This window comes from Urocitellus parryii, chromosome 4 (genome assembly GCF_045843805.1).
Source record: "Urocitellus parryii isolate mUroPar1 chromosome 4, mUroPar1.hap1, whole genome shotgun sequence".
Classification (NCBI taxonomy): domain Eukaryota; kingdom Metazoa; phylum Chordata; class Mammalia; order Rodentia; family Sciuridae; genus Urocitellus; species Urocitellus parryii.
This window is the reverse complement of record NC_135534.1, coordinates 64220129-64436575: the sequence shown is the minus strand read 5'-3', so window position 1 is coordinate 64436575 and position 216447 is coordinate 64220129. Positions and strand designations below refer to the sequence as shown.

Below are 216447 nucleotides of genomic sequence, written 5' to 3'. Positions count from 1 at the left end.
CGCCTTAGAGATAAGGGGATCAAGAAGGTGCTACCAAGAGGGGCCTGAAGGGGGAGGAAAGGAGGAAGCAGACAGATTTAGGGAAAGTCGTCTTTCTCTAGTCCTCTCCCCAACCTTCCTGACTGATCTCGGGCTCTGACCCTTAGTGCCTGAACAAGTCATCGGTGATTCGAGATGGTCTCAGCCCTGGGTCGCCAAGGTACGGGGGAAGGAGGATATGGGGGGAAGGGGGAAGGAGAGCGGCTGGGCCAGTCCTCCACCATCAGAGGGGGATGGGACTAAGTCTTCATTCTGCTGCTTGACAGAACCGCGCCCATCACCCAGTCCTGGAAGCTCAGCTTGGCTCCTTAAGCCTCCCTCTTTCCCTCCCGAGTCTCTAATCTTGACCTCGATCCACCCCAGCGCTTCAGCCCTTCGTGCAGTGCGTGCCATGTTGGGAGATTCGCTGTGGTGGATCCTATTAGCCACGGAGCTGATCCCCTCTTAGCAGTCCAGGAACCAGACCTCCCAAACCATGCTGTTTTCCATACCTGTGCCTTTAACTCACTTTCTGATCCTTGGACTGTTCCATCCCAGCCTTTGCCTGGCTAAATTTTCCACTCCCATAGCACAGATGGGAGAAGAAGAAGAGGCTGGAAGAGAGCAAAGGAAAGGAGGGAGGAAAACTGGCCTCAGGAATCTGGACCTGGATCCTATCGGTTCCTTTCCTCTTCCTGCTCCCATCCCAGATGGACAACTGGGCAACTGGGCGTCCTTCATCGAGGGGGTAGGGTGGCGATCCGTGAAAACATCTTCTAGATTGCATTCTCCAGATTTAGCAACCAGATGAAAAGAGAAGATTCTTCAACAGCAGTGAGAAAGACTGAGACCCTCCTAAATGGGAGCCAAGGAAGCTGAGCAGATTAAAACCACAAACTCCTGACATCAATTCCAAATCTAAACACAGCCAGTCCTGGCCACTGTCTCTAAAATGTTGCCAATGTCCTCTGTGAGAAACTAATAAGAAGTGTGGACTCTTCAGAAGGGGGTAACATTTTGCATATAATCCCTGCTACCTGAAGTCATGATTATCACTGTTGGATTGGTTTTTGGTTCTTGGCTTTTTTTTGGGGGGGGGGAGGCTGGGGGGGCAGTGTTACAGGGCTGGGGCCTTCTGGGACACTGAGGCAGTGTGAAGACACCCCCTTCAAACCCCAATTCTTTCTATCAAGTCAGAAAGATTTCAGAGGTGTCCTTCAGATTAACAGGCATGAGTTTATTGAAGGGGAATAAGAAAAAGGAAGGGGGGGCTGGGTTGTGGCTCAGAGGTAGAGCCCTCACCTAGCCTGCATGGGGCACTGGGTTTGATCCTCAGCACCACATAAATGTAAAATAAAGATATTGTGGGGCTGGGGATGTGGCTGAAGCGGTAGCGCTCTCGCCTGGCATGCGTGCGGCCCAGGTTCGATCCTCAGCACCACATACCAACAAAGATGTTATGTCCGCCAAAAACTAAAAAAAATAAATAATAAACATTTTTTTTTAAAAAAGATATTGTGTCCACCTAAAGCTAAAAAATAAATATTAAAAAATAAAATAAAGATATAGTGCCACCTAATACTTAAAAATAAATATTAAAAAAGAAAGAAAAAGGAAAGGGGACACTCCCAAGAAAGAGAGTGGGTCCTGTCAGAGTGGAGGGGGACAGTGTACCTCTCCTGCACTCCAGGCTTATCAGGAATCCCAGAGAAGTTTCCAGAGAGCTCCTGCCCAGGTCCACCTCTTGACTTCTGACTGACATTAGACTTTCAAGTCCCCACTGACATGACAATTCTAGGTCACTTTGGCATATGCTGACCAATTCTAATTGGGTTCTTAACCATAAATTCTTACAGACTTTGTGGTTAAGAGGAATTATCCTTATCTCCCAGAGTGTTTCAGGATTTGGTCTGTGAGAAGCGTTTTTTTGGTGAGTGTGTGTGTGTGTGTGTGTGTGTGTGTGTGTGTGTGTGTGTGTATGTGTGTTTAGTCTGTGAGGTTACCCTTGAGGGTAACTTGGATTCCTCTTATCAGCTTTATTTCTGACCTGTGTTTCTCTTGCAGGTAACAGGTAGCTTGCTGAAGAATGTGACATATCCTGTCTATTTAAGCCAGACAGGGCTACAGGTAAATTGTTTTTTGGAAAAGAAAGCATGTGGGCATGCTGTCCATCTACAACTACAAAGGAAAAATAAAAACAGATTTAAAAAAAAAGAAAAAGAAAGCATGTGGGGATCAATATAGTGGGCCCATTTTATAGAATTAGTCCTTTAACTTTATGTACCCACCATTGTATCTGTCTGTCTCCTATGGGGGAGGGTGTGTTTTTGTACTAGAGATTGAACCTGGGAGTGCTTTATCACTTTTTATATTAATTTTGAGACAGGGTCTCACTAAGTAGCTGAGGGTCTTGCTAAATTGCTGAGGTTGGTCTTGAATTTGTGATACTTTTGCCTCAGCCCCAAATTGCTGAGATTATGGAGTTGCACTACCATGTCAGCTACTGGGCCATTTTTAACCTCACTGTGTAGATAGTGAAAAGGGTGGATGGGCTGGGGATGTGGCTCAAGCGGTAGCGCGCTCGCCTGGCATGCGTGCGGCCCGGGTTCGATCCTCAGCACCACATACCAACAAAGATGTTGTGTCCGCCGAGAACTAAAAAATAAATATTAAAATTCTCTCTCTCTCTCTCTCTCTCTCCTCTCTCTAAAAAAAAAAAAAAATAAATAAATAAAGCAGTTCATAGCTCAGGGGTTTAAAAAAAAAAAAAAAAAAGAAAAGGGTGGATGTACCAATGATGTTATAGGGTGGCTCTGTCACCCACCCTGGGAGGAAATAGGCTGGGTCTACCTCTCTGGAGAGCCCTGACTAATTCAGGAAGAGGAATGAACTCCCCAGTTGAGTCTATTTCAAATGCCAGATTTGGAAATGAAGGAGGAAAGCCTGAGAGCCAAGGAGAGGGTCTGTAGAACCTCCTGTCTCTGGGAAACAGCACTCCACGCCAGGAGACGGGAGGTTGCAAGTTCCTTTTGAAAAAACACACCATCTGGATCATCAGATGTACAGGGAGCCACTTCTAGAAGCTTGAGCAGTGACTAACTGTTCCCCATCATTCTTTGTCTCTGTGATCTGTTAAGATGAAGAGGTTTCTCTCAGCCTCCTGCCCTCCCAACCAATGATCCTGAGCTTTTGGTTCAAGGGCGATAAGTTGGTTTTGAGAACAAATGATTTTTTTCCATCTTTGCTTCAAGGTCCTTGGCTTGCTTTCAGAAGGCCTTCAGCTTTGTGTCATTTTCCTCAAAACTTTCCTCCTCTCACTCCAACTAATAATCTTTCTGGAAAGATCATTCCTCAAGAGAATCCATTTCTTTGTCTTGACAAAGTTCAGTCATTTCATTTCCTCTCTCTCCTGAAAATTTTGATCTTCACTTTCAATGGAGGTTTGCTCAGCCCAAAGACTTTTTAGATGATCTGTCATGTCAGTTTTTCTGTTTTCTTTAGTAATGTCAATGTAGAATTGATTTTTCTCTCCAACTTTGGTGTTTAAGTGCACACTTGTTTTTTCTGCAATCAGTTGCCTCCTGGCTGCTCTCATCTGGTCATAAAAAATTATCTCCATATCCTGATTCCAAGTTACTATCCATATTCTCTTGTCTAAGGGAAATTATCAAGTCTTTCACCATTTTTGTTTCTCTCTCTCTCTCTCTCTCTCTCTCTCTCTCTCTCTCTCTCTCTGTGTGTGTGTGTGTGTGTGTGTGTGTGTGTGTGTGTTTGGTAGTACTTGGGATTGAACACAAGGCTTTGCCCATGCTAAGCAAGAGCTCTGTCATAAGCTACATCTGCAATCTGGGCCTTCCATCAGTAGCCAGCACTCCTGCAGAGATTTGACCTGACTCTTCCCATGTGTCCCAGAGTTCTATAGGAAAGTACTAAGTCTTCTCCTGTTCCCTGTAATGGTTGTTTGATTTTGCTTTCCCCATTTGTTTCATCAGTTTGTTTTCTGGTTCTAGAGACGGGATCTTCTAGCACAAGAGAGAGCAGTTCATCTTGATCTGAATATTTTCCTTTTCCCACTTGGATTGCTCTTAAACATAAGATGCAGCAAACTGGGGAATTAGATATGTCCAGGGCAGGAGGCTTGTCTAGGTTTTTATCTGCTTTTGCAGCAGGGAGAAATTTGATTTTACTAGGACTAGTGCTGAATTAAGAATGGTGTGCTCTTGACTCTCAGTACAGAAAAAAAATATATTTTTTTTTCATTGACTGAAAAATTCTGCCCAAAACCAAGAGCACTATTAACACATATTAACTATTTCTCACGGATGCCCTGGAGAGTGAGACTTTCTCACATTGCCAGTTACTTCTGCGATGAACTCTGAAGTGTCTCCCAAGTCCCTTCACAATACAGATTCCTGGCAGGATGAAGCACCTCCCAGGTACCTAGGCAACACAGAGCAGCCTGCTGTTGCCAAGTCCTGCTGGGCCAAGACACATTGAGGCAGACACCGAGCTAGATTACATCTAGAACCAAATCGATGCCTGGTAACCAAGCTGACCTAAATGGAGAAGAGGGGTAGATGGGGTTGGGGTGGGGGAGGGGAGCAAGGGAGGGGTCAGGTGGGCAAGACTGATCCAACAAAGAATTTACATATGTGCAATTTCTCCATGGCTGTTGCTTTTCTATATTTGAATATCTCCTTCTATGACCTTAGAGGACTCTCTCTAGCGGCCTATACATGGAACAAGGCCCATCCTGTAGTCACTGGACCTCTTTATCCCCATATTGATAGGGCCCAGGGCAAGACCTGGCACAGAGGACGTGCTCAGTGCTCCACAGGTTTGGAGAAAAAAAAATGAATGAGAGAGTGAATGAAGGAGGAACAAAGCCATCACGTGCCATTCGAGTTGATTTACATAAACGGCTCTGCTGGCTTAGCAGATGGCTCCATTAAGAAAGCTTTAAGAAACTCCTTTCAGACCTCAGTGCAGGATTGTGGACAGAAGTGGAAACGGCAGCTGCTCTGGCTTGGGTCCCCACCCTCCCCCACTTCAACTCCTGCCCTGCCAAATCCACTATGAGATTTCAAGCAGGTTGCCTAGTCTCCCTTAGTCTCCCTCCCTCCTGTAGAGGTGGGGAGAGCACCTTCCAGGTCTCACAATTGTTGTGAGGATTAACATGAGGGTGGGCGTAGGCCTGGCAGGTGAGGGGCTGCATACATTTTAGTGAAGTTCTTGATTGAATCATAGAAGGTATTAGCAACTCCTCCTGCTAATCAAGTATTTGGTTATTCCACCCAGGATTAGCAAGAGCATTAAGAGATAAAGTTCTTTTTACTGTTAACTAGTACGTCTAGAAAACAAAATATTCTAACAAAACCCACTAGAATTAATAAGAGAATTGGCAAGATAACTATACATATAAAGGAAATATATAAAGATTTTATTTTATTTTTGGTACTGGGGATTGAACCAAATCCCCAGCCCCTCCCCTTTTAAAGTTCTTTAAAAAAGCAAAACAAAACAAAACTTTATTTTTTTTGTATGGTCCTGAGAAACAAACCCAATGCCTCACACATGGCTCTACCCTTGAGCCACAACTCCAGCCCATCCCCAGACACCCTTTTTTAAAAATTTATTTTTATTAGTTCTAATCGGTTATACATGACAGCAGAAAGCTTTTTGATTCATTGTACACAAATAGAGCATAATTTTTCACTTCTCTGGTTGTACATGAAGTAGAGTCACACCATTCGTGCAATCATGCATGTACCTAGGGTAATGAAGTTGGTCTCATTCCACCATCTTCCTTACCCCCATATTCCCACACCCAGCCCCTTTTTTTTTTTTTTTTTTTTTTTAAAGAGCGAGTGAGAGAGGAGAGAGGGGAGAGAGAGAGAGAGAGAGAGAGAATTTTTAATATTTATTTTATTTAGTTCTCGGCGGACACAACATCTTTGTTTGTATGTGGTGCTGAGGATCGAACCCGGGCCGCATGCATGCCAGGCGAGCGCGCTACCGCCTGAGCCACATCCCCAGCCCCTAAAGTCTTCTTCTTTAAAGTTGTTTTTCTCAGGTATTTTGGTCGCAATGACGAAAAGCTAAGAGTTACCTCTTTTTGTGTGGCAAACCTCCAAACTTAATGCGTTAAAACAGCAAGTATTATATGCCTCTCACCATTCTGCGGGTGGTTCTTCTGGGTCCCACAGGGTCTTTCATGAGGTTGCAGTCATGAGGTGGCTGGAGATGGGATGTCCAGGATGGCTTCATTCACCTGTGTGGGATGATAGAAATGACAGAAGGCTGTAAACTTTCCATGTGGCTTAGCTTGGATTTTTTTTTAGAGAGAGAAAGAGAGAGAGAGAATTTTTTTTTTTTTTAAAGAAAGAGTGAGAGAGAGAGGGAGAGAGAGAGAGAATTTTAATATTTATTTATTTTTTTAGTTTTTGGTGGACACAACATCTTTGTTTGTATGTGGTGCTGAGGATCAACCCAGGCCACACGCATGCCAGGCGAGCGCACTACCACTTGAGCCACATCCCCAGCCCAGAGAGAGAGAATTTTTAAAAATATTTATTTATTTAGTTAGTTCTCAGGAGACACAACATCTTTGTATGTGGTGCTGAGGATAGAACCCGGCAGCACACATACCAGGTGAGCGCACTACCACTTGAGCCACATCCCCAACACTTAGCTTGGACTTCTTTACCTGGTGACTGAATCCCAAGAATTTTCTTGCCATTTCTATACTGTTATATTGCATTGCTTCAAACTGAATCTGCCCATGATCTGCCTTCCAAGATGAGGTAGTTAGTGTGCCAATATTCCCAACCTTGTGTAGTACATCCTATTAAATCTGGGCTAGCCCTGCAACTCTTTTATTCATTCATTCATTCGTTCATTCATTTATTTATTTTTTAAATATATATATATATATATATATATATATATATATATATATATATATAATTAAAGATAGCAGGAAACAGTTTTATTTGGCTGCAGCCAGGTTAAGAGGGTATAGCCTTTGTTGTAATCATTCAATCCCCTGAACCCCGAGTTCAGGGAGTTTCAGAGTTTTATACCTAGCATGTAAGGGGAGGGGCTCAGAAGTTCACAGTCTGCAGAAGTTCACATAAAAGCAGCTTTTTCTTTCACTGTTCTGGGCAAGTTAACTCTTCAAGGACAACATCTTTCCTCCCCCTGCCAGCTGTTACCATGGGCCCATTTGTAACTTATCTTAAAAATGTAGACATCTTTGTGAAACCCAGCTCAAGGCCAGAGGCCTTGTTTGCATATTTCTTCAAAGTACCATACTGGATACGTTTGTGAAAAACTAGTAAGGGGGTGTCCAGCACCTGGAGTGCTGGTATCTTCTCGGCCAGTGGCCAAGTAAACAGGGCGACATGAAAATAGGAAGTTTATCTACAATGGACTCTTTTTCTGACAGTCCTAAAATCAGCCGTGGTGAAGAGGGCTTTTCTGTGGAGAAAGGGGGTGTCACTTCAAAGTCACTGGGATTATAGGCTTATGCTACCTCACCTGACTGACCCTGCAATTCACTTTAATCAACAGAATGTAAAAGAAATGACACTTGCTAGTTCTGGGCCTTAGCCATAGGAAGGTCTGGCAGTTTGTACTTTTGTATTGTTGGGATTCAGTCACCATGTAAAGAAGCTCAAGCCAAGCCACACGGGGAAGAGAGGTTATAGCCGTCTGTCCCTGTTTTCTTCTTTCTAGTTTAGCAAAGTTCTACAAAAGAGAAAGGGAAAAATAGAGAAACATCAAGCTGGAGTTAGCTACTTCATACAACTTTGCTAAGGGATGAATTCTTTGCTAAAATTTACAATCTGGTTTGAGTGAGAATCTTATAATTTTGAGTTTTGCAGAGTTGAAAAAGCCATTGCTTCTACACTGAAGAAGTTATAAGTGGTAATTGCAAAGTGGCAGCCTTAGTAGGATTTTGGACTAGTGCCCACTTCAGAAAAGCTGTGAGCCTATTGGCAAAGAAGGAACTAAGAAGAATGGTGCTTTCCTACTCAAGCCTGTGTTTCAGATGGCCTGAGAAAAGCCACTACTAAATTGGTAAAAAGGCTAGTAAGTAAAAGATCAGAGTCTTCTGGCTTGAACACCATGACTAGATAAGATTTTTGACCTTGGTTACTTACATTGGAACTGACCAAAACCAAGTAAATCAAAGGTCTACTAAATTTTTGAAGGGAATTGTGCTCTTGAATTCGTGCTACCCCAAAACATGGCTGCAAGGGCCTGTGACTACTCAACCTTCAAAACACTCCTTGAGCCCTTCCTTGAACCTGCACCAGCAGGAAGTAGACTTGGATGACTGTGAATTTCCAAAGAAGGGCATGTTCTCTCACATCCTTCATGCATGTGGCCATTCAGCCTTGGGCTTGTGCTCTGCTTCTCAGCCATGTGGCTGACCTAGTAATTAAGTGAGTACTGTTGGCCTATTCATTAGTTTAACCAGATTTTACTGAACACTTTCATATTCCAGGTATAAAGTTAGTGCTGGGGATTCAGTTGTGAAGGGTAGAGAGATTCTAGTCAAGGAGGCTCCCAGAAACCCTGAGGTCATATTTTTATATAGTTCTTGCTTGATTGAGCTGATACTAACTGAGCCTTCAGGAAGACACTAAGATGAGACCTTGTCTCAAAATAAAATTTAAGGGCAGGGGTTGTATCTCAGTGATAAAGCGCTTGCCTTGCACATGTAGGGCCCTGGGTTCAATCCTTAGCACCACATAAAAATAAATAAATACAGGGGCTGGGGTTTTGACTCAATGGTAGAGCACTCACCTGGCATGAGTGAGGCTTTGGGTTCAATCCTCTGCACCACATAAATAAATAAGTAAAGGTATTGTGTGCATCTACAATTAAAATTTTTTTAAAAAAATAAATACAATAAAGTTATTGTGTCCTACTACAACTAAAAATAAAAAAATTTAAAAAAGGTTGTGTTCAACTAAAAAATATATAAAAAAAATAAAATTTAAGGGTTGGAGTTGTGGCTCAGTGGTAGAGTGCTCGTCTCGCATGGGTGAGGCACTGGGTTTGATCCTCAGCATCACATAAAGATAAATAAATAAATAAATAAAGGTAATGTGTCAATCTACAACTAAAAAAAAAATTAAAATTAAAAAAATTTTAAGCACACCTGTAATTCCAGCAACCCAGGAGACTGAGGCAGGAGGATCACAAGTTCCAAGGCCAACTCAGGCAGCTTAGGGTGACTCCTATAATTTTTTGCCTACTCATAATTGAAGGAAATTAGGGTTCATTCATTAAGGATTAGTGAATAAAGATGTAATTTTTTCCCATAAGTTCATAGACCTCATGCACTATAGGGGTTTATGGATCCCAGATTAAAATACCATTTTCTAGATTTGGTGCTCATAAGTACAATGACATATGCTCCATCTATTGCAATGATCCGGGGTTGTCTGCGACCCAGCTGCCTGCCAACCAGTATATTCAGAGGTATCTCTTTGAACACATCATGAGAGTTACCACCCCAGGAGGTTCTTCCTGGATCCTTGGACTGAGCTATAAACCCCCAGAGGTTTCCCATAGTTCAGAACTTCCTTCTATTTTATCACAGAGTAATGTCAGGGTCCATGCTCTTTGATCTTTTTCATTCAGGCCACACATATTCATTGAGCTCCTATTATGGACTAGACATTGTACCACATATAAGGAATCCATCAGTGAAAAGACCAAGTTCTTACATTTTGGAAAGAGGAGAAAGGAAAAGTATAAGAAAACAATTCCCTGAGCAAGATACTATAATAAATGCCCAAAGGAAATAAATAACAGGTTGTGTTTGAAATGATGAAACAGTTGGCAGGGGAATCCTGGTAAGGAAACCTCTTTTTGAAGCTATTCAGACTACAAGAGGAAGAACTGCCCAGTCTGAAGAAACTGTGGAGCAAAGAGCCCAGGGTAGAGAAGATTCTGGTTTATTTGACAGTAAGGCTATGCCTTAGAGAACAGAGGAGAAGACGGTGGTAGATATGAAATTGTTCAGAGAGGAAGACAGGAGCAAACACATAGTGGGTGGAATGCAAATCCTCGGAGAGTTTTCAACAAAGAAATAACATGACGTGATTCCTTTTCCTTTTTTTTTTTAAGTTGTTGATGAACCTTTATTTGATTCATTTATTTATATGTAGAGCTGAGAATTAAACCCACTGCCTCACACACGAGGCAAGTGCTTTACAACTGAGCCACACACAGCCTGCAATTCATTTTTAAAAGCCCACTTTAGGGTTTGGGATGTAGCTCAGGGGAACAATGCTTGCCTTGCATTGAGCAAGGACCTGGGTTCACTCTCTAGCACCACAAAAATAAATAAATAAATACAATTAATAAAATAAGAATAACTCTACCTGCTAGATAGAGAATGGCTTTAAATGAGACAAGAGTGGAAGGAGGGAGACCAGTTAGGAGAGCATGGAAAACCGCAGATGTGATTACTTGGAAGGGGAGGTGGCAACAGAGACGGTGAGAAATGGATGGATTTTGTGTTCATTTCGGAGATCTTACTACCTTGCTGGTGGACTAGGTATAATTCTTGAGGGACAAGAAGATTTTAGGAAAGAAACCCAGGTTTTTGGCTTGAGGTGGAGCCATTTGTATGTGTGTGTATGTTTCAATATATACAAAATATTTCCAGAAGAATATATAAGAAACACCACAAGAAGCATGGTAGATGCAAAAGATGGCCAGAAATTCCTCCCCACCCCTATAGGCAAGGTCTTCTGCAAAGTGACTTTGCCACTCCTCCCTTTAAGAGGTGGAGCCTTTTTCTCCCACCCTCAAGTCTGGCTGGCCAGGTGACTTGCTTTCATCAATCCAAGGTACCTGAAGTGATCAGAGTTCTGGCCTAAGCCTGAAACTTCCACTCATTCCCTCCTTCTGCCACCAGCCCTTACCATTAATTTTTTAAAATATTTTTTTTAGTTGTAGGTGGACACAATATCTTTATGTATTTATTTTTATATGGTGCTGAGGATCGAACCCAGTGCCTCACACATGCGAGGCAAGTGGTCTACCACTGAGCTACAGCCCCAGCCTGTTCTTTATAATGTTTTTTCATAAAGCAGAATGTCCCTACATGGGCTGGGGATATAGCCCAGTGGTGGAACACATGCTTGGCAGCACGAGGCTCTGAATCCATCCCCAGAGGCACAACAACAACAAACCCTACAGAAGAGTACAGAAATCATAACAGGACAACTTGATCCATTTTCACAAAATGAACACACTTTGTGTAAATTGTGTTCAGATCAAGAAACACCACCATCAGCCACCTTCATACCTGTTCTTAGCCACTATCTACAAGGAGTATATATGTGTATGAATTTACATATGTGTATTTGTATTGTTTTTATTTACATATATTGTATTAACAAAGTAGATTCGTTTCATTCCCCACTAAGTACATATGAATATGTATGTTAAGAATGCCATTTTTGAGGTACACCAAGTTATCCTTCACCCACAGATCTCCATCTGGCCCTTCTGCTTTAACAGGATAAAAATACCTTGAGCAGTTCCTGGTTGAAGACAAATTCCTGCCACTGGTGAGAGGCATTACTGCCCTCTCGTGACCAAATTTGGTTGCTACACTCAAGCTAGGTACCCCGCCAGTGAAAAAAGGACTTTCCAAAGCTTTAGCCAAGGTGAGGAACTAGATAAATTGGGCTCCTTACTGGGCTGGCATTTTAGAGTGACTCTTCCAGCTGAGATGACCTGACAGACCCCAGCTTAGGTAGCACCTATCAAGTTACTCCTATGTCAGGTAGATGATTTCCACCATCAGCCTATTCCTCTATGAGAGGAGAAGAGCAGCTGAAGAGTCCTTTAAAGCTATTAGATTCTGACTTCGGCATTCTCAAAACAGGAGGACCCTGGTCATGCTCATAGGGCTGATGCCCTCAAGTCCAGCAGCTTCTCTGGAGCTTCTTTTACTTCTCAATTGGAGGTGTCATATGTGGGAAGTGTCAATAAAAGCTAGGGCAGGGTTGGGGTTGTGGCTCAGTGGTAGAGCACTTGCCTAGCATATGTGAGGCACTGGGTTCAATCCTCAGCACCACATAAAAATAAATAAATAAATAAATAAATAAATAAATAAATAAATAAATAAGATAAAAGCTAGGGCAGATGGCTACAGATATTCTGGATGACTCCAGTGTGAGCAGGCATAGAGAGAGACAGGAGCAGACACATACTGAGTAGAGTGGAAACCCTTGGAAAATTTGATGTGTTGCAATTTATATTTTTTAAAAATTCACTTTTGGGAAGTTGGTAGGACAGGTGATTTCTTGAGATAAAATATGGTGATAAGCTAGGAGCTGTGATGTGTGGGTGGCTGCCCATGAGCTATGTTAAGCATTCTCTCTCAGCCTGGGGCCAAGGGGGTGTTGGTCTGGCATTGCACACTGTAGGCTCCACTTTCCCTCCTCCAAGAAGTTTTGCTTTCTCATGGCTCTGGACCTGGACGTTATCCATTGGGCCTTGACTAGTCTACATCCTGCCCTATTTGATGAAGAACATTCTATCGAAAAGCCTTTGTTAATCTCCCAATAAATAAAGGGATCCTGGGAGCACACGCTCTCTCACCCTCTCACTTTCCAGTATGATAGCAGGACCTTTAAGGTCGAGGAGCTGTCTTACCCAGCTTTGTGAAAAAATTACTTCTGTGTCCGTCGTGTGTGTGTGTGTGTGTGTGTGTGTGTGTGTGTGGTCTTTCCCCTGCCAGCCCACACCATGCAGAGGGATCCCGATAGTTCAGGACTTCCTTCTATTTTATCACAGAGTAATGTCAGGGTCCATGCTCTTTGATCTTTTTCATTCAGCCCACACATATTCATTGAGCCCCTATTATGGACTAGACATTGTACCACATACAAGGAATCCATCAGTGAAAAGACCAAGTTCTTACATTTTGGAAAGAGGAGAAAGGAAAAAGTATAAGAAAACAATTCCCTGAGCAAGATACTATAATAAATGCCCAAAGGAAATAAATAACAGGTTGTGTTTGAAATGATGAAACAGTTGGCAGGGGAATCCTGGTAAGGAAACCTCTTTTTGAAGCTATTCAGACTACAAGAGAAAGAACTGCCCAGTCTGAAGAAACTGTGGAGCAAAGAGCCCGGGGTAGAGAAGATTCTGGTTTATTTGACAGTAAGACTGTGCCTTAGTGAACAGAGGAGAGGACGGTGGTAGATATGAGGGACGTGGGCGGTAGTGGTACACACCTATAATCCCAGCGACTAGGGAGGCTGAGGCAGGAGAATTACAAGATCAAAGCTAGCCTCAGTAATTTAGCAAGGCTCTAAGCAACTTAGTGAGACCCTGTCTCAAAATAAAATATAAAAAGGGTGGGGATGTGGCTCAGTGGTTGAGCATTCCTAGTTTCAATCCCTAGTAGTGGATTAAGCTATGGACCTTGGACACATTGGAGAGGACTTGCAGAAGATAGCACTACTAGGGCTGCAGACTTTATTCCATGACTCTCACACCTGGATGCAGGCCCACATCCTGAGGGCAGCATTTGGTTCAGAGTCCAGAGCCAGGTGCCATCAGCAGATATTGACATTAATCCTTTCTAGTATATGTCTACTCTACTATCTCTGTCTCAAGGTTTTCTTTTTGTATCACATTTTGTCATGCACACCACTAGCCCTGGTTTGGTGTGTAGATGTGAAATGAGGTATAATTAGGAGAAACCTCCAAGCAGAGAAGAAGGCCACAAACAATCCTTGAAAATCTCATTACCCTTCTGTGCTGTGGCCAGAGTCCCAGGAAAAAAGGGCTCTGTTCCAGTCATCTTGAAATGGGGAAGGAACATATTTTGCTGACATGAATGATAGAAAAAGGAACTGTTAAATAGGGTGGTAGAGGGAGGGAAGAGCTTTGTGACAATGCCACCCTAAAAGCTCTGCTATAGAGAAAGTGGCCTTGTAAGAAAGAGGAACCCCTGGGTCCCTGTGATGATAACATGAACCAGATCTTTCACTGGGTTAATTTGGACATGTTGAGCTAGCAGTCTGGGGAGATGAAGTGGACCCTCAAAGCCATCCAGATATGCCTGCCTTTATATATAATATAATATATATATATATAATGTTGATGGACCTTTATTTTATTCATTTATTTTTATGTGGTGCTGAGAATCGAACCCAGTGCCTCACATATGCTAGGCAAGCGCTCAACTGCTGAGCCACAACCCCAGCCTTATGCCTGTCATTTTCATACTGTAAAAAAGGATTTTTGTGTCAGGATATTTTTTATTGTAACTGAGTCTTCTTAAGAAAGGTAACTCAAACCATTAAAGTTTTATACCTCATCTAGCAGAATAGTCTTTGGATTGACTTGGTGGCTCAACCTGTCATCCAGGCCTTGCCATCTTTCTCCTCAGCCATCCTTCTTGGGCAACATCTTTCCTCAAGGTTGCAAGATGGCTGCCACAGATCTAAATATCACACCATCACACAGCATTGTACAAAATCTGGAAGGAAATATCAAGAGAGCTTCCTCTCTTGTCTTTTCTCTTTTTTCCTCTTTTTCTCGGGTAGGGAAATCTTTCTTAAAATCTTGTTCCCCCTTCCCCCAGCACCCTTGCCCTTTCAGCCCCTTAATAGAACTGGGGCACATAGACTCTATTAAATAAACCCCAGGGAAAGGGGCAACTGGCAGGCTGACTTGGACCAATGACTCATGCTGTTGACAATTAAGAAAGAAATGACAAATTGTGTCTGCCATAATGTTTGTTGTTCTTTTCTCTGATTACAAAAGTCATATATGTTCATTATAGAATATTTGGGAAATCCAGAAAAGCATGAAGAGGAAAATAATCTCTTAATATTCCAACATTGAGATTCAAGTATTATCCTTCTTGCATTGGTTTTATTCACATTTGCATTCTATCCTCCCCAGACCCCTGCATCCTTCCTTGTGTACCTGAGACCTTGAAATCTGCCCACCCATTCTGAAACCACTTTCTACTCAGCACATAAAAGTTGGTGGTTGGGCTGAGGTTGTGTCTCAGTGGTTGAGTGCTTGCCTTGCATGTGTGAGGCACTGGGTTCAATCTTCAGCACCACATTAAACAATAAAATAAAATAAAGATATCATGTCCATCTAAAACTAAAAAAATATTTTAAAAAAAGTTGGTTGTTGCCAGGCATGGTGGGCATGCTTAAAATCCCAGTGCTTGGGAGGTTGACAAGAGGATCACAAATAAGTTCAAGGATAGCATGGGCCACTTAGTGAGCTCTGTCTCAAAAAATAATAAAAGAGTTGTGGGGCAGGGAAGGCTGGAATTGTGGCTCACTGGTAGAGCATTTCAACTCTCAGCACCACATATAAATAAACAAATTAAATAAAGGTCCATAGACAAATATATATATATATATATATATATATATATATATATATATATATATATATTCAAAATAATTATGCCAGGTGCAGTGGCACATGTTTGTAATCCCAGTGGCTCAGGAGGCTGAGACAGGAGAATCACGAGTTCAAAGCCTGTCTCAATAAAAGTTAGGTACTAAGCAGCTCAGTGAGACCCTGTCTCCAAATAAAATACAAAATAGGGCTGGGGATGTGGCTCAGTGGTCAAGTGTCCCTGAGTTCAATCCCTGGTACCAAAAAAATAAATAAATAAAAATTATGGATGTATCTCAGTATAGAGTACTTGCTTAGCATATGTGAGGCCCTGGGTTATATCCCAAATACCACCAAAAAAAAAAAAAAAAAGTGGGTTTTAGGTCTTGGTCCCAAATTTCTCCCTTACTTGTTTATTTTAAACTGTGGAAAAAACTAACAAATAACAGAGTTTGTATAATGGAAGTGTTCCATTTAAACAGTAATGCTATAGCTGGAAAAGATAATATATAAATAAATAAATAGAATGTAGATGAGTGCACACATACAATCCCAGCAACTCATGAGGCTGAGGTAGGAGGATCACAAGTTCAAGGCCAACCTCAGCAACTTTAGCAGATCCTAACTCAAAACTTAAAAAAAAAAAAAATTAAAGACTCTGGAGATGCCTACTATGTAGGAAGTCCTGGGTTCAATCCCTGTATGGAGAAAAAAGGAGAAGGAGAAGAATGATGTAATAAACACTCATGGATGTTGTGAACAACCAATTAAAAAAAAAAAACACTCATGGACTGAACACTGGACTTGAAAACAGAGTATTACCAATATTTTTAAATCCTGTGTGCCCTCCCTGATTACGTCTCCTCCTTCCTCATATTTTCTGTTGTTTCTTGTTTTAGTTCCTTGTTGCCCCCCAAATGTCTCACCTCAAAGCTCACAGACCACTTAGCTGCTTTCCTGGTCTGCTGGCGAACTGCTGAGCAGAGTTGACTGGGCAGATTGGATCCAGGTCTATCCCACATATTCTCATCCTACCTGAATCAGAGTTTACTTGGGGTGTATTCTTCTCCTGGCAGCTCACTGAGGTGTGGGAGCCAAATGAAACAGCACAAGCATACTTGAGGCCACTGTTTGTATCATGTCTACAAACATTTCTTGTGCAAAGCAAATCATATTGCCAAGTCCAACATTAATGTGGTGGAGAATTCACAGTGAATGCAAGTATCTGCTAAATTGTAATCTAATCATAATCTAGAATCTTGCAAGCTGCAGGTATTTTTTTTTCCCTAGTACTGGGGATTGAGTCCAGGGGTCCTCTACTACTGAGCTACATCCTCAGCCCTTGCTACTTTTTATTTTGAGACAGGTCCTTGATAAGTTGCACAGGCTGGCCTCGAATTTATTATCCTCCTGCCTTAGCTTCCTGAGTAGCTGGGATAACAGGCAAGTGCCATCTCACTTGGTGAAATTTTGTAAATCTTGACAAAATGTAGATAAGCAAACATTTGGCTGCTGTCTTCATTTCTGTTTTCTCCTAAGCTGCAGCGGAGAGTAAGTACATGTGGTTCACTCTTTTGTCCCCGAGGATGTATTTGTTTGTGTTCACAAACACACTTTTAGTCATCTAAAATTATGTCATATTATTTTTCACTGAGAATATTTATCAGAACAAATACCATTAGGTCAGTTCAATACCTTTATATTTTCTACATAGCCTATTGAGTATATTTTCAACTAATCATTTTTACTTAAATCGAGCTGCAATTAGCTTTATCTGAAAATAATTTTTCATATAAATGTTATAATGATGATTTGAGTCATCAGTCTTAAAAATCCACATCACAATTTAATAATTATAGTTCCATCTTTGTTTTGTTTGGGGTTTTTTTAGTTGTAGTTGGACACAATACCATTTATTTATTTATTTATTTATTTATTTATTTATTTATATGTGGTGTTGAGATTGAACCCAGGGCCTCATATGTCCTAGGCAAACACTCTACCGCTGAGCCACAACCCCAGCCCCTGTAAGTTATTTTTTATGGTCATTTGTATCTTCTATCAATTTCATTTTCCTGGGACACAATTTTCAGATCTACACTTTGCCAATATTTATTTGATTTTTCCATCAATTTGTAGTCAATAACTATTTCACCATGTGCAATTGAGCTGTTGTCAGTTTTATTTTTTCTGTTAATTATGTAGTGAGTATGAATAATATACCACAAACAGGACAGCAAAAAGTGGCATATTACTTTATTCACTTTGTGTGTGTGTGTGTGGTGGGGAGAGATAGTGGAGGTCAGACCCAAGATATTGTACATATTTGGCAAGTGCTTTACCACTGAGCTACATTCCAAGCCCACTCTACTCATTTTAAATCAAGTTAAGTAGAACTCAGCTACACCTAGACTTTATTTGGATTCCTTCCACCTTAGGGTTGTACAAAGGATTTGGGGTCCTAGGTAGAAAAAATATTTGAGGAGTCCCCTCCCATCCTTACTAGATACCAAGGCACTCCTGTTTACCAAATGCTGTCCCTTCTTCATAACCAGATTGCACCACACACATGTCCAAACCCCAGACCTTCCTAGTTCTGTCTTCTCTCTCACCCCCTTGAAGGCATCAACCTCCCCACCCAAGCCCTTACAAATATAATACTTTCCTGTCTTTTCTGAAAAATAGCTTCTAAGGCTATCTTGGATGAGAACCAGACAAATTTCATACCCCCTAATTCATTCAGGTTAGGATGGAAATATTTCAAGAATATTTTGAGTTTAGGAGTGTTATGGTTTGGATAGGAGGTGTCCCTCAAAAGTGCCCATTAATGCAGGAATAATTATAAGTAAAATGATTCAATTACAGAGTCTGTAAGGAGAAAACAAAATGTGTAGATAAAAACATAAGAGCTGGATGGATTTTATTTAGGAACACAGATGCTTTATCCTCTTTGAAATCAGGTTTGACTTTTGACAAAGGGTGACTGTCTACAATACATAAAGACTTTCTAGCGGAGGGGGGGCACAACAATGAGATTTCTCTATTTAGCTATTAGAACAGATACATTTAAGAAAAGTGATAACACCAGATACTGGTGAGAATGTAAAGAAATTGGATTCATCATACTTTGCTGGTGAAAATGTAAAATGATACATTTTGGAAAACAGCTTAAAAGCATTTCTTATAAAACAAAATGTGCATTTATCATATGACCCAGTGTCTTATTCTGCCACATTGGAGAATAATTTTTCAACACATGAATTATGGAGGACATATCAAACCATAGAACCCAGCAATCACATTCTTGGGCATGTATCCCAGAGAAAGAAAAACTTATGTTCTCACAAAAAAACTATACATGAATGTTCCTGCAGCTTTATTTATTCATCATAGCAAAAAAAAAAAAAAAAAAAAAACTGGAAGCAAACCAAATATGCTTCAAGGAGTGAATGATTAAATAGACTTGGGTACATCCATATGATAGAATCCTGTTTGCTATTCAGTATTCAAAGGAATGAACTATTGACACATGTAACAACTTGTATGGATCTCAAGGGCATTATGCTTAGTGGAAAAAGAAAAAAAATGTCAACCTGAAAAGGTTACATTTCTCTAAATGACAAAACTAGAGAGATGAACATATTAGCGGTTGCCATGGTACAAAGAAGGAAAGGTGGTATGAGGGAGTTCTTTTGTAGAGGAGAAACATTGTTGCAATTCTTTTTATTTATTTTTTTCTTCAGTTCTGGGGATTGAATTCAAGGCCTCCAGCATGCTAGGCAAACAGTTCTGAACTACATACACTGAACTACATCCCAGTCTTTTAAAAAAAATTCTTATTTTAAAACAGGATCTCACTAAATGTAGCAGACCGCCCTCAAATTTGCGACCCCCCTGCTTCAGCCTACCGATTAGCTGAGATTAAGGGCGAGTGTGTCACTTTCCCAGCCAGTGTTGCTGCTGCTGCTGCTTCTTCTTCTTCTTCTTCTTCTTTTTTTAACATTTTTCTTAAACTTTTGTTTTATTTATTTATTTATCGTGCTGAGGATCGAACCCAGGGTCTCTCATTGCTAGGTGAGCCCTCTACCACTGAGCCACAACCCCACCCCCCAGTGTTGCTTCTTGATTGTGATGGTGGTACATTTATTAGCTGGAATTTTTCTTCTCATCAATTACCCTGAAATATGTAGTTTGCTTAGAAAAGTTTGCTTAACATAGCTGGGCTCAGTGGTGCATGCCAGCTACCAGGGAGGCTGAGCAGGAGAATCAAAAGTTTGAGGCCAATCTCTATAATTTAATGAGACCCTTGTCTCAAAGTCAAATCAAATCAAATAAAGGGCTGGGGATATAACTTAGTGGTAGAGCTGCTTGCCTAACATGCACAAGGCCCTGGTTTAATCCCCAGTACTGGAAAAACAACCAAATAAAAGATTAGATAAATCTTTGATTCTTTCCTTTATTTACCAATATTCAGAACAATGAGTTGGTTCCTAGCTTTCTCCAAAGGTGATCAATGCGCTTTGTTTTTGTAGAATCATTGTAAATTCATGGATTTAAACATATTTAATATGTTTCCACCTGCAGTTATTATTCTTGGCTCCATCTACTGCCAATAGGAAGTTCTTCAATTAGTATCTGATACAATACCAATGGTCTTTGACAGATTCCTTGACTCCTGGTTAGACAAGCACTTCCAAACTCATCTTTCATTTCTTTCTCTGGATACAGAATTAATCATTTCTCCAAGAAGCTCTAGTTCATTTCAGTGGGGAATGGTATATAGAGAATATAGTCCAAATTTAAGTACTTTATTGCTATTAGTTGGTCATTGTTTCTTTTTCTTTCTTGTGTCCACCTAAAACTTAAAACTGCTGCCTAGGAGCTTCAGTTGCTATTATTGGGTCATTTCAGGTTCATTTGTGATTTACGTTTGCCCTTAACTTCATATATCAAATATTAAAAAAGAAAGAAACAACTTACATAGTAGGTCATGGTATTTGGACAGAGCCTCAGCCTTCTAGGGTGTCCTGGCCTCTCACTTTTCCTTCCTTAGAGTCTTCTGCCTCAGCCCTGCTATCTCTGTATTGGTTAACTAACCTAGAGTATATTCTCTGAGATTTGCAGAGATCGTCATATCCCAAGTCAGTTCACCCTCCTGATCTTGTCCAATCTGCCCCAATGATCTCTGTGATCCCTGAGTGCCTACAGCCAACCTTCCTAGAGTTTACTGCACTTGCAAAAATCCCAAACAAGGCTGGGAGCGGAGGTGAATGCCTGTAATCCCAGTGGTTTGGGAGGCTGAGACAGGAGAACCGATTCAAAGCCAGCTTCAGCAATGGCGAGGCGTTGAGCAACTCAGTGAGACCCTATCTCTAAATAAAATGCAAAATAGGGCTGAGGATGTGGCTCAGTGGTCGAGTGCCCCTGAGTTCAATCTCCTGTCACCAAGACAAAAAACAAAACAATGTAAACAAAACACAAAACCTTTGTCTACAAAATTTTAGTGTTGAAGAGTAATTTACATTGACTCACATGACAACCCTGTGAAGTTATGTGGGAATATCTGCATTTTGTAAAAAGATATAAAAAAAAAACTTGCCCAAGTTCATGAAACTGGGGTTCATGTGAAGAAAGAGTGAGGAAAAGGATTGGAGTTCAATTCTGACCGGACCCTTAATCTCTGCTAACTGTACCCCACTACCTCTTCAATCCCACATATCATTAAAAATTATAGTCACCTGCTGGCCTGGTGGTGCACACCTATAAACCCAAAGACTCAGGAGGCTGAGGCATGAGGATCATAAGTTTGAGGCCAGTCTCAGCAATTTAGTGAGGGCCACAGAAACTTGGTGAGACCCTGTCTCAAAATAAAAAAAATAGAAAGGAACTGGGAATGTAGTTCAGGGGTTAGTGCCCCTAGGTTAAATCTCTAGTAGAGAGAGAGAGAAAAAAAAAAAACCCACAGAATTATAGTTTTATAGTCAGTGGATGTGGTGGTACATGCCCATAATCCCAGCAAGTCAAGAGCTGAAGCAGGAGGATTGCAGGTTTGAGACTAGTCTTTGCAATTTAAAATGATAAAGTGCTAAGTGTAGCTCAATGGTGGAGCACATCCCCACCCTCACCCCTAACTTGAGAGTTCATGAAAAGAACTCAGTGACTCTATGATCTCCAATGGGAAAGTGACACTTCTATGTTCATTCATCTTTACAGATATTTAGTGTTTCCTTCCATGCTATAGATAACAAAGTACACATAGTAGAATTAGTAGCACTATAGTTCCTGTGACTTTGTCACCATAACAGACATTTTCATGTCACATTACAGTTGTTGCAGATATGTCAAAATATGGTTTGTGCTCCTTGCTACTTTAAAATTATGGCAGTTATGGGGCTGGGGATGTGGCTCAAGCAGTAGCGCGCTTGCCTGGCATGCATGCGGCCCGGGTTCGATCCTCAACACCACATACAAAGAAAGATGTTGTGTCCGTCAAAAACTAAAAAATAAATATTAAAAAAATTCTCTCTCTCTCTCTCTCTCTCTTAAAAAAAAATTATGGCAGTTATTAGACAGCCAATGAGGTCTTTGTATGTGTTTGTGTGTGTGTGTGTGTGTGTGTGTGTGTGTTACTGGGAATTGAACCAAGGGATGTTCTACCACTGAGCTACAGCACCAGTGCTTTTAATTTTTTAAAATTTTGAGATTAAAAGTTCAAGCTGGCCTTGAACTTATAATCGTCCTACCTGAGTTGCTGGGATTATAGGTATGTGCCACTGCCTATGGTTTTGGGCATCTTTTGGGAGGACACAATTCAACAGTGCAATTTTTATGTGTATGTGTAACTATATACACATATATTCACGTATACATATTTTTAAATTTATGAACTCAAGCATTTTGTGTGTGTGTGTGTGTGTGTGTGTGTGTGTGTATGTGGTGCTGAGGGATCCAACCCAGGCTTCACACGTGCTAGGCAAGCAGTCTACCTCTGAGCTATAATTTCCCATTCCTTGAGCAGCTTTATGCTGCTAAACTTAAACTCCAACCACTTCCTCCAAATTATTTTCTGGCTTTTTTCAGTAATAATCTTCACTCTATCAGCTCTGCATACCTTGCAAAACATCTGTTACTTTAGTTAACTCTTTCATTTGCAGGAAGTTCTTCAAGGTTTTACAAAAGAGAATACAGATGTAGGTGGGAAAGTGACTTGACAGAGGACACCCAGCTAGGAAATGGCAGGAATTGAACCTAGGACATTAAGGTTTTTTCCTTGTACTGCTGCTGCTGCTGCTGCTGCTGCCGCCTAGGAGCTTCAGTTGCTATTATTGGGTCTTTTCAGGTTCATTTGTGATTTACTTTTGCCCTTAACTTCATTTGATGTGTATTTTCCCTTGCAGTCTAATGGATTCTCTATATTATCTATAGACTTGTCATGCTAATTGATTGATTGATTCATTCATTAATTTAATCACAACTTACTGAACCCTTACTTTTCAAGAAGCCCTGAGCTAAATTGAACTCTGGACTACTGAGAGCAACCAAATCACCTTGGGCCTTGTCCTTGAGGACAGTATGTAAATAGTGAGTACAGGATGTTATCTGGGCAGTGAGAGCCCACAGAAGACTCAACCTAGCCAAGGACAGGAGAAGCTTCCTGATATCTGAATTAGGTCCTAAAGGATAGGTAGAATGCAATTTTATTCCTTTAATATTGGCTAGGATGCACATTTGATAATCATGTATTGAATTAATGGTGTGTTATTAGTTTTCCAGCATTCTGGCAAGCTGGCACAGCAGCTTTATCTAACAGCCTTCAGCACAAATGGTAGTAACTTCCATTTGCCCAGTGTTGAGCCATTTACAAAACATTTTCACACTTCTTGTCTCATTTGCAGTAACAAGAAGCTCAGAGAGTGCTTTGTTTACATTCATGTAATTTCTCATTTTATCTCTTAGCTAAACTCAAAAATTATATTTAATTTTCTAACAAGATAATAACAAACATTTATAAATTAAATGAGATAACCTGCAAATCATAATTCAAATAGCACTGATAATTAAACAAAGACCTGGTTCTAATTCTAACTCAGCCAATCCCTTCCTGTCTCAGTCTCAATTCCTTTCCTATAAAATGGGCAGTAAAGGAAATTTAGGTTGAAAGATTTATTTTATTTTATTTGGTAATAGGGATTGAACCCAGAGGTGATTTACCATTAAGCCACATGCCCAGTCTGTTTTTTATTTTGAGACAGGGTCTTGCTAAATTGATTAGAATCTTGCTAAATTGCTGAGGCTAGTTTTGAACTTGTGATCTTCCTGCCTTATCCTACTGAGCCTCTGGGATTATAGGCGAGAGCTATTGCACAGCTCAAGTTTGAAGGATTTAAATAGATAATAGATCTTAGACATCAACCCAGCACTTGGCTTATTAATAAAAATCAGTCTCCTAACATGATTTAAAAAACAATTTTTTAGTTGTAGATGATTACAATACCTTTATTTTATTTATTTTATTTTTATTCGGTGCTGAGGATTGAACCTAGTGCATCACATGTGCTAGGCAAGTGCTCTACCATTGAGCTACAACCCCAGCCCCCTAACATGATCTCTAATGTCCAATTTCCTGTGATCCCAGAGCAGTTTTTTTTTTTTTAATAGAGAGTGAGAGAGAGAGAATTTTTTTTAATATTTATTTTTTAGTTCTTGGCGGACACAACATCTTTGTTTGTATGTGGTGCTGAGGATTGAACCTGGGGCTGCACACATGCCAGGCGAGCGCGCTACCGCTTGAGCCACATCCCCAGCCCCCCAGAGCAGTTCTTAAAGCATACACATGTGCCAAAGCCCCCAAAGAGATGTTTTGAGAGGCGGTTTGAAAAGAAGCTCATTAACATTGCTGGGACAAAAAAAAAAAAAAAAAAAAAACACCACAAAGCACAAGTTAATCAGATAGTAATAGGCAAAGGACAGTGTTTGGAATCTGTCATTTTGACTCTGAGTTTATTTTGAGGGGATTGCAGAAGAAAATTAGATATGGTAGAAATAATCAACACAAAATAAAACTGACAATGGCTAAAGCTACATGTGGTACAATTTATTATGGATGGAGAAGCAAACTGAATAATCCCATCTTTGTTGGTAACATTGACCACAGCAAATTTGACCCCTGGGAAAATTCCACTTAGTAGGAATAATCGACACAAAATAAAATCAACAATGGCTCCAACTGCTTTGAGGAAAAGGTAGACTTGGTGGAAATAATTATTAACAAGGAAATTTCATAATGGCTGAAGCAATAATAATCAGTAAAAATCAGAAAAAATAAAGGATAATTGATAAATAAAATCTTTATTATAAAATTGATAGAGAAATGAATATATCTTGACACAAATTCAATATAGAAAAAAAATATAGAAAAATCCAAAAATTTTTTTAAACTTAGTACAATTAGAAATATAGAAAATTTTGTCAAAGAATTAAATTGGCTAATAGAGTTAAATCATCAAAATATTCATTAATGTTGATAATGTTGATTTAATTCTCAGACAGGAAGTTTATATGCCACGACTTGGCAGTGATTTGGAAATTTCAAATTATATGAAGGAATTAGACTGTGATGCGCTACACTCTTCAAAACACTTTTATACTCAGAGGTTCTTTTCTTTTCTTTTCTTTTTCTCTGAATAGGGGATTGATTCCAGGGATATTCTACCACTGAGCTACATCCCCAGGCCTTTAATTTAAAGACTATTTCTTTTTCTTTTTTTTAGTTGTAGATGTACACAACACCTTTATTTATTTATTTATTTATTTATTTATTTATTTAATATTTTTAGTTGTAGACGGAAACAACACCTTTATTTACTTAGTTTTTTTTATGTGGTGCTGAGGCTCAAACCCAGTGTCCCATGCATGCGAGACAAGTGCTCTACCACTGAGCCGGAACCCCAGTCCACCAGGCCTTTAATTTAAATTAAATATTTTGAGACAGCATCTTCCTCACTAAGTTGCTGAGCTTGGCCTCAAACTTGCCTCAGCCTCCACAGTAGCTGGGATTACAGGCATATGCCACAGTGCCTGGCATATCCATTTTAAAAATAAATTCTCCTAAAAACCTTATGAAATGGCAGGGTGGGAATAATTTTTTCCATTTTACAGACATAGAAACTGAGGTTCAGAAGTGAAGGGATTGAGGATCCTCATCATGTTCATGGCAAGGTCTAACTTAGAACCTGATTCCCAGATTCCTGGTTCAGGAAGTTTCTTTTTTTTTTTTTTTTTTTAAATATTTATTTATTTTTTAGTTATTGGCGGACACAACATCTTTGTTTGTATGTGGTGCTGGAGGATCGAACCCGGGCTGCACGCATGCCAGGCGAGCGCGCTACCGCTTGAGCCTCATCCCCAGCCCCCAGAAAGTTTCTTTATACTGCTTGACTCCCCTAACTCAGATAATGCTGAACTGACTGGATAGATGAGAGCTCTTCTAATTTTTCCCACCGATCCTCCACTTCTTGTCACTAGAAAAGTGGGGAAGAAGGAGGAAAACAAGTGAAGACAGGGTTTAGAAGAGGCATGGTTAACAAGACAGAGGGAAGGGCTTGTCACATAGACAATATATCATAGGCAACTTTTCCACTGTTGTTAGAAAAGGGAGCAGAGGGCTGAAATTTTTAAAGCTGGGAGATTAGTATGAAAAAGGAGATAGCAGTTGAAAAAGACAGTGCCTGGTATATTTGGGGAACCTGGGTCCTGAGGAAGAGCAGTATAACCAGACTGGGCAGTTGGGGGAGCTAGAGAGAAAAGCTGCAGCAGAAGACTGTAAACTGTTATCCTCTGAGCTAAGCAACCATTGCTTTCTCCCAGCTCTCCTGAGCTTCAGTGGGCTGGGGTGGTGGAGCTCAAATGTCCTACTTTTTTTTTTTTTTTTTTTTTAACAGAACACCAAGGAATAATGACATACAGCTGAAAATACTGTAATTGAATATATTATTTATGTTAAATCAGAGATAACATATGCCATATTTGGTGCTAGGGATTAAACCCAGAGACTTGTGCATACAAGGCAAGCACTCTACCACTTAGTTACATCCCCCCGGCCCCCCTGGCCTCACAGTCTACATTCTGGAAGAGCTAGACACAGGTGTGAGAAGAAAAAAAATTTTTTTGGGCTGGGGATGTGGCTCAATGAATTTATTCATTCTGTAGAAAATGCTTTGTGTAGGTAGAACTTTGTAGACACTCTCTGTTCTTCCATCTTTACTTCCCCCCTCACAATCTCTGGCCCACGGATCAGAAAGCACTACTATAAGAATGAAGATGTAGCCTGGTATGGTGGAGCACACTCGTAATAACAGTGGCTCAGGAGGCTGGGACAGGAGGATCGCAAGTTCAAAGCCAGCCTCAGCAACAGCGAGGCACTAAGCACCCAAGGTCCAGGATTCAATTCCCAGCACTACGAGGGTGAGGGTGGGGGTGGGTGGGGGGACAACAAAATATGGTTGGGGATGTGGCTCAGTGGTTCAGTGCAACTGAATTTGATCCCTGGTACCCCTATCCCCCCACCTCAAATAATCAAGATGTAAGGAAAATAAGTGTCCTTAAAAATATGCTGGAGGGAAGGTAGAATTTTGGCCTGAGTTTGAAGAGTGAGTAAGAGAGAAGGAGGAAAAGGGTGTGGAAGGACCAGAAAAGGCAAACATTTGAGAACACTGACAATTGAGAAAATTCTCTCTGCTAAGTTAATGTTATGAATTGGAAGTGACTACCATTGTTTTAATAGTGGCACTGTTGAGCTCACAGAAAAACCAGACAGTCCTTTAGCACTGCTGAGGCAATGGGGAACCACCGAAATTTTCTAGGCAGGTGAGAAGTTGTTGGATTTGGAAATTTTACTTTTTTTGGAAATAGTCTCAGTTTTTTCTTTTCTTTATTTTGATACCGGGGATTGAACTCTGGGGTGCTTAATCCCTGAGCCACATCCCCAGTCCTTCTTATTTTTTATCTTTTTAAAATATTTTGTTTTAGTTGTAGTTGTACACAATACCTTTATTTTTTATTTTTATGTGGTGCCAAGGATAGAACCCAGCGCCCGGCATGAGCTAGGCAAGCGCTCTACTGCTGAGCCACAAGCTTAGCCTCTTATTTTTTTAAATCTTGAGACAGGGTCTTGCTAAATTGCTGAGGCTGGTTTCGAATTTGTGATCTTCCTGCCTCAGCCTAAGTGGCTGGGATTACAGGTGTAAGCCACTCAGCCCAGCAGTCTCATAACTTTTCATAAATAATATGTGCTGCTGGGTGCGGTGGAGCATGCCTATAATCCCAGCACTGGAGAGGCTCAGGAGGATTGCAAGTTCAAAGCCAGTCTCAGCAACTTAAGAGACCCTGTTTCAAAATAAAAAATAAAAGGGTTGGGCGGTTAAGTGTTCCTAGGTTCAATCCCCAGTACCAAAAAAAAAAAAAAAAAAGAGGGAGAATAGTCTGGGGGTGTAGTTCAGTGGTAAAACACCCCTGGGTTTAATTTCCAGTAAACACTCCCCCCAATAAAAAAAAAGAAAAAAGAAATGTGTTCCTTTTCAACAATTTACCCAACATTAAAATTTAAATAACTTGAAATCTGACACCATTCTCCCCAGATAATTATTTGGGGGGAACCTCTTTCCTGTAATCTCTGTATGCTTATATTGTCTTAAATATCACATAAACCGGACCTGTCTAAACATAGAGTCTTGTAATTATTTTTCCCTTTGAGAATAAGTTGTGAATAGCTTTTCATATTAATAGATCTTCATCATTTTAAATGGCTGCCAAGTAATGCATTGTATGTATACATATATCACCATTTAATGAGCCTATTGACGAATATTTGCGTTTTTCCCCATAATCAACAACCTAATAAAAACTTGTCTTTTCTAAATTATTCCATTATCTTTTTTTTTTTTAAAGAGAGAGTGAGAGAGGGAGAGAGAGAAAGAGAGAGAGAGAATTTTAATATTTATTTTTTAGTTATCGGCGGACACAACATCTTTGTTTGTATGTGGTGCTGAGAATCGAACCCAGGCCGCATGCATGCCAGGCGAGCGCGCTACCGCTTGAGCCACATCCCCAGCCCATATTCCATTATCTTTTCAAGGTAAATTCTTAAAAGTAATGGAGCTGTAAATGTAATTAAATGTCCTTTTACATTTGAATTCAAGTTGTGGAATCGTCCTCGAATTTGCAAATACCAGTGAGGAAGCTAGCTGCCTCTTTAGTTCTGGCGTGAGACAGGGGCAACCGAGAAGGAGAGTACAGAATCACAGGTGATCTAGCCCATCTAGGCCTATGCTCGGTGGGTCAGCATATTCCTTCCCTTTTTTCTCTCTTTCACTTCTTTTTCTTAACATGGAGGAAGAATCGAGAACTGCACCTCCTAGTCTTTGCAGGGACCATACTCCCTGGGAACTGTAGTACCGGGTCTGAGAAAGGTACGGAAAGAGGAGAGTGGGAGGCTGTGTGGCACGCCGGGAGATGTAGTCCAGCGGGAGGCAACCCGTGTCTGTGTAGATTGGAGACTTTGCGAGCTACGCCACCTGGGGATCGGGGTGCAGAACCGCCGACTTTCCCGACATGTGGTCTTCAAGGCTACAAAAGGCGCCAGTGTACAGACAGCTCATTCCATTGTCCGTGGTGGGAGAGGGCACGGAACCCTCAGCGCGGCCGCGCGGCGGGGAAGCAAAGGCCTTGTGCGGGCTGGAACAGGGCATGCCGGGAGTTGTGGTCCCGGCGCACTGAGTCCGTGGGACGTGTCGCGACGCCGCGGCGGCTCCTCCTCCCCCGCCCTTCTCAGCGGTCCCCCGCCCCCTCCCTCCGCCTCCTCCTCTCTCGCCTGCAGCCGATCGTCCCCTCCCCCCACCCGTCGGGCTCCTCCGCGGCTACTGCAGAGGATTCAGAGCCCAGTAGCTGAGGAGGAGGCTCCCGTCCCTGCGCGCCATCCGCCACCTTACTGGACACGGGCGAGGGAGCGAGAGCGTCGCCGCTGTAGCCTCCGGAGAAGACAAGGGCATCGCCTCCTGTCGCCTCCGCAGCCGTTTTCGCCTGCAGAGGCTAGCCGGTGAGGAGACCCCCACCCCCCCGGCCCGCTGGCCCGCTGGTCTGGAGCCTGGGCTGGCGGCGCTGGGGAGAATGAGAGTGGGGGCTGCGGAGCCCCCTCGCGGCTTGGGGGAGGGGGCTGAGGTCGCGATGGAACGGCGGGCAGGCGGGGGAGACTTGTCCGAGCGCGGGCTGGGGGTGGGGTGAGGGTGGGACCCAAGCAGGTTGGAGGGGGGAAGAAGGAGGTGGGCTTTTAATGGGGGAATAGTCGGACCTGGGACAGGAGCCTGTGTGTGTGTGTGTGTGTGTGTGTGTGTGTGTGTGTGTTGGGGGGGGATGGTGTCGGGAAAGATTTGGGATGGTCTTGGGGCGAGATAGGAGACTGAAGTGGGATGGTTTTTATAATGGGGGAGGGGACTGAATGAGGGTGGTGATTTGGGGTTGGCCTGGAGCAGTTGACAGCTTGGGATCTGAGCCCGGGTGGGAGATAGGTGGATGATTTCTATACAGAGTGGGATGTAAACCGTTGAATAGGGCCCTGGGGAGTGTTTTAATTCAGGAAGGTGGAATTTGGGGTGGGACTGGAGTAAGCTTGATGGAGGTGGTAGGGTGGTAGGAGCTGGGGGTGAGGGACTTGGCATGGGTTGAGACCTGAGCTTAAAGTGGGCGTTTGTCACCTGGGGATGGTGGAATTTGCGGAGACTTATGGAATTAGCATGGTTAAGATAGAGCAGAGGGGGTGGAATTTGAGATTTTCCTGGGATGGTTGATGAAGGTTGGAATAGGTGCTGGTAGGGGTGAGACTTTCAATGGGGGATGGAGTGTTATGGTGACCTGGAAGGAGGGGGATAAATTGGAAGTTAGGCCCAAAATGGGAGGACAAGGATTGAAATTGGGGGTGGGGACAGTGGAATAGGATTTAGGGTGATCTTGGACTCACTGGAGGGGGCATGGTGGCTCTCTGTGTAGGGAGAAGGCAGAGGGCACATGCGACTGCTAGACTGGATTCACTGAAAGAATAGTGGCAGGTGGTGAGCAAGGTTGGGGGATGGTATCTTAAAGAAAATGTCCCTTAGCCAAGGTGGCAGAGGGAGTTTTGGAGAAGGAATGTCTGTGATGAGCTGGAGAGGTGTTTGTGGATGGTGAGGTGGTAGAGAGGAAATTTAAGATGTGAGAGACCTGGGGTTGTTGGTATGGATGGGATAGAGAGGATGGAGAGGTGTGCAATACTGGGAAGGAGTGGGTTGGATTTTTCTGGAGAGGAAGGATTGGGATGTCCTCCAAGAGACACCAGAGGTTTAGGGGTTAGAACACTTAAAGGGACAGTTTTGGTTGCTGCGTTTTGAGGGGAGGCAGTAATTGGAAGATTGTTAAAGGGGACTTTGTAGGGAACAGAGAAGGTACATTAAAGACTCTTCTAAAGGACATTTTAAGCTTTAGTTTGATCTTTTTGTTTGTTTTATTTGTATTAGTATCTTTTGGAAGTCAGCCAAAAAGGTAAAGTTAAGGAGGGGAGGATGTCTTTTATTATTCGAGTATCATAAAGAGAAGTTGGGGGGCACTTTGAAACTAAAGGTGGGAGGAGATGTGAGGAGGTTGTGATAGGTATCTTTCTGTATGAGGGCTCTGTCTTCTCCTTTCCCTCCTCCTCCTGGTGCATTAAAACTAGTACTGGAATTTAAATAGATTTGATGAGCTTGAGGTTAAGGGTGCATTCCTTGCTTGAGAACTAATGAATGAGACTAAAAAATATAAAGCTGAATTTATTTTCTAAGCAGTCAACGTGCATGTATGCAGAAAACGCTTTTTTCTTTTTTTTCTTTCCTCTTAAAATTGATTGCTTGAAGACTCCATTTATTGGTGTCCTGGTTTGCAAGGCAATTAGGCCCATCATTGTATTGCAGGCTAATAATCCTGAGATGAGTCTTGGCATCACTGCTTTATGTAAACAGAAGACAGGAAATATGGAAATGTCATAAATATTCATTGGTGAGATAGATGGTTTGGTACTGATGGAGTTTTTCATTTGATTCTCTTTTGACATTGCTTGATAAGACTTAAAATAATTGGACTATTTCTATAGATTGAATTTTCTTCTAAAGGAATTCAGGTGATCAGAATTCTATCAGATGTTGATAAATGAAGTATAGAGAATCATTTTTATTTTTTAGGGGATGATGGTGATGTATGCATTGTATTAACTACAGAAACAACATCTCCATCTATTCATCAGAAATTTGACTTAAAGAGATATGCTTATTCTCATGGCAGAACGCTGACAATGGAAAGTAGAGTGTGAAAGGAGGGAACATCTTTAGGGAAACTGTTTTCTGGACTTAATTGCATTAACTATAATATGTTAAACATGAAGTAGATGTTGATTAGAGCTCAGACTAAGGAAAAATGAATTGTAAAGAGGATAAAATTGGCACCAATGGGATCAAAATAATTCTTTTTATTTTTGTTAAAGCCTCAGAGTTCAGCTTGAAAGCAAACCACTTTTCTTGGCTTTCAGTTGAGCACACAAAAATACCAATTGGAATCTTTTTTTTTTTTTTTTTTTGGTAGTTTTCAAAATGGGCAGAATGATGGAAGGTTGCACTCACCCTTGGAATTGAAAGTGTTTTTTTTTTTTTTTTTATGAGAAAGCTTTCTGTATTACAATAAAAATCAGGTTTGAGCAGTTACCTGTAATACTATGAGAATGTAATCTAACTAATGCAAACATTTCTCCTCATAACTTTACTATGGGGTCCAGACCTTGCTTTTGTGCATCTGCAGGCAATGTCTAGAGGTGGGATGTTTCTCTGAAAGTCCTGGCTTTTGAAAGCTCAAAATGAAAAGTAATCACCTGAGAGAAATGTGTTGGTGGATTTTTCCCCCCTACAGCTACAGTCATCTGTATAGTATTAATGTGAATAAAGTGTTTGAGCATCTTTACTTCATTTGACCCTCCAGACACTCTGGTGAAAAGGGGAGAGCAGGTGAAGGTATTGGTAGAAGCCTTGGTAGAATGAAGAGCTCATGAATTTAGGAGTCAAACTGGCTTCAAATCCACCACTTAAAAGCAGAGACTTCAGTAAAGTCATTAGAAACCTTTCATATTTAGTAGTAATGGTTGCTCAGCATTGTGAATGTACTCAGTGCCCCAAATTATACACTTAAATATGGTAAAACAAAACAAACAAAAAATGCTTTGTATTTCCCAAAGGTATCAAGAGGAATAAATCAGTTCATGTCCTGAAATTATGTCTTGAAAACACTGCACATATATGAAATATCTGTTTACTATTTATTTATTGGATGCCTGCTAAGTTCCAGGGGAAATGAAGATGAACAAAAAGCAGTTGTCAAGGAGCTTTAAGTGTCATGGGAGAGAGAATTTAATGTGAAAAAAAGTGAGGCAAAATGAGTGCAGTGACTGAGTGGGTTCTGAAGTCTGTCCATCACTATTACTGTATGACCTTGGGCACATTGAACTCATCTTTAAAGTGGGCATAATAGAACTAATCTCATAAGGTTGCTTGAGGATTAGAGAAAATAATCCAAGAAAGCATTTAACATAGAGTGTTGCGTAATGTACACTAAAACAGTGTAAATTCCCATTATTAAAAAGCTAGGCAATGGCTAGAATGATGAATTGTGTTCTGTGCCCTACCAATGAGTTCTTAGTATTATGGTATTTTATTATTTATTAAAGAGGCATTATTTTGTATTATTATGATATAACAATTTATCTGCAGTTTGCATGTTTGTGCTACCTATTTGCATATTTGTAGTCTAGGAACTTTATTTTATTTTATTTTTTTTAAGAATGTTTTTTCTCACTCTTCAGCTTTTTTTTTTAAGAGAGAGAGAAAGAGAGAGAATTTTTTAATATTTATTTATTTATTTATTTATTTTAGTTATTGGCGGACACAACATCTTTGTATGTGGTGCTGAGGATCGAACCCGGGCTGCACGCATGCCAGGCGAGTGCGCTACCGCTTGAGCCACATCCCCAGCCCAGTCTAGGAACTTTAAATAGTTCTTTTTTTTTGAAAAAAAAATTTTTAAGTTATAGATAAACATACAATATCTTTACTTATTTTTATGTGGTGCTGAGGATCGAACCCACTGCTTCACACATGTGAGGCCGGCGCTCTACCACTGAGCTACAGTCCTAGCCCCTTTAAATAGTTCTTTAAATGCCAAGGAAAGTACTAAACAGATGTGAGTTGTTGATTTCCTCTTCTATAAAATAAGAAAGACTGTCAGGGATTAAATGATTTGCTTAAAATTATACAGCCAGTAAGAGAAAGAGTTTGGATTACAGTTCATTCTTCTTCACATGTTTCTTTTAGGTGATTTTTTTTTTTCTTGTATGTGGTGCTGGGGATTGAACCTAGGGCTGTGTGCATGCAAGGCAAGCACTCTACCAACTGAGCTATTTCCCCTGCCCACATCTTCCTTTTACATTGTGAAATAATTCATATGTATAAGAGTATATATAATACAAATCCAAAATTTAAACAATAATAACAGTTGAAGATGTGTACTATTACCCAGCCTAACAAAAAAGGAGTTTGTAGTATTTTTAAAGCTTCTTGGGAAGTGCTGCTCAATTGAATCTTCCTCCTTTCCTCTCCCTCAGGGGTAACCACTTTCCTGAATTTGATATGAATCATTCCCTTACTATACCAAATATGTGCATATCTCTAAATATCTAAACAATATATATATTTTTTTCCATATAAAGAAAACTTTTTTTTTTTTTTGTAGATGGATCCAATACCTTTATTTTATTTATTTTCATGTGATGCCGAGGATTTAACCTAGTGCCTCACACCTATAAGGCAAGGGCTCTACTGCTGAACTAAAACACCAGCCCTACACATTTTTTACTGATACATTACAGTTGTACATAGTGATGGGATTTGTTGTTACATATTTGTACATCCATACAATATAACAATAAAATTTGGCCAGTATCACTACCCAGCATTCCCCCCTTCAACCCTTTGTAAACAATATAGTTTTCACTTGCAACTTTTTTTATTTTTTGTGGCAGCTGCAAATAGAACCCAGGGCCTCTCTCATGCTAGGTAAGAGACATTCCTTGCCCTGCGTGTGCAACTGTTTATAAATAGTATCATAGTGTAAGTGTTCTTCTGTGACTTACTTTCTTTTCTTTTTCTTTCTTTCTTTCTTTTCTTTTTTGTTTGGTGGTATTGAGAATTGAATACTCTAGGCAAATGCTCTTCCACTGAGCTACATCCCTGGCACTTTTAAAATTTATTTTGAGCTGAGCACAGTGGCGCATGCCAATTCCAGTGACTGGGCTCTGGTGGATAAGGCAGGAGGATTGCAAGTTCAAGGCCAGCCTCAGCAATTTAGCGAGGCCCTAAGCAACTTGGTGAGAACCTATCTCAAAATAAAAAAAAATAATAAAAGTACTGGGGATGTGGCTCAGTGGCTGAGCACCCCTGGTTTTATTTGGGGTACCACATTTTTTGTTTGTTTGTTTTTGAGACCAGGTGTTGTGCAGGTTGTCCTCAAACTTGTGATCTTTAGCCTCTTGAATAACTGGGATTATAAGTTGTGCCACCACAGCAGACACTTTATTCCTGTATTTTAGCTGTAAAAGAACTTTGTCTTCTACCACTAAAATATATATGATCAAAATTGGAAAGTACAAAAAAATACAAAGAAGCAAAGTTATTGTCTATGGTTCTCCATCCATCCTTCATTCCTTCTTGTGCTGGGGATCAAACCTGGGACCTTGCACATGCTAAGCTCTGGAGGATAAGGCAGATATAATAATATTTTCTATTATCTGTGGATGCATTTGCTGAAGAATATGGGTAGTGTAGCAGATAGCAAGAAGCAACCAATTTGCTTTTATGGATAACCAGATTACTTTGTTATGGATCAGAGTTGGAAATAAGAATAAGGGGTAGTAACAGCCTTGTGAACTCTTATTGTTTTTGATGCTGGGGATTGAATCCATGGTTGCTTAACCACTGAGCCACATTCCCAGCCAGCCTGTCTGTCTGTCTGTCTGTCTGTCTATCTATCTATCTATTTATTTTGAGATAGGGTCTCACTAAGTTGCTCAGGATCTCACTAAGTTGCTGAGACTGGTCTTGAACTTACTGCCAAGTTGCTGGAATTACAGGCATGCACCACCACACTTGGCTTTGTGAGCTCTTAAAGAGCACTATTTAAAGCACTTTTCTCACTAATAGAGAAATTCTGCATATTTTAGATTTTTGTTGTTGTTGTTGTTATACCAGCTTGAAGCTTCATGTCATGTTTTTGCAAGCTACTTGGCTCTTTTGGTCAGGGTTTTTACACCTCTTCTTTTTTGCAGAAAGGCACCCTGGTACATTAGTTCTCACCTGATTGTGTAGGAGAATTTGTCATCTGAAGTACAGAGTACCACCAACAGGAAACCTCTATTATATATATCAGAAGTTTAGCAATCTAAATGCAAAGCATTTTTTGTCCAAGAAATTTGAAATCAAATTCATTAATAATCTGTTGCGTTTTCAGTTTACATACCTAAATTTGAGCTCAAATGAGATAATAAATGTGAAAATGCTTTTTAAACTATAAAAGACTGGCTCAGTGCCTTGCCTTGCATGCTTGAGGCCCTGGGTTCCATCCTCAGCACCACATAACAATAAATAAATAAAAATAAAGTCATTGTGTCCATCTACAACTAAAAAAATATTAAAAAACAAACAAACAAACTATAAAAGACTATATATGGCTGGGGCTATAGCTTAGTGACAGAGCACTTGCCTAGCATACATGAAGCACTGGGTTCATTCCTTAGCACCACATAAAAATAAATAAAATAAAGGCATTCTGTCCATCTACAACTATAAAAAAATAAAAAAAATTAAAGAAAAGAATATATAAATCTTAGTTGCATTTTTTCTCCCTCCTAGTTTACCAGACTGAAATCAGGGCACCCTAAAACATAAATAAACAAACAAATAAACATAAATAAAAAGTTTGTCATACTTGGTTTATTGCCTCTCTGAAAGGTTCTGTTTCCCAATGAAGGTGGGAATCCATGAAGGCCAGTTTATAGTTTCTCTCTTGAAACTTTATGATTGGTGAATATAGTGGAATGGAGAAAATGCTAGTAGACTTTCTCCTAGTGAATTTATGGGACCACATTAACTGTGCTGGCTAGCTAAAAATGAAACAGTTGAGGCTTTATTGAAGTAGAGAATGTGGTATATACTATTTCCTTGCAATTATTTAGACAAACACAGCCATTTCCCTTTTAGTTTTCTACCTGTAACTTATTACAGAAACAAGTGAGAAACATTGTTTAGTACATATATAAGAAGGAAATATACTCCATTGTTGGGTTGATGTATGAATTAAGTGAGGCAAGGAAGTCAAAATACCTGGAATAGTGACTGGCACATATGTAGCTGATGCTCAGAATATTAATGCTTACTGTTATTGATATTTTTATTTTAGTTGTGAATTGTTTAGCGTCAACTTTTCTTCTAGGCTGCTGTTTTGTTATTCATTGTTGTCCTCGGCTACATCTTCCCTCAGTCAATATATATTTGGAATAAATTTACTTTGATACTATCATAAGTAAAACAAAATAAAGAATATAAATCTATAACTGCAACACATTCTAAGGCCAAGGAGCTAGTAGTCTTGTGCGAGACAGGTTTAAAATATCTGTTCAACAAATATCTGTTGAGTGATTATTAGATGGTAAGCAGTAGGGAGTGCTGGCAGTTAAAGATACAAAAATAAAATTCTCTGCTTTTAAGGAGCTTACAGTCTAGTGGGGGTGGGTGGGATATCATCCATAATTGTAGCAAAATAGGATTCCGACTACAGTAGGTGCATGGACAAAGCATCTGCCTGTGGAGCAGGGAGAGGAATTAGTGCTTGAGGTAAGTCCCTGAAGGATATGCAGATATTCTGGGGAATGAGGTTTGGAATGGCTCATTTTATGATCACATAGAGTCTTCTTTAATTGTTCTTTTCTTGTGTGCTGGTAGGCCCTAGTTTGTATCTCTTTAGGGCTTTTTAGGATGTGTTTCTACTATAAAATCAGATAAGCCAGTCCCGAATCAGATTGTACTGTCATACTCCTATGCTTTTTTTTTTTTTTTTGAACATTTTTTTAAAATTTACTTTTTAGTTTTAGGTAGACACCGTATCTTTATTTTATTTTTATGTGGTGCTGAGGATTGAACCTAGTGCCCCATGGGTACTAGGTGAGCACTACCACTGAGCCACAACTCCAGCCCCTGTACTCCTATTCTTAATATTTTTATTTTTTATTTTTATTTTTTTTTGAGAGAGTGAGAGAGGAGAGAGAGAGAGAGAGAATTTTTAATATTTACTTTTTAGTTCTCGGCGGACACAACATCTTTGTTGGTACGTGGTGCTGAGGATCGAACCCGGGTCGCACGCATGCCAGGCGAGCGCGCTACCACTTGAGCCACATCCCCAGCCCCTGTACTCCTATTCTTGACATATGTTGTACCTTCCATCCGGAAAGCTCTGAAAGCCCTCTCCCTACCCAATTTCTTTTCTTTACTTCATCCACCAAATGAGCTAGCTATATTATTGAACACAGTTCATGGTTTTTGCTCTTCCTGTTGGATGTTTAGCAGGAACTGATTTTTGAAGCTGTGATCATAACTGATATTTAAGGAGAGATCTTAACTGTTCTTTCTTCTTGGGGTTGGCTTCCTGGCTCACTGGACTTTTAGATTATTTCTTTGAGTAAGTAGTCTTGCTCATATGCTGATGACTTAAATTTCTTTCTCCAGCTCAGAGGTCTCTCCTAAGCTCCATACTTGCAGGCCTGACTAGCTACAATCTACTACCTGTAATACATCCATTCTGGTGATCTCAAATTCAATGTGTGCAAGATAGAACTCATCCCTGTCTAAGATTTCTTATGACTTGCCCCAATTATATCCTGTATCAGTGCTAACAGAACTTCTGTGGGTGAGCTAAAGTAGGCATGTGTATAGGTGTCTTGGTTCAAATGTAAGATATTTGTAAAAAAAAAAAAAGCCTTAGACTGGGTAGTTTACAAATAATATGAATGTATTTCTCATAGTTCTGTAGGCTAGGAAGTCTAAGATCTAGGTACTGGCAGATTTGGTATCTGGTCAGTGTTCTTTGCATCCAAATGGTGACTTGTTGCTGCACCCTTTGGAGAGGACAAAAGCTGTGTCCTCACATGGTGGAAGGAATGGAAGGGCTGGAAGGGCTAGGCAACACTCTCCAGGAAGCTTCTTTTATAAGGGAATTAATCCTATTCCTCATAATGGAACCCTCATGACATCATCGTATCCCCAAAATCCTTACATCTTAATACCACCACGTTGTGGGATTAAGTATGAACATGAATTTTGAAGGGAAACAACATTCAAACCATAGCAAAGTTATATGTTTACATAGAAAATATAAATTAAAATGAAATTGTATAGAGGTTTACATGATACATGAAAAAAAAAAATACACAAAAAGTATGACCAGCACCCAGATCAAGAAAGGGAACTTTACCCATTCCTCTGAGGTTACCTATCTTTTGATTTTTATCTGCTTATGAACTTTCATAAAGTATGACTTACTTGCTTTTTTTTTTGGTTCCAGGAATTGAATTCAGGGGCACTTAACCACTGAGCCACATTCCTAGCCCCTTTTTGTGTGTGTGTGTGTGTGTGTGTGTGTGTGTGTGTGTGTGTGTATAACATACATTTTTTTAAAGAAATATTTAGTTGAATATGGGTACAATGCCTTTGTTTTACTAATTTATTTTATGTGGTGCTGAGGATCGAACTCAAGTGCTCTAACACTGAGCCACAACCCCAACTCCCCTTTTTGTATTTTATTAGAAACAGGGTCTCACTGAGTTGCTTAGGGCCTCGCTAAATTGCTGAAGCTGGCCTCCCAAGTCACTGGGATTACAGGTGTGCACTACCTTGCCCGGCTCTGACTTGCTTTTTGTTCTGACCATTGTAGGAATAGTTTTTCTTACTTGTTGTATAGCAACAGTTCTTAAATGAGGTGTCCTTACATTTTTACTTACCAAGGACCCCAAATATCTATCAATATTTATTGCATTAGAAATTAACACTGAGAAATGTGTGGAATATTTATTTATATTTTTTAGTTGTATACAGACACAATACCTTTATTTTATTTATTTATTGTTATGTGGTGCTGAGAATTGAACCCAGTGCCTTACACTTGGTAGGCAAGTTCTCTACCACTGAGCTACAATCCCAGCCCAGAATATTTAAATTACTAAAAAATAAAACTATAACTTGTTAACTTTTTTTTTTTTTTTGTACCAGGGGTTGAACTCAGGGGCACTTGACCACTAAGCCACATCCCTAACCCTATTTTTTATTTTATTTAGAGATAGTGTCTCACTGAATTGCTTAGTACCTCACTTTTGCTGAGGCTGACTTTGAACTCACAATTCTCCTGTGTCAGCCTCCCGATCTGCTGGGAGATCTGCTGGGATTACAGGCATGTGCCACCACTCCTGGCTGTTAGCATATATATATTTTTTTATTAAAACAAGTATATTATCCCAAACCAGGGGCTGGAGATGTGGCTCGGCTGTAGCGCGCTCGCCTGGCATGCGTGCGGCCCGGGTTCGATCCTCAGCACCACATACCAACAAAGATGTTGTGTCCGCCGAGAACTAAAAAATAAATATTAAAAATTCTCTCTCTCTCTCTCTCTCTCTCTCTCTCTCTCCTCTCACTCTCTCTTAAAAAAAAAAATATTATCCCAAACCAAAAAAATTAGAATAACATTTTACATTTTTTTTAAATCTCTTTGCTGTCTGGGTTCATAACTGGTTTTGTATTCAATCTGTTGCAGTTTATTATTTTGCTATATAAAAATTTAAAAAGTATATATAAAAAATATATATATATAAAAGTATATAAAAATTCCTGTCCTACGTAAATAGGTGTTTGAGAAAGTAATGTTTAATTTGCATTTTTATATAATTGTGGATCTTCTCCTTTTCCTCTTCCTCCTCTCCTTCTCCTCTTCCTCCTCCTCCTTCTTCCTCATCATCATCATCACAGGGCTTTAACCCAGGAATGCTTAACCACTAAGCCATATTCCTAGCACCCCTTCCTTCTTTCTAATTTTGAAACAGGGTCCCAATAAATTGCTTAAGGCCTTGCTAAATTGCTGAGGCTGGCCTCAAACTTTTGATTCTCCTGCCTCAGCCTCTTGAGTTGCTAGGATTATAGGCATGCACCATCACGCCCAGCTCGATATTCTTCTTTGATACTACACCAGAATTTGAAAACTGCAGTTTCTTAAGGTCTTTTGGAATTTCTTATGGAATCTAAAACTGTATCAATGATCTTTTTCTACTGTTAGTCAACTTTTTGTCATCATGACCAAAATACCTGATTTAAAAAAACAAAAACAAAAATAAAAACAAAAACAAAACAACAACAACAAAAAAAAAAAAACTAGTGAAGGAAAAGTTTATTTTGGCTCATAGTTTTAGAGGTTTAGTCCATGGTCAGCTGAATTCCTTTTTCTGGGTCCAAGATGAGGCAGAACATCATGGTGGAAGGGCCTGGTAAAGGAGTGCTACTCAGCTCAGGGTGACCAGAAAGCAGAGAGAGAAGGGGAGGGAGCTGCAGGGAAGTTGAACCTTCCCAATACTCGCCCTCAGTGACCCACCTCCCTGCCATGCCTCACCTGCCAAACTTACCACCCAATAGTCCATCCAAACTAGGATAAACTGATTAGGTTACAGCTCTCATAATATAACAATCATTTCACCTCTGAACATTCCTGTATTAACACTGGAGCTTTTGGGGGAATCCCTCATATCCCAATCATAACACATGGTTATTTTAAAATTGGTCTGTTTTGAACTTTGAGTAGATCTTTAAACCCATGCATGATTCTGTTAGTAATATACTTAGGTCATTTGGAAAATATTGGTTCACAAGTATCTTAGTTTCCTTGGGCTGCCATAATAAAATATTAATACCAAGTGACTTAAACATTAGATACTTATTTTTTCATAGTTCTGGAGGCTCAATGATCAGGTTGCCAGTATGACTTTTTCTGATGAGGACTCTCTTCCTCCCTTATACACACACACACACACACACACACACACACACACTTTTTTGTTTTATATGGGGGATTGAATACAGGGGTGCTTACCCACTGAGTCATATCCCCAGCCTTTTCATCTTTTATTTTGAAATAGGATCTCATTAAGTAGGACCTTACTAAATTGCTCAGGTTGGCTTTGAATCTGTGATCCTCCTGCCTTAACCTCTGAGTTTTTGAGATTACAGGTGTGAGCCACTGTGCCTAGCCCCCTTTTTTTTGGGCAGGGGTGTATGGGGGTACTGGGGATTGAACTCAGGGGCACTTAACCACTGAGCCATATCCCCAGCCCTATTTTGTATTTTATTTAGAGATGGGGTCTCACTGAGTTGCCTATTAGCACCTTACTTTTTGCTGAGGTTTGCTTTGAACTTGCAATCCTCCTGCCTCAGCCTCCCAAGCTGCTGGGATTACAGTTGTGCACCACTTTGCCTGGCTGTGCCCAGCCTCTTCCTGACTTGTAGATGGCTACCTTCTGGTTTGTCCTCACATGGGGTGGAGTTGGGAGAAAGAAGGGAGAAAGAGAAAAGCTATGATGGAGGTCAGAGATGGAGAAAGGGTAAAGTGAGAGCACACGTGAGCAAACTTAATTACTTGCACAATCATGTTCTCTGGTGTTTCTTAAGAGTGCTAATCTCATCATGGTGCCCCCTCCCCCCATGACCTCATCTAAACCTTATTATAAGTAATCTAAACCTTATTTTTCTCCCAAAGGCCCATATCCAGATACTATCACGTTGGGGGACAGGGCTTCAATATATGAATTTGGAGGAGACACTGTTCGGTCTACGGCACTGAGTTATGCAGATCACCTAAATGTTGATATCCTATTGTGTAATTTTAAAAAGTCACATTCCTTAATATTGCTACCAATCTCTTTAGACAAGTCTTCTAATTTTCACTTGAAAGCTCAAATTTTATCATTGGCAACAAATACTGACAGTTGTTTTCCTTGAAGTGACAGTCTCACATTGTTCATTTTTGAAAAAATGCCTGCCAAACATCTAAATCTGAGCAATTATAGTTTATCTGCCAGTTGTTCTTTCAAGAAAAAATGTTGTTTTATGAAAAAAAATGTAGCTAGTTCAGCTTGCAACTCAATTGCACAAGTACTTTAGTGCTTTCTTTGCCTTGAGATAATCTTGTACTTTTTTTATGATGGCTGAATGCAATTCATGTCATATTACACATACAGAGCACAATTTTTTGTGGCAGGGGTCAGACATACACAAACTATTTTCACACCATTCATATCTTCATACACGCACTTAGGGTAATGATGTCTAACTCATTCCACTGTCTTTCCTACACTCATGCCCCCTCCCTTCCCCTCCCTCCCTTTTGTCTTATCTAAAGTTCTGCCATTCCTCTCACAGTTCCCCCCACCCCACCCCCATTGTCATTATTGGCATTCTCATATCAAAGAAAACATTTGGCCTTTGGTTTTTGGAATTGGCCTACATCACTTAGCATTATAGTCTCTTAACTCCATCTATTTATTTGCAAATGCCATGATTTTATTCTCTTTTAATGGTGAGTAATATTCCATTGTGTATATATACCTAAGTTCCCCTATCCATTCATCTATTGAAGGGCATCTGGGTTGGTTCCACAATTTAGCTACTGTGAATTGTGCTGCTATAAACATTGATGTGACTGTGTCTCTGTAGTATGTTGTTTGTAAGTCCTTTGTGTATAAAACAAAGAGTGGGATAGCTGGGTCAGATGATGATTCCATTCCAAGTTCTCCAAGGATTCTCCGTACTGCATTCCAGATTGGCTGCACCAATTTGCAGTCCCACCAGCAATGTATAAATGTACCTCCCCCCCCCCCACATCCTCTCCAACACTTATTGTTGTTTGTATTCTTAATAGCTGCCATTCTGACTGGAGTGAGATGAAATCTTAGAGTAGCAGTTTTGATTTGTATATCTCTAATTGCTAGAGATGTTGAACATTTTTTCATTTATTTGTTGATTGATTGTTTATTGTCTTCTGAGAAATGTTTGTTCTGTTCCTTGGCCCATTTATTGATTGGGTTATTTGTTTTTTTGGTGTTAAGGTTTTGGAGTGCTTTATGTATCCTAGAGTTTAGCTCTTTATCTGATGTGTGTGTGTGTGTTTTTTTTTTTTTTTTTTTAGAGAGAGAGAGAGAGAGAGAATTTTTTTAATATTTATTTTTTAGTTCTCGGCGGACACAACATCTTTGTTGGTATGTGGTGCTGAGGATCGAACCCGGGCTGCACGCATGCCAGGCGAGCGTGCTACCGCTTGAGCCACATTCCCAGCCCTATCTGATGTGTTTGTGGTAAATATTTGCTCCCATTCTGAAGGCTCTCTTATTAACTTCACTGATTGTTTCTTTTGCCGAGAAGAAGCTTGTTAGTTGGAATCCATCCCATGTATTGATTCTTGGTTTTAATTCTTATGCTATAGGAGTCTTATTAAGGAAGTTGGGGCCTAATCCAACATATTGGAGATTTGGGCCTACTTTTTCTTCTATTAGGCGCAAGATCTCTGGTTTAATTCCTAGGTCCTTGATCTACTTTGAGTTGAGTTTTGTGCATGGTGAGAGATAGAGGTTTAATTTCATTTTGTTAAATGTGGATTCTAGTTTTCCCAGCACATTTGTTGAAGAGGCTATCTTTTCTCCAATATATGTTTTTGGTGCCTTTGTCTAATATGAGATAACTGTAATTATGTGGGTTAGTCTCTGTGTTCTCTATTCTGTACCATTGGTCTAAAAGTCTCTTTTGGTGCCAATACCATGCTGTTTTCTTACTAATGCTCTGTAGTGTAGTTTAAGGTGTGAAATAGTAATGCCGCTAGCTTCACTCTTCTTGCTAAGGATAGCTTTGGCTATTCTGGGTCTCTTATTTTTCCAGATAAATTTCATGATTGCTTTTTCTATTTGTATGAGGAATGGCATTGGGATTTGGATTGGGATTGCATTGAATCTGTATAGTGCTTTTGGTAGTATGGTCATTTTGACAATATTAATTCTGCCTTTCCAAGAACAAGGTAGATCTTTCCATCTTCTAAGGTCCTCTTTAATTTCTTTCTTTTGTGTTCTGTAGTTTTCATTGTAGAGGTCTTTCACCTCTTTTGTTAAGTTGATTCCCAAGTATTTTATTTTTTTTGAGGCTATTGTAAATGTGGTGGTTTTCCTATTTTCTCTTTCTGAGGATTTGTCACTGGTGTACAGAAATGCCTTTGATTTATGGGTGTTGATTTTATATCCTGCTACTTTGCTGAATTCATTTATTAGTTCTAGAATATTTCTGGTGGAATTTTTTTGGGTCTTCTAGGTATAGAATCATATTATCGGCAAATAGTGATAAATTAATTTGAGTTCTTTTTTTTCCCCTACCATATCCCTTTAATTTCTTTTGTCTATCTAATTGCTCTGGCTAGGGTTTCAAGAACTATGTTAAGTAGAAGTGGTGAAAGAGGGCATCCCTGTCTTATTCCATTTATTTATTTATTTTTATTTTTTTGTAGTTGTAGATGGACAGCATGCCTTTATTTTATTTATTTATTTTTATGTGGTGTTGAAGATTGAACCTAGGGCCTCACACATGCTAGGCAAGCACTCTACCGCTGAGCCACAACCCCAGCCCCTTGTTTCAGTTTTTAGAGGGAATGCTTTCAATTTTTCTCTGTTCAGAATGATGTTGGCCTGGGGCTTAGCATAGATAGCTTTTACAATGTTGAGATATGTTCCTGATATCCCTAGTTTTTCTAGTGTTTTGAACATGAAGGGGTGTTGTATTTTGTCAAATGCTTTCTCTATATCTATTGAGGTGATCTTATGATTTTTAACTTTGAGTCTATAGATACGATGAATGATATTTATTGATTTCTGTATCTTGAACCAACCTTGCATCCCTGGGATGAACCCCACTTGATTGTGGTGCACCATCTTTTTGATATGTTTTTGTATTCAATTTGCCAGAATTTTATTGAGAATTTTTACATTTATATTTGTTAGAGATATTGGTCTGAAGTTTTCTTTCTTTGATGTGTCTTTGCCTGGTTTTGAATCAGGGTGATATTGGCCTCATAAAATGAGTTTGGAAGCATTCCCTCTTTTTCTGTTTCATGAAATAGTTTGAGGAGTATTGGTGTTAGTTATTCTTTAAAGATCTTGTAGAACTCAGCTGTGTATCCATCTGGTCCTAGGCTTTTCTTGGTTAGTAGGCTTCTGATGGTGTCTTCTATTTCATTGCTTGAAATTGATCTGTTTAAATTGTATATATCATCCTGATTTAGTTTGGGCACATCATATGCTTCTAGAATTTGTCAATGCCTTTGATATTTTCTATTTTATTGGAGTACAATTTTTCAAAATAATTTCTAATTATTTTCTGTATTTCTGTAGTGTCTATTGTGATATTTCCTTTTTCATCAACAGGGTTAGTAATTCGAGTTTTCTCTCTCCAATTTTATTTATTTTTTCAAAGAACCAACTTTTTGTTTTGTCAATTTTTTAAAAATATTTTTTAGTTATACATGGGCAAATATCTTTATTTTGTTTATTAATTTTTATGTGGTACTGAGGATCGAACCCAGGGTCTCACACGTAAGAGGCGAGTGCTCTACCACTGAGCCACAACCCCAGCCCCTGTTTTGTAATTTTTAAAATTGTTTCTTTTGTTTCAGTTTCATTGATCTCAGCTCTGATTTTAACTATTTTCTGTCTGTCTTCTACTGCTTTTGGGATTGATTTGTTCTTCTTTTTCTAGGGCTTTGAGATGTAATGTTAGGTCATTTATTTGTTGACTTTTTCTTGTTTGAAGAAATGAACTTCATGCAATGAACTTTCCTCTTAGAACTGCCTTTGTAGTGTCCCAGAGATTTCAATATGTTGTATCAGTGTTCTTGTTTGCCTCTGAATTTTTTTAATCTCCTCCTTAATATCTTTTGCAATCAGTTGTTCATATAGTAGCATATTATTTAGTCTCCAGGTGTTGGAGTAGCTTTTATTTTTTATTTTATCATTGATTTCTAATTTCATTCCATTGTGGTCTGATAGAATGCAGGGTAGTATTTTTACTTTTTTGTATCTACTAAGATTTGCTTTGTGGCATAATATATGGTCTATTTTAGAGAAGGGCTTATGTGCTGCTGAGAAGAAAGTGTATTTGCTTCTTGATGGATAATATATTCTATATATGTAAGTTAAGTCTAAGTTATTGATTGTATTATTGAATTCTATAGTTTCTTTATTTAGCTTTTGTTTGGAATATCTATCAAATGGTGAAAGAGATGTGTTGAAGTCACCCAGAATTATTATATTGTGGTCTATTTGACTCTTGAACTTGAGAAGAGTTTGGTTGATGAATGTAGATGCTCATTGTTTGGGGCATATGTATTTATAACTGTTATGTCTTATTGATGTATGGTTCCCCTAAGCAGTAGGAAATGTCCATCTTTATCCCTTTTGATTAACTTTGGCTTAAAGTCTACTTTGTTTGATATGAGGATGGAAACCCCTGCTCATTTACTCAAACCATGTGAATGGGAGATTTTATCTTAACCTTTCACCTTCAGTCTGTGGACATCTTTTCCTATGAGATGAGTCTCTTGAAGGCAGCATATTGCTGAGTCTTTTTTTTTTTAATCCAATCTACCAGTCTATGTCTTTTGATTGGTGAGTTTAGGCCATTAACATTCCGGGTTATTATTGAGATATGATTTGTGTTTCCAGTCATTTTTGTTTATTTTTGGTATTTAACTTGATTTGGTTTCTCCCTTGGTTGGTTTTTCCTTTATCATAGTTCTCCCTTTTGCAGATTTTCATTGTTGTTTTTTATTTCCTCGTCGTGGAATATTTTGCCAAGAATGTTCTGTAGTGCAGGCTTTCTTGTTGTAAATTCTTTTAAGCTTTTGTTTATTATGGAAGGTTTTTATTTCATCAGCAAATCTGAAGCTTAATTTTGCTGGATATAAGATTCTTGGTTGACATCCATTATCTTTCAGAGCTTGGTATATGTTGTTCCAGGATCTCCTGGCTTTGAGGGTCTGGGTTGAAAAATCTGCTGAGATCTGAATTGGTCTTTCCTTATATGTAATCTGATTTTTCTCTCTTGTGGCCTTTAAAATTCTATCCTTATATTATATGCTCTGCATTTTCATTATAATGTGTCTTGATGTAGATTTGTAATTTTGTACATTTGTTGTCGTATAGGCCTCTTGTATTTGATTTTCCAATTCATTCTTCATGCTTGGGAAATTTTTTGATATTATTTTATTGAAGAGATTGTACATTCCTTTGGTTTGAATCTCTGAACCTTCCTCTAACCCAATAAATCTTAAATTTGATCTTTTGATGGTATCCCATAATTCTTGGATATTCTATTCTTGGTTTCTTACCATCTTTACTGTGAGATCAACTTTATTTTCAAGATTATATATATTTTTTGGGGGGCTGGGGATGTGGCTCAAGTGGTAGTGTGCTAGCCTTGCATGTGTGCGGCCCGGGTTTGATCCTCAGCACCACATACAAACAAAGATGTTGTGTCCGCCGAAAACTTAAAAAAAAAAAAAAATTAAAATTCTCTCTCTCTCTCTCTCTCTAAAAAAAAAAAAAAAAAAGATTATGTATTTTGTCTTTAATTGTCTAAGGTCCTGTCTTCCAAGTGATCTAGTCTGTTGGTGATGCTTTCTACTGAGTTTTTTATTTGGCTTATTGTTTCTTTCATTTCAAGGATTTCTTTTCTTTCTTTCTTTCTTTCTTTCTTTCTTTCTTTCTTTTTTTTTTCAGAATCTCTATCTCTTTCTTGAAGTGTAATCTCTTTTTTTTTTTTTTTTTTAAATATTTATTTATTTTTTAGTTCTGGGCGGACACAACATCTCTGTTGGTATGTGGTGCTGAGGATCGAATCCGGGCCGCACGCATGCCAGGCGAGCGCGCTACCGCTTGAGCCACATCCCCAGCCCCTTGAAGTGTAATCTCTTGCTACCTGTTTTTGCTCTCTTATTTCTTTGTTGGTGTGAACGATGGGCGCCTGTATTTGTTCTTTTATCTCTTTGTTGGAGTGATCGATTTTTGCCTGTATCTGCTCACTTAGGTCATTCTTTAACCCCAAATCATTTTAGTTATGTATATTCTGAACTCCTTCTCTGACATTTCATCTACTGTGCTATCTATGGATTCTATTGTTGTAGTATCTTGATTTGTTTGGGGCACTTTCCCCCCTTTTTTTTTTTCCATGATGTCTATGTGTCTTCCCCTCTTGCAGTGTAGGTCTGAGGTATTACAGCTTCTGCCCTTTAAGGGGGAGATCAATATTTACAGCACTCTGTGTATCCAATGTGCAGCCATAGATCTATTTTTACATTTGTAGTTTTGTTGCCATAATCAGAAATAATGAGTTTGGTTATCTTCTACCATATAGTCAATAGCCTTGCAAAATGGTTTACAGTTTCCAATGGTAGAAGGGGGTGCTGGGGGTTGGCTGAGATGTTTATGAGGTGGGAGAAACAATAGAGAGGTTACTCCATGTAAGACTCCCTGTTACCTCAGCAACAGGATAACTGTTACCATTTCTAGTAGAGATACCTCTGGTGCAGCCAGGCCCACAGGGACCTTGGTGATGTCTTACCAGGTCCTTATTGTTGTCCCTTGATAGAAGCAGCGATATCCTTACAGTGTAGTTTTGTGGTGGCAGCAACCTCAAGCCCATATGTACCCTGGTGTAGGGCTATGGAGCCACACTTTGGTGAATAAGGAACCCCAGTGCAGAGTGCCTCTCCACGAGGGCCGTGGGGCTGCAGGGCTGGCCTCTTTCCAGGTCAAAGGGCTACGGGGCAGTACTCTTGTACTTTTATATGTAGCAAAAATGCTTTATGTGTACATGTCATTTCCACCCAGACTAATTAGGCTTCCTTACTTTTAGCCTAGAATATTAACAGTAGAAAAAGAAAAAATGCAGTGTACAACCAGAGATATGAAAAATTGTGCTCTATATGTGTAATATGAATTGTAATGCATTCTGCTATCATACATAACAAATTAGAATAAAAATTGACATATTTTAAAATATTAATCAAATAAAAAAAAGAAAAAATGCAGCTGAAGCCATGGCCAATTAATTAATCTTGTTTGTGTAATGGCTTTGATTTTTGCATTATTTTTTTCCCGTGGTACTGGGACTCAAACCCAGGGCCTTGCTTGTATTAGGCAAGTGCTCTGTAACTGAGCTGTATCTTCAGCTCTTTTTAATGTTTTTCTTTTTCTTTCTTCTTTTTGCAGTACTGGGGATTGAACCCAGAGGCCCTCTACGCCTAAAGCTACATCACTCCCCACTTTTTTTTTTTTTTTTTTTTTTTTAGTTTTGAAACAGGGTTTTGCTAAATTGCTGAGGCTAGCCTTGAATTTGTGATTCTTCTCTCTCAGCTTCCTGAGTCACTGGGATTACTTGTGTGTGCCATTGCAACTGGCCTGCATGACTTTGATTTTTTTCACTGTGAGCAGAGAATGCAGAAAGAAGTAGGCTAGACAAGTCATAGCACTGAACGACATTTTACCTTCTAGTTATCATCCCTATACAGCCTAGAATCTTAGTTCTTGGGGTGGGGAATTAACATTCTTTGCATTAGTCCCTGTATCCTCCTCCTCCTCCTTCCCTACCCCACTTTTTGTGGTACTAGGGATGGAACCAGGAGTGCTCTACTACCGAGCTACATCCCCATCTTCTCACTAATTATTTGTATATCTTTGTTAATTGGAACCCAGCAGGTCCTTAGTATATTTTTGTTGAATAATTGAATCAATGCTAAATGAATGAACCAGAACCAGAAATTACAGAATAGATTGTCACCTAACTACTCTCACTGTATGCTGGTGCTACTAAGTGTACAGTGGTTATGCACACTGGGATCTGGCCACTGTTTGTTGGTATGGGGAAAGATTCTTTTTTTCTATGGTGGTATGGTGGTGGTGCTGGGGATTGAACTTAGCACCAGGTACATGCTAGGCAAGCACTCTACCAACTGAGCTATATCCCCAGGCCCCAAGAGTCAACCTTATTTTTGTCCTGCCAGTACTGAGAATTGAACCCAAGGTGATCTACCACTGAACTACATACATCCCCAGTCTTTTCACTTTTTAAAAAATTTTGGGACAAAGTTCTGCCATGTTGCCCAGGTAGATCTCCTATTTGCTATCCTTCTGCCTTCGCCTCCCAAGTAGTGGACTATAGGTGTGTACTGCTGTTCCTGATTTTCACATCAACTTTTTTTTTTTTTTTTTTTTTTTTAAAGAGAGAGGAGGGAGGGAGGGAGGGAGGGAGGGAGAGAGAGAGAGGGAGAGAATTTTAATATTTATTTTTTAGTTCTCGCTGGACACAACATCTTTGTTTTGCATGTGGTGCTGAGGATTGAACCCGGGCTGCACGCATGCCAGGCAAACGTGCTACTGCTTGAACCACATCCCCAGCCCTTCACATCAACTTTTTAAACCTTGTGGTCTGGTTTCTGATTGAAGTATTGAATTGTTATGGAAAGTTACTAAAGTTGATAGTTCTGATTCAATTAAAGATTTCACTAAATATAAGAAACACCCTTTTATAAACTTTCTGATTACTTTAGTCATTACTGAGGAGATCCAATATTTCTCCAAAATATCTCTGAAGCATTTGGAGTTTTAAAAAAATATTTTTCTGTGTTTATGTTGATGTTAATATTATCCTTATGTTTGTGGTTTTTGGCTCTGACAGTGCTTTTGATCAAGCTATGAAATTATGAAGCGGGAAAAAACCAACTTATTCTCAATGTTGATATCTGAAAGGATATTGGTATCCTTCAATCAAATGTCATTGTACCAACACTGTTTCCTAGATGAGAGTTAGCATGAATTTTTGTTTTGTTTTTAAAAATTTTTTAGTTATAGAGGGACACAATACCTTCATCTTATTTATTTATTTTTATGTATTGCTGGGGATTGAACCCAATGTCTCGAGTGTGCTAGGCTCTACTGTTGAGCCACAACTCCAACCCCAGCATGAATCTTGAATACATAAGATCCTTTTTTTCCCCTGGTGCCAGATTGAACCCAGGGCCTCATGTGCCCAGCAAATGCTCTACTATTGAGCCATGTTCTCCAGCCCCTCAAATACTTAAAAATCTTTGAGTTGAGGTTCAGTTCCTCAGTATAGTATCTAAGTCAGTTCAGGATTCTCATCCTAACTTTCTCTCCAGAGTCATTCATGATTTTTTTCTTTTCCTAGTTTGCACATTTTATTTTCAGTATTGCTGAAATGTGCATTGTATTGTTCTTACAGTTCTTCTTACGTGTCATGCCTTTTGTCTCAGTGTCTTTACACGTGTTATTCTCTTGGCCTAGATGACTCTTTGCTACTCTTTTTGCTTTTTTCCCCTTTTTTGCTGTGATCCTGGAGATTGAACCCAGAGCCTTCTACATGCTAGGCAAGTGCTCTAACCCTGAGCTGCAACTTGTAACCCCTTCTTTTTACTCTTAATTGGTTTACTCTGACTCAGCCTTTAAAGCTCAACCTAAGAGCTAATATTTTCCAAAAAACTTTCCTTGACTTCCTTTGTTGGGATTGGGTGCCCCATTTCTGGGTGTCTCTGGTTATAATTATCCATTTACTAATTTTTTTTTAGGTTTCTCTGATTGAAGTGGGCAGGGAGTATATTTGATCATCTTTTTTTTTTTAAATGTATTTTTTAGTTTTTTTATAGTTGAACACAATACTTGTATTTATTTATTTTTATGTGGTGCTGAGGATTGAACCCAGCACCTCACACGTGCGAGAGCTCTACCACTGAGCCCCAGCCCCAGCCTCTGATCATCTTTGTATTCTCAGAACTCACCTTGGGACTTTGCATAGAATAAGTATCAGTAAGGACTTGTCAAATTAATCCATAGTTTCAGGCTGGCTTGTTAAGCAGGTGTAATTTTCCAACCAGTCAGTTATAAAGTTACAGCAATATTGCTGTAGGCTGAATTTTAGAAGAGTGGCTTTTCTGTCTTGTCCATTGTCCATTGCTCCCTGTGCGTTGTGTTGCCTGTTCTTACTTCAGTTGTCTCTCATGCAGCTTGCCTGTATTCTTTGCCTTTAGTTGGGTCAGTGGAGCTGTGTATATACTAGACATCTAAATATTTAGAAGGAGCTTGATTTGTGACAAATCTTGGAATCTCATTTGGATTACATTGCTAAATGGAGAAGCTGGGACATTATGATTGCTTTTCTGACTCAGTCTATTGTTCTTTTTTCCTGCTTTTGAGTTTCTCTTTGCTAACCTTTGGTCAATTTTAACTTCTGGATACCATAAAATATATGTTGCAGAACCAAATATTATCAGTACTTTGCTTGTGCATTTGATTTTTTAATGTACATATAGGATTTAGTTTATCTGAATGGTGAGATGACTGAGACTCTAAAAAATTAGGGGTTTTAATGATTGTCCAACTAAACCCTCAGTAATTTCTGACAGGTGATTGAAATTATGATTCTTAAAAATATTGCTGATTAGAATCTTAGTAGCAAGCCAAAGTAATCCTTTATGCATGCATTTATTATACATGAGTGTCAAAATGTGTGTTAAGTTGGTTCTGGTTGATACAGATGAGTAAGATATTGTTGCTGTCTGTAAGAAGCTCCCAGGTACATGTGAAAAAAGGTATAAATAAATACATTACTGTCAGTGTGTTGTGGATATTTTAACATGAATAGCAGAACAGAGGGATTAAAACTTTCAGGGAAGAGTTCTTTTGGAGGAGAAGCCTGAACTTATTTCTGATGATTCTGGGCATAGAGTTAGAAGTCCTGGATTTGAATCTTAGTTCAGCTACTTAATAGTTGTCCAACTTGGGTAAATTGTTTGAGCATTCTGAATATCATGTTTTTTTACCCTTAAAGTGAAGATAACTATATCTGTTTCTATCTACCTTGAAAGTTGTGAGAATTTGATACATTAAAAAGAACCTCATAAATATACATACAAATAGTATATTCTGATTTTTTTATTCTTTCTTTCTTTCTTTTTTTAGTCATACATGACAGCAGAATGAATTTTGACATATAATACATACATGGAATGTACATACATCAATCGTATTGTCAATTCTTGTCTGCTGCCCTTCCTATCCTCCTTACTCCTCTCCTCCTCTCCCATCCTTTCTCTCTATCCAATCTAATGTGACACACTTTTTTTTCTTTTTCTCATTACAACATTATATATGTATTCTGTATAATAATGAGGTTCTCCTTCCATCTTCCATGCAGCTCCCCTTCTCCCTCTTTTTCCCTCCCACCTCTCTTCCCTATTTAGTGGTAGTCTTCTTCTCATGCTCTTCTTCCCTATCCCATTTTGAGTCACCCCCCTTATATCAGAGAAGACACTCGGCATTTGTTTTTTAGGGATTGGCTAACTTCACTCAGCATAATCTGCTCCAACGCCATCCATTTGCCTGCAAATGCCATGATCTTGTTATCTTTTAGTGCTGAGTAATATTCCATTGTGTATAAATATCACATTTTTGTATATTCTGATTTAAAAAATAAATTTACTCATTGATAAGTGTTTTGACAGAGGTATCAGGTGTTTTTTTTTTTTTTTTTTGCCCAAACCGGGATAAGCAAGAAAAAGGTTGAGAATATTTGTGTGTAGATATTATTTATGGAGTGCTAACATTGTAAACCCTCATGAATTAGGACAGATTTTTAAGTCCAGAATCCATGAAATTTTGAGTCTTTGCTATTATGGAAGACACTGCTTAAGATGAATGATTTCTTAATTTTTTTTTTTTTTTGTATTAGGGATTGAACCCAGAGGTACTTAACCACTGAGCCACATCCCTAGTCATTTTTTTATTTTTACTTTGAGATTTTATTTTTTATTTTGGAGGCTTCTCCTCTAAAAGAACTCTTCCCTGAAGGTTTTAATCCCTCTGTTCTGCTATTCATGTTAAAGTATCCACAACATGGGCTGGGAATGTGGCTCAAGCAGTAACGCGCTTGCCTGGCATGCATGCATGGGTTGCTGGGTTCAATCCTCAGCACCACATAAAAATAAAATAAAATAAAAATAAAGATGTTGTGTCCACCGAAAACTAAAAAATAAATATTAAAAAAATTCTCTCTCTCTCTTTAAAAAAAAAAAAGTATCCACAACACACTGACAGTAATGTATTTATTTATACCTTTTTCCACATGTACCTGGGAGCTTCTTAAAGAAAACAACCATATCTTACTCATCTGTATCAACCAGAACCAACTTAACACACAGTTTGACACTCATGTATAATAAATGCATGCGTAAAGGATTACTTTGGCTTGCTACTAAGATTCTAACCAGCAAAATATTTTTAAGAATCATAATTTCAATCACCTGTGAGAAATTACTGAGAGCTTAGTTGGACAATAATTAAAACCCCCAATTTTTGCTAAGTTGCTTTAGGGCTTTGCTAAGTTGCTGAGGCTGGTTTTGAACTTTGCAGTCCTTTTGCCTTAGCCTTCTGAGTTACTGGGATTATAGGTGTGCACCACCATGCCTGGCTCTAAAACATTTTTGAGTGTGTTTCTTAGTGGCTTGGAGAGCAAGAATATGAACTAGAAAGAGCTCCATTTCCTGTTTGAAGACTTAACACTTGCATCCAGGTGACAGTTTATGTTTGTACCACTACTAAAGGTTGTTTAACATTTCAGAATTTCATTTTCCCCATCAGTGATTTAATTAAATCAGAAAAAAAACAATAGTTTTGGGAATTAAGAATGAATTAGGTAAAGTACATACTACTAGCCTTAATCAGTTAAAAGTTTACTTATGGAATATTATAATTTTTTTTCTTTTCAAAACACTAAACTTCTTCAGAGAAGCTTGCTCTAAAGAATGGGGATGGGCATTCTATCATTTATGCTGTACTGACACTGATAGCATTTTGTCTCCTTCAAGTTTATTTTTCTGAACAATTTTGCAAGTTAAATTTAAATACTAGCTGTTCTATTTATTTTAACCTTTAAAGTTACTTAATCTTTTTTAGCATATTTTCTCCATCTATAAGATGGGGCTACACTCTTTTTATTACTTATTTTCCTCCATCTGTTGGATGGAAATATAATGGTATTTACATTATATATTTTTTTGTGGGGGGAGGATTAAATGAGATAAAGTGCTTAGTTCAGTTTTTGGCACATGGTATGACTTCTTTTAATGATAATGCTGTGAACTCTGTCCTCTCCAAATTCACATATTGAAACCATAGTGCTCAATGCAGTGGTATCTGGAAGTGGGGTCTTTGGGAAGTAATTAAATCACGAGGGTAGAATACTCACGATGAGATTAGTGCCCTTATAAGAAGAGAAAACAGAGAGCTTGTTCCTCTGTGTTCTCCCCCATGTGAGAATACAATGAAAGTGAAAAAAGGACGATCTGCAAATCAGGAATCAAACCGTCACCAGATACTGTATATCTTGGTACCTTGATCTTGGACTTTCCAAGTGGTATTCTTGCTTTTTTTTTTTTTTTTTGGTGGTATTGAGTTTTGAACCCAGGGTTTCTCAAGATGGCTAGACAAATATGCTCTACCTCTGAAGTACATCCCCAGCCCTTTGTAATTTTATTTTTCATTTTGAAATGGGTCTCTTTAAGGTGCCCAGGCTGGCCTTGAACTTTCAATCATCTTGCTCCAGCCTCCTGAAGCACTGAGAATACAGAGGTGTGCCACAAAGCCTAGTTTTGTGGTATCCTGTTACATAGACAGGGAGTATTGTTGTTATAACTTTGATTTTATAAGTGAAGAACTGGACACCAATTTAGAAACTTGACTAGATTCACTAGTAAGAATCAAGTATAGGAGTCGGTTCAGGTTTATGTGATGCAAAAGCCTTTACTGTTTATCCTTTCTACCAGGCTATATTCTATAGGAAACCTTTCCTTTGTATGAAAATGTAGTCTGATATGAGATGTTTGGAAATAATTTGTTTTTCTTAGAAAATTGAAACTTTCAGTGATGTTTTGATAATAGTTTATATTAAACTTATGAAACTAAATTGGTTAAAGAAAGAACTCTGGCTTGGCATCTGTGTCATCAGGCACAATTTAAGGGTAGATATTTTGGGGTGTTGATCAGTGATTAATAAAAATAATATGTCTGTTTCCTTCTAAACAGCTTTATTGTGGTAAAACTGACATAAAATAAAGGACATAAATTTGATGTATAGTTTTCTAAGTTTTGATACATGTATTTACCCATGAAACCATCACTGCAATTCAGATGGTAAACATTTTTCACTTCCCCAAAGTTTCCTGGTACCTCTTTGAAGTCGTTTCCTGCTGTCTCCTTCATCCCCAATCTAAGTGTACTTTTTAGTATCATAGATTAAGCAGTGGTTTTGAAATCTTAGTCAGGATTCAGTCACTGCATTTCTCAGCCTTAGTTGACTCATCTGTAGAATAGGAGTTCTAACCACCTGCCTAAAGGACCATGAAGAAAATTAGGAATAATGAAAATAAAGAACCTAAAGGGCTGAGGCAGTGGCTCAGTGGCAGAGTGCTTGCCTGGCATGCATGAGGCACTGGGTTTGATCCTCAGCACCACATGAAAATAAAACAAATAAAATAAAGGCATTCTGCCCATCTACAACTATAAAAACAATTAACAAAAATGTTAAAAAAAGAATTCATATATAAAAAAAAAAAAGAGCCTAGAGGGCTGGGCATGTGGCTTAGTGGTACTGTGTTTGCCTGGCCTGCATGGGGGCCTGGTTTTAATCTTCAGCAGTGAAAAACAAAAACAACAACCTAGCATAGTGCCCTCCATAGTGGGCCCTCAAACCCTGGAAGCCAATATTACCAGGCATGTTTTCACTTGGTGGTCCAAAGTACATTTAGGAGTTCAGAATTCCAAAATGATTTTCTGTCACCTAGATCTCATGTTGTCTTTCACTGGGCTTCCAGTATTTTTGAAATAGGAAAGTTTAGATTGAGGCAGTTTGAGCCTCTAAAAGGCTTTCTGGTGCTCCCATCATTCGTAGTGTTCCACATGATATTAATTATGAACAGATGTTCTTCATAAATAAGCAAAGAACTTCAAGCGGATTTTATGTTTTTTAGTTCTTTATGCCTATTTTAAGTCTAGTATTGTAATACAGTTGCATAAGCAATGAGCTTATAGTCAGAGTCCTAGGTTTTAATTTCCATTTTACCTTGAGCAAATCATAAATTCTTTCTGAGCCTCAGCTTTCTCACATGTGAGGCATCATTATCACTCACTTCATAAGTCTTTTGAAAGTTTAAAGAATTTCAAAAGTGAATTTTAGGGCTGGGGCTGTAGCTCAGTGGCAGAGCACTTGCCTCTCATGTGTGAAGCACTGGGTTCGATCCTTAGCACCACATATAAATAAATAAAAATAAAGATTAAAAAAAGTGAATTTTATAATGAGGTCAGAGTCCACCTGCATTTATCTATGTTTCCTTTATAGTGTTAGAGCTTTATAAAAGGTTGAGGTAGAATTTGGTTTGATATCGTTATTTTTTTTTAAAGTATTTTTGTTAGGTTCTACTAATAGCACAAAAAGCAAAAACTAAATGTTAAGAAGATTAGAGTTTAAAGTTAGAGCCTTTAAATAAAATCTTAGTATTTTTTCTCAGTCTGTGATTTTGTGTTGTTGTTTTTGAACTTAGCTTTAAATTCTCACCCTTGATAAGGGATCTCTGTTCTACCTCAGAGAGATGTTGTGAGAATTAAAAATACTGCGTGTACAGTGTTTGGTATAGAACAGATGCCCAGTGAAGGTAGTTTCATTCCTTCTTTTTCCAAATTGGTAGATTTGTGCATTCATTGAGCTGTTACTGAAAGAATTACTTTTGCTTTCCCTTTAACATGATGTAGTTTAGCAAGGATAGCACCTAGGCAGTGTGTCTCAGGTTTCCCATTTTAGTCTGAAAATACAGTGTGAGGTTTATAACGTTAGCAGTTATTTTAAAGGGGCTTTCTCTTTTTTAATAACAGGAGGAGCCTATGCCATGCTTTTTGCACTTTCTCATTAATTCTCATTGCGCTAGCAAGAGGTCTATTGTACTGTTGGGAGCCAAGGAAACCAGGGGCCATTTTCTTGTCTCTTCTGTGTTTATTTGGGTTGGAAGGGTGTCTAAAGGTTTTCTAGTCAATAAAGTGCATTTTCTGAGTTCAGATTCTTCCTCTTGGGTGAGCCCAGGAACAGCCTACTGGGAGAGAAAACAAATAGGAAAAAGCAGGGAAAACTGGTGAGTTCTGCTTGTAAAGTTGTCAGAATCTTTTGAATGTGGGGGCTCGTGGAGAACAGTTGGGTCTCCATTTCTCCTTTCCCCTTTAGAGCACATACACTCCAACACAAAGGGAGTTTTAAGATGGAGGTCTGCATTGTAATTTCCTAGAAATTACTGCTTCTGGTAACTGCTCATTCAGTTTGCACCTCTTTGCTGCAGTAGATGAAACAATGGGGACAATAAAGCCATTTATCTGATGGTTGTAGCCTCAATGGGATGTTTGTTTTAATAATGGTATAATTGGTAGGGCTCATAAATTGTGATTTTATTCTCATGGAAATAACTGCCCAGTGGTATTTGGATTCTCAGGTCTCCTGTTGTGGATAATTTCAATAACATTCTGGCTGACAATTCCTTTTATTCCAGACTTCCTTTTAGATTGTTCAGGCTGGTTGCGTAATTAGCCCAGTGCTGAGCCAATTTTCTTTAGTTTAGGGCTGGCAGGTGGTTACTAGGTAACTAGAGGATCTTCTGAAGGGGTAAGAAATTCTGCTTAGGGCTTCAAGGCAAATACTCAGGTTTATTTTGATATCTGAGATTAAAAAAAAAAATCTATCCAAAGCCAAAATATCTAATGATATTTTAAATGTTAAGTTATTTGAATATTCATTTTCCGTGGTACCACACAGTTCATTATATTTGGAGTTTTATGTTTTTGTGTTTAAAATTTTCATCTACATATTTTGACTGGGAAAATCCATTGGGGGCAAAGGATGATGATAGCTGTCACACTAGATGTTGCCCTGGGTATTTTACATATATTATCTCTAAATCTTAATGAGAACGCTGAGAAGTAGGTATTGTTTCCATGTTACCTATACAAAACTTAAAATTCAAAGAAATAATTAAATTAAGGTGTCCCAGCTAATTAGTGACAGGCCTGCCAGATTCAAAGCTCAAACTAGCTTTTTTTTTTTTTTTAAGAGAGAGAGAGAGAGAGAGAGAGAGAATGAGAGAATATTTTATATATTTATTTTTTAGTTTTCGGTGGACACAACATCTTTGTATGTGGTGCTGAGGATCAAACCCGGGCCGCACACATGCCAGTCGAGGGCGCTACTGCTTGAGCCACATCCCCAGCCCTCAAACTAGCTTTTTAATTATAGCGTTACACATTCTGAAAATACATTCAAATTTCTACTAAACTCTTATTAGATTTTATAGCAGATAGTTCAATAATCTATTATATATGAATTAGTACCCATCATCAGATATATGTATTTGTTTTCTGTCATTTAATCTTGTATTTTAATAGTAAGGTCCATGGAGTATTTTGATTATCTTAATAAAATTAAAAGCTTTTCTTTAAAAAAAAATTTTTTTTGTACTTGTAGATGGACAGCATGCCTTTATTTTGTTTATTTTTATGTGGTGCTAAGGATGAAACCCAGTGCCTCACACGTGCTAGGCAAGCACTCTGCCACTGAGCTATAACCCCAGACCAATTTGGCTTTTCTAAAGAGATGTTGTTTTATGAATTCTTTGAAAGTCTCTAAAACATGACATAGTCACTGGAATTAGCCCAGACCTTGAGTTTGGGGACTAGGTTTCAAAATCTTGGCATTGCTGTTAGGTGATCTTGGATAAGCCTATTTTGCTCATCTGCAAAATAGGGATGTGATTGATACTCACTTTACAGGTATGTTAAGATTGATGTATATAGTAATATTTGCCTATAGCATAGAAGGGGCTCCATAATTTTTTTTCCTTCTTGACTATTCCTAGTGGAGTGTTAAAGGATAATAGAGTGTTTCTTTGATCATTGGCTGAAGAATTTATTTAAAAAGACAACAACTGCTAGTGCCATTTTATTGTATTTTCATGTTGATACTGTTAAACTAACAAGAGTTCACTTTTCTCTAGGAGCTTGTTGCTCCAGGAGGTAATTTGTTTAAGGGACATTTAAACAGCTGGTTTACTGTTTACTTCCTTGGACAAGAGAGTGAGTGCCTATGTGGAAAGGATATGGGTTTGTGATCCTACAAACTTGGTTGTAGTTCCAGCTTTGCTACTTAATAGTTGAGTTTCTTGGGACAACTGACTTTCTCTGATACTTGGGACAGCGATGATAATAAAGGTGACCTTTCCATCTGTTGTGAGGATCAAATGAGATAATAGATGTGAAAATGCCCTTTAAATTGGAAAATGCCCGACAAAGTAGTAATTATTTTGTGACTTTTATCATTAGATTAGGTGGGACTTAGTGAGAATTCACTAGCAAATATTTAAAAGAAAAATGCAAAATTTCACTTAAACTATATAAAGGAGACATTTTGATAAGTTTTATTGTTATTCTTAGGGACTGCTGAAGAGAAGAGGTCAGAATGAGGTCCTGGGTAAAGAAAGTTTTTAGTGGAAATGAGAATAGGGTGGGGGTAGGGATACTATGTGAGGCAGCCCAAGGGGACTTAGGGAGGAGCTTAGAAATCAAGTTTGGATTCTGGTCTAATCCTGATCCATAGAACAGGGAGGAGGGAGGCTCCTTGTTTAGAAAAACGCAGGACACTGGGCAGTGGGTGGAGGATTGGTTGAAGAAATAGGGATGGCTGTTAACATCTGTAGCTTCCTGAACAGGAACACTAAAGTTGAAATTCCAGTTTTAAGTCTTCTAGGAATCTGTAAAGAATTTCATTCCTAACTCTTTACTTTCCAACATATGAATATGCCCATTTTGGGGGAAAGTTGTAAGTGAATCTTGTGTTATTGCACATGAATCCAGAGGTGGCTCTCAGGTGAGCACATTGGCATATCTTCATTTAAAGATGTGCAGGTGGTTGGCAAGTGGGGGATCTGCTTCCACAAACTAGAAAGCTCAATTTTATGCAGTCATATTTAGATTACTTCTCTGAAATTGATTTTGTTTATGATATTTCAGTAATGCAGATGATAGTTGTCCTCAGTGCAACATCAACCCACATTTTCATTGTGTTTAATTATTTAAGTGATGCAGTGTATTGGCTAAGCATTTTTCCATAAGAAGAAAGCCTTCTGGCTCTGGATTTTGGTGCTGCACCAGTTTTATTAATTTTTCTTTCAGGGTGATGTTGTTTTTTCTTGACTATATGTGTCTGTGTTATGTTGTCTGGATCATTGCCTTCTCTGTTGGTCATTAGGGTAGAATAGTTGTTGTTCAGGACAGTTTCAAAGTATGTATTTTTATATGATCATAAGAACACATTTAGGTTTCATCTTCTATGCTCTTTGTCTGCTAGTATGAAGGTGGTATAGTGGTTAAATAAGGAGATGGGTTTCTGTAGGCCCCACTTAGAATCAGTCTTGAGTTACCTTATCATATTAACTTTATATCATAGTGTTGACTGATATTGACATAATTCATTTTTTTAAAAGCATTTTTATGTTATTTAATCTGTTTCTAATCTGTTTCTTGTATTAAACGGGTAGCTCTCAGGGCAGGACCAAATTGTTTTTTCCTCCTGCTCTTTATACTCACTGTATTCAACACAGAGCTAAGATAATGATGATGCTAACTAACTAACGTTGTGCTCTATGCCAGGCATTGTGACAAGTGCAATATTTGTCTTAATTCTCATTGACCCTATTTCTTTTTTTTCTTTATTTGCTCATTTTAGATGTACATGACAGTAGAGTGTATTTTGACATACTGCATTGAGTATAATTTAATCTGATTAGGATCCCATTTTTGTGATTTTACATGATGTGGAGTCTCATTGACCCTATTTCATAGAAGAGAAAACTGAGTCTCAGAGAAAGGAATTTGATTGCTCAGTCTCATAGCTAATGAAGAGATGCAGTTGTGATTAAAACCCAAGTCACTCTGACTTCAGAGCCTATATAATCCCTACAACTGTATTTTCTCAAAAAGTTTCTATGAATATGTAAATATATATGAAATATATTATCTATCTTATTTGAGCCTTAAAACTCTGAAATGGACATTATCCTTTTTGTGTCTGTTCTATAGGTCAGGAAAAGTGAACTGCATTAATTATATAGGCTTATATATTTGCTGAATAGCAGAATCCAAATTCCAGGTCTCCTGACTCCAAATTTCATATTTTCTCCCTCTACCTTACTTTTAGCTGTTAGAGCTTTACATCTGTTTTCTTAGGAATGCACAATGATTTTTTTGATATGTGGAATATAGATTCCTTTATCTGAGCTGTTTGTAGATGGATAGAACAGTTTTTTTTTTTGTGTGTGTGTGTGTGTGTGTTTGTGTGGTGTCTCCTTTTCGAATAGTTGGCATAAAGGTGTATTCCATAAAGGTTGGGAAGGTGTACATATTGAAAATGTTGATGCTGAGTGTAGTATTATTAGAGAGTGATGATCCTAAAATTGCTAGTTTATTTTTATATCCTGTGCTTTCTCCTAAATCTTCATTCTTGGTCACTATTTGATTATATTTGAGAATTAGATTAATTCTAATTTTAGTGGTGTTTAACATAGTTGGGCTAGTATATGATAACTGTCTATAATCCTTCATATGAGAGAAGGGATTATACTTAAGTCTTTGTAGTACTTGAAAAAGGGATTTTTTTTTTTTGATGTCTGGGTGAATTGTCTTAATTGTACTGATAGTTTTTGATTGCCTTGTCAGATTTCTTTTGTATTTTTAAAAGGAAGGAGTAGCAGTAACAAATTATTTTCCAGTATTTTTTTCTTAATAGCATTTTATTTTATTTTATTTTTTTAAAAGAGAGTGAGAGAGAGAGAGAGAGAGAGAGAGAGAGAGAGAGAGAGAGAGAGAGAATTTTTTTTTTAATATTTATTTTTTAGTTCTCGGCGGACACAACATCTTTGTTGGTATGTGGTGCTGAGGATCGAACCTGGGCCGCACGCATGCCAGGCGAGCGCGCTACCGTTTGAGCCACATCCCCAGCCCTCTTAATAGCATTTTAAATAAGAAATTGAAGCTATAGTATATTCTATAAATTTTTAACATTGAAGTATTGGCATTTAAATGACAAAATTATTTTATTTATTTATTTTTTTTAATATTTATTTTTTAGTTTTCGGCAGACACAACATCTTTGTTGGTATGTGGTGCTGAGGATGGAACCCGGGCCGCACGCATGCCAGGCGAGCGCACTACCGCTTGAGCCACATCCCCAGCCCATGACAAAATTATTTTAATACTATTAGAATATTTACAAACTTTGGAATTTCATATAGCTGTAAAAAACTTATTATCTGTTCCACCTCTCATATCAGAAAGATAAGGAACTGGAAACCCAGAGAAGTGAATTGATTTGTTCAAGGTCATACAGTTTGAAAAAGGAAGAACCTGGGGCTAGAATCTATGTTGCCTTGTACTTACCACAGTACATTCTTTTTCTTTTTTTTTTTTTTTTTTTTTTTTTAATTTTCTGGTTCTCGGCGGACACAACATCCTTGTTGGTATGTGGTGCTGGGGATCGAACCCGGGCCGCACGCATGCCAGGCGAGCGCGCTACCACCTGAGCCACATCCCCAGCCCACATTCTTTTTCTTTTTTCATTTTTTTTTTTAGCTTATCACAACACAATTTTATTTATTTATTTTTTAGTTGTAAATGGACAAAATACCTTTATTTTGCTCATTTATTTTTATGTGGTGCTGAGGATCGAACCCAGTGCGAGGCAAACGCTGTACTGCTGAACAAAAACCCCAGTCCCTCAATTTTATTTCTTACAGTTTTGCAAGTTGGGAGGTCCAAGATTGAGGTCCTTGCAGGTTCAGTGTCTGGGGAAGGCCCACTCCTCAGGGTTTTCAAGCTATGTCCTCATATTGCCGAAGGGCAAACAAGCTGTCTTGGGCCTCCTTCACAAGAGTTCAGATCCCACCTCCCAAAGGCTTCACCTCTTCACAGCCTAGTACATTCTTTTTCTTTTGGAAATTATTTGCGTACTTTGGCAATTTCATAGCCAGATAATGCCCTAAAGGTGATTAAAGTCACAGGCCCAAGTGTTTTGACCTTCATCCTCACCATGAGGAGAAGCCTGTTTTGGTTCCGTTTAGTTTCTAGGCAGTCTCAGACCAGAAAGTCGTGTTATAACCTAGCTACTTGGTTTTTCAGGTGTTCTGACCTGCATTATTTTTCTGTTTGATTATAGTTCAGAAATCTGAGAATTCCAAGCTCTTGTTTTAGTCTGATATGATTGTTAAATAAATTAAGAATGTCACAAAATTGATTTCATTGTTCCAGATTGTAGATTTGATTTAGTTAGTAATCTGTATATTATTGGCTTTTTAAAAAAACTAATTGTGGAATTTGTATGAAAAAAAATTAGAACTTTCAATCTTAACTAGATGACTACAGTCCTGGACCGTTTTAGCTCTTCTCATTTGATGTTTATAAGTAAACGTGTGTATGTATGAATATGAATGTTCCTCCCTCCAATCTCAAACATACTATCAACATCTAGCAGATTTTTAGGGTCCTGAAATTTGTCTTGCTTATTTTCCTTGCAGATTTTTAAAGTTTGGTATAGAATTCAGGGTGGCTGTTGAAACAGAAATCCAGACATTCAGTACCTCAAACTAGATAGACATTATCTTTTATTAAACAGTCCAGAGGTAGGTTTGTTATGACTATGGTGGTCAGAGGTCTTGCTCCCTGAAATCATTTTGGAAACCAAAGTTACTTCTATTCCATTGTTGTCCGAGAATGACGCCTTTATCTGCATGCTCAGATAGCTGATTGACACACCTACCTTCTAGTCTGTGAGAAGGGAGAAGGGAGAGTGGATGGCACATAGCTGCCATAAAAACAGGGCTGGTGTATGCTTAGCGTATGTGAGGCCCTGGGTTCAACCTCCTTGTCCATCTAAAAGAGCTGGAAGTTGTATACATTAATTCTTTTGGCATCTCATTCATTATATTTAGAAACATGGCATACCTAATTGTAAATAATCCTGGGGAATGGATGTTTCCAGCATGTTTGCTTGTGCCCAGTTAAATCTTGGCAGGGGATTAGGATAGGGAAGTGTCTGTACTCAGGGAGAGAAAATAGATACTATTAGCAATTTCTTCCTTAGACCAGTGGGTAGAGGGTAATGATTCCCTCTATCCCTCCCCCATCCATTATCCTATTTAATTAACCTTTATTGTAATAATTTTTGTAATAATTAAAATAATAATTTTTCCAACTGAGAAATTGAATTTGACATATTAAGTGACTGGTTTAGTCACAAGACTGGCTTAAAACTAAACTCATTATCTTTTTCCCCAAACCTTCTCTTTTTATTTCTTATCTCAGTGAATGACACCGCCATTTTCTGTCATCAAAGCCAGAAATTTAGGATTTCCTTATCTTTCTGTTTTCTTTCAGTCAGAGCTGTGTAGATATTATCACCTTAACATTTCTCCAATCTGTGGCCTTTCTCTTCGTCCCTAGAGCTGTTGCCTTAGCTCAGACTCTCAGCATGTCTCTTGTCTGGATAGCAGCTTTCCTTCTTCCCTCTGCTGCTACTTCCTCTTTTGAACTCAAGTCTTCCCAACCACTTGCAGTCCCCAGTATTCACCGAGTTATACTGCCAGATCTTAACTTGCCCCCCCACCCCAAATGGTTCTCTTCCCTTTTTAACTTGATAAACATGGCCTTATGTTATTAAAAAAAAAATGTGGTAACAGGATCATGTCCTTTGTAAAGCTGTACTTCTTTTCCAGGTAGAGCTGACTATTTTCTCTTACGCTTCTCTTGTGTTGATGTCTGTCAGAGAATCTGTAACACTAATTTATTACGTGTCCTCCTTTGATCATCAGCATTCAATACTGATAAAGAGCAGCTATTCATTAATTTCTTGGATGAGTTATGTTACGAACTGGTGCTTGAATCCAAATCCCAGGTTTTTCTTATCATAATGGCTCTTCCTGTGTAAATATGTACGTATTTCTCAAGAGTTTCTTCCGAATATGAAAAAACGTTCAATATCTCTGGCAATTAGAGAAATGCAAATAAAAACTACTCTAAGATTTCGTCTCACTCCAATCAGAATGGCAACTATTAAGAATACAAACAACAATAAGTGTTGGCAAGGATGTGGGGGAAGAGGCATACTCATACACTGTTGGTGGGACTGCAAAATGGTGAAGCCGATATGGAAAGCAGTATGGAGATTCCTTGGAAAACTGGGAATGGAACCACCTTTTGACCCAGCTGTCCCACTCCTCAGTCTAAACTCTGAAGACTTAAAAGCGGCATACTATAGGGACACAGCCATATCAATGTTTATAGCAGCACAATTCACAATAGCTAAACTGTGGAACCAACCTAGATGTCCTTCAGGAGATGAGTAGATAAAGAAAATGTGGTATATATGCATAATGGAATATTATTCAGCATTAAAAGAGAATAAAATCATGGCATTTGCAGGTAAATGGATGGAGTTGGAGAATATAATGCTAAGTGAAGTTAGCCAATCCCAAAAAACCAAATGCCGAATGTTTTCTCTGATATAAGGAAGCTGACTCATAGTGGGGTTGCGGTGGGGGGGGCATGGGAGGAATAGAGGAACTCTAGATAGGGCAGAGGGTGGGAGGGGAAGGGAGGGGGCATGGAGTTAGAAATGATGGTGGAATGAGATGGACATCATTATTCAAAGTACATGTATGAAAAAGGCACGAATGGTGTGAATATATGTTGTATACAGCAGAAAGATGAAAAATTGTGCTCTACTCTGTAATATGAATTGTAATGCATTCTGCTGTCATAACAAATTCGAATTTAAAAAAAAAAAAAGTTTCTCTTGATCACCGAATTTGGAGACCTGATTTTCCAGAAGCTTACTTTGGAAGTCAAGAGTAGCCCTGCTTAAAAAGGGATATTTCAACTAATGGGTGATTTTGTGGCATCATCATTGCTCTGTCACATTAGAGTTCACAGGAACAATTTCACTGATATTTGTAAGAGTCTGTCTTCCAAAGGTCAAACTTTGACCCAGGGATAATCAAACTTCTGGGAAAATTATTCTTCCATTTGGATTTTGGGGATGGGCTTTATTTGCCCCCCCCTTTTTTGTCTGGTGCTACAAAAACCATTGTCTGTATTGCAAAACAAAGAAGTATTGGGTGTTTGGCTTTAATTTTTATTGCTTACATCAAGGGACAAAAGAGTAGCTTTTTAGCTTGGTGAGGTGGCTCATTCCTATAATCCCAGCTTCTGGTAGGTTGAGGCAGAAGGATAACAAATCCAAGGCCAACCTGGACAATTTATCAAAACTGTCTTAAAATTTAAAAAAGGAAAAAAAAAAGAAGGAGAAAGAGAGAGCTATTTGCTTTACATTTTGGAGGAAAGATAGGCAAATTAGAAAAAAAATGCATCCCCTTGAAGATGGTTTTATTCTTAAGGTTATTTACATAGAACATGAAAATGAAAAAGGAATAACTTCAGTTTTACGAATAGGTATTATTCAGGGAAACATGGTAACATCTCAGTGATGAGTGTAAATTCAGTCTGGCCATTATCATTTTTGATCACTGAAGCTCACTTATGGGTTTTAAGCCATCTGTTTTGGTGTTAATCCTTTAAAACTCAATTGGTGGATGTTAATGTGATAAAAGGTAATAAAGCTTGAAATATGGCAGTCATTTGGTCTGGTTTACATTTCAACTAATTGCAAGCTAACTTAAGTATCTTTGGGAAAAAGGAAAAGGACGAATTAATGCTGTAGTCAACTATTTTGATCTCAGCTTGAGCCCTGCACACCTGTCACTGGCTTATGGAAGTTTTCCTCCATAATTAAGAGCTTCTCTCTCATGTTATTACTTAATTGGATGCCACAAGAGCCTGGTGAAACAGTGGAATCCTTTTAATTGCATACCAGCTTTTAAAACAAATCACCAATGTTTAATGTGGTATTGTTTTTATAAGCCCTCCCTGGAAACAGTTTTGATCACTTCAAATCCAAAAGAAAATGTAGTCTCTGTGTTGTGGAGCTTTGAGGATAGTGTTCTTTATAAAAGTAGTTCTATTATTTTTTTGAAACATCCCTTCTTAGATAGTAAAGGAACAAAAGAAACATTTGCATAATATTTTACCATTTGACTAAATGTTTCCCTTGTTTTAAATCCTGTAGTAGCTCCAAGAAAGATATTATAATCATGTTTTCCACTTTTTAAAAATGTTTTCTTTAGTTGTAGATGGACAAAATATCTTTATTTAATTTATTTTTATGTGGTATCGGGAATCGAACCCAGTGCCTCACACATGCTAGGCAAACACTCTACCACTGAGCCACAACCTTGGTCATGTTTCCATAGGTCAGAGAGGTGACTTGCCCAAGCTTACACAGTTAATAAGCTCATGGAGACGGATGCAAATTCCAAACCCTACCACCTTTTTGGTACATCATGCTGTCTCAGAGAGCATGAATTGCATGTGTGGAAATGTCAATATATTGGGGTTTGCCTTTGATTTGTTTTGTCATAATGTGGCCTCAACTTAGCAGAGTGAGAGAGAGACTCCATTCACCAGATACAAAGGCACATTCCCAATGACCCATCTCTTCTGTCCACACCCTACCTCCCTTCAGTTACCACTCAGTTAATCCTGATCAGGGAATTAACTCATTGATTCGGTTAAGGCTCTCATAACCCAGTCATTTGACCTCTAAGCCTTCTTGCATTGTCTTACACAATGAATTTTTGGGGCACACATCACATCCAAACCATGACAGATTCAATTAAGTGAAATTCATGTAACATCATTGAAATTAACCATTCTCTTAAGTGAACAACCCACTGGCATTTAGTGCATTCATAGTGTTTTGTAACTATCACCTTTGTGGAGTTCCAAAATATTTCATCACCTCAAAAGGAAAAAATAAACTCTGTATCCATTAAATAGTGGATTTTGCATTCCCATTCTCCCTAGTGCTTAGTGCAACCAATCTTTCTATCTCTATGGATTTACCTGTTTTGGATAATTTATATAAACAAATCATATAATATGTGACTTTTTGTATCTTCTTGCACTCAGAATAGTATTTTTGAGGTTCATTCATGTTGTTGCATATATTAATACTTTATGGCTTCATTCCATTGTATGGATGTACTATATAGTTTATTCATCTATCTTCTGCTAATGGACATTTGGACTGTTTCTACCTTTGACTATCATGAATAGTACTACCATGAATGTGTGGATAGATGTATTTGTTTGAATAACTGTTTTCAGTTCTTTTGGATTATACCTAGGAGTAGAATTTCTGGGTCATATGGTAATTCTATGTTTAACATGTTGAGGAGCTGCCAAACTGTTTTCCATAATGGCTACACCATTTTAACAATCTTACCAGTAATGTATGAGGGTTCAAATTTCACAATTCTTGTTAACACTGTTATTTTCTTTTTTTTTTTAATGGTCATTTTAGTGGATATGAGTGACATTGTATCTCATATGATTTTAATTATTATTTCCCAAATGATTAATGATATTGAGTATCTTTTCATGTATTTGTTGATTATTTGCATAATTTTGGAGAAATATCTATTCAGGTTCTTTGCTTATTTTAAAATTAGATGTTTGCCTTTTTTTTTTTAATTTTAGAGTTCTTTGTGTATTCTCTTTTTTTTTTTTTAAAGAGAGAGTGAGAGAGGAGAGAGAGAGAGAGAGAGAGAGAGAATTTTTTTTAATATTTATTTTTTTTTTAGTTCTCGGCTTACACAACATCTTTGTTGGTATGTGGTGCTGAGGATCGAACCCGGGCCGCACGCATGCTAGACGGGCGCGCTACCGCTTGAGCCACATCCCCAGCCCTCTTTGTGTATTCTCAATACCAGACCTTTACCAAGAGAGTAAAAAAAAAAAAAACAACCTACAGAATGAAAGAAAATATTTGGAATACTGGAAAATATTTTTTTTTTTACTCTCTTGGTAAAGTAGCTGGGATTATAGATATGTGCTGCCATGCTTAGATATAAAAGTTTTAAATTTTGAAGTCCAATTTAATTTGTCTTTTGTTGCTCATGTTTTGGTGTTATATCTAAAAATTAATTTCCAAAACCTAAGTCATGAAGATTTATTCTTGTTTTCTTCTAAGAGTTTTATGGTTTTAGCCTTACATTTAGGTCTTTGATTCATTTTAAGTTGTTTTCTATCTGATATTAAATAGGAATTCAGCTTTATTCTTTTTAAATATTTGTTTTTAGTTGTAGATGGACACAATACCTTTATTTATTTATATATTTTTATGTGGTACTGAGGATTGAACCCAATGCCTCACATGTGCAAGGCAAGTGCTCCTCCATTGAGCTACAACCCCAGCTTTACTCATGTGTAGAGGTTTTTTTTTTCTTCTTTCCATCTTCTTTCACAGTTTTGGAGTTGGAACTTAAGTGCTATCCATTGATGTACATCCCCAGCCTGCAGCTGTATTCTTTTGTATGAAGATTATTCATTCTTTCTTAACAGGGTCTTGACACCTTTGTTGAAAGTTATTTGCTCACAGATGTGTGAATTTATTTCTGGATCCTTTATTCTATTGCTTTATATGTATATCCTGTACCATACTGTCTTGATTACTTTAGTTTTGTAGTGAGTTTTAAATTTGGAAAGTGTGAGTCCTCCAACTTTGTTCATCTTTTTCAAGATTATTTTGGCTATTTGTGGCCCCTTGCAATTTCATATGCGTTTGAGGATTTAGCTCTTATATTTCTACAAAGAAAAGCCATGGATTTTTGCAAGAGATCATATTGAATCTGTAGACTGCTTTGCCTAGTTTTAATATCCCCAAAATATTAAGTCTTTCAATTTCATAATCATGTTATATCTTTTATTAATAACTTAATTTTAAGATTTTCACTTTCCCATCCTCCCCTCTTCCTCATTTCTAGCCTTCCATATTTTGGAAGAATAGTTTAACCACTATAATAATGTAGAAAAATTCACTTTCTGGGATTTTGAAGATTTGCAGACATTCATGAAACATCAAACTCATCTTTTTAGTTTTCAGTTAAAATTGCTTTTTCATAGTCTTAGTGATTTATTGTCTTCAGTGGTACATACTGGAAATTTTGGAAGTGAATAGAGCTGGGCTGTAACCTTGGCTCTTTTGGTTACTGATTATATAACAATTACAGAGGCTATGGTGAACAAAATCAGATATGGTCTCCACATATTTATGGAGCTTACAGTTTAGTAATGATTATTGATATTGATCAATTAATCATATGCATAAACACAATGTAAAAATTATAACTGTGGTTAAGTATTACAAATGAGTTTCATGTTCCTGTCAGCAAATATCTCAGTGGGATCTGACCTAGTCTGGGAGTTCTGTGAAAGCTTCTCTAAAGAAGTGATATTGGATGGGGAGTCTGAAGGACAAGTTAGAGTTTTCTAGACAAAAACTAGGGCAAGAATAGTGAGTAGAATCTTCTATGTAGAGGGAACAACACATAGAAAGTCTCTTGCAGAATAGAGATTGATATATTTGAGAAAATGAAATATGTATACCAGGTTATAGTACATAAAGCTTTAGTACTGAAGGATAGGAATAAGAAACATAAAGGACCAGATATTTTTCTTTACACTAAGAATAATTGGAAGCCATCAAAGTGTTTTATGGGGGTATAACATGATATAAATTTGGAAAATAGCACTTTGCTATCTATTGAAAGGAATAGAGTCCCCTCTTATCTATGGCTTCCTTTTCTATGTTTTCAGTTGCCCACAGTCTAAAAATATTAGGTGGAAATTTCCAGATATAAACAATTCATAAATTTTCAATTGCACATCCATTCTGGGTAGCATAATAAAATCTTGTACCTTTGGTCTCAGTCCAGCTTGGGACATGAATCATCCCTTTGTTCAGCATATCCATGCTGTGTACAAGTTAGTCACTTAGTAGTTATCTCAGTTATCAGATTGACTGTTGGCTACTGCTGTGTGTATTCAGGTAACTTTTATGTAGTAGCCTGATATTTTGTGTCACAATTTCTATGTAATTCACCTCTCTTCATCTTATCATAGGGGCATTGTATCATCTCACATAATCTCAAGAAAAAGGTTGAACGGAGTACAGTGAGATTTTGAGACAGACCCCATTCACATAACATTACTATTATAATTGTCCTATTTTATTATTAGTTATTGTTTTTAACTTCTTACTGTGCCTAATTTATAAACTAAACTTCATTGGAGATATAAATGTATACAGGGAAAAAACAGTATGGATAGGGTTTGGTACTATTTTTTTATTTCAGGCATTCATGGTGGATCTTGGAACATTTCTCCTGCAGATAAAGAGGACTACTGTCTAGAAGGGTAACAGTAGATGCAGGGAGATTTTTTTGTTGTTGTTGTTCACAGATATGGTTCATGTGAGAGATAAGATGGTAGATTGGATGAAGAGAATGATAGGTGGAAATGTTAAAGAGGTATTCAGCAAATTGAATTTATAAGACTGAATGATGGATTAAATGGGGGAGGGGTAAAGGAAAAGGAATGATAACGGATTTTTTTGGCTCAATAAATAGGAGGTGGTTGGTGGAGATGTCTTGCAGTAAAATGGGAATTCTTGAAAAGGATTAGTTTGGGGAGGGAATCTTGTGAGTTCAGTTTTGGGCACATTGAATTTGAAGTGACTTTGAGACATCCAAGTGATGATGTTGAGTAGGCAGTGAGACAAGTTTGTCTTGAAACTTACAGAAAGAAAAGGACTAGAGAAAAATTAGTTATGTATTTGGCATTTAGATGGTTAAATAAATAAAGTCATGGACATGGACATGGATTATAGGAAGAGAGAGAAGAGGGAGAAGAGAACAGGGAATAATACAGTCTTGAGGAATACATTTAGACATTGAGTAAATGAGGCTAAACCTGGAAAGTAGAGAGTGGGCTAAAACACAGAAGTGGGAGGAAAACTAGGAGAATACAGTGAAAGAATAAGGAAGAAATGAATAGTAGAGCCAAACAATGCTGAGAGATCAAATGGGAACACAGACTTAATGTCCATTGAATTTTTTTTCTTCCATTTGATCATTCACACTGCAGTGACATACAGTGAAGTATTTAATAGGGGATTTTGCAGCTGATACCTTCTTCACTGAAAAGTTGAATGCTTTGAAGGAATATTGTTAATTTACTTTGGTCATTTTTCTGTAATTATTTTTCTTTTTTAATTGACAAAATCATATGTATTTATCATGTACAACATGATGTCTGAAATATGTATACATTGTGGAATGGTTGAACTTTGGGGTAAATTAAGACATGCATGGAAGGGATATTAGTTGTCTAGTGGATTTTAAAAAGTTTAACACTACAAACCTTTTCTTCCAAATGTTGCATGAAGGTTAACAACAGATTAAATGGGAACTACTCTGGTTAAGTGGGGCTTGTAACACTGCTCCTTTATATCCCCCTCTACTTCTAGTCTTGGGTACCTTTTCATAACCCCTAGTTCTCTGCAGAACAATTTGGAAAACACTGATTTCTGCAGTTTCTTATTGTTGAAGGGGAAACTGAGGGTGGGAGAGAGGCAGTCCCTTAGCCAAGCCTACCTAGTGGGCTTTAGATTTAGAACTAGTCTTATTATAGTACGAGTATTCAAACTAAGGTCTTTAAATCCCCTTCTTGGGTGCTTTCCATAGACTCTGGACTCTACAGAATGTCTTTTCTACGATGGCAGTTCTTCCTGAGTTTTTAGGGACCATACATCTAGTTTGAAAGCAGTCTGCTTCCCTCATTGTTCCCTGTGTCCTAGAGGGATTGGTTGTGTGTTTGCCAGCTTCCATTCTACTCCAAAAAGTAGTTTAAATCAGTCACTCATGGTAATCCCATGCCCCTTGCCAATGAATGATTTAGGAATGGCTATGTCCCCAAAGTTTGGCTAATTGAGATGTGAGAAGAACACTATCAGAAGCTTCTGAGAAAGATTTTTGGCTTGAGAAAAAGATAAAAGGAAAGGCCTCTTTTTCTGGAAATAATACCCACTATTTATTTATTTACTTACACCAAATTGGGACAGTTTAGTCAATGAAGATATGAATACCTACTTCTCAAATTTGTGAAGAATAAATGATTTAATGTATGTATAAGTGTCTGAGAACTGTAACAGATACTAGTTCATTTGCTAGTAGATGTCTGTCTAGCAGGGTGGTTTAAGGAAAAGTCTACAGAATTGGGATGTTTGGAGAGGTATCTGGAGGAAGAAAAGATTTTGTTTAGAGTAGTTTTTTTTTTTTTCTTTTTCTGGTATTTTATTTAGAGACAGGGTCTCACTGAGTTGCTTAGTGCCTCACTATTGCTGAGGTTGGCCTTGAACTCCTGTCTCAGTTTCCTGAGCCGCTGGGATTACAGGTGTGCGAGTGTGTCTCTGTGCCTGGCCTAGACTAGTTTGGAACTCGGTGGTGGTTAGGATAGTATAGTTGGGAGTGGAAGAGCCTAGGGAAAATGGGCTAGGAGGAGACTGGAGTTGATAATTATTTCTAGGACTGGTCTCTGGGAGGAAAGGGAGTGAGGCTATTAACATTGAAGCATTGTTAAACAGCAATAATATTGTAGGTACTGCCAGAGGAGTGTTTGCCCTCCTGGAGGAAACATTGTTACAAATATCCTAAGTACCTGTGTTCTGGCTTGGTAAATTTGGGATCTGGAAAACCTATTGCAGGCCATCTCTGTTTTCTCCTCAGTGGATAAGAGCATCCTCACCTCTGACCATTGAAGACTGCCTAATAGGGTGTTTGGTGACTTTTAGCAGAACTGGAGAGAAGGACAAGTCAGGGTCCTAGGCCTCACTAGTGGCAGAGAGCTTTACCTGGTTGGGGAGGAAGGTAATCAGCAAGGTTCTTGTGGTCTGGTGCTAGAAATGGCTCCCTCCTTGGAAGAATTGCAGAGACTCATTCCCTGATTTATGGAGTTTGTGATCAGGCCGGGTATCAGTACTGTGTTAGTTACCATCTTGAATGTTAATGCCTTTAGCCTTTTTCCTCTGTGCTTCAATTTTAGCACCTTCTCTCAGAAGCTTTCTCTGAGCCCCCAGAGTGACTTGGGTGTGCTTCCTTGTGCTCTAACCTCCCAACACTCCTCTTTTCCATATTGCTGCCTGGCTGTCTCTTCTGCTGGAGTGATCTTCTTCTGGGCTGATATCCTTGTAGATTTACTCATGTAGCTGCTTGAGTGATAAAGTAGACCAGACATTCAGGTTCTCTGAGACAGAGACTTCTGTCTGACTTCTGATGACTTTCGCAACTACATCTTTCACCCCTGTCAGCCTTGAATTTTGCTCTTTAGCAATGCTGAAACAATATCATTTCCCTAAGGTACATTAAGCTGTTTTTATTTTCTGGGGTGGCCCCTTTTTCCTGGAATGTACTTTTTGCCTTTGTCTAAATTAATGTCTTTCTCTTTTAAATCAACCATCTTCCAAGAACCTTCTTTGATTCCTCTTTCTTGCCACATTCCTGTTGCTGCCTTCCATTATGTCCTTTGATATGATAATTGACAGGTCTGATATTCTCAAGGAATTTACATATTTTAGCACTAGTTCTTAGGTGGATTTCTACCATCTTCTTCACCCAGCAAGCTTCATTCCTCACATCACTCATTGAACTTGGCTTTGCTGATGACAGGCATTCTGAAAAGAAAGTGACCTCTTGGGAATCTGATGGGATTTCCTTTTTATTGCTCTCCCATTGTGTTTCAACCTTGCATTTGTGTCAGTTCTCACTAGGATTAAAATAGTCCTTTTGTACAAAAATAATATGCCTTTTTATCCTTCTAACCTAGCAGAGATTCTAATGATCTCAATCAATCCTGATGGTATTTTATATCTTCATTTTTCTTCCTTACATTTCCTTCCTCCTGTGGATTTTGGAAAAATTCCTATTATGGAAAAAATTGAAAACTTGGCAAATAATATCTCTCTCTGTTCTACTATACAGGGATTAATTTAAAATTTTACAGCATTTGGTGAGGCAGGAGGATCAAAAGTTCAAGGCCAGCCTTGGCAATTTAGTGAGACCCTGGCTTAAAATAAAAATTTAGCCAGGTGTGGTGATGCATACCTATAATACCAGCAAATGGGGAGGCTGGCAGGAAAATTCCAAGTTTGAGGCCAGCCTCAGCAACTTAGTGAGGCCCTAAGAAAATTAGTGAGACCCTGTCTCAAAATAAAAAGAAAACTAAATAAAAAGGGCTGGATATATAACTTGGTGGTAAAGTGCCCCTGCGTTCAATCCCTAGTACCTAAATAGGTAAATAAATGAAAAATAAAAATTAAGAAAAGATCTGGGGATGTGACTCAGTGGTAGAGTGCCCCTGTGTTTAATCCCTAGCACTAAAAACAAAAACAAAATAACTTTCAGCATTTGGGCTTTCAAAATATTTTTTTCTATTTATTTTATATTGTTAAGGTCAGCCTATAGGTAGTTTTATGGAGTATTTTTAAAAAAAATTTTTGGATTAAAAATTTTTTTAAAGAATTTTTAAAAATATGGACACAATATCTTTATTTTTATGTGGTGCTGAGGATTGAACCCAGTGCCTCACATGTGTGAGGCAAGCACTCTGCCACTGAGCTATAACCCTAGCCCCATAGTGTTTTTTGTTCCATTTATTTATATGAAGTGTTGAGAATTGAACCCAGAGCCTCATGCATGCTAGGCAAGTGCTCTGCAACACTGAACCACAACCCCAGCCCATCGAGTGCCTCTTAATTTAGCAATCTATCAGTTTTTATTTATTTATTTTTTGGTTGTAGATGGATACAATACCTTTATTTTATTTATTTTTAATGTGGTGCTGAGGATCCACCCAATGCCTCATATGTGCTAGGCAAGTGCTGTACCACTGAGATAGCTATACCCCTAGCCCTCGATCTGTCAGTTTTAATGGCTGTATGCTATTGCATTGTCTGGCATGATTTAATCATAACTTTATTGTGAGACATTTCCTTTTTTAAAATATTATAAACAGCATTGTGATAAGCATCTTGGGTTGTAATTTTTGGACTGTATTTTTTGATAGCTTTCTTAGAATAACTATTTAGGTAATAAGGGGTAATAGGAGTAAAGGTGTAATTTTTTTAAGGGTCTGGATACATGCTCTTGAATTATTCTGTTCATTGTATGAATTATTTGTTAAATGAAAGAAGGAATACTCCATAGAAGACTACCTACTTATGCTCTCTAGAGAAGGGGATGAGTGCCTGTAACTCCCTACTGCTTTTCATAGTTGATTCTGTCTGTGTTCTGTCCTCATTTGTTCATAGTTAGGATTTTATCCTCTTGTTACTTTTGGATTTAATTGCTTTCTCTAGCTCAGGGCAGATGAAATCAGGTCTTTATTCTTCTTTCCCAGAGGAGAGACACTTGAGATTCATCTCATTTGGTCATGGTCCTTCTACAGCACTTCATTATTCATTGGTGGTATCTTCTGACTCAGAAACCACATAGATTCGGAAAATTTGATCAATCCCATAGGTAACATTTAAAATATTGAGAGAGAGAGAGAGAGAGAGAGAGAGAGAGAGAAATATAGTTACAGGAAAAAAAAAAACCAAACCTATAAATATAGGTTTTGAGAGACCAAAGGGGATTGTAGTTGCTATTCTTAGTGATCTTAACCTTTAATGTCTCTCGGACTCTGTTTATTACCTGAATATAACTTTCTAAGGTCAGAAACTGTGCAGTCAAAAATATGACAGTCCATTGCCTTTTAAGATGGGGTATAGCTAGCTCAGTGGTAGAGCACTTGCCTAGCACATATGAGGCATTGGGTTCGATCCTCAACACCACATAAAATTAAACACCTTAGTTTATTTTATAAGGCTCTTTCATGATTTGGGCTCTGCCTGCCTCATTAGCCTCAAATACTCTTCTTTGTTCCAGTCAAACTGAACTACTTGACACTTACTGTCCAGGTCACATTCTTATACTTCACCTATGCCATTGTGTCTATTTGGACACATTCCCATTATTTCTTCATCTCCAGCCTCTGTAATGGACTATTATATCTCTAATTTGTTCATTCAACCATTATTTATTTAGCTGGCCAACAGATATTTATTGAAGCCTATTTTGTGTAACTAATGAGGAGGAAGACAGCAATGAAAGAAATTGTATTTTAGTCTGAAACATGCTATGATAATAGTAATGAAGCAATTAACACTTAATGATTACCTACTGTGCCAGGCACTGTTGTAAGCCCTTTATCTGAATTAATTCATTTAATCCTTAAAACAAACCTTTAAAATAGATATATAATTACTGTTAAGTACAAATTAGAGTTGGATACAAAGGAAAGTGTTAACATACTTAAATGCCCAAATGTACCAGACATATCTAGATATTTTGTGTACATTTTCTTTCATCCTCACCACAGCTCAGCAAGGTTAAGTATTAGGTATTATAATTTTATACCTGAGGAAATAAAGTTTCAATAAGGTTAGGAAATATGCCCAATTTCACACAATATGTAAGAGGTAGAGTTAGATTTGAACACAGTTTAGTTCAATTCCAAAGTCTTGTATTTTAGTTTTGTTGGTACAAGTGAGAAGGAAAGGTAAAACTCTCTAAGGTCAGGAACTGTGCAGTCAAAAATATGACAGTCCATTGCCTTTTAAGAGAAGAGGAGGTAAAACTGAAAAATAGTACTTTGTTAAAATAATGAGTTGCTGGGGCTGGGGTTGTGGTTCAGTGGTAGAGTGCTTACCTAGCATGCGTGAGGCACTGAGTTCGATCCCGGCAACACAAAATAAAAATAAACAAATAAAATAAAGGTATTGTGTCCATCTACAACTAAAAAATCATTAAAAAATATGAGTTGCTTCTTTTCATTTTCCTACATATACTTTCCTCTGTAGAAGAAGCATGACCAAATGAGATGAATCTCAAGTGTCTCTCCTCTGGGAAAGAAATCCTTTTATTAAAGCAGCATGGATATATAAGAGATTCCTAAGTATTGTCCTTGAGGCTGCTGGTGGTACATGGCAGTTCTGAATGCTTTAGCCATATGCCTAAAAACTGAAAATTCATTCAGAGTAGCCACAACATGCCACCAGATGGGATTTAAAATTGGCATGTTTGTATTTTTTAAAAAGTTAATTTAAAAATGTCAATTTGTAACCTGATGTTGCCATGTTAGAATTTTCCCCAACAAAGAATAGGAAATGTTTCATTAAACTCGTGTTAAGTTGTTTACACTTGTTATACACTGCACAGATGTGCTCATCTGGGTAAAATGTTTTTCTAAAATTGTGTTCAGTGGAAAGGAGAAAAGTGAGCAGTTTTAGTTTGAAGTTTAGAGTGACTATTGAATAAAGGAGTGCTGTGAAATTTTTACAGTGTATGGAATTGACTTTAACAGTTGCTTTTGTAGTTGTGTTATATAATTAAATCATGGTGTTACAGCTTTAAAAGGCATAGACTAATGGAGAACGACCATTTAAAACAGGCTGTGTTTAAAACCATAACTATTTCTATTAGGAACACACTCTCTCTTTCTTTCTCTCTCTCTTTGGTACTGAGATTTGTTAAAGATTTTACTCCTCTTTCCTTCTTTAAAACTATCAGAGATTTCCATAACTTAGAGGATAAAATTTAAGCCTCTTATTTTACTTTGCAAAGGTCTTGATTTGGGCTCTGCCTGCCTCATTACCCAGAAATTCTCTTCTTTCTCATGTGTTGTTCCAGCCAAACTGAACTCTTTATTTATTGTCCAGGTCCCATTCCTATACCTTTATGACATTGTCTCTATTTGGGAAACATACTCACCCCTTTTTCATCGCCCAATTTCTTGATTACCCTTTAAACTTAGTTTGGACTCATCTTAGAGCAGCTTCCCTTGTGGTTCCCCCACCCTGCACCCTGTTTCCCCACTGGGTTTTATTCCTTTCCTTCATTTCTCTTTTTTTGGCACCTCGTTTGTTTTTGTTTTTATTGTTTGTTTTTTGTACTGGGGATTGAACCCAGTGGTATTTTACCACTGAGCTACATATCCCAGTCCTTCCTTCTTTTCTTTCTTCTTCTTCTTCTCTCTCTCTTTTTAAATATCTTTATTTTATTTTTATGTGGTGCTGAGAATCGAACCCAGTGCCTCATGCATGCCGGTGAGTGCGCTACCACTTGAGCCATATCCCTAGCCACCCCCCCTTTTAAAATTTGAATCAGGGTCTCACTAAATTGCTGACAGTTTCAGTAAATTTCTGAGGCTGGCCTCGAATTTGCAATCCTCAAGCCTCAGCCTCTTGAGTTGCTGGGATTTCAGGCATGGACCACCATAATTGGCTGTCTGTAACACCTAGTTCTTAATATTTCTCAGAAAATGCGTGTCAAGTGACTAAGAAAATACTGAGGATATCTCTGTCCATGGAGTCCCAAAAAGTGTAATAAATTTTGACTGGAGTTTTCCTGTTTTTATTTCTGCTAAATTGTGACATTGTTCCAGTATTTGGAAAAAAAATCCTTTCAGAATCACCTGTAGTTTAATTACTTGCCAAACCTGAAATGAGAAATGAGCCTCTTCTTAATTAAATTTTATAATAAGTAGTAAAGCTTTAGGGGAGAGGGACTGAAGAAAAAGACTCTCTGATTTTCCTTACTATTATGGTTTCTTCTTTTTCCCACAAATTGGAAGGATGGTTTATTTTTACACTGATTCTAGCCTGTAAAGGACACTGAATTTATGGAAAAGAGGACCTGAGTGCTATGTGATAATAAGGTAGAACAAGCTGTCTCTTACCCAATGTATTCCTAAGAAACATTTAATGGGGGCTTATCAAGGGCTGATGCTGGGGTACAGAAATGAGTTAGGCATAGCTACTGCCAAACTAACTCCTAGCCTACACGACAGGTAATTGATGGAAATATTCTATATTGTGTTGTCCATTGGGTAGTCACCAGCCACATGTACTCTTGAGTGCTTGAAACATGAATAGTGAGACTGAGGAATTGAAATTTAAATTTTACTTAGTTTCCATTAATTAATTAATTATATATTTTTGTTGTATATGGACACAGAATCTTTATTTTATTTGTTTATTTTTATGGAGTGCTGAGGATTGAACCCAGTGCCTTGCTTATGCTAGGCAAGTATTCTACCACTGAGCTACAGACCCTGCCCAACTTTCAGTTAATTTAAATGTGAATTAAAATAGCTGCAAATGACTAGTGGCTTACATATCAGAAAGTATGGCTCTAGAGGTCAAAACAGTGAGGAAACAGACATGTAGATGAGGAAGTACAGTTCAATATAATAGAGGGGCTGGTGGTGGTACTGTGTTGGACTACTTACCTAGCATTCATGGGGCCTTGAGATTGAGCCCCAGTGCCCCCCCAAAAAGTCAGTAATACTTAATTCAAAGGATTCTTTTTGAGAGTTAAATGAAAAAAACTATAAAAAATCCTATTCAGAAATACAGTAGGTGCTCCATTAAGCTTGGTTGAGTGCAAACCTCTTACAGCTTTGTTTAACTAAAGATTCCTATGAAGGAGTGGATTAACATTCTTGGAAAGATAAGAAATCTTGCAAAGAAATATGGAGAATTAAGAAATGTGGCCTAAAGATAATAAATACAGCTAACAAAATATATTTGTTATATACTGCATCATATTTATTTGATAGAAACTACAGAAGAGAAAATAATTCACACTGAGGAGCCTTCACTAACCTTCCTTGAGTGTTGGGGAATGATTATAATCAGCAGAAAGTTAATTCCTCATTAGGCCCCTATTAATGCTGTTGGTACTTTATTTTGGCATAGTATCTTTTTAAAATTTTTTTAAGCTTTTGCCTTTTACATAAATAATAAACATCATAAACAATGAGATATGGGGAAATAAAGATTTCAAGTAGAAACAAGGGGAATGTATGTAGTGTAGGGCCTGGAGGAAGTTCTAGCATCCATTAATGGGGTGGAGATGCAGAGGGTGGTTTTTGTTTTTACAGAGCCATGGGCCAAAGGAAAGAGTCCTTTGCTCAGAGAAAATATGAAAACTATTCAGAAGTCCAGAGTGCCTGACAGGAGGCTGGTGGCACTGATATCTGATAGCACTGGAGGCAATATTGAAACTGGTATGCCAGGGGCTGAGGCTGTAGCTCCGTGGTAAAGTGCTTGCCTCCTATGTGTGAGGCACTGAGTTCAATCCTCAGCACCATATAAAAATAAATAAAGATACTGCGTGTTCATCTACAACTAAATACATATTTAAAAAAAAAGAAAAGAAACTGGGATGCTGGAGACTAGGTCTTAGAAATAAGTGTGTGTGTGTGTGTGTGTGTGTGTGTGTGTGCTCGAGCGCGCAGGGGCTGTGCCTACTTGAGTGATGATCTAGAACTGTTTAGTTTGCTCTCTCTCTCTCTCTTTTTTTTTTCCCCTGGGCTGACTTGGGGCTGGTTCCAAAGGGAGATACTGTGGGGCCAGTTACATTTTTATATGTATATTTTTCCCCCAAAGAACAGTCTTGATGTTTCCACGACTCTAATCACATACATTGAATGTACAATGTGTCTGCTTCTAATATGGCTGTTTTCAATTGAAAGTTGTCAGGGTTGGATAGTTATCATCAACTTATGTCTATAGTATCTTTTTTAAAAAATATTTTTTACTTCTTGATAGACTTTCATTTGATTTATTTATTTATTGTGCTGAGGATCGAACCCAGTGCCTCACACATGCTAAGCAAGTGCTCTACCACTAAGCTACAACCCCAGCCCTATAGTATCTTTTTTGTTGTTGTTGTTGTTGTTACTAGGGATTAAACCCAGGGACACTTTACTACTAAGCTACATCTTTAGCATCTTCAGTCATTTTTATTTTTTATTTTAACCAGGGTCTTGCTAAGTTGCCCAGGCTAGTCTGGATTTAGATCCTCCTTTCTTAGTCTCTGAGTTGCTGGGATTACAGGTGTGCGCTGCTGTGCTTGACCTATCTATAGTATTTGTTATGGTACTTTGTGGTGTAAGATACCAGTGGTAAAGTGCCTGGGCTTTGGAGTCCAATTGCTTGAGTTTGAATTCAGTTTCAGTTTTGAGCAGTATAATTCTGAGCAAATGACTTGACCTTTCTAGGCTCAGACTTCTCATTTGTGAAAGAGGGATTGGATGAGATTATGGACGCAGATGGGTGAGATAATGTACTTGCTTATAGAAAACACTCAGTAAATGTTAACTGTTATTATCATTTTACCTCCTGTCACATTACTATGTATGTCCATCTTATTTATTTATTCATAAATGGATTGTGATAAAAACATTTCATAAGATTTACCATCTTAACTATTTTAAGTTACAGTTTAATAATGTTAACCATTTTTACATTGTTGTGTAACAGATCTCTTAATTTTTTTTCTTCCTGCAAAACTGAAACTATCTCATTGAACCCACTCTGTTCTTTCCGCTTCTTCCCAGTTTGTATCATCTGTCATCCACAATTTACGTGGAATCATACTGTATTTGTTTTTCCATGGATGGCTTATTTCTTTTAGCATAATGTCTTCAAGGTTGACCCATATTGTAGCAAGTGACAGAATTTAAAAGCCAAATAATATCCCTTGTATGAATATACCATGGTTTCTTTTTTTTGTTAACTCCATGATGGACACTGGTTTGTTTAAACCTCTCGGCTACTATAATAATCCTGTAGTGAACATGGTTGGGTACACAACTATTTCTGTGATTCTGTTTTCAGTTCTCTTGGATTTATACCCAGAAGTAGAATCACTGGATCACATGGTACTCTATTACTAATTTTTAAGGAAACTCCATACTGTTTTTATTAGTAGCTCTATCAGTTTACATTGTTGCCAGTAATGTATAAGAGTTCCATTTTTTTCACATCCTCAACAATATTTATTTTTCATTTTGTTTTCTATAAAAACAAAATGTTGATATTTATTTATATGTGGTGCTGAGGATCAAACCCAGGGCCTCACACATGCCAGGCTAACGTTCTGCCGCTGAGCCACAACCCCAGCCCAGGTCTTCTTTTTTTAAATTTATTTTTTAGTTGTAGTTGGACACAGTATCTTTATTTTATTTATTTATTTTTATTTAAAAAAATATTTATTTATTTTAGTTGTACATAGCACCCTCATTTTATTTATTTATTTATTTTTATGTGGTGCTCAGGATCAAACCCAGGGCCTCACACATGCTAGGCAAATGCTCTACTGCTGAGCCACAATCCCAGCCCCATTATTTATTTATTTTTATATGGTGCTGAGGATCGAACCCAGAGCCTCACATGTTACCACTGAGCCACAACCCCAGCCCTTGTATATCTTCTTTAGAGAAAGGTCTATTTAAGTCCTTTGACAGGTTGCTTTTTTTTTTTTTTTAGTTGTAGATGAACACACTATCTTTATTTTTATTTATTTGTTTTTATATGGTGCTGAGGATTGAACCCAGGGCCTCATGCATGTGAAGCAAGTGCTCTACCACTGAGCTACAACTCCAGATCCCTTTGCCAATTTTTTAATTGTTATTTTGTTGAATTGTAGGTAGCTCATTTTTTTTTTTTTAGTATGAAGTTTTTGTTAAATTTTATTTAAAATTGACTTGTAAAAGATTCTTTGAATTTTAACACATGGGTAGTTTGTGTAACCACCACTACAGTCAAGATACAGGACAGTTTCATCACTCCAAGAAACTTTCTTGTCCCAGCTAGTGTTTTTTTTTTTTTTTTTTTGGTACCTGGAATTGAACCCAGGGGTGCTTACCTACTGAGCCACCCCCCCACCTCACCCCCTGCCTTTTTATATCTTATTTAGAGACTGGGTCTTGCTGAGTTGCTTAGGGCCTTGCTCAGTTGCTGAGACTGGCTTTGAATTCATGATCCTCCTTCCTCAGACTCCTGAGCTACTGTCACAGCTTGCTTTTTTTTTAAAAAAAAATATGTATTTTTCAGGTGTAGGTGGTCACAATACCTTTATTTTATTTTTATGTGATGCTGAGGATTGAACCCAGTGCCTCGTGCATGCCAGGCAAGGGTTCTACCAATGAACCACAGCCAGGGCCCCCACAGCTTGCTTTTTTTTTTTTAATTTTTTTTTTTTTTGTTGTTGTAGATGGACACATACCTTTATTTTATTTGTTTATTTCTATGTGGTGCTGGGGATCGAACCCAGCGCCTAATGAATGCTAGGCAAGCGCTCTACCATTGAGCTACAACCCCGGCCCCCACAGCTTGCTTTTTAAATGGTACTTTTTTGTTGTTTTACTAAGAAGCTGCTTTACTTTAGATTGGTTGAGGTCGGTTGTGAATTGAATGAATCTTATGATATAAGTGATTATGGCTTTTAATTAATTTTCTGGGAAATGCTCTGCACCTTTCTTTTTTCTTTCTTTTTTTAAAGCACCCCCTGCTCCCATATAAATGAACTTAGGAATCAGACCTAGCCTCCTTTTCATGTAGGAGGGCACTGATGAACAAGTGAGATAATTGAGTTTTATAGCGATTTTGGTAATCATTTTTTTAATGTGGTTTTTTTTTTTTTTTTTGGTGGTACGGCGACTAAACATAGGGCCTCACCCTGTGTTACACAAGCATTCCACCACTGAGCTACATTCCTTGCCCTAATCTGTGTTCTTATGATTTTAAGTTCTTGCTTTATTAATTCATAGATGCTTTTATAAATAAGTGCTACATCCAGATCTGAATTATGCTCAGTAATAAGGAGAGAGAGAGAGAGAGAGAGAGAGAGAGAGAGAGAGAGAGCGCGCGCGCGCTGAGAAACAGTTCTAGTTTGAGACAGTGAATGCAGCATCAATCCTGGCTTTGATAACTTCATAAAAATCTAAATCATTTAATTTCCATGAGATGTAGGTATCTTGCTTACAAAAAGGGTGAGTTGATAATTCCTGTCTTGTAGGATTTTTGGTTGTTTTAAGTAAAATAAAGAAGGTGAGAGTTACCTAACATTCAGTAAATGTTAGGTTGAATATGAATGGTAATTTGAGAAAACTTTTTTTTTAAAGTCTCAACTGGAAGTTTTTTTCTTTTCTTTTTTAGTCTTAGTGAATGGAAATATTGATAGACGGGATCCAATGTAAGCTTCAGATCACTTTTTATTTGTTTATTTGTTTGCAGTGATGGGGATCACACCCCTGGCCTTGTGCATGCTAGGCAAGCACTCTACTGAGCTATATCGTGCAGCCCAGATTAAGTTTTTAATGGCTTTTTCAAAAATAAGAATTTTATTGAGATATAATTCATGTACCATCCAGTTCACCCATTTAAAGGGTACAACTTAGTGGTATTTAGTATATTTAAAGAATTGTACAACTACTACCACACTCAATTTTGGAATATTTTCATTACTCCAAAAAATTCATACCCTTTAGTAGCCACTCCCTGTTTCTCCCATGTATGCCAGCTGTGGGCAACCAACTCATCTATTTTCTATAGCTAGATTTGCCTTTTCTGGACATTTCACATAAATGGAATAATAAAACATGGCTTATGATGACTATTTTTTTCCAGTTAGCATAATGTTTTCAAGCTTTATCCATTTTTTAGCTTGGATCATTACTTCCTTTTTATTGCTGAATATTGTTTTATGGATATGCAACTCCCCACCTCCCCAGCCTTCCCCATTTGCTCCATACTGGGGATTGAACCTAGAGTTGCTGTACCACTGAGCTAAATCCCCAGACCTTTTTATATTTTATTTTGAGATGGTCTCACTAAACTGCCAAGGTTGTCCTTGAACTTGTGATTCTCCTGCCTTAACCCCTGGAGTTTCTGAGATTACAGGCACTTGTCACCAGTATATGTGCCATGTTTTATTTATTTATTCATCAGTTGATAATACTTTGGTGGTTTCCACTTTTTAGCTTTCAGTAATGCTGTGAACCCTCACATAAATTTTTATGTGGACAAAGATTTTTATTTATCTTGAGTATACACTTAGGAATGGAATTGCTAGATTATATGGGAATTTTATGTTTAACCTTTTGAGGAACTTCAGAATGTTTTCCACAGTGGCTGCACCATTTTATATTCCCACAAGCAATATAGGGGGGGAGTGTTTCGAATTTCTCCAGGTCCTAACATCTACTTGTTGTTTGTCTTTTTGTTTTTAACCATACTGTTGATATCTTATTGTGATTTGATTTGTGTTTCCCCTGATGGCTAATGATGCTGAGCATCTTTCATGAGCTTATTGCCCATCTTGTTACTTTTATTTTTTTATGTATATCTTAATGCTTTACCGTGTGTAACATCTTTCTAAATTTGGTAGGATGGTACTCTGCATCCATAGGTGCTTGCTGATATTGATTTATTAGCTGATTATAAGAGAATTTCATGGGGAAAAAAATCTGGCTTCATTTTTCATTTTTTCCTTCTTTAGTTACTTCTATCCAGTATGCAGAAAAGGGACATTTTCAAAGAATTTTTCATTCTGTTTAGGGGAAAATGAGATTAAAGACTTAAGATATAATTAAAAAACAATTAATGGCTGAAATATATTACTGGTATTGAGTGTAGAGTACTTAGAGTTTGATCTTGACACTGGGGATACAGCAGTGAATAAAATGAAGTCCCTCCTTCCAATAGAGTTCTAGCAGGTAGAGAGAAAAAAGTCAATCAGTGTAAGGGGAAAAGGAGTGCTTGGAAGGGAGGGAGCTATTTTAGATATAACCAGTTAACCTAGGCCTCTTAATGAGGTGAAATTTGAGTAGAGATCTAAATGAAATAAAGGAGCAAGTCATACATATAATTTGTTTGGTTTATCAAGGAACAAAAAGGGAAAAATGTCCCTGTTGTTCACATTAATGGATCTGAGGATTGCATGTTTTTCTTGATCTTTGCTTTTGGTCATTTCAGAATGGTTTTCAAACACCATAGATGTTGGTGTTAAAATTTTAGTACAGTATGGAGCAAGGAGGAGAGTAGTAACTGTAATGAATAGTGAACAAGAAGGAGTGTTGTAAGGGGTGAGATGAGATAGAGAGGAACTACATTACATGGTGTTTTATAGGTTATGGTAATGATCTTGTATTTTACTCTGAGTGAAAAAAAGTCATTGTAGGGTTTTGAAGAGAGTGGAATGACATGCTCTCATTTGAACTTAAAAGGATCATTTTGGCTACTGGGAGGGAGGAAGATGGGTTAGACATTGTAAGGACCAAAGCAGAGGATTCAGATAACCTGTTTTACAGTTAAACAGCAGTAATGAAAGCTCAAGTCTGTTTTTCTTTTTTTTTTTCAAGTCTGTTAGTGATAAAAGTGCTAAGAAATGGTTAGATTTGGGATGTTAAGAAAGTAGAGCTGACTGACTGAATTTGCTGATAGATTAGATGAGGATTATGACAATAATAAAAACGCAGTCAAAGATGATTCTGACATTTTTGCTTTGTGCAACTATAAAATAGAGTTGCCACTTTTAGAGATGGGAGACTGGGAGAAGCAGGGGTGTGTGTGTGTGCGGGGGGTCAGGCATTTGGTTATAAACATATAGTTTTGCACATATGATATTTTCTTCAGTCATGAATCCCATATATAGTGGTGGTCCTAAAAAATTACGTAGTGTAGCAGTGTTATAACTATCTTAGTTTGTGACAGTACATTGTATAATATTTATGCAGTGATGAAATCACTGAATGATATGTTTCTCAGAATACATCTTTGTTGTTAAGTGACACCTAACTGTATTATACTTTAAGATGGCTGGTAGATAACCAAGAAATATGTCAGGTAAGCAGTTACATTTCTGAAATTCAGGAATGTCCAAGTTGGAAATATAAAATTGAAGTTGTAATAGTTAGCTTCATGTTACTAAATGCAGTACCCAAAGCAATTAACTTAAAAAGAGAAAAAGTTTATTTGGTTTATGGTTCTGGAGTTTCTTGTGCAATATCAGCTGGTCCCATGGCTTTGAGGCTCTAATGAGGTTGGTACATCCTGGCAGGAGCACATGACATAGAGTAAGCCACTTACATCTTGGGCTGAGGAGTAGAGGAAGAGAATGAGACCAGGACTCCACAACCCCCTTTGGAGGCATGCTCCCAGTATCCTAAGGCCCTCTTTCCATTACACCTCATCTCAAAGTATCCATTACCTCCAAGTACTGCCACCTTAGGAACCAAACCCCATGTTAAAACAAGTGGATCTTTGGAGGGCACTTATCCAAATTATAGCTTTAGTCATTAGCATAGGTAAAGCCATGGAATAGGTGTGATCACCTAGGAAATATGTGTAGATAGAACAGAGAAGAGATCTGATTATTGATCCCTGGGCACTCTCACTCTGAAAAGTTAAGAAGATTAAAGGTGCAGCCAGTGAGATAGAAGGACCAAGAGAAAGCAGAGCACGAGAGGCCATGCAGTCTGTGGCGGATAATGCTAGATGTTCTAGTGTGATCATCTGGAGTCCTAGAGTCTAATCATGGTTTGATTCTAAATAACTGGGACATTGAATAATAAACTTCACCTTTTTGGGTCTTGGGTTGATAATCTGAAGTGAAGGTCTTGACTTACCTCTTAAATTTTTTCCCATCATTAAAATAAACCTGTGTCTATATTTTTTTAAATATTTATTTTTTAGTTATAGTTGGACCCAATACCTTTATTTTATTTATTTATTTTTATGTGGTGCTGAGGCTTGAACCCAGTGCCTCACACATGCGAGGCAAGCGCTCTACCGCTGAGCCCCAGCCCCAGCCCCTATATGATCTATATTTTTATATGCATTTTTATAGATAAGATTAAAATTTATAGACTTCCAAAGTCATACCATCATTGTCAGTGAGAGGCTTAATTGCAGGTCTGCCTGATCTCAAAACCTATGCTCTTTCTATCCTGTAACAACTACCTTATTGTATTGATATTCTAGAGCTCTGTGATTCTGAGCATGTAGAATTTGATCATTCATTCAATGAATATTTGATGGGTCTATGTTATACTAGTCACTGGTCTGTGCTGAGGATACAGTTTTGACTAAGACAAACTGCTGGCCTTCATAAGTTTTTCATTCTATTAAAGGAGGCTAACAGTAAACAAGCTAATAAATAATATAATGTTAGTGCCATAATTATAAAAGAAAAAGATAAGGGAACAGTGTATATTGGGAGGATGACCAAAAACAGCTCCTCTGAAGAGATTGCATTTGAACAAAGACCTGAATGATCTGAAGTGGAAAGCCTTGGAGCAATGTGGTAGAAAGAAGTTCAGAGGCAAGAAACAGCAGGTAGAAAGATACAGAGGGTGGAATAAATCAGGTGTATTTGAAGAATGCAAGAAAGACATTGATAGGACAGAAGGTTGACAAACAAAATGCATACAGCGTTGGGGAGTCAGTTATGACTTGTATCAATTAATTTGATATGTGACTCTGGGAGGAGTACCTAACTTTTCTGAGTTTTCTGCAATGACTTATCTAATCCAATAATGGTTTATCCTTATCTATAAAATGAAGATAATAAAATAAAATAAATGAGAGAATGTAGGTAAAACACCTAGAATGGAAGTTGGCAAATTCATTTATTAAGCATATGCACTATTACTTTCAGTAATAGTGAAAGTAATAGTGCATATGTAATAGTGAAAGTAATAGTGCATATTTTTCCTAGGCTGTCCTCAAATAAGTTCAGTTTATTTTTCTCTGTTTTTAAAATTTGTTTTAGTCAGCATATCTTAAAGTCCTAGTTTTGTGCCAAGGCTGTCCTAGGCACTCTCCCTGAGCTCACCTTCGTGTTGTGATCAAGAAAGGAGTGTTGGACTAAAAAGAAAACAATTTAGAAATTGATGAGTAGGTACAAAAGTAAGAGCTTGGAATTCTGGTAATTGCAGCCCTGATACATTAATTTATTATGGAAGAAACTGTGAGTTCATTTTTGTCATCTTTCCTCATCACTGGATACTACCGCTACTCAGGCACTTCTCAGCCAGCCTTCCTGCTGATCCAAACCTGCTTGCCATAGGAAAATGAGATGGGAGCAACGTCTTCTATCCTTATATGACCATCTGTTTTCAGAACCACAGATGCTGCCCTTACAGTTGCAACCCAATGCAACTGGAATGATTTATTCATCTCCAGGTAACATTTTTGCACCAGTCTTTTAGCAAAATACAGTATCAGCTTTACACTTAATGAAGCATCCAGCACAGGTGGTAAGTTGTACTATAAAAAGGATTCTTCTGGTTCGAAATGACTCATGGACAGGTGGAGGTAAGCTGTTAGTCCTTAGAGTGTAATTAGATGAAGCAAGCTAACACTGGCAAGAATGCCTTGTCTAGTGAATAGCATTTGCCATCATTTAGCCCAACTGACTTTTTTTTTTTTTGTACCAGAGGTTAAACCCAGGGGAGCTTTACCACTGATCCACACCCTTTTCATTTGTATTTTGAGACAGGGTTTTGCTAAGTTGCTTAGGCTGGCTTTGAACTTATGATCCTCTGCCTCAGCCTCCTGAGCTACTGGGATTACAGGCTTGCACCACTAAGCCCAGCTCTACTGATTCTTTAAGTGTTGTACCACTATTGCATAGGTGAGGAAATTCAGAGCCAGAGAGGGAAAGGAACCTAGTTTAAATTGCATAACATTTTCAAACACATAGCCAAAACTAGAACTCAGGTGTTCGTATTCTAGCTCATTGTTTACCCCAATCCCATATTTTATTGTGCTTGTGAAAAATTTCAAAGCATTATCCAAATATAAAGTGGCAATATTATTATTTTTTGATACCTTGAACAAATCACTTTTTCCCCTTACCTGAATGACTGAGCAAGTTGGTTAATTTTTTTTAATGCTCTTATCATCTGTAAAATGAGGCCAATTAACACTTGTTATAAATTGTTTTGGGGATTAAATGAGATAAAGTATCTGAAAGTTGCCTAGGTCATTTTTGATAATCAGAGGATAGTAAATGAATACTAATTAGTTTTTTTTTAGTTCAGTTGAACAAACGTCTATCTTGAGCCAGTTCAATTTCACTTAAGTTATTTTATTTAACCTTTACCTTATTTTCTGGCTCTTCTTGCTATATTGATGGTCTAACTGGTATAATAGTATGAATCTTTCATTCTATAGTAAAACCTCCATAATGAAAAATAATTGTTCTGGGCTGGGAATAGAGTGCTGACTTAGCATGTATCAGGCCCTGAGTTTGATCCCTAGCACTGGGGGGTAGGGGGGAGTTGATAGTAACAAGTGATTCTTACTTTCAGAAAAATATAGAATATTAGTATAAATATATACTGACATCTATGGGTAAATGCAGCTGGGGAGATAATCTGGGTCTTGGTCTCTACCCCTCCTACAAGGTGCTTTGGAATCTTCTGTTTAGAAGGTGTCACTATTATGACAGCATTCTTTGTTACCTCAAAGAGTCTTGATTTCCCTTTTGGAATGGTTGGTTTCAGTAAATTGCTTCCTTTTCACCTTAGGTTTTAGGTTCTTTGACAAGCCATCTGCTTTTCAACACCAACTTTCCTTATCCAGCAAGGGCCTGCAGGCAATTCAGATGGAAAACAAAAGATTTTTCCAGTTTCTGGTAGTTTTTGTCAGAGTGGGAAGGCTCTAGGGAAAAATGCATCTGCTTAATGGAGTTTATTTATGATGTGCTCCTTACTAGGCAGTGTTTTTACCAGGTCCTCTACTGAGCTGCCTGAGGAAGAGATAAAATTCTGGAATGGAGGTCTTTCAACATGCAATTTGGCTATTTCACTTCTTAATAACATCTGCTCTGAAGAGCTTATTGGAGTTGATGTTGCTGATTTTCTTTTTTAATTTTTTGGTGGTATCTGCATTTATTGTCTAAGTATTGCATTTGTTCTTTGTTTTTCTGTGTGGTTGCTATTACTGGTTGCTGACCTGTTCAGTTAGAGACTTAGTGTAATGCAATTCAACAGAATGTATTAAGTAGAAATTCAGTAACAAATAAGATATGGGGAAACCCAATACCTGTGAGATTTAGATAAAGTGTTGGTGAACCCACAGACATGTGGATTCAAACCTCATCTTTGCCCTGTACTGGCTCCAAGACCTTGGGTAAGTCTTTCAGTCTCTTTGAGCCATAGTTTCTTCATCTCTGAAAATGAGTATAACAATATCACCCCATCCAAAATTGCAGTAAGGATCCAATGAGAGAATATATAGGAAAAGTTAAGGCATTAAATTGGTGGTAAGTCTTCCTTTTCATCATTTTTTTCCATCTCTTTAAGAAATATACATGAGGAAATCAGATATTTATGTAAGTAACTGTATGTTTGTGTGCATACACACACACACATCACATTTGTTTAATGGAGGTCTAATAAGTGGCTGGAATTGGTCATAGTCATTGGGAATTGGGAGGTGAGGGCTTGGGGCAGATGCATGTTTTTGAAATCAGACTGAGAGAGACACTCTGATAAGGCAGCAAAGCATAATCTTTGTGTCCTTAGAGAAGATATTAGGAATTGGGGGAGGGGGGCTGGGGAAGAACCTGAAAGTAGATGCAGGGTTCCTCAGGGACACCATTAGAGTGTCTCTAGTAGTCTCTTAGAGAGAGAACAGTCTGCTTCATAGTAAGCTGAGAACAGAACATGGGGTTTGTAGGTAGGAGAACTGCTACACAGAAGGTTGTAGCATCATTCTTCCCCTTGACCCTCAAATCTGTCACATTATCATCAGAAAATCTCTTAAGATACAAATATGGTCATCTCAATTTGCTGGTAAAACTTTTTGTTGGCTCCCTGTTGCTTTCAGGTTAGAATCCAGATTCCTTCCATGACATGCAAGGTGTTTCTTGATCTAATCTCTGCCTGCCCTTTTAGCTTCATTTCCTATTGCTCTTGTTTATGCTCCAGTTGCACTGTACTATTTTTGAGCTTCTCAGCCCTTCCATAGTCATTTATGTCTGTCCCTTTCTAGTCTTCTATGCTGTACTTCCTGTTTTGTCTGACAAATTTCTATTCTTTCTTTAAAACTCTTCTCAATCACCATGTTTTCTATGAAGTCCTCATGACCTCTGAAGGTGAGATGCCATGGAATGAGTGACCTGTTTCCTCTAGGTTCATCTAGAATTTGAACTTACAAAAATATATCTACATGTTGTTGCATCACTAATTAATGGGCACAGTGATGCATCCATTGATGCTTTTGTTTATGACCCATTCAGCAGATTTTATTTTATTATGTCTCTTGCCCCCGAGAAAGCAAATAGCCATCAATAAAACCATTATGTTTGAAAAGGGCTTTTTTTTTTTTATCAGATTGTTGGCATAGGTTCATCTGATCTGATTTTAAATCATTGGCCAACTTTGACCAAGATAAACATGATCATTATTCCTTTTCTTTTCCTTTCTTTTTTTTTTTTTAAAGAGAGAGAGGGGGGGGAGGGAGGGAGGAGAGAGAGAAAGAGGAAGAGAGAATTTTTTAATATTTATTTTTCAGTTTTTGGTGGATACAACATCTTTATTTTATGTGGTGCTGAGAATCGAACCCAACGCCCTGCGCATGTCAGGCTAGTGTGCTACCGCTTGAGCCACATCCCCAGCCCTTCTTTTCCTTTCTTTATCCTCTTCACCCTTCCCTTTCTTCTCTCTTTTTTCTTTCTTAATGGGGTCTTACTGTTTTTTAGGTTGGCCTCAAACTTGTGATTCTCCTCTCTCGGCCTCCCAAGCAGCTGGGATGTACTTAAGTTTTCTTTCAAGTAATTTCTCATTTGTATCCCCAAATTTCTTCCCATATAAAGGCATAAATTCTGTCTTTCATGTTCGGGTTTTCTCCAGATATGTGGTGATCCTTGATTGCCTCTTCATATTTAAAAGTAGGATACTAAAAAGATAATTTTTAAGTTTTAAATACATGATTGGGCTTACTGGATGTGAACTTTGCTGTATGATGATCTGCATGGGTTGTATGTAGGGGCAACTATAATGTTAGTATCTTTAGGTCTTTCCACTAGGATTCACCAGATTCTTTGGAAGAATCCCCCAGTCTCTTTCATAGGAGTTATAGGCCTGCTACCAGTGATTGGAAAGCTAAGTGGGAGAGAAAGATTCTCAATGTTTAGTTTACTTATATTATTATTATTATTATTTTTGGTATAGGAATCCTGCTTCCCTCTCTCTCTCAATCTCTCTCCTGATGAGATAAAAAAAAATACTCTTTTGGGCTGGAATAGTGGCTCAGTGGTAGCATGCTTGCCTAGCATATGTGACGTACTGGGTTCAATTCTCAGCACCACATACAAGTAAATAAAATAAAGGTCAATCAACAACAACAAATATTTTTTAGAAAATACTCTTTTATTTAAAAAGACTCTAAAGTGGCATCTAAGAAGAGGACTTTTTTAATTTATCAACTTTGTCCAGAAGTCTTTATCAGAATTCCATTCCCTGTTTGACAGTTGGAGAAATCATGTATTACTATGTTTAAAGGCAGCTGTTTGCTCTGTGGGAATGTGGGCTTTAACATTATTAAGAAACTTGAGTTTTAAATCCATTGCTAAGAAGCTTTGTGACATTAGGACACTTACCAGAATGATATGTCAACAGGCTTTTAGGTGGCATGCAGTGTGCAGTGTCACATAGATCAATTAATTCTATGTAGCTGCATTCAGACTCATCACATCCACAAGAATGTGATTGTCCACTCCCAGCAGTATAACCTAACACAATATGCCCAGCACATAAATGTGATTTTCTTGACTAAATTACATCACTTATTCTCCTGTCCATTAGCAAATAAGTAGAGGCATCTAGTAAATGACCAACTTACCGGGACAGTTGGAATTTTTACGCACAAACACTACCCACCCTCATCACACCATTTAGTGGTATTGGGGATTGAACCAAGGGCTTTGCGTTTGCTAGGCAAGCGTTCTACCACTGAGGTACATCCCCAACCTTTTTGAAATTTTATTTTGAGACAAGGCACCTTGCTAAATTGCCCAGGCTAGCCTTGAGCTTATGATCTTCTTGCTTCCTAAACAACTGGGATTATAGGCATGTATCACCATGCCTGCTAGAGGTTTTGTCCTTTTAAGCACCAAATTAAAAAGTAAGGAAGAAGAGAGGAAGGGAAGACTTTTGAGTAGATTTTCTTCCTAAAATGCTTTATATAATTCCCTTTTCATAGTAGACAGAATATCATTGAATCTTCCTTGAGATTCAAGTTCATTATTTTGAAAATCAGTTATTTTGCCATTTATGTTGTGGTAATTCCCACGGGAGCTGTTGCATTTTGCACTAAAAACCCTTATGCTGTACTTAAGCGTATTGGGTGCCGTGCCTATAATTCCAGCATGCCTATAATTCCAGGCTGAGGCAGGAAGATCACATGCGCAAGGCCAGCCCTAGCAAATTAGTGAGAGACCCCAAATAATTTAGTGAGATCTTGTCTCAAAATAAAAACAGAAAGGACTGGGGATGCAGCTCAGTAGTAAAATGTTTCTGGCCCAGAAGTGCTAAAAGCCACATTCTGGTGTGTGAATACTATGTTTTAGATTTTATCTGTGTGTTTAGATGGTGGTACCTGGTAAGCATGTGCTCCTTCCCAGTGTGTGAGGTATATCCTGTGAGCTATATCCCTAGTGCAATTTTTGCAGTTGTTTTGAATTATTTTTCTGCCTTTTCTCTTTGGTTTTTATAAAACATGATAGAGAATAATGTTCTCCTTTGTTTTTGGCTACTTCTCACTCATTGTATGTGGTACTTTGAAATAACTGAGTTTATTAATGTGTGTGTGTGTGTGTGTGTGTGTGTGTGTGTGTGTGTTTGCTTGCAGTGCTGGAGATCAAATCCAGGTCTCACACATGCTAGATATGCACACTGCCACTGAGCTATACCACCAGCTCTGTTAGATCTGTTTTTAAAGGAAGAGTGAGGCCCTAGAGACTCTCCTAGTAATAGATGTGTTGCATTAAAGACAGTTATATTGGCTTTGGAGAGGACTTTTTTGCTTGCTTCCTAGTTTAGTTCTCTGTGTGTTCCCAAAAGACAAGGTAATTGGGTTGCTGAATTCCACATATGTGAAGTGTTATGATGAAACTTAATGATTTGTCAAGTACATTGCTTTCATCCATGTCTTCTCATTTTTTAAAAAAGCTTCATAGTGATTCTGTACAGTAAATAGGGAAGGTAGGATTATTCCTATTTTATGGATGCAACAATTTGAGGCTCAGAGAGATGAAATACCTTGCTCGTATCACATCATGAATGGTAAAGCTGGGAATAATCTCAGGTTGTCTGACTCAACAGAGAGGGTTTAATTCTTCATTTTTATTTTTTATTTTGGTACCAAGGATTGAACCCAGGGGCATTTTACCATCAAGCTATACCCCTAGCCCTTTTATGTTTTTATTTTGAGACAGTCTCACTAAGTGGCTCAGGGCCTCATTAAGTTGCTGATCCTGGTTTTGAACATACAATTCTCCTGTCTCAGCCTTATGAGTGCAGGGTTCAGTTCTTTGGATGAAAGAACACAGGGTTTTGTTGTTTCCCAGGCTGTTCTTGAACTCCTGGGCTCAAGCAATCCTCCTGCTTCAGCTTCCCAAGTACTTGGAATTATAGGTGTGTACCACTGTGCATGATTGATAGGGTCAGAATCTTTAGGTCATAGTACAGTGTAATGAGGAATAGTTCTCATTTGATCCATATAGTAGTCCAGAGGAGCAGATAGTATTTTTCTTATTCCCTAGCTGAGAAAACTGAACCTCAGAGAAATTAAATTACTTTCCAAGTTCACCTGGAAAAATAAAAGTTGGCAGACTAGGACTCATTCTCTTCTTTTGACTCCAGTTCCTACTTTTTATTACAGTGCATGATTCACCCTCTCTAAATAAAAAATGAGCTTCCAAAAGAAAAAACATGCCAGCAATGTGAATATTAGACAGCAGTAGTTTGAATGTTAGTAAACAAGGTTTATAGTAATTGAAATTCTGCCTAGTTTTCTAATTCAGATAAAGGAGGAAGATAAAAAATTGTTGTTTGGACTTGCAACAAATTAATTTCTTTAGTAGAAGCTCTAAAGATACATAGTTACATTGCCAGTTTGGCACAAGAAATACTTAAATTCTCAAATAGAAGTATTTTCTGAGTTTCTAGTGCAATTTAATATTCCTAGACCCCAGGAGGGATTTTTCATGAATCAGGGTATGTTAGGACTCCATTCATTATTAGGCAAAAAGGCTGAGTCTATCCAATTTAATAGAACAATTATGTATACTGCTGTGTACTGGGAACAGTAATAGGTACCAAGGAACAGCTTGCTTAGGAATCTCATACTGTAGATGGGAAAGACACAAATTGTATTTTTATTGTTATTGAGAGTCAGAAACAGGGACTACTACTACTAGTAGGTTTAGCCTGTGACCATGTGCATGTTCTTTTCAATCTTTGGAACATGAGTTTATCTATAAAACAGGAGGCTGGACTCTATGATCAGTATCATAGCATTTATCCTACTTATATCATTCATGATTCAATTGAGGAGACAAAAGTTCCAACAATGAATTGAACAGGTTAAATTTAATATAAAGAATTGTTAACTAGGTAAAAGGTATTTAATTACCAAAAGAGATAAAAGAAAATCCAATAAATGTAGTAATTGCAGAAAATGACTACCACTGCTAGGGCTGAACAGGGAAGGAGCTTAGAAGAGAGTTTCACAAGGCTCAGATTCAGACCTCTAAGGAGAATACATGGTTTCTGTAGCAATGTTCTGCTTATTGTTGTGGTGAAGAAGAAACTGGCTGATGGGCACTTGCCTCAGTAACTAGAGAGTCATTGCATTGAAATCAGCCAAAGCCCACTACACACTGACCTGCTTGCTGCCTTGTGGAAAACTGAAAATTAGAAAGAATTCCTTCTATCTCCCCAGCCTTGTAGTCTCCTTCCAGCACCCTCTGTTGGGCAGAACCTAATAGGCAGTTGGCTGGGAAAAGAGAAATATAGCCTGCAGAGTCTGGTCTGGTATAACAGCAGGACAATAGAGAATTAGTTTGAAACTGTAAGACAACAAATGAATAAATTCTATATTATAATCATCTGTTTTGATATCTGTCATCTTCATTGGACCATGAGTTTGATAGTGGCTGCAACACTGTCTGATTTGTCTTTGTGTCTGCATTATCCCAGAAGGGTCAAAGAGTTGCTCAACAAGTGTTATTTGAGTAAAGAAATATCACTAAGATAGAGAAAGTTAGATATTTCTCTAGGTTGGCTTAATTCTGATTATTGTTGGAAAGGATCGAACTGGGCTAGGCATCATCTTTAGCAACTGCTTTATTTTGTAAGTTAAAGCCTTATTGAAGGCACAGGCTTTGTGCCTGTCATGTGCATCGATGCTAGAGTGAGCATGGGAGAAAATTCTGCTATTGATGTTCATATGTACTACGAAATAAAACATATCTTCTTTTCTAAAAGGTGATAATCTGAACTCTAGGGTGGATACTTTGTACACATATGTATTTCTCAGAAGGGCAATAATTTATTATGGGTCATGTACAATTAGTTCTTTTATTCCTGTTGTCCCATTGTATTATCCTCATTTTTCAGATAGAGAAACTGAGGGACTTGACTAAAGTTGTACATCTGGTAAATTGGAAGAGACATGACAAGAGCCTGAGTTTGAATGTTTTAAAATTTAAACTGGACAGCACCTTCTCCCTTTCTCCCAGCATTTGAAGGCAAGCCCAGAGCTTATTAGGTGATGACAGTAGAAATCTGTGGAACGGATTTCTCTTTCTGTCCATTAGAGACTGGGCAAGCAATAACAGAACAAAATAGCAGCTCTTGCAAAGCTGTAGTAATAATGTTTGCTAATAGTTGGCCTTTTAAATAAGCCAATTTGAGCTTGAGGTTCCAACACTGATTAATGAGGCTGTTGCTGCCTGGCAGCAGGATCATCTTCTTCATCTTTGTCTTCCTTCTTTTCCTCTTCTTCCTTTCCCTTCTTTAATCCCACACTAGCAGTTTACAAAAGAGTTCTCATACATTCCTTACAACATTAAGCTTCTCTTTGCTTGCTCCTAAAGTTTGCTTTTCTGGGGACTGAGGGTGGACAGACCATTTAATTATCATTAGGAAACAAAATTTATGAGGCTGATGTGTTTGTGGCTTCTGGGTCAGCATACACAAAGCCTTTAAGTAAATTATTTAGGGTTGGGAGTCAGTTACTTCTTTTTTCAAGATATCATCCAAGCAGGCAGAGTTGGAGATCCTAGTCTCATTGCTTATAGGGTTAGAGTATGTTGCTTGTGGCCTGGGAGAGATGCTATTGAGGCAAGCTTTTCATTAAAATCACTGGACAAGACCAGTAATGACAGAATTTGCCAATCAAATTATTCAGCTGCAGGGAAAAAAAGGATCTCATTTAAATAGAAGGGAGACCAGTAAGGTAGAGGAAGGGAGAGGAGGACAAGGGAAGGTTCTGGGGATTAAAATCCATCAAATTATGTTATCTGCATGTACAAATATGCCAAGTGAAACTCATTATTCTGTATAATTATTGTGCACCAGTAAAAACTTATTCACCTAGTTTTGATGATCCATTGGATGGATGGCCAGGAAAATTGGCTCATATGGGATTATGACTTCATCACAAGAGTAAAAAGTCCTTGTATTAATGCCACCTTTCCTTTGTTTCTTTTGGAACTATCATTAGGAAGGAATCTTAAGATAGTCAGTCACCTTCCCCTTTGATTTTCTTTGCTGTAAATGCTGTTCCTTAACTGCTTTTCAGAAGCGATGACATTTATTTATTTATTTATTTATTTTGGAAGGAACTAAAGGAAAGAGTCTGTACATGACATTTATTTGTTTGTTTATTTATTTTTTTTTTACCATGTTGCCCAAGCTGGTCTTAAACTCTTGGACTCTTCTCCCTCCTCAGCCTCCCAAATAACTGGGACAACACTTGTGTATCATCATACCCAGCTGTGACATGTCGTTTATTATTAACTGTGTACTTGTTGGAGTTGAAATTTTAATTTTGTAGTTTTGGCATAGAAGAAAAAAAAAGTGGTGTAGTGTAAGTAGTATGGGCTTTAGAAACAGAACTATGTAGGGCAAACCTGCATTCTGCTACTTAATAACTTAATGATATATCCCTTCTGAGTTTCAGTTTCCTCATCATTAAAATGAGAATGATGTATAATGATGATAGTAATGATCCTTGATTTTGAGTATGTTCATTAATCTCTCTGAACCTCAACTTACCTATAAAATGAAGGCAATAATTCCTTAATGATAGTTTTGGTTTGAGAACAAACCTGGCTAACGGAAACAGAAGTATCTTGTCACACATCTGGTACATAGTATTTGCATATGCTAAGGGCTCAATAAATGGTTATAATCCATCATTTTTAGGGGAATTAAAGGAAGAAAAATCCCTAAGGTGCATATTTCCTGTGGAATGAGTCAGTTAAATACATACTCAAGGATTAATTCTAATGGGGAGCTTTTGCCATTTGCTTTAGGGGCAGTTTTATGTGGTCCTCTGGTATTCATGTACTAAACAGAACGATGGAGTTGTTTCCTCTGTGAATTTCCTTCCCAACTCTGCCAAGTTGCTCCATAATAGATAAAGTGTAGTGCAAAGGCCAAGTGGTGGTTCAGAACCTCTTGTACTCTATATTTCTGGGTCTGGTTTTCTGTATACAAGACTAAGAAGTGTCTGTCACAGGCTTTTAATGAGGTGGGATCATGCTGTTATTTTATTATTTCTTTGGTATAAGCCTTAAAGGAGGGCTGACCAGTAAAAAATATTCATAGATCTGTAACCTGCAAAGCTGGCCTAGGCTCTACCTAGGTTTTTCAAATCAGAGACTCTAGTAAGTTTGAATTCCACTGTTGAAGTTCAAGGGTTTCATTTTTCTTCCCCAGACAGTAATAGAATCCTTAGAGGTCTTTAGAAGCCAAAAAACAGAGAGTAGAGGACTTCCTTAAATTCATCTGGTGAAATCAGAACCTGGATTTTGTCCTTTTAATTCTCTTTATGCAGTTCTTTGGGGGAAATTAGCTATTTAATTCATAGGCTCTTTAGCCAACAATAAACAGTTAAATTTTGAGACCACTTAATTGGTTTGTCTTATCATAGTATTGTTATAGGATTGCATTGAGCTGTAAAATTTACAAAGTTATTTTATGGCCAGTTTTTGTTGCATTTTTTCTTCATAATACTTTGAAGTAAACAAATTATATGCTCAGTGAGTTTTGTTTTTCGTTTAAACACTGAGGAAATGGAGGCTCAGAGAAAGGTGGTGAATCAAAGTCACTGAGTCAAGAACTCAGGAGTTAGAATTGAGAACTCAGGAGCAAGGAGGCCTTTTAGTTTTTAGGTTTCTGATTATCACTGGGAACATCATCATACCTTGCACACCTCATCAACACTAGATATTATCACTGCTTATAATTTTTGCCAATCTGATGTGAGAAAAATATCTCATGGTTTTAATTGTTAAATCCCTAGATTACAAGTAATGTTGTTGTTATTATTTTTGGTGGTGCTGGGTACAAGGCAAGCACTCTACCAACTGAGCTATATATCCCCAGCCCATAATGTTAATTTTTTTAAAAACATTTAAGTTGTAGTTGGACACAATCTCTTTATTTTATTTCTTTATTTTTTTATGTGGTGATGAAGATTGAACCCAGGACCTCGAATGTGCTAGATGAGCGCTCTACCACTGAGCCACAATCCCAGCCCCTACAATGTTAAATTTTTTTTTAAAAGAGAGAGAGAGAGAGAGAGAGAGAGAGAGAGAGAGAGAGAGAGAGAATTTTTTAATATTTATTTTTTAGTTTTCAGCGGACACAACATCTTTTTTTTTATATGGTCCTGAGGATTGAACCCGGGCCGCCTGCATGCCAGATGAGCACGCTACCGCTTGAGCCACATCCCCAGCCCTAATGTTAAATTTTTAAAAAAATATATTTTTTTTAGTTATAGATGTTGTACACAATACCTTTATTTTATTTTTAAAAAATACTCATTTTTTTTTAGTTGTAGTAGATACGATATCTGATTTCATTTTTTATGTGGTGCTGGGGATCAAATCCAGTGCCTCACACATGCTAGGCAAGTACTCTACCATTGAGCCACAACCCTGACCCCAGTAATGTTAAATAAAAATTTTTGTTTGTTTGTTTATTGGCCACTTATATTTATCCTGTGAACTTTGTGTCATGTACTGCACGTTTTATGCTGAGTTGTCTCATATTTTATGCTGAGATTGTTGGTATGTTAAGATATTTATTACTATTTTGATATACATGCTGCAAATATTTTTGTTTTATTTATGAAACTGTTGCTTCCCTAGACACTAAAGAAAAATAGTCTTTTATATTGGGATAACTGTTTAAAAAAAAGTAATTGCTATTATTAGCAATGTTACACTTATTTTCTAAATTTTCCAAGAATTTTCATATTCTTTGTGTTTGTGCTACTTCCAAGAACTTCATGATAGGGGCTATAATTAAGATAAGACAGATTGGGATTGGAGTTGTAGCTCCATGCTTGCCTAGCATGCGTGAGGTACTGGGTTCGATTTTTAGCACCACATATAAATAAATAAAATAAAGGTCCATCAACAACTTAGAATATATATGTATAAATTTTTTTTTAAAAAAGATAAGACAGATTGAATATGTTCATCTTATATTATTTTAAAAATTTCTTAAAATGGAACAAAACTGGTATTAGCTCATAAGGGCTAAGAAAATAGGAGAGGAGACAATAATAAATGAGAGGGGGCAACATTTAGAAGATGAAAAAGAGCACAAACGGTGAATTGTTTAACAGATTACAGAAAGTAGAAAATAAGGCTGCAGAGGGATGTTAGTGAGAACAATGTCATTTTGAGGTAGAAACTCTACAAAACCCTAAGTTATCGGAGATTCTTATCATCTTGAATGTTAAGTAAGAGGTAGAGAAAACAAAGATTAATTTTAGAGATTATATAAGGAATAATTATACTCCTTTGTCCTTTTTCTGTTTCAGCAGAACACTGAGGTTTATTCACTGGAGAAAAAATCAGGATCTACACTTGGGGATATGAAACTTAACTGAGAAAAAACATCATTCAGAGAGGTGGCGTCCTGAAAACAAGAATTAAGTGAAGGCCTCTATCTAGTTCTTAGTTTGTAGACATAGGTAAATCAGGTTTATTCTCCTCAGGTAGGAATTGGAGGATTTCCTCTCTGAGAAACTGACCCATAGCCATTTGAAGGCCTCTCTTCCCCTCCAGAATGAAAAATTTGACATGGCATTTTCTTTTGCTGTACTGACGCCTAGCAGATAAAATGCCCTAGTGCTCATATAGTGTGTCTATATGTGCTTTACTCTTAAATGTGAATGAATGGGCAAAGACAATTACTATTTGAGAAAAATCTCTTAATATGAACAACAAACTAAAACCTACAGATAAAAGGAAACCTCCATCCCTTTCAAAAAGAGAGAAGGGGGCTGGGGCTGTAGCTCAATGGTAGAGTGTCTGCCTCATATGTGTAAGGCACTGGGTTCTATCCTCAGCACCACATAAAAATAAATAAATAAAGATATTGTGTCCATCAACTACTAAAAAAATATGGGGGGTGGGGAGAGGGAGGGGAGGTGGAGTAGGGAGAAGGAGAACATGTGAGCTCAAGAGCTCACATAGGGAGCAAAATAAAATTTGTTAAAAAATGTCAGATCAGAGAAGGATTGCCTCAGTAAAACAAGAATAGGATCTTGTTTAAAAAAAGGCCAGGAAACAAGAAAGAACTTTTGGACATTTAAAAATATATTAGGAATGTATGATGTGTCAAAGTGCATTCTACTGTCATGTGTAACTAATTAGAACAAATTTAAAAAATTAGCAGAAACAAATAGTAGAAAATAAGAAAGAAAAATTAGATGATCAATTTAAGGTGTATTTTAAATTAAAAGTTATTTAAACATAAGATTGATTTAACTACTTCTTGATGATTTCCTTCTATTCAGTTTCTCTAGTTTCTTCCCTTCAGATCTAATATCTAAATTATTAGATATTAGATCATAGAGTGAAGAAAATCATCAAATAAATAACATGATTTCTCAGAACTTAAGTTTAGATAAAAGGCCCCACCAAGGGCCCAGTGTACTGAATGAAAATATATATATATATATATATATATATAGCAGGGAATTTAGTACACTGGATAAAAGCTTCCAAAAAGAATTAAGAGGTCACATACAAAGCATTTGACTTTTCAAAAGCAATGTTGGAAGCTAGAAGAAAGCCAAGGAATTGTTTATGAGAGGAAATAATATTCAGCCTAAAATTCTATACTCGTTTGACAAAATATGAGAGGGGAGGGACATTTTCATGTAGCAGTACCTCAAAAGACTTATCTCCCATATATGTTATCTCATAAAACTGGGTAGTTTGATCCAATAAAATGAGTTAGAAAAGGAAGAGAGAGGCATGGAATCAAGGAAATAGGAGAATGTAACATAGAAAATTGAGGAGAAATTCCCAAATAATGATTAAGGAGTATTCCAGAGCCATGTTCTAAATGTACCCTAATATTAATTTAGCTGAAAGTTATGATCTAACTATGTGGGAGTAAGGGAAGTATGTGGACTTCTGTGTGGATTTGAGTAACATATGATGTTGATATAAAAGAGCAAACTCTAATCTCAGAAAGATAATAAGAAGTGACTAAAATTAAAATGACAATATGCATTTTTTAAAAAATAGACACTAGGAGGTTAAGCTAAAAATTGAAGTGATTGCTTTCTGAAGCAGAACTCAGGGATAAGGTAGAAGTCTCACATTTTGTTATAAGTCTTATGGTATTATTGAATTTGACCTGTGAAATTACCTATAACCTTGATTAAAAATAAAATTAGAGCGCTGGGGAGGTAGCTCAGTGGTAGAATGCTTGCCTAACATGTGCAAGGCCCTGGGTTCAATCCACAGTACCCCCACCAAGAAATAAAATAAAATTACGTTATAAAATAATTGTCATGCCCTGCCTGTCCTCAAAACCATATGAAATTAAGAGTTATGTCATACATAGAAATAAGGCCCAGAGAGTTAGAATGAATAATTAGAGAAACAGACTTCTGTCTGGCCCTTGACTTTCCCCAGTGCCCTTTCTGCTCTACCATGCTTTGGAGCGTTTGCTGGTGATGTTCATATGATTGAAACTTAGCTTCTAGTGGTGTCCTCATAATATTTTTACTACTGGCCCTTATAGCCTCTGCATATAGGACACTGCAGAGTCCCTGACATAGCAAACAGGAGTCCTAACGACCCAGTTTTTGAGTAGCTGATGATGGGGTAAAATTACCATAAAACTACTTTCAGAAATGCCAGATTGGCAGCCATGCCTCCCCCCCCAATGGGCTAGGAATAGCTCTTTTGTGGGACATGGACTTATATTTTTTAATTAAAAATTTGATTGTTAGGAGGCAATCCTGGGTTCAATTCCCAGCAACTCCCACCCCCCACAAAGGCCACTTTGATGTTCTTGAATTCTATCAAGAAGCTGTTTCATTTTGGACAGGGCATCCTTTGGTGACAGGCTTGATCATCCTTTTCATTTAAGGATTATGATTTCAATGAAACATTTTGAGTACTAAAGAAACTAGGTCAAATCAGGTATGATTTATGAAATGTTCCATTAATGAGGCAGCAGGAAAGTCAGTTTTGTCTTTCTATGTCCTGAAATTCTGAAGAGGTTAATTACAGGAAGGCCTTCAAACCATATGTTCCTTTATCTTGGATACAGTCCCATTTTAGCATAATGTGCTTTCTGAGTGACTGCAATTAATTATATAGTATTCGGTACCTGCATTTATTATTTGCTATTTTGTTTTATATCTGAAATTATATATAGCTGGCTTTAAAATAATATTTAAAGGATAACTCTGGGAAGTGAACCTGCTTATAGGCTATGCTTAATGACCTCTGCTTATCCCAGCAATATTGCTTCAGAAATCTATGCTCTTGTCCTTGTGCCACTCTCCCTTTTGTTTACTGGTTCCAGCCACACTCAGCATCTCTCTGTTTCTGAGTGTGTCAAGCTTTTGTGTTTGCTGTTCCTTTTCATAAAATGTTTGCCTGCTCCTTCTTGCAACATGGCTAACTCCTCCTTGGCTGTGACAGCTTTTAAATGTCACTTCCTTGGACTGTCCTTTCTTGACTTGCCATTATTATTATTATTATTATTATTTTGTAGTATTGGGGATTGAACCCAGGGCCTTTGTAGGCAAGCACTCTACTGAGCTATATCCCCAGCCCTTGACTTGCCATTTTTAAGCAAATCTCTCTTTGTTTCTTTGTGAGCATCTCGTAATTACAAGTTGTAATTATGGGATGTATATGTGTGTCCCACCTACTGTGTACCACTTTCTTCATCTAGAGTGTAAAGTCTGTGTGGACAGAAATAGTAACTGGTAGTGCACCACTGCATTCTCAGTGTCTCACATAATGTCTAGAGCTTGACACATAGTAAGAACATGCAAAATTACTCATTGAGTGCTTGAATGAATGAAAAAGAACTTCTTAAAAATTTTTTTCATAGATGTTTCTTAGGGAGTATCCCAAGAGAACCAGTTAAAGCTGTATCCTATAGGTTCTAATTTGGGCTACCATCCCAAATTCAAGAGGAAGAAAATTAGGAGGGGTACTGGGGATTGAACCCAGGGGAGCTTTACCACTGAGCCACATCCTTAGTCCTGTGTATTTTTTAAGTTTTGAGATAGGGTCTCTTTAAGTTGCTTAGAACCTTGCTAAGTTGCTGAAGCTGGCCTCAAACTTGGGATCCTCTTGTCTCAGCTTTCTGAATAATGGGTGTTACACAGGTGTGTGCCACCACATCTAGTTTGGCTCTACTTCTTGATGGGTTTGTGGCAAGATCACATTATGAAAAAAACATATGGAATGGGAGATGTTATTGTGACCATCTTTGGAAATTATAATCTGTTAGAATAAGTTGTTCTTAGTTGGGTACTGAAGAGCTTCCCTGGGAAATGGATGCAGCTCCATTATAGGCCTGTATACTATTCTGTAACATCCCTGGAATAAATAAATCATAGATTCAGATTCTGATTCTGTCACTTACTAATGACAGAAAAAGAAAATTATCCAAAAATCTAAGAGGTTCCTCAATTCATGCTCTTAACAAATATATTTTGAATACTGCTAGCTACCAATTCTTGGAAACTGTGTTAGGCACTGAGGATATTGTAGAGAACCAGTCTTTGCTCCTTTCCCTAAAGCACACAGTCAATAAATGGAGTCACTGGGACACTCTACTCTTTCTCCTAAACCCCCTGTCTTTTTTAGAGACATTTACTATTGAGTTATGACCTAGCTGAAAGGAATGGTTCCAAGTCTTCTACTTCTGTGTTTGACCCTAACAAAATGACATATGCTTTCTATATTATGTGGAAAAGCTATAGCACAATGCTTTCATGTTTAAAAAAAAAAAAAAGCTAGGCAAGGTGGCACATGCCTGTAATTCCAGCAGCTTGGGAGGGTGAGGCAGAAGGATCGCATTTTCAAGGACAGTGTCAGCAACTTAGTGAGACCCTAAGTAAGTTAATGAGACCCCTCTCACATAAAATAAAAAAGGCTGGAGATATGGCTTAGTGGTAAAGAGCCTTTGGGTTCAGTTCCTAGTACCAAAAACCAACCAAACAAAAACCCCCCAAAACTCAGTCATATCAGGTATTTCAATTGGTATCCCTGAGTCACCAATACCAAGGTTATATAGTATAGAAGACTCTTTTGAATTGTTGTTCTCCCTGGTCCTCTTGAGAAGCAGAAATATTTATTTCTGCATGTTAGAAGCATACTTTCAGAGAACTCATGGGCAAGCACAATTCACCACAACGTATACAAGGCTTCCCCTACCCCACCCTGCCCAAATAAACAGTGTCCTTTAACTATTAATATAAGATCTTTTTCTGTTGGATTTAGAAATCTATGAACTGGGATAGAGGCAATAGTAAAGGTAATCTGGGTTCTAGACTAGCTGCATGAGGGAAGGGGTTTGGGGGTGGAGGTATAGAGATCCATAGGGAGAGTTTGTTTATTACTGACTTTTTAGAAAGTATGTAGACCCAGTGGTCTCAAAAGTACCTTACAAGGCAGGGGTTGTGGCTCAGTGGTAGAGCGCTTGCCTAACATGCGTGAGGCATGGGGTTCGATCCTCAGTACCTTATGAAAATAAAAGATATTGTGTCCACCTACAACTAAAAAATAAATGTTAAAAAAAGTTTTTAAAAAAGTATCTTACAGTTGTACCTTTTCTGTAACTACATGCTCTTGCCTACTATAAACCTCCATAACAATTTATATTTTTTAAAATAATAATATATTTATACTTTCTTGTTCCATAGCTGTCTTCCCTACTACCCAGAAACTCCATGAGGTCAGAATCATGTCTATTCTTCTTCTTTTTTTATCCTTCCAGTACCAGGGTTTGAACCCAGGGGCACTTAGCCACTTGTGCCTTTTTAACTTTTTTATTTTGAGACAGGGCCTTGCTGAGTTGTCCAGGCTAGCCTCAAATTTATAATCTTCCTGCCTTAGCCTCCCAAGTTGCTGGGATTATAGGCATGTGCCACTGTGCCCAATGAGATCATATCTATTCTGTTCATTGCTGCTTCTGTAAGATTCAGGGCAGTGCCAGGAACACAGAAGGCACATAATAAATACTTTTGGATAAATGAATGAAGGGTTTTCTACCATCCACTCTTTAAAGTACCAGAGGTCCATTGATTTGTTTGTAGGCTCAGACCTTTCCTGGTAGGCCCTGAATTATGAGAATTGCCCATAATCAATACCCTGGAGGTACATAAGATCTATTAGAAGAGATAGACATGGAAAAATATATATATATATTTGAAGTTTTCATGAAGTTCTGTAGGAGTTGGATAAAGGAGCCTTATGTGTATGTGGTGGATTGTGCTTGCCTCTGAAGTTATAGTCCTACCATGCAGAAAAAAATATTTCTGTTCCTTGAGGATCAGGAAGAACAACTCAGAAGTATCTTCTATATTGTATAACCTTGGGGGTGAAAAGGGGATGAGTAATTACATTTATAAGCAAAACTTAATTTGGCTTAGAGTTTGAGGCTTATTTATTAGAAATGTAACTGTTTAATTTCAACAATAATTTAGAAGTTAAAACTTAAGCTTATTCTATCAATATAGGAGCAGACAGAGGGGTAGTAATCCCAAGGATATTGTTTTGAGATGTGTTACTATGAATCTTAGTTTATCAGATACTTTCTCAATCATTTCTCACTGAATTATTTTGCCTATCTAGTAAGGTAAGCTGTATTATTCCCCATGTTAAAAAGAGACAAGGAAGTTGTGATCAGAGATGTGATCAGAGTGGTTAAATAACTTAACTGAGGTAAGATAGCTGGTAAAAGACAGAGCCAGGACACATATTAGGTTTTTGGACTACAAGTTTTGTATATTGTTCATTTTATAGAGCTCTCAGGTGTTCCCCTCATGGACCAAAATTCTTGATGCTTTTGAGGAATTTCCTAAGATAATTCTCATTCTCCAGACCATTGAATTAATTCTTCTTTGAAAAGGATCCACACCACTGGCTTCTTGTGAAGAATAAATGTAGTAGTAAGATAGGTTATTTTGACCATAAAAAGTGTTACAGACTGGAGGATGAGTTTTCTTTTCCTCCCAAAGCAACAAATAACTGCTTTTTCTAAACTAGTCCAAGCACAATTTGTCTTCCAGACATGTGCCCTTTCTTGGTTTTGACAACACAGACTCCAGTTGGAATTTCTCAGCTGAGCATCAAGTGCAGTCTCATATTTTCCCCCAAAGGCATTTGTATTATTCCTTCTGCTTTCATATATTTTAATTTTCATAACAATTCTGAGAAGATAGTGCCACTACTTCCATTTTAAAAAGTAAATCAAGGGCTAGCAAACTGAAACAACTTGGCCAAAATAGCAAGTGGTAGACTACAGACTTGAATTCACTTATTCTAGGTTTATCTTGTTACAGTTTCATTGGTTAAACTGGGCATGGTGGTGCATGCCTGTAATCCCAATGATTCAGGAGAATGAGGCAGGAGGATCCCAAGTTCAAAGCCAGCCTGGGAAACTTAGCAGAACCCTGTCTTGAAAACAAAAAACAAAAACAAAAAACCCACAGCAACAACGGGGGTGGGGGGTGGGGTGGGCGGACATAAAAAGGGCTGGAGATGTGGCTTCCTTGGGTTGGAGATGTGGCTTCCTTGGGTTTAATCCCTGGTACTGTTATGGTTAAAGCTTCATCCCAGGGTTTCATAAACTGACTTGCAGACCACTCACATATAATCGAATCAAGCCTTTATTGAAGCACACTAGTGGTGACTGACCAGAACATAAAGTTGTTCCCCTGATCAGCCCTGAACAATTGCAAGGACACTCCTTATAAGCCTGAAAACCACAAAAGGGATGTTTAGGGGTCTAGTCAATGCAAGCAAGCCAGGTTACAGAAGTGGGAGAGTGCAGTCACTCTCCTAACCAATCACAGATAGATAGCCCAGTCACCCCAGTTACAGAAACAGAGCCCCATTACCCTAGTTACAGAAACAATGCCCACTTAGGTAGTTAGTGTTCTTAAAGGTTTCTATAGCAAAAGGAAAAGAACATCTTGCCCCAGTCATGACCCTTCTACATGGCATTATTTCCTCTGCTTTCATATATTTTATTTAATTTTCATAACAATTCTGAGAAGATAGTGCCACTACTTCCATTTTAAAAAGTAAATCAAGGGCTAGCAAACTGAAACAACTTGTTGTTTTACAGGATGAAGTCATAAAACAAAATGGAGTCACATTTGCTTCTACAATCACAGTACTCTCCTCCCCCCACAAAAAAATTCCATATTCAGGATAGGCAGAATTACGATGATTATTTAGGCTACTTCAGTCTTCTGATGCCACCATCTCAGCATGAGATTCCAGGCTGCCTTTGGAGGAGAGAGAAAGCTATGGGTCATACATCACCTTTTAATTACTTCTTCATGTATTTGAGACATATCACTTTTGTTCATAGAACATTGGCCCAAACTGATCACATGGAGCTGTCTGTTAAAAGCTGTTAGAACTGTGAGAGAACTCATGGATAGTGAGTGAATATTGAATATTTTTGCCAGACTACTTAGAGATGCTTCCCTAGGGAAATTATTTTCACAAAGTATATGTTTCCTTTTAATTTAATTATAGTTTGTGAACATGTCTGGATGATATTTTATACTGAATGCCTTGAAGTCGGGAATTATATTAATAAATGGCTTATTTTGCAGTTAGTTTGACTAAACATTATTGAACACCTGAAATTCAGGCCTTGTTTTCATTCTAATATCTTCCCTCCCCACCACCTGGGTCTACCTAGGGCCTTACCTATATTAAGCATGAACTCTACTGCTGAGCTATGTCCCAGCCCTCCAGTATTTATTTGTAATAGATAAATAAGATAGATGTTACTATCTTATCTGTCTCAGAGAGAGATAGATGTTTAAAAAAAAAAAAGCAACTTAGGATCATGTGGATGATAAATAGTTGAGCTGGGATTTTGGTCTGATAGCAAAACCCGCTTTTACTATTTCTGATGCTTGCAGAAGGAATATTCTGCTATTTCTCTGATAAATTCTACAAAGCAAAATATATATTTTGTTTAAAATAACTTGGGATTTATTATATATTTTGAAATGTTCAACTCCTGTGGCTGTCTTTATCTTGTGTAGAAAGAAGACTTGAGGACAGAGAAACCCTGAGATGTGGTCTCAGCTTTGGGCAGGAGGGGTTCTGTCCCACTGGCTTTGTCCATTGTCTGCATTGCTGGGCTTCTGGCTGGTACCTCTCCTTTTCTGGGGCATGAGTCTCCTTTGTGTGGAAAGGGACCTTGCGACTTGAATGGAGGGTTTGTGCAAAGCTTCCTGTGAATGAGAAGTGTTCTGTGATTAGCTGTGACCTCCTGGCAGCAGATGCATTCATCATCCAACCTCAATTTTCCCATCCCCCTTTGAGGTTCCACTAGATCTCCTGGTCACAGAGCAGCTTCCATTGAATGCAGAAGCTTGTTTCTGTTTACATTAGGCATTATCTATACCATGTTCTTGGCTTACATCTTGAACAGGTAGTACTGTGGTTATTTTCCACAGAGTGGCAAAACTGAGAGGGAGGACCCTTACAAAGCACTGATTATAATCCCTGTTCATTTTTCAGAGTAAGAAAGCAGATGCCTAGTAAAGGGAAAGTACTTACCCAGATCACAGATTCTGTGGCAGAGGTGAGAACAGGACCCTGGTGCCTTACAAATTAGGGCTTTGTTTTAGAAATTTCATTTTTGAACTTAATATATGCAGCTTAGACTGATCTTGATCTTAGGCTGATCTCAAGCCAGACTCTACCTTCTATTTTCCTACTCACATAAGATCATTAGCTGTTAGAAGGCTGAGGTCATGCCTTATGTACCTTTTTATCCCTTAAAGAGAGCCTAAGTTATGAGGCATGTTTAATAAACTCTTAGGTTTGTTAAATCAGTGGCTATTTGGTTTTGTATATGGAGGATGAGTTGCCTAATTGAAAGAGCTTGGTGGACCTGGATGTGAATATTGGCTCCGAGTTGATAGAGCCATGGTTACAACTCAGATATTCTGAGTTCAAGTTGTCCATATTTTTTTCTAACATACTATAACTTTACTGATATGATTTTGACAGGGGAGACACAGTACTATTAGAGCCAATCTCCAGAGGCAGAGTATTAGCTAATTGTAATTGGAGAAGAAACAACTAAATTGATGTGGTAGCCAGAACACAGGTTGAATTAAGTGAAGGAAGATGAGGAAAGGCAGTGAGAAATGATGGGGGGTGGGGCAAAAAGGATTCAGAACCAGAGAGGACTGATCACTTTAATGTGACCTTTTTAGAGAAAACCCTCTGGAGTTGGGAGCCTTGAGATGGGCCTGAAGGATGGTTACGATTTGAATTCACAGGGATGGCACAAGGTTTGTGGAAGAAGACCAGGGTGATTCATTTTGCCTGGAACATTGTTGAATAGTGGGAAGTTCTGGAGCATGGAGGTTGCAGCTAGGTTTTTAAAAGTGCAGAATCCTAGATTTGGGGGATTTCATTTCCTGTGAATACCACTGCACAAGTACTCCCCAATGTATAGAGGTAAGTTGTGAGAACTCTGGAAACAGCTGGGTAATGAATTCTCTGCCTTTTTGCCCTTTACAAATTAGGGCTTTGTTTTAGAAATTTCACTTTTGAACTTAATATATGCAGCTTAGGCTGATCTTGAACATCTTCAAAGGCCCCTCGAGCTGCCATAATTTCCCATTTTCTCAAGGTGAGCATTTGAAATGCATTTGACAAGGCAGTGGTGGATGAGAGTAATTTACTTAGCTAAAGAGTGCCTCATCCTTAGAGTCAATGGCATTTGTAAATGTGGGGGTTATTAAACCATCCCTGGAGATTTGTTCACAAATGTTAAGGTTTTTCAGATTTCCTTCCTATAAACTTTATATTCAAGTCTACAATCAGCCTGCTCCTGAGTTCTGATCTCAGTTCTGTTCCCATGTGATTGTGAATAAGCTTCTTTTCCTTTCTAGTCCTTTAGTTCCTGTATCCATAATAATAATAATGCTATTTTGGATACTCTCTAAAGGCTCTTCTGCTTCTTACATTTCAGGATTTTAGCATACTGGACACAGATCAGTCTTTTCTAGTATACTCTTCACATATGTGGATTGTAATGCAATAAGACATAATTATCAGTTTATTCAACATAAGCATATGAATAGATCCAATTGTTGATCATATTACACTAGCTTGGGGGTATTTTTCTTCCATTTTGTTGTTCTTATGTCCTGTGCAGCTTTCATGTTCTGGCCGTACCATCTCCTGTTACCCAGATGAGCAGGCCACAGACCCAGAGATACCACTGTGTTCTTGCAGTATCAGAAGGAAAAAAAATTCTAAAACAAAAACACAACTAGCTACTTCAATTTAAACTGACTTTTCTGGTAGATGCAGATGATCAATTACTGTGCAAGCAGCCTACAAAGTTAAAGAAGGAGACATGGCAGTTTTATTTCAATTTAGTAGAAAGACCCCAAGCCTTCCCTTTCCTATTACTTGTAAGTACATTTCCACATGTACTTTATGACAGTATTAAAGATGTTTGGAAGGAAGCTGGAAATGCAAAGTAGAGAAATAAAAGGAACTGTATTTAGAGAAATGTTTAAGATAACTGTCTTTTTTTGCCTGTGTGTGTGGTGTTGGGAATTGAACCCAGGGTCTCATTCATGCTAGGCATAACACTATACATTCCAAGTCCAAGACAACTGTCTTTTTTTCGAGGCAGGGTCCCAATAACCCAAAGACCTCTCACTAGGCCCCACCTTCTAAAGCTCCCCTATAATCTGTTGCCAGACTAGGGATCAACCTTTCAACATATGAACCTTTGGGGGAACAGCCAAACCATATTAGGCATGAAGAAATGAAGTGATATTCAAAGAATACATAGGTGGTTAAAAGCGGAGCCAGAATTTGAACCTCAACCCTCTGGCTCGTTTTGCTCTTAATTGCTGTATCTGCTTCAAGTTTCTGAGGACAGGGATGTTTATTTTGTTCACTGTTGTGTCCCCAGTACTTAGAATTGTACAAACCTGGCACACAATAAGCAATAAATATTTGTTAAATGGTTGAATGCACATCAGTAATATGTGAGAAAAAGGTTACATGGAGGGTTTTGTTTTTGTTTTACCATTTACTTCTCTTTTTCTTCTAGGATCTGTTGTTCCACTCCTATGCTGTTGAGTATGCTATTCAATATGGTAGACAATAGCCATGTTTCAGATGCTCAATAGTCACATGTGGCTAACAGCTTTTGTATTGGATAGTGTTCAGTTGGACAGTGCTTCTCTTCTTCTTCCAGGGCCTAGGTTAGCCAGAGGGCAAATAGAGTGTCACCTGAGGAGTAGCAAGGGTTAAGAATGGAATGCTAGATAGGAATGGAGTCGCAGGGCTTTGGATGCCAAAATAAGTTTGGACTTTATTTTAAAGCCTGTGGTTTTTTGAATTTCAGAAATACCACTACCATAAATACCTCAAGAATTTTTTAAAATTCTAATTCCCAGATGGTCAGATTTAGTAGTTTTGGTGTGGAACCTAAACTGTTTGTGTGTGTGTTTAAAGGACAGATTGACATAAAAGCTACCATCTTAACCATTTACTTGTACAGTACAGTAGTGTTTTTATTAACTTTGTTGTTCAGCAGATCTCTAGAACTTTTTCATCTTAGAAAACAAACTATGTCCATTGGACAGCAGCTCCCATTTTCACTCTCCTCAGCCTAAGCTTAGTAACTACTATTCTGCTTTCTGTTTCTAAGAGTTTGACTATATTAGATGTGTCATGTAAGCAGAATCATGTATCATTTTGGGGACTGGCTTACTTGACTTAGCATGATGTCCTCAGTTAACATATGACAGATTTTTTTAAAAGTCTGAATAATATTTCTGTGTGTGTGTGTGTGTGTGTGTGTACGCGCAATGCATTTCATTATCTATCCATCAGTGGACATTTAGATTGCTCCCACTTTTGGCCACTGTGAATAGTACTGCATTAAACATGGGTGTACATATATCTCCTCAAGATTTTGTTTTCAGTGCTTTTAGAAATATTTCCCAAAGTGGGATTGCCGAATCTTTTTTTTTTTTTTTAAAGAGAGAGTGAGAGAGGAGAGAGAGAGAGAGAGAGAAAGAAGAGAGAATTTTTAATATTTATTTTTTAGTTTTCGGCAGGCACAACATCTTTGTTGGTATGTGGTGCTGAGGATCGAACCCGGGCTGCACGCATGCCAGGCGAGCGCGCTACCGCTTGAGCCACATCCCCAGCCCCTGGATTGCCGAATCTTATAGTAATTATGTTTTTAATTTTTTGAGGAACTTTCATATTGTTTTCCATAGTAAGTGTACCATTTTACATTGCCACCAAAAGTGCATTAAAGTTCTAGTTTCTCCACATCCTCACCAATATTTGTTATTTTCTGATATTTTTGATATTGGCCTAAAGGATGAGAGGGGTAATTGTTAGTGTAGTTTTGTTTTTTTTTCTTTTTTCTTTTTTGGTACCAGGGATCAAACTCAGCGGCCCTTGACCACTGAGCCACATCCCCAGTCCTATTTTGTATTTTATTTAGAGAAAGGGTCTCACTGAGTTGTTTAACATTTTGTTTTTGCTTAGGCTGGCTTTGAACTCGAGATCCTCCTGCCTTAGCCTCCTGAGCTGCTGAAATTAAAGGTGTATGCCACTGCCTGGCTGTTAGTGTAGTTTTGATTTTCATTTCTCTAGTTATCAGTGATATTGAACATCTTTTAATGTGCTCTTCATCATCCATTTATATACCTTCTTTTAAGAAATATCTGTTCAAATCCTTTATTCCTTTTAAAATTGAGGAATTTAAATTTTAAATTTATATGTAAAATTATGTTTTAATGACTGGGGATATGGCTCAATCGGTAGAGTGCTTGCCTCGCATGCACAAGCCCCTGGGTTCAATCCCCAGCACCATTAAAAAAAAGAAAAAAAAATGTTTTAAATGAGTTCTCAGTGGTTCTGATGGAGGGTGGTGGTGATTGGACTGCAGCAGTGATGGAGAATGAGGAGATTTGGATCACTCAAGCTGCATTACTCTGCACTGGGATCTTCTTTGGCATTATACACGCTCCAGTCTGATTTTTGTTTGTTTGTTTTTATTATATATATACCATCAAGTCTCAAATTAGAGAGGTGCTTCCCTGGGAAATCTTCACTGAGTCCTGAAATTACCCTCTCTATCATTTCCTAAGCCCTCAGCTTCTTCTAATAAAGTCTCTTTCTTTTGCACCCAGAGTGCTTTCTCATTGTCCCTATTGCTGAGCAAATGAATCTACCTCTCCATTGCTCCCAAACTCCCATTTCCCCTCAGTTTTTCTTTAGCTTCATCAGAATGAAATCCTTACTGGTCCATTGCCCTAGCCTGCAGTCCATAGTGTTCTGGGGCCTTTGCATCAAATAGAGATTGTTCTGCCAGGTTTTTCTGAGCCCTTCTGTCCTGGGACAAAGGACTTGGCCCTGGTATTCTGCAAGTCAGCTGTTTGGAATGCAACAGTTCCTGATTCAGAGTCTTAGACCTCCCACTTCAAGGGCCCAGTAGTCTTATAACTAGCCAGTAGGCAGTGGAAATCTCTTGTACTTTGGGTAGAAAGAGCAGCTTCATTGCCACTCTTCTGGCTGAGAGTCTGGAGGCCTGAGGCCCATTTCTGGCTCTATCATTGACTTGCTCTATGACTTTGAGAGAGTCACTTGGTCTCTTTTCTCATTGCAAAACAAAAGGCTTGAATTAAATGATCTTTGAGTTTCTATCAAGTTCTAAGTTGATCAAACTGTGTACTTACACTGTGCTTGGCTTTATTAGCCAGTGGAAAACTCCACAGGTTTATAAGATATCCGCTGCTTTCAGAACTCTCTGCGTAGGAGGGAAGCAGTTGCATAAACAAATAAGTTGTCTTTTTGTATGTGTGTGGGGGGGTGATCGGGAATTGAACTTAGGGGTACTCACCTACTGAGCCATATCCCCAGCCCAATTTGGTATCTTATTTAGAGACAGGGTCTCATTGCATTACTTAGCGCCTCACCATTGTTGCTAAGGCTGGCTTGAACTTGAGATCCTCCTGTCTCAGCCTCCTGAGCTGCTGAGATTACAGGCATGCACCACCTCCCCTGGCTAAGTCTTCTAACTTGAAGTGGGTTTAGCATGGAGCTATCACTCAGTGTGTTTGGAATAGAAGACAGGGGTTAGTTCTAGCTGGAAAGCTTCGCAGAGCTTCACGTAGGAAATAGCATGGGAATCTTTGGACCTGTCTTCTCCTCTGTTCTATTGTTTTTCCTCTCCTATTTCATAGGAATCGCAAGCCTAGTTCTGTCTCAAACTCTGCCAGAAACTCTGCCACAGTTTTCATGGTAAATCATGTTCTTCCTTAAAAACAAACAAACAAAAAGGAAAGCAAAGCAACATTATGTAACACACTCTGGGTGCATAGACCCTCTAACTGATAGAATAGGAATTTGAACTCAAGTTCCCCAAAACAGCAGAAACCCTAGAAACCAAAAAAACACTGATGCAGTCTCTCATAGTGATCCTTTTCTCTCCTGTATGAAATCCTGTGATAGCTGTACAGATGCACAGGTTACCTATAAAATTCATTTGGCTCTTATTGTTTTGCCTTTTTAATTTTATTTTAAACTGTGAGTTGAAGGCATGTGTCTGATTTTGTCAGCCATCAGGATTTTAAGCTCTGAGTGTGTAGTTCTCATTTCTGCTACTTAAGCCTCTTCAGTGTATCTTACTCTTCCAAGTGATTTACGAAAGGAATATACAGAGCAGAGTGTCATTAGACACGAGTTGATTTTAAACCAAGTTTGTGGCTCTACTATGAATGCCACATCTGCTTACTTTTTCAGGATGTGCTCTTTATGTTAAGTGAATAATTTATATTGTGTGACAATCTTTTGTCAATCTTGATCCTCTTTCTTGCTTCAGCCATCTTCTTGGCTCCTCAAAATATAGTGAACATTATTACATGTTATAAGGAATGCTGAGCTTGCAGTATGAGGAGTAAAGTCTGGGCAAAGGGCTTCTCTTCTTTTAGGCTTTTTCACTTACAAAGTAGAGGCTGATCCTAGACCTGATTCCCCTTTGAGTTGTTAGACTATGGAAATGCTCTGGAAACTCAAGAAGTTATGTTTATTTGTTTGATTTTTAGTGTTTTCAGTTTAACAGACATTCCCAAAGTACCTGTGGGTATATGCTTAGAGGACTTGAAGGAAGAATCAGACATGGTCTTTGCCTTCAAAGGACTTTACAGGGCTGGGGATGTGGCTCAAGCGGTAATGTGCTCGCCTGGCATGCGTGGGGCGCTGGGTTCGATCCTCAGCACCACATACAAATAGAAAAAGATGTTGTGTCCACTGAAAACTGAAAAATAAATATTAAAAAATTCTCTCTCTAAAAAAAAAAGGACTTTACATACTAAATGGTCTGGCAGGTATGATTACAGACGGACAGATAAGTGAAGAAAGTGGGTGGGTGGGGAAAAGAATTGGGAAAAATATATGAATGTTGAAGTGGTGAACTTATGAAGTTCAGTTCTACACTTCACTTATCAGATGAAGATGGGGAAATGGTAGTGTTCGACTAGTGATTATGACTTTTGTATAATATGTTATATACAACAATAGGGGACAGAACAGGGAACTTGAGTTCAAATTCCTGTTCTAGCAGTTAGAGGGTTTATGTGCCCAGAGTGTGTTACATAATGTTGCTGAAAGCTCGCATTTGTCATGAGTGAAATAGAATAAATACCTCAAATAATTGTTGAGTTCAATTTAATAAAAATTTATGGGAATGTTCTCTGTGATAGCTGGATTTTGAGCTTGCAGAAGTGAAAGGACAGTGTCTCAGGAATTCTCAGACCTGGGGGAAGACAATTTTACCAAGCAAGAATGTAAAATAGAAGCCATGAAAGCACATCCCTTGATTATGAGAACTGTATAAACATGTAGACCAAACATGAAATCTGCTTTCTACTGGAATGGTAACTTTCCATCATATCATCTTTCTGTTTGTGATCCTCACCTCTCCGTGGGCCATTTTCTCATCTTCCATTAGTCCCTAGCCTTCCTTTCTGCTGAAGTGCGCGCACATGTGTGTGCCCGTGTGCACTCATGTGCACATTTTGTCAACAGCTGGTCTCTGAAGGCCCAGGATTATTATGAAGAATAAGTATAATAGTATAAATGAGACCAACCGGGATTAACATCTGACAAATAGTAGGTAGTGACTAATGGAAACTTTCATTGTCCATGATTTGCGTGTCATCTGAACCATAGAATAGAGGGATGTCTCAAATTTTATCTGCCATATTCTGGGTACTGTTCTAACATGAGAGGCAAACAGTGAACAGAGTAGATGGGAAATTCCTATTACAGTGGAACTTATATTTTATTGGGGAAGACACCATTAACAGGGTAAAAAATAAAATATTAAGTTGCCTAGTTAAGTGGGAAAGAATAACTATAAATCAAAGAAGAGAGAAAGGTTGGAAGTGAAAGACTGAATTGTCAAGATAGGGATCCAAAGAAAGCCTTACTGGAAGGTGATTTTTAATTAAGACTGGTGGTAAATGAGAGAGTGAACTGAAAGAAGAATTTTCAAGGCAGAGGGAACAAGTGCCAGAGCCCTGAGGCCAAGCCCGGTATGGTTCAAGAAGGACACATGCAAAAACAGGGAGACTAGCTAGGTATACACATGCCAGTAATCCCAGCAGTTTGGGAGGCAGAGGCAGAAGGATTATAAGATCAAGGCCAGCCTCAGCAATTTAGTGAGACCCTGTGTCAAAATAAAAAGTAGAAAGGGTTGGAGATGTAACGCAGTAGTAAAGTGCCTCTGGGTTCATTCCCGGTACTAAACAAAAAACAGAAACAGACCAATTAGAAGGCAATAGCATTAATCCTGTGCGAATTGATAGTAACTTAGATTAAAATGGTAGAAGTGGAAGTAGTAAAAATTTATTGAAAACTGGATATAATTTAGAGGTAGAAGTAGAATTGAGAAAAATTTGTTGATGGACTGGACATGATGAATGAGAATAAAAGAAGTCACATATAACAGCAGACTTTTGACCAGTGCAGTTGAAATCATGGAGTTGCAATCCATTGAACTGGGGAAGACTTTAGGAGAAACAGATTTCAGAAGTCTGGGAGGTAGTAAATATTAAAATATAGTGGTATTTAGTCATGGAATTAGATGAGGTGACCTTGAAAATGTATGGAGGTAGATAAAAGGCTCAAACTTGAATCTGGATCATGGCAAAATTTAGAAATTGAAAAGTTGCTGTCAGAACCAAAGGGAGAAAAAACAAAACAAACACGCCAAAATCCAGGTGAGTCTGGAAGCCAAGTAAAGAAAGTATTTAAAAGAGCAAGAAAGCTGGGAGTGGTGGCACACATCTGTAATCCCAGTGACTCAGGAGGCTAAGGCAGGAGGATTGCAAGTTTGAGGCCAGCAACAGCAATTTAGCAAGTCTCTAATAAGTAATTTAGTGAGACCCTGTTTCAAAATATAAATAATAAATAAGTAGGACTGGGGATGTGATTCAGTGGTTAAATCCCCAGTACCTAAACACACACACACACACACACACACACACACACACTACAAAGAGTAGGGAAAAACCTTTTTTAAAGGAGTGAGCAGGCTGTAATGTATCTTAGTGGTAAAGAATATGCATGAGGTCCTGGGTTTGTTCCCTAGCACTGGAGAAAAATAAAGAGGAGATAAAAGGATTATGAGGGTCAAGTGCTGCTGATATGTCAAGGAAGATGTGGGCTGAAAATTGATTACAAGTTTTTGCATGGTGGAGGTCACTGATGACTTTGATAAGGACAGTAGTGGTGGGATGGTGAGAATGAAAATCTGGACAGAGTGTGACCAAAAGAATGGGAGGCTGAGACAGGAGGATCACAAGTTCAAAGCCAGCCCTAGCAAAAGTGAGGCACTAAGCAACTCAGTGAGACCCTGTCTCAAAATGTAAAATAGTGCTGGGGATGTGGCTCAGTGGGTGAGTGCCCCTGAGTTTAATCCCCTGTACCTGTCCCCCACCAAATGGGAGAAGAGATGAAAGAAAACAAAACTAGCTCTTTGAAGGAACTTTGCTCTGAAGGGAAAGAAACAAAATTATAGCTGGCATGTTAGATGGAATCAAAAAAGCATTTTTTAGTTTATCTTAGGTATGTAATTTTTTTTTTAACCCCAGGGGTGTTTAACTTCTGAGACATATCCCTGGGCCTTTTTTGTATTTTATTTAGAGACAGGGTCTCACTGAGTTACTTAGTTTCTCACTGTTACTGAGGTTGGCTTTGAACTCACAATCCTCCTGCCTCAGCCTCCTGAGTCGCTGGGATTATAGATGTTTGCCACCCCACCTGTACCCAGCTTACGTATATGCTTTTAGATGAGACAAGTAACATGTTAATATGAATAATCCTGCAAAGAAGAGAATTCCTGATAATGCTTAAGTAATAGGGGAAGTGACTTGAGTAGTATCCTTCAATTGGTGAAGAAATTGAATCTAATATATCACTGGAGGACTGAACATGGATTGTTCATCGGTAGTAATAGGGGAGAGGTTAGAGTTTGTGAATACAAGTGTAGTTTGATAGGTAAATCTGGAGAAGCTTGAGAAAGTTCTCATGAAAAGCAAAAATACTAGTTGAGAAGGAAATTAAGAGCAGACAAAGCATGCAATATTCTAGGAAAAGGAATGGACCAGGAAAATATAGAATGATTGTCAGGTAGCATTTAAAGCCACATGAAAATGATGATCATGAGTTAAAAACTTAACTTTAGTAAGCATAAGTGGTATGTTTTCTTCCTTCCAACATTTGTACCAATGTGAGCAGTGAATAGATGGTGAATTGGATTTAATAAGATTGGATTTCATCAAACTAGTGTTAATACAAGTAGTAAAGGGGCAAAGGAATGTTTATAAAAAATTGACTAAGGAGTTTAAAGTAGTTACAGTTCTGAGGGATATGAGAATCTGAGGAGAATGGTGGGTAATGAAATGCAGGTAGAATTAGTAGAGTTGAACGTCCAGATAGGTTGAAGGATTGTTAGAGTTGAAATGCTATAGTGAGCAAACTAAAGATAGAAGATGGTTACAGAATGAGATATTTGATATTAACATTATAGAAAGTGGGCTGGGAAAGTAGCTCAGTGGTAAAGCGCTTGCCTGGTGTTTTAGTCAGCTTTTTTAGCTGCTGCCACCAAAAGACCTGACAAGAACAGTTTTAGAGGAGGAAAAGTTGACTTGGCACTCACAGTTTCAGAGGTCCCAGTTCATACATGGCTGGCTTCATTGCTGTGGGCCTGAGGTGAGACAGAATACCATAGCAGAATGGTGTGGCAGAGGAAAGCAGCTCATCACAGGATATCAGGAAGCAGAAAGAGAGCCTCCCGCCATATGGACAAAACATATATCCCAAAGGCACATCCCTATTGATACACCTCCTCCAGTCACACCCTTCCTGCCTACAGTTAAAATCCAGTTAATCCTTATTGGGATTAATGCACTGAATAGGTCAAGGCTCTCATAATCCAATCCTTTTACCTCTAAACTTTTTTTTTCATTTTCTCACATATAAGCTTTTGGGGGCCACTCATATCTAAACCATAACATCTGGCATGCATAAGCCCCTGGGTTCAGCCACAGTACTGTCTCCCCCCAAAAGAAAAATACTCTAGAAGGTTACAGTTATTAGTCAAGGACAAGGTCATAACCATGGAAGTGAGAGGCTGAGGTAGGGTAGAAGTCAAGATCAAAGGAAGAGAGCAAGTCAAGCAACTGAGAAGGCAGTTATAAAAGCTTATTCTAAACATTAATCTTATTTATTCAAACCTTGATACCATGTTCTCTTTTTTATTGGATCATTTGACTTTCTAATGAATATAGTTAGAACTTATTTTGAGAGTACTAAGATGCTCCATATAAATTATCTATTTAGAAATACTTGTTCTAGATTAAATATCAGTTTGGAAATCTGAAGGGGTTTTATCTGGCAATGTTTTATAACCATTATTTATGTAGTTATTGACATTATTATGAATTAATGACAAGAATGATTAGAATGACAGTGAACCCGGAGCCACAATCTTTAAGGTATTAGAAGAGAGTAACCGGAGAGTAGTAAAGAGCTAGGCATGTGTGATGGCACGCCTGTAATCCCAGCTACTTGGGAGGTTGAGACGGGAAGATCAAAAGAAAAAGGCATGTAGCTTATTGGTAGAGTGTTTACCAAGCATGAACAAAGCTCTGTGTTTTATTCCTAATTGCAAATAGGGGCAGGAGTAAGAGTAATAAAGGCCTATAAGGAGGAATGATGCTGAATTTAAATTCAAAGCTAGATGTTTGCATGGAGAAGGAAATGGAAGCAACAGTAAGTTTCGAGGTTCAGTGATAGATGCGGAGTAGAGACAAAACCAGCTCCCATTTGAAAGGACTCCAAAGGAAAACATTGTCATGAGAGATAGCCAGATTTCACTTAAGGGCAAGAAGGTGAAGGGGACATTCACAGAAGAGGTTGAAGTTACAGAGGATTTTGCTAATCTTGAATTATAGAGAGTGTGGTGGAAAAGATCAGGAGGAGATGAGAGAGAGAGATGAGGGTCAGAACATGCAGTGTACAGGGACACATGGGATTCAGATTTGGGAGGTGAGGTTTGGGGAGAGGTGGGAAAGCAAACAATAAATGATATCTCTGAGAATGAGGAAGTATTTTCTGATTATAGTAAGATCATTCACACTTTTATTCACATCGGTCTTGCTGGTTAAAGTATAATTCTTGGCCCATCAGTGTGGATAATAAGAATTTGTTAGCAACGTTAAAAAATATACTACTTTGGAATAGGAAATGGTTGTAGATGTAGTATATGTAATAATCAGATGTGTATTTATTCTCCTGCAAGAAAATTTTATTGATATCAAAGCAAATGAATATGGGCTGGGATTGTGGCTCAGTGGTAGAACACTTGCTTAGCATGTGTGAGCCACTGGGTTCAATTCTCAGCACCGCATATAAATAAATGAATAAAATAAAGGTCCATCAACAACTAAAAATATATATGAAAAAATTTTAAAAGAAGCAAATGAATAGCTTATTCTAAACATTACATCTTATTTATCCAAACATTGATAACACATAGTCTTTTTTTATTGAGGGTCATTTTACTTCCTAATGTATATGTTAGAATTTATTTTGAGAGCAGCAAGATGCTCCATCTAAATTATCTATTTAGAAATATTTGTTCCATATTACAAATCAATTTGGAAATCTCAGTGGTATTGGAGGGGGAAAAATCCTACAGTGAGCTTTTGATTGTCTTGAAAAGCTAATAAATGATGGTCTGTCTTACAATTTATGATCATCTTTATCTGAGACGGGAAGTCTGTAGTGTTTTGTAATGAAAAAACCAGTGTTTTTCTGCTATGACATGGATAAACCTTGAAGATATTATGTGAGGTATCATTCACACAAGCAAAAATATTATGTGATTCTTACATGAGATTCCTAGAAACTTATTAAATTCATAGGGACAGAAAGTAGAAGGGTGGTTGTCAGGATCGGGGTGGGGAGGGGCAATGGAGAGTTCTTGTTTAATGGATACGAAGAGTCACCCTGGGAAGATGAGAAGCTGTGGAGATGGATGGCGGTGATGGTTACACAGCAATGTGAATATATTTAATGCACTATATTAACTGTATACTTTAAAATGATTAAAGTAGTAAATTTATGCTTATGTATATTTTACTGCTAAAAAGGCAAGACAAACAAAAAATAATAAATTCCATTGTTTTGAGTATCCAGTGCCTACAAAACTGTCTAAACTTTGGTCAGCTTTACTTGCATTATATCAGAAACTATGAGCCCCTTTCCCTAACACTTGCATTTATGTAATAGATAAGAATAAGCAACTGGCAGGTCAGGGACAGAGATAAGTATATAAACCAACATGGTCTAGTTCCTGAAGTTCCTTGGACATAAATACAGAGGCTGAAAACTTGAAGCAGGTAGGCTTTGAAGAATAGAGCCTTTGATTGTTCTGAAGCAATATAGTTCCTCCAGCAAAGACTCCCTATATTAGAGCCCAGAGGCAGAAGAGTTGAAATCTTCACTGCTAATTTACACATGGGGCTAGCTTGACTCTAAAACTTCAGCAGAACATACAGTCAAAGTAAGGAGCTTCATTACACCATCTTCGGTTTGACTGAGTAAAATCTCTATGCCTCTCATTTTTTCCCAAAGAGAATTAGTTTAAAAATTATGCATAATAAACTGGGCACTGTGGCATATGCCTGTAATCCTGGCTACTTAGGTGGCCAAGGCAGGAGGATTCCAAGTTTGATGCCTGCCTGGGCAATAGAGACCCATTCTTCCCCCCCCCCCACATCTTCATACATGTATTTTGTATGATGAGGGTCTCCTTCCACCCTCCATGCAATTCATCTTCTCCCTCCCTTTCCCTCCCATCCCTCCCTTTCCCTCCCATCCCTCTTCCCTATCTAGAGGTAATCTTCTTCCCATGCTCTTTCTCCCTACCCCATTTTGAGTCACCCCCCTTATATCAGAGAAGACATTCGGCATTTTTTTTGGGGGGGGGGATTGGCTAACTTCACTTAGCATAATCTGCTGTAATGCCATCCATTTCCCTACACATGCCACGATCTTATTATTTTTTAGTGCTGAGTAATATTCCATTGTGTATAAATGCCACATTTTTTTAAAAAGCACTCTACCACTGAATCACAAACCCAGCCCTTTGTTATGTTTTGATTAGCTAAAAAGTTATTTTTTTTTTTTAACATTTATTTTTTAGTTTTCGGCAGACACAACATGTTTGTATGTGGTGCTGAGGATCGAACCCGGGCCGCACACATGCCAGGCCAGCGCGCTACTGCTTGAGCCACATCCCCAGCCCCAAAAGTTATTTTTTTTTAAAGTGATTTTAATGGGTTAAATGCTCTGGTGGTTGAAACCTGACCTTTTGCTAAGCTTTTCAGGCACGCTGAAAAGCTGGTTGTTGGGCTTTTGCATGTGGAAGCCTTTCAGATATTGAGATTCTTAACAGATTCCTTTAAGTCAGATTTCCCATTTCATCTTTAAATTGAAACTTTTTCTGAAATGAAATGTTATGTACAGAATTGTAAAATGCAAAACTCTAATGTGCACTTCTGATTACATTGGGCAGACAGGATGAAGAAACAGATACTATCATAAGAAACTGGGCTCCTGGACTGGGGTTGTGGCTCAGTGGTAGAGTGCTCGCCTAGCACATGTGAGGCACTGGGTTCGATCCTCAGCACCACAATAAATAAATAAATAAATAAAGCAAAGGTATTTTGTCTATCTGCAACTAATAAAAAATATTTAAAAAGAAAAACTGGGCTTCTGTGTGGGATCTGGATTGTCTCCTGGATAGGAAAAGGACATGGGCAGTGAAGCACTGGGCAGGGACAACTGGTGAAATCCAACACAATCCAAAGTTGAATTACTGGTATAAAGCTCATGCTAACTACTACTGCTACTTCTTCTTTTTCTCCTTCTTCTCCTCCTCCTCCTCCTCCTCCTCCTCCTCCTCCTCCTTCTCCTCCTTCTTCTTCTTCTTCTCTAAGAGATTGAACCCAAGGGCGCTTAACCTCTGAACCATATCCTCAGCCCTCTTAAAAATTTTATGTAGAGATAGGATCTCTCAGAGTTCTTAGTTCTGCTTTGAACTGGTAATCCTCCTGCCTCAGCCTCTCAAGCCACTGGGATTACAGGCATATGCCTCTGTGCCTGGCCTGCTTTCTTAAATTCATTTGGAGGAGGATTACGAGTTCTTAATACTGTTAGAAAAAATGTTAATTTCTATAATGAAATTAAGCTCTTGGATTCCAATAAATGCTTTCTCCACTTATTCATCTTTCATTAATTCTTTCATTAATCTAGTTAAAAAGTTTTTATAGAAGTTTTCTACTTTTGTACCAGGCCCTTTCTTTAGTAATTTAGTACTAAATGAAACAGATACAGCCCCTTTACCTCTTTGTGTTTAAAATGAAGCAGGAAAAAAAGAATCAGGCAGACAAATTACAACCTCAATGAGTATTTAAAACAGAAAAGTTTAGAGATCTCTGGGATCATGAAATGACCTGTAGCCATGCTATATCTGGCGTTTTGATGTCCTTTGTAAAACTTGAGTGGACACTATTGAGAAATGGAGATAGGAATGATAATATTCTTTCCCCTTAGGTTCTGTGCTTTAGCTTTCCAGAACTGCTTGATGTTCTCTGAATGTCTCACTCTGTGCTGGTATAATCTCACAAATGGCCTTTCCTTCTTTTCTTTCTGTAGAATTCGTGTCATCCTTCACAACATATCTTTTTTTGAAATCTATAGTTTCTCCCCTATTAAATATGTTTAGGTTTAGCCACATATAACAGAAATCTAAAATAATAATGGATTAAAAGCATAGAGTTTTATTTCTCATGTAAAAAAAAGTAAGAGGTCCGTAGTCCAGAGCTAAAATGGTTGTTCCATGAAGTTATCAAAGCTGCTTCTGCCATTCTGAGTTTAAGGTTTCCATTCTTTAGATTACATGGAAAAGAAGACCACTGAGCTCTAATCATCAGGTTTAATTCTAGATGGTGGGGAATAGTCAAGGGAAATGGAAGGGCAGGGAGGAAGAATATCTTTTCCCAAGCTAGCACAATTCCTTTTATGCAGCCTTCCCAGAAGTTCTGCCTGGAATTTCATTTATGCCTCACAGAACAGAACTTATCAGATAGCCACCCCTAACTAACTTGGAGGCTGGGAAATAGAATCCTTTAACTGAGCATATTGCTGTCAAGTGACAGCACAGCATTTCACTGTCCTTTCATTTTAGTTGTTCTTTCTTTATATTCTAACAGTATAATAACTGTACTAGATTGCCATTAATTGCCAGTTTCCATGGCTATCGGAAATTTCGTCTCATCGACCTCTGAATCTATAACACATTACACAAGGCCCAGCACAAGAACATTAGTTCATGAATATATAAAATGAAAGTGTTGGGGCTGGGGGTGTCACTAAAACTACTTCTTGAATCAATAACTTGTATTTTTATCAGCTTATTGTGGTATAATTTGTAGATGATAAAATCCACCCATTTTGAGTTTATAATGCAATGTTTTTAGCAAATTTAGAGTTGTGCTGTCACCAAAATCTAAGCCATTCTAGGTCCAAAGAAATCTCTTTGATTCTATCTGTTGTCAATCTCCATTTTTAGTTCTAGACAACCAAAAATCTATTGTCTGTCTCTGTAGACTTGCCTTTTCTGAACATTTCATATAAATAGAATGATAAAATACATTTTTTTTTTTGCTTTGGCTCTTTTCCTTTGGCACAATATTTTCAGAGTTAATCCATATTGTGACATGGATTAGTAGTTTATCCCTTTTTATTTGCTGTTATTGTTGATCCTTAAAATTTTTAAGTTTATTCTTCTGGTGGTTACTTTGGGTATTAAAATATGCATCTTAACTTATTACTTATTGTATTATAATATTTCAGATACAGAACTAATGTCAATAAAATATAGAAAATTTGCTCTCATGTAGCTCCATTCCCATGCTCCTTTGCTTTGGACTCTTAAGTTTATATTATATCCTTACATATCCTAAAGCTAACAATACAATTTTATACTTAAACAGTTAAGAAAAAAATACTATTATATATCCTATCTATCTGGTTACCTTTACTGGTGCTCTTTAGTTTTTTGTATGAATTTGAATTACTATTATCACTTCCTTTCAGTGTCAGTATTTCTTTAGTGTTTTTTTTTTCTTTCTTTTTTTTTGAAACACAGGTTGCTAGCAGTAAATTCTCTCAATTGTTACTTGTCTGGAAATGTATTTATGTTGCCTTCAATTTCAAAAGGTAAGTTTAAGATTCTTTGCCAGGTCTTAAGATTCTTGGTTGACAGGGTTTTCTTTCAGCATATTGAATACATCATCCCCATCCCCCCTGCCTTCTGGCCTCCATTATTTCTAATAAGAAGTCATCTGTTAATCTTATTAGTGTTGGGAAGTTGTTTTCTCTTTCCATTTTTGGAGAGTTCCCATTGATTTTCAGTGGTTTAACTGTATATTTTGCCATATATAGGTATGGATCTTTTTGTGTTTATACTGCTTGGAGTTCGTTGTGTTTGATGGATGGGTAGTTGCAGTAGCCTTTTTTTTTTTTTTTAATTTTAGTTATACCTGGATATAATGTCTTCACTTTGTTCATTTTTATGTGGTGCTGAGGATCGAACCCAGTGCTTCACATGTGCAAGGCAAGCACTCCGTCACTGAGCCACGACCCCAGCCCAGCCTTTTAAAAAAAAAAAAACTAGGAGGCAGCCTTCTTATAAGAAAAAAGATAACTCACCATTTTGTTACAAGAACTTGTAACACCCTCCCCCCACCCCCAGTTGCATGACAAATTTCAGTGGTAGTAGCATATGTGAAAGCAGGAGATCACATCATTAGACATGAAGCCAGAAAGGATGGGATCCCATAATCCCTTACAAGGTCAAGTCTCTAGTGGCCTTAGGACTTCCCACTAGGCTCCACTTAAAGGTTCCAGTTCATTTCCTGGTACCACCACCCTGAGTACCAAGTCTCCAAGGCATGAACCTTTTTGTTGTTATTGTTAAGTCAAATTTGGGATGTTTGGGGCCATTATATCTTAAAAGATTTTTTTCTTTCTACTTCTCTCCTTTTGAGACTCTTATTACTTGTATGTTTTTGGTTTTTTTATATCCTGTAGATCTCTGAGACTCTTTTATTTTTCTTCATCTGTTCTTTTGTTTTTCATATTGCATAATCTATATTGCTCTGCCTTCAAGTCTAGTAATTCTGCCAACTCAGATTTGCTGTTGAGCCCCTCTTTAATGTTTCATTTCAAAAAACAATTTCGGTTTGGTTCTTTTTGCTTTTGTAAATTTTGTTTATTGATATTCTGTGTTCGATGAGTCAAATTATATTTTCATTTTAATTATTTAAAGTATGACTTTCTTTAATTCTCTTAACATTTATAAATGCTGCTTTGAAGGTTTTATCTCCTGATATCAATATTTTGATTATATAATATTTGGATCTAATATTGCCTGCCTTTATTTCTTTATTTCCTGCCTTTATTCCAAATAGGCCATGCTTTGCATTTTTCATGATTTTTGTTGTTGAAAGGCATATGTTTAAAACACTATATTGTTGCAACTCTTGATTCAGATCTCTCACCACTGAGGGGGTATTGTTGCTAGGGTTTTTGTTTAGTGACTTTGAGTCTTTTGTAAATCGGTCATTTTTTTCACTGTGTGACTACTGGTGTCTCTGGTCATATTTCTTAAATTTGGGGGGGGGCAGGGGATACCAAGGATTGAACTCAGAGGCATTCAACCACTGAGTTACATCCCCAGCCCTTTTTGTAATTTTATTTAGAGACAGGGTCTCACTGAGTTGCTTAGCACTTTACTGTTGCTGAGGCTTAGCTTTGAACTCACAATCCTCCTGCCTCAACCTCCTGAGCTGCTGGGATTACAGGTGTGCGCCTCTGTATCTGGCATATTTCTTAATATTTTTATTTTAATTTTCAAATTTGACTTTCTAAAGACCACTCCTGGGCATTGATTAGTGGCCAGCCAATCATTGGTCAGGGGTTGTGCTTAAATCCTAGGCTTGGAAGACTTTTATTTTACGCTTTGCTGATGGATCTGTATGTGGTTTGGGGAAATGCATTCAATTTATGACTCTGCTCTGGCTTTTAGTTTTGGCGAGTTCAAGGCCTTTTTATGTTCTCTTAAGGTCAGTAGTTAGGATTCTCTCAAGTGTTTCCTAAATAACTGTTATGCCTTTTGGACCACTAGGGATCCCATGAAAGATTATCAACACTCACTATACTGGTTTTTTTCCCTAGAATCTTTTAAAAATTTTTGGTCTATCTCCGGTTTATGGCTTGTACCAACTAGTATTATGGCCTCAGAGTAGCTAAAGTAGTGGCCTTCCTGGATTATTTACTATTGTTCTCCAGATTGTCTCACTGTTGTATTTGAACAATGACTCTGGGCCTGGCATTTTCCATGCTCAGCTTCAAATTAAATTGTCCTACTCTGGTAGCAGTAGTTCTCTTGACCTAGTCTGTCCCCTCCCCCACCATCCCAGAGAATTAACCCCAGGGAGCTGGGGGCCTTGGAAATAAGGATAGCTCCAGGCTAAAATGTCATACACTTTCACCAGTATTAATTTGGTTCAGTGGTTTTTCTCACTTTAATGTATGCATTTAATTTTCAGAGAACTGCCTGGTATGGTGGTACATGCCTGTAGTCCCAACTACTTTGGAGGCTAAGGTAGGAATATTGCTTGAGCCCAGGAGTTTTGAGGCCAGCCTGGGCAGCATAGTGAGACCCCATCTTTTTTTTTAAGTTGTAGTTGAACACAATATCTTTATTTTATTTATTTATTTTTATGTGGTGGTGCTGAGGACTGAACCCAGAGCCCTGCAAGAGCTAGGCAAGCATTCTACCGCTGAGCCACAACCCCAGCCCCTGAGACCACATCTTAAAAACAAAAACAAAACATTTCAGGGGTTGGGAGAATAGCTTGGTAGTAAGTGTTTGTCTAACATGCTTTATGCCCTGGGTTTAGTTTCCAACACCTCAAAATAAATAAATAAAAGAAGAACTGCCCCCAGCAAAACCCCAGAGGCCTGAAAAGGCTGTAGTATTTTTTTCTCTCCTCTTCTTTTGTGCGATATTGGGAGATCCAACCCATGGCCCACACATGCTAGACAAGTGCTCTACCACTGAACTACATCCTCAGCCCTTTATATTTTATTTTATTTTGAGACAGGACTTCACTAAGTTATTGCCACCTAGACCTTGTGTCTTCTCTCAATCAGCCTCCCAAGTCATTGGTATTACAGATGTGTGCCACTATACCCAGCTTGAAATGATTGTTTTTGATCATTTTGTCCCATTGTAGTTTTGCTTTTTGGGGAGAGAGTTTGCTGAACACTTTGGCTATTTCAGAATTTTCATCCCCTGTAGTATTATTATTATTACTACTACTTTTTAATTTTCTTTTCTTTTTTTTGTTACTGGGAATTGAACTCAGGTTGCTTTACCACAGAACTATAACTTCAGTCTTGTTTATTTTTTATTTTGAGACAGGGTCTTGCTAGGTTGCTTAGGCTGGCCTTGAATTTATCCTCCTGCCTTAGCCTCCCGAGTCTCTGGGATTACAGATGTGTGCCAGTTTGCACAGTTTTGCTGCTGTTTTGAGGGCAGCAGCAAGCCACTTGTAGAAAGAACAGTGGGCAGAAAATCCTAGGGTGCAAACCAGCTTCATCAGCACCTCTATTTTATTTCACATACATCGTATTACTTCTGGGTTCACCTTGACTTGTTCAGCCCAAGATGAATCTCTTTGAGAAGTAGGTCATGGAGAGACCATGGAACAAAGTAGTTGACTAGAGCATGCCAAAAAGTGCCAAGTGCCTTAAAGCTTTTTTAAAGTTGTCTTTGGAGAAGAATGAAAAATGGCTCATTATTCATTAAACTATTATGTACTGGTGATATAAGACAAAAGAAGCAGCACCCTTATTTTCATAGAATTTACTCTAATGAAGGAAAGAATAAGCAAATAAGAAAAATAAAATTAGGTAATAGTTGTTGCTTTGAATGTTTTTCCCCTTCAAAACTCATTGAAATTTAATTGCCAGTGTAACAACATTGGGAAGTGAGGCCTTTAAGAAGTGATTAGGCTGTTGGGTGGGATGGCACATGCCTGTAATCACAGTTGCTGTGGAGACTGAGGCAGGAGGATGACAAGTTCCAGGCCAGTCTCAAGAAATTATCAAAATTCTGTCTCAACATAAAAAGGTTTAGGTGTTACCGCTGTTGCCGGTGACGAGTCCTTGCTTCCCCGGATGTTGAAGAATAACACCAAAGAAGCACGCCGAGGCAAGGTCAGAGTAGAGATTAGAAGTTTATTAAAGGACAGAAGAAAAGACTTCTCCCGGAGGAAGAAGGGGACCCAAGAGGTGGAATCCGTGGAAGTGCAGTTGTCTCCCCTTTTTATAGTTCTTTCAGTGATGGAATGTAGGTTGGAAGGCCTGAGGGGTGGGACACAGGTGGGCCAAAAGGACAGAAAGGACTTTTGGGATGGGCTTATCACTCCTCTAGGATGGGCCATCTCCAAATCTGTTGGGGCTGTTCATTAACACTTCTTTGAGGTGGACTTTGGCATAGGGCCTTTTTGGGACTTCACTGACATTCCATGAATTGTCCTGCGTTTTCCCTGAGTCATTCCCAGCATGGCCTCCATTTTAGATTTCACTCGATATTAGACCCGATTTACCTAACTACACTAACTACCTAACTTTAAATCTGGCTTCATAGGGATATAGATCCATGGTAAAGCACTTCTGGGTTCAATCCCAAGTACTACAAAAAAAATTTAAAAAGTAAATAAATATAAGAAGTGATTAGACCATGAGAGCTCTGCTCTCGTGGGTGGGTTTAATGCCTTTAAAAACGGGCTTTCAGTAGGTTTCAGTAGGTTCTCTTTCTTGTCCTTCTGCCTTCCACCATGGGATGATTTATCATTAAGGCTCTTTCTAGACGCCAGACCCTTGAGCTTGGGTTTCCCAGCTTCTAGAATTGCAAGAAATAAGTTTCTGTTCAATATAAATTACCCAGTCTCAAGTATTTTGTTATAGTAACACAAAATGGGCTAAGACAGGTGTCAATAGGAAAAGTAAAGCAGGATGAGAGGATAGAGAATAACATCATATGGAGGAGCTATTTTACAAAGGTTGGTTAAAGAAGGCATTTCTGATTGCCAAGGTGATGTTTGAACAGAGACCTAAAGGAAATGAGGGAACATTCCATTTGCATATCCAGGAAGAAGGGCATTTAGATGTGGCAAAGAGCAAGTATGAAGATTTTGAAGCATCAATAAGTGTGGTGTGTTCAGAGAAGAGCAAGGAGGTCATTGGCATTGGAATAGTGGAAATAAGGGTATAGTTGTCAAAATTGCAACTAGAGAGGTAGTTGTACAAGGCCAGATCATATAAGGTCTTACAGACTCTTATAAGGACTTTCAATTATTTTTTCTGAATAAAATGAGAAGCTGGCATAAGTAAAGTAGACTTTATGGTGGTTCAACCCTAGGGAATAGGGACAGCTTCATACTTGACTCTGGAAAGAGGTGGGCAGGACTTGCATGGTGGGTACCCCTAAGTTTGTCTTACTGTAAAACTGAAATCAGATCCAATGGGTAGTGTAAGGCAGCTAAGATTCTAGTCAGCTGGCAGGAACAGAGAGAGGCAAGGCTTTATTCTCTTGTAACTGCCCATGTATGCCCAGCAGGGACCCAGCAGGTGGTGGTACTATAATGGATATGAACTGCCTCCATGGTGGGATTTATCAGGGTCCAAACAGAGCACCAGGACCCCTGAGGTGTAGGGGGGTTGAAAACCTGGTATTCCAAAGGAAAATTCAGTGCAAGGCTAGGAGACAGAGGAGCCTGGGAGAGTTACCTAGCCTAGTGGAAGTAGCATAGACATTGTAGTCAGTTTGAAACTGACCTTTTCTTACTTCTTATTTGAGACCTTGGGCAAAGAGACTTCTCACTTCCTATTGGCTTAAGTTTATTTATCTGTCATATAGTAAAAATAAAACCTATTTTGGAAGATCTTTGTGACCTAATAAGACTTATAAGAACTTACTAAGACTCTAGCACAGTACCTGTCACATGATAGACAATAAATGGTAGCTGCTGGTAGTAAAGTAATATTTAAAGTGGTACTAATGATTAATCCTTTCAGAGTGTTGTGTATCAATCATTGTTCTAAGCAGAACTTTTGAGTAACTACAATTTAAGTCCAAATCTAAATTGTTATTCTTCACCCAAACCTGCTCCCCTCATAGTTTTCATCCCAGTTAAATGGGATTTTTATCATTCCAGTTCCTTAAATCACTACTAGTCATCCTTTGTCTTCTTTCCAGACCCTATATTCAATTCATCAGCAATTTCTGTCAGCTTAATCATCAAAATATGACTTTCCACCACCACCATCACTACCACCAATCATTCAACCACTACCATCTTACTTCCTTTCTTTTTTTTTTTAATTTTTAATAGTAGTTGGACAAAATACTTTTATTTTATTTAAAATTTATTTTTATGTGGTGCTGAGGATTGAACCCAGGGCCTAGCACATGTTAGCAAGCACTGTATCACTGAGCCACAACCCCAGCCCCACATCTTTCATCTGTACTATTTCAGTAGCCTCCTAATTTATTACCCTACTTCTCTTGCCTTTTTGCCATCTGATCTTAGCACCACAGAGTAAGTGTCTTAAAATGAAGTCAAATCATGTCATTCTTTTGCTCAAAGCACTGCAGTATCTTCCAATTTGTATTAGTGTTCTTCAGAGAGACAGAACCAATGGGATACCTATTATAGATTCATGAGATGGAATTTATTAGAGGAATTGGCTCACACAACTATGATAGCTAAGGAGTACATGACAGGCAGTCTGCAAACTGAAGACCTTGGGATGCTGGTAGCCGAGCTCAATTCAAGTCTAAAGGCCTCAGAACCCAGAACCGAGAAAGCTAATGGTGTAACTCTCAGTTCAAGGCCAAAAGCCTGTGAACCTGGAGAGCTGATGGTGTAAGTCCTCGAGTCCAAATGCCCATGAGCTGAGAGTTCTGATGTTCAAGGCAGTAAGAAAAGGCCTATCCTCAAGCCCACATAAATACAGTTATCTCACACTAGACAAAGGCATCATAAACATACATTGGAGAAAAGAAATACATACATTAGTGCTGGGAAAACTGCAAATCCATATGTAGCGAAATGAATCAGACCCCTATCTTTCACCAAGCACAAAACCTAACTCCAAGTGGATCAAGGACCTACGCATTATACCAGAGACCCTGCACCTACAAAAAGAAAAAGTAAGCCCAACTCTCCATAATGTCGGCTTAGGAACCGACTTCCTCAAGAAGACTCCTAATGTGCAAGAAGTAAAATCAAGAATCAATAAATGGGAAAAGCTTCTTTACAGGAAAGGAAAGAATCAAGAACATGAAGAGAGTCTACAGAATGGGAGAAAATCTTTGCCACCTCAAATGCAGCATTAATCTTCAGGATATATAAAGAACTCAAAAACTCAACACCAAAAGCCAAATAACCCAATCAATAAATGGGCAAAAGAACTGAACAGGCACTTCACAGAAGAAGAAATACAATAGATCAACAAATATATGAAAAAATGTTCAACATTTTCTAGCAAATAGAGAAATGCAAATCAAAAGTACTCTAAGATTTCATCTCACTCCAGTCAGAATGGCAGTTACTAAGAATACAAGCAACAATAGGGTACACTCATACCCTGTTGCTGGTGGGACTGCAAATTGATACAACACTATGGAAAGCAGTATGGAGATTCCTCAAAAAATTTGGAATGGAACCATTTGACCCAGTTATCCCATTCCTAATGTTATGCTCAAAGGACGTAAAATCAGCATGCTGCAGGGACACAGCCACATCAATGTTTATAGCTGCTCAGTACACAGTAGCTAAGCTATGGTACCAACCTAGGTACTCTTCAACAGATGAATGGATAAAGAAAGTGTGATATGTATACACAGTGGAATATTACTCAACCATAAAGAAGAATGAAATTATGGCATTTGCTGGTAAATGGATGGAACTGGAGACTATCATGCTAAGTGAAATAAGCCAATCCCTCCCAAACCAAAGACTGAATGTTCTGTCTGATATGCAGATGCTAACACATAATGGGAGTGGAGGAAGAATAGAAGTTCATTCAGATAGACAAAGGGGAATGAATGAGAGGAGGGATGGGAATAGGAAAGACAGTAGAATGAATTGGACATAACTTTCCTATGTACATGTATGAATACATGACCAGTGTAACTTCCTATCATGTTCAATTCCAAGAATGGGAAATTATATTCCATGTATGTATAATATGTCAAAATATACTCTATTGTCACGTGTATCTGAAAAGAACAAATAAAAATTTTTAAAAAGGGGAAGGTCTATCCCAGCTCTTGGAGCAGAGACCAATTCACCTTCTGTATTTATTCTGTCCTAGGTGGCCAATGAGAGGGGTGCCTGCCCTCTCTGAGGGCAAATCTTCCCCACCTCATCTGCTAAAACTCAAATGCTAATCTTCTCTGAGAGCAACCTTACAGACAAACCCCAAATAATTCTTTACCAAGTATTTCTTAATTCAGGCATTTAATATGCTAAAATTTACCATTAGGGGGCGGGTTGTAGCTTAGTGGTTGAGCACTTACCGCGCATGCAACAACAACAACAACAACAACGAAAAATCCATTACAACCTAGCCTACAAAGTATTTCTCAAACATATTTTCACTTAAGGGCATTTTTGCCTGGCTCATGCTGGGCAAATGTGCTTTACCACTGAGCTACTCTGCCAGGGAGTTTTTATTTGCTATTTCCTCTGCTTGGACAGTTTCTTGTTAAAGTATAACATGGCTCTTTCGATTTATTCGGGTCTTTGCTCAGATGTTACTCTGACATTTTGACTAATCACCATATTTAAAATAGAAAGTCTTGTCCTAGCATTCCTAGACTCACTCTAAGTTGATTTCTTCATAGCATTTATTGCCATCTAATATACTGGTATTTCAGTTTTTAGAAAATTCTGTCTCCTCTTCCCCAGTTAGAATATAAGTAGAGATTTTTGTTCTTGTTCACTGCTATTTAGTTTCTTTATGTATGGAAATTGCATTTGGGAAAGAGTGCTCCTTAAACTGTTTGGACATCAAAATCTTTTTTGGAACTTAAATACTTACTTAGATTCTATCATAAAATACTGACTTTAATTTGGAAACTGGGAATCCTGTCTGCCCTTAGGCAGCTTCCCAGAAGTGGCTGTCATAAGCTTATTTCAAATTTTTAACCCCTGACAGATCTCTTTTCTGTCAGTCATTACTTGGGATTGGAATTGATGCTGGTATGAAATACTGCCCCAGGCATGGTCTCTTCCTGTGCCAGTTGCCTTCATTTTGAAACAATAGGAGACCAGTTCCTTTGATTATGAAAAACAATTTTGTATTTTCTTCAATCAGCAATACAGAGTGCTTTCTCAATAAGAGGGTGCCCTGATGTTTATAGGCTCAGTTGTGCTGCCCAGCACTTGTCTTAGTCTTTTTGTGCTGCTGTAAAGGCATTCTGTAGCCTGGGTAATTTATAGTAGATTTATTGGGGCAGTTTGGGGAAGCTAGGAAGTTCAGTATCAGTGTTCTGGGATCTGGCAAGTGCCCTCTTACTGTGTCATCATGTGGCAGAAGAGAAGAAGGGTAAAAAGAAGGTAAAAGAGAGCAAGAGGGAGCCAAACTCATTCTTTTTTTTAATATTAATTTTTTAGTTGTAGTTGGACACCATACCTTTATTTATTTATTTTTATGTGGTGCTGAGGATCGAACCCAGGGCCTCACACGTGCTGGGTGAGCATTCTACCACTGAGCCACAATCCCAGCCCCAAAACTCATTCTCTTATAAGGAACTCTCTCCCATGATAACAGCTTTAATTTATTCATTCATGAGAGCAGATCCCTCATGGCCTAATCACCTCTTAAGGGTCCCACGCCTTAATACTGTCACAATGACCAGTAAGTTTCCACAAGCTTTTTGTGGATCCATTCACCATAGCAGCACCTTAATAGTCTCCCTCATGCTGGCTTACTATGCAGAGAACTGGATAAATAGAAGGGAGACACCCAAGACAGGAAAAGTATATAAGCAGTCCTCTGTGTTGTCATCCTCACATTTGCACCATTGTCATACCATCCTTGTTTACTCTGCATGTCACTTTATAGTTTGTGACATAATATCTGTGATCTCTTGTAATTTTAAACTCTGGTTGTGAAATATTTTTTCCTAAGTTGAGCTAAAATATACATATCTTCTTTAACTTTCATCTTCAAGTTGTTGTGGTTTTAGTTTATAGACAGATGGTAGTTTATCTAGGCTGTGACCCTGAGGTGGTTTGCCAAGGCTACATATTGTGTAGGCCTCGGGAAGTTCTGGCCTCTGAAATCGACTGGCAGCATTATGCCTTTTGCCTGTCTGATGGCCCTAACTTCCTCTCCTTGGGAATCTATCCTTTCTCTACCTCTCATTTCAGATTCCTGGACAGATTAATTAGTCTCAGAACAATTGTCATCAGGCCAGCTGTTCACTGCCTGCTTTCAACATTCAACTTATTTCCTATTCTGAGGTGTTAGAAAAGTTAATGACCTAAAAAATTGCCCATCTATCATATGAACTTAGTTAGGAAAGAATATTTTGATTTTTATGAAGTGTAAATAATATATTTAGGGCTAGGGCTATAGCTCAGTTGGTAGAGTGCTTGTCTAGCATGTGTGAGGCACTGGGTTTGATCCTCAGCACCACATAAAAATGAAATAAAGGTATTGTGTTCATCTATAAAAACATTTTTTTAAAATAATATATTTGTAGACACATTTTCAAATATGTGTCAGCCTGTGTGTAAGAAATGGCTACCTAAACAAGGTTGGAACAAATTGGCTGGTTAATAGAACTTAATGACAGATTTTCCATTAATCAGAATAGGAGAATGTACTTCATTAAGATAATTAACAGAACACTTGTGCAAGTGACAGTTCCTGCACACAAATTTCTAAGTTTATTTTTTCTCTTGAATGAATATGTAAAGAAATTCTGGCTGTTTTCTTGTGTACATTAAAATGTTCAATGGGAGGCTGGGGTTGTGGCTCAATGGTAGAGTACTTGCCTCGAATGGGTGAGGCACTTGGTTCTATCCTCAGCACCATATACAAATAAATAAATAAAGATATTGTGTTCATCTATTACTAAAAAATATTTTTTTAAATTGTTCAATGGCAGTGAACCTCTCTTCACCTTTTTTTCTTTAAAGCTGCGTAACTGGTATCTTGTCCTCTGCAGGTACAGGGATAGGTAAGACACTTGCTGCTCTTCTTTCCAGCAGGCTGTTGTGTTCATCATCAGGCACGGAACTCCCTTAGTGAACCACAGAAGTATATAATTTTCCAGCATATAATTTTGAGCTAGTATCATTAGAATAGAAAGCACCTCAGAGATCCTAAACTAATTCATTTTATATCAGGATATTAAAATGTAGAGAGAGAGAGAGTGACCTGGCCAATGCCACACTAATGACTAATGACAGAGCTCTCAGTAGGATAATTAACACTGAACTGAGAACCTGAGTTGACATTAAACAAGTTGTATCACTGCTCTGCTTCTCAATATCTTTATCTGTAAAATGGGAAAAGTATTTTGTATAGTATGTTGTTTAGTTCTTTTTATTACTAAACTATGATTCTTCCCTTGGAGCATAAATTGGAGATTTTAGAAGAAAAACTTATGTTCAAGGAAAATGAGCAATTAATAATTAATTCTGTTTTCTTTGTTTTCTCTGTAGGATCCTCAGTCTTCCACAATGAACCCTGTTTACAGCCCCGTGCAGCCTGGGGCTCCTTATGGCAACCCTAAGAACATGGCCTACACGGGTGAGTGGTGTGAGAAAGGCTCTTGTGAGAAATGGGGGTTGATGTCATTGCAAAATAACTTTCTGAGTGACTTGGTGTGCTGTGCCTTCAAAAGTCACTTGGGAACTTGGAGAAGATATATCTGAGGTCAAGTAATGAAGAAAGTGTGACATTCTTCACTAAGAGTCATTGAATTGTTAACAATGGGCACCTATCATGGGTCTAGCCTATGCTGGGCACTTCCATATACCTTATTTCACTTCATTCTTAAAGCAAATTCTACATAGTAGAGCTTATTATCACCATTTTACAGATGAGAAAAATCAAAGTCATGTAGTCAAAAGTACAAAACAAAATTAGATCTTCAAACTTGGCTCAGATGATTCTGAAGATATTAACTGCAGACCAGCTGTTTTTTACTACTGTACTTTTATTTATGTTGTCTCTTTGTCTTGAATGCTGCTGTTCCCTGACTGCTTTACTTTATTCCTTAAGAAATCAACTCTTATTTTGGACAGTACTTTTCCAGAAAGCATACTTTCCTTTACTCAACTTTAGGCAAGTTTTCCAAACTTCTAGAGCCTCGGTGTTCTCATGTATTAAACAGGGACATTACCCTACTTTATAGGGGTGCTGAAAGAATTACAGGAGCTAGTGTAAAGCACTCAGCACTTACAAAGTAAGTATTTAGTAATGATTATTATTATTTACAAACAAATAAAGTCAGAGAGAACTTATGGCAGTGGAAGTGAATGAGAAGATGTAAGTTGTCTAGCATGGTGATTAGCACATCACAAACCTTCAAAAACATTAATAAATATAAATGAAGGTGGAGGTAACAGTATAAACAATCACATGGAATTGAGGTAGTCTGGTCAGGCCTGGGGCAGCTCAGTGGTAGAATGCATGCTTAGCATGCATAGGGCCCTGGATTTAATTCCCAACACCAAAAACATAACAACAACAACAAAAAAGAATGTGTGATCAATTCTTGACTATACAGGGTACTGTCAATCCTCAAGCTTAGATGGAGTTTATAGATTAGAAAAGAAATGGGAAAGAAGGAAAGATAGATTTAGGTCTTGGTAGCAAGTTTGGAGTTGGGAGCATTGAAGGGTTTTGTCCCAGAATAAAAATAAGTAGAAGTGGTGGCATGTATCGGTTTCTCAAACTCCTTACCTACTTTTTGTGTATTGTGTACAGCCTCCTAAGACTGAGAGTAGAAGGATCTCAGAGAACCCATTGTTTGCTTGTGTCTAAACTTTGTCCTATAAGAACACTATGAGAGTGTTTCGATGTCCTCAAATATTTGATTTTTTAAAAAAGATTAAGAACTATTTTTATAAAGCATGCATACATATTTTATTATCATTGTCTAAGACTGCATGTTAATTTAAAACAAACAAACAAAAAACTGCTACCATTTGCAGCTTCTCATCTTTGTTTTCATTTTACTGTGATGCTTGGGATTAAACCAGGGTCTCAAACATGCTAGGCAAGTGCTCTACTGCTGAGCTATACTCCCAGCCCCAGCTGCTTATGTTATTAAATCAGAATTGTCTCAATACCATGCCACCATACATTTTGAAATATATTGGAAGTTAAGCCAGATACAACTGTAGCTATTATCCCTAACTTTCAATTTCACATGTTTATGTTTTCACAACTGTGTACATTTTCATTATTATTTAACCTTAAAACTAAATATTTTCTATTTGAATGTCTATTGTGTATTTATTCTAATAAAAGTAATTCTAGTAACTAAGACCCATGGGGTAGTACCCCACATCTATCTAGCTGGATGGTTTTCCCCTTCCCAGTTGAGAATATGCTAGCAACCTAAGATCCTTTGCCAGAGGGCAGAGTTATTTAGCAGATAGAGTCCTTGGGAGCTTTGTGGGGCTTTGGTTTCGTAATTGCTGTGATCCTGGCTGTCTTCATTCTTACTGAGTTGCTAAGCTTGAGAAGGAAGGAAATAGTTGCATTTATTTATTGATTTACCCCCCAAAATATTAGGCAGTGTGATATATTGGAAAGGGAATAGACTTTGTCTTCCTGACTCATAACAGAACTTGGTAATGTGTTTCAGTTGAATGAACAACCAAGTCCAAACCTCAGCATGATCAGGTAATAGCTAGGTAATATTGGACAATTTGCTAACCTCCCTAAATTTAATTTCTTTTCCTTTTCTTTTTAAAATATTTTTTGTCAATGAATCGATTGATTGATTATTTATTTATTTATTTGTTTGTTTGTTTATTTATTTATTTATTGTGCTGAGGATCAAACCCGGGGCCTCACACATGCAAGGCAAGCACTACCACTGAGCCACAACCCCAGCCAAAACTTAATTTCCATTATAAATTGGATAATATTTTCTATTAAAAAATATATATATGGTCTATTTTATAGGACAGTTGTGAGAATTAAATAATTTGTACTTCTCTAGAAGGAGGGGTTTTCTTTCTTTCTTTCTTTCTGCTAATCACCAAGGAATATTATCAGGATGGAACTATGTTTAAGGTTCATTTCCCTGATGGAGATTCTAGGACCACACAGGTAGTATAAACTCCACAAAGTTTTATAAATTCAGGCTTCATTCAGGCCAAAGTTTCAAATTCATAGGGAGTTTTTTTTTTTCTTTTTTAACTTGAGTGTCCCTGTTTTATCTCTTCTCTCACTCCCTCCCCTTCCTTTCTTCTCCCTTCCTTCCTTCTGTGGTACTGGCAGTTGAACCCTGTTGGCACTCTACCACTGATCTATATCCCCACAATCCATTTTTTTTTTCTTAATTTCTTAACTTGTCAAGGCTGGCTTTGAATTTCTGATCCTCTTGCTTCAGCCTCCTGAGTTGCTGGGATTACAGGTGTGTGCCATGACTCTGGCTCATGTTGTATCTCTGTACTTTTGGATATAGAGATATTTATTAATTTTTAACTTACAATACAGCTCCTTTAGGGTCCCAGTTTTATACAGGGAAATTTAAGTTCCAGCCCTTGGCCTCTCTAAGATCCATAGCCTTATCTCCTATCCCTGCTGGCTATAGAATGCAAGCCCTTTGGTTGCTAGGACCCAAACCCTAACCAGAGCAGATGGACATCAACTTCCTGATTTTTAGTTTCACCTTCATTTTTTGATCCCTGAATAATTCATTTCTTTTTCTTTCTTAAATCTCAGATTTACCTAAGAATAAGATATTTGTTATACTTCATCCAGATTTTCTAGGTGTCATTCAATAGGCATAATTTTGAGTTATTTTTTCTTTTATATTGCTGGAAATGGAAGATCCAAATGAGATAATTAGAAACAAATGGCAAAACGTAGTACATTACAGTATATACTTATTGTTACTAATAGTAATGGTTATGTTAACAAGTATTAATTGCTATTTGGTGGACACATTCTAGGTTCTATGCATGTATGTTTGTGTGTATTGATTATGATTAATCTTATTAATCATAAACTTCACAGTACTCTTTAACAGATTTTTTTTAAAAACTGTGATAGTTTAAATCAGTTCATTGACTTGGCTAATATATCTAGCATCTAAGGAATGAGGAAAAATTTGAATTTAGGTCTTTATGATTTTAAAGTATATGTGCTCTCTGTTATGGCAAGTTGATCTGTCTTAAAATATTTGCCCCTTTCACTGCTCCATGAATAATCTAAGGGAGAATCCAGGACTAGGGAATCTTCCCTTTGAAATGGTACAAGCCTGCTGCTGACCAGTAGTTTAAGGTAGGTACAGCAGGGCAAAAATTGAGGGAGTCAAGTGCATTGTGGTGTTATCAGCTTCAAAGGCCATGGGGTGATGGCACAGGAATTAAAGGAAAACACTCCCAATTTGAAATTCTCTCTGAAGTATTAGATGGGAAATGAAATACATTTTGTGATACAGTGTATTCCAGTAAATAGCTATCTCCTATCCAATTGACAGTTTTTTTCTTCTCTGTCTCCCTTTCCACTCCTCCCCTCTTTTAAAGCTCCTTTACTGAGTATTTACTGTGCACTCAGAACTGAGCCCAGCATTCTATACACAAATTGTATTTTTACACCTGTAATAATCCTATGGCATTATTATTGCTACCTCCTGAATATCTTGAAAAAGTGAATTTAGAGAATGTAATGTACCATATACTTTAAAATGCTCATAGATTGTGTTATGGACTGAATGTTTGTGTCCCTTTAAAATTCATATGTTGAAGCTCTAACCCCCAATAGGATGTTAATTAAAGATGGGCCTTTATAGGTTTACATGAGATCATAAGGGTGGGGACTTCATTATGGGATTAGTGCTCTTAAAAGAAGAAGAGACATCAGAGCTCTTTCTGCTTTATGAAGACACAAGAAGGTGGCCATCTGCAAGCCAGGAAGACCTGTCACTAGAACCCAACCATGCTGACATCTTGATCTGGACTTCCAGCCTCCAGAACTGTAAGAACTAAATGTCTGTTGTTTAAGCCTCCAGTCTGTGGTATTTTGTTATGGCAGCCCTGGCTGCCTAAGACAATAGTAAGTATAGTGAACGCCTGAATACCTGTTGTTTTGGTTAACCATAACAATGAGCTCTATACAGACTGGGACATTTCTTTTTCTGAAGGCCTCAGATAGATTTCTCTGCTAGAATTCTGGAATGTAGTTAAGACGTAAACATTATTCTGTTTCTTAAAGTGTTCTGATGGTGTCAATATCCAGGCATCACCCAGAGGTCTGATAGGTGGTCTGGGAAGAGGACAGGTTTTGCTAACAAACCTGAAATAAAAATGTAGAGAGATGAAGCTCCATGCAAAGAGTTTATTTGGGAATGTGCAAAAGTGCAACTCAGGATACGCATGCTATAGTGAACCACAGGCACACCCAGGAGGCCTGGAGCAAAAGGGAAACTTTTAAGGAAAAAAAGTTCATGTAACTATTATGAAACAAAGACCTTTGGTTAAAGGGGCTAGTTGCAGGATTTGGCCTGAGGTCATTGTTGCTAGGCAGGGTCTTTGTACAAGTGGCTTATCTGGAATACTGTGGTCTTGAGGAATTTCTTGCAATAAATCCTATAATAGGCACATGTGAAGGAATTTCTTATTATAAGCCCTATTACAGGCATTTGTCTATAAAAGCTCTTCTTCATGACTTCCTGACACCATTTTGTTAGGATTTGACATAAGTGACTATTTTGATATTGATAACTTTGTTATATGTCTTTCAGATCTGGATTGGAATCTAGGCTCTCCCATTATTTAGGTGTGGCACATTAGTTATTTAGGCAATCTAAATTTCAATTTCCTCAACTGTAAAATGGGGTGATGACCTAAACAGATGGTTGGGTTAGTGGGTCCCTAAATTTGTTGATTGAGTCTATAATAACATGTCTGTCTCATAGTTGACACTCAGTTAAGGGTAGTTATAAAGCCCAGCAATGAACATATCCTCTGTAAGGGAAAAGAGTATGGTATTTAGAGATGGTGACTTAGATTACAATTTCATCTGTCACTTAAGTTCTGTGTGATATCAGATAAGTTATTAAGGTTTCCTACTTTCAATATATCATTTGCAAAAAAAAAAAGATAACTTATGAAAAAGAATTAGGAATGCTTTTTTCATAAGACAGCTGAATGTAATAGGACCAGCCATTTACTTGTGATATAGTTCCCAAAACCTAATTAGAAAATAATTTTGAAATGTGAGAACAAATGAAGTGAAACTAATTCATCATTTATAGGTGAAAAGATGGAGAATAAGAAGTATTTTACTGAAAGTGTTGGAGCCGAGTCTGAAACCTAAGGCTCCCCACTCTGGGCCTGTGTAATCATTGTCTCTCTACCACAAAATAATAAGCAAGGTTTCATCTTCCCTACATCCTGTCCTGACCACTTCCCATTAGTCTGCTGGCCCATATCAGTCAAGTGCCCTCCTGACTCCTGTGGTAGGCCCTGAATGAATTTCCTGATTTCATCTTGTATCAAACCCATGTTCAAAAGCTACAAATACATAAATAGAAGATATGACCCCCAAATTTATAAAGCTAAAAAATTGATGTTCAAAGATGTCACCATCTTTCTAACAGTTTTTTCCCTAGACTACTTCTTTTACTTAAAAAAAAAAATAGTCAAAAGCAGATTATATTTGACACAGTGATTTATCATCTAGATGATCTTGAAAATTAATGAAGCTGATGGCCTGCAGATATAATGAATAACCTGATGTATTAGTAAGATTAAAAAAATAAAGTCTTCTACTGTCATGTATAACTAATTAGAACAAATTAAAAATAAAAAATGGTGGTCTCAGCAATGGCCCAAGCCCTACTCAGCTCATTCTCTTTTTGTAAGGATCATATGTAAGATTAACTGACATTGGTGCATTTATTCTTTCAAAGAACTTTTGTGGGAGTTTCCCCTCATATTTGTTTTTTATAACAACTCTGGGGAGATAGCCATTATTTTCCCCATGAAATAATTGGAGATCTGCGTCCGCAAGGTCACACTGTATTGCAGAACCCGTACTACAGATTTTCTGAATTACAGAGTGAGTGCTTTTACTGCTGTGGCACTTGTGGCTGTAGCTGTATGTTGGACACCACCGTGGTTATAGTCTTAGATGAATCTGGAAAATAGATTCTAATTTCTGAAACTGCTCCAGCAAAACTCTCTTTGATGTTCAAACTTATTTCCTCTGCTCAGAAAAGACCTCTCAGGTCACTTTTTCACCTATAGTTGAAGAAGAGCTTCAAGAGACTTCTTAGGAACTATTCTCACTATAGTTACCAATCATCTCCTTCTCGTTAAATACAATGGATCTTTTTCAGCCCTCATTTGACACCCCTGATGCCCCTTCCTTCTTGAAGCAAGCTTTCCTTACTATTAAAAAAAATGTGTATTTTTAAGTTGTAGATGAACACAATATCTTTATTTTTTATTTTTATGTGGTGCTGAGGATCAAACCCAGTGCCTCACACATGTGAGGCGAGTACTCTACCACTGCTATAACTCTAGCCCCAGCTTTCCTTACTTTTATTGATGCCATTGTAATTTTTCTGTGTTTCTCTCTCTCTTTCTCTCTCTCTCTTAAGGAATTTTCCATTGGCTCACCCATTAAAAGTTGGTGTTGTCCAAGGGCCACATCTCTCTTGCTTTGCCTTGGCTACTATCTATAGATTGATGATTCATTTACTGTAGCTTTGTGGCAAATCACTCTTCTGAGCTACAGACTAGTTTATTCCAGCTGTCTTTTGAACATCCCTTCCATGAATGTCTCATACTTTTGCACAGACTTAACATATCTAAAACTGAGCTTGTTCACTTTCTTTCCCCTGTAACCTCTCTTTCCTTTTATCAATTTGTGGTTTGTATTTTATTTAAATGGAACCATACAATCTTTATCCTTTTGTGACTGACTTATTTCACACTGCCTAATGTCATCAGGTTTTTAAGACTGAATAATATTTCATTTTGTATATATATTCAATGTTTTGTTTATTTCTGTCAATTATCACTTGAGTTCCTTCTACCTTTTTTTAAAAAAATATATATATTTTAGTTGTAGTTGGACACAATACCTTCATTTTATTTATTTATTTTTTTTATGTGGTGGTGAGGATTGAACCCAGCACCTTGCACATGCTGGGCTAGTGCTCTACTGCTGAGCCACCACCTCAGCCCTCCTTCTACCTTTTGACTGTTGTGAATAATGCTACTATGAATATGAATATACCGTGTATCTTTCTTTCAGTTCTTTTGGGCATATTTCCAAGGTGGAATTGCTGGATCACATTGCTAGATATTTTTAATTTTTTGATGAGCCGTCATATAATTTTCTTAGCAGTTGCATCATTTTTCATTCTACCAGCAATGTATTAGGGATTCCAGTTTCCACACAGCTTCATTAATGCTTGTTATTCTCTCTCTTTCTGTTAAAAGTAATAACTATTTTAATAGTTATGAAATAACTCTTAAAATTTTTAAGAGTTATCTGTTTATCTTTTATTTTTTCTTTTTTTTAATTTCTAATACATTTATTTAGGTTTCTTTAAACAAGGTTACTCTATCATTTTCTCAGGTCATTTCCCACCTCTGAGTTTCCTGTTAAAAATAGGGATTATAGGGGCTGGGAATGTGGCTCAAGTGGTAACGCGCTTGCCTGGCATGCGTGGTGCGGGGTTTGCTCCTCAGCACCACATAAAAATAAAATAAAGATGTTGTCCACCGAAAACTAAAAAATAAATATTAAAAAATTCTCTCTCTCTCTCTCTCTCAAAAAAAAAAAAAACAGGGATAATATTATCTACCTATTTCAAAAGTGCTTTGAGGATTGACATAATATGTGTAAAGCATCCAATATGTGGTTAAGTCTCTTATTAGGTACTAAAGAATGAGTAGCCATTGTTTTATTCTTAGTCTTCCTTATGTCCGCAGTATCTAGCACAAGGAGTGGTGCAGAGTTGGCTCTCAGTAAATTTTGAAGGAAGAAAGGGAAGGTGGGAAGGAAGAAAGGAAGAAGGGAAGGAGGGTAGGAGATGGAAATCTGAGTGAAGGATCATAGCAGAGAAGTATACATTGGGTTTGAGGAAGAGATGTCTGTGACCTGGTTGTTCTTGCTAGTGAGTAGCCTTCCAATGTGGCAAGGAGAGTTTGGGACCAGTAGCCAATGTGGGAAGGTTTGTTCATGCTTTATAGGTGAATGAAAATTTCACTTGGATGTTATTTAATGATTGATCAATTCCTCTAGATGGAACAGGAAGATTTTTATTACTTCTGAGTCATGTAGTCAAAAGGATCCTTTCCTCTGACCTACTGGATTTGAAAAAAATGTTCTTTTTAGAACAGTAATAATTAACATCCAATGATTCCATTGAGCTACTTAGCAAGAGTTGCTTTCAAGCTTCCTGTATTATCTATTCAGCCCTGGACTGCCTCACTTTGAGGAACAGCTTCTTTGCTAACAAAGACAGAATGGACCTTGACTTTGAAAAACAAAATTTAACTCTCCTATGAAAAATTTTCTCTGAAACATGAGAGAGCAAAGACCCACAAAACCCATATAATAAGAAGTATATTACTATAGAAATTAAAACTACCATTTGTGAAGTCATTTAATTCTTAGAACAATACAATATTTATTCCTATTAATAAATCCTATTCATAAATGAAAAAAGACTCAGAAAGATTAATAAGTCTATACAAGGTAATACAGCTAATAAATAACAAAGCCAAGATTAGCATTTAGGTTTACCAGACTCCAGTCTTTTCCTTCCACTAAGGTGTCAGGCAAGGTCTCTGTGGATTTTTTTTTTTTTTTTTTTTTTTTTTTTTGAGAGAGGAGAGAGAGAGAGAGAGAGAATTTTTTAATATTTATTTTTTAGTTCTCGGCAGACACAACATCTTTGTTGGTATGTGGTGCTGAGGATCGAACCCGGGCCGCACGCATGCCAGGCGAGCGCGCTACCGCTTGAGCCACATCCCCAGCCCATGGATTTTTTTTTAATAACTTTATTTTTTTTTAATTTATTTTTTTATGTGGTGCTAGGAATCGAACCCAGTTCCTTGTACATGCTAGGCCAGCACTACAAACCCGGCCCCCCCTGTGGATTTTGGAATGAATACAAATTGTGAGTGTGTACCTAAAGGTACATGGATTAAATCTCGTCCCACCAAGAGCCATACACATTAAACCACATTTCTATTTTTCTGTGACCAATTTTCTTTCCAGCATCACAAAATAATTTCCCACCTCTGTAGAAAAGAACAGCTTATTCTCCCAAAGAAAGAAGTACTAGTGTTGTTGGATTGTTATTCTAAATCCATGCTTCTAAGTCTTCTTGTCTTCCTTTTCTCAGGAGTTGTGCAGTTATTTGGGTCTTTCTAGACTGTGAGCTCCTTGAGGGAAGGAGTCATGGACTTCCTTTGCCTAGAACAGAGTGTGGGCACTTATTTACTCATTAAATATCATTACCATTATTAGTTTGTATTAATTTTATTATCGTTGCTCTTAATGTTAAAGTAATAGCTACAATAATAACTGTCACTAGGGTGCCAGGCACTTCAAAAACATTGTTTCTAATTCTTGTGATAATCCTTCAAGTGAGAGCTGTTTTAATTTTACATCTGAGGGAATAAGAAGTTTCAGATAAGTTGAATAACTTTCCCAAGGGTATATAGCTTATAAAGTCACCGTAAATGAAACACAAACATGCTTTAAAAGAAAAAAGTTTATCATGGTAAAATGTATATTACATAAAGTTTACCATTTTAGCCATTTTTTAAGTGTAAAAATGGCTAATTTTAAATTCAGTAGCATTAGGTACATTCATAATGATGTGTAACTGTCCTCACTATTTCCAGAACTTTTCAACATCCTAAACACAAATTCTGCACCCATTAAATAATAGCTCCCCTTTATCTTCCCTCCAACCTCTATAACCCCTAATCCACTTTCTGTTACTATGCATTCATCTATATCACTCACTAAGTAGAATCATGCAATATTTGCTTATTCATTCATCTGTCCCTTTACATACCCTGAAATCTTGATTCAGCCAATAGAAGTTGAAACTGGCTGCCAGCTTTTGGGATGGTCTTTCAGTGATCAAAACCTGCAGTCAAACATATAACCCTGATATTTGGAGGACAGAGTCCTTATTGCCATACATATTACAAAATATCATTATGTGTTGAGAGCCACAGCCAAAGGGGCCCCAGCAAACTTCCAGCTGCCAGCAAGCTTCCAGCTGCCGGCTGATGATTGGCTCACAGCGGCCCCAGCAACATCTAGCTGATTGGCTCCTCTGAGGTGATGCTCATTGGGCTGTTTCCCTGCCCTTTCGGACCACGGAGCTGCTCATTGGGGGACTTCTTTGGCTCCGCCCACGCAACCCAGCCAATCGGCCTCAAGAGCAGGAGGATTGTGGGAGGTGGAGAGGCTGGTGTGGGGGTGAGAGGCTTGTGGGAAGCCGGTGGTGGCAGTTGGGCTCTGAGGGTTTTTTCCTGAGGAGCTATTTTGTTTGGCATTTGTAGTTCTAAAAATAAAGTTAGTTTCTTTTGACAAGTGGCTCCTGAATGGTGCCCAGCCAGACTGCGGCATTTGGTGGCTCGCACGGGGAGTGACTGAGGGTAAGTAAACTGCTCGCCCCTGAGGGCAGGGCGAGAAGATGGGTAGCCATTTTAAGATTATTCTTTTGTTTTGCTTCACTTTTGTTTTAAGTTGCCTGTCCCTGGATATGTGTAAGGTGGAAGAAAAACCGCTCACATCTGAGGAACAGTTAGGGAGAAAGGACTGATGGACATTTCAGGAGGCTATTATAATGATTTTGTGTTGTTCCAATTTTGTTTCACTCTGTTTAAGTTTTGTTAGGCGTTATCTTGTTGGGTTGTATTATAGTAGAAATATGGGATCAGAAATTAGTAAAAAACAAACCGAAAGAGTGTTAAGTAAATTGTTAGAGGAAGGAGGCATCTCAGTAAAATCAAGAACAATCAGGGCATACGTTGATACAATACAAAAATGTAGCCCATGGCTTTTTAAGGAGGAGTTGTTAAATATCTCACAATGGAACCATCATGGTGAAGATTTAAAAAGAATAGAAAAGAAAAGCCCAGGGACTCTGCCATTTGGCACATTGCCATTGTGGACGTTCATATCTTGTTTGCTTAGTCCAAAGCCTTCAGTTCAGACAATGGTAGAGGAAGGAGAAGACATATTGATTCAAGTAAAAGAGAAGGTCTCTCGAGCTAGTCAGACAGAGGAAAAGATTCAAGTAAAAGAGAAGGTCTCTCGAACTAGTCAGACAGAGAAAAAGATTCAAGTAAAAGAGAAGGTCTCTCGAACTAGTCAGAGGAAGGGAGTTTAGAGCAGAAAAAGCCATCAGGGGGAAAGTTACAAAAGGAGACTGCTATTAACACCTTTCTATCACTAGAGGGTGTAAGGGTCCAACCAACAGCGCCACCTCTACAGGAGACTGCTACTAACACCTTTCTATCACCAGAGGGCATAAGTGTCCAATCAACAGCACCACCTCCATATGCTAGGAGGCTCCCAACCCCCGCAGTTGATAGTTGGGATCCTGAGACAGGATCTCAAGTATTAACATGCCCTGTATTTGAGGTAAGAGGGCAGCGAATTTACCATGGTTTAAATTTCAAAACAGTGAAGCAGCTAAAAGAGGCTGTAACAACCTATGGTCCTCAAGCACCCTTCACTGTAAGCTTGGTCGAATCCATTACCAACTTAAACATGACGTCAGCAGATTGGGCTAATATGTGTAAAGCTGTGTTAAATGGAGGACAATACCTGTTATGGAAGGTTGCCAATGAGGAATTTTGCAAGGAGACGGCTAGGCGAAATGCAGCAGCTGGTTATCCTCAGAGAAATCTAGATATGTTATTAGGAAAGGGACCTTATGAGGATCAGCAGCAACAAATTGCATATGATACTGGTGTATATTTACAAATTGCTGTAGATGCAGTTAAGGCATGGAAGACTTTACAAGGACATGGAGGTTTACAAGGTCAATTATCTAAGATAATACAAGGAGCTAATGAACCTTATGCTGAATTTGTAGATAGGCTTATTCAAACAGCTACCAGAGTTTTTGGGAATACAGAACAAGCAGTGCCATTAATAAAACAACTGGCTTATGACCAAGCAAATCGTTGGTACAGAGATATCATTAGACCATGGAAACATGAAGATTTAAACACATATATTAAATTATGTAGAGACATTAATGAACAACAGTAAGTTGTGGCAGCTGCAGTAAAACAGGCTTTAGATGCCAGGCCAAGAACATGCTACAATTGTGAACAAACAGGACATTTTAAAAGGAATTGCCCCATAGGAGGAGGGTTTAACAAAACTAGGTATCAAAGGAGTAGAATACCGGGTATTTGCCCACGATGCCGTAGAGGGAGACATTGGGCTAATGAATGCCGTTCTCAAACCACCATAGAGGGTACTCCATTATATTGGACTAATGAATGCTGTTCTCAAACCACCATAGAGGGTACTCCATTATCAAAAAATGAACAAGGACAAGGTGTTTATCCACAATATCGTGGACAAAGGCATCGGGCTCCGTTGCCAAAAAATGGACAGGGGGCCCCAATGCTCCTGGGGCCCCAAACCACAAATATACGGAGCACTGGAGGAACCCAGCAACCCCATCAGGGTAGTGCCCAGGACACATTGTCCATCAGATCCCTCATCAGACAAACCAGAGGGAGCGCAGGGTTGGACATCTGCGCCTCCGCCAGATCAGTACTAACTCCAGAGATGGGAGTTCAGATCATTCCCACAGGGGTAAAAGGACCTCTTCCTAAAGGCTTATTATTGGGACGAAGCTCTTCTACTCTAAAAGGACTTATGATAAGTCCTGGGGTAATTGATCCCGATTATGAAGGTGAAATAAAAATTATAGCCAGTTCTCCAAAGGGTATATCAGTAATTTCACCAGGAGATAGAATAGCACAGTTATTAATAATACCAAGCCTACATGATAAATTTTCCAGTCATGCTGTAGAAAGAGGTTCCAAGGGATTAGGCTCCACAGGTGTAGATTGGGCTATGCTTTCTTTAAATTTAGATTCTCGCCCCATGCTAAAACTAAATATTCAAGGACACGAATTTAATGGGCTACTGGATACAGGTGCAGACCTTAGCATCATCTCTCTTCAAGAATGGCCAAAACATTGGCCATTACAACAAGCCACTCAATCGCTTCGAGGCCTAGGAGTGGCGACTAATCCCCATAGAAGTGCAATGGTATTAGATTGGAAGGATCCTGAAGGATGTGAAGGAACTATACAGCCATATGTATTGGATCGTCTTCCCGTAAATTTATGGGGACGAGATGTCCTAGATCAATTAGGTTTGACATTAACAAATAACATCAATCAAAATGCACCCACTATTATGGCTAGACAAGGTTTTAGGAAAGGAAAAAAATTAGAAAAACAAGAAAAAGGTATAGCAGCACCAATACAAATAGATCAAGGAACAGACAGACATGGGTTGGATTTTCACAAAGGGCCACTGAGACAATAAAAATTACATGGAAATCAGAAAGACCAGTATGGGTTCCTCAGTGGCCCCTGACTAAAGAAAAGATACAAGCAGCCCATGATCTGGTCAAACAACAGTTAGCGGAAGGACATATGCAACCTTCTGTATCTCCCCATAATACTCCCATTTTTGTCATCAAAAAGAAATCTGGCAAATGGAGATTATTGCAAGATTTAAGAGCCATTAATAATGAAATGGTCATTATGGGACCTGCTCAATCGGGGATTCCTCAATTGTCTGCTTTGCCAAAAACTTGGTATGTTTTAGTTATAGATATTAAAGATTGTTTTTTTTTTTTTCAATTCCAATTCATCCTGAGGATAGTCCACGTTTTGCATTTACTATCCCTGCACTGAATCATGAAGGTCCTGATCAGAGATATGAATGGAAAGTACTCCCTCAAGGGATGGCTAACAGCCCAATTATGTGTCAAATTTATGTTAACAAAGCAATACAGCCACTTAGAAATCAAAATCCAGGGGCTGGGGATGTGGCTCAAGTGGTAGCGCGCTCGCCTGCCATGCATGTGGCCCGGGTTCAATCCTCAGCACCACATACCAACAAAGATGTTGTGTCTGCTGAGAACTAAAAAATAAATATTAAAAAAATTAAAAAAAAAAGAAATCAAAATCCTGAACTACAAATATTTCACTATATGGATGATGTATTATTAGCACACAAAGCTAAAAACACATTGTTAGAATATTATGCCACACTTACAAATTTATTAAAAAATTATAATCTAGAGATAGCAATAATTAAAGTACAATTAAATTTTCCAATTAATTATTTAGGAGTTCTATTATCCTCAACCATGGTCATCCACCAAAAATTCAAATACGAGTAGATCAACTCAAATCACTTAACGACTTTCAAAAGTTATTAGGAGACATAAATTGGATAAGGCCTTATCTAGGTATACCAACAGGAGAGTTAGGACCTTTATTTGATATCCTAAAAGGTCCATCAGATCCAAATTCACCCGAATGTTAACGCCTGAAGCAAGAAAGGCATTAAAAATCATTGAAACATATATGGAAAATATGCATTTGGATAGAATTGATATAAGTTTGCCTTTATTATTTATTGTACTACCAACAAAAAATATTCCTACAGGAGTATTTTGGCAAGAAGGTCCATTATTATGGATACATTTATCTTATTCTCCTAACACTATTTTTACTAGGTATCCTGAGGCTGTAGGACAATTAATACTCAAAGGAATAAAAGCAGCAAAGGGAGTGTTTGGAATTTCTCCCAATAAAATTATTACTCCATGTACTATGAATCAAATTGATGAGTTAGCTAATGAGTTAAATACTTGGGCAATAATCATGTGCAAATCTCATGTTTCATTTGATAACCACTTACCATCTAATCCTTTATTGTCTTTTTGGTCATCGCATCCTGTAATTTTTCCAAAAATGACAAGAAAAACACCTATCATGAATGCTCCAAATACATTCACTGATGGGTCAAATAATGGTACAGCAGCAATAGTTACACCTGATCAAACTTTTACATTTTTAGTACCCAAACAATCAGCTCAAAAGGTAGAGCTTAATGCAGTATTACAAGCTTTTGTGATGTTTAAAGATTCTGTATTTAATTTATTTTCCGATAGTCAGTATATAGTTAATGCTATAGTATCCCTTGAAGATGCTGGTAGGATTTCCCTTTCCTCTACTGTTTTCTCTTTGCTTTCCACTATACAAAGTCTAATCTAGGACAGAAAAGATCCATTCTTTATAGAACATATCAGGGCACATACAGGATTGCCTGGAGCCCTTAGTTTGGGCAATGATTTAGCAGATAAAACTACACATGACATACATATTTTCTCTACACTAGAAGAAGCTATAAATTTTCATAAAAGGTTCCATGTCAATGCTAATACTTTACAAAAGCATTTTAAAATAACTAAGGAACAAGCTAGACAAATAATAAAAACAATGTCAAAATTGTGTGACCTTTTTACCACAAGTTAATCTTGGAGTCAATCCTAGAGGATTGATACCTAATATTTGGCAGATGGACGTCACACACTTGCCAGAATTTGGAAAATTAAAATATTTGCATGTTACAGTTGATACTTCTTCTGGATTTTTGATGGGCTCCCTTCATGCCGGAGAAAAAACTAAAGATGTTATAGCTTATTGCTTACAAAATTTTGCCACTATGGGAGTTCCAAAACAGTTAAAAACAGATAATGCCCCTGGTTATACTTCTGCCTCTTTTAAACAATTTTGCTCATCATTTGGCATTACTCATATAACAGGAATCCCATACAATCCACAGGGAGAAGGCATAGTTGAAAGAGCTCATCAAAGGGGCCCCAACAAACTTCCAAATTAAAATATTTGCATGTTACAGTTGATACTTCTTCTGGATTTTTGATGGGCTCCCTTCATGCTGCAGTCTGGCTGGGCACAATTCAGGAGCCACTTGTCAAAAGAAACTAACTTTATCTTTAGAACTACAAACGCCAAACAAAATAGCTCCTCAGGAAAAAACCCTCAGAGCCCAACTGCCACCACCGGCTTCCCACAAGCCTCTCACCCCCACACCAGCCTCTCCACCTCCCACAATCCTCCTGCTCTTGAGGCCGATTGGCTGGGTTGCGTGGGCGGAGCCAAAGAAGTCCCCCAATGAGCAGCTCCGTGGTCTGAAAGGGCAGGGAAACAGCCCAATGAGCATCACTGCAAAGGAGCCAATCAGCTAGATGTTGCTGGGGCCGCTGTGAGCCAATCATCAGCTGGCAGTCTGAAGGGCGGGGAAACAGCCCAATGAACATCACTGCAGAGGAGCCAATCAGCTAGATGTTGCTGGGGCCGCTGTGAGCCAATCATCAGCCGGCAATCATGTCTATCTTTTTTTTTTTTAAGTCCTTATTGCTCACCCTGGCTCTAGCAAAGCACACCAGAAACTAGGGGATGGCAGCTACTGGACAAAATGCTGAGATTTACCAGTGTTTTCATCAAGCTCTCCCCTGGATGCTATAAGTATTCTGATTAGAATCCAGAGTTCCAAAACAGTTACCTCAGATACTTTCTGCAGGTAGTTGTCTGGGTGGAGAAGTAGACTCCTAGAGTTTTCTGTTCTGTCATCTTTCATGACATCACTCCCAATATAGATATTCTTTAAATGCAACAATGAACCTTTGGTGTCATATTTTAAAAAGGTCTGTCACCATTGCATCATAAAAAGTATAAAGTCAGAATTTGCTTTTTTCCCTCCAGATACAGCCTTGCTGTATTACAATATTCTTTGTAAATAAAGAATAGCCATCAGCCTGCAGGATTGATGGGATACATGCTTTCTGTGTACCCATTCACAAGGACAGACAGAGTCTCTCAATTAACTGAAATCCCAGCAGTGTATTCAGTATGTTAGTCAGCTTTTTGTCATTGTTGTCAAAATACTTGAGATAATAAACTTATGAAGAGGAATTGTTTACTTTGACTCAAAGTTTTTGAGTTTTCAGGCCTTGGTTGCTTGTCCCCTTGCTTTGGGGCCTATGGGAAGGGAGAACATCATGGTGGCATGGGAGCACACCATGAAGCAAACTGCTCACCTCATGGCAGCCATGAGGCAAAGAGAAAGAGTGGAAGGGGCTAGGGACTCTGTAAAGTGGTTAACACTGAGCCACATTTCCATCCCTTCTGTTTGTTTTGAGACAGGACCTTGCCAAGTTGCTGAGGCTAGACTGGAACTTGAAATCCACTTGTCTCAAGCCCCCTGAATAGCTGAGGTTACAATTGTGGGCCACTGCACCCAGCTCCTTTTGCCTTGGAATCTGAGATGTAACTGAAGGGCTCAGAAGTAGGTAAGGACAAGTAAGCTCAGTACCCCTACTCAGAACCCATTCTGAGTACGGTGACAACAGCTTCTGTCAGCCCAGGGTTCTTTCCCTACAGCTCTTGATGGATTTGGGCAAGATCAATAGGAAACCATGAAAGCCTTTTTTCACAAGTAGCTTCTTATGGAAGATCACTTAGGTATAGTCATCACGAGTGACTGAGTTCCCTTTTCCTGCTAATTAAGCTTATGCAATTTAATTTTGTTTTCTATTAGTTACTTATGGTTCTTAGTCAATGTTAATATAATTTTTGTGGCTGTGAGTAGAGTGCAGATCAGTGGGATGGATGTTAACAAAGGATTTGAAGAGCTTTGGGCTGTGCTGCATAAATTCTCATTAGAATCACCTCTGTTGCTTAATGTAGACGGCAGAGCCTACACTTAAAGTCAGAAGACCCAGTCTGCTTCAGCTGCTTCTAACCAAAAACTTGAGTAAGTCATTTTATTTCCAAAGGCCTCAGTTTCCTTTTCTACAAAGGTAATAATGATAATAACCTACCCTGTCTATAATTTGTTTCTGATACTTTAAGAAGATAATTCATCTGTCAGAAATTTTAAGATGGCCATGGATGGAGCTGGATTAGACTGACTGTTCTTATCCTGGAGGTTAACTGCTTGCATATGCTAGGCTCCCAAAGTAGGCCAGGAAGTCATTGAGATTAGCAACTTTATCAGCTAAAATGTTTCTTTCCTGTGTTTAGAAGAGAATTTCCTGGCATTTGGAGGCAGAATTGGCCTGCTCTCAGCATGGAATCACTGGGCTTCTGGGCAGGACCTGGAGAGGTCCCAAACTTGGAAAAAAATACCATAGAGGGGGCCTCCCCTTATGTTCCAAGCTATATAGAGTAAATTTGTGTCTCCAGTGGGTGGGCTAATAAGAACAGCTATCTATTACTAACAACAATGGTTTCTATTTGTAGAGCATCCATTATGGACCATACACAATGTTTGGAAACTTACTACAGTGTACCTGACATTTGAGGACAATGAAATTTGTCTTGTCTTCAAAATTTATATGAATTTTGCCTGAAAACACCATTATATAGTCATACTTGTTTCCTATAAAATACTGTATTTAGTATCTGGTAAAATTAATATCCCAGGAAGGTGCACTATATTTATTTATTTATAAATATTTTTATGTACCCTTCAGCATATTGTTGAGTAACCACAGGGGTTACTGAATACAGTTTAAGAACTGTTATTTTACTTAATCTTTATTATACACGTTTTAATATTTATAGACACAAGAAAGATGGAAAAAGACTTGTTTCTATCACAGACCCAAGAAACAATAAAGCCAGATCCAAACACAGATTGGGATGTTCCATGCTTTTAACCACTGAACTACATGAGTCTCCCATGTTATTGTACTGCCGTATTTATATATTTAGTACCTGTTACCCTTGCAGGCAATCTGTGTGTCCTTTATGCTCAACAGGGTGCATAAGACAAAGTAAACTCTCAGCAGGGTGCTGCGTCCTGCACCTGTGATCCAGCAACTTGGCCGGCTGAGACCAGAGGATCAAAATACAAAGAAACAAATAAACAAAAAGTAAACTCACAATGAACACTGATTGGTTGAATGAATAAGCCCCTAAAATGAAGTCATTTCAAGGGTTCACACATTTCTAACAAATTGATCTCAGAGTTTTTTTAAGACCTTTTTTTTGTCCTTAGGGTCTTCTGTAACAATGATTCACATTAAGCTCTAAGCCACTGCTTATGTGCAGAATAATTGATATTTACAGGGAACTCTGGATAAATAGAGAAAGCTGCCCAAGAGCACCTATGTCCACCTCCTTCCCAGACACCATTAGATTATCTTAAAAAATCAGTATCTCAAGTCACAACCCATGAACAACTCCTAAGCTACCATGAAGGAAATCTCAGAATTGTGTGGCTTATGTTTGTCTCCCTATCCTCCTACTGTATACTGTATTCAAACACCCCTTTCTCTTCTCTGTTTTGTACCCATATATTCCTTATTATTATAGTGATGAGCACAGGTGTGTTATATAAAACACTGGATGTTTTCCCCCTAGTAGCAGCTAGTATGGGGTATATATATATATGCATGCTTTGAAAGGTTGGAAAACCTCCTCTAGAGACTTCTCCTTTCGTCCAGAGTGAATCTCTTCTGAATTTAAAATATCTATTTTTCTTTTCTTTCCCTTTCTTCTTTTCTTTTTCTATGCTGAGTTGAACTCAGGGGCCCTGTGTATACTAAGCATGTGCTGTACCACTGAGCTATAGTCTCAGTCTCAAAGCATCTTAAGAGAGCTTTGCCTTAAGAAAACCCATAGGCATTGCACAGTGTTCTGAAATTTTGGAATCCATTTGATCCTTAAAAATCTATGGAAATCTGTTACTGTTGGCTTTCAGATTGGAAGATGTTAACATTTTGGATCTGGAATGTCCCCCAAAGGCTTATGTGTTAAAGATTCGGTCCCCTGTGCAGCAGTGTTCAGATGTGAGGCTTTTGGGAAGTAATTGGGTCATGAGGGCTATAACCTTATTGGTGAATTAATATGTTGATAGATTCATAATTTGATGGCATTATTGGGAGGTAGTGGAAAGTTTAAGAGGTGGACCTTAGAGGAAGTAATTCACTGGGTGTGTATCCTCAAAGGATATATCATGTCCCCTTCCTTGCACCAGTGCCCCCTACCCTTCCTGGCTGCCAATGAGGTGAGTAGCTTTCTACCCTCAACCCCTACCCTTCCACCACGGTGTTTCAGCCTCATCACAGGTCTGAAAGCAATGGAGCCAGCTGGCTCTACACTGACAAATTGACCTCAGAGTTTAAATAGACCTTTTTTTGTCCTGGGGCTCTTCTATAACAATTATTCACATTAAGCTCTCATTCAGTACTAAAATACATCTTTTCTCTTCTAATCTGATTTTTCAGGTATTTCTTCACAGTGATGAAAAGCAGTCTAGCGTGATGTGTGTGTGTGTGTGTGTGTGTTGCTTTGTTTAATAAGTTAAATATTCTGATGTTGAAGAATCTCTTCTTAGGAATGAGGAGACTTTTCCAGCCTCTGGATTTGCCCAATAGTGAGTAAATCCTCCAAAAGGCCAAAAGTCTCTGTGACTAATAAGTGACTTGCACTTTATAGCAGTGATTCTCTAAGTGTAGGTTCTAGGAACTTGTTTAAAATTGCATTCTTGGGCCCCCACCCCAGACTCACTGAATCAGAAACTGGGAGGTGGTTCCCAGCAAATTGTATGTTTTTCATAAACTCTGTAGACATTTTTGATGCACTTGTCTGTCATTTAGTAAATATTCAATAAATAGTCTCCCTCTTCCCTCCCAATTCAGTGATCTTGTCTAGGAATGTTGCCACTGTGAATACCATAATTACTTTGAGTTCACAACAGATTTATAAACAGGTCATGTGTCAACTATGCAGATGGCCTCTTCTGAGACAGATTGAGAAGTCTGTGGTCAGGCAACCCCAAACTCTGGGCACTAGGATGAAAGCTACAGTTTCCAGCCAACAATTTTATCGTTTTCCTTACACTTCTTTGGGAAACTAAATAATTGATCCCCAACATTGGCTTTAAACGGACTCTTGTTGGGTAAGGTCAAAAGTGTGATTACTTGAAAATTGCTCAGCAGGTGGGGAAGGTACTTGATTTTAAGTGTCTAAATCAGGTTTTTGCTATTACTGCTCTCAGCAGGAGAAGAGGCAGAAAAATCAATAGTCTTGTTTAAGCTGTAAAATCACACTTCCTGTTATCTCACAAGGCCTTTATGTGCTAGAGAGAAGCTTTGACCTCTACTGTCACAAAGGCTGTCACAATTTGTAAGTTTATGGTGAGTTCATTGAACTCTGTGTTGTCTGGCATCTGCATGGCATGAGACTTGGAATCTTTTTGATACCTTGAGAATAGTACAGGTGGGCAGAAAACCAAAACCCAACTCCAGACCATCTCTCCCTTTTTCCTCTTGAGAGTGAATCTGAACTGGGAGAATTCAATTGAAAATTAGACAAGAGAGCTGGACATATTGTCTAAGGAGAGGGCGGGCAGGAGAGGGCTGTTCCTGAGCAGCTTTGTTGTAATTAAAGTTGATCTTAAGTTTCCAGAGGAGCATAGAGCTTTAAGGAGGTGGGCTGAATGATTGATATTATCATCACTTTTATTATTTAAATACCCATTCCCTACCAAATTCAGTAAAAGGTGATTCTTATGTAACCCATCAATTAAGATTGCCCAGGTTTGGGCTGGGAATGTAGCTCAGCTTACATCTCAGATAGGTTTGAATCGCAGCTCCATCATTTATATCAGTTATAAACACCAGAAGATGCTTCTGGAAGACTTGACTAGCAGTAGCTCAACTAGGCATATAGGGGGAAAAAAAAATATATATATATATATATATATATTCCCCCACACACATTAAAAGAAGTCTAGGGGCTGGGGTTGTGACTCAGCGGTAGAGTGCTTGCCTAGCACATGCAAGGCCCTGGGTTTTATCCTTAGCACCATATATAAATAAATAAATTAAATAAAGGTATTAAAAACAAGAGTCTGGATGGGCTGGGGCTGTAGCTCAGTGATGGGGCGCTTGCCTGGCATGTGTGAGGCACTGGGTTCGATTCTCAGCACCACATATAAATAAAATAAAGATACATTGACAACTAAAGAATTAGAAAAAAAAAAGTCTGGACGTCAGTGGCAGGTGGCATTGATTTATTAGATAAGTGATTTCAAGATCCCCATGACTCTTGTGGTCTTTGTTGATCTAAGATGGTTGCTATGGCTCTAGGAATCGTGTCTATGATTAAGGTTGGAAAAAAGGGGTATAGGAATCATCAGTAATGTGTATTTTTTATGTTATTTTATTTTTAGATTTTAATTTCATTTATTTATTTATTTATTTATTTATTTATTCATTCGTAGTGCTAAGGATCCAATCCAGAGCTCCACACATGCTAGACAAGCACTTTACCACTGAGCTACAACTGCAGCCCCCAGTAATGTGTATTCTTTTACTAGGAAAGCAAAGACTTTACCAAAGTTCCTTTTGTAGACATTTTTTGTACATATCGTTAGAACTAGACCACATGGTTATTATAAGGTGTAAGCCTGGGAAATGAGTAGTGTCCACCCCTACCAAGGGCAGAGGGGGTTGGGAAGGAGTATTCAGTGAGCCAGCCCATTGTATCTACCACAGTGACCTCTAGGTTTTAATAGTAAAACCTACTATTTATTATTTATTATTCTAAATAGTAGAACCTACCTCATGAAGGTATTGTGATGATTAAATGATATTAACATAAAGGGCTTCCTTAGCATAGATAATATCAGCATTATAATTATCTCAACTCTGCAAAGTAATTATTTTCCCATTTTACATAAGAAGTATGAACTGGGAAGAATATGTGTGGTAGTATGTCACACATATTTTCCACCTGCTTCCTTAGGATGTCAATAGTGAGTTGACAGTCTATAGGAACAATAGTGCTTTAAATTTGTAGGACCCAATGAAAGTTTTTGCTACATTTTTACATACACATAGCATGTGCAAAGCCCTGGGTTCAAAACATATCTGTGCACACGTACACAGTAGCTGAAGCTCAGTGAGTAGAAATAACTTTACTGAATTCATATTTTGAAGTAGCAAAACTAGGGTTACAGCCTATATCTGAATTATAATCCATGCTACTTTTTTCTGCACTAGAAGTTGAATAAGCACAGAAGTAAATTTTCATTAGTTGGTGTGTCTGTCTTTGCCAGACGTAGGGCTTCAGTTAAGCTTTGTTAATTAAGGAACAAGAGAGACCAAAAAAGAATAGGTATGGGTGATGAGAGCCGAAGCAGAAGCCCCCACCTGGAGCATATAAAGGCAATCATAAATTAGGGGGTCATACTTGAACTGACCCTAGATCCACAAAATAGAGGGATGACTATTTGAGAAAAATGGAAATGTGTGTTTATTTATTTATTTTTTTTGAGAGAGAGGGTCTCACTGTGTTGCCCACTCTTGCCTCAAACTCCCAGGTTCTAGTAATCCTTCTACCTTAGCCTCCCAACTAGCTGGGATTCCAGGGAGTGCTACTGCACCTGACTGTAATTTTTTGGGGGGGCAGGGAGTACCAGGGATTGAACTCAGGGGCACTCAACCCCTGGGCCACATCCCAGCCCTATTTTGTATTTTATTTAGAGACAGAGTCTCACTGAGTTGCTTAGCACCTCACTTTTGCTGAGTCTGGCTTTAAACTCTCAATTCTCCTGTCTCAGTCTCCTGAGCTGCTGGGATTACAGGAATGCACCATCACGCCAGGCTCGCTGTAATTTGATAAGCACTATAAGAAAAAACAGTTATGATAGCCTGGAAGAACCTCTGATCTAACCTGGAGGGATGAAGGTCAAGGAAGACTTTTAGGAGAAAAAAAGTGAAGGGCAGAGGAAAGACTATGTATGCATAAGGACAGCCTGAAAAACAACATGGATATAGAACAGGACTGTGAAGTATTGTTAGGAAAGTTCTGTGTTTGATGTTGGTAAAGTGTAAAAAGCCAGGCCAGGTTTGGCAAGGGAAGTAAGCCATTTAGATGGATAGGAGGCAGATGTGGAGGATCCTTATGCTATGCTAAAAAGTTTAGGGCAGTGGGGTGCCATCAGAGTGTTTTAGGTATGAGGTATAGATTGGCATGTTTAAAAATGATCTCTCTAAATGCAGTGAGGTGGATGGATTGGGGGGAGTTGGGGGAGAGAAATGGAGGTCAGAAGACCAGTTAAGTTTTTAAAATGGTTTAGTCAGGAGACCTGAGTTAGAGGTGGTATCTGGGATGAAAAAGAGAATAGATTTGAGTCATTGTTAGAGAGAAAGATATCTGACATACAGTAGACATTCAGCATTTGTGGAATATACATAAGAGCTTGATGTTGGATTTGGGGAGTGAGAAAGGGGAGGAACCTGGACTTATCCCAAGCTCTCTCTGCTATAAGTGACAGATAGCATCCTGTGCCATCACTGAGTTCTCAATAATACTGAGACCAGTGAGTGTTTCAGGGAGCTTTCCTTTTAGATATTTCTCAGATAATTGTCTCATAACTTTTCCCCTAGAACTGGACATTTCTAAACATAACATATCTTGGTAATTATGGGGCAAGATAATGTTATTTCCATTTTACAGATTAGAAACTTACATGCTGAATAGTTAAGTAGTTTGCCTGGTATCACCCAACTACTCAGAGTAAGAAAATGTTCTTCCTCCACAGCATGTTACCTTTGTGCAATACTTGGACTTTCTGTTGTAATTTCAACTGATTATAGGCCATAATAAACCAAGCAATAAAATTCGGAAGATTTTTATCTAATTACTCAGCTGTTAAGATAAGGCCATGAGTTAATCATAATTCAATGCACCTTCTAATTCAATCCAACAGAGTGCACAGTATCATTCGCATTATACGAAGAAAGTTCTGCTGATGCCTCATTAATGTTAAAAGAAAGAAAACCTAAAATAACTCACAGAAATATTCAGACATTCCCCTACCCCCATTTTCTTTTTTCAGATCTGATTTCATTCTTATATGTCATTTAAGTAACCATGAGAAAAGTATGAAATCTCTCAGGGCCACAGTTTTTCACCTGTAAAAAATATTGGATGGGATGGGGATAGAGCTCAGTTGGTAGAGAGCTTGCCCAATCACATGCACAAGTCCCTGGGTTCAATCCCCAGCACCACCCAAAAAAAAAAAAAAAAAAAAAAATATATATATATATATATATATATATATATATATATGAGATGTTCATTTAAGAGTAATTATTGTTATTGTTTTGCAGACAAGACAACAAAGATTTAGAATTCAATAAGGAGCATAAGGATCTTACCTATGTCCATATAGTAATTTAATGATAGCTCTAACACCTGTCCCCTGCCCCCCCACAAAAAAAAGAGTGTTGAAGTGGTGTTTTCTGAGGGTTTTTCACTTAAGACATATTTCATGTTTCATTTTATTTGAAAACCCCATTTTGGTTTGGATGTCACACATATTTTCCACCTGCTTCCTTAGGATATCAACAATGAGTTGAGAGTCTATAGGAACAATAGTGCTTTAAATTTGTAGGACCCAATGAAAGTTTTTGCTACATTTTTACATACACCTGGAAATCTGGGTATTTGGATTATAGTCCTGACTCTTTCTGAAGGATGAGTAGCAGTTATTTGGAACATATGAAAGAAATGTCTAACAATAGGAAATTAATTGAACCTACCTAAGTGTCCAATAACACAGTTATTTTATGGTTTCTCTTGTTGTTTTTCCTCACTTCCAAAACAAGTGTGTTCATATTAGTGTAGGGCTGGGGTTGTGGCTCAGTGGTAGAGTAAGTGCTTGCCTAGCACACGGGAAGCACTGGGTTCAAACCTCAGCACCACATAAAAGTGAAATAAAGATATTGTGTCCACCTACAACTAAGAAATAAATATTAAAAAAAAGAAAAATCAAAGTGTTGACAAATGAGAAGAACATAAGGAACGCCCATAATTCCTCTGATCTGGAAACAATCACTATTAATTCTTTGATGTATCATTTTTCTAGTTCATTTTAAATGAACAGACAGACATTCTTTTTCAAGAAAAATGAGATTATATGTTGTGTACTGTTCTATAATTCACCTTAATTAGTTAATTAATTAATTTTGGTACTGGGAATTGAACTAACTGGTGCTTTACCACTAAGCACCTAGTGCTATATATCCCCAGTTCTGTGCTATTTTCCATTTTGAGACAGGACCTTACTAAGGTCCACCTCAAGCTTGTGATCCTCTTGCCTCAGGCTCCTGAGTGCTGAGTTTACAGGTATGGGCCACCACGTCCAGTGTTACCTTAATTTATTTGAATTCTGAATTGGATCATTTAAATTTATTTCAACTAATGTTCTATTGGTAGATGTTTTGGTTGCTTAAACTCACTATAAACCAAAAAGCACAAAACAGAAATAATAGACCGAGTTGAATTAGAAATAAAAATGCAAAAATGTGGGATGCTTTAATTTACTGGTTATTGTTGTTGTTGTTGTTGTTGTTGTTTTTTTTTAAGGGGAACAAAAATGCTTTAAAATGTCCAGAAAGGATTGGGAGTATAGTTTGGTGATAGATCGACATGAGTCCCTGGATTAAAGCCCCAGCACAATGCCCAAAAGATTATAATCATACAACAATACCCCCCCAACACACACACACACACACACACACACACACACTTATATTCAGTGTTTCTACAAAAAACCAAGCTGACTTGTAGCTTGCTTTTGTCTAGCCATACAGTAAAAGGCCTGACCATCTGAACCATGCGAGGGTAAGGAAAAGGTGGGAGATAAGGCACATGATTGAGGACTTGGAGGGTTTTGATTAAATTGTGTTAAAATCCATGGGCCATTTCCAAAAAGGAGCTTTTAATGAAAAGATTATGGGTGGGGAGACTAACATTTAAGTACCTACCACTCTGTGCCAAGTATTTATGTGAGGTATTTTGTATAAAGTGTTTAGAATTTCAAGTATTCTTTTGATTGTCTTAACTGTAGTATAGGACATCTCTGTGTTCCTGAGGATCAGGCAAAGGGATTTGTCTTAAGATTTCATATCTGAGTGAATGGTACAGCCAGCTGTTGAATCCTTATTTGCCTGCCCTAAGAACCCCTGTTCGTTTCAGTGGACTGATGGCTCCTCTAGGAGGGCCAGAGAAGGAAACTCCTAAATTACAATAGGAATACTTGGATGGATCTTTACAAAGCATGTTCAAGGACTCCCCTGCCCACCTCCCCAGCCAATCCACATGCAGAAGGAAAAAGGATACTGATGCTGACATAGAATTGGTAATAAAAAATAAATGTTACAGATTGCATCTATCTTTTAAAATATGAAAACCTGGTGTTTTAATCAGCTTTTTCATTGCTTGTGACCAAAAGACCTGACAAGAACAACATAGAGGAGGAAAATTTTAATTGGGGCTCATGATTTCAGAGGTCTCAATCCATCAGTGGCCTACTCCATTGCCCTGGGCCCAAGATGAGGCAGAACAACATTATGGCAGAGAAAGCAGTTCAGTACTTGGCAACATGAAAGCAGAGAGAGAACTCATCTCACCAGGAGTTCAAAATATAAGCCCCCAAAGCATGTCCTCAGTGACCTAACTCCTCCAGCAATACCCTCCTTGCCTACAGTTACCACCCACTTAACTCTTATCAGTGGATTGATCCACAGATGAAGTTACAACTCTCTTAATCTAATCATCTCACCTCTGAGTGTCTTGCATTGTTACACATGAGTTTTTTGGGGTCACCACATATCCAAATCATAACATCCAGGCTCTGAAAGTTGAAGTGAGTTGCCCAAAGACACAGAGTTTGTAAATAAGAGAGCTGGGATTTGAACCTAGGTCTGCCTATGAATAAAGTTTTTGCCGTTACATAACACTGTATAGTTTGACTTTGTTTTACTCCTGGACTCAGTGTGCACAACCCTAAGGGAGGGTCCATGGCCTGTCCATAAGTTAACACAGTATTTAAGGTGTTCCTGTCTTTAACTTGTAGTTGCTTCAGCTTCTCCAAAGCCAGAAGTCAGACAGAAATTCTCTTTTTCTTTCCTGTTCTCTCCCACAATACTTTGAATTTCCCTCTGCCACAGCCTTTACCCAAGGTTGGTATTACCCAAGGCTAATACCAGCTTATTTATGTGCTTGCTTGTCTCTCCATTAGATATTCAATTTAGGCACAGCGAGGATTGTATCTTTTCATTTTACATTCACTGCAGTCCCCAACACACTTAAGTGTTTAAGTATTCTTCTAGTTAAATTGACCAAAGTTTTTTGTTTGTTTTTGGAACTTTTTATTTATTTATTTATTTATTTTTGTGTGTGTGGTGCTGAGGACTGAACCCAAGGCCTTGAGCATGCTAGGCAAGTGTTCCACCACTGAGCCACACCTCCAGCCCATGTTTTGTGTACTTGACTCACTGATGAAGGCAATGATGCAGGTGTTAACATTTAACATATACACAATTTTAAAAACATGGATTTTTGGCTTCCAGCCAAGAATTAATTCCCGCACTGGGGTATAGACTTCAGAATACTAAAATGAGTATGAAAATGAGTATTAACAAACATCATCATAAATGAAAGTGTATTTAGATCTACTCCCTAATTTTCTTCATTTTTTAAGGAGAAGAAAAGTCTTGCTTCTATTTAAAAAAAAAAAAAAAGGAATTTCCTTTGGATCCTTCTACCTCCTCAAGCTATCATCACTTCTCCTTTCCTTTATTGTTGGCATCTTTACTCACTCTTCAGCACACCCTATTGTTCCGGTGCCTTCATTCAATCTTCCCTGTGTTGACTCTAAAGGCAAATGTTGTCAGACTGTATTAAAAAATCAAGATCCAGGGGCTGGGACTGTGGCACAGTGGCAGAGCTTCCGCCTTGCACATGTGAGGCATTGGGTTCAATCCTCAGCACCACATAAAAATAAATAAACAAAATAAAGATATTGTGTCCATTTATAACTAAAAAATATTTTTTAAAAAACCAAGATCTATTATGCACAACTACAATGCACCAATTAAAAATTTTTGGAAAAAATAAATAAATAAATAAAATACATGAAAAAAGAAACCAAGATCCATCTCTTTGCTGTCCACCGGAGACAATCTGTCAAAGCTAGAGATTATTTGAAAGTAAAAATATGGGGGAAAAAAATCATGTAAACAGCAATCATTAGAAAGCTAGAGTAGTTATGTCAAACCAAATGGGCTTTAAAACAACAACAAAAATGTTGCTAGAAATAAAGAGGGATACTTTATAATGAGAAAAGAGTCAATTGAAGATACAACAATTACAAACATATGCACCTAACAATAGGGCCCCCAAATACATGAGAAAAAACTGACAGAAATGAAGCATGAAAGAGACAATTCAGTAATGATAATTGGAAACTCCATTACCTTTACTTTCAATAATAGATAGGGTTAGGTAGAAGATCAGAGGAAGGGGCTGGGGATGTGGCTCAAGCCGTAGCTCGCTTGCCTGGCATGCGTGCGCCCTGGGTTCGACCCTCAGCACCACATACAAATAAAGATGTTATGTCTGCCGAAAACTAAAAAATAAATACTAAAAAATTCTCTGTCTCTCTCTCTCTCTTTAAAAAAAAAAATCAGTGAAGAAATAGAAGACTTGAACACTGTACACCTAATAGACATCAGTAAAATACTCTAATAACAGAATATAATTCTTAAGAAAACATGGAATAATCTCCAGGATAGACCATATGCTAGGCTAATAAACAACTCTTGATACATTTAAAGGATTGAACTTAAATAAAATTTGTTCTTTGATGGAGAACAATGGAATGAAATTAGTAGTAACAGAATGAAATTTGATAAATTCGTAATTATGTGAAATTGAAACAAAACATTACAGTGAGTCAAAAAACAAATCACAAAAGAAATTAGGAAATATTTTGAGGTGAATGAAATATAACACCAAAACAAATAGGATGCAGCTAAGCAGTATTTGGGAAAAGGAAATATATAGCTGTAGACTCGTACTTTAAAAAAGAATAACAGGCCAGGTGCCACCTGTAATCCTGTGTCTGAGGAGGCTGAGGCAGGAGGATTGTGAGTTCAAAACCAGCCTCAGCAAAAGTGAGGTGCTAAGCAACTCAGTGAGACCCTGCCTCTAAATAAAATACCAAATAGGGCTGGGGATGTGGCTTAGTAGTTGAGTACTCCTGAGTTCAATCCCCAGTTCCCCCTCCCCCCAAATAAAAAGAAACAAAGAAGAATGGTCTCAGCTTAATAACCTGACATTTCACCTTAATACATTGAAGGAAGAAAAGAACAAAGGAAACTTTAAGCAAATAGAGGAAAGGAAATAAAGATTAGAGCAGAAATCAGTGAAATAGAGAAAACAACAGAGAAAATCAATAAAATAAAAACTGGTTTAATAGTATCAAAATTGAGGTGATCAAGACTGATCAAGAATAAGAGTAAATTCCCATTTGCTAAAATCAAGAATGAAAGCGTACTTATATATACTAGATACTTATCTTTATCAGATATGTGATTTGCAAATATTTTATGTCAGGCCACAGCTTGTCTTTTTATCTTTTTCACATGGAATTTTGAAAAGTAAAAGTTTCTAGGTTTTTTTTTTTTCAGTTAAAAAGAATGATACAGGGGACATTACTGCTGACTTTATGCAAATAAAAAGAAATATAAGGGAATACTATGAACTATTATATGCAACATATTAGAACATATAGGTACACTCATTCTATGAGGACTATATAACCTTGATACCCAAACCAGATACAGATGTCACAGACAAGAAAACTATATGACCAATATGCTATTTGAATATAAATCCAAAACCCCCCAACAGAATACTAGGATTATTTCAGATCCTTCCTTTCCAACACTTAAAATTTTTGCTAGTCTGTTAAGTGTAAAATGATAACACATTCCATGTATTTGCATTTTGTTGATTACTGGTGTAGTTAAACATCTTTTTCTTTTCTCCTCCTCCTACCTAGTCAATTGAATTATTTCATCTGCAGATTGTCTGATTAGAGTCTATTGAATTAATTTCTCATTGACTAATGCAAGTTTTTTATTTTTTATTTTGGACATTAATCCTGTATTGTACATCTTACAAATGTCTTTTCTCTCTGTGTACTTGTCTCTTAACTTTGTTTATGCATCTTTATTATGTAGAGCTTTATGTTTTGATGAGTTAAATTTATCATCCTTCTGTGATTCTTCTTTTAGTCTTATCTAAGAAATACTGTCTAAACTGGGTAAGGAGGCACACACATAGCTGTCGTAAACCCAGTGACTCTGGAGGCTGACAGAAGGATCATAAGTTAGACAGACTAGCCTCGATAACTTAATGAGATGCTGTTTCAAAATAAAAGGGGTTGGGGATGTAGCTCCATGGTAAAGTACACTGGGGTTCAATCCCTGTCCAAAAACAAAGGAAGGAAGAAAGGAGAGAAGAAGGGAAAGAAGGAACAAAGGGAGGGAATGAGGGAGAAAGGAAGGATGGAAGGGTCTGTCTTATCCTAGGGTTTTCTAACCCTAGGGTCATACCAATGTTTTCTTCTTTTTCTTTTAATAGTTACAAAAATTCTATTTTATAGTAAAGTATGATTTTTTCTAGAATTGTAGAAGTGTGAGTGGGAGTCTGATTTTTATTTTTTTTATATGGAAAGCAAGTGTCCCATATGTTTTATCGAATATGAACCAGATTCTCCCCTTTGCTGCATAATGGAATGAAAGAGTGAGTTGATCTGGAAGGGAAAGGGATTCATGGACCAAATCATCAGTTTGCAAAATCTTACTTTGCTTTTTAATCTGTATTTAGAAGATAAATGCACAGAGGCCAGAGACCATTCACTATCAACATAGGAAGTGTTGGGTACTTCCCAAGTGCCTTATAGATACAGTGGGGCAAAAGGAGAAGGAGAAGAGAAGCAGCAGCAGCATTCTTTTGAGTAGGAGATTGAGACAGAATAGGCCATCTGCTTTCTATTAAAAATCTCTTCCATTCCAGCAGATAAGAAGAATCTGGAGAGATACAGTGAGATTTGTTAAAGAATCTTTTCCCCCAGAGGAACAGCACACACACCTGGCCTTATGTACTTAAGAGCAATTATATTAGGAACATCTAAGCAGCCTGTTTTCCTTTTTTGTTGTTGTTGGTATTGTTTCTACACTAATGACATGCAAGTTAAGCCTGCCAAGTTTTTAGCAGCTCTTTCTGCTGGGACTCTCCTAGGTGAATGGCCTAGAGGTGGCTGCCCTTAACCTGGATAGGCTTTCCTTGAAGATGCAACACAGTGCAGATGAGCACCAGGTGTCTCCCTTCTTGTTATCTCAGGGGAGTTACCTTGCCCTGAGAACAGTGCCTCTCTCACAGTTTTAAAAACCTTGGGGCACTCCAGTGCTAGACTTGGTGGGTGGGCCTTAAATCCAATATATAGGCTGCCTCAGAGTCAGGCCTGGTGGGCAGGCCCAAAGGCAGCACTCCACAACTACCTCGTGCTTGGGCTGACCTACATTCTCACTAGTCTAGCACTCTCAGCGGCCAGGCCTCCTAGAGAATAAAAAGAATTCAGATTTAGGCATTTTTCTGATGCTAACAGATTCAAGGAACCGTCTAATTTATTTTCTTCTATTGAAGAAGAGAGAGGCTGGAGTTGTGGTTCAATGGTAGAGCTCTCTTGTAGCACATTCAAGGCCCTGGGTTCCATCCTCAGCACCACACATAAATAAACAATCATACAAATAAATAAATAAGATAAAGGTATTGTGTCCAACTACAACTAAAAAAGAAAGAAGAGGGGAGGAGGAGCCTGTGTACTCTGTGTTAGAATGTTTTCCTTACTTTGTAGCTTCTCAGCCTGTAGCACTAAAAACGGGGTTTTATCTATCAGGATCAAATTTTGTGGGTTCTGTCACCTAAATATCTTTGCAGTTCCTTCCTCTTTATCCCATTGCTATTCTTTTAACTTTTTCTTTGGGCTACTGCAGTAATTTCTTATTAGGTCCCTCTGATCTTGCCCACTCTGAACCTCTTCCTACGCTGCTGCTCTAGTGGTTTTTGCAAAACACAAATCTGAACCACCCCCCCACACACCCCCAGTTAAAAACCCTCCAGTGGCTTCCTTTTATTTACTAGTAAATTCTGTCCTTTAGCCTGGCATTCAGATCCCTTCACAGGTTGCCCCTCAGTCTTCCTTTTTGCCTTCATTTCCTTCTATTTTCCCCTATGTGTAATCATACTAAACTATTCACCATTTTCCTAATAAGGCAAGCATTTTCATACCTTCATGCATAGAATGAATATATATTTCTTTGTTCTCATCCCATACACCTCTGACAAGTTCTTCTCATTCATTGTTCAAAGCCAACTGAAATATTTCTTCCTCTGAGAAGCTATTCCCAACTCTTCCAAATCTGTTTTTCATAATCTCCTTGGCATTCTGATAACACCCCAACATTCTGATTGTATATTTTATGTAATACCTATAGATTAATTTAAATGACCTAAGTTATTTCCCACTGGACTGTAAACTCTTATGTATAGAAGGTACCTAACACCATGTTTGGCACAGAGGAAAGCGTTTGCTATATGCTAACTATTATAATGATGATGAAGAAATCTGGATTAAGTCACTTTAGGCATTCACTGACCACCATCATCAGAGTCTTATTATGTCAGTTCAATTATTACTATTTTTTTAATCAGGGGAAAACCATCAATGGAAGAATGAGCAAAGCAGGAAGAAAATTGAATTGTTTAAAGGAAAGGGGATTTGTATAGTAAAGTCTGATCAGAGGTGAACAATCAGGAGGGGGAAGCTCGAAGGAATTGGATGTATTAGATTTGTACAAGAGAAAATTAAGGAAGAATAACTGATGTCTTCATATCTCTGGAGGGCTGTCCTGAAGCAGAAGAAACTAGCATGTTCTGTGAGGGTAGAACTGGGACCAGTGACTGAGGAAGAAGATGTCAGATACAATTCCTCATGAGGCTGTTTTTTTTTTTTTTTTCCTCTCAAAGAGAAGAATTTCCAACCTCCAGTGCTCTCTAATATGAGCTTTGACTAACCGAAAAGATTCTGAACATACTTCTTTGTCTTACTGAGCCATTAGAAAGGGGTGCAGCAGCAGCTGTTGCCAGGCCTGTGGATCACTGTAAAGGATGGCAAATTAGACTTAGTCACCTCTTAATACTTCTTCCAGTTCTAACACAGTGTCTGTGTGTTACTTTCAATATCATGAGCATGGCCTATATTAAGACACTGAGCAGGAAAAAAAATAGCTTTTTTTTTTTTTCCTTTTAAACAGACCATATTTGTGTGGTTCGGAAGATGAAATAAAAAAATCTTGGCCAAGTTAATGGCAGCCAAATCTGGAGGTTACGTTGAGTAGACTCATATTTTGAGAAGAGGTAAGGAGGTTGGTAGGAATGGACTAATTTGCTCTGGTCAGAATTTTGTCTCCACTTTCTACTTACTTTGCAAGACATGTCTCAATGATCTCATCTCTAAAATGGAAGTCCTAATGTATTTTATAGAGTTAGGGTGAAAATTAAATCAGATTAAAGACTTGCCTACCACAGTGCTCAGAATATAATACAGATTCCAAATTATATTCTTTCTTTTGCCCTCTTTTTAGTTTGAGAGAATAAAGACTTTTGTTTGGGATCACTCTGGCATTTGGAGCAAGGGTGGTTTACTTTTTCATTGTGAGTGTCAGACCTAAAATGTCTTTATTCCTAAGTATCCCCTGCTCACAAAGGAGTAATCTTCTTTGTCTTACTGAGCCAGAGAGGTAGTCTTTCATTAGTTTTTTAATACTCTATTATTTTTAGCACCTAAAAATCAAGTAGTTTCAGAAATAGTTCTCTGATTTCTGCTGAGAGTAATTTCTAATTTCCATATTAATCAAAAAATAACTTTATATTTCTTTAGTTTTAATCCCAGTAAGAACAAGAAAAGAGGATTAAATTGTAGTGACATTTACAAAGAAATTAAAATGTACACATCAAGATCTCAGGAAACCCAATCACTACTATAGCCTTTGGACTGTAAAAGAGAAAATCTCGCTTGTATCCATTTATTTTCTTCCCTCTTGACCTTCAAAAAATATAAATACAGCCAAATACAGTGGTGTGTTTCTTTAATCTCAGTGGTTCAGGAGACCAAGGCAGGAGGAGCACAAGTTTGAGGCCAGCCTCAGCAATTTAACAAGATCCTGTCTCAAAATAAAAGCTAGAAAGGGATTGGGGTATAACTCAGTGGTAAAGCAGCCCTGGGTTAGTCCCTAATACTGCAAAAAAAAAAAAAAAAAAAAAAAGAAAACACAGACAAACCCACAGAAGAGGTACATTTGTTTCCAAGGTCCCAGTTATAGTTATTTGGAAGGTGTGGAAAATGCATTGATTTGGGGGTACCTTTCACAGTTTTACCACTGAAAAACTGGATAATCTTAGTCAAAAAGTTACTTCACCTCTGAGCTTATGTTTGCTTATCTACAAAATGGGAGAAATAATATTAGGGTTAATTTTAAGATCAAATGAAAAACAGGTGTGAAAAAATTTTTTTTTGTATGAGCAATGGGTGAAATATACACATATGTTATTTCAATTCAGTATGCTTTACTACTGATGTACTTCAGCAGATCCAGTCAATCTTGGGGACCTAGGGTCTGTAATGTACTACACTCACAGGGCTGAGACTGAGCCTGTAGGGGGAGAGCCTTTGGAGTGTGGTAAGAGGAGACTTTTAGCAAGGAATCCACAAATTAGCAAGCTTGACTGTTAGCTTACATTGTAGTGGTGGGAGATGGACAGTGATCACATAAACAAGCATATATGATGTCAGGTTTTAGTACTACAAAAAAAAAAAAAGAAAGCAGATCAAAGAGCATAGAAAATGATGGCATGCTGTTTTAGAAAGAATGTAAGGTGACCTTTGAACAAAGTTCTAGGAACAGGGAGCACCAAACTTAAAGGCTCTGAATTGGAAAAGTGCTTGGTGCATTTGAGGAATGTCAAGGAGGCCATTGTGGCCAGAGAAGATTAGCAAGGAGGCAATAGGAGAGGAGGTTACACAGGTAGCAGGGACCCAGGTTGTTGAAAGAGATTTGGGTATCATTGTCATGTGGGCTACTTTGGGACTTAAAGAGAGGAGTTCTGTGATCTGACTTATTTTTTTAAATATATATTTAAGTTGTAGTTGGACACAATATTTTTATTTTATTTTTAAGTGGTGCTGAGGATCAAACCCAGGGCCTCGCACAGCTAGGCGAGCACTCTACCACTGAGCCACAATCCCAGCCCCATGACTTAATGTTTTAATAGGATCACTTTGGCTACTGTATGAAACAGACCATATGGGATCATCCAGGGGACCAGCTATGAAGCTATTACAGTAATCTAGGTGGGTATTAATGATGATTTGAATTAGGATAGAAATTGTGTAGACAGTGAGATATGATCAGATTCTAAATATATTTTGAAAAAAGGAGTTGAAAGGATTTGTTAATGGATTGGATGTAGATGGGAAAGAAAGAATAGTCAAGAATGATTCTAAGACTTGCCTTGAGAGTTGGAAGAATGAATTACCATCTAATGCTATAGAGAAAACCATGGAGAACAAGTTTGGGAAGATAAGATGCAAACATTTATTCTTAGTCTTTTATGTTTGAAATAATAATAGCTAACTTTCCTAAAAGGCTTAACTATGGGGGCTGGGGTTGTGGCTATGTGGTAGAGTGCTTGCCTAGCATGTCTGAGGCACTGGGTTCAATTCTCAGCACCACATATAAATAAATAAAATAAAGGTCCATCAACAACTAATAAAAAAATATTTTTTAAAAAAAGGCTTAACTATGTACTTGGCCCCAGCACTTTGGGTCTTAACTAATTTAATACTTCTAGCAACGTATTGTATTATCTTGGATTTTTTATTTTTGTAGATATTGTGAATGGGATTGCTTTCTTAATTTCATTCTCAGCAAGTTAGCTACTGATATATAAAAGTACTACTTACTTTTGAATGCTGATTTTTGTATCCTGCTACTTTACTGAAATCATTTATCAGTTCTACCAGTCTTTTGGTTTTCTATTTATAGAGTCATGTCACCTGCATAGAGGGATAATTTGACTCCTCCCTTCTTGTTTAGATGCCTTTTATTTCTTTCTCTCCTAATTGCTCGCAACAAAAGTGGACATCCTTGTCTTGTCCCATATCTCAGAGAAACACTCTCAGCTTTTTCCTGTTTAGTATGGTATGGGCTGTGGATTTGTTTTATATGGCCTTTATTAAGAAGAGATGCATTATCTTCTGTAATTTGTTGAGTTTTTATTACAGATGTTTGATTTTATTGAATGCTTTTTATGGATCTATTGATAATCATGATTTTGTCTTTAATTTTGCTAATATGATTGACATGTTTGTTCATTTGCATATGTTGAACTATCTTTGCATCACTTGATCATGGTATAAATCTTTTTTAGTTCCCCCTCTTTCAAGTTTTTGAAGTAGTCTGAAAAAAGAATGCTATTTAGTTCTTTAAAAGTTTGGTATATTTTAGCAGTGAAGCCATCCAGTCTTGAGCTTTTCTTTTTTGGGAGACTTTATTACTGGTTCAGTTTTATTACTTGTTACTGATTTGTTTATGTTTTCTACACCTTCATGGTTCAATTTTGGTAGCTTAGATATGTCCAGAAGATTATCCGTTTCTTCTGGGTTTTCTAATCTGTTGGCATGTATTTGTTCATAACAGACCTTAGTGATTCTTTAACTCCTGAGATATCAGTCTTCTTTTTATCTCTGATTTTATTTAGTTGCCCCCCCCATCTTTAGTCTAGCTAAATGTTCACTGATTTTCAAAAAAAAAAACCAGCTCTTTGTTTTATTGATCTTTTGTAGGGTGAAAGATGAGGGTCTAGTTTAATTCTTCTACATAGGGATTTCAGTTTCCTCAGCACCACTAAAAGGCTGCCCTTTCTCCAATGTATGTTTTTGGTGCTTTTTTAGAAAATCAGTTGGCTATAGATGTATGAATTTATATCTTGAGTTATGTATTCTGTTCCATTGGTCTATGTGTCAGTGTTATTTTTCTTTGGGGGAGGACACTAAGAATTGACCTAGGACCTCATACATGTGCTTTTATCACTGAGCTACACCCCTAGCTACTAGGTGTCTATTTTTATGCCAGTACCATGTTGTTTTGTTACTATAGCCTCGTAGTAGGTCTTAGGAGCCAGTATCATGTTGTTTCCAGCTTTGTTCTTTTTACTCAAGATTGCTTTAGCTGTTTTTGGTCTTTTATGGTTCCATGTGAATTCTAGAATACAGTTTTCCATTTCTTTGAAGAATGACACTCTTCAATGGAGATTGAAGAATGACACTCTTTAATGGAGATTACATTAACTCTGTAAATCACTTTGACATTTTAACAATATTAATCAATTCTGAATATTTTAACAATATTAATTAATTCTTCCGATTCATGAACTTGGGGAGGTCTCTTTATTTTTGCCTTTCTGTTTCTTTCATCACTATTTTGTAACTCTTATTGTAGAGGTCATTTACTGTCTTGGTTAAATTTATTCCTAGGCATTTTAGTTTTTCTGTAGATATTTGATATTATTAGCCTCATTTTACAGATGGGAAAACTAAAGCACAGAGAGGTTAATTAATGTTATTGTTGGAATTCAAACCTAGGCAGTCTGGATCTAGAGCCCACACACAGTTTTTATTTATTCATTCATACATTCATTCATTCATTCATTTTTTGTATGAGGGATTGAGCTCAGAAGTGCTTAACCATTAAGCCACATCCCTAGCCCTTTTGATTTTTTATTTTGAGATTGGGTCTTGCTAAGTTGCTTAGGGCCTTACTAAGCTGCTGAGGCTGGCTTTGACTCTGTGATCCTCCTGCCTCAGCCTCCCAAGCCACTGGGATTATGGGTATGTGCCATTGCACTCAGCTCCACTCACAATTTAAAAAATTTTCTCCCTCCTGCCCTTCTTTTCCCTTTCTTTCTCTGCCCTGCCCTTCCCTTTCCTGGGCTCATTTGTATTAGGCAAGTGCTCAACTACTGACATACACTCCCAGCTATCAGGGGCCACTCTTTTTTTTTGGTACCGGGATTGAACTCAGGGGCTCTCAACACTGAGCCAAATCCCCAGCCATGTTTTGTGTTTTATTTAGAGACAGGGTCTCACTGAGTTGCTTAGTACCTCACCATTGCTGAGGCTGGCTTTGAACTTGCAATCCTGCTATACTGCAAAGCCTTCATATCTAGCAAGCATCCAAGTAGAGATGTCAAGAAGGCAGTTAGATACTATATGAATCAGAAGTTCAGGCAAGAAGTATAGCAATATAAAAAGCCAGGTATAATTAGTGGACAGATGAAGTCAGAAAGGAAGGTTAGGGCAACTACCATAAAAGGAGACATGGTCACAAGAAGGCAAATTTTTAAGTTCAAGCCCTTGAAGACAAGGGGTTTGGTTAAAATATCAGTTCTACCTCTCAGAGCCAAGGAGGGCATAAGTGAAGCCAGTGGTGGATGACCTCAAAAATGCTACTTTCATCTGGAATGCCCCTTTTTCTCTTTTTAATTTACATCCAGGGACACTTTGCCCAGGATAATTCCTAACTGACAATAGATCTAAATAATGATGATTAATGAAAGTCTCTTCTCTGACCAGTCTAACTTTGTCATGGCACATTTCAGACTATATTCTAACTGTCCACTTATCTCTGCCCCCTTCCACAACTTTCTATCCTTTTATCTTTCTCCTTCATCAGTTGGTGACCATCTCAAAGCCAGAGACCCTGTTGAATTTGTTTCATTTGTTTTTAAACCACTCAGGCTAGGGTTAGAGCTCAGAGCTAGAGTGCTTGTCTAGCATGCATAACGCCCTGTGTTCAGTTTCCAGCATCACAAAACAAAAAACAAAAACCTTCACAAAACTCATGGAGAAAAAAGGGCTGGGTATGTAGCTCAGTGATAGAATCCTTGCCTAGTGTGAGAAACATGCTCACCTGCCCAAACCCAAACAAGGGGCTCAGAAACAAGAGGTACAGGGGAAAAAAAAACAAAACTAAAAACAAAACAAAACAACAATAACAACAACAACAACAAAAACAGGCTTTGATGACAGTCTTGCAAAATCAGGTGTCTGGTTGAGCAGGCATACCCAGAATGGTTACGATTAGCATTTTTTCCCCCAGTGTGCAAGGTCCTTTATTGCCATCTATCCTAGCTGGCGATCTAATGCTGGGTTCACAAAATCTGACTATTCCAATAACTTTAAAAAAAAAAAAAAAAGACAAAGAGGGGCTGGGGATGTGGCTCAAGCGGTAGCGAGCTTACCTGGCATGCTCAGGGCACTGGGTTCGATCCTCGGCACCACATAAAAAATAAAAATAAAGATGTTTGTGTCCACCGAAAACTAAGAAATAAATATTAAAAAAATTCTCTCTCTTAAAAAAAAAAAAAGACAAAGAAAGCATGCAAACACAGAGAAGTACCTTTTCAAAATCCATGATGGCTCTCTGACTTTAAGGGTCCGTGGAAAGAGAATGAGCACTGGAATTCTTTTTTCTTATATGGGAGACACACAAGGGGAGGTTCCATGGAACATTCTATCCCCAAAAGGGCAAAGGGGTAGGATTACTAAGGAACAGGTAAGTGTAACTCAGCTCCAGCTGGTGATGCCTACTCCTGGAGCCACACCTTGTTGTCCCAGCTGGGGGTAACACCCAAGTTACTGCTGAAGGCAACAATTGTTCAGTGCCCCTGGGTATCAGGACTTAAAGGCTTGTGCATCCAGGGTAGATTCTGACAGTCCTACCGCCGCCCCCACACACACACCCATTCCTCATTGGCTGAGTATTGTGAGGTACACAGTCTTCTCAAAAGTTGCCTAGGTTTTACTGTCTCCTATTGTGTTATTTAAAGAATAAATTTATACCTTAGCTGTTCCCATCTCCCTTTGTTCTCTTGCGGGGAGAAAGTCTTCTTGGATTGAGTACCTTTTGGCACATATATAAGCTTTTACTTTTTTACCTAAGTTATTATTTCTTTTTATTTTTGGGAGGTGGGTACCAGGATTAAACTCAGGGGTACTCAACCACTGAGTCACATCCCCAGCCTTATTTTATATTTTATTTAGAGATAAGGTCTCTCTGAGTTGCTTAGCACCTCGCTGTTGCTGAGGCGGCTTTGAACCCACAATCCTCGTGTCTCAGACTCCTGAGCTGCTGGGATTTCAGGTGTGCACCACCACACCTGGCCTAAGTTATTATTTCTTAACAGATATCTATCTCTGTGGGTCAGACAGACTCCTTTCCCCACCTCCTATTTTGTCAAAGGGCTGTTTAGGTATATGGATTTCGGATCTGTCACAGTCATTGACTATGGTGCTGTTGTGAGTTAACTGCTTGAAACTTTCCATTCTGGTCTATTTCCCCTCCAGCTGCCTTTCCTTTCTTATGTCCTAATTTTACATTTAAGACTAAATATTGTATTCTGAAAATGGACCACTGGACTTTCTCACACCTACCATGCATGAGGCCCTGAGTTCAATCCCCAACACACACACACACACAGAGCCACTCATCATTGCAGAAAACAACCCCTTGATAATCTCTTCATTGAGTACCTATACCTATTCTTTGCCTTATCTGTGCTTGGCATTAAAGATGCAGATATCATCATCAGTAGAAGCAGCAGGATGAAAAATATCAGTTGAGACAAGGAAATGAAATAAACAAAATGAAAACCAGAAAAGAGTAGGGAAGGAACCCAATTTATCTGTGATTTCCTTTTTGGACAAAGTTGATAGTAGGGAAAGGATATTCCCTGCTGGCCACGCAGGCTGTCAGCCACCCAGCATTTGAGAAGCTCTGAGCTTACTGTCCAGGCTGAGGGGAGTGGTGATTTGGTGAGCTGAGTGGGAAGTGGGAAGGGGGACTGACCAAGAGGTATTGTATACAAGCAAATGAGACATAGCTGTGCCTTCAAGGAGCTTACAGTTTGGGGAGAGGGGTGTAGGATAGGAAATGAAAACAAGGCTTTGAAGTGTACAGTGTAATAATTATAGTGTGAAGTACAATGTGTTAAGGCAACTATGTATCTTCAAATTTTTGTGTTCTAAAAAGTAGAAGCTACAGGTAGTCAGACTTTGGAGCAGTATGAGAAGGCATTTTTGGACAGAGTGGTCTCACAGTGGAGTAGGGGATCTTAGGAAAGGAAAGCCTTTACTGTCAGTAAAGATGTAAGTTTGGGATAAATGATTGTGGTTATTGTAATGGAAGCACTAACTCCTCCTAATACAAGATTGGGCTAAAGGGATTTTAAGGTGCCTTCTAACCTCAGCAATCTATGATCCTAGAAGTCCCTTCCCTTTTCTGGGCCTATGAACGTCACCCATAAAATGAAGAAGAGTCAACAAAATAAAACCCCTATAGTGCTGCCATTCTATGTGAATTAAAAATAATTCTGCTTAGAAACATTTAAGGAAGATCCTATAATTGCCCCTGAAGTAAATAGCATATGAGGTGACAGAACAGTGATTACCCACATGCTGCAGTCTCTCACTTGAAGCTGAGTATATCCATAAGACTGATCACTTAGCTTTCCAGCTTAGACCCTGACTTTCTTTTGCAGAGTGACATACCTCCTGATTGCTAATTAAATGACAAGTTGGTTACCTCAGTTCCAAAATCAGAAATGATCAAAGATGAATTCAGAAGTGCATATTCTTTGGAGTTGGAAAAGATTTAGGGAACAGCATATTAACAAAGATACATTATTAAAGCTCCAATATTTACAAATCCCAAAGAAGCTTTTAGGGATTTAGGGATTTAATCTTTGACTTTTAAAACCAGCTTTTCATTGTCAGTCAAAATACCAAAGAGCATTTAAAAACTGCAGGGAGTAAGTAGTGAGACAGGCACTTTTATACTGCTAGTGTAAGTTCAAATTGATAGTTCAAATTGATAGAAGGCAGTGCAGCAAAGTATTTGAAGACTTAGCCTGTCACTTCTCATCAGCTGCACTACTGCTGTCCTGGTCTGAGCCCCACCATCTAGTGCCAGGAATTTGCAATAGCTCCCTGCTGGTCTCCATGCTTCTCTATCCTTTCCCCCTTGTACTCTCTTTTCAGCAGAACCATCAGAGTGACCCTTTTCACATAAGTCAGATCATGTTATTCTATTCAAAACCCTGTGACAGATTCTCATTTCACTTAGAATAAAAGTTGTAGTCCTCATAGTAGCCTGTAAGGCCATACATGAACTGAATAGCTCTTTATCTTTCTTACTCCCTCTGCTACTACTACTGTATCCCTCATTTGTTCCATTCCAGCCTCTGCTGTTCCTCTGCTGTGTCCCTTATGCTCCCCAACTTCGGCCCTTTGCATTGATTGTTTTCTTTGTCTGAAATGCTTTGGCTTTTTGTTTGATTAACCATATCATTTCCCTCAAATTTGTGGAAATCTTACCTTCTCAGTTTCTTACCCTGATTATCCTATTTAATATTGCAGTGCTCTCAACCTAGACAGTGGCAATTCTGGTGTTTTTCATTCTGCCTTTTTTTTTCTCCCATAGCAATTGCTAATGAAGTGACACATTGATTATCTCAATTCAAAAATCAGAAAATGATTGAAGATGAATTCAGAAATGAATTCTCTCTGGAGTTGGAAAGGGTTTAAGGACCAGCATATTAACAAAGATACATTATTAAAACACCAGTACTTAGAAATCCCCCAAATTTTGTTTATATTTCCTATTTATCCATTGCCTTCTTTCCCCTGCTTAGACTATAAGTTCCACAAGGGCAGAGGTCTTAGTTTTGTTCCCTAAACCAGTGTCTGGTACAGAATTGATAGTCAAATATTTGTTCAATGGATGAATTATAAAAATAGCCTTAGGAATCTCACTTCTAGTACTAATATTTTTCTAAGCTTAAGATTAGCTTTAATTTATTATTATTATTTTAATTGTACAAATTTAGGGATACAATGTGATAATTTAAACACATATCAGTATGCAAAAATCATATCAGATTAGTTAACATTTACATTTCATTAAGCATTTAAAATTCTTTTTTAATTAACACATAATAATTGTACATATTTATGAGGTATATGTGATATTTTAGTACATCTATACAATATGTACTGAACAAATGTGACAACTAATATTTCCATCTTATCATTACTTGGATTTGGAGACTTATGAAGAGATTATTTGTTTTGTGGTATGAGATAGAAGTCAGAGCTTCTCTAATTCTAGGTAAGGGCTCTTAGCACTGAGCCTTACCTATGAAGAGATTTGGGTTTCTTGTGTGGGAGGGTACTAGGGATTTAACCTAAGAGCTGATTTAACCTAACCACTGAGTTGCATCCCCAGCCCTTTTTATTTTTTATTTAGAAAACAGGTTTCACTGAGTTACTTAGGGCCTCACTGAGCTGCTGAGATGGGCTTTGAACTCTCCATCCTCTTGCCTTAGTTCCTGAGCCTCTGGGATTATAGGTGTGCACCACTGTGCCTGGCTTCTATGAAGAGATTTCATAAGATGATTCTTGGAAACTCTCTGTAGTGGCTACAATATTCATTTAATATGTCTGTTGATAGTTAAGGACATTTAATTTGCTTTTAGACCTAATTTTTAAAAAAATAGAGTTGCAGGCAAAGGTTTATTTAGTTTACTTGATGTTGTTAGCTATAATAAAAATGAAAATTTCAAACAACCTAAACATCTAAGAGCAGGGTAATGGTTAAGTGATTTGATATATCTGTGTAATGGAATAGTATAAAGATATTAAAAATAAAATTTTTTAATAATATGTGATTATGTGGGAAAATGTTTATGTTTAAATGAAACAGTAAGTTATAAAAGTATATATACCTCTACCTCATACCATACACAAAAATTAACTCAAAAGCCCCCAAACTATAAAACTCTTAGAAGAAAACCAACATCTTTATGGCCTTGGTTTTAGCAATAGATTCTTGGATATATTACAAAAGCACAAGTAGCAAAAAGAGAAGTAGATAATTGGACTTTAAAAATTGCATTGAAAGGATTATCAAGTGAAAACCCACAGAGTTGGAGAAAATATTTGCAAATTATTTATTTGGTAATGGCTTAATATTCAGAATATATAAAGAACTCCTACATTGTGTGACAGCAAAAAGATGACCCAGTTACAAAATGGGCAAATGATTTGGGTAGACATTTCTCCAGAGAAGATATACAAGCCAGGCCCAGTGGCATACACCTGTAATCCCAGCAGCTCAGGAAGCTGAGGCAAGGAGGATCAGAAGCTCAGTTCAGCCTCAGCAATTTAGTGAGACCCTGTCTCAAAATAAAAAGGGCTGGGAATGTGGCTCAGTGGTTGAGGACCCCTGGATTCAATCCCTGGTTAAAAAAAAGGAAGATGTATACATGGCCAACAAGCACATAAAAAGGTGTTCAACATCATTAATTATTAGGGAAATATAAATCAAAATTATGAGATACCACTTCACACTAACTATAAAAGCTATAATTAAAAAAAAAAAAGCATTGGTGAGGATGGGGAGAAATTGTAGAGATAGGAAGTGAATTAGAGATTACCAGGGTAGGGGTTGTGGGGAGTGGGAAATTATTATTAACAGACACAGAGGTTTTATGTGGGATGATAAAAGGTTATATAAACAGATACTGATGATAGTTGCACAACATTGTGAATGTAATTAATGTCACTGAATTGTATACGTAAATGGTTAAAATTCCAAATTTTATATTTACTTTGCTACAATGGAAGTTAAAAAAAAAAAACAGAACTGTATATGATATGCTATGATGAGCTGGCATTGGTGTACGTGATCTTGAGTGCTGACTGTGAGCATTTCTTCCCAACTACTCATTTAAGTGATATTGGTAGCTTGAAATTGGCCATAGTGAGATTATTTACATCATGGCAATTGGCGTATGCTAGAAAAGCACCCCACTCCCAACCTCTTCAAGCCAATTGTTAAATACTTGCCAGTACACCACTGAATATATGTGTATAAAATCCATAGAAAGCTACCTAGAAAAAAATAGATGCCCAACTGTTAATGTGGTTACCTCTCAGAGCAGTTTTGTGGCAGAATGTGAAAGTAAGCACATATGTTTTATCATAAGCGCTTTTAATTTTTTTCCACGTTTTTTACAGTGAAAATGCAGGCATATTTTATGTATTGCTTTTTAAAAGTGGGCCCAAAAATCTGCATTTATTGGAGTTATGGTATTAATGACTTTTCTCTTGAGAGTCTGAAAGCTCTGTGAAATGGCCTGTGAAGAAAATGAAAGCCAAGCCTGTAACTTGAATTTGTTTCCTTAGAATTCTTCTTTGTTGTTAGTGTTGTTGTTTTCCTTGCCTAAGTAAGACTTTTCTTGTCTTTATGTAGGTTACCCTACAGCCTACCCGGCAGCGGCCCCTGCCTACAATCCCAGCCTGTACCCAACCAATAGCCCAAGTTATGCTCCAGGTAAACAGAGTGGGGGCATCAGTGATGAATGGGGTGGGAGGTGTGGGAAAACAAACCCACTTGCTGGCCTTTCCCTGTCCTTAATTGCTCTGGGCTCAGCCTATCCTGGTTTGAATCTGTGGGAGTCCATACCTTCTGGGAACTGAGGCAGATCAGCCTCAGGGTGGGGGTTGGAAGTAAAATCTTCCTCATTCTCCTTGGGTCTTAAGCTTGGCTTATTTCTCCTATAGTGGAATGTATGAAACATGCATCCTTCTTACAGAACCCTTTCTACTCTCCGAAGCAAGATCCAAATTCATTCTTTGCCCAGTTTCCCCTGAGGCTGCCGCTGGGAAACACATGAACACGTGTACACACACACATACAGCCAAATACCGGGGTATAGATTTGGAAGGGAGTAAGAGACTTGCCATCAGAGGGTAAAGAAGTGGTTTTCGAGCTTAGAAAAGCTACTTGTTTTTCAAAAATAATAAATGTTCAATACTTCTTGGATAGAGGTTGAAGTGGATATGAAAATATTAAAAGGGTTTATTCTAATTTGGGCAGTTGCATTGCAGAGATCTTACACTGATCGTAACCCCTTGCTGAGCCAATACTTAAACACTCAAGAGCAGGAAAATTGGGCATGGTGTCCTAACTACTCAGGCGGCTGAGGTAGGAGGATTGCAAGTTTGAGGCCAGTCTAGACAACTTATCAAGACCCTTTCTCAAAATAAAAAATAAAAGGACTGGGGGTGTGGCTCAGTGGTAGAGCACTTGCCTAGCATGCATGAAGCCCTTTAGATTGCTAGAACTGGGGTAAGAAAAAGAGCAGGAGAATGTTTAGGTTCTGTGGTTAAAAAATCCTGGGTTAAAATCCAGATTACCCAACTGATTCATTAAAGCCTTGGGCAGTTACCTCACCTCTCTGAGATTCAAATGTAACTACTTACCTCAGGGTTTAAGTTGTTTTATGGAAACTCTTCTTCATTTATTCAGCAAGTATTTATTCGTTGACTGTCCTTCATACTGGGATAGAAAAATTTAAACATGATATCTTTCCCTGAAGTAGCTTACAGCCCATTTTGGAGCCTAACATGTAGACAAATTCATTGCAATACAATACAGTAAATATTATAAAAGGAATACATATTAAAAGAGAAGAGGGAACCACAGTCTGCCTGGGGGTAAGAGTATAGAAGAATAGAGACTTGAGGGAGAAATAGAAAGTCTCCCCTACTCCCAATTGCTGGGGATTGGACGCAGAGCCTCATGCATTCTAGGTAAGTACTATACCACTGAGCCACATCCCCAGCCCTAGGAGGAGTTCTTTTAATCACACAAAGGAGGACTGGGCAGTCCAGGCAGAGCAAGCTGGGTAAAGACATGGAAATGTGGGAACATGACACTGTTAGAGACTTAGAAGTGAATAGGAATAGTTGAAGCATGGGCCAGGGTGGGAGGTGGTGATGAATCTTAACTAAAGATGTTAAAAGGTGATTTGGAAAGGCCTTGAATATCCTAACATCCCATTTTCTTGTTTAGTGATTATTATTATGGAATTTAAAAGCTTGAAAAGATTCCAGAGGTTTCTCCAGTTAAGCCTCTTGACTACAGAAACCCAGAAACAGTGTTTAGTTCCACATTATCCAATGAATCAGCAACAACTTATGAACTAGAACCCTTGGCAGATTTCCTGTCTCTCAGTCCCATGCTGTTTTGTACTAAACCAGTATTCTTTCTACTGTCATTCCCCTTTGTGTGTATGTGTATATGGTATTAGAAATCGAACCAGGACCTCACACAAGCTCTGTAGCACTGAGCTGCATCCCCAATCCCCTCATTCCCATTCTTCTGGGATATTTAAAGCAGAAATGAATGTGGGCTATATTTGAAGATCTCTGTTTGAGCCCTGGAATCATACCCTTACCATACCCCCACCCCATCTCTCTCTCTGACACACACACACATCATGAAGTTATCAGATAGGACCCTCTTTTTTTTTTCTGCAAACAAGAGTTATTTTATACATATAACTAATGATAACCCCTAAAGTGCTTACATAAATGTGACATTACACAGATATTCATTTTGGCCCTATTATGCCTAAGACAGTCAGGAAGACACTATAGGTAATTCAAACTTGAAGAAGCTGCTGTCACTGCCTTAAGAGCTTATAAGGGAAGTGGTGATACATGGACCAAAATCTACATCTCAGCATTGATTTTCTGTTTTCTTTTAATCAATAAAATATATTTCCCAAAAAATCTATAATAGGAGGCAGCAACAATAAAAGCTGCAGAAATTCTCTCTGAAAAAAATAATGAAATTTGGTAAGTTTTATCTTTAAAAACTATGGTAGCTTTGGTTATTAAATCTATCACAATAGGTAAGTGATTTAAATCTTCATGAGATCTGTGAGTCGGCTTTGTAAACTAGTCTAAAGCAAAGTGAAACAAGTTGTAGCAGAAGCTGAGGTAGGAATGAGGAATATTGATGGTCTTGATAGTCAGGAGGCCACCAATAACCTCACTGGCAGCAGTCAGGTAGGTGGTGAGACTGGAAACCAATCTATGGTGAACCAGGGAGGAGAGAAGTAGATTTAGCAGGTGGAGGCCATGCTTACGAGAAGCTTGGCTACCAGGGAAAGCCAAATAAAATGGCATTGACTATAAAGGGTGCTTGGGGTTGAGAAAGTTTTGGGGGTATAGGCATGATTAAGCACTGATGGGAGGCGCAAGTGGAGGGGACAAGTCAGATATGCGGGAGAAGCAGTGCCACACAGCTAGGCCTGCACAGAGGCTGCATTGGGGGTGGGAAATCGAGAATTCAGTTCTCTTCCTAGTTTTGGGGAATTGAGTGGCAGGAGGAAGTGGGGTACCTCACACAGGAGGACAGTTCTTCCTCTCAGATCATAGGAAAAGTCACAGGGGATGTGTTTAGAATCAATTGCCCAGTGGAAAGTGGAGAGTTATGATCTAATGGCCTTGATTTGCTGACACAAAGGTGATGAGGGATAGAGGAAAAATAAAAGTCAAAGTGTAAAAGCCTCACATGAAACAGTGGGAATGGAAACTACTAAACGATAGCACAGAGCAGGGTAACACTGGAGGCTGAGTGAGGTGGAGGCCAGGAATTGGTCCAGGCTCTAATTCCCAGCAGTGGGCTCTTTTCAGCACTTCTGGTGAAAGATTATAAGATTGTTTGGCAAGAAAGAGGAAAGACAAGGAATAAATAGCTATTATTTATTGAAGGGTTCCTTTGTGTCAGAGACTATTTTAAGCTCTTTACAGATGTTAACTTGTTTTATAACAAATCAGAACTTTGAGGTGAGTACTATTGTTACTCCCATTTTCTAAATGGAAAAACTAGAACTCAGAGAAGTTGAGTAACTAGCTCAAAGTTCCACAGCCCAGTATCATGTCACATGGCTACGTGAACTCTAAACCACTACTTTATTGTTGAGGCAGTTGGCAGAGAGAAATTGAAGTGTTAAACTGGAATAACCAGGGTAGAGAGGAAAGGTGGTGCAGAAAGGAGGAAATTGAGACTGTCAAAGAAAAAATGAACTAAAACAAAAATGGAGAGATTGGAAAACTGCTGGTAAAAAAAAAAAAAAAAGTAAAATAATAAAAGTTATCACCTAACATGATTTTCCCATTTTATGGCTTTTTGTTTGTTTGGTTTTTGGTACTAGGAATTGAACCCAGGAGTGCTTAACCACTGAACCACATCCCAGCCCCTTTTATATTTTATTTAGAGACAGGGTCTTGCTAAGTTACTGAGGCTGGCTTTGAACTCATGATCCTCCTGTGCACCACCATGCCCAGTCCAATTTTGTGTTTTAAAAGTCAACATATTTTCAGGAGCTAATGGAGGTAACCTAGACCATTTGCTCAGAAACCCACAAAGTACACAAGAAAGGGTAATGCTACTGCATTGTATTAGAAAGCCGCATCCTGAAAGTTGGAAAACCTGGACTGTAGCACTAACTCTTTTCTGATTTTGGTGTGACCTTGGGGAGACACCTTTGCCTTCTGAATTTTACACACACACACACACACACACACACACTCTCACAAACTCACAAACTGGGTCTGCTTCATATTATGGGATGCTGGCCTCTGTATTCATAGGTTTCCTGATTGCAGTGGGGAAGTTCTTGCCAAGGAGGAGCTGATTCAAGGTCAGAGAGGACAGTGTAGGTTACTCTCAGCTTCCTGCCAAAGCCAGCCACTTGTGATGCAGAGAGGTGCCTGCATCACAGGAGCAGATGTCTGCAAAGGAACCAGGCTCTCAGGTTTAAATATCTTTCAGTTGCTTCAAGGAGACCAAGAAGTTACTTTAGACAGATCTATTTTTAGCACCTAAGATATCATCTGTCTAGAATGCAAGGAAGTTCTTTGATTGGTTCTGAAAGCAATGTTGGTGCTTGGAGCTTTTTTCCAAGTTCTTCATGATTTCAAGAATCTTAATTTAAGAACTACTTGGCCCCACAGGAGGCAGAAGCTATCCAAGACTAGGTTTTCAGAATCCCCAGAGCAAAGAGTTTATCATATTAATGGTAATCTGACTTGAAAATGAAAAGGGAGGGTAAACAGGGTAACTAGTATAATAAAAATATAATACCACCTCACAAGAATCTGTATACAAAAGTATTTTTTTTTATCTATTATCTCACCTGGTTTCATAATGCCTATAAAGTACAAATATATTATTCCCATTTTGCATATGACAAGCCTAAAGAATGGTAGGGGGAAGGAATTGTTTCCTGAACACCTGCCTCCTTCCAGGCACTATGCAAGGCATGCTATAAATGTTCCCTTTTATATTAGTCCTGTGTGTTGGAGCTGCTTGCCTCAAATTTTGTTCAAAGGTTAAATAAGTTGTGCAAACTTATACAGTTAAAAAAGCAGCAGAGCTTCAGACTTGTATAGCACCAACTGTCCTGGAGGCTTGGGCCTAGCTCTCTGGGATTTTACAAACAATTCTAAAGAGTCCTATGCTGATGGTATTGTCCCTGAACTTTCACTTCCTCTAATATCTATCACATCTTCACCTTCTCTGGTTCTTGGGAGGATTGAAACATGTTTTTATCATGAATGAACAAAGAGCAAGAGCTTGGTCTTGTTCACATCTAGGCAGCTTCTGGGTCAGCTATATGGAAGATGCCATGGCATCCAGGGAGATTTTTCTCTGCAATGATTGAACTTTCCTGGATGGCAAGTCTGTCACCCTCTCCAGGGTAGAGGTACTTCATACCCCATATAGTCACCATTTTTTGTGCGGCCTGGGGGAAACTGCTATCTTAAGCCAAAGAATGTATATGTAACTGCAATATGTAAAACTTTGCACAAATTCTTAGTGGTAATTTCAACTAACATTTCTATCCAACAGAGTTTCAGTTCCTGCATTCAGCTTATGGTAGGAGAGCTATTTTTCCTCATCTGTATTACGGCCTATGAATGTGTTATCTTGTAACAATGGTAGAACCCCTCTCCTTTCTTCCCTAAATCCCATCCCCTAGGCTTGGGCTCCCCCCAGGTGGCTCAGCAGCAGTTCCTAAAGCATGCAGGAACATGTCTGATGGTGCAAAATCATGGGTTGGAGACACACATGAACCATTTCCCTAGGGCAGCAATGAAGGATCATGGCACTAAAAGGCGTCTCTCATCCTAACCTGGCTGCTGAATTCAAACAAATGAACCAAAATTCCAGGGTCTATATGTGGCTTTTCTGTTGGCTTTGTGGCAGCCTCTTTGAAGGAGTCCCTGGATTATGCTAAAACACCAGTCTGCCCCAGGATCAGATTTCCTATCTCCATCAGCAGTCTGACATGTTTGAAGACTTGGTGACTTTAAATACAATCTGTTCCCTTAGCTCAGATCTTGAGCTCTGGGCTCATTATTGGGGCATTTTCCGGGATGGTGAAAGGTGGGAGCCAAGTGTGCCAATGAGTTGAGGGATCAAAAGCTGAGTTCTGGGGCAGTGTGGACTCCAGGCCCAAGGCACCACGGGAACTTCTGGGCACCTGTGAGGGTCCTAGCAGTGTAACTTGACTAGGTCCTTTTTGTCATAGACAGGAAGGGACCATGGGAAGGACTTGCCACTTTAACCACCCTCACCTGGGCTGCTGAGGACAATGTTTTTGTAAAATCTCTGCACACTTTCTCAACTTTTAAACCTTGATCATCTAGTTGTCAGAAATTAAATTTTTGTATTGCACATCTTTCAGAAGATGAACTGTGAAATTTCTTGCCACTATTGTGGGCTGTGTGATCTTGGGCAACTTGCTAATGTTTCTAGGCTATAGATAAAGTTTTATTCCACATGGATATTTTCATATCTTTAATACTAACATCCCATCCTTTTACAATTTTATTATTTCAATTTTGCAAGCCACAGACCTATTTCTTTCTCTCTCTCTCTCTCTCTTGGTTGCCCCAGAATATATGAACTTGGACAGAGGTTTCCATAAAAAGTTAGAGAAGGTCTCAGACTTCTTCACCCTTCCACTTAAAGCATCTGAAATGAGTAGTATGGATAGAACCCTTAACAAAATATTCTGTGGCAGGCCCTAAGTGGCCCTTTGAAGATACAAAGACCAGTAAGACAAGCTCTCCAATTCTCAAGGAGTGTGCAAATTATTGGGGAGACAGATAAGCCAGCCAAGTACAGGAACTTCTAAGAATCACAGGAATGATGAGGGTGGTCAACTACATGGAGTGCATGCAGAAGCTGTGGTCACTGGGTGGAGAGAAGAAAAGACTTTGTAGTACATGTGCATCTTCAGCTCATGATTGATGAATTAGTCTAAGTTTACCAGGTGGAATGTGAGAAGAGACATGCCAGAAGAGCTAGCAGTATGGACAAAACCACAGATATGTGTAGCTCCTCTGCATATTCTGGGAATGATAATCAGTGGGTGTACTGTAGTATAGACTGGAGACTGAGAGACTAGCGAGATAATCGGAACTAGATCATGGGGCCTTGAATGCAATAAGGACTTCAGACCACCCTATATGCAGTAGAGAACCAGAGAATATTCTTTAGAAAGAGGGTTTTCTGATTGTGTCTTAGATAGGTCACTGTAGCTGTAACTTAATGATTGGAGGGGACAGGTTTAAAAACAAACAGAACAGTGAGGAAGCAGTTGGAGCAATTCAGGTGAGAGATGCTGAGAGCTTGAATTAAAGCCCTTTACCAGTATGGAGATGGAAGAATAGATAGCTACCAGAACTTAAACTGGGTGACACTTTATTTTTTACCCTCATGTCAATACTATGAAGCTATCAGTGAATGGTAGTTATTGCAATTTTGAGATAACCAAAAAATTAAGTGACTTGCCCAAGATCCCATAGCTAATAAGTGGCAGAGCCCAGGATAGAAGAATGCAAATTTCCTGACTCAGTACATTGTTCAGGATGATGGTCCCTTGCTGCCTCTCCTCTTTGTAAGTGTGCTTAACAGATTGTTCAAGTGTCAGAGGGTGTGAAGGTCCCATATCCAGGGAAGTGAACAACCCAGCACCTGGATGTGGGCAGCCTGCTGTGACTGGCTGCTCTTTTGTTCTGTCTTTTTGACTTGAAGGCTGGCACATATAATATAGTACACTGATCTTAAGTATACAGCTTAACAACATTTTTCACATGTAATACACACACTGTAATACACACACACACATATATATATACACACACACACACACACACATATATATATATATACATATAAATATAGCAATCACACAGTTCAAAATATAAAACATTTCTAGGAAGTGGTTTCTTTCTGGCACTCAAGAATATGCCCTCCTATTAGAGCAGCCTCTTCCACCACTATACTTCTAAAAAGCTTTAGTTGGGTTTGTTTTCATTCCACAACTAAGCTCTGATCAGCACCACCAACAGAATGGGTGCCGTTAGAATTGTACTTAGAAGAACAGGATTATCTAACTAATGAGGAGGTCAAGTTGATATTTGGTTTTAAGTTTTCACATTTATTCAATTATTTAGTATTCAAATATATAGAGGAGGCATAGAAATAATGTTTGTTTTCTTTAATGAAACCAGAAGAAAATGCCCCTTTATTCAGGAAAATGTATAGTTTAGCTAAGGTTTCACTTAGGGAAGACAATCAAAGGCATAATCTCATTTGCTTTTTTCCTGATTAATCTGCAACATTGTTTTACTGGGTATCATGCTGTCTTGTTCACTCCCTGGTTGTTGCTATGTTGCATCCCCAGCTAGATTGTAAGTACCTTGTGTGCAGTGACCGTGACCCACGTTGTGTTCCTGTCCACGGTGGCGCTCCCCTCAGTGCTGAGCGCAGTTAGACCTCAGTACTCTTTGGCTAATTTTGATTTACCTTGTCACACAGCCCTTCAGGCTAATGTCAGACTTTTGGCTAATGATGCAAATTATGTTGAAGTATGTGCCACTTGGAGGAAAAAATTGGAATGAATCAGGACCTATAATTTCTCCAAATTTATACAACCAAATTCAATGCTCCTGCTCACTGGTGGAGTCCCATGAGGTTATGGGCTTATTCTTTCTGACTCCTCAGAACTTACATGTTTAACCTTTCAGGTAGTTGTGTTGGGTGGCCTCAGCTTTCCAGCCACATGGAGTGTCAAGTTCTAAATTTGGAGACATCTTCATAAGCTTTTCAACACTAATTGGATTCTTTGTTAATCCCCTTCATACCAGCCCTCTGCCCCCATAAAGAACCCAAGATGATTGCTTTAAATGGACTTCTCTCCTCCTGTAGTATATGCAGAGCCATGTCTGGATATCCAGAAGAGGCCCTGAACTATACTTGGAGTTCCGCTAGGCCTCCATTTCTCTTTGCCAGAATTCTCCTTTTAGTGTCACTTTCCTGCCCATGATTTCCTTCTCATTCTTCAGCATCTGCTGTATATATTGCGGGCCATTAATGCAAGCAGAGTCAGCATATGATAGCTGCACTCCTAGCCTTAGTTTAGTAAGAACAGTAGAGTCCCTGACCTTTTCTAACCTTAGCAGTTCTGTGATTGAAGGAACAGAGACATTTGTTATTATCCAGACAGTCAGAGGAAGATATGAAATCTCTCTGAAGGTAGAATATCCTGGTGAAATTAGAGCATATATAGGCATACTTTTTTCTCAGACTACAGTGACTTACCTTAGCCCCTTGTGAAAATGTTTCAATTATATTTGACTATTGTCAGTACAACCCCATCTCCAGCTAATATACTTTTAAAAATTCCATATCAAGGACTCCCAAGACCTTATTTGAATGAAATAGAAATTTGAGTAAAGGATGTTTCTTCTCTAGTGTTTGAAAGTATAGTAAAAAGTTGGGCATTTCTACCCTTTGGAGCCCTATTTCCTCTCTCCTTCCCCTCTGGGTACCATGAAGGTAAGTTTTTTGAGTCAGTCCCACTTCTAGAACATATAAAGGATCATCTTTCAAGCTTCTCAAGCTGAGCTTTGAGTTAGCCAAGGAAGTCTTTACAGACCTCAAACTGGGCCTCATCTCTATTTTACACCTACCCCAAGTTGGCATTTACTTTTGGGATGGTCTAAAGGATCATTTCTAATTTATGAGCTGTCTCAGGTGGGACACCCAGTAGCACCTCAGCAGGATATAATTCAGGGATATGCAGAGGTTTGTTCATCTGACCTTGGATGGGTGTCCAGGATGAGTTAGCAAGGAGTGCCTCACTAGATAACTAGGAACACACCCACAGGGCCCTGTGCCTTTTAAGCTTGCATGGCTACATCTCAGTCCACTTAGAGGACATGGTATTCCAGCAAGAATAAATTTTTTCCACAACTTATTAAATACACCTCCCAAGGAAATTTCAGACAAAAAGTAGGGGGGCTGAGTTGATATAGCCCAGTACACAAAGGCTCCCAACTTGATCCACATTATAAAGTAGCTGAGGAATATACCAGAGCCTTATGCCAGAAGGTCAGGTAGAAGGAAGCAGTATTCATGGACATGTTCATGGTTTTAGTAGTACCTAGAAAATCCTGATGCTCTTAGCGTAAGTGCAGATTTCCTCAGTTTTCAACCATCTGGAAGCTCACTTCAGCACTGCTCCCACCCCACTAACTCATCTCAGAAAGGCTGAATCATTCTGTGTGTCTGAACAGGCCCTTTGGGTTATATGTTTCTGTCCAGCACAAAATCCTTGCTTTATGTCTGTGATTGGTGGTGCCCACTTCTTATTTCTGCCTAATGCCATTCTTGTGTCTTCCCTTAAGCCACTCTGCTGATGAAACAGGCCTGGCCACAGAACTCGTCTTCCTGTGGCACTGAAGGCACCTTCCACCTCCCAGTGGACACCGGGACCGAGAACCGAACTTACCAAGCATCCTCTGCGGCTTTCAGTAAATACAGCCTGTCTCCTCCTTTCCTTGTTCCCCTTGGTTGGGACTGATTTGTTTCTTAGAAAGAAAGGAAAGGGGATTTTTTAAAAATGATCTTTATTATATAAATACTACTTTAAAAGGTTCTCCTATCCATGCAAAAAGTTGGCCTTCCTCATTCAATAAAGATCTCATTGATCATGCACCCTGCTTTAGGGAGACACACAACAGTGAGGGAGGGAAAAAGAGTACTCTCTTTCTGGCTGAGAAATTGGATTGGGAAAAGACTATTACTGCATTTCAAGGGAAAGAACAGAAGGCACATTTTGAAGACCTGTGTGTGTTTGGACAGAGAGGGATTTCCCCTTAGGCAGGATTTCTTAACTACAGCACTATTGACTTCTGGGCCAGATAATTCTTTGTTGTTGGGGACTGTCCTGAGCATTGCAGGATGTTTAGCAGCATTCCTGGTCTCTACACCTAGATACCAGGAGCAAAGCACTATATGACAACCAAAAATGTCTCCAAACTTAGTAAATGCCACCCCACCCCACCCCCCTTTGAGGAACACTGCCCTTGTGGAAGCTATACTATGGGAATAAAGTACATATATTGACAAAAGCCAGCCACCTTGTCAGATTGATCATGATAATCTAGAGGCTCAGTAGGGTAACTAGTGCTATCATCTTTATATTTCTGATTTTTTAAAATATTTTTTTGTTTTAATTAGACACAGTATCTTTATTTTATTTTTTTTATGTGGTGCTGAGGATCGAACCCAATGCCCTGCACATGGTAGGTGAGCGCTCTACCACTGAGCCACATCCCCAGTCCCTATATTTCTGATTTTTCACACAGTGGTTCCACTGAGGAAATGAGACCCAGTGATTAGAAATTACTGAGTGGCATTTTGATTCCATATAAGGAAGAACTTGGTGCCTCGTGGGAGCTTTTAGATGAATGGCTGACTTTGGATATGGTGAGGACTTAGCCTTGGAGTTGTGCCAGCAGGGGCTATAAGCCTTTAGTGTGATATTACAGTGAATTGCTAGTCTACCAAGTAAGTAGGTTAGAAGAATTCATTGTATTTTTTCTTCTTTAAAATCTCCAGTGTCACTTCTTCTTATCATTTGCCCCTAGATGTCAATATCAGCTTACAGAGTATAGCTTGTCTTTTGGATAATGTGCTTTCATAATCATCCTCTTATTTATTTATTTTTATTTTTTGGCAATACTAGGCATTGAACCCAGGGGTACCTACCACTGAGCTACATCTCTAGCCCTTTTTATTTTTATTTATTTTTTTTAAATAAGACCTCACTGAGTTGCTTAGGGCCTTGCTAAATTGCTGAGGGTGGCCTTAAACTTGCTGTCCTCCTGCATCAACCTTCTGAGTCACTGGGATTACAGGTGGGCCACTTTGCCCAGCACTCTCTCATTTAGTCAACACTATGATCTTAAAAGTCATTTAGGGGGCTGGGGATGTGGCTCAAGCGGTAGCATACTCGCCTGGTATGCACAGGGCGCTGGGTTCAATCCTCAGCACCACATAAAAATAAAATAAAAATGTTGTGTCCACCAATAACTAAAAAATAAATATTAAAAAAATTCTCTCTCTCTAAAAAAAAAAAAAAGAAAGAAAGAAATCATTTAGGTGGATTTTTCATCCTAGTTAGAAAATTGAGGCTCAAAAAGGTAATATGCCCAGTGCTGCCCAACTAATAAGCAGCACATGCTTTGGAGTTTGGTCTTTTAAATGAGGCCCCTGAATTGGTTCATCCTAAACATTCTCAATAAACAGTAGACTCCTGATTCTCTCACATTGCAGCTCTGTATCAATATCTTCCCCACCACAGGGACCTCCTCTCCAGCAGCTCTCACCAGTAGTTGCCATCAAGCCTTTGCTCATATCTTCAGGATCAGCAATCTAGTTTCTTCCAGAGGCAGCCCTTTACACAGTTAGGCAGTCCAAGTATCAGAAGGCCTTGCCTTATACTATCTGAAGGCTTCCTGAAACTCCATTAAAATGTCCAGTAACCACGTCCCCTCTCAGACAGGCTGTCACAGTCCCTGGGAAGGACCGAAATGTATCCCTCTCTTGTAAGTAAGTAATGTTTAAACCTGTGTAACTCTTTAATGAAGTTGGGATTGACTGACCCATTAATTGCCACATTTTGTTGCTTCTAGTGCCATAGAAAATTCAGGGTGCTTTGACAAATTCATTTTGGTTTCACCAGCACTTGCTAAGCCTGTTTGTAAATAGGTCTCCCTCCTACTTATTCAGTGCTCAGTTTAGCTACCAACAAGGAGAGTCAGAGGTCAAGGCAAGACTCAGACATAGAGCTTTGTTTTGTCCAGACGTATAAACTCACTGATCAATAAACCTATTAGTCTAAAAGGCACCTGTGATGTGAGGACCAATACCTTTGAAAGTGCTAGGGCTTCTACCACTGAAAGATTTATAGCAGTGAAGGAGGACTGAAGAGAGGGCTGGAAAAGTTTTACTTGCTAACATACACACTCTCTTTATTATCCTGTTTGATGGAGCCTAAAATTATGGTTAGGAACCTGAGACAAACAATAGATATCATAAAGCTTCTTTTATAAGGCAAAGCTGGGACTTCTAATGATCAAATTCCTCTTATGATTTTGCCCTTAGTGAAATGGGGATACAAAGACCAATATACTAAATGCCCAAAATTGAACTGGAGAAACCCTTAACTCAGAAAGAGCTCTGTCCAAGACAAGAACTCATGCCCTGAACTCTGGACACAGCTTTCATTAATTTGTTATGCAATTTGGGGGAAATTGAAATTGCTGTCCTTTCAGTCTCTAGATTCTTCCTCTGTAAGGGAGAACGTTGATTGCAAGCCTCTAATGTCCTTAAAGCACAGCATATCGAAGTCCTAATATTATGACCTTCAGATTCAGAATTTCTTTCTTTTTTTTTTTTTAAGAGAATGTTTTTGTTTTTAATATTTATTTTTTAGTTTTCGGCGGGCACAACATCTTTGTATGTGGTGCTGAGGATTGAACCCGGGCCGCACGCACGCCAGGCGAGCGCGCTACCGCTTGAGCCACAGCCCCAGCCCAAGATTCAGAATTTCTTTCAGGATTGCCAGGCCATCAGTGAGCCTAAGTTCACTTGGGTAAAAACCATTTTTTTTTTTTTTTTGCAAGAAGCCCAGTAACTTTTTTTTTTTTTTCATGGTACCAAGGATTGAACTCAGAGGCACTGGACCACTGAACCACATCCCCAGCACTATTTTGTGTTTTATTTAGAGACAGCGTTTCACTGAGTTGCTTAGCGCCTCAGCCTCCTGAGCCCCTGGGATTACAGGTGTGTGCCACTGGGCCCAGCCCTTACAACTTCTTTTACTTAGATTCACAAACTAAGAACCCTGACTTTTGTGATACTTAAAGTAACCCAGACTACAACAACAGGAATTTTCATTATTCCCTAAGGACCACCAGTCTATTGTAGAAAGTCCTCTGTAGTAATGTTCTCATAAAAGTCCTACTGAGATACTCAGAAACTCAGAATATCATCATCTTCAGAAAGACCCTCTGAAATTATTCAGTCCAAATGAGTACATTCCCTGAGAGAAGTGAGCAGAACTCTCTGAAGGAGCCTAGGCTGAGGACCCTGGGTAGCTTCTGTAGCCTCATATCTTCCTGACACAAACGGTAACCTTGATTACCACTGTGGTTAGAGAAAGTCTCCCCATGAGCAGTCATTCTCTTTTAGTATCTATTTATTCTCTCACCTGTGAAATGTTTATGTCAGTCTGGGAGATCTCTAAGACCTCTTCTAGCTCTGCGGCTCTGCTTCTCCCATCCCAAGCTGTCTAGACAGACAAGCAGGGCCTTCTAGATCAGCATCTCTTTGGTTGCCAAGGATGTTTTCGTTACTTGTTTGTATTCTGAGTATGTGTCTCATTTCATAACATGAAGAAAGGGAAACATTCTCAGAAAAGGTTGTTCTTAGATGTGGAAAGCAGATTCTACTGCAGTCTCTGAGAGCCTTTTCCTCAGAGGGAGAGTCCCTGCACTTTGTAATATGGTTGTCCTTGTGGTATAGAGGGGTTACAGAACCTTTCCTGGTGAAGATAAAAATTCCAGAGCACATTCTCTAGGAGCATGAAGTAAGGTAACCAGCAGTGTTGTCCTGTTAACTCTATAAAGAATCATAAAATCATAGTATTTCAACCATAAAATTTTCGAATATTAGAGTCCTGGAGTCTTTGCTCCAAGTTGGAACAAACCATACCAGTCATAATTTAACTTCTTATCTTTTGAATTCATTCAGACCAGACTTGGCTTTTATGCCTCCAGAATAGGAAGTTTACTATCTTTATGCAGTGAGAGAGAAAAAAATAATAACAGCTACCCTGTTTGAAATGCTTATAATACGTCCAGCACTGTACTAAGTGCTTTGCACTTATCAATGTATTTATCACAGAAACTTTATGAGGTAGGTGCTGTTACTACCCCCATTTTACAGGTGAGAAGATGATATATTCCACAGCTATTAAATTGCAGGACTGGGGTCTGGCCCCAGACTGTAACCACTGCTCTGTGCTGTAGTACCTTCAGAGACAGCCATCTTCCGATTGAGGATGCCCTCTTCTGCATAGAAATGAGATGTTTATCCTGGCAGGACTCTCCACGAATTGTTTTGTATTGTTTCCTTTTCTTTCTTTCTTTTCTTTTTCTTTTTTCTTTTCTTTTTTTTTTTTTTTTTTTTTTTTTGAACGCAAGTATCAAATTAGGTAGAAAGCCAGGCACCACTTAACCACTGTGTAGCATCCCCGAGCCTTTTTTCATTTTTTGAGACAGGGTTTTGCTAAATTGTTGAAGCTGGCCTTGAACTTGCAATCCTCCTACCCTCAGCCTCCTGAGTTGCTGGGATTACAGGTGTGTGCTACCATGCCTGGCTTGTTTTGTTTTTAAAATAAGCCCTTCCTTTTTTTTCTGTACTGGAAATTGAACCTGGGACCTTGTCCTTGCTGGGCCAGCACTCTCCCCAGGAGCTACATCCCCAGCCTTTGTTTTGTTTTGTTTTGTTGTTGTTTGCAATGCTCTGGGGCCTGAGTCCTGTGACCTCACACATGCTAGGCAAGTGCCTTATCACTGAGCTACATCCCCAGCCCCTCTACATATTGTTTTATTCCTTTTTTTTTTTAACATTTTTTTTAGTTGTAGATTAACACACAGTATTTTTATTTATTTTTATGTGGTGCTGAGGATTGAACTGGGACCTCACACATGCAAGGCAGGTGCTTTACCACTGAGCTACAGCCCCAGCCCTTGTTTAATTCCTTTAAATCAAGGGTCAGGAAACTTTCCTATAAAGGGCCAGACTTTGAGATAGTAGATACTTCAGGCTTTTCAATCCATATGATCTCTGTAACTACCATTGTAACAAGAAAGTAGTCATTGCAGGTATGTAATTAAATTAAAGATTTATTTACCAGGTAAGTTGTAATTACAGAAAACCACAGACTGGAATTATTATTATCAATAAAAGATTTCTGTGGTCCTACTAGGTGTGGTTGCACACATCCTTAATCCCAGCTGCTCAGGAGGCTGAGGCAGAAGGATCACAAATTTGAAGCCAGTCTCAGCAACTTAGCAAGACCCTGTTTGAAATAAAAAATAAAAAGGGCTGGAGATGTAGCTCACTGGCAGAGTGCCTCTGGGATCAATTTCTAATACCACCCAAAAATAATAATAATAATTCTGTGATAATTTTAGGGGAATACGGTCCCTTATATATCCCCCCATCGTCAGAGATTCATAGCTCATTGAATTATTTTAAAGACTTCTCAGGGCCACAAAATTAAAACAACAACAAAAAACACACACACACACACACACACCTATTTATCTCTATATTACATTGCTACTTCACAAATTATGGGACCTCAAAACTCATCCCCTTCTTTTCTCTTCTCCAAATACTACTAAGTTCCCTGGGGGACTGGGGATATAGCTCAGTGGTAGAAAATTTGGCTAGGATGTGCAAGGCACCTGAGTTCAGTCTCTGGTACCATAAAAGAAAAGAAGATCCCCTGGAATCAGCCCATTTTGAGAATCCCCTTTATTTCTTAGAGAAATAAACTGTCTCCAAGGTGAAAAAGTGAAGTACCCATCAGATGGCTCCTTCTAGGTTTCTGCAAACCTAGACTCCGTCTTCTCATGTGGTATCTGCTTTTTTTCCTGAGACCACATCTCAGGTTTAGCTCCATAGTCTAGAAACCTTAGGGAATCTGCTCTATAATTCCCTTCCAGTTAATTTCTACTTCTTATCAATTCTGCCTTTTCTTTGATGTATCTTTTTCACCCCATCTTCTTTGCTACTTATTTCCCAAACAAACTTGAGGACAAAACAATTTTTTCATGGAACAAATTCTGTAGATATGCAGGTGGGAAAATAAATAACAGTTCCAGGGGAGATGACAGGACATCTTTTGTGCCAGCTGAGCAATAGCTCTGATATCCTCTTGAGTCATTAGGGCAGAAAATACCAAGCCAAAGCTGTGGTGTAACTGAGGATTTGTGCCCATGTGGTAGCTTGCTTTTACTTGGAGTTAGGATAGAGGAAACCCATAATCTTAGAGCCATGGAATTTTAGTTTAGAAAGAGATTTTCATTTTTAATCTCCTATTTTACAAAATAAGAAACTAAGGCCCAGAGATTTAGGCAGTTGACATCCAAGTTAGGCAGAAAGCCAGACCAAAGCCTAGATCACTTCTCCTCTAATAAAGTTCCTTGCTACTCTGACCCCTAGTCCCTTCTTTCTTGGGGCTTAAAGGTTCCTTGGTGAATATCTTATAGGCAAAAGAATGAAGCCCAGAGAGGTCCAACAACTTTAGCTAGACCCACCTAGGACAGGACTACAGGGCAGAAGCCACCCTAGCATCTTTCCACAGGGGCTTCAGAGCCAAGGTCCTCTGACACTGACCCTTCAACTCAGAAGGAAAATTTTAGAATCTTAATTTTTGTTTTTTTAAATACTGGAAAATGAACCCAGGGGCATTCTACCACTAAGCTACATTCCCAGCCCTTTTTATTTTGCTAAGTCACCCATGCTGGTCTTGAACCTGAGATCCTCCTGCTGCAGTGTCTTGAGTAGCTGGGATTACAGACCATCATGCTTGGCTAGAGTTTAGAGTCTTTAGGAGAAGTTTCTAAAAAGACTTGTCCTATCTGAGCCTCAGGATCCCCTCATATAACTCAGAGGATTGGGGATCAGTAGATGACTACCTAGTTCAATAGGATGATTCCATTTAGTGATTTTATAAGGACACCTTGTTCCTGAGTGACTTGTATTTGAAGTCCTTCCTATAAACATAAGATCTGACTTTTTTTCTGGAGGTCTCAAAAGAAGCACAGTTTGTTCTCATAGCCAATTGTGAACTTCTTGGGGCCTGAATTCACAACCCCCAGCTGTTGTCTGGCCTGCTGAGGTGCAGACATGGCCCGGGTCTGGGTCCTGACTTCAGGCCCATGGGGCAAAGATGACCTCCCACAAGCCACAGGAGGGGAGGAAAAGCCAGCCCTGCAGAGCAGTGTTTTCAACATCCCAGAAGATGAGCATCTGAGAGATGTTTTATGTGGGTTTTTACCTTCAGACTTGGTAAGGAGGAGGCAGCATGGTTAAGGGAGATACTTATAAGGAGAAAAAGCACTAGCAAAAGATACTCTGAGATGCTGGGATAAGTGAGGAGACAGAAAAGCAAGAAGATGGGAGTGGGGGTGTTAAGGGGCTTCCATCTGTGTGGACCTACTTTTCTCAGATAGTGCAGGAACCCAGGCCTTCATAGCTAAAAGGGTCCTATAAGAGACCATCTGGTTCTGGCCTCTTACTTTTGTAGATGAGAGTCCTTGAAACCTAGAGAAATAAAAATATCTCTAGAAACACACATGTTGCCCTGTGCACCAGGACTGAGGGAGCTGCCTCTAGGGCTAGGGCTCTCTGGGTTGAGCCCTGTTCTCTTGTTTGTTCTCATTTGTGTTTCCAGCCTGGATTCAGCCCATCTTTGTCTGGGGAATTGTGACTGGGACCTGCTGCCTTCTAGCACCACTGTTATGCCAACTAACTGGTAGTCTCTCTTATTGCCTTGGTACAGGATATACTGCAGGGACTCCATACAAGGTCCCACCGACCCAGAGTAATACTGCTCCACCCCCCTACTCCCCATCACCCAACCCCTATCAGACGGCCATGTATCCAATCAGAAGTGCCTACCCCCAGCAGAATCTGTATGCACAGGTAGGTATACATGGAGGTCTGGGCCTATTTCTTCTGCAAGTAGAGGACCCTGCAGACTGAGTATGGTGGGTGGGATAGGGTGAAAAAGAGTGGAGGGTTCATAATTCTGGCCAGCCATGGAAGCAATATCCCTGAAGCCTGCTTTCTCCTTCCCTCTACCTCAGTCCCTAGAGGGGTGAGGCATGAACTCTAATTTAGATGAACAGAACTCAGAATATCCGGGGGGCCCAGGCTGAGGCCTTTAGTGATCATCTAGTTGAACTTCTTTGTTAAACAAGTGGGGAAACAGACCCCGAGAGGGGAGTATCTTGTCCCAGGTCACACAGTGAGCTATTGGTTGAGTCAGAATGATGAGATCCCATGTCTTGGTCTTCCCTAACCCCACATCTACTCTTCCTTGATAAAGTCTGTGAACCAAGTAAGAAGGAGAAAAGTGCCCAGGCTCTGCCACCAGTGCCCTATGACCTTGGGCAGTTATTCTATCTGTGCCTCAGTGTCCTCATTTGGACTCTTTCAGGGGAATAATTGTGTACACTCTGGGAGGATGTGAGTTAAAGACCATATGATTTCTCTGGCGTGCTCATGGCACATTCTTCTGGAGTGATAATTCAACATGAGGTTTAATTGGCAGGGGAAATTTTTTTTTTAATTTAAAAACTAGCTATATTGCCAATTAAAATGCAGAACTTTAAAAAAAAAGAGGCTTGAGATTAATTTTTCTCATTTATGGAAAACTGTATTAGACTATCCTCTCAGACCTTTGAAGCCCTTGTCACTATATAGTGGAAAGATACAAAAATTTTTGGATTAAAATGATCACAGGGGCCTCTCTCTACTCAGCAGGCATATGAGTGGTAGTAGCAGGAAGCTAGTGATCCAGACACTGGGAAGTCACCTCAGATCTCTGTCTCCATCCTTATCTTTTGGTCAAAAGGAGAGAGATAATAAGTAAGAGACATCGTGGAAAACGCTGTTGATCGATGGCACTTTCTCAGTGTGTAAGCTGCAAGCACGCACACCAGTCTGGTAACCTCTCAGCATATGTGCGTAGTGCTCTGGGATTCACCAGCCCCATTCACATGCTTAGAAACTGATTGATTATTGTTCCCACCTTTAAATTATAGGAAGCTTTTGGAGTATAGTTCAATAAAATACAAACATTTTAAAATTGCTAATACTAGGGTTAAAGGAGTAGAGCTCTTACCCCATTAGGGAGCAAGCAGCCCTAGGAGCAAATTAAGATAGGTGTGGGGGTGACCAGTAGCTGAGCCAGCACTGAACAAGCCACAGTCGTGGTAAGACAAAGCAGGGCTCCAGCTGGAGCCTAGGCCTGTGTCGATGGATCAGTGCTTCTCCCCTCCGCATTCCTTTGGGTCTGAGAGGAACAGAGTCCCTACCCCAACCATTTCCCTCCATCTCCTGCCACCTCTCCAAGAGCCCTTGTGACCTCAGCCTCTTTTCCCCAGGGAGCCTACTATACACAGCCGGTGTACGCTGCCCAGCCCCATGTCATCCACCATACCACGGTCGTCCAGCCCAACAGCATTCCCTCTGCCATCTACCCGGCGCCTGTTGCTGCCCCCAGGACCAATGGCGTGGCCATGGGCATGGTGGCCGGCACCACCATGGCAATGTCAGCAGGTGAGAGCAGTATCTGCCTTAGCATCCCTCCTTCTCCTCCGGGAACTCCTGACGGAGCAGAGAACAATCATGGAACTGAGTGCCTCACAGCATAAGAAATCCTATGCGGAGATGTTCCAGGGACATAGAAGAAGGACCTTCTAAATCTGTCGCAGAGATGAGAAAGATTTCACCAAGAAGGGGATATTGAGCAAGGCTTTAAAGGGTGAATAGAGGCCAGGCAGAGAGGTGACAGAGGGAAGAGCAAAACAGGCTGAAAGAATCCAAGGGTGGCAAGTTGATAGAATGGAGGTGGCTGAAGGCGCTTCGGAAGTAGGTGAAAGAGTGGTGGCACGGCAGCCAGGGTGAGACAGGGAAAAGTTTGAGAATCTTAAGGTGAGGGAGCTGGCAAGGGGCTTCAAGTAGAAGGACAGGGTTGGGTTTAGATCTCTCTGGCGACAGGCTGAAGCAGGACCAGAGGATAAGGGTTGGAAGCAGATAGGCCAGTGAGGAGGCTGTCACAGCAGATTAGGGGAAAAATGATGACATGAGGACTCTGGTATCAGTAGGGGGCCCAGAAAAGAGGGCACAGGGCAATGTTATTTTAGCAGACAGGAGTATAAGGACCTGTGGTGAGAGAGGAGGGAAGCAGGAGTCCCCGAAGACCCTTGCAGAGTAGACCAGAGCACTGCCCTTAATGAACCTTGAAGATGGGGATGGGGAGTTCAGCTTTAGGAAGGTCTAGGGTGAGTTGACACTGAGGGAGAAACTGGGCTTTCCCATTAAGGATGAGAGAAGACCAGGGTCTTTGACTAGCTTGTAGAGACCGAGGCTTTAAAGAGCCAGTGAGGTCCCCATCTGAGGAAAGAAGGGCCAGGGGTAGAGTGGACATTTGGATTTTATTCTGTCCTTTACACTAGCAAGCTACTGATACCTCTCAGGGCCCACCCTGTTGTTTAGGTCCTGGGTACCAGGAATCATTAGGTCAAACCAGAGCCCTTCCCGTAAGGAACATGCAGGTTAGTGTGAGAGATATAAACAGACACCGACAATTACCTCTTGGTGTGTGCAACAAGAGAATCCCACAAAGAAAAGCGAAAGGAGGCTTCCAAAGAATAGTGGTTGAATCTCTCCTCCAGCATCCGAAAAGATCCTCCTAAAGAGGTAAAGCTTGACATGGGAGAGAAGGTTCCTTAGGCAGGCAGGGGAGATGGGGGACTCACTCAGGGGGAGCATTAACTTAAAAGGCATGGTTTCCTCCTCTTCACCCCTGATCCTGGTACAGACTTGTCAGGTTTCCTCTTCTCTTTGCATGCTCAGGTACTCTGCTGACTACACCCCAGCACACCGCGATTGGGGCACACCCTGTCTCCATGCCAACATACAGGGCCCAAGGAACCCCTGCATACAGCTACGTGCCCCCGCACTGGTAAAACCTTCAGCCCATCCAAGTGAGTGGGGCCAGGGCGGGAGAGGTGGGAAGGGAATGCATATAGAAACTGCCTCAAAGCCCTGACCTGAGTCTGGAGCCTAGGTGTTGTTTTCCTGTTCCAAGACCTGTAATTTCACTCTTTTTTATGTGTATATGTGGTTCTGACTATTGAACCTATAGGCTCTGGGTTATCTCATAATACTCACAGTAGCTCTGTGAAATAAGAATCATTAGCTCTGTTTTGCAGATAAATATGTAGCTCAACACCATTCAGCCAGTAAAAATTGATCTGAGACTTGAACTCTAGTTCCCCAGTACCAAATTCTGTGTTTTTAACTGTATGGCCTTCAGACTTCCATGAGCCCCATTCTTCAGATGAAATCTTCACCTAAATTGGATGTTAGCTATGGTTTGAGGCAAGTGGAAACTTGGGATTGATCCTGACCACCAGCCCTCTGCTGCCCTACTTCTGAAGCAGTGCCTGTGAACTGTAGGGTTCCAAGGCTCTCACTTGGGAATTTGCCCTATAGCAGCATCTCCCTTGCCCTCCACCTCCTCTGAGGGCAGTTGGTGCTAGATAACAGCTTCCATGGGCAGGGAGAAACAGCTCCACTAGGAGAACACAGAGGGCTCTGGTTAGGGCTCCCAAGTTGAAAGGAGGGGGTTCAGAGGCTTCCTGAAGTGGCCTGTGGAATATCACTGTCACTGATGGTTTTCCTTCCTCCTCCAGATCTGGAGTCACACATTGTATGCAACTACTCAAGTCTTACACCGGTGCTGGAGCAGCTCCCTAGCAGCACCACCTCTATTTTCAAGAAGAGACAACAGAAGTGCAAGGGTCACTTTATGCATCTTTAATGATTTTGGTTTTTATTTTTGGTTTTTGTAAAAGCTGCTTTTTCTAATCTCCTGCCTTTCCCCCTAGCCCCTCTCTTAGCTGCTGCCCTTTCAGCTGTACCCACTTCTACCTGATCAGGCCACATCCCCTCAGCACTACTTTTTTCCCCCAAGCATCTAGTCCCCAGGATCCCAGTCTAGTGGCAAGCAGAGTGGGGTTTATTGCAGTGGTTCAGCTGAAGGCTCAACTTCATTTGAAGAATATAAACAGATGTGGCCCTCAAGTCCTGGGTCAGAACTCAGAGCTGTTGAGCAGGCAACATCTCTGGGTAATTGTTCTTTTTCTTTCTTTCTTTCTTTCTTTCTTTCTTTTTTTTTTTTTAAGCAAAATTAGTTTAGGACATTTCTACACAAATGAAATGTCTTCTAAGAACCATTGCAGCAGACCAAGAACAAAACCACCTGATTATGTAGGAATGTTATTAGCAGCTCCATGAGAACCTGGGGAAACCAGAGTCTTTGGGAGAATTGGGGGAAGGGTGGGGGGAGGGGGCATTGGGGAAGGAGAGGGAAGAAAGGGGAGAGAGGTGCTTGCCTGATGGCTTTGGTTTGAAAGGTCTCTGACCATATGTTCTGGGCCTGGACCTTCTGATTTGCACAGTGATGATAATTGACCTGGCACTTCCTCAAAAGGGGATTTGGACCTCAGATCCGCCAAGCAGCTGCAGGGTGGTGGGATCCCAGCATCCTGAGGACTTGAAAGGCCAGGTTCCCTGCATAATCCAGACCTCGGCCTCCGAGCCCTCATAGACCCACTCTGATGAGGAGCTTCCTCCTGATTAGAGTGGGTACCTGTGGCATTTCTCTCCCTTTCCCTTCTGCCCTTCCCAGTACCAGGGCTCACCTGTCTGTCTATGGGGCTGGCAGACGGGCCAGGCTCCTGGTTACCTTGCGCCATTCATGGCCAAAGTGAAGGAACCACATTCCAGGTGGGTGCTGGTGGCTCTGAAGGTCAGGTTAGTGAAGGAAAAGCAATAGCAATAAACATTTCATAGACTCATGGAACTTAAGGGACCTTAGCAATCATCTCATCCATTTCCCTGTTTGACAGATGAGGAAACTGAGGCCCAGAGAAGAAGAAAGGACTTCCCTAGACCTCGCAGTAAATTAGCATTAAATGCAGCCTTCCTACCTAGTAGTATGTTGCCTACAAAATTTACCTAGGGATGGATTGGCTTGGTTTTGTAAAAATTAAGTCAGCAGCGCTCACACCTGGTGAGCTCCGGAATGCTCTCTGGGCTCTTGTTTCTGCTCCTTACCCTCACGGACTCCAGAGGTGTGGGTTGAAGACTGATCTGAGGCTACATGGGGCAGATGGCAGGAACAGAAATTGCAAATGAAGAAATAGCATTTGGAAATTCTGTGAAGACATCTGGAACTTTCGTCCTGTGCCTGACTCCACCCCTAGGAAAAGGAGCAGGTGGGCTGGCTGAAAAGGAGAGGCCATGCTTTTAGGACAGTAGCCCCTCATCCTGAGAAGAGAGGAAGAGAGTGGGAGCCATCAGGAGAGGAGGACGAGGATAAGGCCCAGCAGATATGGGCTCATCTGGGAGAAGAGGGACCCCTAGGACAAAGAGGCCCCTGCTAGTCTCAGCCAGGAGCCTGGATTGCCCAGCACCATCCTCTTGTACCCAGCACGTAACTGGGCCAGCAGCCCCTCTGGGGTGGGGCAGGAACATTTTACTGTACAAAGTGGGATCATTGACAACATTTGGGATTTTTAAAATAACTTCATTTTAAATTCTTGTAAACTTGGACATACCATTCCCCCTATCTTCCATTTCTCCCCTCAAGGAGGAAAAAAATCAGGAAACCCTTGGGTCGGAAAGACCTCAGAAACCGTCTAGCTGTTCCCAGGAGATCAGAGCCCACAGTGTCCTTGCTCAGTGCCAGGAGTTTGGGGGCCACCTTCCTGACCTTCCAGGGAACTTCAAGACTAGAAAAAGAAAACCCAGCTATTCTGAGAGGTCTGTTCTGGGGTGCTTGATGAGGTTTTATTTTAAAACAACAGAAAGTTTTCCAGTGTTAATCCATTTTTTGCAAATACTTCCTCCCACCCTCTTCGGTTTCATAAAGGTGGGTGAAGGCTGTTCTAGATTATGTCATATGTGTTTGGAAAATGCCAAAATAATAATAATAATAGGAAACATTTGTCAGGTGCTTCATAGATTTCAAAGCACTTCACAGCCTTTAATTTACAGGTCCAGAGAGAGACAGGGTCAGTTATTCCACCCATTTGACAAATGAGAATACAGGTTGTAGAAGAAAGGGAATGGGCCTGAAGTGAGCTGAATGCTGGGGTCCTGACAGGCTTCCATGACCCTGTCGCCTCGTGGGCTGGGTGGAACTACAGAGAGGAGGGGGAAAAGGAATAGGAATGACCTTATAACTTTTGTTCTTTCTACACCCATAAGTAAAAACTAACATCTGTACCTCACATTGCACAGAGCAGTTTAATATATAGCATGTGGTTAACCCTGAGAAATGGTGATTATGCCTCCTATTTGATCCATAAGGAAACCGAGGCTCAGAAACAAGCAGCAGAACCACTTGAATCCCAGGCTGTGTGCTCTTTCTCTTCCAGCCTGACGCCCACAGGCCCATGTACTGAAGTGTCTGTGCTCAGCACCTTATCTTATAACCCTGGTGTACAATTCAGGATGAGAGAGAAGCTCTGAGGTAAAGATAAGGCATTGAAAAGCTACGGTCTGGAGGGCCCGGCCCAGAACCCCTTTGTCAGTATAAGCAGTGGAGCCACAGCTGAGCTGGCCTTGCCCTCTTGTTTTGACAGAAATCCATAAGCCTGGCCAAGCTTAGGGAGTCACTACAAAGGGATCTAGCCCTGGAGAACAGGGCAGTGTCTGCCTCTGATTGGATGAGCCCAGCTCTGGCAAAGGTCACAGGCTTCTGGCAGGAGATACTGTAAATATCAACCAAAGATTCTGGATGGCCCCATGGTCAAACTGGACAGAAGGTCAAAGCCGGAAGGGTCCTCTTGTCACAGGAAGGCGGGCAAACCAGACAACACAAGGGACATGCACATGTGACTTAGCCATGACATGCAAGCCCTCTCAATCCCATGCTACTGCCTCTCCCCAGCTAAGCATTTTGGTGGCCATGGCCAGGGGTGAAATTGGTTCCAATCACTAGACAACACTGTGGCTTCCCCTACTGCCCCCTGACTGGCCTGGGGCCCAGGAAGTTCATCTAGGAGCTGGGTTCCCCAAATGATGAAAGCCTGAAACTTCATTTTTTTGCCATGCTTAAAAAACAAAACAAAAACGTGTTTCTGTGAGATAGACAGTTGCTGTCCCTTCAGGCAATGAACCTAAAGTACATACTCTCTTCCCTGAATATTCAACAGGGATGCACACACCTGTCCAAAGCTTTTTTAGGTTTGTAAAGTACTTTGATGTTGATTGCCAAAACTTCCATTTTATACATGAAAAAACTAATGTTTTTCTAGAGTTAAGAGAGGTTAAGAGACTTGCCAAATGACACACTACACAGGGCTCATAAGCTAAAGAGCCAAGGTTCAAGCTCTCAAATCCTCTGCTCTTTCTGCTGCCACCTACTGGGTCTTTCAGTGATAGGCTAGAAGAAGGGAGGGGCTCCCTGTCTGCCCCAAGCAGAGGAAACTTTATGGAGGCCTGGGAAGCTCACTGCTCTCAGAGGAGCAGATTTTTATGAATTTCTGCTTTGAACCAAAATCTGTGATAGGCCCTGGGAACCCAGAGGTATATCCAGCTGGTAGCACAGAAAGGATGAGAATTTGGATCACAAGGCTAACTTGAAAAAAGCACTTTGCAGTCACAGTGCCCAGGACTGAAGACATGTTCAAGGATAGCTTCAGGCATCTTTTTCTATTGAAAGACCTGTGTCTCTCGGAAACCTGCAGCACCCTGGCTTTGTGACCCCTGAAAGC

The 216447-nt window shown here is 38.7% G+C and overlaps 1 protein-coding gene across 4 annotated transcripts; it reads left to right on the top strand.

Annotated features, from left to right (window-relative positions):
* Positions 1-29293: 29293 nt before the first annotated feature.
* Positions 29294-212986, top strand: Fam168a (family with sequence similarity 168 member A). 4 transcript variants are annotated; one of them, XM_026409143.2, is made up of 10 exons: positions 29294-29527; positions 142929-143016; positions 147337-147429; positions 189884-189964; positions 195341-195367; positions 200191-200316; positions 208431-208573; positions 210040-210214; positions 211514-211644; positions 212356-212986. In XM_026409143.2, exons 2-9 carry the CDS (start codon positions 142947-142949, stop codon positions 211624-211626), a joined length of 828 nt encoding a protein of 275 aa, XP_026264928.1. In that variant the 5' UTR covers positions 29294-29527; positions 142929-142946; the 3' UTR covers positions 211627-211644; positions 212356-212986. The 4 variants fall into 4 exon arrangements, with proteins under 4 accessions (XP_026264928.1, XP_026264930.1, XP_026264929.1 ...); XM_026409145.2 differs by lacking the exon at positions 147337-147429; XM_026409144.2 differs by lacking the exon at positions 195341-195367.
* The last annotated feature ends 3461 nt before the right edge of the window (positions 212987-216447 follow it).

Bases quoted from the DNA above. Each gene is read 5' to 3' on its own strand.
- Fam168a (XM_026409143.2), top strand. From the start codon at position 142,947: ATGAACCCTGTTTACAGCCCCGTGCAGCCTGGGGCTCCTTATGGCAAC. The intron at 200,317-208,430 runs GTAAATACAGCC...GCCTTGGTACAG, and splicing joins AGCATCCTCTGCGGCTTTCA to GATATACTGCAGGGACTCCA. The intron at 208,574-210,039 runs GTAGGTATACAT...TCTTTTCCCCAG, and splicing joins AGCAGAATCTGTATGCACAG to GGAGCCTACTATACACAGCC.